At 43.0% G+C, this 210,403-nt stretch overlaps 6 protein-coding genes across 7 annotated transcripts; 3 read left to right on the top strand and 3 right to left on the bottom strand.

The window, feature by feature from the left end:
• Positions 1 to 4,143: 4,143 nt before the first annotated feature.
• LOC142369643 (uncharacterized) lies at positions 4,144 to 29,842 on the bottom strand. The gene is made up of 4 exons (XM_075451947.1): positions 29,694 to 29,842; positions 18,896 to 18,995; positions 16,828 to 18,363; positions 4,144 to 8,886 (listed from the first exon to the last, which is right to left on the bottom strand). Exons 2-4 carry the CDS (start codon positions 18,911 to 18,913, stop codon positions 8,503 to 8,505), a joined length of 1,938 nt encoding a protein of 645 aa, XP_075308062.1. The 5' UTR covers positions 18,914 to 18,995; positions 29,694 to 29,842; the 3' UTR covers positions 4,144 to 8,502.
• A 6,040-nt stretch (positions 29,843 to 35,882) lies between these two features.
• LOC142369899 (uncharacterized) lies at positions 35,883 to 55,072 on the top strand. The gene is made up of 4 exons (XM_075452309.1): positions 35,883 to 36,022; positions 43,623 to 43,722; positions 44,255 to 45,622; positions 53,779 to 55,072. The coding sequence occupies exons 2-4, from the start codon at positions 43,705 to 43,707 to the stop codon at positions 54,160 to 54,162; spliced, it is 1,770 nt and encodes a 589-aa protein (XP_075308424.1). The 5' UTR covers positions 35,883 to 36,022; positions 43,623 to 43,704; the 3' UTR covers positions 54,163 to 55,072.
• A 3,701-nt stretch (positions 55,073 to 58,773) lies between these two features.
• On the bottom strand, positions 58,774 to 137,005 carry LOC142370210 (uncharacterized). Its single transcript, XM_075452689.1, has 22 exons — positions 136,916 to 137,005; positions 134,390 to 134,526; positions 133,980 to 134,099; positions 130,434 to 130,553; positions 128,741 to 128,860; positions 128,331 to 128,450; positions 127,239 to 127,358; positions 126,829 to 126,948; positions 125,480 to 126,141; positions 123,415 to 125,200; positions 107,994 to 108,167; positions 91,955 to 92,128; positions 80,380 to 80,553; positions 75,335 to 75,508; positions 73,343 to 73,516; positions 70,312 to 70,485; positions 69,257 to 69,297; positions 63,863 to 64,042; positions 61,920 to 62,096; positions 61,799 to 61,834; positions 61,495 to 61,550; positions 58,774 to 61,289 (listed from the first exon to the last, which is right to left on the bottom strand). Exons 2-21 carry the CDS (start codon positions 134,470 to 134,472, stop codon positions 61,516 to 61,518), a joined length of 4,764 nt encoding a protein of 1,587 aa, XP_075308804.1. The 5' UTR covers positions 134,473 to 134,526; positions 136,916 to 137,005; the 3' UTR covers positions 58,774 to 61,289; positions 61,495 to 61,515.
• LOC142370436 (ribonuclease inhibitor-like) lies at positions 84,148 to 91,286 on the bottom strand. The gene is made up of 5 exons (XM_075453014.1): positions 91,274 to 91,286; positions 90,947 to 91,040; positions 90,566 to 90,739; positions 86,181 to 86,354; positions 84,148 to 84,446 (listed from the first exon to the last, which is right to left on the bottom strand). Exons 1-5 carry the CDS (start codon positions 91,284 to 91,286, stop codon positions 84,251 to 84,253), a joined length of 651 nt encoding a protein of 216 aa, XP_075309129.1. The 3' UTR covers positions 84,148 to 84,250.
• Positions 137,006 to 138,065: 1,060 nt separating the features above from the next.
• LOC142370206 (uncharacterized) lies at positions 138,066 to 146,936 on the top strand. Its single transcript, XM_075452685.1, has 3 exons — positions 138,066 to 138,286; positions 141,934 to 142,138; positions 146,285 to 146,936. The coding sequence occupies exons 1-3, from the start codon at positions 138,202 to 138,204 to the stop codon at positions 146,757 to 146,759; spliced, it is 765 nt and encodes a 254-aa protein (XP_075308800.1). The 5' UTR covers positions 138,066 to 138,201; the 3' UTR covers positions 146,760 to 146,936.
• Positions 146,937 to 151,181: 4,245 nt separating this feature from the next.
• Positions 151,182 to 201,335, top strand: xylb (xylulokinase homolog (H. influenzae)). Of its 2 annotated transcripts, XM_075452675.1 has the most exons (19): positions 151,184 to 151,289; positions 152,376 to 152,458; positions 152,542 to 152,611; positions 152,727 to 152,807; positions 157,209 to 157,295; positions 159,378 to 159,506; positions 159,595 to 159,660; positions 159,741 to 159,813; positions 159,895 to 160,013; positions 165,511 to 165,592; positions 166,719 to 166,759; positions 166,972 to 167,087; positions 175,401 to 175,516; positions 190,760 to 190,833; positions 190,941 to 191,037; positions 192,393 to 192,451; positions 193,146 to 193,233; positions 196,947 to 197,041; positions 200,539 to 201,335. In XM_075452675.1, the coding sequence occupies exons 1-19, from the start codon at positions 151,233 to 151,235 to the stop codon at positions 200,599 to 200,601; spliced, it is 1,596 nt and encodes a 531-aa protein (XP_075308790.1). In that variant the 5' UTR covers positions 151,184 to 151,232; the 3' UTR covers positions 200,602 to 201,335. The 2 variants fall into 2 exon arrangements, with proteins under 2 accessions (XP_075308791.1, XP_075308790.1); XM_075452676.1 differs by lacking the exons at positions 193,146 to 193,233; positions 196,947 to 197,041; positions 200,539 to 201,335 and having other exon boundaries at positions 151,182 to 151,289; positions 190,919 to 191,037; positions 192,393 to 192,453.
• The last annotated feature ends 9,068 nt before the right edge of the window (positions 201,336 to 210,403 follow it).

Here is a 210,403-nt window from a genome sequence, read left to right as displayed (position 1 = left end):
AAACAACCAGGGGTGATAATTAAATAAGAACATGCAAAGACGTACATATTGAAATTGTCCTTAGAGCCTTTTCATTTGTAGAGTCTGATATTGATTTGATATATATTTCCATATCTTTAATGAAAACAGCAAAACATGGTATTTTATTAGCAGATTTACATTTATGAATATAAAATTCAGCAAAGAGGATTAGCAGGTTTATTATAAAGAAACATTTAGCATCCTTTTTTTTAAATCTATAGACACAAAATAAAACATTTTCCCAGCATAAGGAAACTTTTTTTAAAATATGGTCATTAATAAACCTGCTAAACTCTGACCAGAACCTACGTGTGAAAGGGCAGAGCCAAAAGAGATGTATTAAAGTTTCAGGAAGATCCTCACAGAAGCTGCAATTAGTATTTATGTCTCTTTTAAATTTGATCATATAGTGTTTAGCAGGGTAAATTTTATGGAGAATTTTAAATGACACTTCCTTCACCTTGTTTATAATTAAATATTTATGGGGGATCATCCAAACTGTTTTCCAGTGGATATCTGGGATATAACGGCTCCAGTAAATTTCTACCGACGAACGAGAAATAATAGATTCTGGGAACAACCTGCGTATTCTTTTATTGCTCTTCCTAATCTCCTGTGAAAAACAGATTTTCCCCACAGATGACTCGGCTGGATCAGGGATACTGGGTGGAACAGATAGAGTATAATTAGTGTTTTTAAACAGCATTAAAGTGCCCGAAGGTAAAGCATCAACCACCATGGAGAACTCCTGGAAATTAATTGGAAATTTGCATATTGAACAAAATTCGTTGTAACTGAGAAGTTTACCTTCCTTATTAACCAGCTGAGCCACCAGTAGGATCCCATTTTGAACCCACGTTTCAAGATAGAGTGACCTGTTTCTAAAGAAAATATCTCTGTTGTTCCAGATGAGGTATCTGTGAGGTGAGAAGTTATGTTTATAAATGAGCGTCCACGCTAAGAGCACCTGCTCATGGAAAGATGAGAGTTTTACAGGAAGTTTTTCAACATTGTAATTACAATTTAAAATGAAGTTAAAGCCACCAAAGCGCGAGAAAACGTGACCTGGTATGAGGTTCCAGATAGAGGTTGGATTTTTGGGGAAGTGTTTAGCCCATTTAATTTTGAATGTGTTATTTAAGGTAGAGAAATCGAGAAAGTTAAGACCACCTGATTCATAATTACTCATGACAACAGTTTTTTTGATATAGTGTGTACGATTTTTCCATATAAAATTAAGAAGCATACGATCAATGTCTCTACAGATTTTGTTGTCTAAATGTGAGGGGAGAGCAGCATATGTCAGTCGGGATAATCCTTCAGCTTTGGAAAGCAACACTCTTCCTTTTAGAGATAAGTCCCTCTGAAGCCACTGGTTTAGCTTCTTTCTGGTTTTCTGTATAATTGGTGTGAAATTAGAGGAGCTTCTTAATTTTTGGTCTTTAGAGATTAAAATTCCCAAATAAGTAGCCTCTTGTTTAACAGGGATATTGCAAATAACATTAGCAGTACAATCTTTAATTGCTAGCAATTCACATTTTTTTAAATTCAAAAATAAACCGGAGGCCTTGGAAAAAGCATTAACCACCTCTAAGGCAAGAGTGATCTGGTTTGCATTCCTTAGAAATATTGTGGTGTCATCAGCCAGCTGGCTGATTATAAGCTCTTTAGTAGCAGTGCTGATTCCTTGTACAGGACTGTTGGAAACATGAGTTGTAAGGATTTGAGAGCAAAGTAAGAATAAATATGGTGAAATGGGACATCCTTGGCGAATGCCACGTTTCAGGTCAAATCTAGGGGTGGTGCCATTTGGCATTTTAATAGCACTGTTGCAATTGGAGTATAATGTTTTGACAGCGTTACAAAAAAAAAGGCCAAAACCAAATTTTTCCAAGGATTGAAAAATGAATTGATGTTCGATTGTGTCAAAGGCCTTATAAAAATCCAGGAAAAGAATAAAACTATCATCAGGCACCAAATATGAATAATCACGTAAGTCTAACACAAGTCTGATGTTGTTAGAAATGTGTCTGTTTCTCATAAATCCTGACTGAGTCTCGTCAATAACTGTATCCAAAACCTCTTTAATTCTGTTAGCAAGTATTGAAGCCATAATCTTATAATCATTATTGAGCAGACATATAGGTCTCCAATTATCAATAAAGAGTGGGTCTTTGTTTGGTTTTGGAATGAGTGTTATTAGGCCTTGAGTGAGGGTAGGAGGGAGAGTGTTGTTCTCTATACTTTCTAGAAATACCTGTAAGAGAAATGGAGCTATATGATTAGAGAACGATTGATAAAACTCAGCAGATAAACCATCTGTTCCGGGGGATTTATTGGGCTTCAGTGCATTGATGCATTTAGAAATTTCCTCCACTGTAAATGGGCTGTCACAGTAGTTTCTATCTTCTACATCAATAGGTTTTACATTTTTAATATTGTTAAGAAATGATACTGAAATCTCTTTATTATATTTTGAGCTGTATAAATTAGAGTAAAACTTGGCACAAAAAGTTGCAATTTGCTTAGGATTGTTGGAGATACTGTCATTGATATTTAGTTGGTAAATAGAGTTTATTTTTGATCTGTATTTTTCAAGCCTAAAAAAGTAAGCAGAATTTTGTTCTCCTTCTTCCAGCCATCGTTTCCTAGATCTAATAAAGGCCCCTTCAGCCTTGTGTTTATATAAGGCATCCAGTTTATTTTGCTGTTCTATTAAATTTAATTTATCTTCCTCTGAAACTTCTTCTGGGGATTTTAGGTAATAGGAGGTGATCTTGCTTATGACTTCTTCCTCTTCAGCTTTCTTCAATTTAGAAATCTGACTTCCATATCGTCTTAAAAATTTGCCAATTTCAAATTTGGAAAGTTCCCAATTGCTGCAGAAAGACCCTTCCTTGTTAGCCTTCTTCCAATAATAAATAATTAATTTATTAATATGAGCTTGAACTATTTCATGCTTTAGTAAAGAGTTATTTAGTTTCCAGTAAGCACATTTATAAGGTGTATTATCAGGAGTATAAATTTGGATGCTAATGTGAATAGCTCTATGATCAGTCAGAGGGGTGGCAAGTACGTTGACAGCAATGTTGTCTTTATTGATACATTTGGAAATAAGCCAAAAATCAATTCGGGATTGTCTGGATCCTGTTTTATTGCTCCATGTAAAGACTTTGTCATCTGGGAATTTTTCTCTCCATATATCTATAACATTAAATTTCTCCATAAAATGTTTTAAAGTGTCACAATATGAGGTCTGCCGCCCTGGAGGCCATCTGTCGATCGTATTGTCTAAGGCAATGTTAAAGTCCCCACCAATTAAAATGATTGAGTCTTGGTACTTGGAAAGCCATGAAGTAATTCTTTCTTCTAAAGATTCAAATAGTTTGTTGTTTTCCGTTTTATTATTATAACCATATATGTTAATTACAATAAAGGTATTGTTAAGGCATTCAATTACTGAGCAGATGTAGTGACCTAGGGTGTCGCAATCAGTATGTAATATAGTACCAGCAAAAATATTTTTAAGTGTAGCGACACCAGCGGAGCGCTCAGATCCGTGAGATAACCACATTTCATTTCCCCATTGTGATTTCCAGAAATGACTGTCAGTAGATGTAGAATGACTCTCTTGAAAGAAACAAAAATCTGTTTTAAGTTGTTTGGCAAATAAGAATAACGCTTTGCGTTTAGCTGTTTGTCTTAACCCCCTAGCATTGAGAGATACTAATGATACGGACAAAGTTACTTGATAAGAATAACAAAGAATAAAGAACAAGAACTAAACTTTTAAAGGGTGTGTTAACAAAGAAAGGGGACCGAGAGCTGCACGCTTTAAGTAGTAAAGCGGTAAATAGCCTGACCAAATAATTACCATAAAAAAAAAACAAGGGAAAAACAGCACTTTTCTATCTATTTTGGTTTAACTATAGTATTTTAGACTCTTACACCAAGAACAAGGTAAGTCTTTATAACTAAATTATATATTGACTAAAGGTGAATATAAAATGTTAAAAAGGAACTAAAAGTGAAAGCAGAGTGTAGACCAGGCTCAAGGCGCCAAAGAGTTCGCGAAATGATAATGATGTATGTTCTGCGGACTCTTCTTTTTTAAAAAAAATAAAACTTTATTAACAATTACATACATAACAAAACTATTAAGCCAGGGGGAGTAGAAAAATATAAAAGTAGAAATGTACAAAGAGTATAGAAACATCATGCATGTAAAGAAAAACATATTAATTAAATATTTTTTTTTCCAAAATAAAGTTTGTTTTTAAAGCCTTGGGCATTTCTGGACCATTGATGTCGGTGTTGTATTGATATAGTTCTTTCAAAAAAAGTGGAAAATTTGCTTTGCTGTCGGTCCATTTCCTTTCTGTGGAAATGAAATTTAACTAAAAATAAAACAAGTTGTACAAAAGAATTAAATCCTCTTCCATTTGGTTATTTCAAAGTAAAGAAAAATGTCCTTTTCATGCAAATGTGCTGAATGTCCAGTTTTCTTTTCAATACAATTTCGTACATTCAACCAAAACATTTGACAATATAAACAGTGAGAAAATAAATGTGCAATAGATTCATCATACATGCCACAGAAACCACAATTAAGAAAAATTAGCAAAAGGAATAGTTACATTTACCAAAATATTTCTAATATATCTGTTTGTACATTTGTTAGTTGTGACGTCAACATTTCCCAGAAAAATATTGTTGGTAGGAGCTAAAAGGAAGCTGCAGTACATTCCTCGGGATAGCATTAAAGATTACATCATATTCTTTTGGAGTAACTGAATTACCAAATTTAGAAATAAATTCTTCATAAAGTAACAGTTGACCTTCAGTTTTCATGAGTTGTGATACTAAAATAATACCATTATTGATCCAGTTTTTGTTATACAAAGATCTATTTTTATACAGAATACTCCTGTTATTCCAAATGTAATATCGTGTAGGTGCAAAATTATTTTTGTACAACATTTTCCAATTCAGCAGAGCTTGCTTGTGACAATTTGCTACTTTCACAGGTAATTTATCAGGGTTATAGTCACATTTTAGCAGGAAGTTAAGTCCTCCAATTGAATTAAAAATGAATTTAGGGAAAGCATTCCAAATATTATCTTCTTCATTAATTAATTTTGTAAGCCATTTCATTTTAAAAGTATAATTCAATGTTTCAAAACTTAGGACCTCCAGACCCCCATGTTGTCTTGTGTTACATAATTCCTCTTTTTTAGATAATGACACTTATTTCTCCATATGATATTGAATAAATAAGTAAATAAAAGCTACTTTTTTATATAATCTTGTTTTGTACTGCTACTAGTCTGTTAAGTAAACAGTATTCTTGTTCTACACTCTGGCCTTGTTATTTGTGTGCCGACACTACAGGACACTCTTCATCTCAGAACTAAATAATCTCCTTCTGTTTGTTGTCGCTATGGAGCCATGTAGCCTAGCATGCTAACTGCAGCTAGTTAGCAGTTAGCTCTGCTACTGGTCGTCACAGTTATCTTCTCTGTGCTGCTGTAAACTTAAATTCCATCAAAAATAAAGACACTGAACCTCCAAACAGATCTAAAGGAGAACAACGCGTGAATCCATGAAACGTTTGACTGCAGTAACACCTTTCTGCCACATGACGGAGCCACTGAGTCAGGTTGGAGCTTTGATGGAGAAGTTTTCAAACTGTGAGCCTCCAAATAAATGCAGAAAGCCCTCTCCTCTCCTCCTCCTCCTCAGAATTCTGGAAACTTCGTAATCCACTTCCCCGAGAATTTGTGTTTCTAACCAGAAACATAATGACACACCAAATTATTCGACCACAATTGGCCCCGCTGTCAATTCAAGGAATTCTAAAGGATAAACTCTTTTATTAAAAAATGGTTTACCAAAAGGTTATTCCCTGGACAGCAAAATAAAAATAATATATTACATAAATTTGACAAGAACAGTTACTAAATTGAGGTCTATGTATATTAAATGCCCTATACCTCCAAAGGCCAAAGAAACCCACTTCAAAATTCTGAATAACATATACCCCTCCAAAGAGTTACTTCGACTACGCTTTAACATTGAGGATAACAACTGCTCATTCTGTGAAAACAACACTGAGGATACCGAGCATGTATTGTTTTCCTGTGATGCCATTCGAGGGTTCTGGTTACTTGTAAATGAATGGTTGAAACATAGACTCCCACCTCTCTCAACTCCTTTCTCAAAAGATAATATTTGGCTTAATATTAAAAAACAAAGAAGATCAACTCTGTATCAATGTTGTTTTATGTCTCGCTAAATTTTTATACACAAAAACAGAATTCAGAAATGTCCCCCCAATTTTGTTTCCTTTAAAAAATTATTTAATTTGTACTTAAAATCTTTCAAATTTGTCAATGAATCCAAAGCACAGAAATTCTATAATGTTATGAGTAATCCCCCAACGAACTAGAAAACTGAATCAATCCTGTATTCCCCTTGTACTTTGTAATACTGCCTTAATCTATTGATTTATTTTGTTTATCTTGTCCTTTCTGTTTTATTGTTATTACTCATATTTTAGTGAATTTTGAAGGTGAGGAAAGGTGGACAACAATATTACTGGGCATGTATTGTTGTAATGTTTTAAATACTTGAACGCAGTTTTTCTAGAGAATATAATTGTTTTGTATATGGGATTATTCTCCATCGACTCTTTTGGGCTTTCACATGCGCGAGCCTACAACCAGCCGGTGAGTTACATGCTGTTTATAAAGTTGTTTTGTAACGTCCCCATGCCAGTAATGTGAGAACCATGCATATGGTTTTGATGGTAAGGCTTGTGACTTTATTGTCGGATGGGTTATAAAGTGGTGTGACGTTTCTGCAGTGTGCAAGTTGTTGTTTTACGTGGAAGGGTTAGCGCTTGCCCCTTAGCCACCACGTATTAGCCTCGAATGACACGCTGTGCGAACAGCGCTATCTCCACACAGGGAGCGCCGATTCGCACCTCTCTGTGTCCTACTGTCAGTATTTGACAACCTCTAGCAATGGAAACACGCTTCAAATGCCCCGGAGTTCCCCTTTAACTTTGGGTCCCTTCAGATTCCTCTGAGATTTCCCCACGCCTCGGTGTCAGCGCCCCCAGCTGGCTAACCAGCTAAATGACAGCTTTCCAGCTCACTGACAGCTGCTGAATGTTGATATCGGCTGCTGTCGGTGTTAAAGCTGTTTGATAGTTACCTTGATGTGATACAACTCAATGACCAAGAGCTGCGCGGTGATAAATGTCCTTAAATGTCCGTTAAAGACTCCGTGTCTGCAGCTCCATGATGTTGTTTTCATGAATCAGGCGTTTCTGAAGGAGGTGATGAGGAGGTCTCACTCTGACTTATTTTCACCATCCGAGGAACGGAAGCTTGTCTGAACCAGGCGGAACCGTCAATATAAAGACATCCTCCTACAAATACATCATCTTTGCTGCAAGACGGTGCCTTACGAGGGTCAAAAGTCACGCGGGTCCTCATTGAAAGAGATATGGTGAAGAGGAGGAAAGAATGACATGAAATAATGCAAAATTTAAAGTATTTATGAATATAAAAAGACAGTTATTCAAAGATTATGAAATAAAAAGAAAATTTAAAAGAATAAAATGTAATATAATGAAATCAAATTTCTGAAAATAAAACACAACCTGATGCAGGGATAGAACAAAGAAATAAAAATCATGACCAGAAAAAGGAATGAAATGAAAACAAATCAAAGGGAAATAAACTGAAATGTATTAAAATGAAGACAATCTGACAACAAAATATTAAAATGCATCAACTTAAAAATCATCAAATAGTCAGACTAAATAAAGATAAATACAAATAAAAAGGACAAAAATGGTGCCATCCAGTAAAAAACTTCTGCTATCATTGTATGGATGTATTTACAGTAGATGTTATCATTAATATTGTTTCTAAATGTCATGGTGAGACTGTTTAGACTTTTAAGACAAAAAGGTTTTTTCCAAAAACTATTTCATTAGTATACTATGACAAATTGAACAAGAAATAAAAACAGAAAACAAACTCTTTGCCACTATCCTGGTGAACTTATTTCACGTTAATCCTTCAACTTCAACTTCAACCTGATGCTGAGAAACCTTCGGGTAACATTGTTGAACTACTGCCACCTAGTGGTCAGAGCTGGAGATAGCAGTCATCTCACTGGAGCTCCAAACTGCATCTGTATATATTGTGTAATACGAGCGTTCTGCTGGGAAGAAGTCAGAAATGCTTCTTCCTACAGTAAGAAAACCATTTCTGTTCATCCAGCAAAGCTTCCACATACTAATAGAAACAGTTTTTAATCTTTTTTTTCCTCACAGATTCTTGTTATTGTGGCACATTACAACTTTCAGAGGAAATGAGTTCTGAACTGTGGCTTTTAAAGTCTGAAGTTTGGCCCAGAAGAGGCTCTCTCTGTCCGTTCAGACGCAGCGAGTGCGTTGCAGCCATTTCATGTTGGGAATTCTTCCTGCTCCTGGTGATCCTGCTGATGTTTAGACAGAGCAGATGCTGAGACGAACACTGCAGCACACCGGTAACAGTGGAACAGTTCATATTCAGGGTGGGAGGGCTTCTGAGCAGCGGACCGACTGGTGTCGCGGCCGAGCTGCTCCTCAGTGTGAACGCGCTCGTGAAGCGTGCGCTGACCTGCTGATGGGAAGCTTTTCTCACAGTGTCCACAGCTGAAGGATTTCTGTCTGCGCTGGATGGTTTGCTGTCTTCTGAGGTCCGCTGCAGTGGTGAATGATGAGCCACCCTGCTGACAGCAGTCCTGTTCACCACTGGGACGGTGCCCACAGGGCTCAGAACTGGCTCCATCTGAGCCGCTCTGCTTCTGAAACAACAAAGACACAAAGACAGGGAAGGTCAGGGTTTCCTGCTGCTTTTTACAATGAACACAGCGGCTCTGAACTCAACCAATACCACCGAAGAAGAAGACAGACATCTGCCAATGTTGTAGGAAACTGAGAGCTAAGAGTTTGATTTCAGTCTAATATCTGGAGGTTAAAACTAGAAGTTGGGAGCATTCAGTTAGAAAACAGATCACAGTTTGATGCCTGATGAAGTCAAATTCCTTCTTAGCACAAAGAACAAATACTTTCCACAATTTTTCTGAGGAAATGTCCTGATTTCTGCCCTTTGGGCTGCGTTTACTTTACTGATTTAGCTAAATGAAAACAAACTGTGGTGCTTCTGCTCTGTTAGTGCCAATAATCTGGCATCGAAATCCTAAACCAAACCAAACAAGCAAACAGAGACCGCTTGAAGAGGCGTTTTAGTCGAGATGGAGATATGAAAGCAGCACGGTCCAAAGACGTCCAGGAGTTTAGAAACATCTCTAGGATGCGCTGGGATGCATCCTCAGTGATCTTCCTGGGGTCACAGTTAGCTCCGACATGATCACCCGTTTGGTGGCGTCTGAGTGAATAAGCAAGTCTGTCTGTCTCGTCTTGTCTGGGTGATGTGTTCAGGGACCTTTAGCTGTTTTCCAAGGTCCACTTTCAGCTGCCAATCTGAGGCTGTGGACAGCCAACATGCATTTGTTTGCGGGCAGGATGGGGGCTTCTCTCCAGCCCTGAGAAAGGGGATGGGATTCTTCCTGGGGCAGTGTCTGCTAGAGAGAGTAGCTGAGGTGACTGCTTCTGCAGCTGCCTTCAGCACCTGGGCCATTTGTTTGTGGGTGGGAATGGGGCAAACATACAGAACAGATTCTTGATTTTAGACGTCAGTCAGTTCTAAACCTAGGAGCTGTGTTGCTCATTAGAGGTCAGCATAGGCATCAGAACCACATATTATCTTGATTTGTGTCCGTCCAGTTGCTGGATGTGGTCACTGAGTCCATTTGTAGTGCCATCAACAACAGGAAACTCTTCAAACCATCATCCCACCAGATAACATTCATTAGAACAGGAGAACATCCCAGCTCCTGGCAGAATACTCAAGCAGATGCGGGTGGACCTGGGGAAGCAGCTCAGATTTACTAAAGACATCAGAGAAAAGGCTTAGACTGGACCTTATGCTTTTTGCAAAAACATTGAAACAGTTGGTCCTGGAGGATGGGGTTTACCTTGAAAGACCCAAAACCCTGTATGACCCAAGGTACTATCACTGATGATGTATACAAGAGTATCAAGAGATGCACGTTACAACCATGATAAGCTTTCTTGGCCAGGGAACTCCAGCATTAGGATGGTGGATGACCATGAGTAAACCAGGATCAACTGGAGGGAAAGCTGACAGATGCATCCGGGTCGGAAGGGGCAGCAACTCAACCTGCAGCTTTTGTGTGGGAGGACGCAAACCTGCATTAAAAACTCCCAAAGATACATAACCCAAAGAGAGGCCAAGAGGAGATGAAACTGAGCACCCCGAAAGACAGATAAGCAGGCAACAACCCATGCGATCACACAAATTACATCAAAACAACTTAATGTATGTGGCAAGACCTCCAAACACTCCCATCGGCTGAAATCCACCAGGCCGAGATGAAATTGCAGGGAAAGGTGACATGAGGAGCCGTGCCGGGAATCTGGCTAGAAAAGCAAGAACCCCCAAGCCCTGAAAGCTCAAGCAACAGGTGCTTTAAAACACCAGCCATGGTTAAAGTGGGCCATTCAGAGTCAAGACTATAGCCGCACTCGGACAGAGCCGTTCTAAGGACGGTCAACCTCGAATTTCGTACTAATAACTGCCCTTCCCCAGGGGAACTGTTTCATTTTGCATTCGCACATGAGTCGGGACCCTGATAGGGACTGATTCGACGCAGCCGTCTGCGACAGTGACGTATTACTTTAGCGCCACATTCAAGAACAAAACAAAACCAATGAAAAGTAAGGAGAGAAGAAAAAACACCAGCAAGAAGCTAACATGGAGAGCGGGGAGGCCACCGTGTTCATGGTCTGCATGACGGATGTCAGATGTGTTCCTATGGAAACCAGAACAGACCCAGCTCCTGCTTCTGAAGAGTGCAGACGTGTCTCTGCTTCCTCCTGCTGCTTATCGCTTTATTTGCTTTTAAATCATTTTACTTCTTTCCACAAGTCTTGGATATAATTTTATTCTTTTTCTTTTAAGTGAACCAAGACTTTTTAAAATCATTTTTATTCTTTTTACATCTTATCTGACGAGCCAGCGACTACAATCCTTTCAACATGCCCTGTGAAAGCTGTCGGATATATCAACAAGAAATTTGGGCGCTACAAGTAAGTATTTTTGCCTTAGAAACTGAAATGGGACTTCATGAAACGCTCCCAATGGAATCCAGTGGTAAGAAGTCCACATTTACTTCCAAAGGAAAGGGTGAAAAAACTGCTACCTCCAACTTAAAGCTAAATGATACTGTGTCTTTTCCAAGACTCTGTAAAGGCACGTATGATGGACTTGGTGCAAAGCCGAAGAATCGTCAAACTGTTGGTATCAACAGAGAATATGTAACATCACCCGGAATAAAGTTAACAAACAGATTTTTACCACTGTCAGAGCCAAATGTGACTGAGTGTAACAGACAGAGAGACGGTACAAAGCAGCAGATGGACAGAGAAACTGTGCCGAGTGTCAAGGTCAAAGATACTCTTGTGCTTGGAGACGGAGCCATATCTAATATAAACATAAAGAGAATGGTTACATGCAGCTATCCAAGTGCCACTGTCTCTGACATCACAAGATTACTACCAGAGGTACTGGCAAAACACCAAGGGGTGAAACAGCTGATTGTGCACGTGGGTGCAGTGGACATCAGAGAGAATCAGTCTGAAATCTTAAAAAAAGACTTTGAGAAACTGTTTGAGAGTCTTGATAAAGTGACAATACCAACATTCATAAGCGTACCTCTCCCAAACATCGACAGGAGGATCAACAAATTCAGCCGGCTGCTTCAGTTGAACACATGGCTGTCCAAAGTCTGTGAGTCCAGAGGACCTAATTTCATCGAGAACTTTAATCTTTTCTGGCAAAGAGATGATCTCTTTCAAAGAAAAGGCCCACACCTGAACAGAGGTGGAGTGAGACGACTGACGGATAATCTTCTCCACGCTCTGAGGCATCAGAAGGGGCCAGGGCCAGGGCCAGGGCCAGGACCAGGACCAGGACCAGGACCGGGACCAGGACCAGGACCGGGACCAGGACCAGGACCGGGACCAGGACCAGGACCGGGACCGGGACCAGGACCAGGGCCAGGGCCAGGACCAGGACCAGGGCCAGGACCAGGACCGGGACCAGGACCAGGACCGGGACCGGGACCAGGACCAGGGCCAGGGCCAGGACCAGGACCAGGACCAGGACCAGGACCAGGACCGGGTCCTGTGCTGCCCGCAGAGAGAGAAGATGAGCCAGAGAAGAGCTCCTGCCTCGCCACCCAAGGACCCAGCAAAGGATTCAGCCACAGCAGCCACAGCAGCACCTCCAGCATCCCGAACACAGGATTCAGCAGCTCCACCATCGCCTTCACCACGGGCCTCACCACAGGCCTGGGACCCACCTGCTGCATCTACACCCTCCAGAGATGTTTCACCATCGTTCTCTTCTCCACCGTCACCCAGGAGACTTCCTGATCACCTTGAAAGCTTGGTGAAATGGGGGATTAAAATGGTTCCTCTCACGCCAAACATGGCAAGGTCAAGAATTCTATCCTCAAAGAAGCATCGAGCCCCTCTCCCTCCCCAGCCTACTCCATCGATCAAAGCCCCCCCAGCTTGGCCCCCACCACCGGTGCCCACAGCTGTCATTTCCAACAGCGTCAATGCTGTTGTCTAGGACACTAAGGGCCTCTGTGTTGGTAAACACCATCTCAACCAGAGGTCCAAGGATGGAGTGAAGAGAGGGACAATCAGACTGTCCAATCAGAGAAATCTTATCCATATCCCTTGCAAGAACATAGCATCCAGTTCAACTATAACTAATCTCAAACACGCAGTACTCAATGTCAGATCTTTAAGTAACAAATCATTCCTGATAGTTTTATTTCCTCTCATAATCTTGATTTTATGTTTTTAACTGAGACGTGGCTCGACAAAAACACAGCAAATGCAGTCCTGATTGAGTCTAGTCCACCTCACTTCAATTTTGTGTCTGAAACAGGAGAAAACCAGAGGGGTGGGGGTGTTTGTGCCATGATCAGGGACAATATACCCACCCACAAGTTGTCATTTGGGTTTTTTTCATCATTTGAGTATGTGTCATTCAAAATGGAGATAAAACAATCTTCCATACTTTATATCACCATTTATAAACCACCCCAGAATTGTTTTATTGATGATTTTACTGAACTACTTTCAATTGTGTGCACTGCTTTTGACTGTTTAGTCATAACAGGGGACTTGAATGTGCATGCGGACGTAGCGCATAACAAGGAAGCTAAAGAGCTCACTGCTGTCCTTGAAATGTTTGGTCTAAAGGCCCATTTATGCCCTACGGAACCGGACGAAATTTGTCTGTCCGGTCCATACGTTGCTCCCGGAGCTTCTGTTTATGCCTCCGTCCGTATTGCGCACGTCCGTAAGAAATCCTCTAGAGGGCGGTATATATTGAGTCATTGTCGGCCGCGGGTTTGAGAAACATGGCGTCAATTGAGGAAGTTGCAGTCATACAAATGTATATACCCCCTGACCATCTCACAAATCCTCTCCTCCATTACCTGGCATTTTTAAATCTTTAAATGTTTTGATCTCCTACTCTTCGTTCTTCTTCTTCCTCCATAACTTCCGGAGCCAACACGCTCCTGACTCTCTACTGCCCCCACGAATTCCTCTGGTATTGCTCCGTTTCGCCCGGAGCTCACCGGATTGCTAAGCTCTTGACCTATGGACAAAATGACGGATGAAACGCCCCCCGGAACCGGGTGAAAGCGTCCGTTTCCGTAGTTAACGTAGGGTAAAAATGGGCCTTTACTCAGCATGTGACTGAGCCCACCCACAACAGAGGGCACACTCTAGATGTGCTCATTTCAAGGGGTGTTGTTATTTCAAACGTGAATGTCGTTGATGTTGCTTTATCTGATCATTTCTGTGTTTTCTTCGACCTATTTACTTTACCCAAAACACCAGCTGGGTCTGCAGTTGTTCGGGGAAGACTCATAAATGACAGAACAGGGACACAGTTTATGGAAATGATTAGGTTTGAGAACACCCTGTGTTCTGATGTTGATGATCTGTTGAACTCTTACACATCAAGTCTCTTAAATGTTTTGGATACCATTGCTCCTGTCAAGGTTAGAATGGTTAAAAGTAGGCAAAGGGCGCCATGGAGGAAAGAACAGTCGGTCAGGGCACAGAAAAGGGAGTGCCGGAGAGCCGAACGGAAATGGCGCAAGTCAAAGCTCCAGGTTCATTATGAGACTTACAAAGAAAAGCTATGCGTGTTCAACCAGACTTTGCGTAGAACGAGGGAGAGTTATTTTTCTGAAATCATCAAAAACTGCAGTAACAACTCTCGTGTCCTGTTTGCTACAGTAAACAGGTTAACAAACCCTCCAGTTTCACTGCCTTTAGAACTCATTTCTACATCTAAGTGTAATGAGTTTGCAATATTCTTTAATGACAAAGTTCAAGGCATTAAAAATGCAATAATTTCCGCAACACAAATAACTACTCTGCAGCCAGCTAGACACCTAGAGCTGACACATTTCACACCTGTTACTGACTAAACAGTCGAAGAGACCATCTGCAGTCTGAGTTCATCAACGTGCTGCCTTGATGAGTTGCCCACTAGATTCCTAAAGTCTGTGCTGAGCAGTTTGTTACCACAACTTGCTCATCTAGTCAACATCTCACTCCAGACTGGAACATTTCCAAAGGCCTTAAAAACCGCTGTCATTAAGCCTCTTCTAAAGAAGAGCAATCTTGATGCCACAGTACTGAACAACTACCGGCCCATATCAAACCTGCCATTCTTAGGCAAAGTCCTAGAAAAAGTTGTATACCAACAGCTTAGTGACTTTCTCCTGTCTAACAATGCTTTTGATACTTTCCAATCAGGCTTTAGGCCCCACCACAGCACTGAGACAGCTCTGATCAAGGTGACAAACGACATCCGCCTGAACACAGATGCAAGCAGAGTCACAGTCTTAGTTCTGCTGGACCTGAGTGCTGCCTTTGACACAGTTGACCATGCGATCTTATTACAGAGGTTAGAAGACTGGGTGGGAATCTCTGGTCGTGCTTTAAACTGGTTCAAGTCCTATCTGGAGGACAAGAAAATTTTGTTGAAATTGGTAACTGTGTCTCAGACCAAATGGCTATGACCTGTGGGGTTCCCCAGGGGTCAATCCTGGGACCCCTATTGTTCAATCTGTACATGCTTCCACTAGGCCAGCTAATACGCAGCTATAATGTGTCCTACCACAATTATGCAGATGACACTCAGATCTACGTGTCACTGACAGCAGGAGAACACGGGCCTGTAGATACACTGTGTCGCTGCATCGAACAGATCAGTGTGTGGATGCAAAACAATTTCCTCCAGCTAAACTCAGACAAAACTGAAATCATTGTCTGTGGCCCACAGAAACAAAGAGAAAGTGTTATCAGTCACCTTGAGACTCTCTCTCTAAAACCTAACTATCAGGTTAGAAATCTCGGGGTAATATTGGACTCAGACCTGAACTTTAACAGCCACATTAAATCTGTAACATCAGCAGCTTTTTACCATCTAAAAAACATTGCCAGAATCAAAGGAATAGTGTCTAAAGCAGACTTAGAGAGACTGATCCATGCGTTTGTCTCCAGCAGGTTAGACTGCTGTAACGGCCTGCTCACTGGGCTCTCTAAACGGGCTGTAAGACAGCTGCAGTACATCCAGAACGCTGCTGCTCGAGTCCTGACCAGAACCAGGAAATACCACCATATTAGTCCAGTGCTCAGGTCTCTGCACTGGCTTCCTGTCGCTCAGAGAATAGACTTTAAAACAGCTCTGCTCGTGTACAAGTCTCTTCACGGTCAAGCGCCAAAGTACATCTCTGACATGTTAGAGCCATATGAACCAACTCGGGCTCTGAGAACCTCAGGGAGGGGTCTCCTGCCTCAGGGAGGGGTCTCCTGCCCCAGGGAGGGTTCTCCTGCCCCAGGGAGGGGTCTCCTGCCCCAGGGAGGAGTCTGCTGCCCCAGGGAGGGGTCTCCTGCCCCAGGGAGGAGTCTGCTGCCTCAGGGAGGGGTCTCCTGCCTCAGGGAGGGGTCTCCTGCCTCAGGGAGGGGTCTCCTGCCCCAGGGAGGGGTCTCCTGCCTCAGGGAGGGGTCTGCTGCTGGTGCCCAGAGTCAGGACTAAACAAGCTGAGGCTGCGTTTCAGTTTTATGCTCCTAAAATCTGGAACAGTCTTCCAGAAGATGTGAGACAGGACTCAACTCTGACAATGTTTAAATCCAGGCTGAAAACAGTTCTATTTAGCTGTGCATATGACACCTGAAAGTATTTTATCTGCACTCTTCACTTTTTAATTAATTAATGATTATTTTAATGGGTTTTAAATTTCTTTCTTTTTTAATTTCTTTCTTTTATTTTTTTATACCTTTTTAATGGTTTTATTGCCTTCTTGTAATTTTATGTAGCTGTAAAGCACTTTGAATTGCCCTGTGTATGAATTGTGCTCTATAAATAAAATTGCCTTGCCTGAGGAGAAGGAGCTGAAATGGTTCCAGGAACTGAGGGCCGTGGTCAGTAGTTCCTGTATGTCCGAATGCAGGAAAAAAACATCGCTGTCCTTCTCCAATGGGAGCCTCTTGCCTACTTGCTCAGTTAAATCCTAAACTCATCAGGAGATGGGAAAATAAGTGTTTGATGTACATACCTCACAGTGATTCTTCTTGGATCGTCTCTTTCTGCCGTGGCTTTGTTGGTGACTCTGAAAGCCACGTGGAGTCGTTACATTTTCATCACACTGGGAATCACTGCATGCTTCTGCTCCATTGCAGACAAGCTGATGTTTTTTTAAGGCAAGGAAGTAACCAAAGGACTTCCCACACTGTCCACAACCAAAAGGTTTAATTCCACTGTGGATACGTTGATGTCTCATTAAGGTACCTTTCTGACTAAAAGCCTTCCCACACTGTCCACAAATGAAAGGTTTAATTCCACTGTGGATACGTTGATGTGATATTAAGCCATTTTTATCAGTAAAAGCCTTCCCACACTGTCCACAAATGAAAGGTTTAACTCCACTGTGGATACGTTGATGTGTTATTAAGGCACTTTTATGAGTAAAAGCCTTCCCACACTGGTCACAACTGAAAGATTTAACTCCACTGTGGATACGTTGATGTGTTATTAAGACACTTTTATGAGTAAAAGCCTTCCCACACTGTCCACAAATGAAAGATTTAACTCCACTGTGGATACGTTGATGTGATGTTAAGTTACTTTTATGAGTAAAAGCCTTCCCACACTGGTCACAACTGAAAGATTTAACTCCACTGTGGATACGTTGATGTGATATTAAGCCACTTTTATCAGTAAAAGCCTTCCCACACTGGTCACAACTGAAAGGTTTAACTCCACTGTGGATACGTTGATGTTTTATTAAGACACTTTTATCAGTAAAAGCCTTCCCACACTGGTCACAACTGAAAGGTTTAACTCCACTGTGGATAAGTTGATGTGTTATTAAGACACTTTTATAAGTAAAAGCCTTCCCACACTGGTCACAACTGAAAGGTTTAACTCCACTGTGGATACGTTGATGTCTTCTTGAGGCACTTTTATCAGTAAAAGCCTTCCCACACTGGTCACAACTGAAAGGTTTAACTCCACTGTGGATACGTTGATGTGTTATTAAGACACTTTTATCAGTAAAAGCCTTCCCACACTGTCCACAAATGAAAGGTTTAACTCCACTGTGGATAAGTTGATGTGTTATTAAGACACTTTTATAAATAAAAGCCTTCCCACACTGGTCACAACTGAAAGGTTTAACTCCACTGTGGATACGTTGATGTGATGTTAAGGCACTTTTATGAGTAAAAGCCTTCGCACACTGATCACAACTGAAAGGTTTAACTCCACTGTGGATAAGTTGATGTGTTATTAAGACACTTTTATAAGTAAAATCCTTCCCACACTGGTCACAACTGAAAGGTTTAACTCCACTGTGGATACGTTGATGTGTTATTAAGGCACTTTTCTGAGTAAAAGCCTTCCCACACTGGTTACAAATGAAAGGTTTAACTCCACTGTGGATACGTTGATGTGATGTTAAGTGACTTTTCTGGTTAAAAGTCTTCCCACACTGGTCACAGCTGTGTGGTTTCCCTCTTTTTGCTGTTTTTGACAGAGCTTCATCATTATCCTGAAGGGAATTAGGTTCCACTATGTTTGGGCTTTTAAACTCCTAAAGAGACAAAAAAGAGAGACAATGAAGAACAAAGTTTATATGTAATTAGCATCTCAATAACATGAGCCAACTCCTTCTCACTGCTATTAGAAATAAACACCTCTGTAATAACAGATCTATGACACAAAATGACTGAAATTTACCAGACTAACATTGAAATATCCTGAATTCATATATCTTTGGTAATATCTTTATATAGATTATTCACTGATCCTGTAACAGAGTCAAACTGAATACTGAATGAATTTGTAGTTACACAGTGGGATACTGCACATATCTCCATTCAGATCTGCCATCAGGAGGACTCTGATGGAACCTACAACACTGAGGCAGGTAAACTACCTGTTAAATATTGAGAACTGAAGATCATCCCATCAGAAACAGGGATATCAGAGCATCATGGTTCATCCTCAACTCCGAAACCTAAACATTCTCCCTCTTCAGAGGTCTGTAGCACTAACACAGCTGACCGATATGTAAACGGCCAGAATACATTTTTGGGAACTGTATCATAATGAAACCGTCTCACCTCTTCTGAAGAAGCCATTTTCCATCTGTAGCGGTTGAGTTGAGAAAACAAAATGTCTGCCAACGTTCCTCCTGCGTCACCTGTTGAGCCCACCGAGCACCTGTAGCATCAGATATTCATTAGCCCCCATCATTGTTTCATGTTCATCAGCCAAAACAGTATGTTGGACAAAGACAGTCTGGGAGAGGACCTTTAAGTTCAAGATCCTTTGGGACAGATAGGATAAAGTGAAAAAGCACACTCTCCTTATTTTAAGGATAACATAAATCCATTACATTCCACTCAGTGGAGGTCAGGTTGTGGAGGGAACATGTCCAGTTGGGACCTGATATATTATCAAATGACCAGTCCACTCCCTTTATTGAGCTGTTAGCGTTCCCCTGATGGACACGCAGTTCTCCATATAACACTGGTGTTAAGATCTACCGGTGAAACTACAGTATCTGAGAAAGATGTTTCATAGGCGTCGTTTTTGGGGATCAAAGGTCAAAAATGTTCACGTGAGGAAGCAGACTGCAAGAAAGCTGGAGAGACAGTGGCGTTCCTCTAATTTAGAAGAGTCTCAATTAGTCTGGAAAGATAGTTTAATAATGTATAAGAAAGCCCTTCGTAAAGCTAGAACTGCTTATTATTCATCATTGATAGAAGAGAATAAGAACAATCCCAGGTTTCTCTTCAGCGCTGTAGCCAGGCTGACTAAAGCCCTATTGGGACGGGACTAGTTCAATGGGGGGACGTATGGTAATGTTGGTTAACCAGACGACGCCAGGGAGAAGAAATGACCAATTCAGACGGGACAAGAAATCCGTGTACTATTCATCTAACATGGGAGGAGGAGTTGTTGGTTACGCACAACCGTCACATCCTGGATGCTATGCACGTCTTCATTTCACTTCCGTAAACCCCATCTGTACACAGACATGGCGCCGACCAGGTAAAAGGATGTGACGACATATTCCGTACTTATTACCGAAGGTCGCATTCGCACGGGATTAGTATTACCTACGGTAGATACTCCGGAACGTTTCACAGGAGGTAGAATTCTCAACAAAGTTTACCGACATACTCCGCTATCTTTACTGACATGGCGCGTTCGGACGGGACTAGAGTTCCCGGTTATTATTACTTTACCCCAGGTCCCCCCATTAAACTAGTCCCGTCCGAATAGGGCTCCGAGTCCGAGCTCTGCTGAGCCAGGTATTCCTTTAACTCTCAGCAGTGATGATTTCATGAGCTTCTTTATCAATAAAATTGTTTCTATCAGAGAGAAGATTGATGGAGTCCTTCCCACTATTATCAGTGATGTATCATCAGGTACAGCAGCTGTAGAAGTATCTTTAGAACCTGATTTGTATTTAGACGGCTTCTGCCCAGTTGATCTCTCTGAACTAACAACAGCAATAGTCTCTTCTAAACCATCAACTTGTGTTTTAGACCCAATCCCAACCAGACTGTTCAAGGAGGTTTTCCCATTAATTGACACTTCCATATTGGATTTGATCAATCTGTCTTTGTTGACAGGATATGTACCTCCAACCTGTTGTTGGTGTGACTGCAGGAGCAGCTTCATTCTGTCTGTGTTTCTGCATTAAAGCACACAGCAGAGGTCCAGCTGCTGATGGCAGCTAACGCAGCTAAACACAGCGGGAAGCTTCCAGCATGGTGGCCGCTGTTCGGTTCGGCTCCGGTGTTATGCCGAGAAATGCGTCCCCGGACAGGGGAACGCGCATCGCTCGAACTCGGGACAGCCTGAGGAACTCATTGTGTACAGCTGATCCCACTTTGCTTGCTGCAGTCGTTTCTTTGATGGTTTATGGAAACTTTGATTGAATTTGTACTTCCACTTGTTTGCTTGGTTTAGCATTTTGAGTTAGCCGACTCTAGTGTTTCCACTCAGTGGTTTGTGTGGTTAGAGTCAGGACCATATCAAACACTGTCACTGCAGTTTCATTCTTTTGATTCTCCTAAAATAATTTTGTTCTATTTCTGAAGAATGCAAAATTCAAAGTCATGACAGAAACTTTGATTCACTCGCTTAGTGAATTTTTTTTATAGTAAATGTAAATCTTTGAAATTAGTACTATCCCCTTTATTTATGTATTTATTTTATTTATGTATTCATTATTATTTATGTATCAATTATTTATTTAATTATAATACAGTGAATATGTTTGATACTGAGTGAGTGAACAGTCAGGATGGCCCTGAGTTCAAGTGTACACGCCTTTGTCAGAAATTATGGATCAAAAGGATTTAACAGTTTGTTTGTTTGTTTTGTTTTTATATATATTGTTTGGGGGCTTTTAATGCCTTTAATGACAGGACAGTTGGAGAGAGACAGGAACGCAAGGGGCAGAGAGAGAGGGGAGACATGCAGCAAAGGGCCGCTCGCAGAGCCGGCCCAAGGCATATGCCAACTACGCGGTCGCTTAGGCCCCCCACGCCACCAGGGGGCCCCAGAGAGCACCGAGACGTTGTAATACGTTGGGCAAAATTATTTAAGTATTTAATTACAACTTTATTTTTCTGTAAGATAATATGAATGTCATTTGATTCTATTTTGTATTTGGATTTTGAACATTTTGCACACCATTGCACATCTGAAAGAAATTAAACTATTTAACATGTTTACTATAAATTCAGTCACCAGCCTGCTGATGTTACTTTCAAATAGTTAAATTAATGAGCCACACTTATACATCGCTCTTTATGTAGAAGTTAATTAAACCATATTTATGAGTTTGCTATCCCTTTAAAGGTAGGGTAGGAGATCCTGGATTTTGAGTCCAGCGAAGCTGCATTTTGAAAATACACAGGTCAAAAGTCCCAACCTCTTTCTTCAGAATTCCCAGAAGAAACGCCTCCAGAGTACATGAACGTGCAATGCTTGTTCACGAGCACGAAGGTGCACGAGCGCTGTTCTGTCAGCAAGCATCGATCGTTGCCGAATTTAGTATTTAGTATATGCTAACTATACGTCTAATAATGCTAGATGCTAGCCAAGCTGGCTGTAGTTTAGCTTCCTGCCAAGCTTCTGGACGCGTAATTCGTTCACGGAGCAGGGTACGTGCACAGGGGGAAGGAGGGGGAGGGGGAGCAGATTGCAGTTTGATAGACGCATCAGAATCCAAACATCGTTAACGGTCCGTTCAGTATGATTGGATAGTGTTTTTCCTAATTTGTACGTTCTAGAAGCCACTAAAACTTTTCATTTTTGTGTCAAAACTTTTAATTAATTGGTTGCAATGGGGGTGTGAAGAGTGTTTCAAGCAATATGTAAAAAATGCTCCAGAAAAAGAACCCCTACCCCACCTTTAAACCATATTCATGAGTTTGCTATCCCTTTAAGGTTAAAAACAAGAATGACACCTGTATGATGTAAGATGATTACAAATAATGCTAATGATTGAGGGTCTGTTACACACATAACAGTGCAGCCTATGGAATAATGAGGCATCTGGAGCTGAGGTGGTGGTAGGGGGGCCCCAAATGAAATTCTGCTTAAGGCCCCATAAAGGCTTGGGCCGGCCCTGGCCGCTCGGTGTGGGACTCGAACCTGGCCAGCGACAGCGAGGACTGTAGCCTCTGTACATGGGGCGGCTGCTTAACCCACTACGCCACCGACCGCCCCAAAAGGATTTTACAGTAGAGTAAAATATGTGCACGCTCCGTATCATGGACGTCCTGCATTTGCCATAAATTCTGTAATCCGGGCGCACTTTAAATGACCGCAGTGATTTAAAACGCTGATAAATGAGTCTCTGCGGCTCCAAGAAAGAAAAACGTTGATAAAACACATCGTCAGTGAAGTGACCAATGCACATTATGGGTCAATATTTATGGGAAACTGCGTCGTAAATGTTAAAGTTGTTGTTTTTGTGCTCCGTCCCGCTAAGACGACAGTGACGTCATCAACAGCGCTCACGCGAGCCATGGCGGTGTTATGCAGAGAAATGCATCCCCTGACGCGGGAACGCGCATCGCTCTAACTCCTGCATATCGATGAGAAAACGGATCAAAATATTTAAACATATTCATGATATAATCGTGCTGTTTAGCTATGAATGCCCTATAAAGGTGGAGTTTTATGGAAGATTCATTTTAGGAAACACGACTTTGACACCTTTATCTGAACTGGTTGAGGCGAATGCTTTGGTCACACTGTCTGATGAATAATGTTCTGTTTGGTGGTTTGCACTTACGGGTGACATTCCTCATTTTTCTACCAACACTATAATAGTTTAAGCCTTGTGTAACACCCAAACGTTTGAACTCGTAATAAAACTCTGGAATGGTTGCAAATAGAAAATGGTCTGAGTGAGAAAATAACTGCGTTCCCTTAAAGTGCACAGTGGTTATCAGTAGCCTAAAAACTCATTAATAATACATAAATTAAACAGTATAACTAATATGTAGAACGTGTAGAATACATCGTATGTTCCCTAACTGTGGCTTAATGTTCTGTTGTTGTTTTTTCCTGCAAGCATGTTATCACTATGCACCTGCAAGGCCATTGAAGACATCTCAAGAAATATTTCATAAATAAATGTAATAGTTTAGTTAAAGTGTCACTCTGGTGTTCTGCGACTCATCGCCCTGTTGTCCAACATTACTGCCTGCTATTAGTAGGAAACATATAATCATTGTTATTTTTAGATCGTTATCATGTGTAACCCCCTAGGTTATATATCACCTCCTTTTATTTATTTTTTTACTCACCTTATATATTTATTTGAATACAATGCATTGTAGGCCTTTTCCATTGTATTACACTTACCTTTGATGCTTTGCGCCTTGCCAAAGTCTTAGACATACACGTGTATTTTTTGTTGACTTTAAAACACGCAGTAAATGTTGTGTTTGCTACTTTCCTACTATTTACTACTGCCAGTAAATGCATCACTTTCCCCTGTTCTACCTTACTGGTCAGTCAAGGGCAATATCAAGTTTGCGAAATTGTATTGGTTGTGATGGCTGGGGGGTGGGAACGGTAACGGAGGTGTATGAGCCAGCTGTACGGGCGGCGTCAGTCGGCAGGTGGCGGCTCTCGAAGAAGCTGGATTTTATGCTGTTGTGGATTATCGGATGTTTTTACCAACTAGCGGGAGCTACAAACATTTCGGACGTGTGGCCTGGATTTTGGAGATTGTGGAGTACAGAACCAGACCGAGCCCGTGATCCAGAGTGGACTGTTGGACCGGAGTTGGAGCAGTTTTGAAGCCGTTCAGTTAAGACTGGTAATCCCTGGTGGGGTGAGTAACGCGTTCCACCTGGTTGTGCTGAGAGCCGCCATCGTTGGGACTGCTATTCCGCGGACGGATCCTAAATAAGAGCTATCAGGCCTGCAACGATATATGAAGCTACGGGACTGCTTTATTCCTGCAAGAGACTGATTCTGTGACGTTTGATTAATTTATTTTGTTGGCTCTTTTTGGGTTTTGGTAACTTTTTGTTGTTTAAAGTTGTTTTTGATTTGGGATTTATCTGTTTTAGCACTGGTTGTGTTGGGTACCCAATTAACAGGTGTGACAGGAAGCTTCCTTGTGCTATTGTTTGTTAATAATATTACTGTGATGAGATTGAACTGTTACATGTTAAAGTGCATTGCCCTTGGGTTTCTTCTACTGACCAGTACGGATTATTAAACTGGCATGTTATTTCATACTACCATTTTTCCTTTTTTATTTTAGTATAAGGTTAAAAGCTATATTGCACTTTGCTTTCGGTTGTATGGTAAGCGAGCCTAGTCTTGTTAATGCGATCAGTTGCGCACTCTATGCACAAGATACACTGTTACCTGTTAAGAGACTCATTACTCGTGAGAGCACAGGTGTGCTGAAGTCGTTAGAGTGTAGGTCAGAGAATTTGGGCGTTGTTCATAGGGGAAACGTGAGCAACGGGTTACACATAGATCTATCTATAATAGGATAATTCCAGCCATGTTTGCCCCATATCGTTTTCCTGAGGGTCTCCCAGTGTTGGGGTGAAAAAGTGTAATGAAATTGATTTATTTAAGAGGGTAGCACATTTTGATAGTCCAATAACACCCTGTCAAATAATGCTCCCCCTGTTCTCAATGCATTCATGACAATGATGGAGCAGAGTCACCTAAATAAAGACAGAAGTGTCCCAAATACAAAAATCAAAAGGTGAATGACACCCCATTTGTGCATGTTAAGCTAACTGCTTGTTAATACGATAAGTGTTTTATTACTTTGCATGTCTTCCAAAAGAGAAAATAATCAGACGCAGGGTAGCAAAACATTATGGGCGTGAAAACGAAACTTAGAAAATCGGCTCGGCGCAAAACCACAAAGTAGGAGAAACACCGGCTGCCGACACAAATGAACAAGTGCACTGCTTGACTTCTTCGAGGACATTTTCGAAAGATTTCCTACCCAATCTTACAATGTTGTTTGTCACTCTATTGCATGGACAAACAATGGAGACCAGGCATATATCCGTCTTTCTCCCGCAGCCATATAACACGCGCTACCGACCCAGTCTGCAGGCAGATCTCACGTGAAGTCGTTGTTTTCACGAGAGCATGCGCTCATCCTTGTACAGGCTGAAGAGGTGCTGTACAAAAACGGAATTATAGTTCTTTTCCCCAAGCTCATAAAATAATTTGGGTCGCACGTAAATTGACAGGGTCGGTCGGAAACCAGAACCAAAAAAAATTTTTTTTTGGGCCTAAAGCATTCGCCTCCAACCAGTTCAGAAAAAGGTGTCAAAGTCGTGTTTCCTAAAATGAATCTTCCATAAAACTCCACCTTTATAGGGCATTCATAGCTAAACAGCACGATTATATCATGAATATGTTTAAATATTTGGATCCGTTTTCTCATCGATATGCAGGAGTTAGAGCGATGCGCGTTCCCGCGTCAGGGGATGCATTTCTCTGCATAACACCGCCATGGCTCGCGTGAGCGCTGTTGATGACGTCACTGTCGTCTTAGCGGGACGGAGCACAAAAACAACAACTTTAACATTTACGACGCAGTTTCCCATAAATATTGACCCATAATGTGCATTGGTCACTTCACTGACGATGTGTTTTATCAACGTTTTTCTTTCTTGGAGCCGCAGAGACTCATTTATCAGCGTTTTAAATCACTGCGGTCATTTAAAGTGCGCCCGTATTACAGAATTTATGGCAAATGCAGGACGTCCATGATACGGAGCGTGCACATATTTTACTCTACTGTAAAATCCCTTTCATCCAAAATTTCTGACAAAGGCGTGTACACTTGAACTCAGGACCATCCTGACTGTTCACTCACTCAGTATCAAACATATTCACTGTATTAGAATTATATATACAGTGGAAACCGCTTATAGTGGTCACGGATATAGTAATCAACCGCTTATATAGATCAAAAGGCTTGGGACGGAATCATTTCTATACAAATGCTGTTTAAATAATTCGTTCATAGTGATCAAGAAATCCGCTTATAATGTTCATTTTTGGCCATTTTATGAATGTAAACATGTGCAAAAATAATTTGAAAACTACGTGTAGCTATTTTATTTTTTACTCCCTTGATTCCTTTCTGGACGTCTGCTTCTGCCTCGCTAGCTAACGTAACGAGTTGACACCGGGCAGCAAGCGCGCGCATCATGTCTGGAAAAAGGAAGTCATGGAGGAGCATGTGTCCGAGGATGGGTGCTGGAGAGCGGATTGAATGCGCGTGTGACCGCTGGGAGCTCCAGGCTGGTTCTTGTAAGATGGGAGGCCGGTGTTCATTCGATTTCTCCTACTTGTCGAGAATTGCTACTTTGTGGTTTTTAGCCGATTGTCTAAGTTTCGTTTTCACACCAAGTAGCACAAATCGACAGAACACCGGCACGGAGGAGCATAGATCCGAGCAGGGGTGCTGAAAGGCGGATTGAATTCAAACTTTATTGTCTGACTTGTAAGAAAAAAAATGCACCGGCGGCACAGCAGAGAATAAGTTACGTACTGTATTTGAGTTAGCCTACAGTATGTCTGCGCACTGCGCAGTATTGTAATTAAACTTGCATTATAATAAAATTCAGTAAATGCTGAAGCTATCCGTTTCATTTAATTTTTCTCATTGAAAAACGATACAAATGGCATTTAGATGATATTCTCCATAAAAAATAAGTGAAATACCTGTACTGTAATACAACTTCGGTTTTAGTAATCAACCGCTTATAGTGTTCAAATTGGCTCTGGACCAACGTGATCACTATAAGCGGTTTCCACTGTATATGTATATATTATATATATATATTAAATGAATACATAAATAAAGGGTATAGTACTATTTCAAAGATTTACATTTACTATTAAAAAAATTCACTAAGCGAGTGAATCAAAGTTTCTGTCATGACTTTGAATTTTGCATTCTTCAGAAATAGAACAAAATTATTTTAGGAGAATCAAAAGAATGAAACTGCAGCGACAGTGTTTGATATGGTCCTGACTCTAACCACACAAACCGCTGAGTGGAAACACTAGAGTCGGCTAACTCAAAATGCTAAACCTAGCAAACAAGTGGAAGTGCAAATTCAATCAAAGTTTCCATAAACCATCAAAGAAACGACTGCAGCAAGCAAAGTGGGATCAGCTGTACATAGAAATAGAGAGTAGAATGGCCAATGAGCCTCTGGGCATGCGTCAGAACCGCCGCCATCTTGGTACATGGTTCCAATCAGGTTCCGAGGTAAAACTGTCAGTAGACCTATCTATTTCTATGCGTGTTCACTTTGAAGATGCCGGATTTTTGTGCCCCTTATGGTTGCAGCAACGAGAGGACGAAAACATCGAAAGAGAAGGGCATAACATTTCACAGGTAAGGTGTTATTTTATTATTTTGAATGTTATCGATATTAAGTTTTTCTACAAACAACGGCATGTAGCCTGTATGAGTACAATTTCATAGCTCTTTCTCTGAGGTAAATCAACAACGATTTAGCTGTAGGACAATCATGACACTTGAAATGTACTAAGAAAGGGTTATTCTGAGCCATCTGATTCGTTCGTGTTTGTTTATTGTTGAACTGGCCGTTCAAGAAAGAGTTTAAGTGACTAACACGGTAAGGATAACTTTAAAGTTAGCATAGACCTAGAATGCTAGTCAACCGTCAATAGCAGCATTCCGCACACCTCGGCTGTTGTACAATTTACGTTAACATCTCGCATTAAAAGTGGGTTTCATGTGGTTTATAATGTTGGCGTGTTTGTTTATTGTTGAACGGGCCCTTCAGGTAAAAGTTCACGTGACTTAAAACACGATAACGGGCCCTCCAAGAAAGCATTTAAGTGGTAATGATCTTGTTTGAGCGAATTATGACAGAACAGCTGACTTAAGTATGTTTTTTTTTTTTACACCGTAGTTTGTGAATAAATACCCGTGGAGCTATTCTGTAACCTGAGTTTTGCACTAGAAGGGTAACGTTGTTGATAACGTTATTGCTACTACAACTTGTTCTGTGCAGATTTCCCAAAGGAGGGAGGCGACAGGAGTGGACTCTTGCTTTGAAGAGAGCAGGGTTTGTGCCAAAACCACGCACACTGATCTGTAGCTGCCACTTCCTTCCTGAAGATTTTGACAGGACTGGACAAATTGTTCGGTTTAGGGAGGGAGCAATCTGTTATGCTGCCAACAAGTGGAACAAACTGCCAGTGGAGATTAAACTTTCAGCAAATGGAGACATTTTTAAATCCAGGTTAAAGACATTTCTGTTCTCATGTGTCTATGCATGAAATCTGCACGATATCTTTGAACTTATCTAGACTGTTGCCTGATTTTAAATTAATTTAAATGATTTCATTTGTTTCTCTTTATATTCTTTTATGTATTTGTAATGCTTCTTGCACTCCCTGCTGCAATGCTTTTATTTTATGTAAAGCACTTTGAACTGTTTGTACATGAAATGTGCTACAAATAAATTTGATTTGATTTGATTTACTGTTTTATTATGTCTGCTACTGGATGCTTGAATTTCCTTCGGGATCAATAAAGTATCTATCTATCTACAGTAACATTTTAGGCTTAACCAAGCTGATCTGTCATTTTAGGAGTTCGTATGAATGAAAGAAAAGGTAATCAGCCCTACGTTATGAGCAGAAATATAGGCTATGTTGAGCAACATTGGCTTATCATTTTACCCATGTAAATACATGCTTAACATTTGTAATGAACGAGGATAAAAAAACACCGGCTGTCCATTTACGCCGATTTAATTCCGTATGTCTGCTTAGTTCCGGTCGATGTTCATTCATTTCAATGCAGCGCTCGGCAGCGCTAGACCTGTTCCAAGATGGCGGTCTGTTGACGCCCCCGTTCCAAAGGCCGTGGCGTTCATTGGCCATTCTACTCTCTATTTCTATGTCAGCTGTACACAATGAGTTCCTCAGGCTGTCCCGAGTTCGAGCGATGCGCGTTCCCGCGCCGGGGGACGCATTTCTCGGCATAACACCGGAGCCGAACCGAACAGCGGCCACCATGCTGGAAGCTTCCCGCTGTGTTTAGCTGCGTTAGCTGCCATCAGCAGCTGGACCTCTGCTGTGTGCTTTAATGCAGAAACACAGACAGAATGAAGCTGCTCCTGCAGTCACACCAACAACCCTCCAGCTCTGCATACAGATACAGAGAGTTCCTCTGTGGGGCCCACAGGGACACAGTTAGCAGCAGCTGGAAGCTAGCAGCAGATGCTAGCTAACAATGCTTTCTCATCAGCAGTGATGGACCAAGCCGGAGATGTGCACAGCGGAGCGCGCAGTAATGCATGTGTCCCGTTAATTCCTGTTAATTACTGGAAAACTTACCTGCGGCGCTGCTTCAGAGCTCCATAAAAACCAAGAAGACAAAAGTCTCTGGTGGTCTTCTGCTCTTTAGACCAGAGGGGCGCACACAGAGAGCAGCGCGCCCCCCACAGACTTCTGAAGAGAGGAAGGAATGCGGAAGTCACGTGGCTCACGGAGCCGCGCAACAGAGTCTGGCTGCAGACTCTGAGGACCGGAAGTTGATTCCAAGCCTTTCAAAATAAAACTTTCAATCGGCTGATCATTGTGCATCAATGTGCATCAATGGTGGAGAAAGGTTCCTGTGAATTAAAACACTTAGAAAACAGCCGATTGAAAGTTTGTATTGTGTCTACTGTTTTCTCCTGTAACGGAGGTTATTGGCTATCCGGGTCATGTGACTAGGTATTCAGTAATTCACTTTGAATACACAAAGCTAAGTTCATTTAAAATCATAAACCCTCACACCCTCAGTGTGGTCCGACAGCACAAGGTAAGAACACAGCACAAACAATATTAATAGAATATTATTACAACATATAATATAATATTAGACTTGTAAACACACATAAAATATGCCTATATAAAAGAACTGAGTAAATCAATATGTAAATGGGCCCAACAGTAGAAGCATTATACATTAAGGAGTACTTACAGAGATTTATTGTTTCAAAATGAATTTGTAGTGCAAACTAAACCAACAGCTGTTGTTGCAAATGAAATTAAAACAAAACACTGGAGTAAAATAATGCATGTTTTGAGTAGGCCAATAATGTTTTAATCATAACAGCTGTGCATCTAGTCTCCATTGATCATCTGTAGAATAAACCTAGAAGTGGTCGTAACGTTTAAAAACACGTGCTTCCGGTACACTCGCTTTTATTTTGAAATGCTTGGAATCAACTTCCGGTCCTCAGAGTCTGCAGCCAGACTCTGTTGCGCGGCGGGGGCCAGCCAAGATGGCGGAGTGAGTAGACGCTCTCTACCGAGATCTGCACAAAAACTCATAAAACGCGGTAAAACCCTGACTATATGAACACTAGTACTAATAATTCATCAAAAGATAACAGACATACCAGTTATGACAGAATGTCGAACCAGAAAGGAGCGAAGAGAGGTCTAGAAACGTCAAAGTCCAGGCTTGCGTCAGAGACGGCTAACGAGGCTAACGCTACAACCGGCAACGCGTTATTTGACAACTGCCACAACTACGCAGCTGCTCCCTTAACTCTGACACTGAATGAGGAGGAAATTGACGACTTTCCTGCCCTTCCTGTTACTCCTCTGAAATCGCCAGCTCCGAAGAAGGTGATGTATGAACGCAGCAATCCAGACCCATCTGCTACAAATGAGATAGTATCCAGTCTATCTGCGCTGATAAACACCCGTTCGGACAACCTAGAGAGCATGGTGAAGGAGAACACGCTAAAGATTGAGGGTCTCAAAAAGACTATGGACTTTATATGCGCTGAAGTGAATGATGTGAAGGAGAAAGTGAGTGACCTGGAAAACAAAGTAACAAGAGAGGAAGGTCGGGTGGACGACTGCCAGCAGAGGCTTGCTGAGTTGGAAAGATGTTCTAGGAGGTGGAATCTAAAGCTACAAGGAGCTGAAGAAACAGAGAGAGAAGACATACGAAGAAAAGTGATAGAAATCTGCCAGTCAGTTCTACCAGAACATAAACACAAGCTGCCTGATGCTATCGACACCGTGCACCGACTTGGAGCCAAACGACCAGGAAGCTCCAAACCCAGAGGGATCATCATCCAGTTCATCTCCAAAGTCCTCAGAGATGCGACATGGAAAGCAGCCAAGACATCTTCGTACCTGAGGGACAACCAACTGAGATTCACTGAGGACCTGTCCAAGGATGACAGAGAACGACGCAATAAACTGTGGCCCATAACAGACAAAGCTCGCAAGGAGGGCAAACCAGCTTACTTCGTTGGAGGTCGTGGCTTTATCAGTGGAACAGAAGTCTTCCCTCCTTCATACTCACCTAAACCTTCAAAATGATCATTTCGCGAACTCTTTGGCGCCTTGAGCCTGGTCTACACTCTGCTTTCACTTTTAGTTCCTTTTTAACATTTTATATTCACCTTTAGTCAATATATAATTTAGTTATAAAGACTTACCTTGTTCTTGGTGTAAGAGTCTAAAATACTATAGTTAAACCAAAATAGATAGAAAAGTGCTATTTTTCCCTTGTTTTTGTTTTTTTATGGTAATTATTTGGTCAGGCTATTTACCGCTTTACTACTTAAAGCGTGCAGCTCTCGGTCCCCTTTCTTTGTTAACACACCCTTTAAAAGTTTAGTTCTTGTTCTTTATCCTTTGTTATTCTTATCAAGTAACTTTGTCCGTATCATTAGTATCTCTCAACGCTAGGGGGTTAAGACAAACAGCTAAACGCAAAGCGTTATTCTTATTTGCCAAACAACTTAAAACAGATTTTTGTTTCTTTCAAGAGAGTCATTCTACATCTACTGACAGTCATTTCTGGAAATCACAATGGGGAAATGAAATGTGGTTATCTCACGGATCTGAGCGCTCCGCTGGTGTCGCTACACTTAAAAATATTTTTTCTGGTACTATATTACATACTGATTGCGACACCCTAGGTCACTACATCTGCTCAGTAATTGAATGCCTTAACAATACCTTTATTGTAATTAACATATATGGTTATAATAATAAAACGGAAAACAACAAACTATTTGAATCTTTAGAAGAAAGAATTACTTCATGGCTTTCCAAATACCAAGACTCAATCATTTTAATTGGTGGGGACTTTAACATTGCCTTAGACAATACGATCGACAGATGGCCTCCAGGGCGGCAGACCTCATATTGTGACACTTTAAAACATTTTATGGAGAAATTTAATGTTATAGATATATGGAGAGAAAAATTCCCAGATGACAAAGTCTTTACATGGAGCAATAAAACAGGATCCAGACAATCCCGAATTGATTTTTGGCTTATTTCCAAATGTATCAATAAAGACAACATTGCTGTCAACGTACTTGCCACCCCTCTGACTGATCATAGAGCTATTCACATTAGCATCCAAATTTATACTCCTGATAATACACCTTATAAATGTGCTTACTGGAAACTAAATAACTCTTTACTAAAGCATGAAATAGTTCAAGCTCATATTAATAAATTAATTATTTATTATTGGAAGAAGGCTAACAAGGAAGGGTCTTTCTGCAGCAATTGGGAACTTTCCAATTTTGAAATTGGCAAATTTTTAAGACGATATGGAAGTCAGATTTCTAAATTGAAGAAAGCTGAAGAGGAAGAAGTCATAAGCAAGATCACCTCCTATTACCTAAAATCCCCAGAAGAAGTTCCGGAGGAAGATAAATTAAATTTAATAGAACAGCAAAATAAACTGGATGCCTTATATAAACACAAGGCTGAAGGGGCCTTTATTAGATCTAGGAAACGATGGCTGGAAGAAGGAGAACAAAATTCTGCTTACTTTTTTAGGCTTGAAAAATACAGATCAAAAATAAACTCTATTTACCAACTAAATATCAATGACAGTATCTCCAACAATCCTAAGCAAATTGCAACTTTTTGTGCCAAGTTTTACTCTAATTTATACAGCTCAAAATATAATAAAGAGATTTCAGTATCATTTCTTAACAATATTAAAAATGTAAAACCTATTGATGTAGAAGATAGAAACTACTGTGACAGCCCATTTACAGTGGAGGAAATTTCTAAATGCATCAATGCACTGAAGCCCAATAAATCCCCCGGAACAGATGGTTTATCTGCTGAGTTTTATCAATCGTTCTCTAATCATATAGCTCCATTTCTCTTACAGGTATTTCTAGAAAGTATAGAGAACAACACTCTCCCTCCTACCCTCACTCAAGGCCTAATAACACTCATTCCAAAACCAAACAAAGACCCACTCTTTATTGATAATTGGAGACCTATATGTCTGCTCAATAATGATTATAAGATTATGGCTTCAATACTTGCTAACAGAATTAAAGAGGTTTTGGATACAGTTATTGACGAGACTCAGCCAGGATTTATGAGAAACAGACACATTTCTAACAACATCAGACTTGTGTTAGACTTACTTGATTATTCATATTTGGTGCCTGATGATAGTTTTATTCTTTTCCTGGATTTTTATAAGGCCTTTGACACAATCGAACATCAATTCATTTTTCAATCCTTGGAAAAATTTGGTTTTGGCCTTTTTTTTTGTAACGCTGTCAAAACATTATACTCCAATTGCAACAGTGCTATTAAAATGCCAAATGGCACCACCCCTAGATTTGACCTGAAACGTGGCATTCGCCAAGGATGTCCCATTTCACCATATTTATTCTTACTTTGCTCTCAAATCCTTACAACTCATGTTTCCAACAGTCCTGTACAAGGAATCAGCATTGCTACTAAAGAGCTTATAATCAGCCAGCTGGCTGATGACACCACAATATTTCTAAGGAATGCAAACCAGATCACTCTTGCCTTAGAGGTGGTTAATGCTTTTTCCAAGGCATCCGGTTTATTTTTGAATTTAAAAAAATGTGAATTGCTAGCAATTAAAGATTGTACTGCTAATGTTATTTGCAATATCCCTGTTAAACAAGAGGCTACTTATTTGGGAATTTTAATCTCTAAAGACCAAAAGTTAAGAAGCTCCTCTAATTTTACACCAATTATACAGAAAACCAGAAAGAAGCTAAACCAGTGGCTTCAGAGGGACTTATCTCTAAAAGGAAGAGTGTTGCTTTCCAAAGCTGAAGGATTATCCCGACTGACATATGCTGCTCTCCCCTCACATTTAGACAACAAAATCTGTAGAGACATTGATCGTATGCTTCTTAATTTTATATGGAAAAATCGTACACACTATATCATGAATAATTATGAATCAGGTGGTCTTAACTTTCTCGATTTCTCTACCTTAAATAACACATTCAAAATTAAATGGGCTAAACACTTCCTCAAAAATCCAACCTCTATCTGGAACCTCATACCAGGTCACGTTTTCTCGCGCTTTGGTGGCTTTAACTTCATTTTAAATTGTAATTACAATGTTGAAAAACTTCCTGTAAAACTCTCATCTTTCCATGAGCAGGTGCTCTTAGCGTGGACGCTCATTTATAAACATAACTTCTCACCTCACAGATACCTCATCTGGAACAACAGAGACATTTTCTTTAGAAACAGGTCACTCTATCTTGAAACGTGGGTTCAAAATGGGATCCTACTGGTGGCTCAGCTGGTTAATAAGGAAGGTAAACTTCTCAGTTACAACGAATTTTGTTCAATATGCAAATTTCCAATTAATTTCCAGGAGTTCTCCATGGTGGTTGATGCTTTACCTTCGGGCACTTTAATGCTGTTTAAAAACACTAATTATACTCTATCTGTTCCACCCAGTATCCCTGATCCAGCCGAGTCATCTGTGGGGAAAATCTGTTTTTCACAGGAGATTAGGAAGAGCAATAAAAGAATACGCAGGTTGTTCCCAGAATCTATTATTTCTCGTTCGTCGGTAGAAATTTACTGGAGCCGTTATATCCCAGATATCCACTGGAAAACAGTTTGGATGATCCCCCATAAATATTTAATTATAAACAAGGTGAAGGAAGTGTCATTTAAAATTCTCCATAAAATTTACCCTGCTAAACACTATATGATCAAATTTAAAAGAGACATAAATACTAATTGCAGCTTCTGTGAGGATCTTCCTGAAACTTTAATACATCTCTTTTGGCTCTGCCCTTTCACACGTAGGTTCTGGTCAGAGTTTAGCAGGTTTATTAATGACCATATTTTAAAAAAAGTTTCCTTATGCTGGGAAAATGTTTTATTTTGTGTCTATAGATTTAAAAAAAAAGATGCTAAATGTTTCTTTATAATAAACCTGCTAATCCTCTTTGCTGAATTTTATATTCATAAATGTAAATCTGCTAATAAAATACCATGTTTTGCTGTTTTCATTAAAGATATGGAAATATATATCAAATCAATATCAGACTCTACAAATGAAAAGGCTCTAAGGACAATTTCAATATGTACGTCTTTGCATGTTCTTATTTAATTATCACCCCTGGTTGTTTGTATTGTATTGTATACTTCAATATGTTGGTTTGTTGTATACTAATATTGTTTAAATAAAGTTCTTAAAAAAAAAAAAAAACTCTGTTGCGCGGCTCCGTGAGCCACGTGACTTCCGCATTCCTTCCTCTCTTCAGAAGTCTGTGGGGGGCGCGCTGCTCTCTGTGTGCGCCCCTCTGGTCTAAAGAGCAGAAGACCACCAGAGACTTTTGTCTTCTTGGTTTTTATGGAGCTCTGAAGCAGCGCCGCAGGTAAGTTTTCCAGTAATTAACAGGAATTAACGGGACACATGCATTACTGCGCGCTCCGCTGTGCACATCTCCGGCTTGGTCCATCACTGCTGATGAGAAAGCATTGTTAGCTAGCATCTGCTGCTAGCTTCCAGCTGCTGCTAACTGTGTCCCTGTGGGCCCCACAGAGGAACTCTCTGTATCTGTATGCAGAGCTGGAGGGTTGTTGGTGTGACTGCAGGAGCAGCTTCATTCTGTCTGTGTTTCTGCATTAAAGCACACAGCAGAGGTCCAGCTGCTGATGGCAGCTAACGCAGCTAAACACAGCGGGAAGCTTCCAGCATGGTGGCCGCTGTTCGGTTCGGCTCCGGTGTTATGCCGAGAAATGCGTCCCCCGGCGCGGGAACGCGCATCGCTCGAACTCGGGACAGCCTGAGGAACTCATTGTGTACAGCTGATCCCACTTTGCTTGCTGCAGTCGTTTCTTTGATGGTTTATGGAAACTTTGATTGAATTTGTACTTCCACTTGTTTGCTAGGTTTAGCATTTTGAGTTAGCCGACTCTAGTGTTTCCACTCAGTGGTTTGTGTGGTTAGAGTCAGGACCATATCAAACACTGTCGCTGCAGTTTCATTCTTTTGATTCTCCTAAAATAATTTTGTTCTATTTCTGAAGAATGCAAAATTCAAAGTCATGACAGAAACTTTGATTCACTCGCTTAGTGAATTTTTTTAAGAGTAAATGTAAAGCTTTGAAATAAGTAGTATACCCTTTATTTATGTATTTATGTTATTTATGTATTCATTTAATATATATATACATATATATATAATATATAATTCTAATACAGTGAATATGTTTGATACTGAGTGAGTGAACAGTCAGGATGGTCCTGAGTTCAAGTGTACACGCCTTTGTCAGAAATTTTGGATGAAAGGGATTTTACAGTAGAGTAAAATATGTGCACGCTCCGTATCATGGACGTCCTGCATTTGCCATAAATTCTGTAATCCGGGCGCACTTTAAATGACCGCAGTGATTTAAAACGCTGATAAATGAGTCTCTGCGGCTCCAAGAAAGAAAAACGTTGATAAAACACATCGTCAGTGAAGTGACCGATGCACATTATGGGTCAATATTTATGGGAAACTGCGTCGTAAATGTTAAAGTTGTTGTTTTTGTGCTCCGTCCCGCTAAGACGACAGTGACGTCATCAACAGCGCTCACGCGAGCCATGGCGGTGTTATGCAGAGAAATGCATCCCCTGTCGTCTTAGCGGGACAGAGCACAAAAACAACAACTTTAACATTTACGACGCAGTTTCCCATAAATATTGACCCATAATGTGCATCGGTCACTTCACCGACGATGTGTTTTATCAACGTTTTTCTTTCTTGGAGCCGCAGAGACTCATTTTTCAGCGTTTTAAATCACAGCGGTCATTTAAAGTGCGCCCGGATTACAGAATTTATGGCAAATGCAGGTGTAACCCACATGGTTTTCATATTATTTTACCCCTCCGTATTACTTTGCCCCGTTATTTCCTTGTCTCTGCGCTGCTTTTACTCTGAGCCAATCACCGCGGTCCTTGCTCACATGTTGGTCATTGGTCAATGTGGCCAATCAGGCACAGTCTTAAGGTTGCCACAGGTGTTGTCAGGTAAGAGCAGTGGGGAAGCCAAACGAGAGCAGGTTGCAGGTCAGTTCACTATTTGCGCTGTTTAAACACTTTTAATGGCTGCTGGTTGCTTGATCTCAACTCGTTCACATTTTAGGAGTCCCCTGTATGAGCAGACAGCAGAAAAGCCTTACGGGATCGGTTAAAGACGGAGCTGGTGAGTCTGAAGCGTTAGCGATTCGCGTTAGCATTAGCCGCTCTCATTCATTTGTATGGGCTCGGTTAGCCTCGCTTAGCTACCTGACTTGTTGGGTTCAACTACAATTTATGGTTACACCAAACCACTGATCGTGTCCACGTTTGTGTAGTATGTAATGCCGTATTGTATGTACATGTGCAATTGTTGTGTGGTGTTTATGAATGCACTTAAGCACTTTAAGTCTCACTTTGCACTTTACATTTTTCATGTATTTTAATTACAGCTAACAACCTTATTAACTTCTCTGATGTATTATAGTACAACCCGTGCTATTTAATTTGAACTTGTGCACACTGATATTGAGAATGTACATTATGATTTATTAGGAACTCTGGTAGAGGTGCACCGAAATGAAAATTTGTGGCCGAAACCGAAACCGAATAATAATTAATCACTTGGCCGAATACCGAAACCGAATATTACAGTTCAGTTAAGTTAACAAAAGTTAGATTTTTCACCATTTTTAAATATTGCTTAAATCTACGCCTTACAATAAATGTTTAGACATGTTTTTCAAAGAAAATAAATGTTTATTTGAAATCTTCAAAAGTTATTACTAATAACTAGAGATAAGTTTAATTAATTCCCATTTTCAATTCATTCTGGGGTTTTTTTCATTCATTTCATACAACAACAAAAAATACAACATATTATAAATGCGTTCCACAAAAATGTAAAAACATGGAATATAACAAATTATCTGAGTGTCCTTTTTGGCATAGAGTCTAGGTACCTGCTCCTTCAGGAACAGTGGCAGCATTTTTTGTAGTTTGTGTGTTTTGCCTTTTAGTGATATTTTAGACTGAAACTACTACGGTGAGAAGACAATTCAACTTGGCTGTAAATGCAGGAGTTTTTTAAAAATGTATTTTGAAATACGTGCTTTTATGTTGAAACAAGTAAAACAGGAAGTAGCGCCGGTTAGCTCCGTGAGCTTCACACAGAGACCGAGGAGCACCTGTAGCGTGATGTTACCTGCTAGTTTATTTTTATTTCATCACTCCATACTTCGTGGTGTTTGCTGTAACTGTGTGAATGTGATGCAGAGGAGAAGTGGAAGTTAAAGAATCCTAGTTCTGACCCTGCAGATTGCCTCTGGGGAATGACTCTGCCGTTGGTTGAGAAGCAGCTAAAGTGGCCAGTATTACTTTGATTATTTATTGGTACCAGCGACCTGCTAAGAATGCTATTTATTTAATGATTACAACAACTAATGTTGTCTTTTATTTTGTTTTCTCGAACATTTAGTTCTACGGTGTTGATGTGGCGTTAATAAACATCTGTGAAAAGAACCGGAGTCTCGCATCCAATCAATGAGCGGCATATTGGCAGAGTTTACAGATGACTTTGGTCCTGTCGACTCCACTGTCTGTGGATAATTTTGCGTCACCACTATTCGGCCTCCGATTCGGCCACTCATTTGTCTTTCGGCCCAAAGACGAATGTGTTTTTTTTTTGCGTTTTCGGCCGAATATTTTCGATTGCCGAATATTCGGTGCACCTCTAAACTCTGGTGCTTTGTCACAGGCCAGGTTCCAATGTGATGGCGAGCTAAAGGAAGGCCTAGCCTAGAAACTCTGCATCGTCCTCTCCTGCCGGGCTGGTAGGGGGCTCCTTGTGCCCAGACCCATAACTCTCGCCCCACACTCTACCTCGGGCCTTTTGCCAAAAGCACACAGCACTTTAACATCCAAGTCAAAACTCAGACGTGGGTTTTTATGGACTTTATGAACTGAACTGTGGGCTGTTGGGAGGGTATTTGTGTTTTTGTGTTGCAATGGACTTTGATATTTGCACTGCAAGGTTTAAACTGCAGTTGCATTGTAATTTCTATGAACTGTTACTTTGAATGGCCATTTACTTGAATTTATATTACTGTACATACAAGCACTTTGTGGAAAAAATATATGGTACCAACAAAAAGCAAACTTCAGTCTCCTGTTCCTTCCTCTGAGAGTTGAATACTAGATCTCTGATACTAGCCTATACCTATATACTCTTCACACTATTTCCATTTTATTAGCATACCTGCTACACAGGACGTCCATGATACGGAGCGTGCACATATTTTACTCAACTGTAAAATCCTTTTGGGGCGGTCGGTGGCGTAGTGGGTGAAGCAGCCGCCCCATGTACAGAGGCTACAGTCCTCGCTGTCGCTGGCCAGGTTCGAGTCCCACACCGAGCGGCCAGGGCCGGCCCAAGCCTTTATGGGGCCTTAAGCAGAATTTCATTTGGGGCCCCCCTACCACCACCTCAGCTGCAGATGCCTCATTATTCCATAGGCTACACTGTTATGTGTGTAACAGACCCTCAATCATTAGCATTATTTGTAATCATCTTACATCATACAAGTGTCATTCTTGTTTTAAACCTTAAAGGGATAGCAAACTCATAAATATGGTTTAAAGGTGGGGTAGGGGTTCTTTTTCTGGAGCATTTTTTACATATTGCTTGAAACACTCTTCACACCCCCATTGCAACCAATTAATTAAAAGTTTTGACACAAAAATGAAAAGTTTTAGTGGCTTCTAGAACGTACAAATTAGGATAAACACTATCCAATCATACTGAACGGACCGTTAACGATGTTTGGATTCTGATGCGTCTATCAAACTGCAATCTGCTCCCCCTCCCCCTCCTTCCCCCTGTGCACGTACCCTGCTCCGTGAACGAATTACGCGTCCAGAAGCTTGGCAGGAAGCTAAACTAGAGCCAGCTTGGCTAGCACCTAGCATTATTAAACGTATAGTTAGCATATACTAAATACTAAATTCGGCAACGATCGATGCTTGCTGACAGAACAGCGCTCGTGCACCTTCGTGCTCGTGAACAAGCATTGCACGTTCATGGACTCTAGAGGCGTGGCTTCTGGGAATTCTGAAGAAAGAGGTTGGGACTTTTGACCTGTGTATTTTCAAAATGTAGCTTCGCTGGACTCAAAATCCAGGATCTCCTACCCTACCTTTAAAGGGATAGCAAACTCATAAATATGGTTTAATTAACTTCTACATAAAGAGTGATGTATAAGTATGGCTCATTGATTTAACTATTTGAAAGTAACATCAGCAGGCTGGAGACTGCATTTATAGTAAACATGTTAAATAGTTTAATTTCTTTCAGATGTGCAATGGTGTGCAAAATGTTCAAAATCCAAATACAAAATAGAATCAAATGACATTCATATTATCTTACAGAAAAATAAAGTTGTAATTAAAAAATACTTAAATAATTTTGCCCATCGGTGGCAGCAGCCAACAGGAGCCATAAATTAACCTAGTATTAGTATTTTGTCAAAATTGATTTTTTTTTTTTTCTGATGTAATACAATTTCGTTTAAATTATTCAATATTCTTTTAATTTCATGTATATATTTACTTTTTTATCACAACGTCTCGGTGCTCTTTGGGGCCCCCTGGTGGCGTGGGGGCCCTAAGCGACCGCGTAGTTGGCATATGCCTTGGGCCGGCTCTGCGAGCGGCCCTTTGCTGCATGTCTCCCCTCTCTCTCTGCCCCTTGCGTTCCTGTCTCTCTCCAACTGTCCTGTCATTAAAGGCATAAAAAGCCCCCAAACAATATATATAAAAACAAAACAAACAAACAAACTGTTAAATCCTTTTGATCCATAATTTCTGACAAAGGCGTGTACACTTGAACTCAGGGCCATCCTGACTGTTCACTCACTCAGTATCAAACATATTCACTGTATTATAATTAAATAAATAATTGATACATAAATAATAATGAATACATAAATAAAGGGTATAGTACTAATTTCAAAGATTTACATTTACTATAAAAAAAATTCACTAAGCGAGTGAATCAAAGTTTCTGTCATGACTTAATAGAACAAAATAGAAATAGAACAAAATTATTTTAGGAGAATCAAAAGAATGAAACTGCAGCGACAGTGTTTGATATGGTCCTGACTCTAACCACACAAACCACTGAGTGGAAACACTAGAGTCGGCTAACTCAAAATGCTAAACCAAGCAAACAAGTGGAAGTACAAATTCAATCAAAGTTTCCATAAACCATCAAAGAAACGACTGCAGCAAGCAAAGTGGGGATCAGCTGTACACAATGAGTTCCTCAGGCTGTCCCGAGTTCGAGCGATGCGCGTTCCCCTGTCCGGGGGACGCATTTCTCGGCATAACACCGGAGCCGAACCGAACAGCGGCCACCATGCTGGAAGCTTCCCGCTGTGTTTAGCTGCGTTAGCTGCCATCAGCAGCTGGACCTCTGCTGTGTGCTTTAATGCAGAAACACAGACAGAATGAAGCTGCTCCTGCAGTCACACCAACAACAGGTTGGAGGTACATATCCTGTCAACAAAGACAGATTGATCAAATCCAATATGGAAGTGTCAATTAATGGGAAAACCTCCTTGAACAGTCTGGTTGGGATTGGGTCTAAAACACAAGTTGATGGTTTAGAAGAGACTATTGCTGTTGTTAGTTCAGAGAGATCAACTGGGCAGAAGCCGTCTGAATACAAATCAGGTTCTAAAGATACTTCTAAAGCTGCTGTACCTGATGATACATCACTGATAATAGTGGGAAGGACTCCATCAATCTTCTCTCTGATAGAAACAATTTTATTGATAAAGAAGCTCATGAAATCATCACTGCTGAGAGTTAAAGGAATAACTGGCTCAGCAGAGCTCGGACTCTTAAGCCCTATTCGGACGGGACTAGTTTAATGGGGGGACCTGGGGTAAAGTAATAATAACCGGGAAATCTAGTCCCGTCCGAACGCGCCATGTCAGTAAAGATAGCGGAGTATGTCGGTAAACTTTGTTGAGAATTCTACCTCCTGTGAAACGTTCCGGAGTATCTACCGTAGGTAATACTATTCTCGTGTGAATGCGACCTTCGGTAATAAGTACGGAATATGTCGTCACATCCTTTTACCTGGTCGGCGCCATGTCTGTGTACAGATGGGGTTTACGGAAGTGAAATGAAGACGTGCATAGCATCCAGGATGTGACGGTTGTGCGTAACCAACTCCTCCTCCCATGTTAGATGAATAGTACAGGGATTTCTTGTCCCGTCTGAATTGGTCATTTCTTCTCCCTGGCGTCGTCTGGTTAACCAACATTACCATACGTCCCCCCATTGAACTAGTCCCGTCCCAATAGGGCTTTAGTCAGCCTGGCTACAGCGCTGAAGAGAAACCTGGGATTGTTCTTATTCTCTTCTATCAATGATGAATAATAAGCAGTTCTAGCTTTACGAAGGGCTTTCTTATAAATTATTAAACTATCTTTCCAGACTAATTGAGACTCTTCTAAATTAGAGGAACGCCACTGTCTCTCCAGCTTTCTTGCAGTCTGCTTCCTCACGTGAACATTTTTGACCTTTGATCCCCAAAAACGACGCCTATGAAACATCTTTCTCAGATACTGTAGTTTCACCGGTAGATCTTAACACCAGTGTTATATGGAGAACTGCGTGTCCATCAGGGGAACGCTAACAGCTCAATAAAGGGAGTGGACTGGTCATTTGATAATATATCAGGTCCCAACTGGACATGTTCCCTCCACAACCTGACCTCCACTGAGTGGAATGTAATGGATTTATGTTATCCTTAAAATAAGGAGAGTGTGCTTTTTCACTTTATCCTATCTGTCCCAAAGGATCTTGAACTTAAAGGTCCTCTCCCAGACTGTCTTTGTCCAACATACTGTTTTGGCTGATGAACATGAAACAATGATGGGGGCTAATGAATATCTGATGCTACAGGTGCTCAGTGGGCTCAACAGGTGACGCAGGAGGAACGTTGGCAGACATTTTGTTTTCTCAACTCAACCGCTACAGATGGAAAATGGCTTCTTCAGAAGAGGTGAGACGGTTTCATTATGATACAGTTCCCAAAAATGTATTCTGGCCGATTACATATCGGTCAGCTGTGTTAGTGCTACAGACCTCTGAAGAGGGAGAATGTTTAGGTTTCGGAGTTGAGGATGAACCATGATGCTCTGATATCCCTGTTTCTGATGGGATGATCTTCAGTTATCAATATTTAACAGGTAGTTTACCTGCCTCAGTGTTGTAGGTTCCATCAGAGTCCTCCTGATGGCAGATCTGAATGGAGATATGTGCAGTATCCCACTGTGTAACTACAAATTCATTCAGTATTCAGTTTGACTCTGTTACAGGATCAGTGAATAATCTATATAAAGATATTACCAAAGATATATGAATTCAGGATATTTCAATGTTAGTCTGGTAAATTTCAGTCATTTTGTGTCATAGATCTGTTATTACAGAGGTGTTTATTTCTAATAGCAGTGAGAAGGAGTTGGCTCATGTTATTGAGATGCTAATTACATATAAACTTTGTTCTTCATTGTCTCTCTTTTTTGTCTCTTTAGGAGTTTAAAAGCCCAAACATAGTGGAACCTAATTCCCTTCAGGATAATGATGAAGCTCTGTCAAAAACAGCAAAAAGAGGGAAACCACACAGCTGTGACCAGTGTGGGAAGACTTTTAACCAGAAAAGTCACTTAACATCACATCAACGTATCCACAGTGGAGTTAAACCTTTCATTTGTAACCAGTGTGGGAAGGCTTTTACTCAGAAAAGTGCCTTAATAACACATCAACGTATCCACAGTGGAGTTAAACCTTTCAGTTGTGACCAGTGTGGGAAGGATTTTACTTATAAAAGTGTCTTAATAACACATCAACTTATCCACAGTGGAGTTAAACCTTTCAGTTGTGATCAGTGTGCGAAGGCTTTTACTGATAAAAGTGCCTTAACAAAACATCAACGTATCCACAGTGGAGTTAAACCTTTCAGTTGTGACCAGTGTGGGAAGGCTTTTATTTATAAAAGTGTCTTAATAACACATCAACTTATCCACAGTGGAGTTAAACCTTTCATTTGTGGACAGTGTGGGAAGGCTTTTACTGATAAAAGTGTCTTAATAACACATCAACGTATCCACAGTGGAGTTAAACCTTTCAGTTGTGACCAGTGTGGGAAGGCTTTTACTGATAAAAGTGCCTCAAGAAGACATCAACGTATCCACAGTGGAGTTAAATCTTTCAGTTGTGACCAGTGTGGGAAGGCTTTTACTTATAAAAGTGTCTTAATAACACATCAACTTATCCACAGTGGAGTTAAACCTTTCAGTTGTGACCAGTGTGGGAAGGCTTTTACTGATAAAAGTGTCTTAATAAAACATCAACGTATCCACAGTGGAGTTAAACCTTTCAGTTGTGACCAGTGTGGGAAGGCTTTTACTGATAAAAGTGGCTTAATATCACATCAACGTATCCACAGTGGAGTTAAATCTTTCAGTTGTGACCAGTGTGGGAAGGCTTTTACTCATAAAAGTGCCTTAATAACACATCAACGTATCCACAGTGGAGTTAAACCTTTCATTTGTGGACAGTGTGGGAAGGCTTTTACTGATAAAAATGGCTTAATATCACATCAACGTATCCACAGTGGAATTAAACCTTTCATTTGTGGACAGTGTGGGAAGCCTTTTAGTCAGAAAGGTACCTTAATGAGACATCAACGTATCCACAGTGGAATTAAACCTTTTGGTTGTGGACAGTGTGGGAAGTCCTTTGGTTACTTCCTTGCCTTAAAAAAACATCAGCTTGTCTGCAATGGAGCAGAAGCATGCAGTGATTCCCAGTGTGATGAAAATGTAACGACTCCACGTGGCTTTCAGAGTCACCAACAAAGCCACGGCAGAAAGAGACGATCCAAGAAGAATCACTGTGAGGTATGTACATCAAACACTTATTTTCCCATCTCCTGATGAGTTTAGGATTTAACTGAGCAAGTAGGCAAGAGGCTCCCATTGGAGAAGGACAGCGATGTTTTTTTCCTGCATTCGGACATACAGGAACTACTGACCACGGCCCTCAGTTCCTGGAACCATTTCAGCTCCTTCTCCTCAGGCAAGGCAATTTTATTTATAGAGCACAATTCATACACAGGGCAATTCAAAGTGCTTTACAGCTACATAAAATTACAAGAAGGCAATAAAACCATTAAAAAGGTATAAAAAAATAAAAGAAAGAAATTAAAAAAGAAAGAAATTTAAAACCCATTAAAATAATCATTAATTAATTAAAAAGTGAAGAGTGCAGATAAAATACTTTCAGGTGTCATATGCACAGCTAAATAGAACTGTTTTCAGCCTGGATTTAAACATTGTCAGAGTTGAGTCCTGTCTCACATCTTCTGGAAGACTGTTCCAGATTTTAGGAGCATAAAACTGAAACGCAGCCTCAGCTTGTTTAGTCCTGACTCTGGGCACCAGCAGGAGACCCCTCCCTGAGGCAGGAGACCCCTCCCTGGGGCAGGAGACCCCTCCCTGGGGCAGGAGACCCCTCCCTGAGGCAGGAGACCCCTCCCTGAGGCAGGAGACCCCTCCCTGAGGTTCTCAGAGCCCGAGGTGGTTCATATGGCTCTAACATGTCAGAGATGTACTTTGGTGCTTGACCATGAAGAGACTTGTACACGAGCAGAGCTGTTTTAAAGTCTATTCTCTGAGCGACAGGAAGCCAGTGCAGAGACCTGAGCACTGGACTAATATGGTCGTATTTCCTGGTTCTATCAGGACTCGAGCAGCAGCGTTCTGGATGTACTGCAGCTGTCTTACAGCCCGTTTAGAGCCCAGTGAGCAGGCCGTTACAGCAGTCTAACCTGCTGGAGACAAACGCATGGATCAGTCTCTCTAAGTCTGCTTTAGACACTATTCCTTTGATTCTGGCAATGTTTTTTAGATGGTAAAAAGCTGCTGATGTTACAGATTTAATGTGGCTGTTAAAGTTCAGGTCTGAGTCCAATATTACCCCGAGATTTCTAACTTGATAGTTAGGTTTTAGAGAGAGAGTCTCAAGGTGACTGATAACACTTTCTCTTTGTTTCTGTGGGCCACAGACAATGATTTCAGTTTTGTCTGAGTTTAGCTGGAGGAAATTGTTTTGCATCCACACACTGATCTGTTCGATGCAGCGACACAGTGTATCTACAGGCCCGTGTTCTCCTGCTGTCAGTGACACGTAGATCTGAGTGTCATCTGCATAATTGTGGTAGGACACATTATAGCTGCGTATTAGCTGGCCTAGTGGAAGCATGTACAGATTGAACAATAGGGGTCCCAGGATTGACCCCTGGGGAACCCCACAGGTCATAGCCATTTGGTCTGAGACACAGTTACCAATTTCAACAAAATTTTCTTGTCCTCCAGATAGGACTTGAACCAGTTTAAAGCACGACCAGAGATTCCCACCCAGTCTTCTAACCTCTGTAATAAGATCGCATGGTCAACTGTGTCAAAGGCAGCACTCAGGTCCAGCAGAACTAAGACTGTGACTCTGCTTGCATCTGTGTTCAGGCGGATGTCGTTTGTCACCTTGATCAGAGCTGTCTCAGTGCTGTGGTGGGGCCTAAAGCCTGATTGGAAAGTATCAAAAGCATTGTTAGACAGGAGAAAGTCACTAAGCTGTTGGTATACAACTTTTTCTAGGACTTTGCCTAAGAATGGCAGGTTTGATATGGGCCGGTAGTTGTTCAGTACTGTGGCATCAAGATTGCTCTTCTTTAGAAGAGGCTTAATGACAGCAGTTTTTAAGGCCTTTGGAAATGTTCCAGTCTGGAGTGAGATGTTGACTAGATGAGCAAGTTGTGGTAACAAACTGCTCAGCACAGACTTTAGGAATCTAGTGGGCAACTCATCAAGGCAGCACGTTGATGAACTCAGACTGCAGATGGTCTCTGACTGTTTAGTCAGTAACAGGTGTGAAATGTGTCAGCTCTAGGTGTCTAGCTGGCTGCAGAGTAGTTATTTGTGTTGTGGAAATTATTGCATTTTTAATGCCTTGAACTTTGTCATTAAAGAATATTGCAAACTCATTACACTTGGATGAAGAAATGAGTTCTAAAGGCAGTGAAACTGGAGGGTTTGTTAATCTGTTTACTGTAGCAAACAGGACACGAGAGTTGTTACTGCAGTTTTTGATGATTTCAGAAAAATAACTCTCCCTCGTTCTACGCAAAGTCTGGTTGAACACACATAGCTTTTCTTTGTAAGTCTCATAATGAACCTGGAGCTTTGACTTGCGCCATTTCCGTTCGGCTCTCCGGCACTCCCTTTTCTGAGCCCTGACCGACTCTTCTTTCCTCCATGACGCCCTTTGCCTACTTTTAACCATTCTAACCTTGACAGGAGCAATGGTATCCAAAACATTTAAGAGACTTGATGTGTAAGAGTTCAACAGATCATCAACATCAGAACACAGGGTGTTCTCAAACCTAATCATTTCCATAAACTGTGTCCCTGTTCTGTCATTTATGAGTCTTCCCCGAACAACTGCAGACCCAGCTGGTGTTTTGGGTAAAGTAAATAGGTCGAAGAAAACACAGAAATGGTGAGATAAAGCAACATCCACAACATTCACGTTTGAAATAACAACACCCCTTGAAATGAGCACATCAAGAGTGTGCCCTCTGTTGTGGGTGGGCTCAGTCACATGCTGAGTTAGACCAAACATTTCAAGGACAGCAGTGAGCTCTTTAGCTTCCTTGTTATGCGCTACGTCCACATGCACATTCAAGTCCCCTGTTATGACTAAACAGTCAAAAGCAGTGCACACAATTGAAAGTAGTTCAGTAAAATCATCAATAAAACAATTCTGTGGTGGTTTATAAATGGTGATATAAAGTATGGAAGATTGTTTAATCTCCATTTTGAATGACACAAACCCAAATGACAACTTGTGGGTGGGTATATTGTCCCTGAACATGGCACAAACACCCCCACCCCTCTGGTTTTCTCCTGTTTCAGACACAAAATTGAAGTGAGGTGGACTAGACTCAATCAGGACTGCATTTGCTGTGTTTTTGTCGAGCCACGTCTCAGTTAAAAACATAAAATCAAGATTGTGAGAGGAAATAAAACTATTTATCAGGAATGATTTGTTACTTAAAGATCTGACATTGAGTACTGCGTGTTTGAGATTAGTTATAGTTGAACTGGATGCTGTGTTCTTGCAAGGGATATGGATAAGATTTCTCTGATTGGACAGTCTGATTGTACCTCTCTTCACTCCATCCTTGGACCTCTGGTTGAGATGGTGTTTACCAACACAGAGGCCCTTAGCGTCCTAGACAACAGCATTGACGCTGTTGGAAATGACAGCTGTGGGCACCGGTGGTGGGGGCCAAGCTGGGGGGGCTTTGGTCGATGGAGTAAGCTGGGGAGGGAGAGGGGCTCGATGCTTCTTTGAGGATAGAATTCTTGATCTTGCCATGTTTGGCGTGAGAGGAACCATTTTAATCCCCGATTTCACCAAGCTTTCAAGGTGATCAGGAAGTCTCCTGGGTGACGGTGGAGAAGAGAACGATGGTGAAACATCTCTGGAGGGTGTAGATGCAGCAGGTGGGTCCCAGGCCTGTGGTGAGGCCCGTGGTGAAGGCGATGGTGGAGCTGCTGAATCCTGTGTTCGGGATGCTGGAGGTGCTGCTGTGGCTGCTGTGGCTGAATCCTTTGCTGGGTCCTTGGGTGGCGAGGCAGGAGCTCTTCTCTGGCTCGTCTTCTCTCTCTGCGGCAGCACAGGACCCGGTCCTGGTCCTGGTCCTGGCCCCTTCTGATGCCCCAGAGCGTGGAGAAGATTATCCGTCAGTCGTCTCACTCCACCTCTGTTCAGGTGTGGGCCTTTTCTTTGAAAGAGATCATCTCTTTGCCAGAAAAGATTAAAGTTCTCGATGAAATGAGGTCCTCTGGACTCACAGACTTTGGACAGCCATGTGTTCAACTGAAGCAGCCGGCTGAATTTGTTGATCCTCCTGTCGATGTTTGGGAGAGGTCCGCTTATGAATGTTGGTATTGTCACTTTATCAAGACTCTCAAAAAGTTTCTCAAAGTCTTTTTTTAAGATTTCAGACTGATTCTCTCTGATGTCCACTGCACCCACGTGCACAATCAGCTGTTTCACCCCTTGGTGTTTTGCCAGTACCTCTGGTAGTAATCTTGTGATGTCAGAGACAGTGGCACTTGGATAGCTGCATGTAACCATTCTGTTTATGTTTATATTAGATATGGCTCCGTCTCCAAGCACAAGAGTATCTTTGACCTTGACACTCGGCACAGTTTCTCTGTCCATCTGCTGCTTTGTACCGTCTCTCTGTCTGTTACACTCAGTCACATTTGGCTCTGACAGTGGTAAAAATCTGTTTGTTAACTTTATTCCGGGTGATGTTACATATTCTCTGTTGATACCAACAGTTTGACGATTCTTCGGCTTTGCACCAAGTCCATCATACGTGCCTTTACAGAGTCTTGGAAAAGACACAGTATCATTTAGCTTTAAGTTGGAAGTAGCAGTTTTTTCACCCTTTCCTTTGGAAGTAAATGTGGACTTCTTACCACTGGATTCCATTGGGAGCGTTTCATGAAGTCCCATTTCAGTTTCTAAGGCAAAAATCCTTACTTGTAGCACCCAAATTTCTTGTTGATATATCCGACAGCTTTCACAGGGCATGTTGAAAGGATTGTAGGCGCTGGCTCGTCAGATAAGATGTAAAAAGAATAAAAATGATTTTAAAAAGTCTTGGTTCACTTAAAAGAAAAAGAATAAAATTATATCCAAGACTTGTGGAAAGAAGTAAAATGATTTAAAAGCAAATAAAGCGATAAGCAGCAGGAGGAAGCAGAGACACGTCTGCACTCTTCAGAAGCAGGAGCTGGGTCTGTTCTGGTTTCCATAGGAACACATCTGACATCCGTCATGCAGACCATGAACACGGTGGCCTCCCCGCTCTCCATGTTAGCTTCTTGCTGGTGTTTTTTCTTCTCTCCTTACTTTTCGTTGGTTTTGTTTTGTTGTTGAATGTGGCGCTAAAGTAAGACGTCGCTGTCGCAGACGGCTGCGTCGCATCAGTCCCTATCAGGGTCCCAACTCATGTGTGAATGCAAAATTAAACAGGTCCCCTGGGGAAGGGCAGTTATTAGAAGGAAATTTGAGGTGGACCGTCCTTAGAACTGCTCTGTCTGAGTGCGGCTATAGTCTTGACTCTGAATGGCCCACTGCCTTCTGCGCCCTCCCCTTTCTCCTGGGCCTCACTTACATGGAAGGTTGTTAAACTTTGTGATCGCTGGACTTCTCGTACTGGAGCGCCTCCTTTTTGCTGCTGATATTGAACTCTTCTTTGAAGGACCAGCTCCCACCTGACTGCTGAGGGGGAGCATCAGCTTGCTTTTGTTGCCGTATAAGGCCATACTCGTACCACTCTTTAGTTAATCCACAGTGGAAAGTCACACCAGCAGTGGGCACAATTTCCTGAGTAGGATGTCATGTTGGTATATCCTGGCTTTAAATTCTCCTGAAAGGCCAGAACTTTTGGCTGCTTCTGGTTATCCCTCCAGGTCTTGGTTGACATGGTTTCTGCTTGACTACCCACTGAAGGACCACCTTTCCCCTCCTCCGAATCCTCCTCAGGATCTTCCACAGATGCACTTATAGTTTAGAACACCTCTTATACATCTGGTATAGCAGTCCATAGGGTCCTGGCATTGATCTTGTTCTAACAGTCTTGACCACTGATTGGATTTCCTTTCAGTTAACTCCTTTGATATTAAAGTCTCTGGTTGGTGCAGGTGGACTGATCAGGACTTTATATTCTCTGAGGTCTTTCTCCCTAGTTTAGTTTCTGTAGGTGGTGTTGAGATCGTTGTCCATCCCCTATTCCGGTGAGGCGATGTGCCCCCCACGTCACTGACATAGCACCTGTTTGGTAAATCCAAAAGCAGCCCGATGTGTTTTTATTTTTTCCATTGTCCGGTTCTTATGACAGCCTGCTCGTTGGAGGGTCAGGAGTTTATTCCTCAGGATGCCTTTTAGTTCGGATTTCTCATCTTTCCACCTTCCACTTCAGCTATTTCCTCAAAAGCAGTTCTTGTTTCAACTGGAGGATTTGTTCTTGGAATTCTGTCTTTTGATCCCTCCTCTACCAAACCAAACCTTTTTGTGGCAATGCTGGCAGGCGTGTTTGTCGTTCCCTGGAGTTTTCTGTCTGCCATGTCCTTCTTGGTAGCTTCCAGAATACCATCCAGATGATCAAATTTGTGCCCTTCCTTCCCTTTGCCTCCTGGAAGCCCCTTTAACCATGGCTGGTGTTTTAAAGCACCTGTTGCTTGAGCTTTCAGGGCTTGGGGGTTCTTGCTTTTCTAGCCAGATTCCCGGCACGGCTCCTCATGTCACCTTTCCCTGCAATTTCATCTCGCCCTGGTGGATTTCAGGCTTTGGGAGTGTTTGGAGGTCTTGCCACATACATTAAGTTGTTTTGATGTAATTTGTGTGATCGCATGGGTTGTTGCCTGCTTATCTGTCTTTCGGGGTGCTCAGTTTCATCTCCTCTTGGCCTCTCTTTGGGTTATGTTTCTTTGGGAGTTTTTAATGCAGGTTTGCGTCCTCCCACACAAAAGCTGCAGGTTGAGTTGCTGCCCCTTCCGACCCGGATGCATCTGTCAGCTTTCCCTCCAGTTGATCCTGGTTTACTCATGGTCATCCACCATCCTAATGCTGGAGTTCCCTGGCCAAGAAAGCTTATCATGGTTGTAACGTGCATCTCTTGATACTCTTGTATACATCATCAGTGATAGTACCTTGGGTCATACAGGGTTTTGGGTCTTTCAGGTTAAACCCCATCATCCAGGACCACCTGTTTCGATGTTTTTGCAAAAAGCATAAGGTCCAGTCTAAGCCTTTTCTCTGATGTCTTTAGTAAATCTGAGCTGCTTCCCCAGGTCCACCCGCATCTGCTTGAGTATTCTGCCAGGAGCTGGGATGTTCTCCTGTTCTAATGAATGTTATCTGGTGGGATGATGGTTTGAAGAGTTTCCTGTTGTTGATGGCACTACAAATGGACTCAGTGACCACATCCAGCAACTGGACGGACACAAATCAAGATAATATGTGGTTCTGATGCCTATGCTGACCTCTAATGAGCAACACGGCTCCTAGGTTTAGAACTGACTGACGTCTAAAATCAAGAATCTGTTCTGTATGTTTGCCCCATTCCCGCCCACAAACAAATGGCCCAGGTGCTGAAGGCAGCTGCAGAAGAAGCCACCTCAGCTATTCTCTCTAGCAAACACCGCCCCAGGAAGAATCCCATCCCCTTTCTTAGGGCTGGAGAGAAGCCTCCATCCTGCCCGCAAACAAATGCATGTTGGCTGTCCACAGCCTCAGATTGGCAGCTGAAAGTGGACCTTGGAAAACAGCTAAAGGTCCCTGAACACATCACCCAGACAAGACGAGACAGACAGACTTGCTTATTCACTCAGACGCCACCAAGCGGGTGATCATGTCGGAGCTAACTGTGACCCCAGGAAGATCACTGATGATGCATCCCAGCGCATCCTAGAGATGTTTCTGAACTCCTGGACGTCTTTGGACCGTGCTGCTTTCATATCTCCATCTCGACTAAAACGCCTCTTCAAGCGGTCTCTGTTTGCTTGTTTGGTTTGGTTTAGGATTTCGATGCCAGATTATTGGCACTAACAGAGCAGAAGCACCACAGTTTGCTTTCATTTAGATAAATCAGTAAAGTAAACGCAGCCCAAAGTGCAGAAATCAGGACATTTCCTCAGAAAAATTGTGGAAAGTATTTGTTCTTTGTGCTAAGAAGGAATTTGACTTCATCAGGCATCAAACTGTGATCTGTTTTCTAACTGAATGCTCCCAACTTCTAGTTTTAACCTCCAGATATTAGACTGAAATCAAACTCTTAGCTTTCAGTTTCCTACAACATTGGCAGATGTCTGTCTTCTTCTTCGGTGGTATTGGTTGAGTTCAGAGCCGCTGTGTTCATTGTAAAAAGCAGCAGGAGACCCTGACCTTCCCTGTCTTTGTGTCTTTGTTGTTTCAGAAGCAGAGCGGCTCAGATGGAGCCAGTTCTGAGCCCTGTGGGCACCGTCCCAGTGGTGAACAGGACTGCTGTCAGCAGGGTGGCTCATCATTCACCACTGCAGCGGACCTCAGAAGACAGCAAACAGTCCAGCGCAGACAGAAATCCTTCAGCTGTGGACACTGTGAGAAAAGCTTCCCATCAGCAGGTCAGCGCACGCTTCACGAGCGCGTTCACACTGAGGAGCAGCTCGGCCGCGACACCAGTCGGTCCGCTGCTCAGAAGCCCTCCCACCCTGAATATGAACTGTTCCACTGTTACCGGTGTGCTGCAGTGTTCGTCTCAGCATCTGCTCTGTCTAAACATCAGCAGGATCACCAGGAGCAGGAAGAATTCCCAACATGAAATGGCTGCAACGCACTCGCTGCGTCTGAACGGACAGAGAGAGCCTCTTCTGGGCCAAACTTCAGACTTTAAAAGCCACAGTTCAGAACTCATTTCCTCTGAAAGTTGTAATGTGCCACAATAACAAGAATCTGTGAGGAAAAAAAAGATTAAAAACTCTTTCTATTAGTATCTGGAAGCTTTGCTGGATGAACAGAAATGGTTTTCTTACTGCAGGAAGAAGCATTTCTGACTTCTTCCCAGCAGAACGCTCGTATTACACAATGTATACAGATGCAGTTTGGAGTTCCAGTGAGATGACTGCTATCTCCAGCTCTGACCACTAGGTGTCAGTAGTTCAACAATGTTACCCGAAGCTTTCTCAGCATCAGGTTGTCTTTTATTTTCAGAAATTTGATTTCATTATATTACATTTTATTATTTTCAATTTTCTTTTTATTTTATAATCTTTGAATAACTGTCGTTTTATATTCATAAATACTAAAAATTTTACATTATTTCATGTCATTCTTTCCTGCTCTGCGCCATATCTCTTTCAATGAGGACCCGTCTAAACAGTCTCACCATGACATTTAGAAACAATATTAATGATAACATATACTGTAAATACATCCATACAATGATAGCAGAAGTTTTTTACTGGATGACACCATTTTTGTCCTTTTTATTTGTATTTATCTTTATTTAGTCTGACTATTTGATGATTTTTAAGTTGATGCATTTTAATATTTTGTTGTCAGATCGTCTTCATTTTAATACATTTCTGTTTATTTCCCTTTGATTTGTTTTCATTTCATTCCTTTTTCTCGTCATGAAATTTTACTTCATTATATTACATTTTATTATTTTCTTTTTATTTCATAATCTTTGAATAACTGTCTTTTTATATTCATAAATACTTTAAATTTTACATTATTTCATGTCATTCTTTCCTCCTCTGCGCCATATCTCTTTCAATGAGGACCCGCGTGACTTTTGACCCTCGTAAGGCACCGTCTTGCAGCAAAGATGGTGTATTTGTAGGAGGATGTCTTTATATTGACGGTTCCGCCTGGTTCAGACAAGCTTCCGTTCCTCGGATGGTGAAAATAAGTCAGAGTGAGACCTCTTCATCACCTCCTTCAGAAACGCCTGATTCATGAAAACAACATCATGGAGCTGCAGACACGGAGTCTTTAACGGACATTTAAGGACATTTATCACCGCGCAGCTCTTGGTCATTGAGTTGTATCACATCAAGGTAACTATCAAACAGCTTTAACACCGACAGCAGCCGATATCAACATTTAGCAGCTGTCAGTGAGCTGGAAAGCTGTCATTTAGCTGGTTAGCCAGCTGGGGGCGCTGACACCGAGGCGTGGGGAACTCAGAGGAATCTGAAGGGACCCAAAGTTAAAGGGGAACTCCGGGGCATTTGAAGCGCATTCCCATTGCTAGAGGTTGTCAAATAATGCTAGTAGGACACAGAGAGGTGCAAATCTGCGCTCCCTGTGTGAAGATCGCTCTGTCCGCACAGCATGTCATGCGAGGCTAATATGTGGTGGCTAAGGGGCAAGCGCTAACCCTTCCACGTAAAACAACAACTTGCACACTGCAGAAACGTCACACCACTTTATAACCCATCCGACAATAAAGTCACAAGCCTTACCATCAAAACCATATGCATGGTTCTCACATTACTGGCATGGGGACGTTACAAAACAACTTTATAAACAGCATGGAACTCACCGGCTGGTTGTAGGCTCGCGCATGTGAAAGCCCAAAAGAGTCAATGGACAATAATCCCATATACAAAACAATTATATTCTCTAGAAAAACTGCGTTCAAGTATTTAAAACATTACAACAATACATGCCCAGTAATATTGTTGTCCACCTTTCCTCACCTTCAAAATTCACTAAAATATGAGTAATAACAATAAAACAGAAAGGACAAAATAAACAAAATAAATCAATAGATTAAGGCAGTATTACAAAGTACAAGGGGAATACAGGATTGATTCAGTTTTCTAGTTCGTTGGGGGATTACTCATAACATTATAGAATTTCTGGGCTTTGGATTCATTGACAAATTTGAAAGATTTTAAGTACAAATTAAATAAATTCTTAAAGGAAACAAAACTGGGGGGACATTTCTGTATTCTGTTTTTGTGTATAAAAATTTAGCAAGACATAAAACAACATTGATACAGAGTTGATCTTCTTTGTTTTTTAATATTAAGCCAAATATTATCTTTTGAGAAAGGAGATGAGAGAGGTGGGAGTCTATGTTTCAACCATTCATTTACAAGTAACCAGAACCCTTGAACGGCATCACAGGAAAAAAATACATGCTCGGTATCCTCAGTGTTGTTTTCACAGAATGAGCAGTTGTTATCCTCAATGTTAAAGCGTAGTCGAAGTAACTCTTTGGAGGGGTATATGTTATTCAGAATTTTGAAGTGGGTTTCTTTGGCCTTTGGAGGTATAGGGAATTTTATATACATAGACCTCAATTTAGGAACTGTTCTTGTCAAATTTATGTAATATATTAATTTTATTTTGCTGTCCAGGGAATAAACTTTTGGTAAACCATTTTTTAATAAAAGAGTTTATCCTTTAGAATTCCTTGAATTGACAGCGGGGCCAATTGTGGTTGAATAATTTGGTGTGTCATTATGTTTCTGGTTAGAAACACAAATTCTCGGGGAAGTGGATTACGAAGTTTCCAGAATTCTGAGGAGGAGGAGGAGGAGAGGAGAGGGCTTTCTGCCTTTATTTGGAGGCTCACAGTTTGAAAACTTCTCCATCAAAGCTCCAACCTGACTCAGTGGCTCCGTCATGTGGCAGAAAAGTGTCACTGCAGTCAAACGTTTCATGGATTCACGCGTTGTTCTCCTTTAGTTCTGTTTGGAGGTTCAGTGTCTTTATTTTTGATGGAATTTAAGTTTACAGCAGCACAGAGAAAATAACCATGACGACCAGTAGCAGAGCTAACTGCTAACTAGCTGCAGTTAGCATGCTAGGCTACATGGCTCCATAGAGACAACAAACAGAAGGAGATTATTTAGTTCTGAGATGAAGAGTGTCCTGTAGTGTCGGCACACGAATAACAAGCCAGAGTGTAGAACAAGAATACTGTTTACTTAACAGACTAGTAGCAGTACAACAAGATTATATAAAAAAGTAGCTTTTATTGACTTATTTATTCAATATCATATGGAGAAATAAGTGTCATTATTTAAAAAAAGAGGAATTATGTAACACAAGACAACATGGGGGTCTGGAGGTCCTAAGTTTTGAAACATTGAATTATACTTTTAATTAATGAAGAAGATAATATTTGGAATGCTTTCCCTAAATTCATTTTTAATTCAATTGGAGGACTTGACTTCCTGCTAAAATGTGACTATAACCCTGATAAATTACCTGTGAAAGTAGCAAATTGTCACAAGCAAGCTCTGCTGAATTGGAAAATGTTGTACAAACATAATTTTGCACCTACTCGATATTACATTTGGAATAACAGGAGTATTCTGTATAAAAATAGATCTTTGTATAACAAAAACTGGATCAATAATAGTATTTTTTTAGTATCACAACTCATGAAAACTGAAGGTCAACTGTTACTTTATGAAGAATATGATGTAATCTTTAATGCTATCCCGAGGAATGTACTGCAGCTTCCTTTTAGCTCCTACCAACAATATTTTTCTGGGAAATGTTGACGTCACAACTAACAAATGTACAAACAGATATATTAGAAATATTTTGGTAAATGTAACTATTCCTTTTGCTAATTTTTCTTAATTGTGGTTTCTGTGGCTTGTATGATGAATCTATTGCACATTTATTTTTTCACTGTTTATATTGTCAAATGTACGAAATTTTATTGAAAAGAAAACTGGACATTCAGCACATTTGCATGAAAAAGACATTTTTCTTTACTTTGAAATAACCAAATGGAAAAGGATTTAATTCTTTAGGACAACTTGTTTTATTTTTAGTTAAATTTCATATCCACAAAAAGGAAATGGACCGACAGCAAAGCAAATTTTACACTTTTTTTGAAAGAACTATATCAATACAACACCGACATCAATGGTCCAGAAATCCCCAAGGCTTTAAAAACAAACTTTATTTTGGAAAAAAAATGATTTAATTAATATGTTTTTCTTTACATGCACGATGTTTCTATACTCTTTGTACATTTCTACTTTTATATTTTTTTTCTCCCCCTGGCTTAACAGTTTTGTTATGTATATAATTGTTAATAAAGTTTTATTTTTTTTTAAAAAAGAAGAGTCCGCAGAACATACATCAAGAGAAGAAGAGAGCCTGCAGAAAATACATCAAGACAAGAAGAGAGCCTGCAGGAAATACATCAAGAGAAGAAGAGTCCGCAGAACATACCCCAAGAGAAGAAGAGAGCCTGCAGAAAATACATCAAGAGAAGAAGAGCCTGCAGAAAATACATCAAGAGAAGAAGAGGGCCTGCAGAACATACATCAAGAGAAGAAGAGAGTCCGCAGAACATACATCAAGAGAAGAAGAGAGCCTGCAGAAAATACATCAAGACAAGAAGAGAGCCTGCAGGAAATACATCAAGAGAAGAAGAGTCCGCAGAACATACCCCAAGAGAAGAAGAGAGCCTGCAGAAAATACATCAAGAGAAGAAGAGCCTGCAGAAAATACATCAAGAGAAGAAGAGGGCCTGCAGAACATACATCAAGAGAAGAAGAGAGCCTGCAGAACATACATCAAGAGAAGAAGAGAGCCTGCAGAAAATACATCAAGAGAAGAAGAGGGCCTGCAGAACATACATCAAGAGAAGAAGAGAGCCTGCAGAACATACATCAAGAGAAGAAGAGAGCCTGCAGAAAATACATCAAGAGAAGAAGAGAGCCTGCAGAACATACATCAAGAGAAGAAGAGAGCCTGCAGAAAATACATCAAGAGAAGAAGAGAGCCTGCAGAAAATACATCAAGAGAAGAAGAGAGTCCTGGTATAAACTCTAACTGCTGAAGTGAAAATGGATTGAGGAAGGAGAAAAAAACAGTGCATACTTCTGCAGATTAGAAAAGAGGAGGCGAGTTAAAAAACACATTCAATCACTTATTATTAACAATGAGGAATGCACAAACCCAATTCTAATTGCAAAAGAAATGAGCAACTTTTACAAAAACCTGTACTGCTCTTCCTTTTCAACCCAAGACAGTGAGCTCCTGCCAGGCCAAGTCAAAGACTTCATCCCTCAAATCTCTGAGGATTTCAAGGAAAACTGTGACAAAGATATTAACATAGAAGAACTACACAGTGCTGTCATGTGTTTGAAACTGGACAAATCCCCCGGCCCTGATGCCTTACTGCCCATTTCTGTAGACGTTTTTGGGATTGTCTCAGAGAACTTATATTCCAGGTCTTTAAAGAGATCATATGGAATAACTGTCTTCCATACAGTATGAAGCAGGGCATGATGGCTTTTGACTCAATTGAGCATGCCTTTATTTTCCAATGCTTAAAACTTTTAGGCTTCAGGAATACATTTCGAGCCATTATAGAATCTGTTTATGAGGATGCAAATAGCTCTGTTTCACTACCAGGAGGCACATCACCAAGATTTCCTATCAAACGTGGGCTCAAACAAGGCTGTCCCATTTCTCCATTTCTCTTTAGAAGTGCCACAGAAATGCTTTCCATTTTTATTAAAATTCAAACATTGCTCCTTTAAATGTTATTGGGTTACCATGTTGTCATCATCCAGCTTGCAGACGGTACGACTATTTTTATGAAACGCCTAACTGAGGTCCCCAAAATAATGCAGGCGATTAATACATTTTGCAATGCCTCTGGGCTTAAACTTAATGTGAACAAATGTGAGTTAATGCCAATTCATCCCAGTGATCTAACAGAAGCATCCAACATTCCTATAAAATCATTTATCAAATACTTAGGAATACATATATCTAAAAACCCAGCTGAAAGAGAAAATATGAATGTGTGGAGTGTAATAACTGAAAGTCAAACTAAACTTAACTCCTGGTTATTGACAGACATCAGTTTACCGGGCCGAGTTGTTCTTACTAAGATGGAGAGCATATCGAGGTGTATCTATCAGCGTATTCCTTGGCCATCCCCAACAGGGTCATTAAGAAGGTCAATCAAATCAGTTTGGATTATATCTGGAGGAAAAAGATACATTATATTAAGAGGACAGAGATGACCAAGGCATACAAAGATGGCGGCCTGCAGGCTGTTGATTTTGACTATCAATGGTACACTGAAAATGAACTGGTTACAGTCTTTCCCTAACGATAAGAGCTTCTGGTATCATATCCCCAGAGAAATCTTCAAAAGATTTGGTGGCATTGAGCTTTTGTTAAAATGTGATTTTAATATTCTGAAACTTCCCGTTAAATTATCCCTATTTCACCAGCAAGTCCTTTTATATTGGAAACTCCTGAACAATCCTAACTTCACCCCACACAACACGCCCACATGGAACAATAGATCCATCACAAGGACAAACAAGTCGCTGTGTATCAAGGACGGGATGGATGAAGGTATTTGGTCTCTAATTCATTTAGTTGATGATGAAGGGTGTGTGATGACATATGAACATTTTTGCCTCAAATATAATCTGATCATCAATCCAAACTTCTTTGTATCCATAATAAAAGCCGTCCCTAAACCCACTTTACATTTAATTCATGGGATTGTTTCCAACTCCACTCACATCACTCCTAATGTTCCACTTCTTCTTGTTGGAAATTGTCATTTTAAGGCTATTAAAAGATTCCTAATAAAACAATTAGAAAGATGTTTGATGACATCACGCACCCTTTATTGTCATGCCGTAACTCCATTAAACACATTTTCTCCAAAGAAGACATATATTCGCTGCGTTCTAAATATTTGAAATTCCCCATTAATCCCAAAGTAAAAGAGTTCACTTTAAAATCCTAAATGGTGCATATCCATCCGGAGAGCTGCTGAGACGGAGCTTTGGCTGTGAGTCGGATGGATGTGTGTTTTGTGGAGAGGATGAAACTTCTGATCACTTGTTTTTTCATTCTATGTTCTCCGCCACATCCTGGATTGATGTTCATGACTGGTGGCACACTCGCATCCGTCTCCGACCCTTCTCCCTAAAAGACATTATTTATGCTGTTATTATGGTTAACAGTGAATGGGACTTTCTGCTCAATAACATATTATCATCATATATTCACACAGACCCAGAAGTCCAACCCAGTTTTCCAGCCTGTGCAACAGGATTCTGTGATCTACAGTATCAGACGCAGTAAGCTTTTAAAGCTGAAACAGGGATGGAATGATGGGAATGATCATCACCTGTATGAGACTTGTGAAGATTCAGTTTGAACTTCCGGGGTGAAGGTTGCTGGAGCCTGGAAAAGAGAAGGAACAGCAGTTTTTATGACTAATAACTAACTTGTGTTTAAACAAATATTCTTACAGTCTGAACTTTAATGAAGGCTTTGTGCACATCATGAATTCAACAGTTTCTTACAACATGGCTACAAATCTATGAGTTCAATGATGTTGAAAAGAAAAAGAAAATCCCAGATTAATGGGATTTGTTCTCATGAGGGGCTGAAAGTTGGGTGAAAAATCAGGATCCAGTAGTTTCTCTCACCTTCATCAGACTCTGTGTTTGGCTTCAGTTTGATACCTGATGGGAGCAGACGAACATCAGACACAGCTTCAGCACACTAAATGATGAATGAACTCTTCCACACACAGATGAAAGCACATACTTTGGATGTAGTGTGATGGCACCCAGCCGGACTCTCTGCTTCTTTGCACAGTTCCGTACATCCTGCTTTGGGTGCTGGGCTCAGGAGAGATGATGATGTCACCGACTCTGAATGAGACCTCACCGTCCTCCTGAGCCTCGTAGTTATCCAGCGCCAAGTGCACATGCTGCGGACAAGCTGGGAGAAACACATGGAGACCCAGAGAGAGAGAGTAAATAATCAGTCTGAGTGCTTCCTGAATCTGCTCAATACAACAGTTTGGCTTCCCTTTGCTTTGAATTGTTCTGTTTCATCTGTGGATTAAAGACAGGATATAAGATGTGTCCCTCCATGTTTTCACCCTGCTGGGAGTCAAAGATGAGTCCCAACAGGATAGCTGGAGAGTGCTGCCCCTTCTGTCCTGGAGGTCAGCTGACAGACTGCCTGGCTGTGGGGGAGAAACTGCAGGGAGTGCTGCCCCTTCTGTCCTGGAGGTCAGCTGACAGACTGCCTGGCTGTGGGGGAGAAACTGCAGGGAGTGCTGCCCCTTCTGTCCTGGAGGTCAGCTGACAGACTGTGCCTGGCTGTGGGGGAGAAACTGCAGGGAGTGCTGCCCCTTCTGTCCTGGAGGTCAGCTGACAGACTGTGCCTGGCTGTGGGGGAGAAACTGCAGGGAGTGCTGCCCCTTCTGTCCTGGAGGTCAGCTGACAGACTGTGCCTGGCTGTGGGGGAGAAACTGCAGGGAGTGCTGCCCCTTCTGTCCTGGAGGTCAGCTGACAGACTGTGCCTGGCTGTGGGGGAGAAACTGCAGGGAGTGCTGCCCCTTCTGTCCTGGAGGTCAGCTGACAGACTGTGTCTGGCTGTGGGGGAGAAACTGCAGGGAGTGCTGCCCCTTCTGTCCTGGAGGTCAGCTGACAGACTGGGCCTGGCTGTGGGGGAGAAACTAAAGGGAGTGCTGCCCCTTCTGTCCTGGAGGTCAGCTGACAGACTGCCTGGCTGTGGGGGAGAAACTGCAGGGAGTGCTGCCTGCTCAGCCAAAACAAACCTGGCTGCAGCTCCAGAAGGGCTGGCTTGATGTTCGCCATCTCTTTGCCACTGTGATTGGTTTATTTGGTGCGTTTTCAGTGAGTTAATGTTCACTTTAATGGGAGTATAGATTGTGTAGGATTGAATAGAAACTGGATGCTGGCTGTGAGCACTGCACCCAGGAGGAATGCTGCATTCCATGCATCTCAGAAGGGGGGAGTGGGGACCGCGTCCAGCCTACTTCCATTCAACAGAACAAATATGGCTGCTGGCAGGTTTGCTTTATTGCTTTAAATTCTCATCAGCTGTTATATAATTCACTGAACTGAAGAGAGAAACTAGCTGGAGGTCAGATCACAGATATAAAACCTGTTAAAACCTGACCTGCTGCTCACCACAGTGACCTTTCAAATCTTTGACATTATTAAAGTAAAACTGTGTCAAATGTAACATTTATTTCTTAACTCTGAAGTCTTAATTAGACGGGATATTTTTAAAGCGCCTTTAAGGAATAAACTGTGTTAAACGTCCACAGCCTGTCTCATTAAATGTGTTTATTCTGCATCGCATGTTGTTGAGGAAACATCTGTATGAGGAAACATCTGTATGAGGAAACATCTGTATGAGGGAACATCTGTATGAGGGAACATCTGTACGAGGAAACATCTGTATGAGGGAACATCTGTACGAGGAAACATCTGTATGAGGGAACATCTGTATGAGGAAACATCTGTATGAGGAAACATCTGTATGAGGGAACATCTGTATGAGGGAACATCTGTATGAGGAAACATCTGTATGAGGGAACATCTGTATGAGGAAACATCTGTATGAGGAAACATCTGTACGAGGGAACATCTGTATGAGGAAACATCTGTATGAGGGTCTCCTGACTCTGAGCTACTGAGCTGTGTGTCTGACAGTGTGACACCACATACATCGAACGCAGTCTGCAGGCAGCCGGCCGGACTTCCCGCTTCTCCGCACAGTCCCGTACAGCCGACCCTCAGCGATGGCCTCGGCCGTACCGATGATGATGTCATCCGCCATGAATGAGACCTCATCGTCCTCCTGAGCCTCGCGGTCGCGCAGCGCCTGGTAAACAGGCAGCACACCAGCTGGGGAACAGACAAGGACACAAAGAGAGATAGTGATGGAGAGAGGAGTGTTAAATCAGTTTCTTCTGTGTGGCCATGAAGCAGCGTGCCTCTCCTTTACTGTGGGAAACACCAGAGACTCATGAGCTGCTGGACTGTAACCCCACAGTCACCATCATGTGTTACACAGTGAGGACGCTTTAAAAACACTTCATCTACATATTAAATAATCACTGTGTCACCTAAAAAGTGTGAAGAAGGAGAGAGCAATCAAAGCAGATGCTGCTCTTATTTCCTGCTTTAATAAACAGCGGCTGACTGCACAGCTGTGCTTTATGATGCGCTGCCTGCTGGAACTCCTCAGCACTCTCCTGTTCTCAAGCTTTGCCTGAAAAACACATTTTTCATTTATGCATGCTGCATGTAAGCACAGAGCGGCTCCCACATGCTAGCAGCTGTCCTCTGATGGTGCTTTAGCTGCGTTTTTATTAGCACTGCTGACACATATCTGACATAACTATACAACTTAAAATCATGTCATTAAATCACATCAGAAATATTCTTCAGCTAAGTTACCAAGTTTAAGTAACATGTACCCACAGAGAAGTTTAAAATAAAGTCTCAGAACGGCTGAAAACCTAAAAGATAAACTGGTAGTAATGTAAAAGCAATCATGTGATTTATAGATAAAGGTCATTTTAATCCCACTAAACAGTACAGATATGTCACCTGCTAACATAAGCTGGTAGGCTGCTTCCATTCTCACTTTCCTATTATAAAGTATAAAATGTAGGAGTATAACAGTACGTTTAGGCTCTGTGAAGTCAGAAAACAACTGATATTGGCCCTCACAAGGGTTCATTCTTCATCAATATGTTCCAGACATGCCCTGATACAGTTTAAGGTTTTATATAGACTACACTTCTCTAAAGCTAAACTAGCAAGAATATTCCCCAATACAAACCCCATCTGTGATAGATGCAAACAAACGACAGCAACCTTGTACCATATATTTTGGTCTTGTTCAAAACTTGCCAATTTCTGGTCATCTTTTTTTGATACCATGTCTCAAATTTATGGTTTTGATGTTCAGCCTTCTCCCTGTGTTGCAATTTTTGGCATAATTCCTAATTCAGACCAATATGGTTTACCAGCCTACCTACAGAGGGCGTTTTCCTCTCTGTTGGCTAGAAGGTTAATTCTATTTAAATGGAAGGACACAACGTCTCCAGCACATAGCCATTGGATCAGAGACATGATGCAGAATTTAAAAGTGGAACAAATGAGAGGCACGCTAAATGGCTCCCTTCAGACATTTCATAAAACCTGGGACCCCTTCATAAGCTATGTGGACGCATTGCCTGGCCTGGACCTCTGAAATGGTCCTGTGACCATGTGACCTCAGAATCACGAACTATCCTATCCCATGTATGAGCAGTGAATGCACTTTTTTCTGTTTTGTTTTTTGTTATTGTTTTATTGTTTTGTTGTGGGGCTTTCTGTCTTTAGTTTCTGTTATGTCTTGTTTTGCTTTGTCTTGTTTTGTTTCATGTACATGTATGTAGCAATTATCCTTTCAGACATGTTCTCATTGATCTTTGATTGTTTGCTTACTGAGAAAATCTTAATAAATAAACAGTTAAAAAAAAGAAAGAAAACAACTGATATATGGCAGCCCGCCAGCTAAATCTGATTAAAACATACATTTTTCAACTTAATGAGTAAAAACTGACAGCCACTGTGGGGAACAGCCCACATTCTGTGTGGTCACATGTGGGCTGAATCCTGATGCATCCTGTTGGTGCCAGAGACGCCACTGAACTGTGTCATATGGTGGCAGCCATATTTAAGGTGGCAGCCATATTTAAGGTGGCAGCCATATTTATGGTGGCAGCCATATTTAAGGTGGCAGCCACATTTAAGGTGGCAGCCATATTTAAGGTGGCAGCCATATTTATGGTGGCAGCCATATTTAAGGTGGCAGCCATATTTAAGGTGGCAGCCATATTTAAGGTGGCAGCCATATTTAAGGTGGCATCCACATTTAAGGTGGCATCCACATTTAAGGTGGCATCCATATTTAAGGTGGCAGCCATATTTAAGGTGGCATCCATATTTAAGGTGGCAGCCATATTTATGGTGGCAGCCATATTTAAGGTGGCAGCCACATTTAAGGTGGCAGCCATATTTAAGGTGGCAGCCATATTTAAAGGTGGCAGCCATATTTAAGGTGGCAGCCATATTTAAGGTGGCAGCCATATTTAAGGTGGCAGCCACATTTATGGTGGCAGCCATATTTAAGGTGGCAGCCATATTTAAGGTGGCATCCACATTTAAGGTGGCAGCCACATTTAAGGTGGCAGCCACATTTAAGGTGGCAGCCATATTTAAGGTGGCAGCCACATTTAAGGTGGCAGCCATATTTAAGGTGGCAGCCATATTTAAGGTGGCAGCCATATTTAAGGTGGCAGCCAAATTTAAGGTGGCAGCCATATTTAAGGTGGCAGCCATATTTAAGGTGGCAGCCATATTTAAGGTGGCAGCCATATTTAAAGGTGGCAGCCATATTTAAGGTGGCAGACATATTTAAGGTGGCAGCCATATTTAAGGTGGCAGCCATATTTAAAGGTGGCAGCCATATTTAAGGTGGCAGCCATATTTAAGGTGGCAGCCATATTTAAGGTGGCAGCCATATTTAAAGGTGGCAGCCATATTTAAGGTGGCAGCCATATTTAAGGTGGCAGCCATATTTAAGGTGGCAGCCATATTTAAGGTGGCAGCCATATTTAAAGGTGGCAGCCATATTTAAGGTGGCAGCCATATTTAAGGTGGCAGCCATATTTAAAGGTGGCAGCCATATTTAAGGTGGCAGCCATATTTAAGGTGGCAGCCATATTTAAGGTGGCAGCCATATTTAAGGTGGCAGCCATATTTAAGGTGGCAGCCAAATTTAAGGTGGCAGCCATATTTAAGGTGGCAGCCATATTTAAGGTGGCAGCCACATTTAAGGTGGCAGCCATATTTAAGGTGGCAGCCATATTTAAGGTGGCAGCCATATTTAAGGTGGCAGCCACATTTAAGATGGCAGCCATATTTAAGGTGGCAGCCATATTTAAGGTGGCAGACATATTTAAGGTGGCAGCCATATTTAAGGTGGCAGCCATATTTAAGGTGGCAGCCATATTTAAGGTGGCAGCCATATTTAAAGGTGGCAGCCATATTTAAGGTGGCAGCCACATTTAAGGTGGCAGCCACATTTAAGGTGGCAGCCATATTTAAGGTGGCAGCCATATTTAAGGTGGCAGCCATATTTAAAGGTGGCAGCCATATTTAAGGTGGCAGCCATATTTAAGGTGGCAGCCATATTTAAGGTGGCAGCCATATTTAAGGTGGCAGCCATATTTAAAGGTGGCAGCCATATTTAAGGTGGCAGCCATATTTAAGGTGGCAGACATATTTAAGGTGGCAGCCATATTTAAGGTGGCAGCCATATTTAAGGTGGCATCCATATTTAAGGTGGCATCCATATTTAAGGTGGCAGCCACATTTAAGATGGCAGCCATATTTAAGGTGGCAGCCACATTTAAGATGGCAGCCATATTTAAGGTGGCAGCCATATTTAAGGTGGCAGCCACATTTAAGGTGGCAGCCACATTTAAGGTGGCAGCCAAATTTAAGGTGGCAGCCATATTTAAGGTGGCAGCCATATTTAAGGTGGCAGCCATATTTAAGGTGGCAGCCATATTTAAGGTGGCAGCCACATTTAAGGTGGCAGCCATATTTAAGGTGGCAGCCATATTTAAGGTGGCAGCCATATTTAAGGTGGCAGCCACATTTAAGGTGGCAGCCATATTTAAGGTGGCAGCCACATTTAAGGTGGCAGCCATATTTAAGGTGGCAGCCATATTTAAGGTGGCAGCCAAATTTAAGGTGGCAGCCACATTTAAGGTGGCATCCACATTTAAGGTAGCAGCCACATTTAAGGTGGCAGCCATATTTAAGGTGGCATCCATATTTAAGGTGGCAGCCATATTTAAGGTGGCAGCCACATTTAAGATGGCAGCCATATTTAAGGTGGCAGCCACATTTAAGATGGCAGCCATATTTAAGGTGGCAGCCATATTTAAAGTGGCAGCCATATTTAAGGTGGCAGCCACATTTAAGGTGGCAGCCATATTTAAGGTGGCAGCCATATTTAAGGTGGCAGCCATATTTAAGGTGGCAGCCATATTTAAGGTGGCAGCCGTATTTAAGGTGGCAGCCACATTTAAGGTGGCAGCCATATTTAAGGTGGCAGCCAAATTTAAGGTGGCAGCCACATTTAAGGTGGCAGCCATATTTAAGGTGGCAGCCAAATTTAAGGTGGCAGCCACATTTAAGGTGGCAGCCATATTTAAGGTGGCAGCCAAATTTAAGGTGGCATTCATATTTAAGGTGGCAGCCACATTTAAGGTGGCATCCACATTTAAGGTGGCAGCCACATTTAAGGTGGCATCCACATTTAAGGTAGCAGCCACATTTAAGGTGGCAGACATATTCAAGGTGGCAGCCAAAACATGATCAGGAAGAATTTCCAAAGCATCAAGAAGCTCTAATGTTTCTTTTATCATCTCATTTCACAAGGACAATATGGGACGATCTCCAAGGAAAGCAACAGAAATAATTCCATCCTACAATTCCCTAAATCTGCAGTATTTATTGTAACATTCAGCTGCACTCGTTGGGATCTGAGTAGATGAAATGAGAACAGATGGTACGTGTGAGCTGCCAGTGACATTTATGTATTTAACTGTGTTGTCTATGTTTTTATAGTTTGCATCACACAATAGTGAGATGATACAAGGAGAACAATCGAACTAATTCTTTTTGGAGTCCATCGCTGGAACAGCTGTAGGTTCCCCATGGCAGACCCACATTAGCATTAGCATTAGCACAGCTGGTTCTGCTAAAGTTCTTACAACATCCCTCAATGGCTTTTTTCTTTTTTACTCATTTAATCGATTATTCCACCTCACTCAAGCATTTCTAATGAATTATTACAGCAATATAAATCATATTTTAGATACATTTTAAAGTTTGGTACAATCTAATTTCTTCATTTTAACCTTATGTTGCTCTTTAAATGTTTTTCTGCCGTCCTGTCAAATATCAATGATGTTATAATGAACTGAGCCCACATTCTTTATGGATCACATGTTTCAGGCGGTACATTAATTAGTATTAATTAGTACTCACGAGTTTTGACAGTGGAGGCTTTATGTGTCCCTCCGGGGAGTCTGCATGAGGAAACAGAACCATAAGATAAAGAACTTGTTAAAATGAGCTTTATTCAGCAGTAATGAAACAGTGGTGCAGAACTGTCACAATTCTGAAGCTCATGATTATGATCATCCAAAATCTTCATTAACAATGTTTTTGTTGTCTCTCTTCAGGATGATTATCATCACGTTGTTGGCAACAGGTAAAAGTAAATAACATAATTCAAAGGGAGCCTACTCTGTCTGTCAGCTCTGCCAAAATTTACTCTGTTTTACTGTCACTCAAACAGATCATGAGCACAGAGAGATCAAATAACTGCCATCTTACAATCATGTATTCATTGGGACAAGCTTTTTCATGACTAATACAAATTTCTATGAATAATTAAGGTATAAAGTATCTTACAGTAAATTCAGCTCATGACAGTACGAGTCATCTTAAACAAAATGGACCTATCTGCTATTTATTTAGTTACATTAAATGTTGGTTTTCCTCACATACTCCTGATTACTGTGACTGACTATTGATGTCTTTCTTTGACTTTCTGTCCACTCCTGAAGCCTGTCACCATTCTCTACCTATAACCTTAGAAAGAACGCAGCTGGTGATTCATCTGCAGCCCCACAGGAAACAGGATCTTTACTTTGACTTTCTGTCCACTCCTGAAGCCTGTCACCATTCTCTACCTATAACCTTAGAAAGAACGCAGCTGGTGATTCATCTGCAGCCTGACAGGAAACAGGATCTTTACTTTGACTTTCTGTCCACTCCTGAAGCCTGTCACCATTCTCTACCTATAACCTTAGAAAGAACGCAGCTGGTGATTCATCTGCAGCCCCACAGGAAACAGGATCTTTACTTTGACTTTCTGTCCACTCCTGAAGCCTGTCACCATTCTCTACCTATAACCTTAGAAAGAAAGCAGCTGGTGATTCATCTGCAGCCCCACAGGAAACAGGATCTTTACTTTGAGAACACTTTTAGGACAACACTGCTCAAGCAATGTAGATCGACTTAAACCCTTTACCCACCTCAGAGTCTCCAGACCACAGTGTGGACTCTCCAAAATAGAATGCAACAGTTTTACATCTGAATCCTTCATCTCATTTCCACCCAGGTCCAGATGTGTCAGATGGAAGAGATTGGACATCAGAGCTGACACCAGAGAGGCACAGCTCATCTCTGATAACCTGCAGCACCACAATCTGAATACAGAATAAAACATGTTATTGAAATAATTTATAGTCCAATCTGTCATCATTTCATCATTCTACAGACATTTGACCAATATCAGAGGAAGAGTCATATGTCTGTTCATGGCAACATATTAATACTAATAATGTGCAGATTTTCTCCTTCAAACTTCTTATTAATCAGTTTTATATTGAAACCTGCATTTGAAAAGATACTTTAATCTGTATGTGTCTTACTAAGAAAAACAACTTTATCACCAGAAACGTGTGAGATGAGATGATCTTATCAAATGTTAATGTTTAGAAGAATTCAGAATCATTTCTAAAGTGTTTATCTTTTTTTTGTCCTAAGAGAAAGCTCAGCCATGGTACTGAATGCTGCTTTATGTCTTTCTGTGAACAAGGTTAACAGCCAGTTAACAAGCAGCTTTCAACAACTGAAAGTGAGCATGTTCTTCACTTCCTCTGACAAACACTGGAGCTCTGTGACAACTAACTACATTTAGGAAACAAAATGACATTTTATAGGTTTGACATAGAAATGATGCTATATTTACAGGCAGGGAACTGAGCCCAGAGTCTCCTGTTCACAGTGTGGACTCCCAACACTCGTGCTGCTTGATGTGTGTGCTGAGAGTTAACGCGGGCTGGCTTTTAACAATGAACAACTTGTTTAACCCCTTGTGTTCGTCTCTGTTTTATGTTCAGGAGCCGGGCCGTGACAGTGAACATTACAGACTATGGGTTAACGGTGTTATTGGAAAAAAAAGGTGATCACTTGTTACTTCTGGGCTCTCCTCTATGGAGGACTGAAACAGCCATAATCTGAAATATATACAAAATATATAAATAGTTCGATAAATTAGTTTGTAAGATGATAAATTCAACTAAAATAATTATAGAAAACAGAATTTGTGCCTAAACAAAGATAAAGAATGTCATTTTTCTGCTTTAATTCTATTGTTTGTTGGTTTAATTGTGTTAATGTTGCTATTTATTTACTTTGTGACTCAGTTTTGAATTGAATACATTTTTACAATGAGAATGAATTTCTTGAACTAAGCTTTTATTTAGGGAACATTGTGGAAGCACTGAAACCACTTTAGCTGAAACCTCCAAAAAGGAACCAACTCAACACGGTTAATGACAGTTTTATAAATCCTCTCATCATCTGATGCAGTTACATTTGGAATAATTAAGGTGGAATGAAAGTCAGTTCCCCCTGAAGCCCTCAGTTAAGTCCTGATGGACTGGAGAGGCTCACAGGTAAAAATGGCTGCCTGATTATGTTGTAAAATGGGGGAACAAACAGCTCTATGACAATATTCTCAATCTGGAACCATCTTTAGAGGCCAGTTGTTGCCAGATTAAAATACACGTTGACTTGAAACTGCACAACACAATTAGCTGAACGGGTGTCACATTTTTCTGAATAGTGAACTTTTAAAGTTTTCAATAAAGCTTTGTACAGCAAATATGTATCTATATCATTAGAATGAGAGTTATGCAGAAAAAACAACATGAATAAGCTCGATGCCTTCAATGTGAACACCTGAGGTGTTGAAACACTTAGTAATCTTCAGTTATAAACTGCCTCCATCTGGTGATCCTAGATTCAGTTATAAAGGAAATATGAGAGCATTTTAAATGAATAAAGATCATTGTTTTCCCTGTTCTCTGTCCTCACCTCACACTCCTCTGGCCCACCCGGCTCTGCTCCCCCCTCTTAGGGTCATTGATGATAATGGGGAGAGTGTTACACCAGCTTTTGTGTCTTTAGAGTCAGTTACTTTGTATGAAAATACGTTGCACACTTACAGTTGTCTTCTTTTAAGACAAAAAAAGAAGGAATTATGCCTTTTCCCTGCTCCTGATACTTTGTTTTTCTTGGAATGTTCTGATACAAACCAGAGAGAAGAACACATTGTTCAATGTCAGTGGATGAAGAAGGATGATTTGGTGCTGAAAACAGTCAGGATTTGGACTAAACCGTTGCCTTAGAAACAGAAATATGTTGCTTTCATGAAACACTTTAAGTTTCTTGTTATTAGATGTGAGGTTGAAGAGATTGATCTGAGAAAAGAAAGTGAGAGGGACGGAGGGGGGGTGCCTGGAGCCTGAAGGCCAACATCTGTGCTGCTCCACCACGTTCCACTGGAGACCCAGTGGGAGAAATCTCAATGTGTGCTACCAAAGCTGAATGCTATCATTTTCATTCAGCTCCACATTCAGTCCCACATGGGAACAGAATTACTAATAAAGAATAAAAGGAACTGGGTGGTTTGGTGGTAGCTTGGCATTCTCTCTGTGTGGCCTATAAACTTGGCGTTGTTATAAATTTGGAGTTATTGCAAAAACCCTTTTTGCTGCAGGACTTTTCTACTTTTAGCTAATTTATCATTTAAATAAATTAAGTGGAGCAAAAAGGTCCAAACTGAAAGAGATTTCCTTTAAATTATCAGTGGGAGAAGCTTTCTGGCTGCGTTTTGTCATCATGAATGAATCTGACTGAAGAGAACTGCTGCTGTGATGAAAGCTGTTTTCTAACCAAGTCAAAGATTGTTCATTTCCAACAGAGTTGGAGGGGAGTTTGTTAGTATCAGCTGATTAACGGGCTTTTGGAGTTTTGCTGCTCCAAACTGTTGTTGTTGTTTCAGACAGAAATATTCACCAACTCTGGAGCTCTGGAAGCATCAGCCAGTGATTCTAGATTTGTTTCTGTCTGACAGATTCACTGTTTTCTTATTATTTAATAAATCATCATTTCATCAACTAAAGCCCTGAAGAAGAAAACAGACTTTACCATGAAGACCAGCACAACTTTCACATCATATTAATCTGAACAAACAACTAAAACATGGTGTCTGACCTCAGAGTCTTCAGTCCACAGTGAGGGCTCTGCAGAAAGCTGCTCAGCTCCTTCGCTGCAGAGTCTCTGATGGTGTTCAGACTCAGGTCCAGTTCTGTCAGATGGGAGGGGTTGGACTTCAGAGCAGAGAACAGAGAAGCACAGCTGATCTCTGACAAACTGCAGAGCCTCAATCTGAATAAAGAATAAAACATGTGAGCTGAAGCCAACAGGATGCAGGTTAAAACAGTCCAACAGAACAAGTGAAAAAGAGCTCTCATTAATATTAATGACAACATGCTGCTGCTTCAATAAAGACGGAGTGACTTCAGCTCTTACACTCTGCCAGCTCCACCAGTGGCTCCATCCATACAAACTCATGTTGTGCAGCCAAATGATTCAAGTTTCAAAGAAAACAAACATGTCAGGAGCAACTTTGGAGCAAATGGGAACAAACTGATAGAAATGGAGATCAGGTTCAGTGTTTTATTGAAGGTTAAAGGCACAAAAACATGGTGCAGTGATGTTTAATGGAATCATGGAATCAAACTTCTTTAAAGAGTGGACAGCAGCAGAACTTGTTACTGTGACTTGTTGTGTTTGAATATTTCAGTCAGGCCAAACATTACAGAGCCTTAGAAAAGTGTTGGAAGCATCCAGAGGTGGACTGATTGATCAGTTTGGCTGATTAATGGATGCTGATGGACGCTTTGACTAACTATCAGAATCAGTGCAGTTTGAGGCTGATGGTTGGGAGACCTCCCCCATCTCCAGCAGGAAGCTACAAAGCTGAAGTCAAGAGGAGTCAGAGTGTTCAGTTCAGTGTTTCCATTCAGTCTTTAAACATCCCAGCTTCCATCAGAGTCACATGATTTAGCAGCAGACAGAAACACAGCCGGCAGCAGCTCAGCTTAGAGACTCATCTTCAGGAAATCCAAACACTGGACTAATGAGCAGATCAGTGCAGATGCTCGCTACCAAAGCTGCTTCTACATGAGTTTAACTGGCCCAAATATGACTTTTTCCATCAGTTGAGACTGAAAGTCAAGTCTCATTCTGTAAAAAGAAATTTCATTCAAAGTTAAAACACATGATTTTACTTTGATGTTATTTGATTGTAGATTATTTGATGCATTTCTCATTTCAAATCTTATTTTATGTGTTTTTTCGTGTTTGAATTTTTTTCCTTCAGTTTCAGATTTTTCTGATTTTTAAAATTGAAAAAAAGTTTTGAACTTGACAGAAAGTTTCTGAATGTGAAAACATCTGAAATATGAGCAGATATACTAAAGTGGAAATAAAAAACTGAATGAAATTGACTCTGAAAGTGAAATAAAATCCTGCTGCACTTTTTTCATGTTGAAAACCATTTTTTAGTTTCTCAGAGAAACTGATGAAGCTTCATGTTCCTGATCTGCTGTTTTTCAGCCTACATTCACACACGTTATTCACAGAAACTCAGTGTTCTCCTCATAAATGAATGAAACAGATGAAAACAGCTCCAATGAAGCCAGCAGGGGAACAGAACAGCATGTATCTGCAGAGATGAAGCAGTCCCTGCCCCCCTCCTGCATGGCTGCTCAGTAATAATCAGTGAAATTATCAGTGGGAGAAGCTTTCTGGCTGCGTTTTGTCATCATGAATGAATCTGACTGAAGAGAACTGCTGCTGTGATGAAAGCTGCTTTCTAACCAAGTCACAGATTGTTCATTTCCAACAGAGTTGGAGGGGAGTTTGTTAGTATCAGCTGATTAACGGGCTTTTGGAGTTTTGCTGCTCCAAACTGTTGTTGTTGTTTCAGACAGAAATATTCACCAACTCTGGAGCTCTGGAAGCCTCAGCCAGTGATTCTAGATTTGTTTCTGTCTGACAGATTCACTGTTTTCTTATTATTTAATAAATCATCATTTCATCAACTAAACCCCTGAAGAAGAAAACAGACTTTACCATGAAGACCAGCACAACTTTCACATCATATTAATCTGAACACACAACTAAAACATGGTGTCTGACCCCAGAGTCTTCAGTCCACAGTGAGGACTCTGCAGAAAGCTGCTCAGCTCCTTCACTGTAGAGTCACTGATGGTGTTATCACTCAGGTTCAGTTCTGTCAGATGGGAGGGGTTGGACTTCAGAGCAGAGACCAGAGAAGCACAGCTGATCTCTGACAACATGCAGCGCTCCAATCTGAATAAAGAATAAAACATGTGAGCTGAAGCCAACAGGATGCAGGTTAAAACAGTCCAACAGAACAAGTGAAAAAGAGCTCTCATTAATATTAATGACAACATGCTGCTGCTTCAATAAAGACGGAGTGACTTCAGCTCTTACACTCTGCCAGCTCCACCAGTGGCTCCATCCATACAAACTCATGTTGTGCAGCCAAATGATTCAAGTTTCACAGAAAACAAACATGTCAGGAGCAACTTTGGAGCAAATGGGAACAAACTGATAGAAATAAAGATCAGGTTCAGTGTTTTATTGAAGGTTAATGTAACACGAGTAAAAATCTGTAGTGTATATATCATTTTACTCAATTATATTTTTCAACCGAGTGATTCATCCTGTTTACACAATCTTTGTTTTCCCCCGTGCTCTGCGTACCGGTCACGTGACCGTAGCCAGCCAATTAGCCGGCTATATTACCTCAGTCAGGAAGTGCCGGGAAATACGAGAGAAGCCTTGATTTGTTTGCTGCAGGTACGCTATTAACTTGTTTTACTTTGTTCTTCACTTTTATTGAGCATTGATCTCTTATACTATGCATTACCTAATCGTAGGAGCCGAGCTACCATGTCCCAAAGTGCTGTATAGGAGTGTTGGTTTAACAAAACGCGTGGAATTGGTAAGCTTTGCATTTGTTTGCATCTTAGCTTAGCATTAGCCGCTCCCTGTGTTTTAATGGGTCCGGTTAGCATTGTTAACACTTATGCCAACTTTCTACACTTATTTTTGCACTTATTATGATCTAAACTTAATCCCGATCATGTTGATTTGGACAATACATCGATATAATACTGTCTAACTATTTCTAGGTACATTGTGGCACTTTTAGCCTTAACATTGTGTCATATTGACTGTTTCCAAGCATTAGCACTTTAGATGCTGTCTGCTATCAAACTTTTAAATGTATTGAATGTGTATTAGCACTATGCACTTTCTAATTGAATGTAAATTATTTTATTAAGCATTTAGTCAATGTCTTAATTTAATGCAGAATCTTATGTGCAATAGTAATTTATACAAATGATTTATTACATTATGACTTGCATATTGACTAACTTTATTTTGTGTCCACATGGATTGATTATGATAGATTACAAGTTATTTATTATTGTAATTTATATATAGACAGACAATTTGTATTGAGTGGTCCTGTTTCTATTATACAGACCAGGTCCCTGATGGCGAGCTAAAAGAAACCTGAACTAGCCTCTGAGCTCAACCGACTTGCACCTACCTCCATGGGCTGGTAGGAGGCTCTTGCAGCAAACTTGCCCCCTCTCACACCTTACACTCCGTTCTACAGCCCCAACACACAAACACACACTTCCCTCACGAACCCTTCCCTTGGATTTTGGGCTTGTATGAACAGTTTTGCTCCTTCAGAGCTGTGCAAAGGCTGGACTTCTTGGCATGTGGTTTCACGCCACAGCCACATGTTGTTGAACATTTACACCATTATTTATTTGCAATTATACGTTGGCTTTTGTTTTGTCTAGTGAACTGACTATCTATTATGAATGGCCATTTCATTCATTTATTCACTGATTCTAAATGTTTACTGTTGTTTTGTCTTGTGTTGTCTCAATACACGGTACCTTTTATTTGCAACCTATCTCCAGTCTCGTCTCCTCTCTCCTTGAGTAGAATCTAACCTTCTGATACTAGCCTGGGTATACATATCAGCCATACGTTATTAATACAATACATATTTTACTAGCGTATATGCTACATTAAAGGCACAAAAACATGGTGCAGTGATGTTTAATGGAATCATGGAATCAAACTTCTTTAAAGAGTGGACAGCAGCAGAACTTGTTACTGTGACTTGTTGTGTTTGAATATTTCAGTCAGTGCAAACATTACAGAGCCTTAGGAAAGTGTTGGAAGCATCCAGAGGTGGACTGATTGATCAGTTTGGCTGATTAATGGATGCTGATGGACGCTTTGACTAACTATCAGAATCAGTGCAGTTTGAGGCTGATGGTTGGGAGACCTCCCCCATCTCCAGCAGGAAGCTACAAAGCTGAAGTCAAGAGGAGTCAGAGTGTTCAGTTCAGTGTTTCCATTCAGTCTTTAAACATCACAGCTTCCATCAGAGTCACATGATTTAGCAGCAGACAGAAACACAGCAGCTCAGCTTAGAGACTCATCTTCAGGAAATCCAAACACTGGACTAATGAGCAGATCAGTACAGATGCTCGCTACCAAAGCTGCTTCTACATGAGTTTAACTGGCCCAAATATGACTTTTTCCATCAGTTGAGACTGAAAGTCAAGTCTCATTCTGTAAAAAGAAATTTCATTCAAAGTTAAAACAGATGATTTTACTTTGATGTTATTTGATTGTAGATTATTTGATGCATTTCTCATTTCAAATCTGATTTTATGTGTTTTTTCGTGTTTGAATTTTTTTTCCTTCAGTTTCAAATTTTTTTTCAGATTTTTCTGATTTTCAAAATTGAAATTTAGGAAACAAAATGACATTTTATAGGTTTGACATAGAAATGATGCTATATTTACAGGCAGGGAACTGAGCCCAGAGTCTCCTGTTCACAGTGTGGACTCCCAACACTCATGCTGCTTGATGTGTGTGCTGAGAGTTAACGCGGGCTGGCTTTTAACAATGAACAACTTGTTTAACCCCTTGTGTTCGTCTCTGTTTTATGTTCAGGAGCCGGGCCGTGACAGTGAACATTACAGACTATGGGTTAATGGTGTTATTGGAAAAAAAAGGTGATCACTTGTTACTTCTGGGCTCTCCTCTATGGAGGACTGAAACTGCCATAATCTGAAATATATACAAAATATATAAATAGTTCGATAAATTAGTTTGTAAGATGATAAATTCAACTAAAATAATAATAAAAAACAGAATTTGTGCCTAAACAAAGATAAAGAATGTCATTTTTCTGCCTTAATTCTATTGTTTGTTGGTTTAATTGTGCTAATGTTGCTATTTATTTACTTTGTGACTCAGTTTTGAATTGAATACATTTTTACAATGAGAATGAATTTCTTGAACTAAGCTTTTATTTAGGGAACATTCTGGAAGCACTGAAACCACTTTAGCTGAAACCCCCAAAAAGGAACAACTCAACACGGTTAATGACAGTTTTATAAATCCTCTCATCATCTGATGCAGTTACATTTGGAATAATTAAGGTGGAATGAAAGTCAGTTCCCACTGAAGCCCTCAGTTAAGTCCTGATGGACTGGAGAGGCTCACAGGTAAAAATGGCTGCCTGATTATGTTGTAAAATGGGGGAACAAACAGCTCTATGACAATATTCTCAATCTGGAACCATCTTTAGAGGCCAGTTGTTGCCAGATTAAAATACACGTTGACTTGAACCTGCACAACACAATTAGCTGAACGGGTGTCACATTTTTCTGAATAGTGAACTTTTAAAGTTTTCAATAAAGCTTTGTACAGCAAATATGTATCTATATCATTAGAATGTGAGAGTTATGCAGAAAAAACAACATGAATAAGCCCGATGCCTTCAATGTGAACACCTGAGGTGTTGAAACACTTAGTAATCTTCAGTTATAAACTGCCTCCATCTGGTGATACTAGATTCAGTTATAAAGGAAATATGAGAGCATTTTAAATGAATAAAGATCATTGTTTTCCCTGTTCTCTGTCCTCACCTCACACTCCTCTGGCCCACCCGGCTCTGCTCCCCCCTCTTAGGGTCATTGATGATAATGGGGAGAGTGTTACACCAGCTTTTGTGTCTTTAGAGTCAGTTACTTTGTATGAAAATACGTTGCACACTTACAGTTGTCTTCTTTTAAGACAAAAAAAGAAGGAATTATGCCTTTTCCCTGCTCCTGATACTTTGTTTTTCTTGGAATGTTCTGATACAAACCAGAGAGAAGAACACATTGTTCAATGTCAGTGGATGAAGAAGGATGATTTGGTGCTGAAAACAGTCAGGATTTGGACTAAACCGTTGCCTTAGAAACAGAAATATGTTGCTTTCATGAAACACTTTAAGTTTCTTGTTATTAGATGTGAGGTTGAAGAGATTGATCTGAGAAAAGAAAGTGAGAGGGACGGAGGGGGGGTGCCTGGAGCCTGAAGGCCAACATCTGTGCTGCTCCACCACGTTCCACTGGAGACCCAGTGGGAGAAATCTCAATGTGTGCTACCAAAGCTGAATGCTATCATTTTCATTCAGCTCCACATTCAGTCCCACATGGGAACAGAATTACTAATAAAGAATAAAAGGAACTTGGTGGTTTGGTGCTAGCTTGGCATTCTCTCTGTGTGGCCTATAAACTTGGTGTTGTTATAAATTTGGAGTTATTGCAAAAACCCTTTTTGCTGCAGGACTTTTCCACTTTTAGCTAATTTATCATTTAAATAAATTAAGTGGAGCAAAAAGGTCCAAACTGAAAGAGATTTCCTTTAAATTATTAGTGGGAGAAGCTTTCTGGCTGCGTTTTGTCATCATGAATGAATCTGACTGAAGAGAACTGCTGCTGTGATGAAAGCTGCTTTCTAACCAAGTCAAAGATTGTTCATTTCCAACAGAGTTGGAGGGGAGTTTGTTAGTATCAGCTGATTAACGGGCTTTTGGAGTTTTGCTGCTCCAAACTGTTGTTGTTGTTTCAGACAGAAATATTCACCAACTCTGGAGCTCTGGAAGCATCAGCCAGTGATTCTAGATTTGTTTCTGTCTGACAGATTCACTGTTTTCTTATTATTTAATAAATCATCATTTCATCAACTAAAGCCCTGAAGAAGAAAACAGACTTTACCATGAAGACCAGCACAACTTTCACATCATATTAATCTGAACACACAACTAAAACATGGTGTCTGACCTCAGAGTCTTCAGTCCACAGTGAGGACTCTGCAGAAAGCTGCTCAGCTCCTTCGCTGCAGAGTCACTGATGGTGTTCCTGCTCAGGTCCAGTTCTGTCAGATGGGAGGGGTTGGACTTCAGAGCAGAGACCAGAGAAGCACAGCTGATCTCTGACAAACTGCAGTCCCACAATCTGAATAAAGAATAAAACATGTGAGCTGAAGCCAACAGGATGCAGGTTAAAACAGAACAAGTGAAAAAGAGCTCTCATTAATATTAATGACAACATGCTGCTGCTTCAATAAAGACGGAGTGACTTCAGCTCTTACACTCTGCCAGCTCCACCAGTGGCTCCATCCATACAAACTCATGTTGTGCAGCCAAATGATTCAAGTTTCACAGAAAACAAACATGTCAGGAGCAACTTTGGAGCAAATGGGAACAAACTGATAGAAATAAAGATCAGGTTCAGTGTTTTATTGAAGGTTAAAGGCACAAAAACATGGTGCAGTGATGTTTAATGGAATCAAACTTCTTTAAAGAGTGGACAGCAGCAGAACTTGTTACTGTGACTTGTTGTGTTTGAATATTTCAGTCAGTGCAAACATTACAGAGCCTTAGAAAAGTGTTGGAAGCATCCAGAGGTGGACTGATTGATCAGTTTGGCTGATTAATGGATGCTGATGGACGCTTTGACTAACTATCAGAATCAGTGCAGTTTGAGGCTGATGGTTGGGAGACCTCCTCCATCTCCAGCAGGAAGCTACAAAGCTGAAGTCAAGAGGAGTCAGAGTGTTCAGTTCAGTGTTTCCATTCAGTCTTTAAACATCCCAGCTTCCATCAGAGTCACATGATTTAGCAGCAGACAGAAACACAGCAGCTCAGCTTAGAGACTCATCTTCAGGAAATCCAAACACTGGACTAATGAGCAGATCAGTACAGATGCTCGCTACCAAAGCTGTTTCTACATGGAGTTTAACTGGGCCCAAATATTACTTTTTCCATCAGTTGAAACTGAAAGTCAAGTCTCATTCTGTAAAAAGAAATTTCATTCAAAGTTAAAGCAGATGATTTTACTTTGATGTTATTTGATTGTAGATTATTTGATGCATTTCTCATTTCAAATCTTATTTTATGTGTTTTTTCGTGTTTGAATTTTTTTCCTTCAGTTTCAGATTTTAATTTTCAGATTTTTCTGAATTTCAAAATTGAAATTTAGGAAACAAAATGACATTTTATAGGTTTGACATAGAAATGATGCTATATTTACAGGCAGGGAACTGAGCCCAGAGTCTCCTGTTCACAGTGTGGACTCCCAACACTCATGCTGCTTGATGTGTGTGCTGAGAGTTAACGCGGGCTGGCTTTTAACAATGAACAACTTGTTTAACCCCTTGTGTTCGTCTCTGTTTTATGTTCAGGAGCCGGGCCGTGACAGTGAACATTACAGACTATGGGTTAATGGTGTTATTGGAAAAAAAAGGTGATCACTTATTACTTCTGGGCTCTCCTCTATGGAGGACTGAAACAGCCATAATCTGAAATATATACAAAATATATAAATAGTTCAATAAATTAGTTTGTAAGATGATAAATTCAAGTAAAATAATAATAAAAAACAGAATTTGTGCCTAAACAAAGATAAAGAATGTCATTTTTCTGCCTTAATTCTATTGTTTGTTGGTTTAATTGTGCTAATGTTGCTATTTATTTACTTTGTGACTCAGTTTTGAATTGAATACATTTTTACAATTAGAATGTATTTATTTTGCTTATTTTGATTTATTATTCCTGTATTACTTTCCTTTGCAATGTTGATCTATTTAATCCCTCCAAATCATTTATTTCTTCATTTTATTTTGATTTCTCCATATTTTCTTTTTTAATTCAGTTTTTGTGTTTGTTTAAAGAAAGAAATGAAAAATATTACAATTAGAATGAATGTCTTGAACTTTTGTGGGATTCTCTTATACTTTCTGATAATGTTCTGTGCTTACGTGGTGAAATGAAAACTTAGAGATCTGCAAACTGTCTGAGATCTTCTGATTACATCTTTAAAAGTATGGAAATAAATTCAAGTTCACTTCTGAAAATCCAAGTAAGCTTTTATTTAGGGAACATTGTGGAAGCACTGAAACCACTTTAGCTGAAACCCCTAAAAAGGAACCAACTCAACACGGTTAATGACAGTTTTATAAATCCTCTCATCATCTGATGCAGTTACATTTGGAATAATTAAGGTGGAATGAAAGTCAGTTCCCACTGAAGCCCTCAGTTAAGTCCTGATGGACTGGAGAGGCTCACAGGTAAAAATGGCTGCCTGATTATGTTGTAAAATGGGGGAACAAACAGCTCTATGACAATATTCTCAATCTGGAACCATCTTTAGAGGCCAGTTGTTGCCAGATTAAAATACACGTTGACTTGAACCTGCACAACACAATTAGCTGAACGGGTGTCACATTTTTCTGAATAGTGAACTTTTAAAGTTTTCAATAAAGCTTTGTACAGCAAATATGTATCTATATCATTAGAATGAGAGTTATGCAGAAAAAACAACATGAATAAGCTCGATGCCTTCAATGTGAACACCTGAGGTGTTGAAACACTTAGTAATCTTCAGTTATAAACTGCCTCCATCTGGTGATCCTAGATTCAGTTATAAAGGAAATATGAGAGCATTTTAAATGAATAAAGATCATTCTTTTCCCTGTTCTCTGTCCTCACCTCACACTCCTCTGGCCCACCCGGCTCTGCTCCCCCCTCTTAGGGTCATTGATGATAATGGGGAGAGTGTTACACCAGCTTTTGTGTCTTTAGAGTCAGTTACTTTGTATGAAAATACGTTGCACACTTACAGTTGTCTTCTTTTAAGACAAAAAAAGAAGGAATTATGCCTTTTCCCTGCTCCTGATACTTTGTTTTTCTTGGAATGTTCTGATACAAACCAGAGAGAAGAACACATTGTTCAATGTCAGTGGATGAAGAAGGATGATTTGGTGCTGAAAACAGTCAGGATTTGGACTAAACCGTTGCTTTAGAAACAGAAATATGTTGCTTTCATGAAACACTTTAAGTTTCTTGTTATTAGATGTGAGGTTGAAGAGATTGATCTGAGAAAAGAAAGTGAGAGGGACGGAGGGGGGGTGCCTGGAGCCTGAAGGCCAACATCTGTGCTGCTCCACCACGTTCCACTGGAGACCCAGTGGGAGAAATCTCAATGTGTGCTACCAAAGCTGAATGCTATCATTTTCATTCAGCTCCACATTCAGTCCCACATGGGAACAGAATTACTAATAAAGAATAAAAGGAACTTGGTGGTTTGGTGGTAGCTTGGCATTCTCTCTGTGTGGCCTATAAACTTGGCGTTGTTATAAATTTGGAGTTAATGCAAAAACCCTTTTTGCTGCAGGACTTTTCCACTTTTAGCTAATTTATCATTTAAATAAATTAAGTGGAGCAAAAAGGTCCAAACTGAAAGAGATTTCCTTTAAATTATCAGTGGGAGAAGCTTTCTGGCTGCGTTTTGTCATCATGAATGAATCTGACTGAAGAGAACTGCTGCTGTGATGAAAGCTGCTTTCTAACCAAGTCACAGATTGTTCATTTCCAACAGAGTTGGAGGGGAGTTTGTTAGTATCAGCTGATTAACGGGCTTTTGGAGTTTTGCTGCTCCAAACTGTTGTTGTTGTTTCAGCCAGAAATATTCACCAACTCTGGAGCTCTGGAAGCATCAGCCAGTGATTCTAGATTTGTTTCTGTCTGACAGATTCACTGTTTTCTTATTATTTAATAAATCATCATTTCATCAACTAAAGCCCTGAAGAAGAAAACAGACTTTACCATGAAGACCAGCACAACTTTCACATCATATTAATCTGAACAAACAACTAAAACATGGTGTCTGACCTCAGAGTCTTCAGTCCACAGTGAGGACTCTGCAGAAAGCTGCTCAGCTCCTTCGCTGCAGAGTCTCTGATGGTGTTCCCGCTCAGGTCCAGTTCTGTCAGATGGGAGGAGGGGTTGGACTTCAGAGCAGAGACCACAGAAGCACAGCTGCTCTCTGACAAACTGCAGCTCCCCAATCTGAATAAAGAATAAAACATGTGAGCTGAAGCCAACAGGATGCAGGTTAAAACAGTCCAACAGAACAAGTGAAAAAGAGCTCTCATTAATATTAATGACAACATGCTGCTGCTTCAATAAAGACGGAGTGACTTCAGCTCTTACACTCTGCCAGCTCCACCAGTGGCTCCATCCATACAAACTCATGTTGTGCAGCCAAATGATTCAAGTTTCAAAGAAAACAAACATGTCAGGAGCAACTTTGGAGCAAATGGGAACAAACTGATAGAAATGGAGATCAGGTTCACTGTTTTATTGAAGGTTAAAGGCACACAAACATGGTGCAGTGATGTTTAATGGAATCATGGAATCAAACTTCTTTAAAGAGTGGACAGCAGCAGAACTTGTTACTGTGACTTGTTGTGTTTGAATATTTCAGTCAGGCCAAACATTACAGAGCCTTAGAAAAGTGTTGGAAGCATCCAGAGGTGGACTGATTGATCAGTTTGGCTGATTAATGGATGCTGATGGACGCTTTGACTAACTATCAGAATCAGTGCAGTTTGAGGCTGATGGTTGGGAGACCTCCCCCATCTCCAGCAGGAAGCTACAAAGCTGAAGTCAAGAGGAGTCAGAGTGTTCAGTTCAGTGTTTCCATTCAGTCTTTAAACATCACAGCTTCCATCAGAGTCACATGATTTAGCAGCAGACAGAAACACAGCCGGCAGCAGCTCAGCTTAGAGACTCATCTTCAGGAAATCCAAACACTGGACTAATGAGCAGATCAGTACAGATGCTCGCTACCAAAGCTGCTTCTACATGAGTTTAACTGGCCCAAATATGACTTTTTCCATCAGTTGAGACTGAAAGTCAAGTCTCATTCTGTAAAAAGAAATTTCATTCAAAGTTAAAGCAGATGAGTTTACTTTGATGTTATTTGATTGTAGATTATTTGATGCATTTCTCATTTCAAATCTGATTTTATGTGTTTTTTCGTGTTTGAATTTTTTTCCTTCAGTTTCAGATTTTAATTTTCAGATTTTTCTGATTTTTAAAATTGAAAAAAAGTTTTGAACTTGACAGAAAGTTTCTGAATGTGAAAACATCTGAAATATGAGCAGATATACTAAAGTGGAAATAAAAAACTGAATGAAATTGACTCTGAAAGTGAAATAAAATCCTGCTGCACTTTTTTCATGTTAAACCATTTTTTAGTTTCTCAGAGAAACAGATGAAAACAGCTCCAATAAAGCCAGCAGGGGAACAGAACAGCATGTATCTGCAGAGATGAAGCAGTCCCTGCCTCCCTCCTGCATGGCTGCTCAGTAATAATCAGTGAAATTATCAGTGGGAGAAGCTTTCTGGCTGCGTTTTGTCATCATGAATGAATCTGACTGAAGAGAACTGCTGCTGTGATGAAAGCTGTTTTCTAACCAAGTCAAAGATTGTTCATTTCCAACAGAGTTGGAGGGGAGTTTGTTAGTATCAGCTGATTAACGGGCTTTTGGAGTTTTGCTGCTCCAAACTGTTGTTGTTGTTTCAGACAGAAATATTCACCAACTCTGGAGCTCTGGAAGCATCAGCCAGTGATTCTAGATTTGTTTCTGTCTGACAGATTCACTGTTTTCTTATTATTTAATAAATCATCATTTCATCAACTAAAGCCCTGAAGAAGAAAACAGACTTTACCATGAAGACCAGCACAACTTTCACATCATATTAATCTGAACAAACAACTAAAACATGGTGTCTGACCTCAGAGTCTTCAGTCCACAGTGAGGACTCTGCAGAAAGCTGCTCAGCTCCTTCGCTGCAGAGTCTCTGATGGTGTTCCTGCTCAGGTTCAGTTCTGTCAGATGGGAGGGGTTGGACTTCAGAGCAGAGAACAGAGAAGCACAGCTGATCTCTGACAACCTGCAGCTCCCCAATCTGAATAAAGAATAAAACATGTGAGCTGAAGCCAACAGGATGCAGGTTAAAACAGTCCAACAGAACAAGTGAAAAAGAGCTCTCATTAATATTAATGACAACATGCTGCTGCTTCAATAAAGACGGAGTGACTTCAGCTCTTACACTCTGCCAGCTCCACCAGTGGCTCCATCCATACAAACTCATGTTGTGCAGCCAAATGATTCAAGTTTCAAAGAAAACAAACATGTCAGGAGCAACTTTGGAGCAAATGGGAACAAACTGATAGAAATAAAGATCAGGTTCAGTGTTTTATTGAATGTTAATGTAACACGAGTAAAAATCTGTAGTGTATACATCATTTTACTCAATTATATTTTTCAACCGAGTGATTCATCCTGTTTACACAATCTTTGTTTTCCCCCGTGCTCTGCGTACCGGTCACGTGACCGTAGCCAGCCAATTAGCCGGCTATATTACCTCAGTCAGGAAGTGCCGGGAAATACGAGAGAAGCCTTGATTTGTTTGCTGCAGGTACGCTATTAACTTGTTTTACTTTGTTCTTCACTTTTATTGAGCATTGATCTCTTATACTATGCATTACCTAATCGTAGGAGCCGAGCTACCATGTCCCAAAGTGCTGTATAGGAGTGTTGGTTTAACAAAACGCGTGGAATTGGTAAGCTTTGCATTTGTTTGCATCTTAGCTTAGCATTAGCCGCTCCCTGTGTTTTAATGGGTCCGGTTAGCATTGTTAACACTTATGCCAACTTTCTACACTTATTTTTGCACTTATTATGATCTAAATTTAATCCCGATCATGTTGATTTGGACAATACATCGATATAATACTGTTTAACTATTTCTAGGTACATTGTGGCACTTTTAGCCTTAACATTGTGTCATATTGACTGTTTCCAAGCATTAGCACTTTAGGTGCTGTCTGCTATCAAACTTTTAAATGTATTGAATGTGTATTAGCACTATGCACTTTCTAATTGAATGTAAATTATTTTATTAAGCATTTAGTCAATGTCTTAATTTAATGCAGAATCTTATGTGCAATAGTAATTTATACAAATGATTTATTACATTATGACTTGCATATTGACTAACTTTATTTTGTGTACACATGGATTGATTATGATAGATTACAAGTTATTTATTATTGTAATTTATATATAGACAGACAATTTGTATTGAGTGGTCCTGTTTCTATTATACAGACCAGGTCCCTGATGGCGAGCTAAAAGAAACCTGAACTAGCCTCTGAGCTCAACCGACTTGCACCTACCTCCATGGGCTGGTAGGAGGCTCTTGCAGCAAACTTGCCCCCTCTCACACCTTACACTCCGTTCTACAGCCCCAACACACAAACACGCACTTCCCTCACGAACCCTTCCCTTGGATTTTGGGCTTGTATGAACAGTTTTGCTCCTTCAGAGCTGTGCAAAGGCTGGACTTTTTGGCATGTGGTTTCACGCCACAGCCACATGTTGTTGAACATTTACACCATTATTTATTTGCAATTATACGTTGGCTTTTGTTTTGTCTAGTGAACTGACTATCTATTATGAATGGCCATTTCATTCATTTATTCAATGATTCTAAATGTTTACTGTTGTTTTGTCTTGTGTTGTCTCAATACATGGTACCTTTCATTTGCAACCTATCTCCAGTCTCGTCTCCTCTCTCCTTGAGTAGAATCTAACCTTCTGATACTAGCCTGGGTATACATATCAGCCATACGTTATTATTACAATACATATTTTACTAACGTATATGCTACATTAAAGGCACAAAACCATGGTGCAGTGATGTTTAATGGAATCATGGAATCAAACTTCTTTAAAGAGTGGACAGCAGCAGAACTTGTTACTGTGACTTGTTGTGTTTGAATATTTCAGTCAGGCCAAACATTACAGAGCCTTAGGAAAGTGTTGGAAGCATCCAGAGGTGGACTGATTGATCAGTTTGGCTGATTAATGGATGCTGATGGACGCTTTGACTAACTATCAGAATCAGTGCAGTTTGAGGCTGATGGTTGGGAGACCTCCCCATCTCCAGCAGGAAGCTACAAAGCTGAAGTCAAGAGGAGTCAGAGTGTTCAGTTCAGTGTTTCCATTCAGTCTTTAAACATCCCAGCTTCCATCAGAGTCACATGATTTAGCAGCAGACAGAAACACAGCCGGCAGCAGCTCAGCTTAGAGACTCATCTTCAGGAAATCCAAACACTGGACTAATGAGCAGATCAGTACAGATGCTCGCTACCAAAGCTGCTTCTACATGAGTTTAACTGGCCCAAATATGACTTTTTCCATCAGTTGAGACTGAAAGTCAAGTCTCATTCTGTAAAAAGAAATTTCATTCAAAGTTAAAACACATGATTTTACTTTGATGTTATTTGATTGTAGATTATTTGATGCATTTCTCATTTCAAATCTGATTTTATGTGTTTTTTCGTGTTTGAATTTTTTTCCTTCAGTTTCAGATTTTAATTTTCAGATTTTTCTGATTTTTAAAATTGAAAAAAAGTTTTGAACTTGACAGAAAGTTTCTGAATGTGAAAACATCTGAAATATGAGCAGATATACTTAAGTGGAAATAAAAAACTGAATGAAATTGACTCTGAAAGTGAAATAAAATCCTGCTGCACTTTTTTCATGTTGAAAACCATTTTTTAGTTTCTCAGAGAAACTGATGAAGCTTCATGTTCCTGATCTGCTGTTTTTCAGCCTACATTCACACACGTTATTCACAGAAACTCAATGTTCTCCTCATAAATGAATGAAACAGATGAAAACAGCTCCAATAAAGCCAGCAGGGGAACAGAACAGCATGTATCTGCAGAGATGAAGCAGTCCCTGCCTCCCTCCTGCATGGCTGCTCAGTAATAATCAGTGAAATTATCAGTGGGAGAAGCTTTCTGGCTGCGTTTTGTCATCATGAATGAATCTGACTGAAGAGAACTGCTGCTGTGATGAAAGCTGTTTTCTAACCAAGTCACAGATTGTTCATTTCCAACAGAGTTGGAGGGGAGTTTGTTAGTATCAGCTGATTAACGGGCTTTTGGAGTTTTGCTGCTCCAAACTCTTGTTGTTGTTTCAGACAGAAATATTCACCAACTCTGGAGCTCTGGAAGCATCAGCCAGTGATTCTAGATTTGTTTCTGTCTGACAGATTCACTGTTTTCTTATTATTTAATAAATCATCATTTCATCAACTAAAGCCCTGAAGAAGAAAACAGACTTTACCATGAAGACCAGCACAACTTTCACATCATATTAATCTGAACAAACAACTAAAACATGGTGTCTGACCTCAGAGTCTTCAGTCCACAGTGTGGACTCTGCAGAAAGCTGCTCAGCTCCTTCGCTAAAGAGTCACTGATGGTGTTCCAGCTCAGGTCCAGTTCTGTCAGATGGGAGGGGTTGGACTTCAGAGCAGAGAACAGAGAAGCCCAGCTGATCTCTGACAACCTGCAGCGCTCCAATCTGAATAAAGAATAAAACATGTGAGCTGAAGCCACAGCTCCGTGGTTGTGGCTGAAAGTTCAATTTCACGGAGCTCGGATTCAACATTCATTTTACATTGGTTGTAGATTTTTGGAACGGCCACTTGATTAAAATCTGTTGGGGATGGTATTTTGTAACGTTTGTCCAGCGTCCGAAGCATTTTCTGACAGTTTGTGACGGTGTGCACGGGCAGCATGTGGTATGTGACAGCATCTGTAAGGTCTTTGTGCCGGGTGGACGTGGACTCGTATGGCGTAACGCTACTGAACGCATCGGCGATCAAACTTTGCTTGGGCTTCACTTCTCCGCCGTCTCTCTCAGTGCTGTACACTCTTGATGCAGCGGTGGAGTTGTTTCATCACCAATTTTTGGTGATGTCAGAGAAGTAGGACTTTCTGGCATTCCTCAGTTGTAAATTATAAGAGTGAAGTTTCTCTTTATAGATGTTATAATGAAGCTGGAGATTTGTTTTTCTCCATCTTTAGGACTGCAGGATGCTGAGACTTTGTTCCATCTTCTCATCCAACACATCTCATTATGATGCTGATCCTCTGCTGCATGTTCAGATGCTTAGGAGAAAAAACACTGAAAAACAGACTCACTGTGATGGTCCTCAGTGTGGATCAGTATAACATCAGTCTAATGTGTAAAGTTTAGTGGCAACACAGCTTTCACATCACATTAATGTTGGAACACAACTAAAAGGTGGCGTCTGACCTCAGAGTCTTCAGTCTGCAGAGTGGACTTCCCAGAAAACCACACAGCTGTTTCACTTCTGAATCCTTTATGGTGTTCTCACTCAGGTCCAGTTCTGTCAGGTTGGAGGGGTCGGACTCCAAAGCCGAGGCCAGAGGAGCACAGCTGATCTCTGACAAACTGCAGTGCTCAAATCTGAATGAAACACAAAAACATGTCGAAAAAATGGAATCAGATGAGCTTTTATATCTTTGCAGGCCTTAAATATTAGTGTCAGCATCAAAGAATGATTCAATGTGTTTTCTTACATTTGATGAACTAGAAATTATAAATGAAGATGCAGGAGAATAAATTGTGTCTGGAAACATGAAGACCTCCAACAGTTCCATCCAGTGAACTGACCTCAGAGTCTTCAGTTTGTAGTCTGGACTCTCCACAAGATCAGACAGTTGCTTCGCTGCTGATTCCTGCAGGTAGTTGTACCTCAGGTCCAGTTCTGTCAGATGGGAGGGGTTAGATTTCAGAGCTGAGACCAGAGAAGCACAGCTGACGTCTGACAACCCGCAGCACTGCAATCTGAATAAAGAAGAAAGCATGTGAGCTGAAGCCAGCAGGATGCAGGTTAAAACAGTCCAACAGAACAAGTGAAAAAGAGCTCAAACGTTACAGTTTATGAGGGCAGTGTTCAATTTAATCACCTAATTTGCACGTGATGAGTGAGAGTAGTACTGTGTGGCAGCATCTTAGATTACACAACTTGAACATGTTTACAAGTGCTTTTGTCCCTTTTTTTTTATTTTTTTTAATTTTCTGTTTATTGGAATTTTTCACATTTTTACATACATGAACATTACACACTGAACATTGCTTTACACAGAACTTTCACTTGGGAGCCGTTATTCTAATCAATTTCTGACTTATCTGGTATAAGTAGGTTATTCTCTATTTGTTGTCACTATCTTTCGCCTTAAATATTGTCCATTTCCTCCATTTGTGCCTGCTGAAGTCTCAGTCGATGCGTCAGTTTTTGTCCTTTTTTGATCATTTTCTTCATTCTTGTACACAAATATGAACACAGCTATTCCAAATAATGAACTTTTTTGATGATTTTTGTCTTTTTATCCCCATAAAAACAACAGAAAACCAGTAAAAGCCTTTACATCCTAAGTCTTTGATGTAAACACTTCCACAAAGCCACATCAGCTAATGGCTGTCACAGATATGCTGTTTTATTTCATTCAGTTTATCATCAATTTTCCCAAAGATTTTCAATGGGAAGACACCTTTATTTGGGGGGGGGGGGGGGGGGGTCATCTATATGGATCTTTAAACGTCTTATATCTACCATTTAATGTCAGCACAGCTTACATCATATTCATGTGAACACACAGCTAAAAGATGGTGTCTGACCTCAGAGTCTTCAGGCCACAGTGTGGACTCTGCAGAAAGCTGCACAGCTGCTTCACTCCTGAGTCCTGCAGCATGTTCCTGCTCAGGTCCAGTTCTGTCAGATGGGAGGGGTTGGACTTCAGAGCTGAGACCAGAGAAGCACAGCTGACCTCTGACAGCCCGCAGCCTTCCAATCTAAATGAAGAATATATTGTTATAAATTGGCTTTATTCTTAGACTTTATGTATTCATATTCTGTAGTTCACTAAATAATCTATGTTCCTAGTTTGTACGGTACACTCTGCTCATACAACGCAATGTATGTCCAAGACTTTAAGATGACGTAGCGGGATAAAATAACTGGGTCAGATAAAGCGTCTCTTAGGACAGATAGGTCTGGTGCAGTAGATGCACGCCTGAAACAACACACACACACACACTCACATCGCTTATCACATCCAAAGAACATGACGAAGACGGTGGATGGCCTGCTCAAATCACTATTAAATGTTCAATGATACGTTGTCAAGTGTAGGTACAACCTCTGAGATAAAGGTGAACATAAATATGAAATGTTTCTGGATATCGGGACTTGGTCGGACGGATTTCATGCGAGAACTCTGTCTCTCCGAGTCTGCGCTGATACTTGACTTGTGACCACCAATGAATACTTTGTTTAACTTCAGACTTCTCCAGCTTGTTCTTGGGCTTCCAATAAAAGAATCGGGCTAACAATATCATGTTGATCAATTCTAATCAAATATGTCTTCCATGTGTACTTTAAAATGTAGAAGAGCTTTTAAAAAGTCAGCGATTCTCACAGTGAAACACACACAATGAGCAGAAAACAGCTCCTCCTTTAAAATAGAACAATAGAATTTATTAAAGTTGGCACAATGATTAAATCAATGGTGCTTCCATCAATAAACACTATTGTGGACTAAGCTAGTCCTATGTACAAAATAAATAACTGAGAAAGCCAGCAGGTTAAACGCCATCTACTGGTGAAAGGCAGTAACGCAGCTGAACAGGTCAGGGCATGTTCAGCCACACAGAGAGCAGCAGACCAGCAAGTGAGCAGACTGTGTGAAGCTGCATGGACTTTCTCTGGTTTTCTTCCCTTGTGAGCGTTCTTGAGGACATGTAAGTGCTTTCTACTTCTTAGTCATGGATATGTTGACCATTTATTCCAGTTTGTGTTACATGGGAGTATTTTGTGTGGTTACTTTGATATGTGAGGCTCCAATGCTGTTCAGCATGCTTTGCATCTGCTAACTTTATGTTGCAATTTGTACAGTTTCCTCCACCAATTATATTGCATTTCTGTTGTTGTGTTATGCTTAAGTAACAGTTTGTACATAAGTGAGGGATAGTACTGGTAAACTTTAAATCATTTGGCAGTTTATTTATGAATGTTTATTCTGATTTAACCGTTGAATGATATTCTGAGCAGATTTTCTGATACATTTTATTGCTTTTCTATATATTTCCAGACCGCACACATACATATGTTGTACAATGATGTTAAAGTTCAACAACATTCATTAAATATATACTTTTATTATATATTTATTATATACTTCCTGCTTCTGAAGAGTGCAGACGTGTCTCTGCTTCCTCCTGCTGCTTACTGCTTTATTCGCTTTTAAATCATTCTACTTCTTTTCACAAGTCTTGGATATAATTTTATTCTTTTTCTTTTAATTGTATATTTGTAAACGGTATTAGCCCTCCTGCTTACAAAGAGAATCGGACAGAACAATGGGCCTCATGCAAGAACATTTTCGTATTTTTATTCTAAATTTCTCTCACTTTTTTCGTAAGAAGGTCTCGTACGAACACGCCACGTCAGATTCAACAAACGCTCTTATCTTCGGAAAAAGTGTGTAAACGACCTGCGTAAATGATGAATCCCACTCGTGCGTATCTTAAGTTCACGTGCACGAGGATAGTAGATTTGCATACTCCACGCCCGAAATGATACCATATAAGGAGCTGTGCTTCCTCTCTCCTGTTTCAGGAAGTGTTGAGTGTTGAGTCATGAGAATGACATCAAGGCGCAAAAAGAACAACTTTACGGGCTCTGAGATTAAAGTTCTGCTTTCAGAGATCCAAAAAGAAAAATCTGTCATTTTAGCAGTGTCAGTAGTGGACGGGACCTGCTAAAGTGAAGAAATGGGAAGCAATTACGAGTGCTGTTAATACCATGTCACCGAAATAAAAATAAAAAAAGTTTTTTTATGAAAATGGCTTAAAAAAACGTCTCGCCATGGGCAGGTGCACGATGACTGCAACTAAAGCCGTGCAATCAGTTGTTGCCTCATCATGATGGCTCTTTGATGGGATGGTCCATGAGGGGGGTCTTCTGGCATCACGCCTTCTGGTCTGCCTGGGCTGGTTCAGGTGGAGACCCTCGTTCATGGCAATATTGCGCCATGAACGAGGTATCGAGACACACCCACCTGCAGCTGCTCTGTGCGCTCCATGACAGCAGAGGGGCTTTGATGCGTATATGTGTCTCGTGCTCCAATTATGATTGGCAGTCCAGCCACTTAACTGGATGAAAGTCCCTCTTAATCTGCACTTGTTGGACAGCGGTGTATGGGAATCTGATGTACCATGGGTGATAAACTGATGAGAGCTTTGATGACCAAGGGGAGCGCACGACTCACAGAGGACTGGGACACCCCCGATCTGTCTCCAATCTCCCTCTGAAAGGTTCCAGTGGCCAAAAATCCAAGGGTGGTGAGGACCTGGGCGTGTGGTGGAATTGGGTTTGATCGGCGTTTGATCGGCGTTTGATCGGCGTGTTTCTCTCTGGAGTTGTGGCTCTAGCAAGCTGCATATTTGTAGCAATCTAAATCGCGATCTCAGCCGTCTGTCTCCACGGTCTATTCCAAGAGCCTGACGCGCTAAAGACATCAAAAAGTAGCAAGTCAGCCGCTGGTTACGCTTCCCGTTATATACAGATTCAAATTAACCTTCGATTAGTGCATATTTTAAGTCAAACAGAATAATGTCAGCATCATTGTTGGGTATAATGTATATATTTATTTATGTTTTCTTCAAAGTAATTAAATATACAATCCATTAGTCAAGCAAACGTGATCTGAATAACAGCGGACTATTTTACGAAACTCCTACGACAGGTCTGGATCACTCGTAAATTCTGTTCGTACCTGAAAGAAAGCGTAAAATACGAAAAGATTGGTGAATGCGCAAATTCTCTTAAATCACTCGTACGGACGATTTAAGAACAAATCTGTGCGTACGGACGGTTCTTGCATGAGGCCCAATGTCTCCTAACCCTGCAGTATCAGTGAGCTGCACACAGTGTGAGCTACTCTTAGCGAAGGTAGCACAGCTCGAGAAGAGGATTGAAACGCTGCAAGACATTCGTAACAGCGAGGAATTTATTGACTCTATTATAGCTCCTGCGCAGGCTGTGGAGCCTTCATGTGCCAAAGGACTAACTCAGATCTTTCTACACGGGATCACAGCTGATGTGGAATCTCACACTGCAGCCCTGGCTGACACACTTCCCTGGATCTGTCCAAATGACTCTGGAATATCTGGTGAAGCTCCCAAACCAGACAGTCCGACTGATATCTCCCACTGGAACAGTGTTGGTGCCAAACCCAAATCATCAACCCCAGCCAGGATCTGGTCTCATGTTGTCCGTCGCAGAGGTAAATCCAGCACCAAACCTAAACCTCCAGCACTCACTCCGCCACCTGAAGTTCTATTGCACAATAGATACGATCCATTGACTCAAAATAGAGTGTGTGATGATGAATGTAACCCAAACATGAAGACAAACAAAATAAATGGCCCCAAACCTCAGCCTAGGGCTAACCAGATCATCAGGAGAAGCCCAAATCCCACAACCAAGGTGAGGACTACAGAAGCGATCGACACCTCCACACAAAAAGGAATAGACACCATTCTGATCGGGGACTCTATAACACAGCATGTCAGAATGGCAAAGACGGAAAATATAACTTTTTCTGATACATCAGTCAGGGAACTGATAGATATTTTGCCGACCATTCTGTCTACTCATCCAGATGGCACGAGGATCATTGTCCACACAGGGTCTTTTGATATTCTGAGAAGGAAGACTGGCTCTGAGATCCTGAAGAAAGACTTTTCTCTGCTGTTGGAGAGACTGTGTCACTATGGAGCACACCGGGTCTCCATTTCTGGCCCCATTCCTACTGTGGGTAAAGGAATTGAACTTTTCAGCAGACTTCTTGGCCTACACACATGGTTGTCAAATGCATGCATCGCCCATGGGATTAAGTTCGTTGATAACTTTAATATCTTTTGGAACTGTAAGGAGCGTTTCAGACCTGATGGCGTGCATCCCAATCGAACTGGATGCAGATTACTTGGTGCACATTTACGTCATGCTGTTGGGACGGCAAACCCAAACATGACTGTACAGATTAGACTGAAGGACACAGCAGCGAGGCAAACAACCCCCCCCCCCCTCACCAGACCCTTTACTCCACATCACCCAAGGTCTCAAAAGGATGTCCCTATCCCAGCCAGGACTCCAGCGACCACCATCAACCGAGAAACGCAGGGCACCCCCTCCTCCTCCTCTTACATCATCTGTCCTGGCAGAGCAGGACACAGGGGGGGGTGCAGGATGTTCAAGGAGCAGCACAACACCCAGAGTTCAAAACAAAGATAGCACTGTTCAAACCAAAGATACCATGCCATGATGTGTTCAGGGCAGGGGCGTCGAGAGACCTGGTCATTCGGGGCTTCAGCCCCGAATCTCTCTGGACTGACATAGACCAATAAAAGAAGCGGGAGAGTATTTATTTTATGTTTGCATCGGTAAAGTTTAATGTTCCTGTTGCATTTGAATGCACCACACAGTTCGTATGACCCCACGTGGGGAGTGCCTCAACAGCCAATCAGGGGCTACGCAGGCCACGTTCAGCCTCTCAGCTCGGAGGTGACCTGCAGGCGCGCGAGTTTTACGTTATTTTCTGACCTTAACCAGAGAAGTAAAGCGCAGCTACTTGTGAAAAGGACAGAAAAAGGAGAAAAATCCCGAGAAAGTCAGAGCACATACCGATTGGAAGTCCGGAGACAAGTACGTCGGTAGGACGAGTCAGTTATCAAAATAAAGGCTTGTTAACGCTTACCGTCGTCCATGCTAATGCTAGCTCTGTGTCTAACAGGCGAACACTCACCTGTCACCTGTAGAGCCGCTGCAAGCTCTGTGGCTAACAGGCTAACCACTCACCTGTCATCTGTAGAGCCGCTGCAAGCTCCGATATCGGCGTACTTTGAAATACAGAGAGCAACGGTGAGAAACTTGTCTTTTTAGCTGCTCTGAGGCTATTTTTCTGTTGTTTCTCGGTGTGCTAAAGAAAGCTGTGGTGATATAAAAGTCTATGAGAGTGAACTGAGGTTGTTAATGGTGTGATATTTTGGAACTTGTGTGTATTGAGTCTTTTATTTTATGCCGATATATATAGACATATATTTAAGGGGAAGTTGTTTTGTTTTCCTAATGCCAATTTAAAAGGAAAAAGAAAGCAATTTGATATGTCATGATGAATGTAAAAGAATATTTCGCTATAATCGTCCTGTTGATTAAAAGCCAACAAGGCTTTTTTAATTAACACCCCCTTTTTTAATTTTTTTTCCCGGGGGAGAAACCCCCGGACCCCCGTTAAAAATTATTTTCATGTCTGGGCTACAGCCCCGAATGTTTGCTCAAGCTACAGACGCCCCTGGTTCAGGGTCCCTGCTATAGAAGTCCGACTTCTGACAGCTGTTCTGAGAACAAGCTGGGGCCCAATAGGATTCCTGTTTTAGTTAGTAAAAGAAGGAATCGAAAACAGTCAACCTGCTGGGTGAATCTATCTAATCTGTTATCGGTACCACGTACAACTCAGAATACAACAGAGACCAGTGTAAACTCCACAAAGCTAGCCTTACTTAATATTAGATCTCTGTCCAATAAGTCACTGTTAGTTAATGACTTCATCATTTCACACAATTTAGATTTTCTTTTTCTGACAGAAACATGGTTAACAGAGAGCACAAGTGCTACTGTTCTTAATGAAGCAGCTCCCCCAAACTTTAGTTTTATGGATAAATGCCGAAATGGTAAGAAAGGTGGGGGGGAGGCTGCCTTATTTAAAGATACATTCCAGTGTAAAGAGATCTCATTTGGTGATTTCAGTTCTTTTGAATATCCTAGTTTTATTTTAAAGGGTGTTCCTAAAATCCTGTTCTTAATCATTTACAGATCTCCAGGATACTGTGCAAGTTTTATTGATAATTTTTCTGAATTATTGTCTGTTATTTCGACTGATTTTAACCATTTCATCTTGACTGGGGATTTTAACATTCACATAGATAATATGACGGATGGTACTGCCAAAGAATTTTCTTCTGTGCTGGACATGTTTGGTTTGTGGCAGCATGTAACAGAACCAACCCACCTTCGAGGTCACATTCTGGACCTGCTCATTTCTAAAGGTGTTGATATTTCTTCTGTTGTGGTTACTGATTTGGCCTTGTCTGACCATGTTTGTATTTTATTTGATTTACATATTACTCAGAATGTTCAAACAACCAGCTTCTCAGTTAAGAAGAGGTATATCAATGAGAAAGCAAGTGCTTAGTTTAGGGAGGCCATAGCTATGTTACCAACAATGAGTGCAGAGTCGGTTGAAGGAATGCTGGATCATTTTAACTTGAAAATGTTTAATGTAATGGAAGCTGTTGCACCGATAAGAATCAAGAGCACCTTGATCAAACAGAAAACCCCATGGAGAAACACCACTACGGTCAAAAATCTGAAAAGAGAATGCAGGAAAGCTGAACGTAAATGGAGGAAAACAAAGCTTCAGATTCACTATGAGCTATACAAAGAAAGCCTGCGTAGTTATAACAATGAGCTGTGCAAGGCCAGACAGCTGCATTTATCTGAAATCATTAATAAGAATGTCAACAAGTCTCGAACTCTGTTTGCTATGGTTGAAAAACTCACAAATCCTCCTAAACAGTCAAACCCAGACCTCCTCTCCACTGAGAAATGCAATGAATTTGCCAACTTTTTTAGCCAAAAAATCAAAACAATTAGACAAAACATTCACGCATCACAGACAAACAAGAAAACTAATCCGTGTCTAAAACCTAGAAATAACTCTGACTATGTCACAATTTAATATTGTTAATTTAAAAATCCTAGAGGAAGCAGTTCGGCAGCTGAAATCAACAACTTGTTCTCTGGACATAATACCATCCGACTTTTTAAAAACTGTTTTTACCTCAGTAGAAAGTGATCTCCTACAAATAGTTAACAGCTCACTGGCATCAGGCATTTTTCCCAAGTCACTAAAGACAGCTGCCATTAAGCCACTCCTAAAGAAGAGAACTCTAGACGCCTCTATGATGAACAACTACAGACCTGTCTCTAATCTCTCTTTTATATCCAAGATTATTGAGAAAGTTGTATTTAACCAGCTCAACGACTTTCTGAATGAAAGTGGAAGTCTTGATAACTTTCAATCAGGCTTCAGACGTCATCACAGCACTGAAACAGCTCTGGTCAAAGTGTTAAACGACATCAGGTTGAATACTGATTCTGGTAATGTTTCAGTCCTGGTTCTGTTGGACCTCAGCGCTGCGTTTGATACTGTAGATCACAGAATCCTGCTGCACAGGCTGGAAAACTGGGTTGGACTTTCCGGAACGGTCCTTAACTGGTTCAGGTCCTACTTAGAAGGCCGGAGTTATTTTGTTACTATTGGCAGCTATGAATCTGAGCGAGTGGCCATGACTTGTGGAGTCCCCCAGGGGTCAATTCTTGGACCTCTTCTGTTTAACTTGTATATGCTCCCTTTGGGTCAGATATTGCAAAATTTTAACATCAATTATCACAGTTATGCAAACGATACACAACTTTATGTGTCTCTGTCACCATGGCGACTGCAGCCCAGCAGACGTACTGTGTCAGTGTCTGGAGGAAGTAAACACCTGGATGAGAGAGAATTTTCTACAATTAAATGAAGACAAAACTGAGATCATTCTGTTTGGTAGCAAAGAGAAGAGGGTCAGCGTTGGTAAATATCTTGAGACTCGGGACCTTATAATCACTGACCAAGCTCGTAACCTCGGAGTGTTGATAGACTCAGATCTGACTTTCAGCAGCCACATCAAAGCTGTCACCAAGGCAGCTTTTTACCACCTCAGAAACATCAACAGAATTAAAGGTTTCCTCTCCCAAAAAGACCAGGAGAAACTCATCCATGCATTCATCTCCAGCAGACTCCATCACTGTAACGCCCTTTTAACTGGACTTCCCAAAAAGAGCATTAAACATCTGCAGCTCATCCAGAACGCTGCTGCTGGAGTTTTAACCCGGACTAAGAGATCTGAACACATCACAGCAGCTTTGAAATCTTTACACTTAGGCCATACGCTAGCTTTTCTAGCGTGTCATCCCGTTCCAGTATTCTGGGTAATAAAATCTGTTTATATATTCTAGAAGTATATCACCCCATCTCGCTTACATAAAGTTTCCACACGCAGAATACCTGCAGTTTTTCTGCATTTGGACTCTGAATTTCGAACTAACTTCCCCTCCACGGCATGATACAATCGGGTGTGTAAAGCGTTACCGACCCTGTCACGTGCTAGTTCTGACCAATCAGCGATTGCGAGTACTAATTTATGACGCAAGTGAGTCGGTTTGATTGTAAACAAAGATGGCGGCGCCCAGCAAGCGGCGGCGTGGATCGCCTGATAAAGATGAAAATCCTGCTTGCTGCATGCACATATTAGATCATTGTATCGAGAATACCTGTGTAAAAACTAGAGCTAGATGGGACACCTTCAGAAAAATCGCCAAAGACTGGATATCGCTGAAAGGGAGAGAGTGCAATGCCGTGTTGTCGATCGCACACACATTGGATAGGGAGTACAATGAACTGGAAACGCTGCCCCACTACCATCCTTCCTGTTACAAACGATTTACAGATAAACGACAAATGTTCTACGCCAGACAAAGACAGCATCAAAAGCAACAATCAGCTGGTGAGTACATTATTATTGTTGCGATCTCGGTGTGGCTAGCCTTCACAGCTGAACACAGATCTCTATATATTCTAGCCTAGCCCTACTTACTTTACCATTTTTGTTTTATTTTTTACTACTAGCATGACTAGGCCTAGTAGGCCTACTAGTAACTAGGCCTGCATCATCATCATGCTACCAGATTACATTCATTGCATGTGTATCTGTCTATATAGGCCTTAAAGGCGGTAGGCAATCCATGTACATGATGTATGTGTTGTGCCACATGCCATGGCTAGTCTGATTTTATTTTTGAATAATTGTAAAAATCTTATTTAGCTTGCCACACTAAGAAAGTCCTTCTGTAAAATGTAAAACAGGACAATGTAATACTAAACGGTGCTCATGTAAATCTTCTAACCTTAAATGTACCGAGTTGTGTGGGTGCCGGAACTGTCAAAATGTTTCTGGAGCAGCTAGTCAAGAAGACATTCTGTCTAGTGATGGTAGTGATGATGATGATTATACAATCTAGTCTGAAGAAATTGAGACATTTGACTTTGACCAATTGACATGTGACCATCATTGACATTTATAATCATGCCTTGTTTGGCCTAGTACAATGTACACATTTTTATTTTGATAACTATAGAATATACATGTATGTAATGTATTTTGGCAATTTGTTATTATTCTGTTCATATAATCTAAACCTGATATGTTATAATATGAAAAATTAGGTCCTGTTGTGCACTTGTTTCAATAGCACTGTGTTGGAAACTATGCTGCTGTTGAAATAAGATTTCTTCACAACAATATGCTCATATCCTCCTAATATTTCATATTCTGAACATATGTGGGAATGTCCATATGGATCTGAAAGTTGAAGTGTTTAGCTTCTATTGCTTTTTGAGATAATTGCAGTTATAGATGCTATTGGAGGCCAAAAATCCAAAAATTTCATGCATTTTCCAAATAAGTTTAATTCAGAACCACTGCTCCAATCCGGCCAATATTTCAGGGACTGAATATTTGTGGAACCCCTCACAGATCTGCCAAGTCTGAAATGTGTGGTTTTATTACTTTTTGAGATAATTGCAGTTAAAATGCTACTGGAGGCCAAAAATCCGAAAATTTCATGCATTTTCCAAATAAGTTTAATTCAGAACCACTGCTCCAATCCGGCCAATATTTCAGGGACTGAATATTTGTGGAACCCCTCACAGATCTGCCAAGTCTGAAATGTGTGGTTTTATTACTTTTTGAGATAATCGGAGTCAAAGTTGCTATTAGAGGCTAAAATGTCTATTTTTTCATGAATTACCCAACTTCGAAAGACGATTACTCACTAACTGCAGGATGCCCGCTTGTGGAACTTTTTTTCAAAGAAGCTGAACTATTTTACTTCATAAAAACCAAAACAAAAAGTATTACCCGTAATGCTGGAACGGAAGTCACTTTATAGCCACTTTCTGAGAGCTAGCCTATGGCCTAACTGGCTTCCAGTCAGTTACAGAATAGATTTTAAAAGCCTGCTGATGGTTTACATCTGTGATCTGTTCAGAGAACATAAAGCCAGCAGAGCTCTTAGATCCAAGGACTCAGGTCAGCTGGTCCAGTCCAGAGTCCAGACTAAACATGGAGAAGCAGCATTTAGCTGTTATGCTGCAAACAAGTGGAACAAACTGCCAGTGGAGATTAAACTTTCACCAGATGGAGACATTTTTAAATCCAGGTTAAAGACATTTCTTTTCTCATGTGTCTATGCATGAAATCTGCACGCTATCTTTGAACTTATCTAGACTGTTGCCTGTTTTTAAATTAATTTAAATGATTTTATTTGTTTCTCTTTATATTCTTTTATGTATTTTTAATGCTTCTTGCACTCCCTGCTGCAATGCTTTTATTTTATGTGAAGCACTTTGAATTGTTCTGTATATGAAATGTGCTATATAAATAAATTTGATTTGATTTGATTAAAGAAGACACATCAGATCTCTCTGTCCAAGTGGCTTGATTCTCTAATCGGAATCATAGTCCATAATCCACCGCCTCAACCAGCAATCCTTCTTTCTGAGTCTCGCCCCTCAAACATAACTAACAATGAAAAACACAGATGCAACCCTGAGGTTCCCAAACTATACAAAACACAGTCTGACCGATACAAGCCGGGCCTTCAGCTGATCCAAAATGCTGCAGCCAGAGTTCTGATGAGATCTAACAGCAGAGATCACATTTCTCCAGTTTTTCATGTTTAAAACTGGAAAAAACAAGACACTCACTTCAACATTCTGCTGTTCAATTTCAAATCATATGGGGTCCTTTCCTGGATGCCTTTCAAAATGTAGAAGGTAATATCTCATGTGCATTCACTTTTATTCATGTGTACTACTCCCTCATGTCAGGTGTGCAGATGTAGGGCAGTGCCCAGGGTGGGAATGAATGGGATTATGTTGAAGGGGTTGTTTTATGTATGGATATTCCCTTTGTTTGATTGTTTGGTCTTTCTATAATCTGGTTTAAGTGTGTGGGTTAGTTACCCCATGTGTATGATTAATCTGTACCCATTTTTATCTTTTCTTTTTTCCTTTATAGAAGAATAAAATCTCAATAAAAAGAAATATTGTTGCTGCCTGAACCTCCAAAGCCAACACTAAGAGCTTGTTTTAAAGACTCCAGCATGCTTATGTTAAATGTTCCCAAGCAGCACTGGCACATCCATGTTAGCAGACATATCATTACTTAACCCTCATACCTGATTTAAAACACAACTTAATTTCTGAAAAGGGACATTTTTGTCCCCTTTTAAAACGACCTAAAAACATCATATGTTAATATTTGTTTCCGCTTTTTTTTTCGTAGATCTTTTATTCCACTTCAGTTCTGATCATAACTACCAAGTTTTCAATTATTTTCAAAAATTTAACCCTTTAAATACTGGTTTATATGACGTAAACGCCAATTTCTGTAAAAAAAAAACCTCACAAAAACTGCTATATTTTCAATATATAGAATGCAAAGTGGAATTGTTGAGGGGGGATAATTATGGTCTGGGATAAGTCAATGATCAGCAACAACATTGATTTTTAGGGATTTTTAATTTTTTTGCTATGGCTGATTTTTAAAAAAACTCCTTAATTTCTGAAAAGGGACATTTTTGTCCCCTTTTAAAACGACCTAAAAACATCATATATTAATATTTTTTTCCACTTTTTTTTCATAAATCTTTTATTCCACTTCAGTTCTGATTATAACTACCAAGTTTTCAATTATTTTCAAAAAAATCAACCCTTTAGATGCCAATTTGAACTTTTTAGCCCAATTTTGAAGCCTTTAGGTGCCAGTATTTTCAAAATATGGAATGCAGAGTGGAATTATTGAGTAGGGATAATTATGGTCTGGGATATGTCAATGATTAGCAACAACATTGATTTTTAGGGATTTTTAATTTTTTTGTTATGCCTGATTTAAAAAAAAAAACTCCTTAATTTCTGAAAAGGGCCATTTTTGTCCCCTTCTAAAATGATCCCCAAAATACCATATATTAATATTTTTTTCCACTTTTTTTTTCAGAAATCTTTTCTTCCACTTCAGTTCTGATCATAAGCAACAAGTTTTCAATTATTTTCAAAAAATTAACCCTTTAAATACCAGTGTATTGAGGTAAACACCAATTTCTGTTAAAAAACGCACACAGAAACTGCTGTATTTTCAATATATGCAATGCAAAGTGAAATATTCTATGGGGGATTATTAGGTCTGGCATATGTCATTGATGAGCTAAAACATCAGTTTTATCAGCTTTTTAGTTTTTCTGCAATGGCAGATTACAGAAACGGCTTCCATAGACATCCATTATAATGAATACAGCATTAGTCTATGGCACACACACACGCGCAGTCCAGGATTATTTGGGGTTTTCGGTGCTCATCCTCGCTGACCACTGGGTCCCTGTGCGCTGTGCTGAGGAGGAGAACATTTTCCACCTCTTCGGCACATATGACATGCGATATGCAGATTACAGAAAGTGTGTGTTGCAGTGAAGGCCAATGTTGAGGAGCGCACAGGTCTGTGGCTCGCCTGCAGATGGACTGGGGGAAGCTCAGGCTTATTCCTTCTAATGGTCCCAACCATGGCGAGTTTTCATTTGAGCAGATCTTCATTCCAATACTTGAAGATAGCAATTTAGCTTATTATTTATATATTATTATTTAGCTTATTAGCCCACGACGTAGGCCGATACATTTTAACACAGCGTCTAAAGCTCGCCACTCCCAAACCCTTCATCGGTAAAACGGCTGATGTACGACCGTACTGAAACATTCATATCATTCATATCTTAGATGTCTTTGGAAGGCTATGAGCTGCGCACGTCACAGGCAACCCACACTTTGATGCCATATTTTGGGGGTTTGCTGGGGATATACTGCTGAAACGCGCAGCGACCCTGAAAGGCCTTCAGCTGCTCATCAATGCAGACTTCTCTGCCCGGGGTGAAGAGGCGGGCGAGTCGGCTCTCCCACTTCTCCCAGAGAGCTGCAATCGGAGCCAGTTTGCCCTCTCGCTGTCGATGGGGTCGTGTCAGCTGGTCATCAAACAAGGGATTCAAATCTTGTGTGTGCCATGGTTTGCCTGAACATGGCCCATCCAGTGCATCCCACAGACTGAGGGTGCTCTCACCTCGTGAGTGATGCACCGCGGCGAGGATGAGCGGCCCGAGGAAGGCCCGCAGCTCTCCTTTGTTGGTGTCCCTTCAGGCCTCTGTGGTGCGTCTGCCTTCCAGGTTGGTGAATTGAATGATCAGCTCCATCAGCTCATCAGTCAGAAAAAGATCCCAGGTGGGCTTCACATCGGTTATGCGGGCGCATGCGTAGGTGGTCGGTCCAGGGCGAGCACAGGGTGCAGGCAGGTATCGGAGGGTGTTGGCGTGGTAGTCAGACCAGGACATCTTGCCATTTCTTGACACCCACAGAATATCCAGGCCAGCAGTCTCATCAGTTTCATCCTCCGTGCTGTTATAATCAGAGCTGCTGGAGGGAGGGTGAGTTCGCATTCTTCTGAGAAGGATGAATAGAGAGAGTCGCTGTGCCCTGGTCTGAGGACTTCCTCCACGGCTTGGGCAACGCTGAATTTTTGTGCCATGCCTTCCAACCTTCCTTCTTCGAGGTGAATCAGGAGAATGAGAAATGTGCACAGCTCTCGTATTCTCATGCTGGTGGAGCCATCGTTGACAAACGAGGGTGCTTTCATCATGTTACCTCAAAGAAACCCAAACTATTTCTCAGTCTGACGAGCTCAAAACATCACTGGGGTCACACACTGGGGTCACACAGGTGTCCGTGTGTGTGTGTGTGTGCGCGCGCGCGAGGTATTTACCTCGATATGTACATGAATCGATTTTTTCGCCCACCCCTATTACTCATGGTCCAGATCTCCAGGCTTCATTTGTGCTTTGCATGGCAGCTCATGATTTAATGGAAAAGCAGCAAATCCATCATCAAAACCACAAAGCTGTCCGTACACAATTTGGCAGAATAGGTTACAAACATGGAACTTTTACAGCCTGGACAACAAACATGTCAAAAATGTCAGTTCTGGAGGCTTTTAGAAGCTCCACAATATCAATCAGGCTTTTGTACTTGTAAATAAATGGTGGGCTGGTGTCAGATGAGTTGGGGTGATAAAATATCTATCCATCTTTATCTGGTTTATTGTATTTACTGTGCAAACAAACCTGCTCCAGTTTCAAGAGAAGTAACGGTGAGGGCCACTTCAGAACCTCTTGGTGAACATAAAACCTGGTTCACAAACCGGCTTCAGCAGCAGAGCATTTAACTGAGGCATCTTTAGAGCCCATCGATATATTTACCAGGGCAGAAACAGCAAAGGCCTGCGTTATGTCTACAGTCAAAGTAATCTGCAGACTTTGGCAACAACATGAAATAGTAAAGCAGATAAAGGGATTCCAATGATCAGCTGTTATCAGCTGGATAGAAGACACTGGGACATAAGTCTCCAGTTATTTGCTGATCTTTTAGCGCTGCCATGTTTCAGTGCTGTAATGGACAAAAGCTCAGAGGTGAAGATGTTGCTCAGTTCTGTGCCTGGGTGAAGTTCCCTAAGAAAAGAAGTCATATAGAAATGTGATTACTTCCACTTCCTTCCTTCAGAGCAGGTCATGTGATCACCACCCGTTGCCATGGTGACCTGTCCACATTGAAAGAGGATCCTTATTGGCACTGAAGGCTCTGACTGACTTTCGGCCCAACATGCCTCGGTATGCCATCAGTCTGTCCTTGTAGCCCACCCCTCTGAACAGGTGGCACCATCTCTCTGTGCTGCAGGTGTCTGCTGCACATCTGTTACTTCTGGATTTTTACTTTTTTAAACACACAAACCCAGCAGCCTCTCTTTGGGCTCATTCTGAATTCCACTCCTGTGCACACTTTTTTCTATCAACTCTTTTTGCATGTTTTCCTCTCATGTTTCGCTGATTTTGTAAGATTCATGTAAAAATGAAGTGTTGGGGGCAGTGCTCTGCCTTTCCTTCAGTCTGTCTGTAATTACTGGCTGAAGGCTAAAACCCAAAGCAGACTGAGTCATTGTGCTGAAAGTGACTGAACTCTGCACGTTTGTCCTGTTCAAATGAGCAGCAGAAGCAGCAGATCTGTCAGTTTGTTGCAGTTTAATCTTCATCCAGCTTTCCAAACTTTACTGATCAAACATCTCTCAGATGAACCCAGAAGGACGAGTGAAAGAAACATTTCAGCTGCTCCATTTTTAAGTCTGATCTAAAGGGTTTTGTCTTCTTTTATGACTAAAGAGAAATGGTTTATAACCAGGATCATCTTTCTAAGTTACTGTTTTTTTAAGAAACTGAGAAAAGAACTGCTTTGGCAGGTGAACAATGTAAGAGAAGCTTCATTTAGAAATGTGGAAACACTGAATATTTCCATCATTTTAACATAACAGTAAATCATTTAAACTAAAAGAGCTGCAGTGAACTGACCTCAGAGCCTCCAGTCTGCAGTTTGGACTTTCCAGGCCAGCAGACAGATGTTCCACTCCTGGATCCGTCAGCCAGTTGTTACTCAGGTCCAGTTCTTTCAGATGGGAGGGGTTGGACTTCAGAGCAGAGGCCACAACTTCACAGTGAGTCTCTGAGAGTCCACACCCAGCAAGTCTGTGATGAGAGAAAATATAATAAAATCTGCACAGTAAAAACTAGCTGAACTCATATTCTAACTGAACACAGTGATGTGAATGTAATGTCCTCTGATGAACATTGTTCTTCACATCTGTGTTCATCTGATCTCATCTTCCTGCATTTGACGTGACACAATTGTTCTCTTCAGTCTCGCACACGTGAGCACTTTTAAATGGATTTTTCTGAATTATTTGATCTAATCTGCAGATAAAGAGAGAAACATGGTGACCTCCGGTATGGCAACCAAGCAAGAAGCAGCAGAAATCATCTCACAAATCAATAAATAATAATAATAAATCAATTACACTGAAAATCAGAAACAGAGGATCTGTCGGTGCAGATTCTCAGTTATCCATCTTGTGGTCATCCTGAGAGCTGGAATGAGGTGAACTTCTTTTCTCTTGGTTCATGAAGACATTTCAGCTCTCACCAGAAAGGCCTCTTCAGTTCTAAACTAGTTGGTGGGAGTATCAGCTTGTTGGCAGGGTAAGGTCACATGTGTAGAAGTGACTCACCTGACCAAAGTGTGACTCATTCTCACCTGTGAGCTGTTTACCTGCCTGAACAAGCATGTTTTGGTCACAGGATCCAAGGTGTGAATGGTTGTGAAACGGGCCGGGAGGAGACTAAAGGCTGCGTTGTGTTTTGGGTCCGAGTCTGAGGTGGGCTGAGCAGGTGGTCCGGAGAGCTTTGGGCGGAGTGGACTCCTACCGACACAGCCAGAACCCTCTCCTCCACCACGGACCCCAACTCTCACCAAGTAAGGACTATTTACTGCATCTCACCTCACGGAGGACCGCTCTAACCATCTCCTCCCTTCTGCAGAATCCTCCCGTGCCTGGAAGTCTCCACCACCAGCATTCCTCTGTTTAATAAATATTTGACCTTTATTTCCTTCTGGTCTGATTTGGAGTCTCTATTCCTGACGGCTGGGGCTCAAGCCGTGACAGTTGTAGGTGCATGAAGGTGATACCTGAGGCCACCTCCTCAGTTCAAAGATGGTTTTTCCAGTTTAACATAGATAGCTTCTTTGATTCCTCTCTGGAACCATCCGTCTTCTGGACAGAGAAGACGTCCAGAAGAACAAAGTCCAGTTGCTCTTTGGAAGAGATGGAGGCGGACTCCCAGACCCACTGACAGATAAATATGCTTCCGCATTCTAAAAACTAACCAAAATCCTTTTCCCTTTATTTATCCTTTCCAAATGGGAAATCATCTGCAGGTGTGTGTGGATTTGGTAAAGAATACACCATCAGAGAGTTCTTAGTCCACCAGGTCCCGAGTTTACTTCCAAGGGCAAAGTTGCTTTTGGTTGACAACCATAAATGTTGATGGGAGTGTTCAACCTTGTAGGTAGCAGCCCAAAACTGATGACTAAAAAAACAATGTCAGTACTGACCGAAGCAGCCGACCGGTAGCAGAGCGAATTAGCACCGAGTCACAAAGAAGCAGACCAGCCGATAATCAGGGGCCTGTAGTTCCACACTGACTCATGCAGTTTGTCTCTTCTAACAACACTGAACACATCAGCATGAACCTGATTACCTGTTCAGGTAAACATTAAAGATGTGCTTTTCATTTCAAATGAAAGAGTTTATCAGGTTGATTTTCATCAAACAGCTCCTCCATGAGGTTAAAAAGCCTTAAACTTCCATCAGCTGTTTCCTACATCATTTCTCTGTGCACATAAGCTGCTAATAACTGAGCAAGATTCTGGAGATCCGATGGATCCAAAGCATTTATAGTACAATAACAAGGCTTGCACCGTTAACACCCGTAAGAACTAAATAAAATGACACGAGGCAGCTCACCTATCAGACCCTCTGGTCTATGAACCAGAAGGTGTGGTGGCCCCCTCATGGACCCCCCATCAAAGTGCCGTCATGATGAGGCAACAACTAATCGCACGGCTTTAGTTGCAGTCATCGAGCGCAGTTTTAAGCCATTTTCATATCAAACCATTTCTTCTTCATTTCAGTGACATTCTGAACTACAGGTGACACGGTATTAACAGCACTCCTATTTGCTTCCCATTTCTTGGCTTTAGCAGGTCCCGTAATTCCACTGCTGACGCTGCTAAAAATGAGATTTTCCTTTCTGGATCTCTGAAAGCAGAACTTCAGTCTCAGAGCCCCTAAAGTTGTTCTTTTTGCGCCTTGATGCCGTTCCCATGACTCAACACGAGCCGGCACAGGAGAGAGGAACCACAGCTTTATATGGTATCATTTTGGGCGTGGAGTACCGTATGAAAATCTATCCTCATGCCCTTAAATACGCTCGGGTGGCATTCATCATTTACGCAGGTCGTTTACACACTTTTTCCCAAGTTAAGAGCGTTTGTTGAATCTGACGTGGCGTGGGGTACGAGACCTTCGTACGAAAAAAGTGAGAGAAATTTGGAATAAAAATACGAAAATGTTCTTGCATGAGGCCCAATGATCCCAAACACAGCAGCAGATCTACAGCAGAATGTCTGAAAAATAAAAGAATCAAGGTGTTGCAATGGTCCAGTCAAAGTCCAGACCTCAGCCTGACTGAACAATGTGAGATTCTGTCCCGGCTGACTCACAAATCAGACCCAAGAGCAGACTCAGGGAGGTTTGAGTTAAGCTTTATTAAAGGTAGGTGCAGCGCTGAGCCGATGAGCGGATCCAGGTGAACAGGGAACTTGAATCCGAGAGGGTTTCCAGAACGGAGGGCAGGGTGCTGGCTGTGGGGAAGCAGGTACTGAGTCAACGGTGGGGCGAGCAGGCAGGTGAGCAGGTAGGTGTCTCAGAATCCAGAGTGGAGAGCTAAAGCCTTTAGCTTGGAAATCCAGAGTGCAATGAACAACAAAGGAGCAGACACACTGTAGCAGTGAGACAATCTGGCAAAGACCGGTTGCTCCTGCAGATCCTTATGAAGGTGCCTTGACGAGCGCAGACGGAGAGCAGGTGCGAGTGCAGGAGCTGAACCAGACTCCGCCCCAAGCTTCCTGGAAAGCTGCTGGACCCGCCTGAGACCCAGAAACCAAACAAACACCACAGCCAAGCTGGATCATGGCAGATTCAGTGTCCTGTCCAAAGTCACTTCTTCCACATGTGGACTGTGGAAGCCGTGGGTCAAACCCCCGACCTTTCAGTTAGCAGACCGACCAATAACAATCCAACATCTGTGAGCAGCCTGTTGAACCTGGAAACTTATCAATCATTTCCATGAAAATGTTTCATGTGATGCAGATGAAAATGTGGCTGTTAGCTTGATAGAAACATAACTCCCACATGGCTCTAATACTTGCTGCTGGTCAGAGGTGCTGCTTCATTCTCCTTTCTGCTGACCTGTGTGCTGCTTTCTGTTCCCTCATCACTTTTGTAAAACTCTTCACATACATGCAGTAATGATATTAAAACAACAAGGAGCCTCCTCTGCTTCTCAGTGTGCTGGAAAGTAAACACAGCAGTTTCCACAGCCTAATATTTGCAGCATGTCCTGTGCTCTCTACAGTTATCTCCCACCACCCCTCCCTCACATCTCCAACAGTAGGTCTGCTGCTGGGAAGCACATGTGAGCAGAAACTGTGGGAAAGGTGTGGGAAACTGTGGAAGATGGTGCTTAGGTTTGTGTGTTTTTGTGCTAGTATTTCTAGAGTTTTGCAAGGCAACCCATAACCTGAGTCGTCAAAACCTCATAGATGTCGGTCTGAGGTACAATCTGACTGTTACCAGCGACTTTCATCAGGAATATAACATTCCGGAGGAGATAGCGAGACCGCCAGGCTCCCCATGGATAACCAGCAAGCAGAAAAGACGGCGGCGTGATAGGAAACAAAAGCGAGGATGCCGGTCGGGCTCTGCTGCTAGGCTACGTAAACAACCTCATAGACTTGCATTACCGAGCCTCTTCCTCTCGAACGCAAGATCTTTAACTCATAAAATGGACGAACTGGAGCTACAGATGGCGACAAATGTGGGAGAAGGATGTCATGACATGCTCATGACTTCTGGCCTAGTTACATCCTGGGCCTTGTTGACTGGTTCAGAATATTGTTGATAGTTAGAATGAGCGTGTTTATGATAAACTGCGAAAGCTAGGCGCCTCCAGAGAGGGCCACGTACACTTGTTATGATAAAACGGTATAAAAGGGTGTCACCAGATGAGCTCGTCGGACATTTTGTACATTCTGTACGCACATTTGCTGTGACGGTTTGTTCAATAAACTCCCCAATGGACGGCTGACCGACCGCGTACTCGTCTCTATTTTCTCCACAACATAATGGTGACCCCGAATTCGTGAGAGTTTGCATCTGGATCCCGGCGGAGCGTGTCCTCTGTGCCCCGACAACCGACATCAGCTGTAACAAGCCGGCAGGTTGGATTTTGTTCCTACCATTACAATTGATCTCTGTTAGTGGAGCACAGCTGACGGCTTCTTCCGGCTTCCCCAAATTTAAAAGAACACAGGAGAGAGACGGATCCTGCACACGGTAAGCCCTTCCATTGTTACTTCTGCGCAGGGGGGCTGCTGAAATTGTTTGGGAAATTTTGGGCCAAGAGGTGCCATATGTGTGAATTGGGATAAAAATTGGGTAAACAGCAGCTGATGTGAGTTGTAAAGCAGACAGCTGTGAGCAGTTGGTCTGGCTTGTGTGGTTGTATTGTTTTTTTTTGTGGTAAGACAGGAAGACTAGTCGCTAATGCTCGGGCAGGGAATAAATCGATGAGTTTAAACTGGAATAGTGGATACGCTTTTAGAGCGGGCAGAGTGGTTATCACTCGTTCATAGTGATGTCATAGAGCCAACGGCCGACCTTTTATGCATGGGGGGTTCGGGCTACCGTGGGACTATGGTTCGCATTAGTCATTAATATATGTGAAAATTATTTTCACTAGTCAAGGAGTAGACGAATGCTGGTAATTGATTGACTTGCGAACATAAAAGTTTGGAGGTGGAATCAAAAGAGCAGTTCAAGAAAACTCCGAAAAAGTCAATTCCAGTTCTATACGGGCACATTTTAAGTATATATGTTTATTTCATTTTATATATCTGCTTAGAACTCTTTGGAGTTATCCGAGACCTCAGTATAAAGACATTTTGAGAAGAAAATTCAAATTCGTTTATGAAATTGGCCACAGGAGAGTATTATTGAGAGGTCACAGCGAGGCTGGCAAAGTACACGTCAGCATCTGTTGCTTTGGTCAAGAAACCATATCACAAGGCTTGTAGGGAAAACACATTTTGTATTCCATATATTGCCAACACCAACATCTCCTGAAAAATTAAAAGTCTAAATGAAAGAAATTGATAATTTAAAAATGTGAAGATTTGAACGGTGACTGACAAAACTTTGATCGACCGACTTGGTGATCGACTGACTTGGTGTGGGTGCGTGGGACCGGTCTCTGTTTGTGTGTCAAGGTGTGTGGAGTCCTGCTGGTTTGTGTGAATCAAGAAAGAGAAGAAAAGAAAAAAGGTTCTGACTCATATCATCCCTTGACTTTTGAGTATTCGTAGTATTTTAAGTTAAACTCAGATTTGCTTCATTGTTATAATTTGCTTAATTGTTATAGTTGCCACATTAATAACTTGGGGAGATAAGGAGTTGTTGCAGTAATGTGCTATGACTTTTAAACGCTGAGTGTTTATTTCTTTAAGATTCTGTATTTTCGTTGAGTGCATCTTGTTATTATTGATTATTGAATACTGCTGTGATTGGTGTTAAGTTTCTAAAGTTCTATTCTCAACAGGCGAGTGAAGGTGTTTTGGCTTTCAGGGGGACAGAGGGTGCTGCGCGTTCACGCGGCTGGTGTGTAGGCGCGTGGTTTGTCCTTGAGAGTTCTCTGCTGCTGCAAATGTTCGTGTGTGATCACATTTTCTTTCCTTGTGTCTTCCAGGGGCAATTTATGGTTGAACTGTAATAATTATTAGTTTTCTTTAGGTAATGTGCTAATTGCGGAGTTGTTATCAGTCGAGTAATGAGGGTTTCGCAATTCTAGAGGAGAGTTTCTGTCTCTAGTCAAGTTGAATGTGACATTCCTGATAAAGAAAGTTTTTCGCTTATGCATTGTTTCTGTATCTTTTGATTTGTAGTTTCCCTGTCCACAGCGTGTTAAATTGTATTTCTTTCTCTTTCTTAACAAATGCCATTTCGAGGTGAAGAATAGTGCAACTGTTATTTCTGTGTTAAATTGTATTTCTTCTCTGTCCAGCTGAAAGTTTGTATTTCCTCCTTTTCCTCAACTTGTAACAAAAAGTGTGACAAACGCCGTTTTGAGTTGGGGTGTGGTTCAATTGCTATGTCTGGTTCAATTGTTATGCTTGGGAGGAGTTAATAACGGTCTAGGAAGTAGAGGTAATGGTGTGTTCATATTTGATTTGTTAGAAATTCACGTGGTTCATTGGAGGCAGGCTTAGAGGTGTGTTCATATTTTATTGGTTAGAAGTTACGTGTCTCAGACGTGTTTCATTGGAGATAGATTTAGAGGTGTGTTCAGATTTCATTGGTCAAAAAATAAATAAATAAATAAAAAAATAAATAAAAAAAATAAAAAAAATTTATTTCATTGGTCAGAATTGACGTAGCTGTGACGTACATTGGATCATCTGGATTGGTGGAGGACATTGTGTGTGGATTGGATCGGCAACATACGGATGTGAGCAAAAGTTGGGGCAACGCCTTTAGCCTGAGTCACTTCAAACAGAGTAAGCATTAACTGAGCTTTCGATTAGCAATAAATTAACATTGGGTAGCATTAGCAATACAGCAAGTATTGATTAGCAATAATTAGTATTGATTAGCAATAACTAGCATTGTTTAGCATTGATTAGCGTTGATTAGCAATCAACAGTATTGATTAGCAATAACTAGCATTGATTAGCAATCACTAGCGTTGAATAGCATAATTAGCATTCAATTAGCATTGGTCAACAAGGAAGCTAGTATTGATTAGCAATAAGTAGCATTGATTAGCAATAGTTAGCATTGGTTAGCATTAGTAGCATTTGTTAGCATTTCGTTAGCCATAATTAGCATTGATCAGAAATACAATTAGCATTGATTAGCATTGGTTAGCATTAGTAGCATTTTGTTAGCATTTCGTTAGCCATAATTAGCATTGATCAGAAATACAATTAGCATTGATTAGCATTGGTTAGCATTAGTAGTATTTGTTAGCATTTCGTTAGCCATAATTAGCATTGATCAGAAATACAATTAGCATTGATCAGAAATACAATTAGCATTGATTAGCAATAGTTAGCATTGGTTAGCATTAGTAGCATTTGTTAGCATTTCGTTAGCCATAATTAGCATTGATCAGAAAGACAATTAGCATTGATTAGCAATAGCAATAAGGCAAATATTGGTTTAAATCTTAATTAGCAAGAGGTTAGCATTTATTAGCAACAGCTAGGAAGCTAACATCAATTGGCATTGGTTAGCAAACATTAACATTAGCAATAATAGTAACCGAACTCCAAACCAGAAGTCAAAAAGCTAAATTAGCCTAACATTGAATTAACATTGGTTTAATTTAAAAAAAAAACAACCTAGAGCATAAGCTTTCAAAGCTAACGTAGGCTAACCTTAACATTAGCATTGACAACATCCAATCCAATAATTAGCTGCATCTAAGCTAAATTTAGCCGAGCATTAAATTAGCATTGATTAGAGTTAGTTTAATTTAAATTGACTTTCAAAAAAAAAAAAAAAAAAAAAAAAAAAAGGGGGGAATTCGAATAATAAATAAGGGAAATTTAGAAAATAGATAAGTAATGATGGCTTGGTAGAACAGACAAGTTTTAGAATGGATATTAGAAGGGAAAATTGGATGTTTGCCAGATGGTTGGGGAAAATGTTGTACATTTATACCCGCGAACACTGCAGCTGATGGGACGTTTACAACGGCCATGAAGGAGTTCAGAGAACGGAGAGAGGAGCTGACGTGTGATGCTGGTGGAGGTGAACGGTGGTGGACTGGTCTGTTTGGGATTTTGGGAGAAGGGGGAGCGATGACAGTTAAGGCGGGAATAGCAATATTGTTGATAGTGAGGATGGTTTCCCTATTGGTGTGTTGCATTATACCCATTCTGAGAAGGCGTTTGCTGCAAGTGATGTTCAAACGAACAGTGGAAGGAATCAGGAGGAAGATGACCATGCGAGACCAGGTCTGAGGACCAACGCATGGGAGAGCGGGTCAACGAATGAAGGTTATCAACGGACGGTTCACAAGATTATTTCCTCGGGTGTGGAACCAAGTTTAGTCTGATAGGGAGAAGAGATGCTGAAGATCTCTTTGATTGGGAGTGACGTACTGGCGACCTCTCCTCCCAGAGTTAGCTTAGCAGTGCCAGACCCAGCCGGACGGATGTTCGGCCAGAAGCAGACGACACCAGAGTACGGGAGATGGGACGGGACTGGAAGAGCTGCATTACATTGCATTTTATTACTATTGTTGTGTGATAATCCATAATTTTATGTATTGTACTTGATGCAAAACGGTGATTAACTGATTTGATGGTGGTGTATTCAGTCTATGTGTATTATCAATCAAAACTGATCACTGATATGTCCATTGCCAATTGTGTCGGTCAACTGTTCAGAGTGCGACCTTGGTAAAGTGGTCGGTCGCCAGTGGGGGGGGGCCGTAGGTGAATTTTCCCAAGATAAGAACATGAGTTACGAAAGTTACGAAAGTAGCAGCCGGTGGGTTTTTCGCACCTATGCACTGCGAACAGTGGACAGGGGTGATGGCAATGTGAAACTTGTAGTGTTGTTGAATTCAATATCGTTTAATTTAATTTAATCATTTAATGTGATTCGAGTACGCATATATATATTCCTTTTCATTTATTCAAAATGGTCCCGTTGATTGATATTGTAGAATTATTAGAATAATTTAGTGTTGATTACGTTAATTAATTCTTAATTAACTATGTGGGATGATTTTCTTTCATTTTAGATTATTTCTTTATTAAATCACTGATAAGTGATTTCAGGGGGGACTATGTGGGAGAAGGATGTCATGACATGCTCATGACTTCTGGCCTAGTTACATCCTGGGCCTTGTTGACTGGTTCAGAATATTGTTGATAGTTAGAATGAGCGTGTTTATGATAAACTGCGAAAGCTAGGCGCCTCCAGAGAGGGCCACGTACACTTGTTATGATAAAACGGTATAAAAGGGTGTCACCAGATGAGCTCGTCGGACATTTTGTACATTCTGTATGCACATTTGCTGTGACAGTTTGTTCAATAAACTCCCCAATGGACGGCTGACCAACGCGTACTCGTCTCTATTTTCTCCACAACACAAACAGCTTTGTGCAGAACTGCAGCGTTATTTGCATCACAGAGACATGGCTACACCCGCTGATCCCAGATGCTGCAGTCGAGCTAACAGGACGCACGCTACACCGGCAGGACAGAAACAGAGACTCAGGTAAAAGCAGAGGTGGGGGCCTTTGTGTGTACGTGAACCACGAATGGTGTAGTAACAGCAGGATTATTGTCTCTCACTGTTCTCCTGATTTAGAGGTTCTTGTAGTCTCATTTTTATCACTTTTTATCTACCGAGGGAGTTCACAGTAGTCACAGTGATAGCTGTTTACTTACCACCCGACGCTAATGTTAGCACGGCCCTTAGCATCTTGCTAACCGGTGACTTCAACCAAGCGTGCTTAAAGTCTGTGCTCCCTAAATTCGTCCAGTACGTGAAGTGTGCAACCAGAGGGGAAAATACTTTGAACAAAGTTTATTCAAACATAAAACATGCATACAGAGTCACTCCCCTCCCCCACCTTGCTGGATCTGACCATCTTTGTTTGTCCCTCATCCCCACCTACACCCCCCTGCTGAAACAGACAAAGCCACACCAGAAAATAATTCATACCTGGCCTGAGGGTGCCCTCACACAACTTCAGGACTGTTTTGGTCGGACTATATGGGATTTATTTTCCAGCCACAACCTGCAGGAGTACACTGATACTGTACTCTCTTACATTAAAAACTGCATCGATCAGGTTACCACCCAGGAAAAAAAATAAGAGTTTTTCCAAACCAGAAACCCTGGATGAACAGCAAAGTCAAATCCCTATGAAAAAGCCGTAACAACGCATTTAAATCGGGGGACAGGGCCCTGTGCAGCGCGGCTAGAGCTGAACTGAAAAGAGGCATCAGGACTATAAAGCAAAGATAGAGGATCACTTCGCTGTAAATGACCCCAGGAAGATGTGGCAAGGAATAAATCATATCACTAATTACAGATGCAGAAACCCGGCAGACGCTAGTACTGACGCCTCACGGGCAGAGGAACTGAACCGCTTCTATGCCCGTTTTGAAGCAGACAGACCAGCAATCCTCCCCCACCAGACACACCCATCAACCCCCAGCACCAGCGCGCTTATACTCCAGGAGCATGACGTTAGACATGTGCTGAAGGCGGTGAACCCGAGGAAGGCGGCCGGCCCCAACGGTGTACCTAGCAAGGTGCTAAAAGCGTGTGCTGAAAAACTGGCTGATATTTTCACCGATATAACCTGCCCTGTCGCAGGCCATCATCCCACTCTGCCTCAAATCCTCCACCATCATCCCAGTCCCCAAGAAGTCAGTAGTAGAGAGCGCAAATGACTACAGGCCAGTTGCACTTACGCCGGTGGTCATGAAGTGCTTTGAGAGACTGGTCTCAAAACACATCAGAGACTGCCTCCCTCCCACTCTGGACCCTTACCAGTTTGCCTATAGGGCAAACCGCTCCACCGAGGATGCCATCAATATCGCCTCCTGTTGTTGGAGGCGTCAGCTTTCAAGCGTCAGTCATCAAACGAAGGCTGTCGTACAAAGGCACTTGACTTTTTCAAGTCCGACTTCCTCAAGGACGATTTTCATCTGGACGGTCCCTGTAAGTGTAAAGTACCATATTTCAAGAAACCATGTGCTTCATTCCCGTTCTCTCCTCTCGGTCTTGGCGACCACACAGATACAGGGTCAGACCCAGAGGACAGGACCCCACTAACCTCATCCACCCTTCTCTCTCTCCTCATGTTGAGCAAGTGGTGGCAGGGGGGCTGTGGAACTGCCAGTCTGCTGTGCAGAAGGCTGAGTTTATCTCAGGTTATGCATCCATGCTCTTCCTTAACTTTCTTGCTCTGACAGAGACCTGGATCACCCCAGAAAACACTGCCACGCCCGCAGCTCTCTCTGATGCGTACTCTTTCTCTCACACTCCCAGAGCTGCGAGGCGGGGCGGTGGTACTGGCCTGCTGATTTCCAAGGACTGGAAATACTCTCTTTGTTCCCTCTTGCAATTCTCTCCCTCCTCCTTTGAATTTCATGCTGTCACTGTCTCTCACCCAGTCAAGCTCACCATCGCTGTAGTTTATCGCCCACCAGGCCCTATTGGGGACTTCCTGGAGGAGCTGGACACTCTTGTGTCTCACTTCCCTGATGATGGCTCTGGCCTCACCCTTCTCGGTGATTTCAACATCCAGACAGAGAAGCTTCACCCTCTTGTTTCTCTTCTCTCCTCCTTCGACCTAGCTCTCTCCCCATCTCCTCCTACCCACAAGGCTGGCAACATACTGGACCTTATCTTCACCAGACACTGTTCTAGCGCCAACCTCTCTGTCACTTCTCTTCATCTCTCTGACCACTATTTCATGTCCTACACCCTCTCCCTCTCCTCTCCTCCCTCCCGACCTTCCCCCACCCACTTCTTCTTCTCGTCCCAATCTCCGCTCTCTCCCCCCACTGACTTCTCCTCTTCTGTTCTCTCTGCTCTGCCTGCCCCTGAATCTTTTTCTCTTCTTTCCCCTGACACTTCTACTGATCTTCTTCTCTCCACCCTGTCCTCCTCTCTGGACAAACTCTGTCCCCTCACCTCCAGGCCTGCAGGCTCAGCTCCACCTGCCCCTTGGCTGTCGGACTCAGTGCGTACTGAGAGGCGGAGCGTGAGGGCGGCCGAGCGCAAATGGAGGAAAAGTAAACTTCCTGAAGACCTTCTTGCCTTCCAGTCCTTGCTTTCCACTTTTTCCTCCTCTCTCTCTGCTGCAAAAACTGCCTTCTTCTGTAACAAAATTCAAACTTCTGCTTCCAACCCCAAAAAACTCTTCCAAACTTTCTCATCCCTCCTCCAACCCCCACCCCCTCTCCCCTCCTCCCTCCTGCCTGACGATTTCGCCGACTTCTTTGACAAGAAGGTTAACGATATCCGATCTTCCTTCCCTCACCTCCCAGCTGTCCACACCACCCACACCTGTCGCCCTCCCACTCCTCCCTCCCTACCACCCTCTCCCTCACCTCCCTCTCTGTCCCACTTCTCTCCCCTCCCTGCAAATGAGGTCCTTCACCTTGTAACATCCAGCCGCCCCACCACATGTTCCCTTGACCCAGTCCCTTCCCCTCTCCTTCATTCTGCTGCACCTGATCTTCTTCCTTACCTGACCCACCTCATTAACACATCTTTGACATCAGGCTCTTTTCCTTCCGCTTTCAGGACTGCCAGAGTCACTCCTCTTCTAAAGAAACCAGCTCTTGACCCTTCAGAGATCAAGAACTACAGACCGGTATCCCTTCTACCCTTTCTGTCCAAAACTCTTGAACGTGCTGTCTTTAAACAACTGTCCTCTTACCTCCACCAGAACAACCTCTTGGATCCCTACCAGTCCGGGTTCAAGGTGGGCCACTCAACTGAGACGGCCCTCCTAGCAGTAACTGAGTCACTCCAAACTGCTCGAGCTAACTCTCTCTCCTCTGTCTTGATTCTCCTGGACCTGTCTGCAGCATTTGACACAGGGAACCACCACATCCTTCTCTCTACCCTGGAGGGAATGGGGGTTTCTGGCTCTGCACTCTCCATGTTCTCATCCTACCTGACAGATCGCTTCTACCAGGTCACACTGAGAGGGTCTGTGTCGAAGCCACGTAGGCTCACCACCGGGGTTCCCCAAGGTTCGGTCTTGGGTCCTCTTCTTTTCTCCCTCTACACATCATCTCTTGGTTCTGTCATCCACGCCCAACTTTTCCTACCACTGCTATGCGGACGACACCCAGCTGATTCTGTCTTTTCCCCCTTCTGACACCCAAGTGGAAGCACGCATTGCTGCGTGCCTGGCAGACATCTCGGGGTGGATGTCGATGCACCACCTTAAGCTCAACCTGGACAAGACTGAGCTGGTGTTTCTCCCGGGGAAGGGCTGCCCATTCCGAGACCTGGCCATCACCATGGATGACTCTGTGGTGACATCAACCCGGACCGCGAGGAATCTGGGTGTGACCCTGGACGACGAACTGTCGTTCTCGCCAAACATCGCATCAGTGACCCGTTCCTGCCGATTCCTCCTCTACAACATCCGGAGGATTCGCCCCTTCCTCACCGACAAGGCAGCACAGGTGCTCATCCAGGCTCTGGTCATCTCCCTCCTGGACTACTGCAACTCCCTCCTTGCTGGCGCCCCGGCTTCTGCCATCAGACCTCTGGAGCTGGTTCAGAAAGCTGCTGCTCGTCTGGTGTTCAACCTCCCCAAGTTCTCCCACACCATTCCCCTTCTCTGCTCTCTACACTGGCTCCCTGTAGCTGAAGCACCCGAACCAGGGTTTGCATCCCCACCCCGCTGTGACTGGTGTGCAGTTGGTGAGAGGCTGAGGTACCTAACTTATCGCACTTACTCTAGCACTAGTTATGCTCTTAGCTGTTTGGTATTGGAAGGAAATGCACTTATGATTTCTTGTGACCTGAAGTTTTTTTTGCCTACCGATGTTGAACGCACTTAAGTCGCTTTGGTTAAAAGCGTCTGCAAAATGACCGTAATGTAATGTAATGTAATGTAATGTAATGTAATATCGCGCTACACACTGCGCTGAGTCATCTGGAGCAAAGGGAAAGCTACGTGAGGATGCTCTTCCTAGATTTCAGCTCAGCCTTCAACCACATCATCCCGGAGATCCTAGTCCAGAAACTCTCACTCCTGGGCATCTCGACCCCCATATGCCATTGGATTAGGAACTTCCTCACAGACCGCCCTCAGTCTGTGAAATTAGGCCCTCACCTTTCCTCCACTATCAAACTCAGCACTGGCTCCCCTCAGGGCTGTGTACTGAGCCCTCTCCTGTTCACCCAGTACACACATGACTGCTCTCCGACCCATCTCTCAAACACCATCATGAAGTTTGCGGATGATACCACCGTGATTGGACTCATCTCAGGGGGAGATGAGTCTGATTACAGGAAGGAGGTTAACAAATTGACACTGTGGTGTACAGCAAACAACCTGCCACTGAACACCACAAAAACGAAAGAAATAATAATGGACTTCAGGAAGGGAAGAGCTGTCCCAGCCCCGCTTTACATAAACGGGGTCTGTGTGGAAAGGGTGAGCTCCATAAAGCTCCTGGGAGTGCAGATCTCCGACAGTCTCTCCTGGTCTGCTAACAGCACAGTGGTGGTGAAGAAGGCACTGCAGCGACTCCACTTCCTGAGGGTCCTCAGGAGGAACCACCTGGAGGTAAAGCTTCTGGTGCTGTTCTACAGAGCCACCATCGAGAGCATCATCGCGTACGGCATCACAGCATGGTACGGAGGGTGCTCAGCAGCAGACAGGAAAGCGGTACAAAGGGTGATCAACACAGCCCAGCGGATCACTGGCTGCTCCCTGCCCAGCCTGGAGGACATTGCCACTTCTCGCTACCTCAGCAGAGCGGACAGCATCATAAAGGACACATCCCACCCCAGAAATTACCTGGTCGACCTGCTACCGTCTGGACGACGTTACAGGTCACACAAATCCAGGACAAATAGGCTCAGGAACAGCTTCTATCCAAGAGCCATCACTTTACTGAACAATAGAAATAAATAGATACCAAATCTTTACAGTTCATTCATCACCACACCCAATGAGAACTGTGCAATACACCTCATGTGCAATTTCATACCATGCAATTCCGGAAAAATGTGCAATATTTTATATTTTATTACTGTGCCTTCATTTTATTTAAATATATTTAAATTTACTTTAAACATAGTCTTGTTTTAATTTCTGATGTCTTATAAGCACCTTTGGAGTTGCAACCAAATTTCATTGTAATGCAAATTATAATGACAATAAAGGCGATTCTGATTCTGATTCTGATTCTGATGAACCTGTCTGCAGATTCTCCAGAACATCTCTGCTGTTCCTGTGCAGAAACGGCTTTTAGGGAACTAAACTACTAATCTACACTGACTCATGAAGTCAAAGAACACATCAACTCACCGAGCCTTTCTGCAGTTCCTCACAGCTGGAATCAGCCTCCTTCGTCCCTCATCTGTTGTTGTGTTGTACTCCTTCAGGTCCAACTCCTCCAGAACCTCCTCTGACATCTGCAGCATGTAGGCCAGAGCTGAGCACTGGATCTGAGAGAGTTTCTTCTTTGATCTCTTCTCTGACTTCAGGAACTTTTGGATGTCCTGATGAACTGAGAGGTGGTTCATCTCCATCAGACAGTGGAAGATGTTGATGCTTCTGTCAGGAGAAATGTTAGACGTGGTCATCTTCTTCAGGTTGCTGATGACTCTCTGGATGGTTTCTGGACTGTTCTGTGTCTGACCCAGCAGGCCTGCTAAGAGTCTCTGGTTGGACTCCACAGAGAGGCCATGAAGGAAGCGGACAAACAGGTCCAGGTGGCCATTTTTACTGTTCAGGGATTTCTTCATGACTCTCTTCAGGAAGTCATCCAGAGATGAGTAACTGTAGTTTTTTCCCAGGAAGCTCTTCAGCACCTCCTCCTTCCTGTTGGTGTAGCAGTGCATCATGTAGACTGCAGCCAGAAACTCCTGAACACTCAGATGAACAAAGCAGTAAACTGGTTTCTGGAAGATCCCACACTCTCTTTTGAAGATCTCTGTACAAACTCCTGAATACAGCGATGCCTCTGGGACATCCAGGCCACACTGCTCCAGGTCCTCCTGGTAGAACATGATGTTTCCTTTCTCCAGATGTTCAAACGCCAGCCTCCCCAGCTTCAGAAGAACGTCCCCGTCAGCCTCCGTCAGCCCCTGTGGACCCGCCTCAGGTCCCTGGTGGTACTTGTTCTTCTTCCTCTGTGTCTGAACCAGCAGGAAGTGGGAGTACATGTCGGTGGTGGTCTTGGGCAGCTCTGCTCTCTGCTCGGGGGTCAACATGTGCTCCAGAACTGTAGCAGTGATCCAGCAGAAGACTGGGATTCCACACATGATGTGGAGGCTCCTGGATGCCTGGATGTGGGAGCTGATCCTGCTGGCCTGCTCCTCATCTCTGAACCTCCTCCTGAAGTACTCCTCCTTCTGGGCATCGCTGAAGCCTCGTACTTCTGTTACCCTGGCGACACACGCAGGAGGGATCTGATTGGCCGCTGCGGGCCGTGTGGTTATCCAGAGGCGAGCCGAGGGAAGCAGGTTCCCCCTGATGAGGTTTGTCAGCAGCACGCTGACTGATGACTTCTGGGTGAGCTCAGACACAACCTGACAGCTGAACTCCAGAGACAGTCTGCTTTCATCCAGGCCGTCCAGGATGAACAGAAGTGTGCAGCCGGCCAGCTGCTCTGCTGGGAGCTGCTGTAATGTTGGATGGAAAACATGGAGCAGCGTGAGAAGACTGTGCTGCTCCTCTCTGATCAGGTTCAGCTCCCTGAAGGAAAGCAGAACCACCACACTGACATCCTGGTTCTCCAGGCCCTCGGCCCAGTCCAGAGTGAACTTCAGCACTGAGAAGGTTTTTCCAACACCAGCGACGCCGTTGGTCAGAACCACTCTGATGGCCCCCTGCTGCCCAGCTAAGGCTTTAAAGATGTCCTGGCACCTGATGGGAGAGTCCTGGAGGCTCCTGGAGGCCGTCTCCAGCTGCCTCACCTCATGCTGGGTATTAACCTCTTCACTCTGCCCCTCTGTGATGTAGAGCTCAGTGTAGATCCTGCTGAGGAGGGCTCCACCTCCTGCTCCGTCAGTTCCTTCAGTCACATGTTCACATCTCCTCCTCAGACTCTTCTTATGTTCATCTAAAACCTCCTGCAGACCAGCATCTGCTGACCAAAGAACAAATGAGTTTTGTTTAAAGTCCTTCTGAAACCTGAGGGGGCTGAAAACTAACAACTGCCCACAAACACTTTAATTCTCAGCGTCTGAAGAAACTAAAACATGAACTGAAATAAAAACAGACACATTTCAGCAGCTAAACCTCCTCTTTTTAAACCACTGACGTTGTCGTCATGGCGATTCATATTTTTGGTAAAATATTATTGTTTGTGCATCTTGAACATGTTGATGTGTGTGTGCGTCTAAACGGGTTAACAGAAATATCTGACCTGGTGCAGCTCTGGATCTTTCTCCACACCGGGGACAGGAGAAGCCTCCTGAGGGAGCAGACTGGTCCCAGCCTGAGCCTCCTGAGGGAGCAGACCGGTCCCAGTATGAGCCTCCTGAGGGAGCAGACTGGTCCCAGTATGAGCCTCCTGAGGGAGCAGACTGGTCCCAGTATGAGCCTCCTGAGGGAGCAGACCGGTCCCAGTATGAGCCTCCTGAGGCAGCAGACCGGTCCCAGTATGAGCCTCCTGAGGCAGCAGACTGGTCCCAGTATGAGCCTCCTGAGGGAGCAGACTGGTCCCAGTATGAGCCTCCTGAGGGAGCAGACCGGTCCCAGTATGAGCCTCCTGAGGGAGCAGACTGGTCCCAGTATGAGCCTCCTGAGGCAGCAGACTGGTCCCAGTATGAGCCTCCTGAGGCAGCAGACTGGTCCCAGTATGAGCCTCCTGAGGGAGCAGACTGGTCCCAGTATGAGCCTCCTGAGGGAGCAGACTGGTCCCAGTATGAGCCTCCTGAGGGAACAGACTGGTCCCAGTATGAGGTGATGCACTGTCTGCAGAACCAGTGTCCACAGCTGGCAGAGACCGGATCCTTCAGGACGTCCTGACACAGAGCACAGCAGGACAGCTGCTCCTCCTCACAAACACCGCTCCTCTTCCTCCTTCTGTCAACACATGTCTTCATCACTAAAATCACTTTAAAATAACTCCGTTTGGCATCAACTCTGTTTTTATGTGAATACAAACTCAACCCTTCCTGCAGCAGCATTTTACATTTTGTTCAATCCTCAGTTTATGTGCTGACTTCACTGTGTGAATATCACTGCTGCTGCTCTACAGAAAACATTTCATATCAATCCTAATCCTATTCTACTTTTGCTCTTTTAGAACTAAGAAATATAAAACTCTTTAGTAATTACAGATAACCAATAAGTGTATTGATAAAGACCTGGGCTGATCAAATAGATTCTAACAACACTGGCTGCAGCTACACTGTGAGATGATCACACTTCATTCCACATCCATCCACTGTGGCCCCCTGAGCTGTCAGAGGCAGAAAATAGACCATCACTGACAGACATGTGCTCCTGTTCAGAGGCCATGTTGCTCCTGAACTGGAAGCAGAGTTTAGATTTCCAACACAAACCAAAATGATCAGAAACTCAGCTCTGTAGCCAGAGTTTTGGGTTTGCCACATCAGATTGTGCACCACCATCTCCTTGGTTTAAGCAAGTTGGTGTCTGTGCTAACCTAGTTAACAGGACATTTAGCTGGTTTGGATGTAAATGCTGAGTTTATCAAAAATAAATATATCATGAAAGATCCTGAAATCTGTGTTTCAGGTCTCTTACTTTGTGTCTGAGGGTCCAGGTCCATCACTGAGGTCTGGAGGTTTTCGTATGGACCTGTCACTCTTCATAGACAGACAGTCAGATCCTGCAGACTCTGCTCTCCGTCTGAGGTGCTGACCTCTGCAAACACAAACATGCTGTTATTCATATGCATTCATTCATATATTGATATTTCTGCTTTCTTTCCAACTGTATTCATTTAACTTTGTGTTAAGACCCCTGTTTATTTACTCTGACATTTCATTTTTGATTCGTTTTAATCATTTAATCCTTCATTCATATATTTATTCTGAAATCACTGAATTAAATGGATCTTTATCCATTTATCGCTTAATTTATTAATTTTTTTCTTCTTTTTTGGAATAAAGACATCATGAAAGATCCTGAAATCTGTGTTTCAGGTCTCTTACTTTGTGTCTGAGGGTCCAGCTTCATCACTGAGGTCTGGAGGTTTTCGTATGGACCAGTCACTCTTCATAGACAGACAGTCGGATCCTGGAGACTCTGCTCTCCGTCTGTGGTGCTGACCTCTGCAAACACAAACATGGTGATATTCATATGCACATACACAGAAAAATATTCACTTCACTTACAGAATGATGCAATAAAATGGCCGCCGGTGCGTTAACGGTGAGTCTCTGTCCAGCTGACTGGAGTCAAAGAGAGACTCAGAAGCATCTTTATCAGAGCCGTGTCAGCCACAGTGAATGTTTCTGAGCCTAAAACAGGGATCGATTCCTCTAAAGCGTGTTCCTGTTTACTGTTAAAGATTAAAAACCAACGTTTAATCAGAATCATCTCTGAAATATAACACATTTCCCTGCCTTTTCCTACACCTGTACATTATACGAGTGTGCAGGGTATCAAATTCCTGAAGCTAAATCAGCTGATGTCTGTGTGTTCATATTCACATCCACATACATCTTAGAAAGGGTTTTAAAACTAACTGCAGTCATTTAACCACTCAAAAGCATTTTAGAGGCTGGATGACAGAGAATGAACTCGGACATTTCCAGGAAGCCCTCTGACTGTTTCAATCTGTTTTCTGTTTGTTCTTTACTTGGTTCATTTAAAACAGGCAGAATTCAGTCTGACAGAATAAGTGTGAAACCTCCTCACGTGCTTTAATAAAATACATCACACACAGATCACATTCTTTTTCCTTTTTGTCTTCTTTCCTTCCAGCTTTCACTGCAGCAGCTGCTGCTTTTCACTCTGACAGAATTAGAGGTTCTGGTTGGTCAGCTGATGCCACCTGCTCATGAACATGAACACGCTCATATTCAGAGTCAGAAAACCTGGGCTGATAACCAGCATCCTACTACAGCTCAACAACATCTCCGCTGTTAGGGCGAGTTAAGCCAGACCACCTAAAAATAAGCTTAAAGTCACCCTGAATATTTCTAACCTGCTTCACACCCTGTTTGGGTTGCCAGTATACGTTGCCATGGTGATGTCCCAGATAAGAAGCTGCCCCCCCCCCCCATGAGCAGTTCTCTTACTTTGTGTCTGAGGGTCCAGGTCCATCACTGAGGTCTGGAGGTTGATCTTTGGACCGGTCACTCTTCATAGACAGACAGTCAGATCCTGCAGACTCTGCTCTCCGTCTGAGGTGCTGACCTCTGCAAACACAAACATGCTGTTATTCATATGCATTCATTCATATATTGATATTTCTGCTTTCTTTCCAACTGTATTCATTTAACTTTGTGTTAAGACCCCTGTTTATTTACTCTGACATTTCATTTTTGATTCGTTTTAACCATTTAATCCTTCATTCATATATTTATTCTGAAATCACTGAATTAAATGGATCTTTATCCATTTATCGCTTAATTTATTAATTTTTTTCTTATTTTTTGGAATAAAGACATCATGAAAGATCCTGAAATCTGTGTTTCAGGTCTCTTACTTTGTGTCTGATGGTCCAGCTTCATCACTGAGGTCTGGAGGTTTTCGTATGGACCAGTCACTCTTCATAGACAGACAGTCGGATCCTGCAGACTCTGCTCTCCGTCTGTGGTGCTGACCTCTGCAAACACAAACATGGTGATATTCATATGCACATACACAGAAAAATATTCACTTCACTTACAGAATGATGCAATAAAATGGCCGCCGGTGCGTTAACGGTGAGTCTCTGTCCAGCTGACTGGAGTCAAAGAGAGACTCAGAAGCATCTTTATCAGAGCCGTGTCAGCCACAGTGAATGTTTCTGAGCCTAAAACAGGGATCGATTCCTCTAAAGCGTGTTCCTGTTTACTGTTAAAGCTGCAGTCTGCAACTCTTTTTCAAGCATAATGCCTGGAACTGTCCGGGGATTCTGAAAGTAGTACATTAAATACCCCAATACAAAAAAAAAATGAGTTCTCTAGGTCCCCTATATGTCCCGCTAGGTCCCTCCAAAGCCAGCAGGTTTGTTTACAAAATTGCAGACCGGACCGGTAAAAGGTAACCAATCAGGTTACGAGCTGGGCTCTGCTGCCTGTCAATCACCGATTGTGCACGCGCGATACAAGGTAGGCTCGCCCCCACGCTTATTTATCTGGACTATTTAACTTCATTACGGGCTAGTCTACTTACTGTGTCTTCCATGATCGCAAATGACAGGTGAGGTGATGAATGAGGAGTCGTGTAGGCGCATTTGGCGTGCACGTAGACGTGCACGAGTTCTCATGTGTTTTGATGGGGCGGGACAGGAAGTTGAATAACTTTTTATTTTTCAGTTAAAAAATAAGCATTTCTTGCATTTTGCGATTACGGAGGTCACCGTTTCCAACTTCAAGCGTTCTGATAGATCATGTAAACTCTTAAAATGCCAAAAAGTAGGACTTTACGTATGACAACAACAAATCCTGCAGACTGCAGCTTTAAAGATTAAAAACCAACGTTTAATCAGAATCATCTCTGAAATATAACACATTTCCCTGCCTTTTCCTACACCTGTACGTTAAACGAGTGTGCAGGGTATCAAATTCCTGAAGCTAAATCAGCTGATGTCTGTATGTTCACATCCACATACATCTTAGAAAGGGTTTTAAAACTAACTGCAGTCATTTAACCACTCAAAAGCATTTTAGAGGCTGGAAGACAGAGAATGAACTCGGACATTTCCAGGAAGCCCTCTGACTGTTTCAATCTGTTTTCTGTTTGTTCTTTACTTGGTTCATTTAAAACAGGCAGAATTCAGTCTGACAGAATAAGTGTGAAACCTCCTCACGTGCTTTAATAAAACACACCATCACACACAGATCACATTCTTTTTCCTTTTTGTCTTCTTTCCTTCCAGCTTTCACTGCAGCAGCTGCTGCTTTTCACTCTGACAGAATTAGAGGTTCTGATTGGTCAGCTGATGCCACCTGCTCATGAACATGAACACGCTCATATTCAGAGTCAGAAAACCTGGGCTGATAACCAGCATCCTACTACAGCTCAACAACATCTCCGCTGTTAGGGCGAGTTAAGCCAGACCACCTAAAAATAAGCTTAAAGTCACCCTGAATATTTCCAACCTGCTTCACACCCTGTTTGGGTTGCCAGTATACGTTGCCATGGTGATGTCCCAGATAAGAAGCTGCCCCCCCCCCCATGAGCAGTTCTCTTACTTTGTGCCTGAGGGTCCAGGTCCATCACTGAGGTCTGGAGGATGATATTTGGACCGGTCACTCTTCATAGACAGACAGTCAGATCCTGGAGACTCTGCTCTCCGTCTGAGGTGCTGACCTCTGCAAACACAAACATGCTGTTATTCATATTGGCCCCAGTCCTGTCATAAATACAGTTCCAATGGATTCTGCCTCTGCTGTGGCTCGCCTGGGCAATCCATGTGTTTTTAAGGATAGAAAAGGAATTGGGTTAATCCACCTCAATATCAGAAGTATATTGCAAAGAGATAAAATGGATCACCTAAATATTTTAATCGACCAAACAAACACTGATATCCTGGTATTATCAGAAACATGGTTGAAGAGTGAAGTTGATGACTCTGAAGTCAATCTTTTAGACTATAATTTATTTAGAATCGATAGAGCTGGGAGGGGCGGGGGGGTGGCTATTTATGTGAAGTCACATTTTTCTGTCACAGTTCTTTATTCCTTGAGTGAACCTAAGTCTTTTGAATTGATTGCACTCAAGGTATATTATGGCTCCAACAACAACTTCTTTGTAGTAATAGGGGTCTATAGACCTCCGTCAGCTGATTCTAAATCCATAGATCAACTGGCAGAATTGATATCTAGATTCACTAACTCAGAAGTTCTTGTGTTAGGAGATTTTAATATTGACTGGCAAACGAATGCCTCCAACCATCTTAGAGAAGTTTTCTCTGGCCTATTTCTGGATCAACTTATTGATGAACCTACAAGGCCAAACTCAAAAAACCCTTGTAAATCATCTCTTATTGATCTACTTTTTACTAATAAGATTAACAAAATTAGTGCAAGTGGTGTTTTTGATTTAGGGATCAGTGACCACTGTCCTATTGCCTGCATTAGGCATACCAACCTAAAAAAAGCACCGCCTCGCATTGTGGTTAAAAAAAACATGAAACATTTTAATGAACAAGCTTTTTTAAATGATCTCTATGAAAGTGACATTCATCTTACAGCTGAAGTTCCTGATGTTGACTTAGCTCTGCAGTTTTTCTCAAACTCATTTTCTTACATTGTAGATAAGCATGCACCCTTTAAAAAGATCAGAGTAAAATATAGAACAAATCCATGGTTTACCACTGAACTCTCCTCTCTCTTCCAGTCAAGAAATAAAGCTTGGTCATTAGCTAGGAGGACCAAAGATGCCTCTGACTGGGCATGTTTCAGAAAAATCAGGAACAGATGCACTTTATCTGTGAGAAAAGCTAAATCTGACTATTATTTTAATCTTGTCTCTAGCTCTTATTCTAATCCAGCAAAATTCTGGAAGGCTGTTAATTATAAAAACAGTAAATCTGTTACGCCCATGCCTTCTTCCATTAAATTTGATAATTGCCTATTACAGGACAAATCTGACATTTGCTGTGCTCTAAATAAACACTTCTCTTTAGCCAGTCAAATTTTCGATAATAGCAATAGTCATTCCTGTACATCTCAGGCTGGAAATGTCTCTGCAAATGATGTACATATCACCAGAGACAATGATCAGGAATTCAAGATTCAGCCTGTTTCAAAATATACAGTGCTATCTGCTTTACTAGCAATTGATAGTCGCAAAGCAACTGGAGAAGACCACCTAGATCCTTTTTTTCTGCGCACTGCGGCACACATAATAGCAGAGCCATTATTGCACATTTTTAACTTTTCCATGTCCACTGGGGTTGTCCCTTCACTATGGAAATTTGCTCACATCACCCCTCTGCACAAAGGGGGTGATAAGACTGACCCTGATAACTATCGACCAATTTCTAAGCTATCATGTCTCTCAAAAATATTAGAGAAGCTGGTGAATGATCAGCTAAAAGAATTTTTAAATGCTTTTAATATCCTAAGCCCTCTCCAATCAGGCTTTAGGCCTAAGCATAGTACAGTCTCTGCTGTTACTAAAGTAATGGATGATATTGTCACTTCTCTTGACAAGAAAAAACATTGTGCTGCCATGTTCGTAGACTTGTCAAAAGCATTTGACACCGTGGACCATTCTCTGCTCCTGCAAATTTTGCCTGGTATTGGTTTTAGTGCAAGTGCTTGTAGATGGTTTCAGAGCTACCTATCCCACAGACATCATACTGTGAAATTGAGTAATACACAATCTGACCCCCTTTTAATAACTAAGGGGGTCCCGCAAGGCTCAGTTTTAGGCCCGGTACTCTTCACCATCTACATAAATAGCATAGTCCCTCTTCTCTCCAAATGCTCTGTGCATCTTTATGCAGATGATACAATTCTGTATTGTGTTGCAGATTCTGTTCACCTGGCCCTGGAACAATTACAGCAGTCTTTTAATATCCTGCAAAATGCCTTAATTGGTCTTAAGCTTCTGCTCAATGCAAGTAAGACTAAGTGCATGGTTTTTACTCGATCTAAGGATTGTAACAGAAATGATCTGAATATCTCCACTCTACATGGGTCTGTTATTGAAAGAGTTTCACATTATAAGTACCTAGGGATCTGGCTGGATGACAAATTCGCATTTAAGAAGCACATTGACTGTCTTGTGACTAAGCTTAGACAAAAGCTATGTTATCTACACAGAAACAAATCTTGCTTTCCAGTTTTCTGTAGAAAAAAGATAATCGAAGCTACAATTTTGTCTTGCATTGATTATGGGGATGTGATCTATAGGCATGCACCACTCTCTAATCTTAAGGCACTCGATACTGTTTATCATTCAGCTCTTCGGTTCATTACTGGAGATCCCTACATTACTCATCATTGTTTGTTGTATGACAAAGTTGGGTGGGCTCCACTTTCTCAAAGAAGGGACATGCATTTATTTATGTTTATTTATAAGGCCCTTACTCACAAGCTTCCACTCTATATATCCTCTCTTTTAGTTAGGTATGCAAATCCATACCAAACCCGTAACAGCAATTTGCTGGAGGTACCGTATGCCCGCACTGAGCTGGGCAAAACTGCTTTTAGTATCTGTGGACCTTCAGCATGGAACACTATGCAACAAAGGGTGGGTCTTGATACTTTTATGTCTCAAGACCATTTTAAAGAAATGCTCAGAGGTTTTTTATCACATTCATGTACTTGTTTTAATTCATAGTTTGTTTATTTAATACTTTTTACATGATATATGTTGTGTATATGTTGCTTTATATATGTCTTATATATGTTTATTTTATATTTTTATATTGTTATATTTTATATGTTTGTTTTTTTACTCGACATCATTGTAAATGAGGGTCAGGCCCTCAATGATTTTTCGAGTTTAAATAAATAAATCAAATATGCATTCATTCATATATTGATATTTCTGCTTTCTTTCCAACTGTATTCATTTAACTTTGTGTTAAGACCCCTGTTTATTTACTCTGACATTTCATTTTTGATTCGTTTTAATCATTTAATCCTTCATTCATATAATTATTCTGAAATCACTGAATTAAATGGATCTTTATCCATTTATCGCTTAATTTATTAATTTTTTTCTTATTTTTTGGAATAAAGACATCATGAAAGATCCTGAAATCTGTGTTTCAGGTCTCTTACTTTGTGTCTGAGGGTCCAGGTCCATCACTGAGGTCTGGAGGTTGATCTTTGGACCGGTCACTCTTCATAGACAGACAGTCAGATCCTGCAGACTCTGCTCTCCGTCTGAGGTGCTGACCTCTGCAAACACAAACATGCTGTTATTCATATGCATTCATTCATATATTGATATTTCTGCTTTCTTTTCAACTGTATTCATTTAACTTTGTGTTAAGACCCCTGTTTATTTACTCTGACATTTCATTTTTGATTCGTTTTAATCATTTAATCCTTCATTCATATATTTATTCTGAAATCACTGAATTAAATGGATCTTTATCCATTTATCGCTTAATTTATTAATTTTTTTCTTCTTTTTTGGAATAAAGACATCATGAAAGATCCTGAAATCTGTGTTTCAGGTCTCTTACTTTGTGTCTGGTGGTTCTGGAGGTCTGGGTGGGTTCCTGTTGGCAGAGCGACCGCTGGATGCTGCAGACTCTGCTCTGTCCATCTTCTGGACTTCAGTCAGTCTGAGAGGAACTCCTGCTGGGGTCCAGAGTCAGGACTAAACAAGGTGAGGCTGCGTTTCAGTTTTATGCTCCTAACATCTGGAACAGCCTTCCAGAAGATGTGAGACAGGCCTCAACTCTGACAATGTTTAAATCCAGGCTGAAAACAGTTCTATTTAGCTGTGCATATGACACCTGAAAGTGTTTTATCTGCACTCTTCACTTTTTAATTAATTAATTAATGATTATTTTTAATGGGTTTTTTATTATTATTATTTTTTATTTTTTATTTCTTTTTAATGATTTTATTATTTTTATTTTTATTATTATTTTTTATTTTTATTATTATTTTTTATTTCTTTTTAATGATTTTATTATTTTTATTTTTATTATTATTTTTTATTTTTATTATTATTTTTTATTTCTTTTTAATGATTTTATTGCCTTGTGTATGAATTGTGCTCTATAAATAAAATTGCCTTGCTGAGCTGCTGTGCTGGTGCAGCGCATCTGGTGCGCCCTGCGCGCAGTGTTTGGAATAACGCCGTTTAAAGTAACGGCGTTAGGTAACGTCGTTATTTTTTCAGTAACGGGGTAATCTAATTAATTACTTTTCCCGTCGTTATAACGCCGTTAACGTTACTGGACGTTAAATGCGGTGCGTTACTATACATTGATTGAATAAACTGTGAGATCCGAACGCACCCCTGGCTCACAGCTAGTGAGAGGAGGTGGGTTAATAACGAGGTATGCGATTGGCTGAGGCAGAGTAATGTTTCATGGTAGCCAATCGGAGCCAGTGTTAGACACACATGCCAGCACACGCGCCACACACACACAAACAGACATGCACACAACCGCTGAACAGAGAGTCGAAGAAGCAGCAGAGATGGCGGAACAATCTGATGAGAAGTTAGCGTTTACCAGGTGGCAATATAAGCACTACTTTAACTTCGTTGGAGTTAAAGGCAAGAACGTACATGTTATATGTACATTATGTGCAGGAGCCAAGTCTTTGTCGACATCCGTTGTGAGCAATTCAAATTTGATGAAGCATCTCACAACGACTCACGCGTCGACAAAACTAGTGGCCAAAAACACCGATACAGAGTTTGATTTATTTAATTTGCTACAGTTATTGCGAACACACTTTATATTATTTAACTGTTTACTTTTGAAGAAAATACTTGAAGTACAGAATGTCTACCAGACCAGTTGTCTGAGATTGGGAGTTTGTTTATTTAATTAAGATTTCATTATTTAATTAAGAATAAGACTACAGAGCTAAACACACTTTTTTGTTGTTTAAAAGTTTACTTTTGTTGTGAAAAAAACACTTGGAAGTACGGATTGTTTACTTGACCAGTTGTCTCAGATTGAGAGTTTGATTTAATTTGCTAGAGTTAAATGCACTTTATATGGTGTAACTTTTTACTTTTCTTACGAAGATAAGATAGATAGAAGTGCAGGATAAACATCTGGCTGTCTGTCGAAAATAAATCTAAAAGGTTATGCACAAACACCTGTCTGTTCTACTCATTTCAACTGAATGACTGAAAACTGCTAAAAAAAAATCTAAATTCTATGACATATTGCAACTTTTTTTTAACAGTAACGAAAATAGTTACTTTCCCTGGTAACGAGTTACTTTTATTATAGAGTAATTCAGTAACTAACTCAGTTACTTTTTGGAACAAGTAGTGAGAAACTATAACTAATTACTTTTTTAAAGTAACGTTCCCAACACTGCCTGCGCGCGACCGCGCGTGTTCACGTGACAGAGGAAGAGAGGTCGGGTGTGCGCGAGGAGGTGGCTCATTTCGGGGCATTGTTTTCAGTCGTTTTTAATCGCTCAGGTTTTCAAAAGATCATTTCAAAACCGGCCTCAGTAAAATGTTAATAATAATAATAATTAAAAAAGCAACGAAGTTACAAAACTTTGGTTGCTAAAGGGCAGAGGTAGCGGTGCTTCAGCACCACCTGATGTCTATGCGCGCACGCCACTGCCCTGAAAGCAGTTTTTGGAACTTGGGATGAACTTTACATTTCCCAAACATGGAGGAAAATAAGATCTAAATAAGACAAGCAGCGCGTGTTCTGGTCACAGCGCAGCGCGCGCGCTCCAGCGGGGTGCGCGCAGTTTCAACTCAAACTCATAATGTTTAAAGTGTTGAATACCACGTGTTTATCTGTGTGGGAGGAAACACGAGAGATGAGGAGATTTCAGCCTGCCATTACAAATAAAAAGTGTTTGTATGGAGATAAATGTTCAGTTATCTGAACGGACATGTCCTCTGTTCAAAGTCTCACCGAGACGGAAGTAACGCCTCACAGAGGCTCCACAGTTCAATAAAAGCAGTTTGTGTGGAAGATGAAGCGAACCGAGTTCAGCCTGTAAACGCACTCAGACTCTGGAGGAATAGAAGAAGAATGTTGTTCACTCACCCTGCTGCTGACTTCAGGCTTCACCCTGCTGCTGTTAACTCAAAATGGAGCCTGAACACTTTAGTTTCATTTCCCCTGCCGAGCATTTACAGGAAGTCAAGTGGGCCGCGTGTACGTGCATGTGTGCGTGGGTGTGTGAGCGCGCTGGGATTTATCTGACTGCATTCATTTAAGTGTGTTAAAGTCCCTCAGTTTTCAGTTTGCTTCTCCTTTACATCATATTGATCCTTATTCCTTTATAATTATTTATTTGTTTATCTTATTTTGACCTCGTCATGCATTATTTTTATTCATTTTTCAAACAGATTTCATTCATAGATGTATTTACTTCAGTTATTTCCCATTTCTCCCCGTAGTTATTGTCCCAATAACAGCCCATTATAAATAGATCAGGATAATAAAAGGGAACATTGTGCAGAAATAAATACAGGAAAAAACAAATCAACACAGAAATAAATTCAATACATTCCAATTGAAATAACAAATAAAATTTAAATCTCAATTAAATGAACAATTAAATGAATGCACTTTCAAATTAAAGCATAATATATATATAGGCCTATATATATTTCACATTCTCCGCATTAACTGATTATTTATTTGCATCGACAGGAAGAGCACAAACTTTCTCTTTTTTAGCCGGGGGAAGAAAAAAATATAAAAGTATAAATGTACAAAGAGTATAGAAGCATCATGTATAAAAATTGCATCGCTGTAAAGAAAAACATATTAATTCAATAAGTTTTTACAGTCTTGGGAATTTCTACACCAGTGATGTCGGTGCTGTATTGATATAGTTCTTTAAAAAAAGTGTAAAATTGGGTTTTCTGTCAGTCCATTTCCTTTTTGTGGATATGAAATTTACCTAAAAATAAAACAATTTTTTATGGATATATTTTGTGTTTAATTTTGAAAGATACTTCCTTGATCTTATTGGATGCAGATAGAGTCCCAGTGTCCAGCAACAATATACGGGAGGTATGGCAGGGAATACACGACATCACCAACTACAGAGGAGCGGGGTGAAGTTGGCCGCAGGCCGACATCAGAGTTGCTGCAGCGGATCGAGCTGAGCGAGATGCCGCTAACTCCGCGGAGCTTGAATATCCAACATCCAACTTCGAACTAACGTCACCGCGGTTTGAAGTGACGTCATGAGTGAGAATGAGGAACTGGAGTTCAGCTGTTGAAGGAGCGGCTCCGGAGCCTCCGCGTGTCCGTCCCCGCGTGTCCGCCTCCTCCCGCGGGGATCCGGGAGGAGGAGCGGCCGCTCTCAGAGGAGGAACATGGACGTGTCTCTGCTCAGAGAAGAGTACAGGAGCCGCAGAGAGAGGCAGAGCAGGCGGACACAGGTGCTGCTGTTCACCGCAGGTGAGCTGCCGGCCGGGAACCATCTTTGTTCTGTTTGTGTGCGTCCAGAGGGAACCGGTGTCCGTTTACCTGTTTACCTGCCAGGTTACCTGTCTGGTTACCTGCCAGGTTACCTGCCTGGTTACCTGCCAGGTTACCTGCCTGGTTACCTGTCTGGTTACCTGCCAGGTTACCTGCCAGGTTACCTGCCTGGTTACCTGCTTGGTTACCTGCCTGGTTATCTGTCTGGTTACCTGTCAGGTTATCTGTCTGGTTACCTGTCAGGTTACCTGTCAGGTTACCTGCTTGGTTACCTGCCTGGTTACCTGTCTGGTTACCTGCCAGGTTACCTGCCTGGTTACCTGCTTGGTTACCTGCCAGGTTACCTGCCTGGTTACCTGCTTGGTTACCTGCCTGGTTATCTGTCTGGTTACCTGCCTGGTTATCTGTCTGGTTACCTGTCTGGTTACCTGTCTGGTTACCTGCCTGGTTACCTGCCAGGTTACCTGTCTGGTTACCTGCCCGGTTATCTGTCTGGTTACCTGCCAGGTTACCTGTCTGGTTACCTGCCAGGTTACCTGCTTGGTTACCTGTCAGGTTACCTGTCTGGTTACCTGCCTGGTTATCTGTCTGGTTACCTGCCAGGTTACCTGTCTGGTTACCTGTCAGGTTACCTGCCTGGTTACCTGCCTGGTTACCTGCCTGGTTACCTGTCTGGTTACCTGCCTGGTTACCTGTCTGGTTACCTGCCTGGTTACCTGCCTGGTTACCTGTCAGGTTACCTGTCAGGTTACCTGCCTGGTTACCTGTCTGGTTACCTGCCTGGTTACCTGCCTGGTTACCTGTCAGGTTACCTGCCTGGTTACCTGCCTGGTTACCTGCCTGGTTACCTGCCTGGTTACCTGTCTGGTTACCTGCCTGGTTACCTGTCTGGTTACCTGTCTGGTTACCTGCCTGGTTACCTGTCTGGTTACCTGTCTTGTTACCTGCCTGGTTACCTGTCTGGTTACCTGTCTGGTTACCTGTCTGGTTACCTGCTTGGTTACCTGCCTGGTAACCTTTCAGGTTACCTGCCTGGTTGCCTGGTTACCTGTCTGGTTACCTACCTGGTTACCTGTCTGGTTACCTGCCTGGTTACCTGCCTGGTTACCTGCCTGGTAACCTGTCAGGTTACCTGCCTGGTTACCTGTCAGGTTACCTGCCTGGTTACCTGCCTGGTAACCTGTCAGGTTGCCTGCCTGGTTACCTGCCTGGTTACCTGCCAGGTTACCTGCCTGGTTACCTGTCTGGTTATCTGTCTGGTTACCTGTCTGGTTATCTGTCTGGTTACCTGTCTGGTTATCTGTCTGGTTACCTGTCTGGTTACCTGTCAGGTTACCTGTCTGGTTACCTGTCAGGTTACCTGTCTGGTTACCTGCCTGGTTACCTGCCTGGTTACCTGCCTGGTTACCTGCCTGGTAACCTGTCAGGTTACCTGCCTGGTTACCTGTCAGGTTACCTGCCTGGTTACCTGCCTGGTAACCTGTCAGGTTGCCTGCCTGGTTACTTGCCTGGTTACCTGCCAGGTTACCTGTCTGGTTACCTGCTTGGTTACCTGTCTGGTTACCTGCTTGGTTACCTGCCAGGATACCTGCCTGGTTACCTGCTTGGTTACCTGCCTGGTTATCTGTCTGGTTACCTGTCTGGTTACCTGTCTGGTTACCTGCCTGGTTACCTGCCTGGTTACCTGCCAGGTTACCTGTCTGGTTACCTGCCAGGTTACCTGTCTGGTTACCTGCCTGGTTATCTGTCTGGTTACCTGCCAGGTTACCTGTCTGGTTACCTGCCAGGTTACCTGCTTGGTTACCTGTCAGGTTACCTGTCTGGTTACCTGCCTGGTTATCTGTCTGGTTACCTGCCAGGTTACCTGTCTGGTTACCTGTCAGGTTACCTGCCTGGTTACCTGCCTGGTTACCTGCCTGGTTACCTGTCAGGTTACCTGTCAGGTTACCTGCCTGGTTACCTGCCTGGTTACCTGTCAGGTTACCTGCCTGGTTACCTGCCTGGTTACCTGTCTGGTTACCTGTCTGGTTACCTGTCTGGTTACCTGCCTGGTTACCTGTCTGGTTACCTGTCTTGTTACCTGCCTGGTTACCTGTGTGGTTACCTGTCTGGTTACCTGCCTGGTTACCTGTCTGGTTACCTGTCTGGTTACCTGTCTGGTTACCTGCTTGGTTACCTGCCTGGTTACCTATATGGTTACCTGCCTGGTAACCTTTCTGGTTACCTATCTGGTTACCTGCCTGGTAACCTTTCAGGTTACCTGCCTGGTTGCCTGGTTACCTGTCTGGTTACCTACCTGGTTACCTATCTGGTTACCTGCCTGGTTACCTGCCTGGTTACCTGCCTGGTAACCTGTCAGGTTACCTGCCTGGTAACCTGTCAGGTTGCCTGCCTGGTTACCTGCCTGGTTACCTGCCAGGTTACCTGCCTGGTTACCTGTCAGGTTACCTGCCTGGTTACCTGTCTGGTTATCTGTCTGGTTACCTGTCTGGTTATCTGCCTGGTTACCTGTCAGGTTACCTGTCTGGTTATCTGTCTGGTTACCTGCCTGGTTACCTGTCAGGTTACCTGCCTGGTTACCTGCCTGGTAACCTGTCAGGTTACCTGCCTGGTTACCTGTCAGGTTACCTGCCTGGTTACCTGCCTGGTAACCTGTCAGGTTGCCTGCCTGGTTACCTGCCTGGTTACCTGCCTGGTTACCTGTCAGGTTACCTGTCTGGTTACCTGCCTGGTTACCTGTCAGGTTACCTGTCTGGTTATCTGTCTGGTTACCTGCCTGGTTACCTGTCAGGTTACCTGTCTGGTTACCTGCCTGGTTACCTGCCTGGTTACCTGCCTGGTAACCTGTCAGGTTACCTGCCTGGTTACCTGTCAGGTTACCTGCCTGGTTACCTGCCTGGTAACCTGTCAGGTTGCCTGCCTGGTTACCTGCCTGGTTACCTGCCAGGTTACCTGTCTGGTTACCTGCCTGGTTACCTGTCAGGTTACCTGTCTGGTTACCTGCCTGGTTACCTGTCAGGTTACCTGTCTGGTTACCTGCCTGGTTACCTGCCTGGTTACCTGCCTGGTTACCTGTCAGGTTGCCTGCCTGGTTACCTGCCTGGTTACCTGTCAGGTTACCTGTCTGGTTGCCACAAAGTGAACACAAAGTGAACACAAAGATGCCATAAAGTGAACACAAAGTGAACACAAAGTGAACACAAAGTGACCATAAAGTGAACACAAAGATGCCACAAAGATGCCACAAAGATGCCACAAAGATGCCACAAAGATGCCACAAAGAGAACACAAAGAGAACACAAAGTGAACACAAAGTGAACATAAAGTGAACATAAAGATGCCACAAAGATGCCACAAAGGGAAAGAGTGTGATGCCCGTGCATCACACTCTTTCCCTTTGTGGCATCTTTGTGTTCACTTTTTAGGGTTCACAAACATCTCTCCGGCGCTGCTTTGAGGTTCTGAAACACCAGCTGAGACCTGCACCAGGAGGCTCCAAGCTTCTAAAATGTGGTTTTACATCTTTTAGTGAAGATTGTTTTTGTTTTTTTATGCAGATGATGCACTTGTGCTTCCTGTAAAAGCTGCTGGTCTCATGTTAACCCCAGTTCAAACTCTGTTTGCAGACTCCGAGCAGCCGTTGGAGGCCATCGGGATCGTCCCCGTTGCTCAGGGTGTGACATCACCAGGTGTGACATCACCAGGTGTGCCGAACAACACTCCGACATCGCCCGTCACTTTTGACTCCGACCAGAAGATGTACGACCCCTGGCACGTCCACCTGGACCTCCACCGGCGCTGCCGCACCGCCGTCTGCACCCGGACCAGCAGGTCAGCCCCTCGCTGTTTACTCACCTGTTGTGTTGTTTACTCACCTGTTGTGTTGTTTACTCACCTGTTGTGTTGTTTACTCACCTGTTGTGTTGTTTACTCACCTGTTGTGTTGTTTACTCACCTGTTGTTGTTTATCAGCCCCTCACTGTGTACTCACCTGTGCTGTTTACTCACCTGTGCTGTTTACTCACCTGTTGTGTTGTTTATCAGCCCCTCACTGTTTACTCACCTGTTGTGTTGTTTATCAGTCCCTCGCTGTTTACTCACCTGTTGTTGTTTATCAGCCCCTCGCTGTTTACTCACCTGTTGTGTTGTTTATCAGTCCCTCGCTGTTTACTCACCTGTTGTTGTTTATCAGTCCCTCGCTGTTTACTCACCTGTTGTGTTGTTTATCAGCCCCTCGCTGTTTACTCACCTGTTGTGTTGTTTATCAGTCCCTCGCTGTTTACTCACCTGTTGTTGTTTATCAGCCCCTCGCTGTTTACTCACCTGTTGTGTTGTTTATCAGTCCCTCGCTGTTTACTCACCTGTTGTGTTGTTTATCAGCCCCTCGCTGTTTACTCACCTGTTGTGTTGTTTATCAGCCCCTCGCTGTTTCCTCACCTGTTGTGTTGTTTATCAGTCCCTCGCTGTTTACTCACCTGTTGTTGTTTATCAGCCCCTCGCTGTTTACTCACCTGTTGTGTTGTTTATCAGCCCCTCGCTGTTTACTCACCTGTTGTGTTGTTTATCAGTCCCTCGCTGTTTACTCACCTGTTGTTGTTTATCAGCCCCTCGCTGTTTACTCACCTGTTGTGTTGTTTATCAGCCCCTCGCTGTTTACTCACCTGTTGTGTTGTTTATCAGCCCCTCGCTGTTTACTCACCTGTTGTGTTGTTTATCAGCCCCTCACTGTTTACTCACCTGTTGTGTTGTTTATCAGTCCCTCGCTGTTTACTCACCTGTTGTGTTGTTTATCAGCCCCTCACTGTTTACTCACCTGTTGTGTTGTTTATCAGTCCCTCGCTGTTTACTCACCTGTTGTTGTTTACTCACCTGTTGTGTTGTTTATCAGTCCCTCGCTGTTTACTCACCTGTTGTGTTGTTTATCAGTCCCTCGCTGTTTTCTCACCTGTTGTGTTGTTTATCAGTCCCTCGCTGTTTACTCACCTGTTGTTGTTTACTCACCTGTTGTGTTGTTTATCAGCCCCTCGCTGTTTACTCACCTGTTGTGTTGTTTATCAGCCCCTCGCTGTTTACTCACCTGTTGTGTTGTTTATCAGCCCCTCGCTGTTTACTCACCTGTTGTGTTGTTTATCAGTCCCTCGCTGTTTACTCACCTGTTGTTGTTTATCAGCCTCTCGCTGTTTACTCACCTGTTGTGTTGTTTATCAGTCCCTCGCTGTTTACTCACCTGTTGTGTTGTTTATCAGTCCCTCGCTGTTTACTCACCTGTTGTGTTGTTTATCAGTCCCTCGCTGTTTACTCACCTGTTGTGTTGTTTATCAGCCCCTCGCTGTTTACTCACCTGTTGTGTTGTTTACTCACCTGTAAACAACACGCCAGCCGGCGTCGCCACATGATAAAGACATTTTTTTGTGTTTTTCCTCCCTGGAAGCTGCCGGTTTCTGGACTTCCTGTTCCAGTGTGGTTCTGCTTCCTGTACCAGTGTGGTTCTGCTTCCTGTACCAGTGTGGTTCTGCTTCCTGTTCCAGCGTGGTTCTGCTTCCTGTTCCAGCTTGGTTCTGCTTCCTGTTCCAGCTTGGTTCTGCTTCCTGTTCCAGCGTGGTTCTGCTTCCTTTTCCAGCTTGGTTCTGCTTCCTGTTCCAGAGTGGTTCTGCTTCCTGTTCCAGTGTGGTTCTGCTTCCTGTTCCAGCGTGGTTCTGCTTCCTGTTCCAGCTTGGTTCTGCTTCCTGTTCCAGCGTGGTTCTGCTTCCTGTTCCAGCTTGGTTCTGCTTCCTGTTCCAGCTTGGTTCTGCTTCCTGTTCCAGCTTGGTTCTGCTTCCTGTTCCAGCTTGGTTCTGCTTCCTGTTTCTGCTTCCTGTTCCAGCTTGGTTCTGCTTCCTGTTCCAGCGTGGTTCTGCTTCCTGTACCAGTGTGGTTCTGCTTCCTGTTCCAGCTTGGTTCTGCTTCCTGTTCCAGCTTGGTTCTGCTTCCTGTTCCAGCTTGGTTCTGCTTCCTGTTCCAGCGTGGTTCTGCTTCCTGTTCCAGGTTGTTTCTGCTTCCTGTTCCAGCTTGGTTCTGCTTCCTGTTCCAGCTTGGTTCTGCTTCCTGTTCCAGTGTGGTTCTGCTTCCTGTACCAGTGTGGTTCTGCTTCCTGTTCTAGCTTGGTTCTGCTTCCTGTTCCAGCTTGGTTCTGCTTCCTGTTCCAGCTTGGTTCTGCTTCCTGTACCAGTGTGGTTCTGCTTCCTGTTCTAGCATGGTTCTGCTTCCTGTACCAGTGTGGTTCTGCTTCCTGTTCTAGCATGGTTCTGCTTCCTGTACCAGTGTGGTTCTGCTTCCTGTTCCAGCATGGTTCTGCTTCCTGTTCCAGCTTGGTTCTGCTTCCTGTTCCAGTGTGGTTCTGCTTCCTGTACCAGTGTGGTTCTGCTTCCTGTACCAGTGTGGTTCTGCTTCCTGTTCCAGCGTGTTTCTGCTTCCTGTTCCAGCTTGGTTCTGCTTCCTGTTCCAGCGTGGTTCTGCTTCCTGTTCCAGCTTGGTTCTGCTTCCTGTTCCAGCGTGGTTCTGCTTCCTGTTCCAGTGTGGTTCTGCTTCCTGTACCAGTGTGGTTCTGCTTCCTGTTCCAGCGTGGTTCTGCTTCCTGTACCAGTGTGGTTCTGCTTCCTGTTCCAGTGTGGTTCTGCTTCCTGTACCAGTGTGGTTCTGCTTCCTGTTCTAGCATGGTTCTGCTTCCTGTACCAGTGTGGTTCTGCTTCCTGTTCTAGCATGGTTCTGCTTCCTGTACCAGTGTGGTTCTGCTTCCTGTTCCAGCTTGGTTCTGCTTCCTGTTCCAGCTTGGTTCTGCTTCCTGTTCCAGCGTGGTTCTGCTTCCTTTTCCAGCTTGGTTCTGCTTCCTGTTCCAGAGTGGTTCTGCTTCCTGTTCCAGTGTGGTTCTGCTTCCTGTTCCAGCGTGGTTCTGCTTCCTGTTCCAGCTTGGTTCTGCTTCCTGTTCCAGCGTGGTTCTGCTTCCTGTTCCAGCTTGGTTCTGCTTCCTGTTCCAGCTTGGTTCTGCTTCCTGTTCCAGCTTGGTTCTGCTTCCTGTTCCAGCTTGGTTCTGCTTCCTGTACCAGTGTGGTTCTGCTTCCTGTACCAGTGTGGTTCTGCTTCCTGTTCCAGCTTGGTTCTGCTTCCTGTTCCAGTGTGGTTCTGCTTCCTGTTCCAGCGTGTTTCTGCTTCCTGTTCCAGTGTGGTTCTGCTTCCTGTTCCAGCGTGGTTCTGCTTCCTGTTCCAGCTTGGTTCTGCTTCCTGTTCCAGCGTGGTTCTGCTTCCTGTTCCAGCTTGGTTCTGCTTCCTGTTCCAGCTTGGTTCTGCTTCCTGTTCCAGCTTGGTTCTGCTTCCTGTTCCAGCTTGGTTCTGCTTCCTGTACCAGTGTGGTTCTGCTTCCTGTACCAGTGTGGTTCTGCTTCCTGTTCCAGCTTGGTTCTGCTTCCTGTTCCAGCGTGTTTCTGCTTCCTGTTCCAGTGTGGTTCTGCTTCCTGTTCCAGCTTGGTTCTGCTTCCTGTTCCAGCGTGGTTCTGCTTCCTGTTCCAGCGTGGTTCTGCTTCCTGTTCCAGCTTGGTTCTGCTTCCTGTTCCAGTGTGGTTCTGCTTCCTGTACCAGTGTGGTTCTGCTTCCTGTACCAGTGTGGTTCTGCTTCCTGTTCCAGCTTGGTTCTGCTTCCTTTTCCAGTGTGGTTCTGCTTCCTGTTCCAGCTTGGTTCTGCTTCCTGTTCCAGTGTGGTTCTGCTTCCTGTTCCAGCTTGGTTCTGCTTCCTGTTCCAGTGTGGTTCTGCTTCCTGTTCCAGCTTGGTTCTGCTTCCTGTTCCAGCGTGGTTCTGCTTCCTGTTCCAGCTTGGTTCTGCTTCCTGTTCCAGCGTGGTTCTGCTTCCTGTTCCAGCTTGGTTCTGCTTCCTGTTCCAGCTTGGTTCTGCTTCCAGAAGAAGGGAACCTTCCAGGTGGAAACCGGCTCTGTTGTGTCTCTCTGCAGGTGGTGGTGGTCGTCCTCCGAGGTCGGCGGCTCCCAACAGGACACGTCTCACTGTGGAGAAGGTGATCCTCATCCAGACTGTGACGGCTCCAGTGGGGGCTCCTCCAGAACCTGCGGGGCGGCTCAGGTCCAGAGTCCCTCTGAGCAACACCTCAGGGAGGATCCTCCCGATGGCGCCTCCAGGATGACCACAGAGAGTCCGGTCAGTGGTTCTGAGGGGCCTGAGGCCCCCAGCTCTGATGACGGCACCCACCTCCACCAGGACCAGAACCAGGAGCAGAACCAGAACCAGAACCAGGAGAAGAACGGGTCTGCAGAGAGCAGAGCCGACGGGTCCCAGAACCACTACCCGTTCCCCAGCAGGAGGGCGCCGAGGATCTCTGAGGCCGCCAGGAGGCTGGGCATGTACTCGGCTGAGTGTCCCGGGGCCCGGCGGGGTCAGAGGTCCGAGCACGAGTCCGTACCGCCGGAATAACCAATCAGAACAGAGTCTGAGCGACGCCCACTGGCTCTCAGATCAATACTTACATCCTGAGCAGTCTGAGTGTGTCGAGCTGTTGGTACCGATCCTCCTTCAGACGAGTCTGTGGGACTTTATCTGCTTTCTGTCAACAGAATCAATGAAAAGTTGGAATAAAAAGCTGACTTTAAAGCTGACTTTAAAGGTGACTTTAAAGCTGACTTTAAAGGTGACTTTAAAGGTGACTTTAAAGCTGACTTTAAAGGTGACTTTAAAGGTGACTTTAAAGCTGACTTTAAAGGTGACTTTAAAGCTGACTTTAGAGGTGACTTTAAAGCTGACTTTAAAGCTGACTTTAAAGCTGACTTTAGAGGTGACTTTAAAGCTGACTTTAAAGCTGACTTTAAAGCTGACTTTAAAGCTGACTTTAAAGGTGACTTTAAAGGTGACTTTAAAGGTGACTTTAAAGCTGACTTTAAAGGTGACTTTAAAGGTGACTTTAAAGCTGACTTTAAAGGTGACTTTAAAGCTGACTTTAGAGGTGACTTTAAAGCTGACTTTAAAGCTGACTTTAAAGCTGACTTTAGAGGTGACTTTAAAGCTGACTTTAAAGCTGACTTTAAAGCTGACTTTAAAGCTGACTTTAAAGGTGACTTTAAAGGTGACTTTAAAGGTGACTTTAAAGCTGACTTTAAAGCTGACTTTAGAGGTGACTTTAAAGCTGACTTTAAAGCTGACTTTAAAGCTGACTTTAAAGCTGACTTTAAAGCTGACTTTAAAGGTGACTTTAAAGGTGACTTTAAAGCTGACTTTAGAGGTGACTTTAAAGCTGACTTTAAAGCTGACTTTAAAGCTGACTTTAAAGGTGACTTTAAAGCTGACTTTAGAGGTGACTTTAAAGCTGACTTTAAAGCTGACTTTAAAGCTGACTTTAGAGGTGACTTTAAAGCTGACTTTAAAGCTGACTTTAAAGCTGACTTTAAAGCTGACTTTAAAGCTGACTTTAAAGGTGACTTTAAAGGTGACTTTAAAGCTGACTTTAAAGGTGACTTTAAAGGTGACTTTAAAGGTGACTTTAGAGGAGACTTTAAAGGTGACTTTAAAGGTGACTTTAAAGGTGACTTTAAAGCTGACTTTAAAGGTGACTTTAAAGCTGACTTTAAAGGTGACTTTAAAGCTGACTTTAAAGGTGACTTTAAAGGTGACTTTAAAGCTGACTTTAAAGCTGACTTTAAAGGTGACTTTAAAGGTGACTTTAAAGGTGACTTTAAAGGTGACTTTAAAGGTGACTTTAAAGCTGACTTTAAAGGTGACTTTAAAGGTGACTTTAAAGCTGACTTTAAAGGTGACTTTAAAGGTGACTTTAAAGGTGACTTTAAAGCTGACTTTAAAGCTGACTTTAAAGCTGACTTTAAAGCTGACTTTAAAGGTGACTTTAAAGGTGACTTTAAAGCTGACTTTAAAGGTGACTTTAAAGGTGACTTTAAAGCTGACTTTAAAGGTGACTTTAAAGCTGACTTTAAAGGTGACTTTAAAGGTGACTTTAAAGGTGACTTTAGAGGAGACTTTAAAGGTGACTTTAAAGGTGACTTTAAAGGTGACTTTAAAGCTGACTTTAAAGGTGACTTTAAAGCTGACTTTAAAGGTGACTTTAAAGGTGACTTTAAAGCTGACTTTAAAGGTGACTTTAAAGGTGACTTTAAAGCTGACTTTAAAGGTGACTTTAAAGGTGACTTTAAAGGTGACTTTAAAGCTGACTTTAAAGGTGACTTTAAAGGTGACTTTAAAGCTGACTTTAAAGGTGACTTTAAAGCTGACTTTAAAGGAGACTTTAAAGGTGACTTTAAAGGTGACTTTAAAGGTGACTTTAAAGGTGACTTTAAAGCTGACTTTAAAGGTGACTTTAAAGGTGACTTTAAAGCTGACTTTAAAGGTGACTTTAAAGCTGACTTTAAAGGTGACTTTAAAGGTGACTTTAAAGGTGACTTTAGAGGAGACTTTAAAGGTGACTTTAAAGGTGACTTTAAAGGTGACTTTAAAGCTGACTTTAAAGCTGACTTTAGAGGAGACTTTAAAGGTGACTTTAAAGCTGACTTTAAAGGTGACTTTAAAGCTGACTTTAAAGCTGACTTTAAAGCTGACTTTAAAGGTGACTTTAAAGCTGACTTTAAAGCTGACTTTAAAGGTGACTTTAAAGGTGACTTTAAAGCTGACTTTAAAGCTGACTTTAAAGGTGACTTTAAAGGTGACTTTAAAGCTGACTTTAGAGGAGACTTTAAAGGTGACTTTAAAGCTGACTTTAAAGCTGACTTTAAAGGTGACTTTAAAGCTGACTTTAAAGCTGACTTTAAAGCTGACTTTAAAGGTGACTTTAAAGCTGACTTTAAAGGTGACTTTAAAGCTGACTTTAAAGCTGACTTTAAAGGTGACTTTAAAGCTGACTTTAAAGCTGACTTTAAAGCTGACTTTAAAGGTGACTTTAAAGCTGACTTTAAAGGTGACTTTAAAGCTGACTTTAAAGCTGACTTTAAAGGTGACTTTAAAGGTGACTTTAAAGCTGACTTTAAAGCTGACTTTAAAGGTGACTTTAAAGGTGACTTTAAAGCTGACTTTAGAGGAGACTTTAAAGGTGACTTTAAAGCTGACTTTAAAGCTGACTTTAAAGGTGACTTTAAAGGTGACTTTAAAGGTGACTTTAAAGGTGACTTTAAAGGTGACTTTAGAGGTGACTTTTTTTTTTTTTTTTTACCACAAACCAACTGTCAGTTGGACCTTCTTTGACATAATAAAGGTTTATTATTGCTTTTATATAAATGTGAAGTAATTACTTCTGAATGAATTATATTGAAAGGGAAAAAAAACCTGAACTTTTTTCTGGTGTTTAAATGTTTTTATAATTCACGGGTCAAAGATGAACCATAAGACAATCTTTGTACCCTGGTGGTGTACAGCCCACATGGAAACATAAACAAAAATAAAGTATGATTTTTTTCTAATGATGGGGTCCCTTTAGGAAAAGTCATAACATTTCAAGTTGGAAAAAGATAGTTTAAGGTATTTTTTCTACAGCTAAACATGGTGGTGGCTCACTTTTGATCTGTTTTGCAGTTAATAAAGTAGACCATAAACCACAGTAAACGGGTTCCAGGAGAGAACTCTTTCTCTGGAACTAAGGGGCCGAGGACAGCCCACACCATGATCCCCCCTCCACCAAACTTTACACTTGGCACAATGCAGTGAGACCAGCACCGTTCCCATGGCAACCACCAAACCCAGACTCCTACATCAGGTCACCGGACGGAGAAGCCTGATTGGTCCCTCCAGAGAAGGCGTCTCCACTGCTCCAGAGTCCAGCGGCGGCGTGCTTTACACCGCTGCATCCGACGCTTTACATTGCACCTGGTGATGTGTGGCTTGGATGCAGTTTCCATGGAAACCCGTTCCACGAAGCTCTCTACGCACTGTTCCTGAGCTAATCTGACGGCCACATGAAGGTTGGAGGTCTGCAGCGAGTTGACGACCTCGGCGTCCGCTGCTCCGGCTCAAAAAGACAAAAAAAAAAAAAACCTGAAAGAGTTCTGTGCTACAGGTTATTTTATTTATATGAGATTCTGATAATAAAATCTGTTTAAACAGCCACTGAGCGCACCAGTACAACACTGAGTGTTCAAAAAGAAAAATGAAATAAACATAAATAATAAATAAATAAAATAAAAAGAAGAATAAAATAAAAATAATAAAATGGTAATAAAAATAAATAATACAATAATAAAAATAAATAAAATAAAAAGAAGAAGAATAAGATCAAATATAAAATAAATAATAATAATAATAAATAAAAGAAGAAGAAGAAAATTAAAATAAATAATGAAAATAAAAAGAATAAAATCAAATATGAAATAAGACCCTCTTAGCCCTTAACAGGTGGTCCTTTCTGGTTTATGTTTCTGCATCTTTCATATTCAGCAGACGCTTTCATCCAAAGTGACTTACAGATGAGGTCATAAGATTACAGCTGACATCAAAGCTCCATGAGGTCAGAGGTCGGAGGTGACGGTGCAGAAAGAGAAGGAGTATTTATATCATCATGAGATCCAGAGTATCAGAGGTGTCACACATCCATCAGAAGCTAAACTCTTCCGGGTATTTCTACATGAGGACAGTTCAAACATGGGGGTCAACTTTAAATCTCTCTCAAACTGTTAACTTTTTTAAAACTGTTAGCAAATATTTTAAAATGAGTTGCTTCTACTTTTGAGATAAAAGACTTTTTAAAAATAATTAAAAAAAAAAAAGAGAAGATCCGATGTTATTCCCGACAAAACTCGAGTTAAACTGAACTTTGTTCCAAGCCAGAAAAGGGACTCTCTGCTCTCTGATTGGTCAGATTATTGTGACGTCATTCTCCCGCCTCCTGTTACCATGGCAAAGTGGGTGGCCCTCGTGGTGCAACCACCTGCAGAGCTGCAGAGTAAACACACCAGAGTCATGGCGGCGGCTCCGGACTCTCCTCTCTACCTGGGCCTGGACTTCAGCACCCAGCAGGTGAGCACAACCTGGCCGCTCCCTACCGCTACTGCGCACACGCTACTGCGCACACGCGGAACCAGAAGCCTTCAGAGTGTGTGATGCCGGTTTTTCTGTGTCTGTGGAGCTGAAACTCGCGCAGAACTCTGTCTGTGCACCCCGGAAGTGATCAGAGGGACTCTGGCTCGCGCTGAGTCGCTGGAACACGGATCGATCAGCTGATTGATCTGTGCTCCGTGTTTCCTGAAGCTCGCGCGCGGGGCTTCCACGTCACAGAGTGTGTAACCTTCAGGGAACCTCGGAGAAAATCCCCGAAGGTTACTGACACTTTGGTTCCTGCAGATCTGACCCGGTTCCTGCAGATCTGACCCGGTTCCTGCAGATCTGACCCGGTTCCTGCAGATCTGACCCAGATCTGACCCGGTTCCTGCAGATCTGACCCGGTTCCTGCAGATCTGATCCGGTTCCTGCATATCTGACCCAGTTCCTGCAGATCTGATCCAGATCTGACCCGGTTCCTGCAGATCTGACCCGGTTCCTGCAGATCTGACCCAGTTCCTGCAGATCTGATCCAGATCTGACCCGGTTCCTGCAGATCTGATCCAGATCTGACCCGGTTCCTGCAGATCTGACCCAGTTCCTGCAGATCTGATCCAGATCTGACCCGGTTCCTGCAGATCTGACCCGGTTCCTGCAGATCTGACCCGGTTCCTGCAGATCTGACCCGGTTCCTGCAGATCTGATCCAGATCTGACCCGGTTCCTGCAGATCTGATCCAGATCTGACCCGGTTCCTGCAGATCTGATCCGGTTCCTGCAGATCTGATCAAGATCTGACCCGGTTCCTGCAGATCTGACCCGGTTCCTGCAGATCTGATCCAGATCTGACCCGGTTCCTGCAGATCTGACCCGGTTCCTGCAGATCAGACCCAGTTCCTGCAGATCTGATCCAGATCTGACCCGGTTCCTGCAGATCTGACCCGGTTCCTGCAGATCTGACCCGGTTCCTGCAGATCTGACTCTGTGTGTGTGTGTGTGTGTGTGTGTGTGTGTGTGGGTGTGCGTGTGCGTGTGCGTGTGCGTGCATGTGTGTGCACGTGAGCAGCTGAAGGTGGTGGCCCTGGATGGAAGCCTGGCCGTGCTTCATCAGGATGGGGTGCAGTTTGACTCTGACCTGCCAGAGTTCAGGTGAGTTTTATTTCTCCTAACGTGGTCTGAGGCAGCCTCGGCTCTTTGAACTGTTTGTTTGTTTGTTTGTTTGTTGTGTTCAGGACTCAGGGAGGAGTTCACATCCACCCTGACAGACTGACGGTCACCTCACCTGTGCTGATGTGGGTCAAGGTGAGTGTCAGACAGACTCCTGGTGCTGCAGCTGTTCACACATTAACTCCCGCTGAGCGTCGTCATGTGACCTCTGACCAATCACATGTTCTGGCTGGCGATTGGCCGTCTTCAGGCTCTGGACCTGCTGCTGGACAAGATGAAGAGGGCGGGGCTTGACTTCTCCCGGGTCAGAGCGCTGTCGGGCAGCGGCCAGGTGAGATGGCAGCCGGTGCTGCCCTGGGTCCTGCTCACCTTCAGCTTTTATTTTGTTATTTATGTCGACATGTAGAGAGGGAGCTAAAGAAAGTCCCATCAGGTTTACTCCAACAGGAAAAAACAGGAAAAAACAGGAAAAAAAGGGAAAAACTGGGAAAAACAGGAAAAAATAATCAGGTTTACTCCAACAGGAAAAAACAAGGAAAAAACAGGAAAAAAAGGGAAAAACTGGGAAAAACAGGAAAAAATAATCAGGTTTACTCCAACAGGAAAAAACAGGAAAAAACAGGAAAAAATAATCAGGTTTACTCCAACAGGAAAAAAACAGATCTGAAGCCAACTGACTTTCAGAGTAAAAGTCCTGTTTACACAGAAAAGGATTCCAGGTTTGTGAGGTGCAAGCACTGAGGCTGTGTTCCATACTGCATACTACATACTACATACTGCATACTACATACTACATACTGCATACTACATACTGCATACTACATACTACATACTACATACTACATACTGCATACTACATACTGCATACTACATACTACATACTGCATACTACATACTGCATACTACATACTACATACTGCATACTACATACTACATACTACATACTGCATACTACATACTACATACTGCATACTACATACTGCATACTACATACTACATACTGCATACTACATACTATTTACTACATACTACATACTGCATACTACATACTACATACTGCATACTACATACTGCATACTACATACTACATACTGCATACTACATACTACATACTGCATACTACATACTGCATACTACATACTACATACTGCATACTACATACTACATACTGCATACTACATACTGCATACTACATACTGCATACTGCATACTACATACTGCATACTACATACTGCATACTACATACTGCATACTGAATACTGCATACTACATACTACATACTACATACTGCATACTACATACTGCATACTACATAGTGCATACTGCATACTGCATACTGAATACTGCATACTACATACTGCATACTACATATTGCATACTACATACTACATACTGCATACTGCATACTACATACTGCATACTACATACTACATACTACATACTACATACTGCATACTACATACTGCATACTACATACTACATACTGCATACTACATACTACATACTACATACTGCATACTACATACTGCATACTACATACTACATACTGCATACTACATACTGCATACTGCATACTGCATACTGCATACTACATACTGCATACTACATACTGCATACTACATACTACATACTGCATACTACATACTGCATACTGCATACTGCATACTGCATACTGAATACTGCATACTACATACTGCATACTACATATTGCATACTACATACTACATACTGCATACTGCATACTACATACTGCATACTACATACTGCATACTACATACTGCATACTACATACTGCATACTGCATACTGAATACTGCATACTACATACTGCATACTACATATTGCATACTACATACTACATACTGCATACTGCATACTACATACTGCATACTACATACTGCATACTACATACTGAATACTGCATACTACATACTGCATACTACATACTGCATACTGCATACTACATACTGCATACTACATACTGCATACTACATACTGCATACTGAATACTGCATACTACATACTACATACTGCATACTACATACTGCATACTACATACTGCATACTGCATACTGAATACTGCATACTACATACTGCATACTACATATTGCATACTACATACTACATACTGCATACTACATACTGCATACCGCATACTACATACTACATACTACATACTGTATACTGCATACTACATACTGCATACTACATACTGCATACTACATACTACATACTGCATACTGCATACTACATACTACATACTACATACTGCATACTACATACTACATACTGCATACTACATATTGCATACTACATACTACATACTGTATACTACATACTGCATACTGCATACTACATACTGCGTACTACATACTACATACTGCATACTGCATACTACATACTGCATACTACATACTGCATACTACATACTGCATACTGGATACTACATACTGCATACTACATACTACATACTGCATGCTACATACTGCATACTACATGCTGCATACTGCATACTACATACTTCCACACTTTATACCGCATACTACATACTTCCATACTGCATACCGCATACTACATACTACATACTTCCATACTTCCATACTGCATACCGCATACTACATACTTCCATACTGTATACCGCATACTACATACCTCCATACTGCATACTACATACTGCATACTACATACTACACACTGCATACTTCCATACTTTATACCACATACTGCATACTGCATACTACATACTACATACTTCCATACTGCATACTACGTACTTCCATACTACATACTTCCATACCACATACTTCCATACCACATACTTCCATACTGCATACTGCATACTACATACTGCATACTACATACTACATACTACATACTGCATACTGCATACTACATACTGCATACTACATACTGCATACTACATACTGCATACTGAATACTGCATACTACATACTACATACTGCATACTACATACTGCATACTACATACTGCATACTGCATACTGAATACTGCATACTACATACTGCATACTACATATTGCATACTACATACTACATACTGCATACTACATACTGCATACCGCATACTACATACTACATACTACATACTGTATACTGCATACTACATACTGCATACTACATACTGCATACTACATACTACATACTGCATACTGCATACTACATACTACATACTACATACTGCATACTACATACTACATACTGCATACTACATATTGCATACTACATACTACATACTGTATACTACATACTGCATACTGCATACTACATACTGCGTACTACATACTACATACTGCATACTGCATACTACATACTGCATACTACATACTGCATACTACATACTGCATACTGGATACTACATACTGCATACTACATACTACATACTGCATGCTACATACTGCATACTACATGCTGCATACTGCATACTACATACTTCCACACTTTATACCGCATACTACATACTTCCATACTGCATACCGCATACTACATACTACATACTTCCATACTTCCATACTGCATACCGCATACTACATACTTCCATACTGTATACCGCATACTACATACCTCCATACTGCATACTACATACTGCATACTACATACTACACACTGCATACTTCCATACTTTATACCACATACTGCATACTGCATACTACATACTACATACTTCCATACTGCATACTACGTACTTCCATACTACATACTTCCATACCACATACTTCCATACCACATACTTCCATACTGCATACTGCATACTACATACTGCATACTACATACTACATACTACATACTTCCATACTGCATACTACATACTTCCATACTTTATACCACATACTACATACTACATACTTCCATACTGCATACTACATACTTCCATATCACATACTACATACTTACATACTACATACTTCCATACTACATACTTCCATACTACATACTTCCATACTGCATACTACATACTTCCATACTTCCATACTTCCATACCACATACTACATACTACATACTTCCATACTACATACTACATACTGTATACTCATCGATCAGACAAGTATGCAGAGCGTTTACCCACAATGCATTTCGCTCCTGCCCGAGCTGAAATCAGCCGGCCTGAAGCTGATTTCCCTTAAGCTCTAAACTCTGTAAACTTTAGCAACATTTGAAACATTTTCAGGAGAGAAAGTAGTCGTTTAGATCCCCAACGTGTTGAAAACCTGACAAAATACCGGCTCTTTACAATTTTGTTCCCACGAATTCGGCGCTACTAAAGCTAGCCGCAGTGAGCAACGCACTTCCGGTTATTTTCACAAAATAAAATACCCGTTGCCTTTTATCACAGGGAAAGCCATTACCATACAATTGGTGCTTTTGTTTTGAAAACAGGAAGTGAACCTACCCTCGTTGTAGCTAGCTTGAAAGTGCCGTTTTGACAGGAAATGACGATCAGCGACGTCACGTTATGTTGCATCTTGGGTAGTTTGAGTATGAGTAGTAACCTCATGATGCATACCCAACATTTCGGAGAATCTAGTATGCATCCGGGAACTTCTCGCTTACTCAAACTCGCATACTAACTCAGAAAGTTAGTAGGACTAGTAGGTGAAATTGGAGAAGTATGCGGTTTGGAACACAACCTGAGAGACCACCGAACACGTAGGAGGGGGCTGGGAGCTTTGGGTGGCGTTTCCTGTTAAAACTCAACCATTCTCCGGTCCTGGCAGCAACACGGCAGCGTGTTCTGGAGGAGAGGAGCGTCTCAGACCCTGAACCAGCTGGACCCGGACCTCAGCCTGCACCAGCTGCTGCAGGTGAGTTCGTGTCCCAGGGACCTGAGGTGGGTTGGTGTCCCGGGGACCGGTGGTGGGTTGGTGTCCCGGGGACCGGTGGTGGGTTGGTGTCCCGGGGACCGGTGGTGGGTTGGTGTCCCGGGGACCTGAGGTGGGTTGGTGTCTCGGGGACCTGTGGTGGGTTGGTGTCCCGGGGACCTGTGGTGGGTTGGTGTCCCGGGGACCTGAGGTGGGTTGGTGTCCCGGGGACCTGAGGTGGGTTGGTGTCCCGGGGACCTGAGGTGGGTTGGTGTCTCGGGGACCTGAGGTGGGTTGGTGTCCCGGGGACCGGTGGTGGGTTGGTGTCCCGGGGACCTGAGGTGGGTTGGTGTCTCGGGGACCTGTGGTGGGTTGGTGTCCCGGGGACCTGTGGTGGGTCGGTGTCCCGGGGACCTGTGGTGGGTCGGTGTCCCGGGGACCTGTGGTGGGTCGGTGTCTCGGGGACCTGTGGTGGGTCGGTGTCCCGGGGACCTGTGGTGGGTCGGTGTCCCGGGGACCTGAGGTGGGTCGGTGTCCCGGGGACCTGTGGTGGGTCGGTGTCCCGGGGACCTGTGGTGGGTCGGTGTCTCGGGGACCTGTGGTGGGTTGGTGTCCCGGGGACCTGTGGTGGGTCGGTGTCCCGGGGACCTGTGGTGGGTCGGTGTCCCGGGGACCTGTGGTGGGTCGGTGTCTCGGGGATCTGTGGTGGGTCGGTGTCCCGGGGACCTGAGGTGGGTCGGTGTCCCGGGGACCTGAGGTGGGTCGGTGTCCCGGGGACCTGTGGTGGGTCGGTGTCCCGGGGACCTGTGGTGGGTTGGTGTCTCGGGGACCGGTGGTGGGTTGGTGTCCCGGGGACCTGAGGTGGGTTGGTGTCCCGGGGACCGGTGGTGGGTTGGTGTCCCGGGGACCTGAGGTGGGTTGGTGTCTCGGGGACCTGTGGTGGGTTGGTGTCCCGGGGACCTGTGGTGGGTTGGTGTCCCGGGGACCTGAGGTGGGTTGGTGTCCCGGGGACCTGAGGTGGGTTGGTGTCCCGGGGACCTGAGGTGGGTTGGTGTCTCGGGGACCGGTGGTGGGTTGGTGTCCCGGGGACCTGAGGTGGGTCGGTGTCCCGGGGACCTGAGGTGGGTCGGTGTCCCGGGGACCTGAGGTGGGTCGGTGTCTCGGGGACCGGTGGTGGGTCGGTGTCTCGGGGACCTGAGGTGGGTCGGTGTCCCGGGGACCTGAGGTGGGTTGGTGTCTCGGGGACCTGAGGTGGGTTGGTGTCTCGGGGACCGGTGGTGGGTTGGTGTCTCGGGGACCTGAGGTGGGTTGGTGTCTCGGGGACCTGAGGTGGGTTGGTGTCTCGGGGACCTGAGGTGGGTTGGTGTCTCGGGGACCTGAGGTGGGTTGGTGTCTCGGGGACCGGTGGTGGGTTGGTGTCTCGGGGACCTGAGGTGGGTCGGTGTCTCGGGGACCTGAGGTGGGTCGGTGTCTCGGGGACCTGAGGTGGGTCGGTGTCTCGGGGACCTGAGGTGGGTCGGTGTCTCGGGGACCTGAGGTGGGTTGGTGTCCCGGGGACCTGAGGTGGGTTGGTGTCCCGGGGACCGGTGGTGGGTTGGTGTCCCGGGGACCTGAGGTGGGTTGGTGTCTCGGGGACCTGAGGTGGGTTGGTGTCTCGGGGACCTGAGGTGGGTTGGTGTCTCGGGGACCGGTGGTGGGTTGGTGTCTCGGGGACCTGAGGTGGGTTGGTGTCTCGGGGACCTGAGGTGGGTTGGTGTCTCGGGGACCTGAGGTGGGTTGGTGTCTCGGGGACCGGTGGTGGGTTGGTGTCTCGGGGACCTGAGGTGGGTTGGTGTCTCGGGGACCTGAGGTGGGTTGGTGTCTCGGGGACCTGAGGTGGGTTGGTGTCTCGGGGACCGGTGGTGGGTTGGTGTCTCGGGGACCTGAGGTGGGTTGGTGTCTCGGGGACCTGAGGTGGGTTGGTGTCCCGGGGACCTGAGGTGGGTTGGTGTCTCGGGGACCGGTGGTGGGTTGGTGTCCCGGGGACCGGTCGGCGTGTGGTTCCCTTTCTCCTGCTGAGTCCGGTCTGTGTCGGTGCGTCCCCAGGACAGCTTCTCGGTGTCGGACAGCCCCGTGTGGATGGACTCCAGCAGCGGGCAGCAGTGCCGGGCCCTACAGGCGGCAGTAGGGGGCGCCCTGAGGCTGGCGGACATCACCGGGTCCAGGGCCTACGAGGTGGTGGCATGCACCCGTCCGTCCGTCCGTTTCTTTCTTTCTTTGAAGGTTCCCTTTTTAAGAACCGTTCTTTGTGTTCTTTGTGCAGCGCTTCACAGGAAACCAGATTTCCAAACTGCGTGGGACCAGAGCGGAAGACCTGGATAACACTGAGGTCAGAGGTCAGAGGCACCTGCAGCCTCCCTGAGCTCAGGCGTCCTTTCCCTGACCCTAAACATGTGTGTTTGCTTTCAGAGGATCTCTCTGGTCAGCAGCTTCGCGGCCTCCCTCTTCCTCGGTGGTTACGCTGCCATCGACTACAGCGACGGTACCGTTTGTTATCTGATTAATTAAGATTAACCCGATCAATCGGCCCGACCCGTGAACTCACCGACTGACCGGTGCTCAGGTTCTGGGATGAATCTGTTGGACATCAGGAGGAGAAGCTGGTCTGAGGTCTGCCTGGAAGCCACCGCCCCTCATCTGGACCGACTCCTGGGAGATCCCCTGCCATCCATGTCTGTACTGGTAAGATCATCCATAATGGTTTATACTAGTCAACATTAAAGGGGAACTCCGGGGCATTTGAAGCGCATTTCCATTGCTAGAGGTTGTCAAATACTGATAGTAGGACACAGACAGGTGCAAATCTGCGCTCCCTGTGTGGAGATCGCGCTGTTCGCGCAGCCTGTCATGCGAGGCTAATACGTGGTGGCTAGGGGCAAGCGCTAACCCTTCCACGTAAAACAACAACTTGCACACTGCAGAAACGTCACACCACTTTATAAACCATCCGACAATAAAGTCACAAGCCTTACCATCAAAACCATATGCATGGTTCTCACATTACTGGCATGGGGACGTTACAAAACAACTTTATAAACAGCATGTAACTCACCGGCTGGTTGTACGCTCGCGCATGTGAAAGCCCAAAAGAGACAATGGACGATACTCCCATATACAAAGCAACAAACAACAATATTACTGGGCATGTATTGTTGTAATGTTTTAAATACTTGAACGCAGTTTTTCTAGAGAAGATAATTGCTTTGTTCCCCTTTAAACTAGGGACGCACCGGTCCGCTTTTTCTGCCTCTGATACCGATGTCTGAGGTTTCGGTTTAGTATCTGATGTTTAGGTTTAGTATCTGATGTTTAGGTTTAGTGTCTGAGGTTTAGGTTTAGTGTCTGAGGTTTAGGTTTAGTGTCTGAGGTTTAGGTTTAGTGTCTGAGGTTTAGGTTTAGTATCTGAGGTTTAGGTTTAGTGTCTGAGGTTTAGGTTTAGTATCTGAGGTTTAGGTTTAGTGTCTGAGGTTTAGGTTTAGTGTCTGAGGTTTAGGTTTAGTATCTGAGGTTTAGGTTTAGTGTCTGAGGTTTAGGTTTAGTGTCTGAGGTTTAGGTTTAGTATCTGATGTTTAGGTTTAGTGTCTGAGGTTTAGGTTTAGTGTCTGAGGTTTAGGTTTAGTATCTGAGGTTTAGGTTTAGTGTCTGAGGTTTAGGTTTAGTATCTGATGTTTAGGTTTAGTGTCTGAGGTTTAGGTTTAGTATCTGATGTTTAGGTTTAGTATCTGATGTTTAGGTTTAGTGTCTGATGTTTAGGTTTAGTGTCTGAGGTTTAGGTTTAGTATCTGATGTTTAGGTTTAGTGTCTGAGGTTTAGGTTTAGTATCTGATGTTTAGGTTTAGTGTCTGAGGTTTAGGTTTAGTATCTGATGTTTAGGTTTAGTGTCTGTTTAGTGTCTGAGGTTTAGGTTTAGTATCTGATGTTTAGGTTTAGTGTCTGTTTAGTGTCTGAGGTTTAGGTTTAGTGTCTGAGGTTTAGGTTTAGTGTCTGAGGTTTAGGTTTAGTATCTGATGTTTAGGTTTAGTGTCTGATGTTTAGGTTTAGTGTCTGAGGTTTAGGTTTAGTATCTGATGTTTAGGTTTAGTGTCTGAGGTTTAGGTTTAGTATCTGATGTTTAGGTTTAGTGTCTGAGGTTTAGGTTTAGTATCTGATGTTTAGGTTTAGTGTCTGTTTAGTGTCTGAGGTTTAGGTTTAGTATCTGATGTTTAGGTTTAGTGTCTGTTTAGTGTCTGAGGTTTAGGTTTAGTGTCTGAGGTTTAGGTTTAGTGTCTGAGGTTTAGGTTTAGTATCTGATGTTTAGGTTTAGTGTCTGAGGTTTAGGTTTAGTGTCTGAGGTTTAGGTTTAGTATCTGATGTTTAGGTTTAGTATCTGAGGTTTAGGTTTAGTATCTGATGTTTAGGTTTAGTATCTGATGTTTAGGTTTAGTGTCTGAGGTTTAGGTTTAGTATCTGATGTTTAGGTTTAGTGTCTGAGGTTTAGGTTTAGTGTCTGAGGTTTAGGTTTAGTGTCTGAGGTTTAGGTTTAGTATCTGATGTTTAGGTTTAGTGTCTGAGGTTTAGGTTTAGTGTCTGAGGTTTAGGTTTAGTATCTGATGTTTAGGTTTAGTGTCTGAGGTTTAGGTTTAGTATCTGATGTTTAGGTTTAGTGTCTGTTTAGTGTCTGAGGTTTAGGTTTAGTGTCTGAGGTTTAGGTTTAGTATCTGATGTTTAGGTTTAGTGTCTGTTTAGTGTCTGAGGTTTAGGTTTAGTGTCTGAGGTTTAGGTTTAGTGTCTGAGGTTTAGGTTTAGTATCTGATGTTTAGGTTTAGTGTCTGAGGTTTAGGTTTAGTATCTGATGTTTAGGTTTAGTATCTGATGTTTAGGTTTAGTATCTGATGTTTAGGTTTAGTGTCTGAGGTTTAGGTTTAGTATCTGATGTTTAGGTTTAGTGTCTGAGGTTTAGGTTTAGTATCTGAGGTTTAGGTTTAGTGTCTGAGGTTTAGTATCTGAGGTTTAGGTTTAGTGTCTGAGGTTTAGTATCTCAGGTTTAGGTTTAGTATCTGAGGTTTAGGTTTAGTGTCTGAGGTTTAGGTTTAGTATCTGAGGTTTAGTGTCTGAGGTTTAGTGTCTGAGGTTTAGGTTTAGTATCTGAGGTTTAGGTTTAGTGTCTGAGGTTTAGGTTTAGTGTCTGAGGTTTAGTGTCTGAGGTTTAGGTTTAGTATCTGATGTTTAGGTTTAGTATCTGATGTTTAGGTTTAGTATCTGAGGTTTAGGTTTAGTGTCTGAGCTTTAGGTTTAGTATCTGAGGTTTAGTGTCTGAGGTTTAGGTTTAGTGTCTGAGGTTTAGTATCTGAGGTTTAGGTTTAGTGTCTGAGGTTTAGTGTCTGAGGTTTAGGTTTAGTATCTGATGTTTAGGTTTAGTGTCTGAGGTTTAGGTTTAGTGTCTGAGGTTTAGGTTTAGTATCTGATGTTTAGGTTTAGTGTCTGAGGTTTAGGTTTAGTGTCTGAGGTTTAGGTTTAGTGTCTGATGTTTAGGTTTAGTATCTGATGTTTAGGTTTAGTGTCTGAGGTTTAGGTTTAGTATCTGATGTTTAGGTTTAGTATCTGATGTTTAGGTTTAGTATCTGATGTTTAGGTTTAGTGTCTGAGGTTTAGGTTTAGTATCTGATGTTTAGGTTTAGTGTCTGAGGTTTAGGTTTAGTATCTGAGGTTTAGGTTTAGTGTCTGAGGTTTAGGTTTAGTATCTGAGGTTTAGGTTTAGTGTCTGAGGTTTAGTATCTGAGGTTTAGGTTTAGTGTCTGAGGTTTAGTATCTGAGGTTTAGGTTTAGTATCTGAGGTTTAGGTTTAGTGTCTGAGGTTTAGGTTTAGTATCTGAGGTTTAGTGTCTGAGGTTTAGGTTTAGTGTCTGAGGTTTAGGTTTAGTATCTGAGGTTTAGGTTTAGTGTCTGAGGTTTAGGTTTAGTGTCTGAGGTTTAGTGTCTGAGGTTTAGGTTTAGTATCTGATGTTTAGGTTTAGTATCTGATGTTTAGGTTTAGTATCTGAGGTTTAGGTTTAGTGTCTGAGCTTTAGGTTTAGTATCTGAGGTTTAGTGTCTGAGGTTTAGGTTTAGTGTCTGAGGTTTAGGTTTAGTGTCTGAGGTTTAGTAACTGAGGTTTAGGTTTAGTGTCTGAGGTTTAGGTTTAGTGTCTGAGGTTTAGTGTCTGAGGTTTAGGTTTAGTATCTGATGTTTAGGTTTAGTATCTGATGTTTAGGTTTAGTGTCTGAGGTTTAGGTTTAGTATCTGAGGTTTAGGTTTAGTGTCTGAGGTTTAGGTTTAGTATCTGAGGTTTAGGTTTAGTGTCTGAGGTTTAGTATCTGAGGTTTAGGTTTAGTGTCTGAGGTTTAGTATCTGAGGTTTAGGTTTAGTATCTGAGGTTTAGTGTCTGAGGTTTAGGTTTAGTATCTGAGGTTTAGTGTCTGAGGTTTAGGTTTAGTATCTGAGGTTTAGTGTCTGAGGTTTAGGTTTAGTGTCTGAGGTTTAGTATCTGAGGTTTAGGTTTAGTGTCTGAGGTTTAGGTTTAGTGTCTGAGGTTTAGTGTCTGAGGTTTAGGTTTAGTGTCTGAGGTTTAGTATCTGAGGTTTAGGTTTAGTGTCTGAGGTTTAGGTTTAGTGTCTGAGGTTTAGTGTCTGAGGTTTAGGTTTAGTATCTGATGTTTAGGTTTAGTATCTGATGTTTAGGTTTAGTATCTGAGGTTTAGGTTTAGTGTCTGAGCTTTAGGTTTAGTATCTGAGGTTTAGTGTCTGAGGTTTAGGTTTAGTGTCTGAGGTTTAGTATCTGAGGTTTAGGTTTAGTGTCTGAGGTTTAGGTTTAGTGTCTGAGGTTTAGTGTCTGAGGTTTAGGTTTAGTATCTGATGTTTAGGTTTAGTATCTGATGTTTAGGTTTAGTATCTGAGGTTTAGGTTTAGTGTCTGAGCTTTAGGTTTAGTATCTGAGGTTTAGTGTCTGAGGTTTAGGTTTAGTGTCTGAGGTTTAGGTTTAGTGTCTGAGGTTTAGGTTTAGTGTCTGAGGTTTAGTATCTGAGGTTTAGGTTTAGTGTCTGAGGTTTAGGTTTAGTGTCTGAGGTTTAGTGTCTGAGGTTTAGGTTTAGTATCTGATGTTTAGGTTTAGTATCTGATGTTTAGGTTTAGTATCTGAGGTTTAGGTATAGGATCTGAGGTTTAGGTTTAGTATCTGAGGTTTGGGTTTAGTATCTGAGGTTTAGGTTTAGTATCGGCCGATCCGATACAGAAAAACAGCGCGGAATCATGCTACCAAAGGTTAAGTTTCATCGTGTGGAAAAGACTGGGATCATTCTTTTTTTCAAGGCAACATCAGACTTAAACATTTCTTTCCTATTTTTAAAACGACAAGTAAACAGATATAAATGTACTGAATTACTTTGTAAAACAAAATATTAAATAATAAAGGAGCTGAAATTGAGAACAAAACAACAGCTTCTCCAGCTTGGTTGGTAGACTTTCAAAATAAATATCAATCAGCTCTTTATATAGTTTAGTGCAAATGGGAATTAAAGATCCATTTCAAAAGCATCTGAACAAAACTATTGTTTTGTTTTATCTCTCTTGGTAAAAACAAAACGAAACAAAAATCAGAGGTAGTCTCAACTTCACAGTTTTCTTTTTCACCACTAGAGGGTGCAGAAGGCCCTTGGATGATTGCCAATACAGGACAGGTAAAGGGGGAAAATAAAAAAAATGTAAAAATCCAATCCCGATCTCGAATTTTCTTCGATATCGGTACCGATATCTGATCCAAATGTCGGATCGGTGCGTCCCCACATTAAACCATGCCGTCCTCACTGATCCATACTTATCCAAAGTTTTCTTTACTGGTCCGAGCTCGAATCCTATTGAGTACTACCATATGGGACTGATCCATTCTTATCTCAAGTAGTCCATACTGGTCTTTACCGGTTTCTGATGGTCTCTAACAGTGGATACTGTTCTGTACCGGTTTATGATGGTCTCTAACGGTGGATACTGGTCTGTACCGGTTTCTGATGATCTCTAACAGTGGATACTGTTCTGTACCGGTTTATGATGGTCTCTAACAGTGGATACTGTTCTGTACCGGTTTCTGATGGTCTCTAACGGTGCATACTGGTCTCTAATTGGGGACAGTAGCCTGTACTGGTTCATTCTGGTCCTCTCTGCCGTTGCAGGGTCCGGTCTCCTCCTACTTTGTGCGTCGATACGGTTTTTCCGAGAGCTGCAGGGTGGTAGCTTTCACTGGAGACAACCCAGGTAGGAAAAAAAATCACTTATTTGTTTTCAAATCAAATTTATTTATATAGCACATTTCATGTACAAAACAATTCAAAGAGCTTTACGTAAAATAAAAGCATTGCAGCAGGGAGTGGAAGAAGCATTAAAAATACATAAAAGAACATAAAGAGAAACAAATTAATTTAAATGAATTTAAAAACAAGCAAAAGTCCAGATAAATTATTTTATCTGGACTGTTGCTAGGTTATAATGTAAGATTATAAAACTTTGAACATCATTTTTATTTCCCAGGTGTAACTTCAAGCTGCCAGGAGTAAAGGCTGAATGCTGGAAAAATGATCAGCAGAAATATATCTGATTTATTCCAACATATTTGCTTAGATTGTAACCCTGTGTATATACAGCGTGAACACTAAATGGTGCTGTTGCTTCACTGTTTCCCTCTTCAGTTAATCCACCATAAAGGACCTGTTTCCTTCAGTTTTTCTCTGCAGCAGCTGCTGTTTCCTTCAGTCAGTCCGGTTTCCTGCTGCCTGTAACACATCACACGTTAAAGCCTTCGGTGGGTTACAGGCCGACTGTAACGTCTCAGAGAATCTCACCGGCAGCCTGAAAGGTTTCTCTTTTCTACTGAAGAAACAACCTTTGAAGTTGAAGAAGAATTCAGATTAAACGTAATGAGCCTCAGTTTTTCTGCTGCTGTAACCTTAGATCCAGGGAGCTGTCAGAGGACCAACTGATCTAATCAAAGTGTTTTTAATAAAACTACTGAGAAATATAATAAAACACAATAACAGATTCGATTGAATACATTTTAAAAAAGGAAGAAAAACAAGAAAAGCTGAAAATGAGTTAATTTCTGAAATGATGAAGCGGAATAAAAAGGTTGTTAAATTAGACAGAAAAGATAAACTAACGTGAAATGACGCAGACGGCTGTTTGAAGGCCGTGCCGTGCACGTGCACGTGGCCTTGTGGCCACTGTGATGCGCCGTGCGTCCACGCCGTGCGTCCACGCCGTGCGTCCACGCCGTGCGTCCACGCCGTGCGTCCACGCCGTGCGTCCACGCCGTGCGTCCACGCCGTGCGTCCACGCCGTGCGTCCCAGCTGCAGAAGTGATGGAGACCTGTGTGTGTCTCCTCAGCGTCTCTGGCAGGAATGAGGCTGCAGCAGGGAGACGTGGCGGTAAGCCCCGCCCCCTGTGTGTGTGTGTGTGTCTGTGTGTGTTACGCTGTGTGTGTGTGTGTGTGTGTGTGTGTGTGTGTGTGTGTGTGTGTGTGTGTGTGTGTGTTACGCTGTGTGTGTGCGTGTGTGTTACGCTGTGTGTGTGTGTTACGCTGTGTGTGTGTGTGTTACGCTGTGTGTGTTACGCTGAGTGTGTGTGAGTGTGTTTTCAGGTGAGTCTGGGGACCAGTGACACGGTGTTTCTGTGGATCCAGGAGCCCCGGCCGGCCCTCGAGGGCCACATCTTCTGCAGCCCAGTGGACCTGCAGGCCTTCATGGCTCTGCTGTGGTACATCTGACACTCCCTGGGTTCTGTTTCCTCCTGGGTTTTAACGCATTAACGGATCCGCTCTGAAACGTATTAACGGATCTGATCTGAAACGTATTAACGGATCTGATCTGAAACGTATTAACGGATCTGATCTGAAACGTATTAACGGATCCGCTCTGAAACGTATTAACGGATCCGCTCTGAAACGTATTAACGGATCTGATCTGAAACGTATTAACGGATCCGCTCTGAAACGTATTAACGGATCTGATCTGAAACGTATTAACGGATCTGATCTGAAACGTATTAACGGATCCGCTCTGAAACGTATTAACGGATCCGCTCTGAAACGTATTAACGGATCTGATCTGAAACGTATTAACGGATCTGATCTGAAACGTATTAACGGATCCGCTCTGAAACGTATTAACGGATCCGCTCTGAAACGTATTAACGGATCTGATCTGAAACGTATTAACGGATCTGATCTGAAACGCATTAACGGATCTGATCTGAAACGTATTAACGGATCTGATCTGAAACGTATTAACGGATCTGATCTGAAACGCATTAACGGATCTGAAACGTATTAACGGATCTGATCTGAAACGTATTAACGGATCCGATCTGAAACGTATTAACGGATCTGAAACGTATTAACGGATCTGAAACATATTAACGGATCTGATCTGAAACGTATTAACGGATCTGAAACGTATTAACGGATCCGATCTGAAACGTATTAACGGATCTGAAACGTATTAACGGATCTGATCTGAAACGTATTAACGGATCCGATCTGAAACGTATTAACGGATCTGAAACGTATTAACGGATCTGCTCTGAAACGTATTAACGGATCTGATCTGAAACGTATTAACGGATCTGATCTGAAACGTATTAACGGATCTGAAACATATTAACGGATCTGATCTGAAACGTATTAACGGATCTGAAACGTATTAACGGATCCGATCTGAAACGTATTAACGGATCTGATCTGAAACGTATTAACGGATCTGCTCTGAAACGTATTAACGGATCTGAAACGTATTAACGGATCTGATCTGAAACGCATTAACGGATCTGATCTGAAACGTATTAACGGATCTGATCTGAAACGTATTAACGGATCTGATCTGAAACGCATTAACGGATCTGATCTGAAACGTATTAACGGATCCGATCTGAAACGTATTAACGGATCCGCTCTGAAACGTATTAACGGATCCGCTCTGAAACGTATTAACGGATCTGATCTGAAACGTATTAACGGATCTGATCTGAAACGTATTAACGGATCCGCTCTGAAACGTATTAACGGATCCGCTCTGAAACGTATTAACGGATCTGATCTGAAACGTATTAACGGATCTGATCTGAAACGCATTAACGGATCTGATCTGAAACGTATTAACGGATCCGATCTGAAACGTATTAACGGATCCGCTCTGAAACGTATTAACGGATCCGCTCTGAAACGTATTAACGGATCTGATCTGAAACGTATTAACGGATCTGATCTGAAACGTATTAACGGATCCGATCTGAAACGTATTAACGGATCCGCTCTGAAACGTATTAACGGATCCGCTCTGAAACGTATTAACGGATCTGATCTGAAACGTATTAACGGATCTGATCTGAAACGTATTAACGGATCCGCTCTGAAACGTATTAACGGATCCGCTCTGAAACGTATTAACGGATCTGATCTGAAACGTATTAACGGATCTGATCTGAAACGCATTAACGGATCTGATCTGAAACGTATTAACGGATCTGATCTGAAACGTATTAACGGATCTGATCTGAAACGCATTAACGGATCTGAAACGTATTAACGGATCTGATCTGAAACGTATTAACGGATCCGATCTGAAACGTATTAACGGATCTGAAACGTATTAACGGATCTGAAACATATTAACGGATCTGATCTGAAACGTATTAACGGATCTGAAACGTATTAACGGATCCGATCTGAAACGTATTAACGGATCTGAAACGTATTAACGGATCTGATCTGAAACGTATTAACGGATCCGATCTGAAACGTATTAACGGATCTGAAACGTATTAACGGATCTGCTCTGAAACGTATTAACGGATCTGATCTGAAACGTATTAACGGATCTGATCTGAAACGTATTAACGGATCTGAAACATATTAACGGATCTGATCTGAAACGTATTAACGGATCTGAAACGTATTAACGGATCCGATCTGAAACGTATTAACGGATCTGATCTGAAACGTATTAACGGATCTGCTCTGAAACGTATTAACGGATCTGAAACGTATTAACGGATCTGATCTGAAATGTATTAACGGATCTGAAACGTATTAACGGATCTGCTCTGAAACGTATTAACGGATCTGATCTGAAACGTATTAACGGATCTGCTCTGAAACGTATTAACGGATCCGCTCTGAAACGTATTAACGGATCCGCTCTGAAACGTATTAACGGATCCGCTCTGAAACGTATTAACGGATCCGCTCTGAAACGTATTAACGGATCCGATCTGAAACGTATTAACGGATCTGCTCTGAAACGTATTAACGGATCTGATCTGAAACGTATTAACGGATCTGCTCTGAAACGTATTAACGGATCCGCTCTGAAACGTATTAACGGATCCGCTCTGAAACGTATTAACGGATCCGATCTGAAACGTATTAACGGATCTGCTCTGAAACGTATTAACGGATCTGCTCTGAAACGTATTAACGGATCTGATCTGAAACGTATTAACGGATCTGCTCTGAAACGTATTAACGGATCCGCTCTGAAACGTATTAACGGATCCGATCTGAAACGTATTAACGGATCTGAAACATATTAACGGATCCGATCTGAAACGTATTAACGGATCTGAAACGTATTAACGGATCTGATCTGAAACGTATTAACGGATCTGATCTGAAACGTATTAACGGATCTGCTCTGAAACGTATTAACGGAACTGATCTGAAACGTATTAACGGATCTGAAACGTATTAACGGATCTGCTCTGAAGCGTATTAACGGAACGGATCTGAAACGTATTAACGGATCCGATCTGAAACGTATTAACGGATCTGAAACGTATTAACGGATCCGATCTGAAACGTATTAACGGATCTGAAACGTATTAACGGATCTGATCTGAAACGTATTAACGGATCTGATCTGAAACGTATTAACGGATCCGATCTGAAACGTATTAACGGATCCGATCTGAAACGTATTAACGGATCTGATCTGAAACGTATTAACGGATCTGATCTGAAACGTATTAACGGATCCGATCTGAAACGTATTAACGGATCCGATCTGAAACGTATTAACGGATCTGAAACGTATTAACGGATCTGATCTGAAACGTATTAACGGATCCGATCTGAAACAGATTAACGGATCTGATCTGAAACGTATTAACGGATCTGATCTGAAACGTATTAACGGATCTGAAACGTATTAACGGATCCGATCTGAAACGTATTAACGGATCCGATCTGAAACGTATTAACGGATCCGATCTGAAACGTATTAACGGATCCGATCTGAAACGTATTAACGGATCTGATCTGAAACGTATTAACGGATCCGATCTGAAACGTATTAACGGATCCGATCTGAAACGTATTAACGGATCCGATCTGAAACGTATTAACGGATCCGATCTGAAACGTATTAACGGATCCGATCTGAAACGTATTAACGGATCTGATCTGAAACGTATTAACGGATCTGAAACGTATTAACGGATCCGATCTGAAACGCATTAACGGATCCGATCTGAAACGTATTAACGGATCTGCTCTGAAACGTATTAACGGATCCGATCTGAAACGTATTAACGGATCCGATCTGAAACGTATTAACGGATCTGAAACGTATTAACGGATCCGATCTGAAACGTATTAACGGATCTGATCTGAAACGTATTAACGGATCTGAAACGTATTAACGGATCTGATCTGAAACGTATTAACGGATCCGATCTGAAACGTATTAACGGATCCGATCTGAAACGTATTAACGGATCTGAAACGTATTAACGGATCCGATCTGAAACGTATTAACGGATCTGAAACGTATTAACGGATCCGATCTGAAACGTATTAACGGATCCGATCTGAAACGTATTAACGGATCTGATCTGAAACGTATTAACGGATCTGATCTGAAACGTATTAACGGATCTGCTCTGAAACGTATTAACGGATCTGAAACGTATTAACGGATCCGATCTGAAACGTATTAACGGATCCGATCTGAAACGTATTAACTGATCTGCTCTGAAACGTATTAACGGAACTGATCTGAAACGTATTAACGGATCTGAAACGTATTAACGGATCCGATCTGAAACGTATTAACGGATCCGATCTGAAACGTATTAACGGATCCGATCTGAAACGTATTAACGGATCCGATCTGAAACGTATTAACGGATCTGATCTGAAACGTATTAACGGATCTGATCTGAAACTTATTAACGGATCTGAAACGTATTAACGGATCCGATCTGAAACGCATTAACGGATCCGATCTGAAACGTATTAACGGATCCGATCTGAAACGTATTAACGGATCCGATCTGAAACGTATTAACGGATCTGAAACGTATTAACGGATCTGATCTGAAACGTATTAACGGATCTGCTCTGAAACGTATTAACGGATCTGATCTGAAACGTATTAACGGATCTGCTCTGAAACGTATTAACGGATCCGCTCTGAAACGTATTAACGGATCCGATCTGAAACGTATTAACGGATCTGCTCTGAAACGTATTAACGGATCTGATCTGAAACGTATTAACGGATCTGCTCTGAAACGTATTAACGGATCCGATCTGAAACGTATTAACGGATCTGCTCTGAAACGTATTAACGGATCTGATCTGAAACGTATTAACGGATCTGCTCTGAAACGTATTAACGGATCCGCTCTGAAACGTATTAACGGATCCGATCTGAAACGTATTAACGGATCTGAAACATATTAACGGATCCGATCTGAAACGTATTAACGGATCTGAAACGTATTAACGGATCTGATCTGAAACGTATTAATGGAACTGATCTGAAACGTATTAACGGATTTGATCTGAAACGTATTAACGGATCTGAAACGTATTAACGGATCTGCTCTGAAACGTATTAACGGAACTGATCTGAAACGTATTAACGGATCTGAAACGTATTAACGGATCTGCTCTGAAACGTATTAACGGAACGGATCTGAAACGTATTAACGGATCCGATCTGAAACGTATTAACGGATCTGAAACGTATTAACGGATCTGAAACGTATTAACGGATCTGATCTGAAACGTATTAACGGATCTGATCTGAAACGTATTAACGGATCCGATCTGAAACGTATTAACGGATCTGATCTGAAACAGATTAACGGATCTGAAACGTATTAACGGATCTGATCTGAAACGTATTAACGGATCTGATCTGAAACGTATTAACGGATCCGATCTGAAACGTATTAACGGATCCGATCTGAAACGTATTAACGGATCTGAAACGTATTAACGGATCTGATCTGAAACGTATTAACGGATCCGATCTGAAACAGATTAACGGATCTGATCTGAAACGTATTAACGGATCTGATCTGAAACGTATTAACGGATCTGATCTGAAACGTATTAACGGATCCGATCTGAAACGTATTAACGGATCCGATCTGAAACGTATTAACGGATCCGATCTGAAACGTATTAACGGATCCGATCTGAAACGTATTAACGGATCTGATCTGAAACGTATTAACGGATCTGAAACGTATTAACGGATCCGATCTGAAACGCATTAACGGATCCGATCTGAAACGTATTAACGGATCCGATCTGAAACGTATTAACGGATCCGATCTGAAACGTATTAACGGATCTGAAACGTATTAACGGATCCGATCTGAAACGTATTAACGGATCTGAAACGTATTAACGGATCCGATCTGAAACGTATTAACGGATCCGATCTGAAACGTATTAACGGATCTGATCTGAAACGTATTAACGGATCTGCTCTGAAACGTATTAACGGATCTGAAACGTATTAACGGATCCGATCTGAAACGTATTAACGGATCCGATCTGAAACGTATTAACGGATCTGCTCTGAAACGTATTAACGGAACTGATCTGAAACGTATTAACGGATCTGAAACGTATTAACGGATCTGCTCTGAAACGTATTAACGGAACGGATCTGAAACGTATTAACGGATCCGATCTGAAACGTATTAACGGATCCGATCTGAAACGTATTAACGGATCTGAAACGTATTAACGGATCCGATCTGAAACGTATTAACGGATCTGAAACGTATTAACGGATCTGATCTGAAACGTATTAACGGATCTGATCTGAAACGTATTAACGGATCCGATCTGAAACGTATTAACGGATCCGATCTGAAACAGATTAACGGATCTGAAACGTATTAACGGATCTGATCTGAAACGTATTAACGGATCTGATCTGAAACGTATTAACGGATCCGATCTGAAACGTATTAACGGATCTGATCTGAAACGTATTAACGGATCTGCTCTGAAACGTATTAACGGATCTGAAACGTATTAACGGATCTGAAACGTATTAACGGATCCGATCTGAAACGTATTAACGGATCCGATCTGAAACGTATTAACGGATCTGCTCTGAAACGTATTAACGGAACTGATCTGAAACGTATTAACGGATCTGAAACGTATTAACGGATCTGCTCTGAAACGTATTAACGGAACGGATCTGAAACGTATTAACGGATCCGATCTGAAACGTATTAACGGATCTGATCTGAAACGTATTAACGGATCCGATCTGAAACGTATTAACGGATCCGATCTGAAACGTATTAACGGATCCGCTCTGAAACGTATTAACGGATCCGATCTGAAACGTATTAACGGATCTGAAACATATTAACGGATCCGATCTGAAACGTATTAACGGATCTGAAACGTATTAACGGATCTGCTCTGAAACGTATTAACGGAACTGATCTGAAACGTATTAACGGATCTGAAACGTATTAACGGATCTGCTCTGAAACGTATTAACGGAACGGATCTGAAACGTATTAACGGATCCGATCTGAAACGTATTAACGGATCCGATCTGAAACGTATTAACGGATCTGAAACGTATTAACGGATCTGAAACGTATTAACGGATCTGATCTGAAACGTATTAACGGATCTGATCTGAAACGTATTAACGGATCCGATCTGAAACGTATTAACGGATCCGATCTGAAACAGATTAACGGATCCGATCTGAAACGTATTAACGGATCCGATCTGAAACGTATTAACGGATCTGAAACGTATTAACGGATCTGATCTGAAACGTATTAACGGATCCGATCTGAAACGTATTAACGGATCCGATCTGAAACGTATTAACGGATCTGAAACGTATTAACGGATCTGATCTGAAACGTATTAACGGATCCGATCTGAAACAGATTAACGGATCTGATCTGAAACGTATTAACGGATCTGATCTGAAACGTATTAACGGATCTGAAACGTATTAACGGATCCGATCTGAAACGCATTAACGGATCCGATCTGAAACGTATTAACGGATCCGATCTGAAACGTATTAACGGATCCGATCTGAAACGTATTAACGGATCTGAAACGTATTAACGGATCCGATCTGAAACGTATTAACGGATCCGATCTGAAACGTATTAACGGATCCGATCTGAAACGTATTAACGGATCTGATCTGAAACGTATTAACGGATCTGCTCTGAAACGTATTAACGGATCTGAAACGTATTAACGGATCCGATCTGAAACGTATTAACGGATCCGATCTGAAACGTATTAACGGATCTGCTCTGAAACGTATTAACGGATCTGATCTGAAACGTATTAACGGATCTGAAACGTATTAACGGATCCGATCTGAAACGTATTAACGGATCTGATCTGAAACGCATTAACGGATCTGCTCTGAAACGTATTAACGGATCTGCTCTGAAACGTATTAACGGATCTGAAACGTATTAACGGATCCGATCTGAAACGTATTAACGGATCCGATCTGAAACGTATTAACGGATCTGCTCTGAAACGTATTAACGGATCTGATCTGAAACGTATTAACGGATCTGAAACGTATTAACGGATCCGATCTGAAACGTATTAACGGATCTGATCTGAAACGTATTAACGGATCTGATCTGAAACGCATTAACGGATCTGCTCTGAAACGTATTAACGGATCTGATCTGAAACGTGTTAAACGGATCTAGAATCGGTATAATCTAAAATGGAACCCGGCTGTTCGTCCGCAGCTTCAAGAACGGATCTTTGACCAGAGAAGAAATCAGGAACCGGTGCACCGGGGGTTCCTGGGAAGCCTTCTCTGTCACTCTGAGAGAGACGCCGCTGGGCAACGGGGGAAACATCGGTGAGGCCTCCTTCCATCCTGCTTCCTTCCATCCTGCCTCCTTCCATCCTGCTTCCTTACATCCTGCTTCCTTACATCCTGCCTCCTTACATCCTGCCTCCTTACATCCTGCTTCCTTACATCCTGCTTCCTTACATCCTGCCTCCTTCCATCCTGCTTCCTTACATCCTGCTTCCTTCCATCCTGCCTCCTTCCATCCTGCTTCCTTACATCCTGCTTCCTTACATCCTGCCTCCTTACATCCTGCCTCCTTACATCCTGCCTCCTTACATCCTGCCTCCTTACATCCTGCTTCCTTCCATCCTGCCTCCTTACATCCTGCCTCCTTACATCCTGCTTCCTTACATCCTGCTTCCTTACATCCTGCCTCCTTACATCCTGCCTCCTTACATCCTGCTTCCTTACATCCTGCTTCCTTACATCCTGCCTCCTTACATCCTGCCTCCTTACCTCCTGCCTCCTTACATCCTGCCTCCTTCCATCCTGCCTCCTTACATCCTGCCTCCTTCCATCCTGCCTCCTTCCATCCTGCTTCATTACATCCTGCTTCCTTACATCCTGCCTCCTTACATCCTGCCTCCTTACATCCTGCTTCCTTACATCCTGCTTCCTTACATCCTGCCTCCTTACATCCTGCCTCCTTACATCCTGCTTCCTTACATCCTGCTTCCTTACATCCTGCCTCCTTACATCCTGCTTCCTTACATCCTGCTTCCTTACATCCTGCCTCCTTACATCCTGCCTCCTTACATCCTGCTTCTTTACCTCCTGCCTCCTTACATCCTGCTTCCTTACATCCTGCTTCCTTCCATCCTGCCTCCTTACATCCTGCCTCCTTACATCCTGCTTCCTTACATCCTGCTTCCTTACATCCTGCCTCCTTACATCCTGCCTCCTTACATCCTGCTTCCTTACATCCTGTTCCTTACATCCTGCTTCTTTACCTCCTGCCTCCTTACATCCTGCCTCCTTACATCCTGCTTCCTTACATCCTGCTTCCTTACATCCTGCCTCCTTACATCCTGCTTCCTTACATCCTGTTCCTTACCTCCTGCTTCTTTACCTCCTGCCTCCTTACATCCTGCCTCCTTACATCCTGCTTCCTTACATCCTGCTTCCTTACATCCTGCCTCCTTACATCCTGCCTCCTTCCATCCTGCCTCCTTCCATCCTGCCTCCTTACATCCTGCTTCCTTACATCCTGCTTCCTTACATCCTGCTTCTTTACCTCCTGCCTCCTTACATCCTGCTTCCTTACATCCTGCTTCCTTACATCCTGCCTCCTTACATCCTGCCTCCTTACATCCTGCTTACTTACATCCTGCCTCCTTACATCCTGCCTCCTTACATCCTGCCTCCTTACATCCTGCTTCCTTACATCCTGTTCCTTACATCCTGCTTCTTTACCTCCTGCCTCCTTACATCCTGCCTCCTTACATCCTGCTTCCTTACATCCTGCTTCCTTACATCCTGCCTCCTTACATCCTGCCTCCTTACATCCTGCTTCCTTAAATCCTTTTCCTTACATCCTGCTTCTTTACCTCCTGCCTCCTTACATCCTGCTTCCTTACATCCTGCCTCCTTACATCCTGCTTCTTTACCTCCTGCCTCCTTACATCCTGCTTCCTTCCATCCTGCCTCCTTACATCCTGCTTCCTTCCATCCTGCCTCCTTACATCCTGCCTCCTTACATCCTGCCTCCTTCCATCCTGCCTCCTTACATCCTGCTTCCTTCCATCCTGCCTCCTGCCATCCTGCCTCCTTACATCCTGCTTCCTTACATCCTGCTTCCTTACATCCTGCCTCCTTACATCCGGCCTCCTTACATCCTGCTTCCTTACATCCTGTTCCTTCCATCCTGCCTCCTTCCATCCTGCCTCCTTACATCCTGCCTCCTTCCATCCTGCCTCCTTACATCCTGCTTCCTTACATCCTGCTTCCTTACATCCTGCTTCCTTACATCCTGCCTCCTTACATCCTGCCTCCTTACCTCCTGCCTCCTTCCATCCTGCCTCCTTCCATCCTGCCTCCTTCCATCCTGCTTCCTTACATCCTGCTTCCTTACATCCTGCCTCCTTACATCCTGCCTCCTTACTTCCTGCCTCCTTACATCCTGCCTCCTTACATCCTGCCTCCTTACCTCCTGCCTCCTTACATCCTGCCTCCTTCCATCCTGCCTCCTTACATCCTGCTTCCTTACATCCTGCTTCCTTACATCCTGCTTCCTTACATCCTGCCTCCTTACATCCTGCCTCCTTACCTCCTGCCTCCTTCCATCCTGCCTCCTTCCATCCTGCCTCCTTCCATCCTGCTTCCTTCCATCCTGCCTCCTTACATCCTGCTTCCTTACATCCTGCCTCCTTACATCCTGCTTCTTTACCTCCTGCCTCCTTACATCCTGCTTCCTTACATCCTGCTTCTTTACCTCCTGCCTCCTTCCATCCTGCCTCCTTCCATCCTGCTTCCTTCCATCCTGCCTCCTTACATCCTGCTTCCTTACATCCTGCCTCCTTACATCCTGCTTCTTTACCTCCTGCCTCCTTACATCCTGCCTCCTTACATCCTGCTTCTTTACCTCCTGCCTCCTTACATCCTGCTTCCTTACATCCTGCCTCCTTACATCCTGCCTCCTTACTTCCTGCCTCCTTACATCCTGCCTCCTTACATCCTGCCTCCTTACCTCCTGCCTCCTTACATCCTGCCTCCTTCCATCCTGCTTCCTTACATCCTGCTTCCTTACATCCTGCTTCCTTACATCCTGCCTCCTTACATCCTGCCTCCTTACCTCCTGCCTCCTTCCATCCTGCCTCCTTCCATCCTGCCTCCTTCCATCCTGCTTCCTTCCATCCTGCCTCCTTACATCCTGCTTCCTTACATCCTGCCTCCTTACATCCTGCTTCTTTACCTCCTGCCTCCTTACATCCTGCCTCCTTCCATCCTGCCTCCTTACATCCTGCTTCCTTACATCCTGCTTCCTTACATCCTGCTTCCTTACATCCTGCCTCCTTACATCCTGCCTCCTTACCTCCTGCCTCCTTCCATCCTGCCTCCTTCCATCCTGCCTCCTTCCATCCTGCTTCCTTCCATCCTGCTTCCTTCCATCCTGCCTCCTTACATCCTGCCTCCTTACATCCTGCTTCTTTACCTCCTGCCTCCTTACATCCTGCTTCCTTACATCCTGCTTCCTTACATCCTGCCTCCTTACATCCTGCCTCCTTACATCCTGCTTCCTTACATCCTGCTTCCTTACATCCTGCCTCCTTACATCCTGCTTCCTTACATCCTGCTTCCTTACATCCTGCTTCCTTACATCCTGCTTCTTTACCTCCTGCCTCCTTACATCCTGCTTCCTTACATCCTGCCTCCTTACATCCTGCTTCCTTCCATCCTGCCTCCTTACATCCTGCCTCCTTACATCCTGCTTCCTTACATCCTGCTTCCTTACATCCTGCCTCCTTACATCCTGCCTCCTTACATCCTGCTTCCTTACATCCTGCTTCCTTACATCCTGCCTCCTTACATCCTGCCTCCTTACATCCTGCCTCCTTACATCCTGCTTCCTTACATCCTGCCTCCTTACATCCTGCTTCCTTCCATCCTGCCTCCTTACATCCTGCCTCCTTACATCCTGCTTCCTTACATCCTGCTTCCTTACATCCTGCCTCCTTACATCCTGCCTCCTTACATCCTGCTTCCTTACATCCTGCTTCCTTACATCCTGCTTCCTTCCATCCTGCCTCCTTCCATCCTGCTTCCTTACATCCTGCTTCCTTACATCCTGCCTCCTTACATCCTGCCTCCTTACATCCTGCTTCCTTACATCCTGCTTCCTTCCATCCTGCCTCCTTCCATCCTGCTTCCTTACCTCCTGCTTCTTTACCTCCTGCCTCCTTACATCCTGCCTCCTTACATCCTGCTTCCTTACATCCTGCTTCCTTACATCCTGCCTCCTTACATCCTGCCTCCTTCCATCCTGCCTCCTTCCATCCTGCCTCCTTACATCCTGCTTCCTTACATCCTGCTTCCTTACATCCTGCTTCTTTACCTCCTGCCTCCTTACATCCTGCTTCCTTACATCCTGCTTCCTTACATCCTGCCTCCTTACATCCTGCCTCCTTACATCCTGCTTACTTACATCCTGCCTCCTTACATCCTGCCTCCTTACATCCTGCCTCCTTACATCCTGCTTCCTTACATCCTGTTCCTTACATCCTGCTTCTTTACCTCCTGCCTCCTTACATCCTGCCTCCTTACATCCTGCTTCCTTACATCCTGCTTCCTTACATCCTGCCTCCTTACATCCTGCCTCCTTACATCCTGCTTCCTTAAATCCTTTTCCTTACATCCTGCTTCTTTACCTCCTGCCTCCTTACATCCTGCTTCCTTACATCCTGCCTCCTTACATCCTGCTTCTTTACCTCCTGCCTCCTTACATCCTGCTTCCTTCCATCCTGCCTCCTTACATCCTGCTTCCTTCCATCCTGCCTCCTTACATCCTGCCTCCTTACATCCTGCCTCCTTCCATCCTGCCTCCTTACATCCTGCTTCCTTCCATCCTGCCTCCTGCCATCCTGCCTCCTTACATCCTGCTTCCTTACATCCTGCTTCCTTACATCCTGCCTCCTTACATCCGGCCTCCTTACATCCTGCTTCCTTACATCCTGTTCCTTCCATCCTGCCTCCTTCCATCCTGCCTCCTTACATCCTGCCTCCTTCCATCCTGCCTCCTTACATCCTGCTTCCTTACATCCTGCTTCCTTACATCCTGCTTCCTTACATCCTGCCTCCTTACATCCTGCCTCCTTACCTCCTGCCTCCTTCCATCCTGCCTCCTTCCATCCTGCCTCCTTCCATCCTGCTTCCTTACATCCTGCTTCCTTACATCCTGCCTCCTTACATCCTGCCTCCTTACTTCCTGCCTCCTTACATCCTGCCTCCTTACATCCTGCCTCCTTACCTCCTGCCTCCTTACATCCTGCCTCCTTCCATCCTGCCTCCTTACATCCTGCTTCCTTACATCCTGCTTCCTTACATCCTGCTTCCTTACATCCTGCCTCCTTACATCCTGCCTCCTTACCTCCTGCCTCCTTCCATCCTGCCTCCTTCCATCCTGCCTCCTTCCATCCTGCTTCCTTCCATCCTGCCTCCTTACATCCTGCTTCCTTACATCCTGCCTCCTTACATCCTGCTTCTTTACCTCCTGCCTCCTTACATCCTGCTTCCTTACATCCTGCTTCTTTACCTCCTGCCTCCTTCCATCCTGCCTCCTTCCATCCTGCTTCCTTCCATCCTGCCTCCTTACATCCTGCTTCCTTACATCCTGCCTCCTTACATCCTGCTTCTTTACCTCCTGCCTCCTTACATCCTGCCTCCTTACATCCTGCTTCTTTACCTCCTGCCTCCTTACATCCTGCTTCCTTACATCCTGCCTCCTTACATCCTGCCTCCTTACTTCCTGCCTCCTTACATCCTGCCTCCTTACATCCTGCCTCCTTACCTCCTGCCTCCTTACATCCTGCCTCCTTCCATCCTGCTTCCTTACATCCTGCTTCCTTACATCCTGCTTCCTTACATCCTGCCTCCTTACATCCTGCCTCCTTACCTCCTGCCTCCTTCCATCCTGCCTCCTTCCATCCTGCCTCCTTCCATCCTGCTTCCTTCCATCCTGCCTCCTTACATCCTGCTTCCTTACATCCTGCCTCCTTACATCCTGCTTCTTTACCTCCTGCCTCCTTACATCCTGCCTCCTTCCATCCTGCCTCCTTACATCCTGCTTCCTTACATCCTGCTTCCTTACATCCTGCTTCCTTACATCCTGCCTCCTTACATCCTGCCTCCTTACCTCCTGCCTCCTTCCATCCTGCCTCCTTCCATCCTGCCTCCTTCCATCCTGCTTCCTTCCATCCTGCTTCCTTCCATCCTGCCTCCTTACATCCTGCCTCCTTACATCCTGCTTCTTTACCTCCTGCCTCCTTACATCCTGCTTCCTTACATCCTGCTTCCTTACATCCTGCCTCCTTACATCCTGCCTCCTTACATCCTGCTTCCTTACATCCTGCTTCCTTACATCCTGCCTCCTTACATCCTGCTTCCTTACATCCTGCTTCCTTACATCCTGCTTCCTTACATCCTGCTTCTTTACCTCCTGCCTCCTTACATCCTGCTTCCTTACATCCTGCCTCCTTACATCCTGCTTCCTTCCATCCTGCCTCCTTACATCCTGCCTCCTTACATCCTGCTTCCTTACATCCTGCTTCCTTACATCCTGCCTCCTTACATCCTGCCTCCTTACATCCTGCTTCCTTACATCCTGCTTCCTTACATCCTGCCTCCTTACATCCTGCCTCCTTACATCCTGCCTCCTTACATCCTGCTTCCTTACATCCTGCCTCCTTACATCCTGCTTCCTTCCATCCTGCCTCCTTACATCCTGCCTCCTTACATCCTGCTTCCTTACATCCTGCTTCCTTACATCCTGCCTCCTTACATCCTGCCTCCTTACATCCTGCTTCCTTACATCCTGCTTCCTTACATCCTGCTTCCTTCCATCCTGCCTCCTTCCATCCTGCTTCCTTACATCCTGCTTCCTTACATCCTGCCTCCTTACATCCTGCCTCCTTACATCCTGCTTCCTTACATCCTGTTCCTTACATCCTGCTTCTTTACCTCCTGCCTCCTTACATCCTGCCTCCTTACATCCTGCTTCCTTACATCCTGCTTCCTTACATCCTGCCTCCTTACATCCTGCCTCCTTACATCCTGCTTCCTTACATCCTGTTCCTTACCTCCTGCTTCTTTACCTCCTGCCTCCTTACATCCTGCTTCCTTACATCCTGCTTCCTTACATCCTGCCTCCTTCCATCCTGCCTCCTTACATCCTGCTTCCTTACATCCTGCTTCCTTACATCCTGCTTCTTTACCTCCTGCCTCCTTACATCCTGCTTCCTTACATCCTGCTTCCTTACATCCTGCCTCCTTACATCCTGCCTCCTTACATCCTGCTTACTTACATCCTGCTCCCTTACATCCTGCCTCCTTACATCCTGCCTCCTTACATCCTGCTTCCTTACATCCTGTTCCTTACATCCTGCTTCTTTACCTCCTGCCTCCTTACATCCTGCCTCCTTACATCCTGCTTCCTTACATCCTGCTTCCTTACATCCTGCCTCCTTACATCCTGCCTCCTTACATCCTGCTTCCTTACATCCTGCCTCCTTACATCCTGCTTCTTTACCTCCTGCCTCCTTACATCCTGCTTCCTTACATCCTGCCTCCTTACATCCTGCTTCCTTCCATCCTGCCTCCTTACATCCTGCTTCCTTCCATCCTGCCTCCTTACATCCTGCCTCCTTACATCCTGCCTCCTTCCATCCTGCCTCCTTACATCCTGCTTCCTTCCATCCTGCCTCCTTCCATCCTGCCTCCTTACATCCTGCTTCCTTACATCCTGCTTCCTTACATCCTGCCTCCTTACATCCGGCCTCCTTACATCCTGCTTCCTTACATCCTGCCTCCTTCCATCCTGCCTCCTTACATCCTGCTTCCTTACATCCTGCTTCCTTACATCCTGCTTCCTTACATCCTGCCTCCTTACATCCTGCCTCCTTACCTCCTGCCTCCTTCCATCCTGCTTCCTTCCATCCTGCCTCCTTCCATCCTGCTTCCTTCCATCCTGCTTCCTTACATCCTGCCTCCTTACATCCTGCCTCCTTACCTCCTGCCTCCTTACATCCTGCCTCCTTCCATCCTGCCTCCTTACATCCTGCTTCTTTACCTCCTGCCTCCTTACATCCTGCTTCCTTCCATCCTGCTTCCTTACATCCTGCCTCCTTACATCCTGCCTCCTTACATCCTGCTTCCTTACATCCTGCTTCCTTACATCCTGCCTCCTTACATCCTGCCTCCTTACATCCTGCTTCCTTACATCCTGCTTCCTTACATCCTGCCTCCTTACATCCTGCCTCCTTACATCCTGCCTCCTTACATCCTGCTTCCTTACATCCTGCCTCCTTACATCCTGCTTCCTTCCATCCTGCCTCCTTACATCCTGCCTCCTTACATCCTGCTTCCTTACATCCTGCTTCCTTACATCCTGCCTCCTTACATCCTGCCTCCTTACATCCTGCTTCCTTACATCCTGCTTCCTTACATCCTGCCTCCTTACATCCTGCCTCCTTACATCCTGCTTCCTTACATCCTGTTCCTTACATCCTGCTTCTTTACCTCCTGCCTCCTTACATCCTGCCTCCTTACATCCTGCTTCCTTACATCCTGCTTCCTTACATCCTGCCTCCTTACATCCTGCCTCCTTACATCCTGCTTCCTTACATCCTGTTCCTTACCTCCTGCTTCTTTACCTCCTGCCTCCTTACATCCTGCTTCCTTACATCCTGCTTCCTTACATCCTGCCTCCTTACATCCTGCCTCCTTACATCCTGCCTCCTTCCATCCTGCCTCCTTACATCCTGCTTCCTTACATCCTGCTTCCTTACATCCTGCTTCTTTACCTCCTGCCTCCTTACATCCTGCTTCCTTACATCCTGCCTCCTTACATCCTGCCTCCTTACATCCTGCTTACTTACATCCTGCTCCCTTACATCCTGCCTCCTTACATCCTGCCTCCTTACATCCTGCTTCCTTACATCCTGTTCCTTACATCCTGCTTCTTTACCTCCTGCCTCCTTACATCCTGCCTCCTTACATCCTGCTTCCTTACATCCTGCTTCCTTACATCCTGCCTCCTTACATCCTGCCTCCTTACATCCTGCTTCCTTACATCCTGCCTCCTTACATCCTGCTTCTTTACCTCCTGCCTCCTTACATCCTGCTTCCTTACATCCTGCCTCCTTACATCCTGCCTCCTTACATCCTGCTTCCTTCCATCCTGCCTCCTTCCATCCTGCCTCCTTACATCCTGCTTCCTTACATCCTGCTTCCTTACATCCTGCCTCCTTACATCCGGCCTCCTTACATCCTGCTTCCTTACATCCTGTTCCTTCCATCCTGCCTCCTTCCATCCTGCCTCCTTACATCCTGCTTCCTTACATCCTGCCTCCTTCCATCCTGCCTCCTTACATCCTGCTTCCTTACATCCTGCTTCCTTACATCCTGCTTCCTTACATCCTGCCTCCTTACATCCTGCCTCCTTACCTCCTGCCTCCTTCCATCCTGCTTCCTTCCATCCTGCCTCCTTCCATCCTGCTTCCTTACATCCTGCTTCCTTACATCCTGCCTCCTTACATCCTGCCTCCTTACCTCCTGCCTCCTTCCATCCTGCTTCCTTCCATCCTGCCTCCTTCCATCCTGCTTCCTTCCATCCTGCTTCCTTACATCCTGCCTCCTTACATCCTGCCTCCTTACCTCCTGCCTCCTTACATCCTGCCTCCTTCCATCCTGCCTCCTTACATCCTGCTTCTTTACCTCCTGCCTCCTTCCATCCTGCTTCCTTACATCCTGCTTCCTTACATCCTGCCTCCTTACATCCTGCTTCCTTACATCCTGCTTCCTTACATCCTGCCTCCTTACATCCTGCCTCCTTACATCCTGCTTCCTTACATCCTGCTTCCTTACATCCTGCCTCCTTACATCCTGCCTCCTTACATCCTGCTTCCTTACATCCTGCTTCCTTACATCCTGCTTCTTTACCTCCTGCCTCCTTACATCCTGCTTCCTTACATCCTGCCTCCTTACATCCTGCTTCCTTCCATCCTGCCTCCTTACATCCTGCCTCCTTACATCCTGCTTCCTTACATCCTGCTTCCTTACATCCTGCCTCCTTACATCCTGCCTCCTTACATCCTGCCTCCTTACATCCTGCTTCCTTACATCCTGCTTCCTTACATCCTGCCTCCTTACATCCTGCCTCCTTACATCCTGCCTCCTTACATCCTGCTTCCTTACATCCTGCCTCCTTACATCCTGCTTCCTTCTATCCTGCCTCCTTACATCCTGCCTCCTTACATCCTGCTTCCTTACATCCTGCCTCCTTACATCCTGCCTCCTTACATCCTGCTTACTTACATCCTGCTCCCTTACATCCTGCCTCCTTACATCCTGCCTCCTTACATCCTGCTTCCTTACATCCTGTTCCTTACATCCTGCTTCTTTACCTCCTGCCTCCTTACATCCTGCCTCCTTACATCCTGCTTCCTTACATCCTGTTCCTTACCTCCTGCTTCTTTACCTCCTGCCTCCTTACATCCTGCTTCCTTACATCCTGCTTCCTTACATCCTGCCTCCTTACATCCTGCCTCCTTACATCCTGCCTCCTTCCATCCTGCCTCCTTACATCCTGCTTCCTTACATCCTGCTTCCTTACATCCTGCTTCTTTACCTCCTGCCTCCTTACATCCTGCTTCCTTACATCCTGCCTCCTTACATCCTGCCTCCTTACATCCTGCTTACTTACATCCTGCTCCCTTACATCCTGCCTCCTTACATCCTGCTTCCTTACATCCTGTTCCTTACATCCTGCTTCTTTACCTCCTGCCTCCTTACATCCTGCCTCCTTACATCCTGCTTCCTTACATCCTGCTTCCTTACATCCTGCCTCCTTACATCCTGCCTCCTTACATCCTGCTTCCTTACATCCTGCCTCCTTACATCCTGCTTCTTTACCTCCTGCCTCCTTACATCCTGCTTCCTTACATCCTGCCTCCTTACATCCTGCCTCCTTACATCCTGCTTCCTTCCATCCTGCCTCCTTCCATCCTGCCTCCTTACATCCTGCTTCCTTACATCCTGCTTCCTTACATCCTGCCTCCTTACATCCGGCCTCCTTACATCCTGCTTCCTTACATCCTGTTCCTTCCATCCTGCCTCCTTCCATCCTGCCTCCTTACATCCTGCTTCCTTACATCCTGCCTCCTTCCATCCTGCCTCCTTACATCCTGCTTCCTTACATCCTGCTTCCTTACATCCTGCTTCCTTACATCCTGCCTCCTTACATCCTGCCTCCTTACCTCCTGCCTCCTTCCATCCTGCTTCCTTCCATCCTGCCTCCTTCCATCCTGCTTCCTTACATCCTGCTTCCTTACATCCTGCCTCCTTACATCCTGCCTCCTTACCTCCTGCCTCCTTCCATCCTGCTTCCTTCCATCCTGCCTCCTTCCATCCTGCTTCCTTCCATCCTGCTTCCTTACATCCTGCCTCCTTACATCCTGCCTCCTTACCTCCTGCCTCCTTACATCCTGCCTCCTTCCATCCTGCCTCCTTACATCCTGCTTCTTTACCTCCTGCCTCCTTCCATCCTGCTTCCTTACATCCTGCTTCCTTACATCCTGCCTCCTTACATCCTGCTTCCTTACATCCTGCTTCCTTACATCCTGCCTCCTTACATCCTGCCTCCTTACATCCTGCTTCCTTACATCCTGCTTCCTTACATCCTGCCTCCTTACATCCTGCCTCCTTACATCCTGCTTCCTTACATCCTGCTTCCTTACATCCTGCTTCTTTACCTCCTGCCTCCTTACATCCTGCTTCCTTACATCCTGCCTCCTTACATCCTGCTTCCTTCCATCCTGCCTCCTTACATCCTGCCTCCTTACATCCTGCTTCCTTACATCCTGCTTCCTTACATCCTGCCTCCTTACATCCTGCCTCCTTACATCCTGCCTCCTTACATCCTGCTTCCTTACATCCTGCTTCCTTACATCCTGCCTCCTTACATCCTGCCTCCTTACATCCTGCCTCCTTACATCCTGCTTCCTTACATCCTGCCTCCTTACATCCTGCTTCCTTCTATCCTGCCTCCTTACATCCTGCCTCCTTACATCCTGCTTCCTTACATCCTGCCTCCTTACATCCTGCCTCCTTACATCCTGCTTACTTACATCCTGCTCCCTTACATCCTGCCTCCTTACATCCTGCCTCCTTACATCCTGCTTCCTTACATCCTGTTCCTTACATCCTGCTTCTTTACCTCCTGCCTCCTTACATCCTGCCTCCTTACATCCTGCTTCCTTACATCCTGCTTCCTTACATCCTGCCTCCTTACATCCTGCCTCCTTACATCCTGCTTCCTTACATCCTGCCTCCTTACATCCTGCTTCTTTACCTCCTGCCTCCTTACATCCTGCTTCCTTACATCCTGCCTCCTTACATCCTGCTTCCTTCCATCCTGCCTCCTTACATCCTGCTTCCTTCCATCCTGCCTCCTTACATCCTGCCTCCTTACATCCTGCCTCCTTCCATCCTGCCTCCTTACATCCTGCTTCCTTCCATCCTGCCTCCTTCCATCCTGCCTCCTTACATCCTGCTTCCTTACATCCTGCTTCCTTACATCCGGCCTCCTTACATCCTGCTTCCTTACATCCTGTTCCTTCCATCCTGCCTCCTTCCATCCTGCCTCCTTACATCCTGCTTCCTTACATCCTGCCTCCTTCCATCCTGCCTCCTTACATCCTGCTTCCTTACATCCTGCTTCCTTACATCCTGCTTCCTTACATCCTGCCTCCTTACATCCTGCCTCCTTACCTCCTGCCTCCTTCCATCCTGCTTCCTTCCATCCTGCCTCCTTCCATCCTGCTTCCTTCCATCCTGCTTCCTTACATCCTGCCTCCTTACATCCTGCCTCCTTACCTCCTGCCTCCTTACATCCTGCCTCCTTCCATCCTGCCTCCTTACATCCTGCTTCTTTACCTCCTGCCTCCTTACATCCTGCTTCCTTACATCCTGCTTCCTTACATCCTGCCTCCTTACATCCTGCCTCCTTACATCCTGCTTCCTTACATCCTGCTTCCTTACATCCTGCCTCCTTACATCCTGCCTCCTTACATCCTGCTTCCTTACATCCTGCTTCCTTACATCCTGCCTCCTTACATCCTGCCTCCTTACATCCTGCCTCCTTACATCCTGCTTCCTTACATCCTGCCTCCTTACATCCTGCTTCCTTCCATCCTGCCTCCTTACATCCTGCCTCCTTACATCCTGCTTCCTTACATCCTGCTTCCTTACATCCTGCCTCCTTACATCCTGCCTCCTTACATCCTGCTTCCTTACATCCTGCTTCCTTACATCCTGCCTCCTTACATCCTGCCTCCTTACATCCTGCTTCCTTACATCCTGTTCCTTACATCCTGCTTCTTTACCTCCTGCCTCCTTACATCCTGCCTCCTTACATCCTGCTTCCTTACATCCTGCTTCCTTACATCCTGCCTCCTTACATCCTGCCTCCTTACATCCTGCTTCCTTACATCCTGTTCCTTACCTCCTGCTTCTTTACCTCCTGCCTCCTTACATCCTGCTTCCTTATATCCTGCTTCCTTACATCCTGCCTCCTTACATCCTGCCTCCTTCCATCCTGCCTCCTTACATCCTGCTTCCTTACATCCTGCTTCCTTACCTCCTGCCTCCTTACATCCTGCTTCCTTACATCCTGCCTCCTTACATCCTGCCTCCTTACATCCTGCTTACTTACATCCTGCTCCCTTACATCCTGCCTCCTTACATCCTGCCTCCTTACATCCTGCTTCCTTACATCCTGTTCCTTACATCCTGCTTCTTTACCTCCTGCCTCCTTACATCCTGCCTCCTTACATCCTGCTTCCTTACATCCTGCTTCCTTACATCCTGCCTCCTTACATCCTGCCTCCTTACATCCTGCTTCCTTACATCCTGCCTCCTTACATCCTGCTTCTTTACCTCCTGCCTCCTTACATCCTGCTTCCTTACATCCTGCCTCCTTACATCCTGCCTCCTTACATCCTGCTTCCTTCCATCCTGCCTCCTTCCATCCTGCCTCCTTACATCCTGCTTCCTTACATCCTGCTTCCTTACATCCTGCCTCCTTACATCCGGCCTCCTTACATCCTGCTTCCTTACATCCTGTTCCTTCCATCCTGCCTCCTTCCATCCTGCCTCCTTACATCCTGCTTCCTTACATCCTGCCTCCTTCCATCCTGCCTCCTTACATCCTGCTTCCTTACATCCTGCTTCCTTACATCCTGCCTCCTTACATCCTGCCTCCTTACCTCCTGCCTCCTTCCATCCTGCTTCCTTCCATCCTGCCTCCTTCCATCCTGCTTCCTTACATCCTGCTTCCTTACATCCTGCCTCCTTACATCCTGCCTCCTTACCTCCTGCCTCCTTCCATCCTGCTTCCTTCCATCCTGCCTCCTTCCATCCTGCTTCCTTCCATCCTGCTTCCTTACATCCTGCCTCCTTACATCCTGCCTCCTTACCTCCTGCCTCCTTACATCCTGCCTCCTTCCATCCTGCCTCCTTACATCCTGCTTCTTTACCTCCTGCCTCCTTCCATCCTGCTTCCTTACATCCTGCTTCCTTACATCCTGCCTCCTTACATCCTGCTTCCTTACATCCTGCCTCCTTACATCCTGCCTCCTTACATCCTGCTTCCTTACATCCTGCTTCCTTACATCCTGCCTCCTTACATCCTGCCTCCTTACATCCTGCTTCCTTACATCCTGCTTCCTTACATCCTGCTTCTTTACCTCCTGCCTCCTTACATCCTGCTTCCTTACATCCTGCCTCCTTACATCCTGCTTCCTTCCATCCTGCCTCCTTACATCCTGCCTCCTTACATCCTGCTTCCTTACATCCTGCTTCCTTACATCCTGCCTCCTTACATCCTGCCTCCTTACATCCTGCCTCCTTACATCCTGCTTCCTTACATCCTGCTTCCTTACATCCTGCCTCCTTACATCCTGCCTCCTTACATCCTGCCTCCTTACATCCTGCTTCCTTACATCCTGCCTCCTTACATCCTGCTTCCTTCTATCCTGCCTCCTTACATCCTGCCTCCTTACATCCTGCTTCCTTACATCCTGCTTCCTTACATCCTGCCTCCTTACATCCTGCCTCCTTACATCCTGCTTCCTTACATCCTGCTTCCTTACATCCTGCTTCTTTACCTCCTGCCTCCTTACATCCTGCTTCCTTACATCCTGCCTCCTTACATCCTGCTTCCTTCCATCCTGCCTCCTTACATCCTGCCTCCTTACATCCTGCTTCCTTACATCCTGCTTCCTTACATCCTGCCTCCTTACATCCTGCTTCCTTACATCCTGCTTCCTTACATCCTGCCTCCTTACATCCTGCCTCCTTACATCCTGCCTCCTTACATCCTGCTTCCTTACATCCTGCCTCCTTACATCCTGCCTCCTTACATCCTGCTTCCTTACATCCTGCTTCCTTCCATCCTGACTCCATCCTGACTCCATCCTGACACCATCCTGACTCCATCCTGCTTCCTGCTTCTCTCTGATTGGTGGATCATGTCTCCAGGGTTCTACTTTGACACCAAGGAGATCACTCCGCCCGCAGTGGGCGTTCACCGCTTCGCCTCGGACGACAGTGAGGTCAGTACGCTGCTTTAAGGCCGAGTCTCACCTGTCCCAGTCTCACCTGTCCCAGTCTCACCTGTCCCAGTCTCACCTGTCCCAGTCTCACCTGTCCCGTCCTGCAGGTGGTCTCCTGGAGTCCTCAGGTGGAGGTCCGGGCTCTGGTGGAGGGCCAGTTCCTGTCCAGGAGGCTTCATGCTGAGAGGCTGGGATACTCCATCAGTAAGACCACCATCTAGCTTTCTATTTTCATTGCTGTGCATCCATCAGTGGAGGGAAATGCAGAACATGTCAGCAGAGGCAGACCTGGCTAGATGCCCCCCCCCAAAAAAAGACTTACTTGTTTGTATTATTTTATCATATATAATCTTAAATACAAAACTACAAAAAGGTACAAAAAGATACCACATGTAGCTAACAAAATGCCTTGCTAATGTATATTAGAAGTTATTTAAGTTGTTTAATTTAGCATATAGCTCATAATAATAACATAATCCACAGTCAGGACTTCTTGTTGTGTTGCAAACACAAACCAGACCAGGTTGCCTTTGGGTGAAATTAGCTGCATGACATGATGCCTCAATTCTAATTCTAGTTCAGCAAAACTAAAAATCAAACACAGTCGTGGCTAACAGCAACATGTTAGCAAGAGGCTAACAGACAGCCTGTAGCCTACAGAAACATGTTAGCAAGAGGCTAACAGACAGCCTGTAGCCTACAGAAACATGTTAGCAAGAGGCTAACAGATAGCCTGTAGCCTACAGAAACATGTTAGCAAGAGGCTAACAGATAGCCTATAGCCTACAGAAACATGTTAGCAAGAGGCTAACAGATAGCCTGTAGCCTACAGAAACATGTTAGCAAGAGGCTAACAGATAGCCTATAGCCTACAGAAACATGTTAGCAAGAGGCTAACAGATAGCCTGTAGCCTACAGAAACATGTTAGCAAGAGGCTAACAGATAGCCTATAGCCTACAGAAACATGTTAGCAAGAGGCTAACAGATAGCCTGTAGCCTACAGAAACATGTTAGCAAGAGGCTAACAGATAGCCTGTAGCCCACGTCCCTCAGGTCACTGATAGAAATCTGCATCCCTTTATCTTCTGCCCGTTCCTCCTCTTCTTCTCTTTCTAAACTGGGCACCTGATGGCTTTATTTTATTTGTTTTACATTTTTCACATAACCCAGTTAACTACATGAAGGTCTATGTTCATTTTAGGGATGAAATACAGTTTATTTGGACTGGCAGCAGTTTGTGTTGTGTGGCCCACTCCACTAACTTGACATGGAAATGAGCGGTAGTCTAGAAAACTGGCGATTTTTTTTTTTTTAAATTTATTTATTATTATTATTATTATTATTATTTTTTTTTTTAAATTTAATTATTATTATTATTATTATTTTTTTTTTTTTTTTTAGGGCGCCCTGGGCGTTTGCCCACATTGCCCATAGCAAAAACCGGCCCTGCATGTCATTCCCAAAGAGCAGCAGAACCTTTGCATGGAGGTTTAAACGGCTCAAACAGGAGCGTGATCATTAATATCTGGCTGCTGTGAAACATCGGGCGTGTTTTCAGTTTCAGGAAGCAGAGTTCTGGCCACCGGAGGAGCTTCGGCCAACAGAGAGATCCTGCAGGTCAGTACTGATCCCTGAAACCATGCCAACAGATAAAGTTTGGATCTTTGCTCTTATTTCTTGCTTTGTTCCACTTTCTGAAATTCTTGTTTTCAGTTTGTCCAAAAACGAGTAAAACTTTAAATAAATAGAGTTTTATCTTTATAGTTTTAAACACACAAACCTTCAGAGCTTCTTCCTCTGAAGTCCCTCCGACTCTCCAGCTTTCTGCAGCTCAGCTCAAACATCTGCAGACTTTGTGCTTTTAGCTCACTTTGTTGCCATCAAACACTTCTTTTAGCATCTTTATCGGATACGTTCTGTATTTAAAGGATGAACTTTGGAGTTTGTTGGAGAACAACGAAACAAAGGAAAACAGGAAATAACTTTCATTGAAATGTTGTTTTAATTAATTATTTTTATTCCCACTGACCACAAAAAGAGGAAGAAAAGAATGAAGTGAAGTAAAATAAAAGAGTTAAAGGATGCATGACGGAAGGAAAGATGGACGGGAAAAGAAATGAATGATTGAGGAGAGAAAGGATGGATAAATTAAGAATTAAGATAAAAGATGAATAAATGAATTTTCAGAGGATCTTCTAATCTTCTTTTTTATAATGATCTTTGTATTTAACTCAAACTCAAACTGCTGAGTTTGCTGGAATCTGCAGCAGATCCAGTCGGCTGATGTATCTGTCGTGTGATTCCTCGTCAGGTTCTGTCTGATGTGTTCAATCTCCCGGTTTACACCATCGATGTGCCCAACTCCGCCTGCCTGGGATCAGCCTACAGAGCTCTGCACGGTAACACACCCTCACCTGTACTGACAAAACTACCACAGTCTTTAGCTAACTCTGCTGGAACATTAGCCTCAAATAGAGTTTATCCACAGTCTGTAGCTAACTCTGCTGGAACATTAGCCTCAAATAGAGTTCATCCACAGTCTTTAGCTAACTCTGCTGGAACATTAGCCTCAAATAGAGTTTATCCACAGTCTGTAGCTAACTCTGCTGGAACATTAGCCTCAAATAGAGTTCATCCACAGTCTGTAGCTAACTCTGCTGGAACATTAGCCTCAGATAGAGTTTATCCACAGTCTTTAGCCAACTCTGCTGGAACATTAGCCTCAAATAGAGTTTATCCACAGTCTGTAGCTAACTCTGCTGGAACATTAGCCTCAAATAGAGTTCATCCACAGTCTTTAGCTAACTCTGCTGGAACATTAGCCTCAAATAGAGTTTATCCACAGTCTGTAGCTAACTCTGCTGGAACATTAGCCTCAAATAGAGTTCATCCACAGTCTGTAGCTAACTCTGCTGGAACATTAGCCTCAGATAGAGTTTATCCACAGTCTGTAGCTAACTCTGCTGGAACATTAGCCTCAGATAGAGTTTATCCACAGTCTTTAGCTAACTCTGCTGGAACATTAGCCTCAAATAGAGTTTATCCACAGTCTGTAGCTAACTCTGCTGGAACATTAGCCTCAAATAGAGTTCATCCACAGTCTGTAGCTAACTCTGCTGGAACATTAGCCTCAGATAGAGTTTATCCACAGTCTGTAGCTAACTCTGCTGGAACATTAGCCTCAGATAGAGTTTATCCACAGTCTTTAGCTAACTCTGCTGGAACATTAGCCTCAAATAGAGTTTATCCACAGTCTGTAGCTAACTCTGCTGGAACATTAGCCTCAAATAGAGTTCATCCACAGTCTGTAGCTAACTCTGCTGGAACATTAGCTTCAGATAGAGTTTATCCACTGGGCTCTGATATCCTCTGAAGCTGCTGCTGGATGGAAGATGTCAACAGTTTTACACCTGCTGGTGACTTCAGACGCCCTGATATATGCTCCTAGGAACAGGAAGAAGGAGTTTTACACATCAGACGCCCTGATATATGCTCCCAGGAACAGGAAGAAGGAGTTTAACACCTCAGACGCTCTGATATATGCTCCTAGGAACAGGAAGAAGGAGTTTAACACCTCAGACGCTCTGATATATGCTCCCAGGAACAGGAAGAAGGAGTTTAACACCTCAGACGCTCTGATATATGCTCCTAGGAACAGGAAGAAGGAGTTTTACACCTCAGACGCCCTGATATATGCTCCCAGGAACAGGAAGAAGGAGTTTTACACCTCAGACGCCCTGATATATGCTCCCAGGAACAGGAAGAAGGAGTTTAACACCTCAGACGCTCTGATATATGCTCCTAGGAACAGGAAGAAGGAGTTTTACACCTCAGACGCCCTGATATATGCTCCCAGGAACAGGAAGAAGGAGTTTTACACCTCAGACGCTCTGATATATGCTCCTAGGAACAGGAAGAAGGAGTTTTACACCTCAGACGCCATGATATATGCTCCCAGGAACAGGAAGAAGGAGTTTTACACCTCAGACGCCCCGATATATGCTCCCAGGAACAGGAAGAAGGAGTTTTACACCTCAGACGCTCTGATATATGCTCCCAGGAACAGGAAGAAGGAGTTTTACACCTCAGACGCCCTGATATATGCTCCCAGGAACAGGAAGAAGGAGTTTTACACCTCAGACGCCATGATATATGCTCCTAGGAACAGGAAGAAGGAGTTTTACACTTCAGACGCACATCTTCATCAGAATGCAGAGGTGTGAAAGCTCAGAGCTCTGCCTGAATGTGTTGACATCACTGTCGATGTGCTCTGCAGTGTGAGAAGGTCAGGGAGGGCAGCTCGCTGCTGGGTGGCAAATTACACAGAGTGCATGATGGGAAGGCGCTTCGCTCGATGTCGGAGGTCGCGGCACAAAGTTCTCAGAGAAGACGACACGTCTGACCTTTTTATTTATGCTGCTGAGCTGATGAGCTTCCTCAGCAGCGTCCTGACCTTCTCTGCACATACAGCTGCCTCTCTGGGTGTTTGTGTCTGGAACTGGTAACCGGACACAGTTTAACTCTGACTGAAAGTTCTCTTTGTTTTTAGAAATGGAAAAGTTGTTGTAAGAGTAAAGGATAACTGTGAAAGTGATGGTTCTGCTGGGACTCAGTGGGGTTCCATGGCACTGAAAGGAGTTTTTCCCCGGGTCGTGACCCCGAAGTCAAAGGAGACGATCTTACTGGTTCACATTTCAAACACACAATTCAGTGGAACTCAACACCAATTAAAAGAATATATACTAATTTGCAATCCCCCACAGTCTGCTTGTTGTCAATTACTCCGACTTCTTTTTATGCCTTTTCTCACAATGTTCTCAAAAAAAAAAATAAAACCAGCATCTGAAACCACAACTAGATTTACCTCCTTCTCCCGTTTAACCTCTGCAGGATCTATTTAAAAAGTAGTTTTAAAGGACACCGACTTATACTTTTTATAAGAAATGATAAATTACAAGCATAAATCGCAACTGAATAAACATTAAATGTGTTTCAATTTTAATCCAAACATCCAAATGCAAAGAAGTCTTTGAGTATATCCCGTCCAAGTTCCATAACATAAAAAACTACATCATCTGCATAGAAACGGTTTGAGGTCCTGATGTCATTTGCACCTTCCAGACACTTACACCAGGGTCTCAGTACGAATGTCATCTCGTCTCTAAAGGAACGCCACCTCCAACTACACCTAAGACTCATGATCAATGCTGTCGATCAGTCTATCCAACACACTCAGTGGGGTCACATGGCACTGAAAGGATCGGATTATTGGCTAAATTACAATCAGACTGAGTTATTAAGTGCATGTATACACCTTAATCTGACTAAGAATTGGATCGGATCGGATTATTGGCTAAATTACAATCAGACTGAGTTATTAAGTGCATGTAGACACCTAATTGTTTTAATGACCCACCAATTAATCATCTGTTTGGTTGAAAATGGGAAAAACTGGACTTTTGACTGGTTAATGAGCTTCTGACCAACATTCTCTGGTCAGTTAATGAACAATCGGAGAACTAACCCGGGTTGGTTATCAACACATACATCTCTAAAGTACTGATTGGTTATTGGTGCTGAAATTAAAAGTGTTACTGATTAATGAGTAAGTAACTAATTGACCTTTGGTTAGATTACACTGGTTAACAGTGGAGAGTCATTAGCTGTTTGGTTAACATTGTGGGAACTGGTTTCAATAACCTGTTACCAGTTAACTAACCCAACAACACAGTAACTTAGCCAACTAATGCTGTAATTAACCCACTAACTGGTTATCTAAGTCTAACGTGTTTATTGGTTGATGTGTAAAGGAACAGATTATCTCATAAGCAAATTACCTTCTAGTTAACTAACAGGTTAACGACAGTACAACTAAACTACCATGTTTGGTTAACAACTCAGATATTTATTTTGTCCAAGACAAAAATCCTCAAGATTGATCAATCATAACTCATCTAAAGACTGGTTATAATGACCACCTCGCTGGTTATCTCACCAGTTGTTGGGTTGTTGATTGGTTAACGGCAGTTTGACTGATTTCAGATGACCATCTCATTGGTTAGGGCTGCGTGAACTTGATTCTGTGATTGGTTAACTGTTTTTTTTTTTTCAGGCGTGTTGGCAGAATCTGGAGTTTCCTTCTTCGATGCGGTGAAGAACGCTCCGGAACCACAACTGGTCGTCACCCCGAACCCGGCGGCAAAGCAGGTACACCGAGATAAGAAAAAAGTTTATTCTGACAAGAAACCAACAATAACAAAAGAAGCTGTTTCACTTTAACTTTTATCTCCTCCAAACACGAGAAGAAAAGATATTTCACGTTCTTCTGTTTTTATACGTCCATTGTTACGTTTCAGGCTGCAACAAATTCCAAAAGATATATAACAGGTGAGCAGCAGTAATGAGATATTTAAACAACAGTCGAGTTGCTTCAACCAGCTGACTGTAACCATGATCTGGTCCTAAAACAGCCTCCATCATGAGTCTGTGAGCAGCAGAGATGCTCAGAGGATCTCCAGTTTGTCCTCAAATGTGTTTAAAACAACGTTCCTCAGAGAAAGAATGGAAGGGATCTGCATATTTCTGCCTCTGCAGAGCAGAATATCATGAAAGCTTTCAGGGAATCGACCTTTGTCCAGCACCACGATCCAGAGTTGGGAGGGCAGCCTGGTGTTTACCTGGTGTTAGCCTGATGTTAACCTGGTGTTAGCCTGATGTTAGCCTGGTGTTAGCCTGATGTTAGCCTGGTGTTAGCCTGATGTTAACCTGGTGTTAGCCTGATGTTAGCCTGATCTTAGTCTGGTGTTAACCTGGTGTTAGCCTGATGTTAGCCTGGTGTTAGCCTGATGTTAGCCTGGTGTTAGCCTGATGTTAGCCTGGTGTTAGCCTGGTGTTAACCTGGTGTTAGCCTGATGTTAGCCTGATCTTAGTCTGGTGTTAACCTGGTGTTAGCCTGATGTTAGCCTGATGTTAGCCTGATCTTAGTCTGGTGTTAGCCTGATGTTAGCCTGATGTTAGCCTGGTGTTAGCCTGATGTTAGCCTGGTGTTAGTCTGATGTTAGCCTGATGTTAGTCTGATGTTAGCCTGATGTTAGCCTGATGTTAGCCTGGTGTTAGTCTGATGTTAGCCTGATGTTAGCCTGATGTTAGCCTGGTGTTAGCCTGATGTTAGCCTGATGTTAGCCTGCTCCAGAGGCGGCGTCCCCTTCTCTGGGCTCGGAGGCATCTGGGATGAAACGTCACAGAGTCTGAGATGTAGAAATGATGTTTGTTAACAGATGAAATGAAGCTCAACAGGAAACATGCTGAGTTCAGACTGTCTGACAGGAAGCAAAGTAAAAGAAATGGAAGAACATCTGTTTCTTCATCCTTACCTTCTGTTCAGGTCATCTGTCAGAATCCCAGAACTCTGAGCCTTAAAACCAAAGTGCAGAAACGTCTCTTTTCTTGCCACCGTTGGTCCACTTAAACACGAACCCACACACTCTGTTGTTCAGCAGCATAATTAGTATTTATTAATTTAGTCACAGTGTCTGACTGCTTTATGGAGCCTCTTATTTCCCTGCAGGGTTTCCTCCCACTCATTTCGCTGGGCTCATCACTCCAGAGGCTGTGTGGGTGGGACTGATCTGCAGGGCTTTTAGCCTCAGTGAAAAGTGTTAATGAGAAACACCTGTGGGTTTTATTGCAGCAGCAGCTCCTACTGTTCTTCTACGATGGAAATAACTGCAACTGTTGAGTCTCAGGTGGGAAACAAAGGGTCAGGAACGAGTGAAGAGGAGCAAACTGAGTAAACAGCTCTGAAAATAACTGCAACTGTCGAGTCTCAGGTGGGAAACAAAGGGTCAGGAACGAGTGAAGAGGAGCAAACTGAGTAAACAGCTCTGAAAATAACCAACTGTTGAGTCTCAGGTGGGAAACAAAGGGTCAGGAACGAGTGAAGAGGAGCAAACTGAGTAAACAGCTCTGAAAATAACCAACTGTTGAGTCTCAGGTGGGAAACAAAGGGTCAGGAGCGAGTGAAGAGGAGCAAACTGAGTAAACAGCTCTGAAAATAACTGCAACTGTCGAGTCTCAGGTGGGAAACAAAGGGTCAGGAGCGAGTGAAGAGGAGCAAACTGAGTAAACAGCTCTGAAAATAACCAACTGTTGAGTCTCAGGTGGGAAACAAAGGGTCAGGAACGAGTGAAGAGGAGCAAACTGAGTAAACAGCTCTGAAAATAACCAACTGTGGAGTCTCAGGTGGGAAACAAAGGGTCAGGAGCGAGTGAAGAGGAGCAAACTGAGGAAAACCACAGAATTACTTAAAAAACTATCATAAAAACCACAGAAATATTTAAAAAACTATCATAAAAACCACAGAAATACTTAAAAACGATGAGGAAAACCACAGAAATACTTAAAAACGATGAGGAAAACCACAGAATTACTTAAAAACGATGAGAAAAAACACAGAATTACTTAAAAACAATGAGGAAAACCACAGAATTACTTAAAAGTCCAAAGCCAGCAGGGACACATTCTGTTGGTTTACGAGTTTAGTTCTTTATGAATCTCCATGTGATGATGGTACAGACTGAGGATCATAAAGGGAAACACCAGAACTTTTGCTGCACATCCAGTTCCCTGCAGGAAGAGACAATAACCCAGATCTGCCAGCAAAGGAGAACCAGTAAAACAGTCAAATATAATTTAATAAAACAGTAAAACCACACAGCTGGTGATAAACACAAGAGTGAGACCGGATCAAAGCTCAGGTTGTAGTCGGTGATATTTAAGACCGGACCGAAGGATTGTTGTTGAACTCTGTTAAAGTCCAGCAGGATATCAGATTAAACCGCATCGGCCCCTAAAGAATAACTCCCGAGTAAACGTTGTGATGGTGGGACGCAGTTAGAACAGGATGAAAAGTCTACATGTTGAGAATGATCCACAGTTGGGTTTGTCGAGTCGTAGAGAGAAAGCTTTGATTTAAAATGTTCAGTTTTGTTTTGTTCACCAGTAAAATGACATGTGCTGTGGTGCCAGGGTACAGAGAGGGAAAAGTAAGAAAACTACCTGCTAAATATTCAAATTATCTGCTGAAACTCAACAAATAAGCAACAAAAATCTATATCTATACATGTTTAGACACGCCCCCTGCTCTCTTTAGTCACGCCCCCTTTGTTTAGACACTCCCCCTTTGTTTAGATAACTCTTAAAACTAAAACTATTAATGCAAAATAATGATATTTTTTCATGTCTAAATTATACTGTAAATTATTTATAAATTAAAAATTCGGCTGTTTAGTCTCTGATATCTCCAGAAGGCACCATTCAGAGTGTGATGTTTCTTTCAGACATTTCAGCTCTCATGTGTCCACGTTATCCTGATGGAGCTGTATGTTCACTGAAGTCGTGTTCGTGCTTTATAATCACCTCACGCAGCCTGTAAATAGATAACGAGCTCTGCAGGTGTTCTGTTTATCCCGACTCTGCAGCGGTGGATTAAATATGCAACAGCAGCATGTTCTCAGCCGTGCCATGAGAATCATTTTCCTCTGAATATGTCCAACATACTCACTGAAAACCAAATAACGAGGAAAGGCTGGAATCAGGAAAGGGGCGGGGCTTAAGGTCACAACAGAGTTGATGTTTCACGCCTTAGAAAATAGGAAAGACGAACAGATACAGGGCGATGACGTCTTCTTCTGCTGGTTCTGCAGGTGTACGATCAGATGCTGAAGCGTTTCGCCCGACTGGAGGACCGAGTCCTGCAGAAGGCCTGAGCTGCAGCCGACCAATCAGCTGAGGAGGAACCAAGAATCTTCTTCCTTCTGGCAGAACATTTCTGAGACAGAATCACAATATTAATCATTTTACTTTTACTTGAATTGTAAAGAACTCTGATTTGAATCTTTATGAATTCCTGTTGTCAGTTGGTATTAAACAACAAACTGTTGCCGGTTTTCTTTCTAAGGAACTCATCCAAAAGTTAAATTAAAGTTAAACATGAATCAGCTGTTGTATTTTAAACACTTCTCAATCAAATATCAAGATGTTTGGAAGCAGGAAGCCAAAACATAAACATCATATTAACACTAATATTTGTGCCTTTTTGAAAAATGTTTCCTGGAAGATTTGACAGAATCATCAACTTTCCCTCAAATCCTTCATTCTCACCCGTTGAAGAAACATGGAATAAAAACTCACAGACAGCTTAAACCTTCATATTTCATTCTAAACGACTGGTCATGTACACACAGATCTGGAACCAATGCAGATAGTTAGACCTGCAAAGTTTCAGAGCTTTAATATCCGAACTGAGACCACTCAGTATTATTTAAGACAGATTTCTGTGGAGGTTCCACAGCTGACGCTGTTACAGATTCATTCTACAAGCTTAGTTTTAAAACAGAACTGTTGGAATTGTATTTTCATTTCTAAATTCTGAATAATTCAGATGGACTGACTGATGTGATGCTTCTCTTTATTAAAAACAGAAAAGTTTATATCTTCTTTAGTTGGTCTGATCTTTGCCTTCTCTTTGAGCATCGTAAAACTGAAACATACAAAGTGTAGCATTAGCTAACTAACATTGCAAACTAGCCTGTTACATGCTGCTGCAAGCAAAAATAAAAACATTTTCATAAATGACTTAAATGTACAACTCATCACACAACTGTTACACAAAACAAAGAGACTATTATTATTATTTTCGTCATTAACCAATACTTACTGACAAATCTCGTCCCAAACAACAACGTATCAAGGTTGATATTAGCTTTGTTTATGAACGCTCCAGCATTTTAGACTGGAACTACTACGCTGAGAAGACAATTCAACTTGGCAGTGTTTACAGATGACTTTGGTTCTGTCGACTCCGCCGTCTGGAAGAACTTTAACATGAAAATGGCCGAGTAAAAGTTCCGTACCCTTCTCCATGTTTGGTGGATCCGCCGATTACTTTCTTTTCCTGTTCCACAGCAGACAGCAACAGACTTTTACAAAATAAAAGCCTGTGAGCAACAGACTTTTACAAAATAAAAGCCTGTGAGCAACAGACTTTTACAAAATAAAAGCCTGTGAGCAGCAGACTTTTACAGAATAAAAGCCTGTGAGCAACAGACTTTTACAAAATAAAAGCCTGTGAGTAACAGACTTTTACAAAATAAAAGCCTGTGAGCAACAGACTTTTACAAAATAAAAGCCTGTGAGCAGCAGACTTTTACAGAATAAAAGCTTGTGAGCAACAGACTTTTACAAAATAAAAGCCTGTGAGCAACAGACTTTTACAAAATAAAAGCCTGTGAGCAACAGACTTTTACAAAATAAAAGCCTGTGAGCAACAGACCTTTACAAAATAAAAGCCTGTGAGCAACAGACCTTTACAAAATAAAAGCCTGTGAGCAACAGACCTTTACAAAATAAAAGCCTGTGAGCAACAGACTTTTGCAATAATAACATAAATGATAAAACAAGGTTCGAGTTCCGCATCGGACGGCCCTGAGCTGCGTCTCGTTCCCCCTCTCTCTGCCCCCTGCTTCCTGTCTCTCTGAACTTTCCATTAAAGGCACAAAAGCCCAACATTTTTTTTTTTATTAAAAAAAATTATCATTTTTAATAATAAAAAAAATTAAATTAATGAGTTAACGCGACAATAACATGTTAACTCACCCTCAATGTGAACCCTGAGCCTGTTTTCCAGACACAAGGTGATCATAACGCGGTGTTATGTCTGTCAGTGATATGCGCAGCGTGTTCTCAACATCCAGCTTTGTTTTGGTGACTCTCAAAGCGGAAAATCCAGCCTCGCACAAGTAAGTGGACGGAAAAGACAACAGCGAGTCCTGGGTATTCTCCCATAACTTTAACCCAAAATGGTGGGACTGAACTATGTGTGAATAAAGTCTTGAGGCCTCCGTCATTTTATAACTCCAGTAATTTGTCCTCTTGTGCTGATGGGAGAGATGATGTTTTGGAAGTAAAGGGATCTCGTTTCCATTCCTTTCCGACGGTTTCATAGCTAGCTTCGTTTGCTAGCTTCTCTCCGCACACAGCGCACAGAGGATTAGGAGCAGCTGCGTAACCCGATGCGATGAAACCAAATTTTACGTAACTGTCGTCATATTTTCGGTTGAATTTGGATTTCTTTCTTTTCGTTTCTTCATTATTTTCGCCGTCTGTGGGCCTTTTTTCAGCAGCTCCGGTGAAAAATCGTTTGTTTCTTCGTGGTTTCCTTGCCTGCGTTCCCGCCGCTCGTGCAGATGTGACCCTCACCTCCTCCAATTAGAACGTTTACATTGACATGTAACATATAGGCGATAACGATACAACTCAAAATAAAGTAATCTGCCTGGTGATACGTGATGAAGAGGTTTCATTTTTAAAGTAATAGGCTAATTATCAAAATGCAATGCAGTACATTTATGGTAAATATGCCCTCTTTTTTCTGAATGGGTTTTCACGGCCCGGTACCGGTCCGGGACCCGGTCGTTGGGAACGCCTGGCCTAAAACATCCACAGGCCTCCGTCCACCAACCAGAACTCATCCTCCAATATTTCATTATTGTGGCGCAACATTCAATCAATACTAACGTGGCTCTGAACATTAGAACGCTTGGTGGAGATGTGACCTTGCCACGGTTACAGGATCTGACATCTTCTCCTGCTGAGGTTCTGGAGTATTCAATGGAAAACACATTACCAGTCTCATAGATCTGAGTTATATTGACTCTTACCACAGAATATTTCTCACGCACATGTTCACAGAATGCTTGAGGTCGATTCTTTTTAACTGAATTGTTGCTTGAACAGATTTCTCACTGTACAGATCTCCTTCTTCCTCCTCTGTCTGTAATCTTCATCTCTCTCTCCACCTCCTCCACTCGTGTCGTTCCACCCGGTGACGTTATCAGAATTATGAGCACAGGTCCATAAAGGTGGGCTGCTGTGTGTGCACACCACTCTCTCCCTGGTAACGAACACCTCAGACATGAGAGGTGGAGTCATTTAAACCCGAGTGTGTTTAATGCAGACGGGACGAACGGGTTCACACCAGGCCACACCAGTTATTATGGGTGGGAGGGGCTCTGTCCTCAGCTGGCTCACACAGGAAAGCTGCTAGGGGGGGGCGTGGCCACCACTCGTCCTCAGATGCCTTCTGTAGCCCCACAGATCCCCATAAACCCGGGTGCAGCTCCTGCATGTTATCAGTGGACAGGCCGACCACAAGGCAGCTGTTCGCTGAGGGAAACACTGCCACTGTTTCCATGTTCCTGTGTTTCTGCACGCAATTACAAGATGTGAAGAAGAAAAGACGCCACTGTTTCCATGGCTGTGTTCCAAACCGCATACTACATACTACATACTACATACTACATACTGCATACTGCATACTACATACTGCATACTGCATACTACATACTGCATACTGCATACTACATACTGCATACTACATACTGCATACTACATACTACATACTGCATACTGCATACTTCATACTGCATACTACATACTAAATACTGCATACTGCATACTGCATACTACATACTACATACTGCATACTGCATACTACATACCGCATACTACATACTAAATACTGCATACTGCATACTTCATACTGCATACTACATACTAAATACTGCATACTGCATACTGCATACTACATACTACATACTGCATACTGCATACTACATACCGCATACTACATACTAAATACTGCATACTGCATACTACATACTGCATACTACATACTAAATACTAAATACTGCATACTGCATACTACATACTGCATACTGCATACTACATACTACATACTGCATACTGCATACTGCATACTGCATACTACATACTGCATACTACATACTATGTGCTGTCCTCGCAGTGCGTTTGCTTGTGCACAGCTAGACAGCCAGCTAACAATTAAAAGTCCTTCAATAAACCACAAGGCTTGACCTTTCTCGTATTTTAATGAAGTCCTCTTGTCTTATTCTTTCTCATTTGTTTTTGTTAACTGAAAATGATTACAGACAGAAACACAACTGTTAAACACTGTACAAGCAAAGTGTTGTATAACTAAGTCTCGATTAGCAACCGAGATCAATGAAAATGAAACGAGTTAGCATCTACTGAAAATTAGCAGAATACATTTTTTTGCCAGGTGAGAAAGTAGTCGTTTAGATCCCCAACGTGTTGAAAACCTGACAAAATACCGGCTGTTTACAATTTTGTTCCCATGAATTCGGCGCTACTAAAGCTAGCCGCAGTGAGCAACGCACTTCCTGTTATTTTCACAAAATAAAATACCCGTTGCCTTTTATCACAGGGAAAGCCATTACCATACAATTGGTGCTTTTGTTTTGAAAACAGGAAGTGAACCTACCCTCGTTGTAGCTAGCTTGAAACTGCCGTTTTGACAGGAAATGACGATCGGCGACGTCACGTTATGTTGCATCTTGGGTAGTTTGAGTATGAGTAGTAACCTCATGATGCATACCCAACATTTCAGAGAATCTAGTATGCATCCGGGAACTTAAAAAAAGTTCAAGTTAGTAGGAGTAGTAGGAGAAGTATGCGGTTTCGAACACAGCCCATGTTCCTGTGTTTCTGCTCACATTTACAACATGTGAAGAAGAAAAGACGAATAGAGGTGGTGATGATTAATATGTATACGCAGGTCTCTGTTTCAAAGAGGACTTGATGCACATCAGGGTGGATGGAAACAAGTCTGTGAATCTGGTTAAAATGATGTGACTCACCCCATGTACAGAGGCTACAGTCCTCGCTGCAGCTGGTTCCAGTCCCGCATCGGACGGCCCTGTGCTGCGTGTTGTTCCCCCTCTCTCTGCCCCCTGCTTCCTGTCTCTCTGAACTTTCCATTACAGGCACAAAATCCCCCCCAAAAATAAAGTAAAATAAAACATGTTAATCGTGGTTACTGACAGTAATCCTCACACGGCTGCTGGCTGTCGGAGCTTCTTCATCCTTTAATTCACCCCGGCTGAACCCTGCTCTGGGCCGCTGTTCGTCCAGCAGAACCAGCTGCAGCTGTTGGGACTCTCCGGGCTGAATGAACCTCTGTGCTGGTTGTGTGCGTCAGCGCTGAAATCTGTTTGAGTTTAAACAGAAGTTGGATGAGGAGGAGCAGAATACAGCAGCAGGAGGCTGGACATCATCAGCCTCAGATTCCTGCTCCCGGCGGACGGCGCCGCAGGTCCACGTGACCTCAGCTGCTGCCGTCCGTCCACCTCAGGGTTGGACTGCAGCCCGCTGGAGGTTTCTCACCCAGAGTAAACTCTGCTGTGGGGGAAACCCAGAAGATCCACTCAGATTGACCTTTTCTGGGTCAGTAAAGTGAGCAAAGTTGATCCAAACAGCAGCTGAACGACAGCAGGTCCAACGTTTAACCCTCATACCGGATTTAAAACACAACTTCATTTCTGAAAAGGGACATTTTTGTCATAAACATCATATGTTAATATTTTTTTCTGCTTTTTTGTCATAGATCTTTTATTCCACTTCAGTTCTGATCATAACTTTTCAATTATTTTCAAAAATGTACCCCTTTAAATACTGGTTTATATGATGTAAACGCCAATTTCTGTAAAAAAAAAAAAAAAATTTCATTCCTATATATTTTCAATATATAGAATGCAAAGTGGAATTATTGATTAGGGATTATTATGGTTTGGGATATGTCAATGATTAGCAACAACATTGATTTTTAGGGATTTTTAATTTTTTTGTTATGCCTGATTTAATAAAAACTCCTTAATTTCTGAAAAGGGACATTTTAAATGTCTTTTAAAACAACATAAAAACATCAGGTTTTAGAAAACTAAAACTAAACATGAGCTAGAAAACTAAGACGTGATAAAACTCAAAAGAACTAAAGACATGAACATGACAATAATGAAGAATTGTAATGAATCGTAGCACCTTTACTGGGGTAAATGGACCTTCTGACTGATACAAATGCTCTGATGAATGAATTAAGGCCTGTTTAAACAGTTTGATTTAGTACAGCTTTGTGCTTTAGGATTTTGTGGCGCTTTTCTGACCCGACACACCGACATCTCGCTGCTCACATGTCAAAGATCTGCTTAAAGGGAAAACTCAGAAATGGTGTCATTCAGAGACGAGCCTCCTGAGGGTTCGCCTCTAAGTGAGCGAAAGTTGCTCACAGAATGCTTAAATAACAAAAAACAAGTGACTAAAAGATTTATTTGCAGAAGAGACAAAAGAACTTAAATGTGTATATTATGCAAACAAAGCCTCGTTTTTTTTAAACCAAGAAACTGAAATCGACTCAGAAAATAGTTCAAAGGTGCAAAATAATATCAGGTTCATCCGCAGGACGGCTTCACCTCTGTGAGAAACGTCCCGGATCATTAAAAACCCTCCTCCTGCGTGTCTGTCCTTCAGTCGTCTGTTTTCTGCTCCTGTGGAGTCCATTAGACCTCAGGAAATTACAGCCTAAATGAGACGATGAAGGAGCGAGGATGACTCTGGTTGCCTAGCAACCACCACTGGCTGCTGCCTCCCTCCTCCACAGAGGCAAAAATGCCCCTCCAAAAATAAGTAAAAAAACAACAAATAAAAGACGTTTTGCTTGAAATAAGCAAAAAAAAATCTGCCAATGGAACTAGTGAAAATCGGCTTGTCAAGATTTCTTGAAATAAGATGTGATATTTGGGACTTTTGAGATAAAAGTGATCTTAAAATTAGCTTAAAAACCTCTTCAAATGAAAAAAAAAAGCTGGATTCATATGAAATATGACTCAAAACAAGATGTTTTCAAGACTTTTTCACTTAACAAGATATTCCAGATGTATTGTATTAAAACAAGTCCCTATATCTGGCTGAAATGGTGCTTGTTAGGCAGTTGTGTCTGATATTAAGTGTCAGGCGGTCAGCTCCACCCGAGCCGGCCGCCTGCAGCCTTCAGACTCAGACACTAATTTGGTCAATTAGGACACTGTAAATGTTCCCTATTAAAACTCTTTGCTCATTTGTCTAATTAAGCCTGGTGCTAATTGATCATCTGGGGGGTGAGTTTGGGGGGGGGGGGGGGGGGGGGGGGGGCTCGGTCTAATTGGGTGGATGTAATTTGCCAAACACACACATTAACGAGCAGATAGATGATTTAATTAAAGCAGCTCGTTAAGGACTGAACTGATGAGCTCACATGGACAGACGCAGGGCGGTGTGTGCCAGCGGTTAGCTGTGTTTCTGCTGACCTCAGCGCGTCCTCCGGGAGGATTTACAGCTGCTCAGCTGCTCTGAACCCTGATTTCCATTCGACCTGCTGAGTGCAGCGGCTGAGAGACGCAGGAAGAGGGACCGTGTGCGATGGAGGTGGAATAACATGCAGATGTTTTCATTTCTTCATCGTCCTCTGGGGGGGTTAATGCCGCCTCCGGCGACGTGGAGGCAGGAACCGATCCGGCGGGCGGCCAGACATCCGGCGACGGGGCAGCCCCCCCTTCAACGGATAGTTTCCAGATATCCCAAACTGTGGGTGGGAGGGAGGGGCTCAAAGCTGTGGTTCTATGGGCGCTAGCTCTGGTTCTGTGGCCTCTAAGGGCGCTAGCTCTGGCTCTGTGGCCTGTAAGGGCGCTAGCTCTGGCTCTGTGGCCTCTATGGGCGCTAGCTCTGGCTCTCGAGGCTCTGGCGCTAGCTCTGGTTCTGGGGCCTGTAAGGGCGCTAGCTCTGGCTCTGTGGCTTCTAAGGGCGCTAGCTCTGGTTCTGTGGCCTGTAAGGGCGCTAGCTCTGGCTCTGTGGCTTCTAAGGGCGCTAGCTCTGGTTCTGTGGCCTGTAAGGGCGCTAGCTCTGGCTCTGTGGCCTGTAAGGGCGCTAGCTCTGGCTCTGTGGCCTCTATGGGCGCTAGCTCTGGCTCTGTGGCCTGTAAGGGCGCTAGCTCTGGCTCTGTGGCCTCTATGGGCGCTAGCTCTGGCTCTCGAGGCTCTGGCGCTAGCTCTGGTTCTGGGGCCTGTAAGGGCGCTAGCTCTGGCTCTGTGGCTTCTAAGGGCGCTAGCTCTGGTTCTGTGGCCTGTAAGGGCGCTAGCTCTGGCTCTGTGGCTTCTAAGGGCGCTAGCTCTGGTTCTGTGGCCTGTAAGGGCGCTAGCTCTGGCTCCTTGGCCTGTAAGGGCGCTAGCTCTGGCTCTGTGGCCTCTAAGTGTGCTAGCTCTGGTTCTGTGGCCTGTAAGGGCGCTAGCTCTCTAGGCTCTATGGCTGCTAGCTCTCTAGGCTGGGATGCTGAAGAGATGAGGAAGTGTACAGCGCGCTTACCTTTTCTGGCTCCATGCCGAAAAAGTCCAGCACCGCAGCGCGCCGCACACTCCTCGCCTCATCCCAGATGTGCGATGTGCTAACATCCCATGTCTCAAGAACCTGCTTTTTAATAAAAAAAAAATCCAGGAGTTCCTTAGACACCCGCAATTTCTTCCACGAGCTGCAGTCCCCCACCGAGCAGCCCCAGAGTTTCAGTGTCAGCTCCCAGAACGCCTCAATGTCCGCCGCTTCCATTTCTGGTGAGATCCTTCTGTTATGATGCGATGGTTTGAGGCGTAAGGACACGGATGAATACACGAATATTTATCAAAAACAAGGTTAAAGCAAAACGCGGCGAGACGGATGACAAGACGAGAACTATGTAAACAAAACATGACTAAGACAAAACAAAGAACATGACTTGGAAAAACAAGACTTGACGTGATGTGATGTGACGTGGCGTGGCGTGCCGTGGCGTGGCGTTAGCGTGACGTGACGTGGCGTGGCGTGGCGTGGCGTTGGCGTGGTGTTAGCGTGGCGTGGCATAACGTGACGCGACGTGGCGTGGCATTAGCGTGGCGTTAGCGTGACGTGGCGTTAGCGTGGCGCGGCGTGGCGTGGCGTTGGCGTGGTGTTAGCGTGGCGTGGCATAACGTGACGCGACGTGGCGTGGCATTAGCGTGGCGTTAGCGTGACGTGGCGTTAGCGTGGCGCGGCGTGGCGCGGCTTGGCATGACGTGACGTGACGTGACGTGACGTGGCGTGGCGTGGCGTAACGTGACGCGACGTGGCGTGGCATTAGCGTGGCGTTAGCGTGACGTGGCGTTAGCGTGACGTGACGTGGCGTGGCGTGGCGTTAGTGTTGACGTGACGTGACGTGACGTGACGTGACGTGACGTGACGTGACGTGACGTGGCGTGAAGGGTGAATGTGCTAGGCACAAGGATCTCACAATGACTGAGATAAAGCAGGGAACCTAAGTACTGTAGGGACTGATGAGTGAATGAGTGACGTGAGGAAAGAGAAAATGTGGGGAAAACAATGGCAAATCTAAAACTAAACATGAGCTAGAAACTAAAAACTAAACACCAAGGCATGAGAAACTAAAACATGATAAAACACAAAACTAAGAACTAAAAACATGGCGCCAAAATCCCACCCGTCTTTATTAAATGTTCTGAGGACTGAAACTGGGATTTCTCTCACAGTTTTGGACCTTTTTGCCCTAAAGATGTGTGGAACTCATACAGTTTCTGTATGATTGGTGTAGCTGAGAGGACTTCCTGCCAGTCTGAGTTCAGGGGTGAATGTGCATCG

Source organism: Odontesthes bonariensis, chromosome 20 (assembly GCF_027942865.1).
Source record: "Odontesthes bonariensis isolate fOdoBon6 chromosome 20, fOdoBon6.hap1, whole genome shotgun sequence".
Classification (NCBI taxonomy): Eukaryota; Metazoa; Chordata; class Actinopteri; order Atheriniformes; family Atherinopsidae; genus Odontesthes; species Odontesthes bonariensis.
The sequence above is the reverse complement of the archived record's forward strand: the minus strand, read 5'-3'. Positions and strand labels throughout refer to the sequence as shown.

What these genes read in the sequence shown, in the direction of transcription:
- LOC142370210 (XM_075452689.1), bottom strand. Translation starts at nt 134,472, where the DNA reads ATGGACAGAGCAGAGTCTGCAGCATCCAGCGGTCGCTCTGCCAACAGG. An exon ending in TGCAGACTGGAGGCTCTGAG is followed by an intron (nt 92,129 to 107,993) that starts GTCAGTTCACTG and finishes TTCTTCATTTAG; the next exon opens with ATTGGAAGGCTGCGGGCTGT. An exon ending in TGTGGACTGAAGACTCTGGG is followed by an intron (nt 73,517 to 75,334) that starts GTCAGACACCAT and finishes TTCTTTATTCAG; the next exon opens with ATTGAGGCTCTGCAGTTTGT.
- LOC142370436 (XM_075453014.1), bottom strand. An exon ending in TACAAACTGAAGACTCTGAG is followed by an intron (nt 90,740 to 90,946) that starts GTCAGTTCACTG and finishes TGTTTCATTCAG; the next exon opens with ATTTGAGCACTGCAGTTTGT. An exon ending in TGCAGACTGAAGACTCTGAG is followed by an intron (nt 86,355 to 90,565) that starts GTCAGACGCCAC and finishes TTCTTTATTCAG; the next exon opens with ATTGGGGAGCTGCAGGTTGT.
- xylb (XM_075452675.1), top strand. Translation starts at nt 151,233, where the DNA reads ATGGCGGCGGCTCCGGACTCTCCTCTCTACCTGGGCCTGGACTTCAGC. An exon ending in TGGACTTCAGCACCCAGCAG is followed by an intron (nt 151,290 to 152,375) that starts GTGAGCACAACC and finishes GCACGTGAGCAG; the next exon opens with CTGAAGGTGGTGGCCCTGGA. An exon ending in GAGGCTGGGATACTCCATCA is followed by an intron (nt 191,038 to 192,392) that starts GTAAGACCACCA and finishes GCGTGTTTTCAG; the next exon opens with TTTCAGGAAGCAGAGTTCTG.
- LOC142369643 (XM_075451947.1), bottom strand. An exon ending in CCAAGAAGAATCACTGTGAG is followed by an intron (nt 8,887 to 16,827) that starts GTATGTACATCA and finishes TTGTTGTTTCAG; the next exon opens with AAGCAGAGCGGCTCAGATGG.
- LOC142370206 (XM_075452685.1), top strand. Translation starts at nt 138,202, where the DNA reads ATGGACGTGTCTCTGCTCAGAGAAGAGTACAGGAGCCGCAGAGAGAGG. An exon ending in GGTGCTGCTGTTCACCGCAG is followed by an intron (nt 138,287 to 141,933) that starts GTGAGCTGCCGG and finishes CTCTGTTTGCAG; the next exon opens with ACTCCGAGCAGCCGTTGGAG. An exon ending in GTCTGCACCCGGACCAGCAG is followed by an intron (nt 142,139 to 146,284) that starts GTCAGCCCCTCG and finishes GTCTCTCTGCAG; the next exon opens with GTGGTGGTGGTCGTCCTCCG.
- LOC142369899 (XM_075452309.1), top strand. An exon ending in CCAAGAAGAATCACTGTGAG is followed by an intron (nt 45,623 to 53,778) that starts GTATGTACATCA and finishes TTGTTGTTTCAG; the next exon opens with AAGCAGAGCGGCTCAGATGG.